This window comes from Hoplias malabaricus, chromosome 5, assembly GCF_029633855.1.
Source record: "Hoplias malabaricus isolate fHopMal1 chromosome 5, fHopMal1.hap1, whole genome shotgun sequence".
Lineage (NCBI taxonomy): Eukaryota > Metazoa > Chordata > Actinopteri > Characiformes > Erythrinidae > Hoplias > Hoplias malabaricus.
In genome coordinates this window covers 58,366,203-58,654,560 of record NC_089804.1, presented here as the reverse complement: position 1 = coordinate 58,654,560, position 288,358 = coordinate 58,366,203, and the positions used below count along the sequence as shown (strand labels likewise).

The following is a 288,358-nucleotide window of genomic DNA, read 5'->3' as shown; positions in this document are numbered from 1 at the left end:
CTGACACACACCAGCTACAGCCGGTTACTCCTACATACAGTTACAGCACCGAAATACTGACACACACCAGCTACAGCTGTTTACTCCTACGTACAGTTACAGCACCAAAATATTGACACACACCAGCTACAGCTGTTTACTCCTACAAAAAGTTACAGCACCAAAATACTGATGCATACCAGCTAGAGCCGTTTACTCCTATATACAGTTACAGCACTGAAATACTGACACACACCAGCTACAGACATTTACTCCTACATACAGTTACAGCACCGAAATACTGACACACACCAGCTACAGCCATTTACTCCTACATACAGAAACAGCACCGAAATACTGGCACACACCAGCTGCAGCTGTTTACTCCTACATACAGTTACAACACTGAAATACTGACACACACCAGCTACAGCTGTTTATGCCTACATAGAGTTACAGCACCGAAATACTGACACACACCAGCTACAGACATTTACTCCTACAAAAAGTTACAGCACCAAAATATTGACGCACACCAGCTACAGCCGTTTGCTCCTACATACAGTTACAGCACAGAAATACTGACACACACCAGCTAGTCATTTAATCCTACATACAGTTACAGCACCGAAATACTGACACACACCAGCTACAGTCTTTTACTCCTACATACAGTTACAGCACTGAAATACTGATACACACCAGCTAGAGCCGTTTACTCCTACATACAGTTACGGCACCGAAATACTAACACATACCAGCTACAGCCATTTACTCCTACATACAGTTACAGCACCGAAATACTGACACACACCAGCTATGACCGTTTCATGTTTCACGGATCAAATCTGTACACACTGCCTTACTGTACACAGTGCACATCTGTGCATCTAATCTCATTATAACAGCATTAAATTAAATATAAAATTAAACGTTAAAATAAATTAAAATTAAATTTAAAAGTCATCCAAAGTAGTGCATTGTGAAATAAAGCATTGTGTATAGTAGTGCGGTGTACAGTAGTGCAGTGTGTATAGTGGTCCAGTGTACAATAATGCAGTTTGTACAGTAGTATAGTAGTACAGTGTACAGTAAGGCAGTGTGTACAGTAGTGCAGTGTGTACAGTGTGCATTGGTGCAGTGAGTACAGTAGTGCAGTGTTGATGGTGCAGTGTTCATGGTGCAGTGAGTACAGTAGTGCATTGTGTGGTGTAGAGTAGTGCAATATGTACAGTATACAGTAGTGCAGTGCACAGTGGTGCAGTGTGTACAGTGTACAGTAGCGTTGTGAGTACAGCAGTGCAGTGAGCACAGTAATGCAGTGTGCAGTATTGCAGTGAGTACAGTAGTGCGGTGTGTACACAGTGCAGTGTGTACAGTAGTATAGGTGTACAGTGTACATTAAGGCAGTGTGTATAGTGGTGCAGGGTATAGTAGTGTTTTGTACAGTTGTGCAGTGAGTATAGTATTGCAATGTGCAGTGGGGCAGTGAGTACAGTAGTGCAGTGTATAGTAGTGCAGTGTGTACAGTGTACGGTAGTGCAGTGGGTAGAGTAGTGCAGTGTAGAGTGGTGCCATGTGTACGGTGTACAGTAGTGTAGTGAGTACAGTAGTGCAGTGTGTACATTGTACAGTAGTGTGGTGAGTACAGTAGTGCAGTGTGTACATTGTACAGTAGTGTGGTGAGTTCAGTAGTGTAGTGTGTACAGTGTACAGTATTGCAGTGTAAAGTAGTGCCTTTGTTGTGGTATGTTTCCTGGCCTCATTTATAGTTTATAATGTTCTGTTCAAGGCTTATTTTTAGCAGAATTCCCTAATTACAGTTTTATCGCTTAGCGCTGCACTGTGCTTCAGCTTTAACCCTTACAGTCCACAGACTCATTTACTCAGGGGATTCCCTCCATCCTCTCCCTCCCTCACTCTCAGGCTTTCTTTCTCTTTCCTTTTCTCTCCTGTATCTTTCTTCATTTCTTTGTCCTGCTTTTCTTTTCTTACCATCTCACTTCTTCCTTGCTCTATTTCTATCCTATCTCCGTCTCTCTCCCTCTCACTCCCACCTTTCTTTTATTGTTTCCCTCTCCTCTCCACCCACACTCTAATGAATGAGTAGCTCATTAAAGTCCAGCTGCCATGGGTCTGTTAAGCTCCACCCCTTTCCCTCAAACTAACCTTTCATATGAATATTGTTCTCTCTGTCTCTCTCTCTCTCTCTCTCTCTCTCTCTCTCTCTCTCTCTCACTGCATGTCACGCTGTGAAACACCATCTGTGCTGAGAATCTGATCTCGAGTCGTCTGGGGAGAAATGAATCGATTCCACCACATCTCAGATCTATTAACAATGACTGAATCATGTATGAGATGACTCAATGCGTATTTGAGTGAATCCCAATCTGGTTCTTGCAAATTTTATGGATCAGAGTCAGATTCAGAGTCACAATCTGTATCAACATCAGAATCATATTCAGAATTAGAAGAAATATGAGAATCAGAGTCAGAAACCACCTCTGAATCAGCATCAGAAAGAGAATCCAAATGAGTTTTAGAAGGAATCATCTTCATTATTAGAATCAGAATTACAGAATATTTCTGGGAAAGTCTAGAAGCTTTATTTTTCCTGCAAACTCCTGCAGAGCCGTCTGAGGGCTGGAAGGTCAGGCTCATTAACAGTGCTGTCCAGCCTTTGTCCGACACGGACTGAGATTTCTCCAGAGTTTCTGAATCTTCCTCAGTGTTATGGACAGTAGATGCTGAGACCTAAAAACAGTGAGATCTCACAAAGTTTGGGCCAAAATTTTGCCCATGCTCCTTCTCTGCTGCAGAGACTGACCCTTTGATATTCTCCTCTTTACAGTGGACTCTTCTGAACTGAGGAAGTGGAACATTCTATAAACTCTTCGCTCTGATTTCACTTTTTTGGAGCGAATTACATTCGTCGGATTCTAAACGTGTTTATATTCACAGAGTACAGTTCAGTTCAGAGACAACACTGGAAATCTGTTCTTTGGGATCATTATAACTGTTGTGTCGTATTAAAAATAACAATTATGACTTTATTAATAAAAACACTGGAGTTTAAATATTAATGCTATATTCACAGTCAATAAAATGAAATCCCCATCTGTAACTGGTCTAAACCCACACTCACACAGACTTTTGGACACAGTATTATCCCCAAGAACAGAACAAACCCATGACAGTCTTCTGCAGCTTTTTCCTGATGGAGCTCAGAACCAACGCAGCGCCCAATAAACTCTTCACTTTTCACACGGCTTCAGTCTTAGGTTCTTTTCTGTTGAATAAAAGGAGAATTGTGATTTTTAACACAACACAACAGTCACCATAAAAATACAAACGCGCGCATTACTGTAATCTAACCAGCGGTGATTGCTCTAAGACTGCAAGAGGAGCTCAGCTTCCCCTAAAATGTAAAAAAATAAGTGATCAAATATATTCTGTTGTGTACATGTTATTGAATAAATATGGACTACAACGCGCTCAACTTTTGTTCAGAATCAGCTTCTTATCACTGGTAAAGACGCGGCTTTCCTCTCAATCATTCGTGCAGCTTCACAGCTTTAAACAGTGTCCAAAGAGTTCAATAGCGAAGCAGCGAAGTGCAGTGAAACGAGACGAGTCATTGGATAAATGCTGGGCTTTGTCCCGCCCATCGGACGCTCAGCGTCTCTGGGGGTCTATGGGGCAGTGGGCAGGCCTCGGCTGGCCCGGACGCTCAGCTTCTGCATGATGATTGGATGATCTGTCTGAGGCTGAATCCCTTTTTGATTGACAGCGAAATGAGCGAATCAGCGATCCTTTGGTGTAAAGATCCGTGGGAGCATTACATTTTCATTCTGTTCTGAGTTGGCCCTCAAACTTGGCCCTCAGGTATCCACCCGTGGTCCGCTGTCTTCTTGCTGTCAGGAGTCCACTCGAGTGGTTTCATTGTTTTTACAGATATTTTGCAATAAACTCTAAAAACTGCACTAATAAAAGCACAAATATATTAAACAACAGTGTTTTGCCGTGGCACAAGGCCGGAAGACAACGAAAAAAAGAAAATGTGAGGAAAGACACTGTTATTGAAGACATCTTTATTGTTCTCTGAGTGCAGACACACATTCGTCCAACTCTTGATGGACCAGTCGCTGCAGGGATGAGAACAGTCCTGTGCTCTGGTACACACCACGCTGTGTCTATGGGAACAATCCATCAAGCTTAAGACCTTGCTAGGTTGTTGCCATGGTTTCCTCTGTGGTTGCTAAGGTCTTGCTAGGCTGTATCCGTGGTATCATGAGTGGTTGCAAATATGTTGCTAGCCTGATTCTGTGGTTTCCTAGGTGGTTGCTAGGCTGTTGCTATGCTATCCTAGGCGGATGCAAAGGTGTTAGGAGATAGTTTGTTTGCTAAGCTTTTGCTAGGATGTTGTTATGGTATTCTAGGTGTTTGCTAATGTGTTGCTAAGCCTGTTGCTATGTTATGCTAGGTGGTTGCTAAGGCTTTGTGTGAAGCATGAGTGCCTTTTTATATTGGGGGTGTGGTGTGTCAGAGAGTTTGTGTGTGTGGTGTGAGGTGTATGACAGTGTGTTTGTGGTGTGAGTGTGTGTATGCGTGTGTGTGTGTGAGAGAGAGAGAGAGAGAGAGAGAGAGAGAGAGAGAGAGAGAGAGTGGAAATTTACATAGAGATTATTAGTGATACAAAATCGCTCCAGTGAAAAAAAAAAAATATCTTAAAATTCACTATATTTCATTTGAGGATTGTATCGGGGTAATCTTTATCAGACAGATGTGGACTCTCCGAGGGTCTCGTCCTTCATGAGACAGTCCACTCTGTCCTTCCGGTTCTGTTCCGCTGTAAACAACAACATCAACACTCTCTCAGAATGAGTTTTTATAATGCTTTATACTCGCTGAATATATGTGTAGAAATTAAATCATGAATGGACTGATAAAATAGTCCAGAATTACAGTGAAACAATCTCCTTTCATTCATTCATTCATTCATTCATCCTCTAAACTTCTTCATCCTGATCAGGGTCACAGTGTGTCCAGAGTTCACCCACAATCACTGGACACAACACAGGATACACACTGCAGCTGTATTTGTACCTGTGTGTGTGTGTGAGAGAGAGAGAGAGAGAGAGAGAGAGGTGTAAAGACCTGAGTGTTTCCCTCCTTTTCTGTGTTTGATGAAGCAGAAGATGAGGAGGATGAACAGCAGCAGAACCACAGCAATGATCAAACCAGTAATCCAGCCCTGATACAACCCTGAGACAGAGAGAGAGAGAGAGAGATTGAAAACACCTTTATTATAGCCAAAAAACAGAGACATTACAAAACATGTAATCATTTATATAAACATTAAAAGGATTATAATAGAGAGATGTCTAAAAAGTCAACATCAAATCATCATTTTCCTCAACTCTGCTCAGAACTTCATTTATTCTATTTATTCCTCAAATGGATTCAAACTCTGTCAAGTTCCCAGTCAGTCTGTAATACGCATGCTCTAATCTGAGTCGCGCAGCCACTAGTCCCTCAAACACAGCCCTCACTTCCAGAGTGAGGAGCACACAGTATTTGAGGACAACAAATGTGAGGATACAAAGGAGTTTAAAAACAATGGCTCCTCAAATAACCAGGTGCCGGCAGGTGTCTCAGTCAACCTGGAAACTACAAAGACTCTCCAGGCCTCCATCACCAATCTATAGAACGGAGTAAGTCCTCTAAGTTCAGCTTCTCTCAAGTCTATGAGGAAAAGATGGAGATCAAAGTTCAGACCACCAACTCGTTGTAAGAGTGCATTTCCAGTGTCCATCCATGCAGGACGCTCTTGGCACATCAGTCTCTGAGCAACCTCCAGACGAAAGGCCATAACCCTGGACCCGATGTACACCAAACCCTGTGCTCCCTCTTGAACTGGCAGATACAGGGCAGCGGATCTGATCCAGTGTTGACCCGTCCAGAAGAATGTCACCAACAGTCTCTGTACCTCCTGCACCAGTCCAGATGGTGGCTGTAGAACACTGAATCTGTGCCAAAGGGTGGAAGCAACCAAGTTATTGGCAACCAGCACCCTCCCCCTATAGGACAACTGGGGAAGCAACCATTTCCACTGAGACAATTTGGTGCACACTCTCTCCACTGCGCCATTCCAGTTTTGTTTCTGGAACTCATCTGTCCCAAGAAACACACCCAGTACCTTCAAGCCCTCTGTAGCCCACCTCAAGCTGCCTGGAAGGGAAGGTAATCCCCCTGCCTTCCTCTGACCAGCCCATAATGCCTCACTTTTGTCCCAATTGACTTTAGCTGAAGAAGCCTTCTCATACAACTTTAAAGCCTCAGACAAAGACCTCATGTCCTGTTTATCATTAATAAAAACTGTAACATCATCAGCGTAGGCAGAAAGTGCAATGCTTGGACACTGATGTATTTGTGCAACATGAAACCCCACTATCCTCTCTCTCAGACGGAAAAGCAACGGTTCAATAGCCAAACTGTACAACTGACCAGACATCGGACACCCCTGCCTGATGCCACGGGAAACCCCAATTGATCTGCTCAGCCCACCTCCCACCTTCACCATACAGGAGGCCCCAGAATACAGCAGCCTCACCCAGCCTGAAAAAACATCCCTAACCCCAAACACTCTAAGAACATTAAAAAGGTACTGGTGATCAACTCGATCAAAAGCCTTCTCTTGATCGAGAGCAATCAACCCAACAGATCTCCCAGAAACCTTACAGAGATCCAGAATGTCCCGCACCAAAAACAAATTATCCATAATAGTTCTGCCTGGGATACAATAAGACTGATCCTTATGCACCACGGCAGAGAGAGAGTGTTTAAGTTGGTTCGCCAGACATTTGGAAAAAATATTATAGTCTGTGGTTAAAAGAGCGACTGGTCTCCAGTTCTTTAAAAGTGACAAATCCCCTTTTTTGGCAGTAACGATAACACAGCACGCAAACACGAATCAGGTAGAACCCCATCCCTACTGCATTCACAAATTACGTCATAAAAATCACCCCTAAGACATTCCCAAAAGTGCTTATAAAAGTCATCTGGAAGTCCATCAATGCCTGGGGATCGTCCAGTGTGGAGCTGCCCAATCGCCACAGTAAGTTCTTGCAAAGTCGGTTCAGAGTCCAGAGCAGTTTTGGCATCAGAGTCCAGCTGAGGCAGTCCCTCCAGAAGCTGGGCAGCGCAGTCAGAGTCACAGTGTTCAGCAGAGTACAGGGCAGAGTAAAAGTCCACCGCATATCTGCGCATTTCCTTATTGTCTGTAGACACTCTTCTGAGAGACGAAGACAGGCCATCCTCTTTTGCTGAGCAACTGAACGTTCCAGGTTAAAGAAGAAAGCCCTTGGGGCATCCACGTCTCTGAGAGAACAGAAACAGGACCTAACCAAGGCTCCCTTCACCCTTTCATCAAGGAAAGAACTCAGCTCTGACTTTTTGCGTTGTAGAGTCCTGACAACACTGGGGTCACAGTCCGCAGTCAGACCACGCTCCAGAGACTGTACATCTTTCTCCAGATCCCGAATCACCTGCTTAATCTTAATACTGGACCTAGCGGCGTATTGCTGACAAAATATCCGTATTTGTGCTTTCCCAACTTCCCACCACTGCCTCAAATAATCAAACCGCTCCTTCTCCTTCCTCCACTGTTCCCAAAAGCATTTAAACTTCAACATCGTGCAGAAGTTTCACATTGAAATGCCAGTATGAAGAGGTGCTAAAAAAGTGTGATAGACTAATTGTGACTGAAACTAAGTGATGGTCAGAGAACCCCGAAGGAGAAATGGTGCTATCAGTGATTCTACTGCTAAAATGCTTGGACACATAAATCCAATCCAGCCGGGCAGCACTGAATCTACCATCTGAGACCTTCATCCAGGTGTACTGTCTCACTGAAGAGTCCTTCACCCTCCACATGTCCAACAACTCAAACTCTTTTAGGAGCCTGGACAGACACACAGCGGACTGTATGTGTGGTTCCTCAGTAGTTCGGTCTACAGTGAAATCCACTGTACAGTTCCAGTCTCCCCCAACAACAAAACACCCATCATTAGCGCACTGCCTCAAAGCATCCCTCAGTGTATTAAAAAACACAATGCGTTCATGTCCCACATTGGGGGCATAGATGTAAGAGCTTTCAATTACAGCTTTTACCACTACGAGGCGACCCTCCACCACCTCCACTGTGTGTAAAATCCTGGCTCCTGACGAGGGAGAGAAAAGAACGGCTACCCCCACACTCAAGTTACTCCCATGACTAAGAACCTGCTGCCCCTCCCACTCCATTGCCCAGTCAACTTCATTCTGCACATCGCTGTGTGTTTCCTGAATAAAAATGACATGCAGTCCCTTCAGTTTTACTCTGTCAAACACTAAAGCACGCTTACGTCTGTCTCTACCTCCGTTAATATTAAAAGAACCCACTCTCAAAACTTCCATGTGTAAATTTAAAGAAGAAAAAATAACTAGAAAATGAAAAACTAGCAGAGACAAAGAAGAAAACGTGTGACACCCGATCACTGGAGGCTAGAAGACTTTCTCTTCGCCACCTTTCCACTTTTCCGAATAAATGTAACATGCTTCTTCAGCCGAAAACGTTTCTTTTCACTTAAGGCATCGAGGCCCACATTTCTCTGCAGCATCGCCACTGACCTCACAAACTTATCTACGTCTGGGAAAAAATCTGTAACATTCACCTGTTTGCCATATGTTTCATCTAAAAAATGATTCACCTCTTCTAAACTGTACAGTGACCGATCGACCTGAGCAGGTCCCTGTGATTCAGCCTCAGCATCTCCACTGGGCTCTACCTGAGAGGAGTCCAGTTCACTAAGAGTGCTCTGAGACCCAACATCACCCTCATCAGAGAGCCCCTCATCCATCTGTGAATCAGTAACCAATGGCTCCTGCCTCTCTACCGCACTGCACTCCTCAGGACACTTCTGCAGTCCAGCAGCGCTGGTACTAGGTACCACAGGCTCGGGCTCGACCACAGCGGGTACCTCCCGCTGCTCGGTCTGAGCCCCAGCCCGTCCCACCTGAGAGTCCGAAGCCCCGCCCTCCTCCGGCGCTGCGTCCCCAGCAGTACTCGCCCCGGGTCTACCGTCAACATTAGCATCAGTGTTAGCGTTGTCCTCCTCCTGTCGTTTGTGTGGACAGGCGAGCCGTTTATGCCCAACGTCTCCACATTCAAAACAGCGCATGCTCCCCGTACTCGCGTACACCGTGTACGTCCTGCCTTCATGTTTCACACGGAGAGAAATATCAAGCGGGTTTACAGGGGGATCTAAAATCATGTAAACATTTCTCCTAAAAGACACTACGTGTTTCAAAGCCGGGTGTTTACAGCCCAAAGGAATATTAGTGAACAAACTGGTGATTTTACCGTAGCGCGCGAGCTCTCGCCCCAACGCGTCGTTGGGAATAAACGGCGGGACATTTGAAACAGTGATCCTTGTTGACGGAGCAAACAGCGGCGAGACCTGCACAAACGAGTCATTAACAACCAGACCACGTTTGATCACCAGACTAACAAGCTTCTCTTCTCTTAGAAAAACCACAACAGCTTTATTCATGCGGGAAGTAGACTGAATATTTTCATGACCCACAACTTCTCCCACAGCGACAAGTACATCCTCCACCATGACATTATCCTCAGTAACACATCTAAAGCCATGGCAGAAGGACAGAGGTGGTGTCTCTCCAAGTCAGTGACACTGACGTGGTGGTGGTGTGTTAGTGTGTGTTGTGCTGGTGTAGAGTGGATCAGACACAGCAGCGCCGTTGTTCTCACTCCACCCAAAATATCGAGGACACATCGGTTGGTGACTCACAAATGACTCTTCTCTAATGAGGTTACTTCTAAAGAACAATGGTGTACTGTTGCCTGGTAACATTGTGCTGTTGTCATGGTGACGTACCTGCAGCAGGTGTGGTGTAAGACTCAGAGGGGGGGCTGTAGTCATTGGTGCTGATGCAGAACTGCAGCAGAGGGTGATTTTTTCCTGCAGAAGCAAAGTAAACGTCCATGAAACATTCCGTCATTTATTTACTCATTTATTTACTTATTGATTTTACGCAGTGAAAAATCACAGAGCATCATCACCAGCGAAAATATCATTAAAAAAAACAGTGACAAAAATATTCAATGGTGATATGTTTTAAACAAACAACAATAGATAAGAACTAAATAATCATTTGGAAATGAGAACTATGATGAAATATAGTGCACTTTTCATCAGTGAATAAAAACTAAACTAACTGTGTTTTTACATCCTCTGTAGTGATGTTCAGTACTGTGCAGAAGTTTTAGGCACCAGAGATAATCAGATTTAAAACATTATTTATCAGAACAGCTAGTGTTTATTTGCTTAAAACAAACAAACAAACAAACAACAAATAATGTAAACATTAGAATAAACCTGTCACGCCCTTGATTTGTGTTTTCCCTGTGTCTGCATGGGTTTCCTCCGGGTGACTGTCTGTGAGGAGTGTGGTGTGTTCTCCCTGTGTCTGCGTGGGTTTCCTCCGGGTGACTGTCTGTGAGGAGTGTGTTGTGTTCTCTCTGTGTCTGCGTGGGTTTCCTCCGGGTGACTGTCTGTGAGGAGTGTGGTGTGTTCTCCCTGTGTCTGCGTGGGTTTCCTCCGGGTGACTGTCTGTGAGGAGTGTGGTGTGTTCTCCCTGTGTCTGCGTGGGTTTCCTCCGGGTGACTGTCTGTGAGGAGTGTGGTGTGTTCTCCCTGTGTCTGCTTGGGTTTCCTCCGGGTGACTGTCTGTGAGGAGTGTGGTGTCTTCTCCCTGTGTCTGCGTGGGTTTCCTTCGGGTTACTGTCTGTGAGGAGTGTGGTGTGTTCTCTCTGTGTCTGCGTGGGTTTCCTCCGGGTGACTGTCTGTGAGGATTGTGGTGTGTTCTCTTTGTGTCTGCGTGGGTTTCCTCCGGGTGACTGTCTGTGAGGAGTGTGGTGTGTTCTCTCTCTGTCTGCATGGGTTTCCTCCGGGTGACTGTCTGTGAGGAGTGTGGTGTCTTCTCCCTGTGTCTGCGTGGGTTTCCTTCGGGTGACTGTCTGTGAGGAGTGTGGTGTGTTCTCTCTGTGTCTGCGTGGGTTTCCTCCGGGTGACTGTCTGTGAGGATTGTGGTTTGTTCTTCCTGTGTCTGCGTGGGTGCTCCGGTTTCCTCCCACGCTCCAAAAACACATGTTTGTAGGTGGATTGGAGTATCCGTAGGTGTGAGTGTGTGAGTGAAAGTGTGAGTTTGTGTCGCCCTGTGAATGACTGGCGCCGCCTCCAGGGTCTGTTCCCGCCTTGTGCCCAGTGATTCTGGGTAGGCTCTGGACCCACCGCCGCACTGAACTGGATAAGGGCTACAGAAAATGAATGAATGATGTAAGGAGACATTCAGTGGGAGAAAGATGCTATTTAAAGTAAACATTATTATTATTCATTCATTCATTACCTGTTACCGCTTGATTTCCGACTGTTTAGTTTTGTAGCACTTTCGCTCTGTGTTTACTTTAACCGGAGCACTCTGTAGTTCTACAGTTACAGACTGTGTTAGAAGTTACTTCTCAAGAACGAGGGTGTACACTCTGATAACGTTGTGCTGTTGTCATGGTGACGTACCTGCAGCAGGTGTGGTGTTAGACTCAGAGGGTGGGCTGGAGTCACTGGTGAACTGCAGCAGAGGGTGCTCAGAGTGATTTATTTCTGCAGAAGCAAAGTTCATTTATTACTAGTTTATTTCCTCGTTTATTGTCTGTCGCTGTGGGTCTGGAGCCTACCCAGAATGAGAGAAGGATATCTGACAGAAGGTATTTTAAAGTGTTCCTTTAAGAAAGTGTTCACACAAAGATTATATCACAAAACCTGACATTATGAAGTCACATAAAACAAAACCAGGTTCTCTGTGTGTAACTGCATCTCTCCACTTACTGAGCACCGCCAGGTAAGCAACGATGGAGAGATTGAAGTGTTTAACAGAACAGCTGTATGCCCCTGCGTCCTCGCTTCTGACATCGGTGATCCTTAACGTGCCGTTGGTTAACTGGGACACTCGTGGGTCAGATAGAACTGTTTCCATATTCTCGCTTTCCCTGAAAACAACAACATCCTCCAGTAAAATCAACAAAAACAATCTGAGGAAAATAACCAGGTCCTGATTTACAAAAAAAATAGAATTCTTAAAGGTAAACCTTTCTCTAAATACTCTGAGATCAAAAGACAATTTGAAACTTTTATTTTGAAAAGAGCTGAAAGTCTTACCAGCTGATCTGAGGCCATGGGGAACCGAACGAGACGCAGTCAAGAGATGCAGAATCTCCTTCAGTTATATTGTACAACAGTTTATCACTGGTTAATATCTGTGGAGAGAGGTCTGAGAGAGAGAGAGAGAGAGAGAGAGAGAGAGAGAGAGAGAGAGAGAGAGAGAGAGAGAACTAAGAAAAACAAAAGAAAAGTGAAGAGCAGCAGAAGTATTTTTAATGACATCAAAGCTGCAGAGTAGGTGGAATGACACTCTCCACAGCTGAGTGTCAGTGACTGGGTGACTGTGGGAATCAGGTGTCTACAGGTGTGACTGTGTGTGAAGGTGTGTGGGTGGAGACTGAGTGATGATGAGGATGGAGGTGAGTGGATGGAGAGTGAGTGATGATGAGGATGGAGGTGAGTGGATGGAGAGTGAGTGATGATGAAGATGGAGGTGAGTGGATGGAGACTGAGTGATGATGAGGATGGAGGTGAGTGGATGAAGACTGAGTGATGATGAGGATGGAGGTGAGTGGATGGAGAGTGAGTGATGATGAGGATGGAGGTGAGTGGATGGAGAGTGAGTGATGATGAAGATGGAGGTGAGTGGATGGAGACTGAGTGATGATGAGGATGGAGGTCAGTGGATGGAGACTGAGTGATGATGAGGATGGAGGTGAGTGGATGAAGACTGAGTGATGATGAGGATGGAGGTGAGTTGATGGAGAGTGAGTGATGATGAGGATGGAGGTGAGTGGATGGAGACTGAGTGATGATGAGGATGGAGGTGTGTGGATGGAGACTGAGTGATGATGAAGATGGAGGTGAGTGGATGGAGACTGAGTGATGATGAGGATGGAGGTGAGTGGATGGAGACTGAGTGATGATGAGGATGGAGGTGAGTGGATGGAGACTGAGTGATGATGAGGATGGAGGTGAGTGGATGGAGACTGAGTGATGATGAGGATGGAGGTGAGTGGATGGAGACTGAGTGATGATGAGGATGGAGGTGAGTGGATGGAGACTGAGTGATGATGAGGATGGAGGTGAGTGGATGGAGACTGAGTGATGATGAGGATGGAGGTGAGTGGATGGAGACTGAGTGATGATGAGGATGGAGGTGAGTGGATGGAGACTGAGTGATGATGAGGATGGAGGTGAGTGGATGGAGACTGACCGATGATGTGGATGTAGATGTTGATGAGGATGGTTCCGTGTTGGTTGGAGGCTTCACACTCATACACTGCAGTGTCATCGTAACGCACATCATTCAGAATCAGCGTTCCCCTGGAGACACGCCTCCTCGGCTCTTCATTTGTCTCTGTAACACACACACACACACACAGGAACTCTGCTGACTCTCCCCGTGATGTCAGGTGTGTGTGGGTGTGAGTGAGTGAGTGAGTGAGTGTGTGTATGTGTGTGTACGTGTGTGTGTGTGCAACTTGTATAGGAACTCCATTGATTTTCCAGGTGATGACAGCTGTGTGTGTGTGTGTGTGTGTGTGTGTGTACCTTGTATAGGAACTCCGTTGATTCTCCAGGTGATGTTAGGTGTAGGGATGCCCTCTGCCTGACAGTCCAGTCTCACTGTTTCTCCAGGAGCATAGCGATGACTTTGAGGCTGTTTACTCCAGTACGGAGCAGCTACACACACACACACACACACACACACACACACACACACACACACACACACACAGAAAAAGTTGGAACATCCACAGAGCTTCATTTAGAAAAGAAATTAACAAGCTCTAGAGAAAACCCACCTGTATTAAAGGCACATTAAGGCACTGATTATATTGCATTATACCACAGTTAGTCCTGACCTTGGCTCAGAGACATTCCAAGAGCGACAATATTCCTGGATGTCTTCCTCAATGTTTTCACCCTCTCAGACGCTGCCTCTCATCTGGCACCAGTTTTTTAAAGGCATGTAGTTTATGGAACCACTAAAGCCCCTTTTCACTCCTCTACTCTTGATCCAAGACACCAACCAAACCCTCAAATAAATCAGGTTCTTATTGTGACAGTTCTGTAACAGTTAACCACTAGCATGCTTGTAATTTTTAAGGTTTTGGCTTCATACACATTTTGGAACCACTCTGAACTCCCCCAAAACATCTGAGTTCACCTCCCCATTTAAGCCCTTAGGAGCATGGTCTGTACTTGCAAAAGCTACTTTTCAACAACGCAAATCAGTCCTTCATCAAACTTCCAAGGCATCGATCGTCATTCCAGATTAAAACCTCTGGTGATCAAGCTTTTGAGTTAGAAGAGAGAAGAGAGAGAGTTTTCCAGCTGGTCACGAGAGAGTGGATGTGTTCTGATAAAGGCGGAGTGGGTTTGGACTTCTATCCCGGAGGTTCAGCGCTGCAGGAATGGAATGAAACAGTGTAAAGTGTGAAACTGCCAGCCAGGAAGTTAAATTAAGTTTCAGCTGTTGCCCCAAGGCAATAAAAATTCTAGGCAGAGATCTGTTTGTGTTATACATGAGCAAATTCAGGAAGCTTTAGTCCAGCGATGCTTGTCACCGCACCTCGGGTCTGCAGCCCAGGACAGACAAGCTTTTAGATTGCCAAAGGATGCAGATCCAGCAATGGAGTAAACCACAGACTTGTTCAGATGGGTCACCCCTCATGGCTGTGTTTCTAACCAAAGCCCTGGGAAAAACAAACAGCTGATGGCTGATGATGTGATGCTACAAGACCAATGGCTACAGAAAGCTCCATGATCTGCGCATCTGGGAAATCCTCTCCTCACATGTTTCCAACCTCTCCAGGGACAAAATAGAAGTAGAGTCATTTCATTTCATTTCAGAGTTTGGCATTGAGTGCATTTCTGGGTTAAATTACAGCTCTTTTTTTTAGAATTGAATTTAGTTACCTTACAGAAATTCCCTAAAAGCCAAAAATAACCAAACGCCTGTGTAAAAAGGTAGGTTTTCAAATCGAGATTTAAAAATTTAGAGTGTGTCTGAGCCCCCAACTGTAACAGGAGGCTATTCCAGAGTTGAGGAGATTTGTGAGAAAAGGCTCTTCCTCCTGCAGGGTTTTTCTTAATGCGAGGAACTAAGAGTAGACGGGCATCCTGTGAACAAGGTGTACATGAAGGGTGATAGGGTATGACAATTTCAGTAAAATACTGCAGGCCTAAACCATTTTGAGCTTAGAGGAGTATTTTAATATCAATGCGAAATTTTATGTGAAGCCAGTGTAGGGACCAAAGAGCTGGGTTTATATGATCAAATTTTTGAGCCCTACTGAACACACTGAACACACTGGCTGCTGCATCTTGAACTACCTGAAGATTTTGCAGTGATTTCCACGAGCTCCCTGCCAGGATCGCATTGCAGTTATTCTAGCTGTGAAGTTTTAAATTCATGGACTAGTTTTTCTGCATCCTTTAAGGACAAGACATGCTGAATTCTGGCAATAATGCGTAAGTGGAAAAGGTTTATTTAACTTTATTTGTCTGTCAAATGTGATCGCCGTATCAAAAGCTACTCCCAAGATTTTAATGAAGGTCCTGGATATTAGTGTTTAATTAAAATGAATATCATTATTCCCAAGTGAATGTTTCTAAGAATCTCTACCTAAAAAACATTTACATTTACATTTATGCATTTGGCAGACGCTTTTATCCAAAGCGACTTACAAAAGAGGATCTAAAATTCGAACTACAGCACAAATTATACAAAATACCTTACATTAAGTGAAATATGCAGGAAGTAATAAGTGCATTAAAGAAAGACATTCAGTGCAAAAGATACTCTCGGAAGAGCTGGGTTTTCAATGATTTCTTGAATGCGGAGAGGGTTCCTGTTGCTCTGATAGTGCTTGGAAGCTCGTTCCACCAGCGTGGTACCAGAGATGAGAATAGCCTCGACTGACCTGTACGGGGGGTTGGTCGTTTTAGTAGGCGCTCCTTTGAGGAACGGAGAGGGCGGGCGCTAACGTATGGTTTTAAGAGTCTATTGAGGTAGATGGGAACAGAATCAGTGAATACTTTGAAGGTCTTCATTAGTGATTTAAATTTGATGCGAGCAGCTAAGGGTAGCCAATGCAGCTCAACTAATAGGGGCGTGACATGTGCTCTTTTTGGTTGGTTGAAGACCAGGCGTGCTGCAGCATTCTGGATCATCTGTAGCGGTCTCACAGCACAGGCCGGAAGACCTGTCAGGAGGGCGCTGCAATAATCTAGACGGGAGATTACTAATATCTGAACAAGGAGCTGTGTTGTATGTTGAGTTAGGTATGGCCTAAGTTTCCTTATGTTGAATAGGGAGAAGCGACACGATCGAGCTACAGCGGTAACATGATCTGCGAAGGTCAGCTGGTCATCAACCATGACACCTAGGTTTCTTACAACCTTGGTGGGAGCCACTGATAGGGACTCTAGCTTGATGCTGATGTGGTGGAGAATAGCTTGCTTGGCTGGGAGGACCAGTAGTTCAGTTTTGGATAAATTCAATTGGAGGTGATGTTCCTTCATTCATGTAGATATGTCAGAGAGACAGTCAGAGATTCGAGTTGCCACGGAAGTGTCTCCTGGAGGAAAGGATAAATAGAGCTGTGTGTCATCTGCATAGCAGTGATAGGAGAAGCCGTGCAAATGTATGATTGGGCCTAGAGAGGTGGTGTACAAGGCAAAGAGGAGGGGTCCCAGCACTGATCCTTGGGGCACACCTGTGGTGAGGTGGTGTCGCGCTGATGTTTGTCCAAGCCATGACACACTGAAGGATCGTCCTGTGAGATAAGACTCAAACCAGGAGAGTGCATTGTTCTTGAAGCCCATGTCAGTGAGTTTGTTTAGTAAGATGTGGTGGTTGACCGTATCAAATGCTGCTGATAGGTCGAGCAGAATGAGAACTGAGGACTGACCTGTTGCTTTGGCATCTTTAAGAGCTTCCATTACTGACAGAAGTTCAGTTTCTGTCGAGTGGCCGCTCTTGAAGCCGGATTGGTATGAGTCAAGAAGGTTATGTTGGGAGAGGAATTTTGTTGCCTGCTTAAAGTCAGCTCTTTCAATGATTTTAGACAGGAAGGGGAGGAGAGAGACTGGTCGGTAGTTCTCTACTATAGAAGGAGCAAGAGAAGGAGTAGAGGTCTTACTTGAGCTTGCTTGAAGGTGTTTGGAAATGTTCCAGAGGTTAGTGAAGAATTGATTACATGAGTGGCTGCGGACACAATGGACGGGGCTATGGTTTGCAGTAGGGTGGTAGGAATGGGCTCCAGTGGACAGGATGTAGGATGGCCACCTCTAAGAAGATTTGATACCTCGTCCTCTGTGAGAGGAGTGAAAGAAGGGAAGGAAGCAGTAGGTTTAGGAGGATTCAAAGGGGGAGCCGAAGGCTGTGTAGAGGGGTCAGAAAACCGGCTGCTGATTGCAGCAACTTTGCTGGTGAAGAAGTCAGCAAATGCGTCAGCAGTGAGGTTGGTTGCAGGGGGTGGAGGTGGAGGGTTCAGCAGAGACTTGAAGGTTGAAAACAGCTTCCGGGTGTCAGTAGCGTTGTTGATAAAAACAAGACCTTAGATTTATCAGAATTTATCATGAGAAAATGTTGCATCATCCAGTCTTTAATACCTGTCACACATAAGCAACATCATTAGGTTTGGCTGATATATACAGTTGTGTACTCAGTGGTAGCATATAGAGGGTGAATAACAGAGGACCAAGCATTGACCCTTGTGTATGATGTGAGGATTTATGATTCAGATAAACAAACTGATAAAGGTAAGACAAACAGAACCTGAACAAAGCGAGGGCAGATCCTTTTATTCCAGATTTTTCAGCCTATCAAGTTACATCACATGATCTATAGTATCAAACGCTGCACTAAGGTCAATCAGCACCAAAACAGAGATAAATAACTGTGCTGGTACAGGACCCAGTAAACACAAAATTGATTGAGATGAGGTAATTAAACTAAGCAAGTCATTTTCTTTGACAAGGTTGAAGTACTCAAAGTGCACCTGAGGGGGGTTCATCTACAAGAGCAGATGTGGCTATGGGCTGATTTTGGATTTTTAGTCAAACTTTATCAGCTTAAAACTTATGAAGAACAATACTTTAGCCACTGCATCGCAACACCTCAGCAGCCACATGGGATAGCACAGCATCTACCGAGCAACATGTTAGCAACCATGTGGAATCATAGCAACAACCTAATGTCACCATAGCAACAACCTAGCAACTGTTATTCAACATTTATTTAGCAAACACTTTTATATGTACAATATATGCCAAATATAACTGCCAAAGAGTCACTTTCAACTGTTTCCATTGGCAGGACTTCCACAAACACTGGCATTTCCTTCAGGAATTGTATACAGTATATAGTTTACCAAGATTTACCCATAATACCAACAGCATCAATTTCACAAATGCAGTGTGTGTGTTTACCCTGCACTGTGACGATGTAGGAGTGTGTGACTTTTCCCAGAGTATTACTGGCGGTGCAGGAATATTCTCCGTCGACATTTTCTGAGATGTTCTTGAAGGTGAGCCAGCGATGGAACCTCTCTCTGACAGCTGAACTCGCAGAGAGGGATCCGTCCTTCTTCTCCCACACCACTGTGGGAGTGGGGCTGAGGAAGAGATCATCAATAAGCTACTGCAGTGATTCCAATGGAAACAACAAAAGTCATGAATTACTCTGTATAGCAAATCTGAGCCAAAGATTTCTTGCTTTGCCACATAGAGTCTGGTACCTCTCGGCATTTCAAGTCGCCAAGAACCACCTATTACTGCAGGAAATTTGACTGACACACAAAGGACCAATCACATGTCTGCTATTTTGGCATGACGTGTCGAGGCAGGCTTTCAGGTTGGACCAATAGCAGACCCAGTACAAAATGAAACACGCATTTGCATATACATGGATGTACAGACAGCAGAATCCTGACAGTGAGGGCAGATTTGTTCACTGAAATTATCAGACTCTCTGTCAACTTGTGGGTGGAGCATCTGTGGCTGAGACTAGTAGTGAGCTGTGAGTAAAGTGTGAGCTGGATGCCCATATATAGAGCTGTTATGGTCATGAATGTGGTGTTTGAAAACTTCTGCAGTCATGTCCTGTGGGAAACCTCACGCTTCCAAACTGGATCCGTTTCTCTTCTGTGTATATTTCTCCCCTGTGCCCCTTGTTCTCCAGTGAGGTATATTTATCAGACGGCCTCATAAGACAGTATTAAGAAATGTTCAGTGTGTTTTTATGCTCAGCCATATGAACATAAGTATGTGCGTTACAGAGAGGGATGTTTAGGATAAGCTGTCAGTGAGGCAGGACACTATTAATTTTACACCCTCCCTTAAGTGCATGCAAATGTAAACTATTCTCTATGTTTGCCTTATTTGGAAAGGAGAGAACAATATAGGCGAAAGGATCCGAGCCAGCGAGAGAGAGATGATCGGAGAGCTCAATTGAACACAACCTCTCACGGGATCCTTAAGAACCCGTAAGACACTGTTTTGGTAAATAAAGATGTATTTACACTTTTAACCGTGTCTGCGGAGATTCTTTTCCATCACCTATCTTCACAACACAGCAAAAGTTAACAACAAAGTTTGGCGACGAGGATGGGATATGAGCTGTGACCTGTTTGCTTCAGATGACCCCTGCATCCGAACTACCGCTTAAAAGCCGGCAAATAGAAGGTGAGATTTTCACAAATTTGAGCGCTGGTTGGGTGTTTGGGCTGTCTGATGCAGAAAGAGTTGCACCGAGATAGACTCATTAGTGTATGCAGTGTTGTGTTGGAAATGGTGTTGGATAAAGATTCTCCGTTCTAAATTTTTAACTATAGTCATTGTAATAGAGAAATGAAGGAAATAAAAGGGAATAATTAATAAGAGTAAAAAGGAAAAATAAAAGGAAAGGAAATGTTGAAGTATAAGTGTAGAATAGCTTAATTAGTAACGATAAGGTGAGCTGATGATGACATGCACGTTTGGGTAAACAGGGCCCTATTTTTGCTTGAAACTGTAAGACATGAATCACAGTCATTGCGTGAAAGTAAGCTTTGAGTTTTTTGGAATTGGATTGTATTGAAATAGTTAGAAGCCCTGGGCCCAGTGGCATTTGGTTAAAATTTATTTAAGGTTAAATGGTATTTAAGGTTTTAAGGATAACGAGAAGGAATAAAAGAGAAATATATGGAAAATAGAGGAAAAGAGACTTAAATAAAGAAAGGAAGCCGCTGATTTGAATAAGCCCTCTTTTTAGAGGCGGGAATAGCCCGGCCGCAAATCCTGAAAAATTCACTAGGCGATTTTTTGGGTCAGTTTGATGAGAAACTGGAGGTGTGATGCAGAGATTTAATTAGGGGTGCCCACTCGAAACACTGTTGACGAACACTGTATTGATGCTGCCTCTTTTTGAATTATTACACCTCATAAGGTAGCATAAATTAAAAATAAGGAATAAAGGAATAAGGAAATAAGGTAAGGGCGGCAATAAAAAGCATGCTGTTAATGTGTGAATGGGTCGACTATGAGAAATTGTGTTGAAAATGATGAGTGTGTGTAAGCGCTGTTTGGAGGATGTTGGAGTATGTGTGTGTGCCTAGTGAGTTAAGAAAAAAAGAGTGTCTTGCTGTGCATGTGTGTGTGTGCCTCACCCCCTCCCTTTTCCCTTTTCAACGTTGTCCCTTATAAGTAACTATGTGTGTGTGTGTGTCAGCTGAAAGAATTTTTTGGGAGAAAAAGGGGGAGTGATCAACCCCCTCCCTTCTGTGGTTGCATATTGAGTGTGTGTGGGGGAAAACTAGTTTCTCCCTTGCGCTGTAAAAAGCCATGAATTTTCTGTGGGTGTTTTTTTTTTTAGAGAAAGGGGGAAATGTGATAAATGAGAGATTTAGAAATTAATAGGGAAAGAAAATTGTAATGGTAAAAATTATGAGCTTCGTTCAAGGACAGTTATTTAAATGAATATGAACCTCAATAAAATGAGGGGTTTGTTTATTTATGACAATGAGCCTGAACGGAAGACGTTTTAAAATAAAAATATATAAAGTAAAAATAAATGAGCTTTCTGGGAGACAGTAAATTAAGAAAAACAGTAGAAAATGAGCTCCAGAGAGACGATTTTATGAGCTTTCTTGGAGACTATACATTAAGAAAATATAGACAATGAGCTCCAGAAAGACGTTTTTAGATGTTGAGAATAGGAGAAAGGAGAGCAAGGTGTAAAGCTGAGTAATTAATAGAGTACATTGGGGAAACTGTAAGGTTTAATTATGGGAACTAAAGGGAAAACTGTTATTGAAGAAAAAGGAGAAAAATTTTGAAATCTCCATATGATGGCTTTTATTGGGAGAAAAAATTGTTCATGGGTCTGGTTCCTCTTATTTTGTTGAATTTTTGAGATCTTATGCTTTGCGGAGGGGTCTCTTTCTGCAAGTGTGTAAGGCCTAGAATTCACTCTTGAAAAAGAGAAAAATGGCAGGACTTTGATTTTTGACGTACTGATAAAAGCCACGTTGATTTGATTTAAATAGAAACTAATAGTTATTGGGCAAATTAGAAAATATTGATGTATAGTGCTGTGCAGGGGTTTGAAGCTCCTGATAATGGGTGTGGTGCTTGTGTTGTGCTTATGATCTAAAATAAAAGGGAATAGAGGATTAATTTAACATAGTGTGTGAGAGTGAATTGGTGGAGCAGTAATTTGTTTGTGTTCTCTTTGAATGCAATAGTTTGATGAAATTGAAATACATTGAATGGGGTAATTGTTTTAGGCCAGTGGAACTGAGGAATGGCCTTATATGGAGAGAGCTGCTACAAGATGGAAATTAGAATTGAATTAATAAAGTGTGTTGGAATGGTGTTATTTCAGTTGCTCAGAAAAAGGGGGTGAATTTTATAGTCTATGGTGTTGAGATCTCTGTGAAGCACTGTTACTTTATAAGAGAAAAATAATAATTTTTAGCTGCCAACTGATAATTGAAAAATACTGCAAATGTGTGAATATTGGATAACTCTAAGTGTTTGGCATTGGTGCTTTCTGGGGTTTAAACATACCACTGCGATGTTTATATGTGAAGAGTACAACATAGTACATTAATCTTATCTTAATATATACATCTTAGGAACCAAGATGCAGGGTTGGAAACTTACTATCATGTGGTCATAGAATAGTATGTGAAATGTTTATGCTAAACTGGTTAAGCCGAACCAGATGTTAAAGGGAGCTGCATTAAGGATGAACTTATTGCCATCAATCACTTTAGACCCTTTTTAGGGGGGTTGAGATTAAGGTCGTTTGGGCTTCAAGCCAATGAAGAGATTTGTTGGAGGTGTTTACAATATTGAATGAAGGGTAAAAATGTTATGAATGAACTAAATGTTGGTAAATAAAATACAAATAAGCATATTGAATGTTTAATTACTAAGAAGTAAGCTGAATGTATTAAATTTCTATTTGTCTTTTTATCCTGTGGGGTGTGTGTGTGTGTGAGTTCTCAAATTTTAAAGGAGACAGTGAGAAGAGGACCGAGAGGAAAAAAGGGGGGTCAAATTTGCCCAGAGCAGAGCAGACTGCACAAAGGCTAGTCGTTTTATCCACAAACTTCTTTCACAAACACCTGCATTGATACATTTAGATTAAATCATTAATAAGTCTCATTATTAAAAAGTAATAATTGGAAATTCATTGATTTGTTTATCTATTTGCATTTAGTTCATTAGAGGTGCTATAGTACATGACATAGACTTCTTCAAAGAAAGCTTGGCAACAGGTTGTTCACTTTTAAGGTAATAATTGGATTATAAAGAATTAACAACGTGGTTTATGAAGAAAAATTATTATTTGAAAAGGGATTTCTGATCTAAGCTTTGCTATAAGTGTATGGGGTTGCAAATATTTAGTGGTAATCATATTTAGAAGTGCTTGTTGAGTCTTATATAAGTTTGTATATTCTTTAATTACAAGGTAGTTACTGAATGTTTAATAAATCTAGGTTTATGGTGCACTTAGTAGTTATATCACTTAATAAAGGGGATTTAGTGGTGTGAATTGTATTGCATATTAAGGTTTGATTTCTCTGAAGTTGGCAAATTCAATTGGGGATTGATTTTTATTAATTGTGGTAATATAGTGGCATATAAACAGAAAAAAAAAAAAAAAAAAAAAGAGGGAGAGAAATAATTAATAAGTGTAAGTTGGGAACATATTTAGTCATTATTATGCCAAAAATGGGCACTAATGTTTCAAAAGGGGTTACTCCTGTTGATATAGTTAAGAAAAATAATCCTCTAATAAAAGGCATTGCAAGAATATCAGAAAAATTTTATAAGCGATGGCCTGACATAGACCAACCATGGCCGGTAGAGGGGACACTTAACCCAGATGTAATTAAAACAATAGAGGTACTTGTATCAACATATAAAGCAGGACAGAAAAAAGGGCGTCAAGGAGAAAAGCGAAAGGAAAAAAGAGAAATAGAGCTTGGCATTCTCCAGTTATTTGAACAAGAGAGTCAGAAACTGATGAAGGCAGCGAAGGACAAGAGGGAGAAGAGTGTAGACGCGATTAACCAACTTACGAAAAAAACCGAAAGACAAATGGCCGAAGTTAATGTGTCTTTTTCACATGTGGACTCAGTTAAGACACCACCACCTTATGAGAAGGAAGTGAAACGTGAAAAAGCCTATCCTCAGCTTCCAGTGATTAGTCAAGGAGGAAATTATCACATTGAAGACGAAGATGAATGCATCATTGAAACAGGACAAGCAGAGACAACGATAAAACTGTATCCGAGTTCCAAAAGCAAGAAGAAAACTCGACGTCTGCAGACTAGAGGTGAACTGACAATGAGAAGGAGGACCATTGGAGATGAGGATCTGAGTGACCAGGAGGAGGCCATGGGTGGATACGACCCAGCCATCAGACGAATGCTGGCTAAAGCAGAAAAAAGAGGAGATGTGAGTAGAAGGAAAGAGGACTCAAGAGATGGAAGTTCTGATGAAACAGAGAATGAAGAAAGTGATGATGGATGGAAGAGTAAGGGATCTTTCTCTGAAAGAGGACTATTTCCTGAAACATCCAGCACAAAAGGAGAAGACAGACGAAAAGCTTTGAGAGAAGTAGAAAAAAGTATAGACCAATGTTTATTGAACTTAGATAATGCTTCTAGCTCACTGGAGACACAACTGAAAGAGTTGCAGACATATGAGGAGGATCTGAAAAATGAAGACACTAAAAAATCTGAAAGACAATACACTTTGCGTCCAAGGAAAGGGAAATCACTTGAAAAGATATGTCCAGTGATAGTCCGAGGACGGAATTTGGAATACAAGCCTTGGCAAAATACAGATATGTCAGATATCATGGAAAAGTTGCCTACTTTGCAAGAAGGAGCACATCCTTGGATTTCAAAATTAGAAGAGCTTCTGGTGGGAACGCAGCCAGCAATAGGTGACATAAAGAGACTTTTAGCAAATCTCCTGGGAGTTCCAGCCATGGAAGAAATTCTACAGAAAGCGGGCCTAGAACGATATGTAAGAACTGCTGTTAATGATCCAGAGCTGTTTGCTGCAATCAGAGGTCGAATGTGGAGAGCATTGAAAGATTCATTTCCAACCAATGTGCATCCTGACAATATCCTGATTGAGCCTTTGGGAGAAGAAGAGAACCCGAGAGCCTATGTGTCAAGAGTCCATCAGGTATGGAGAAATGTCACAGGAAATGATCCAGATTTAAATCAGATGGAACAGTCAATTTTGCGAGCCAAATTACAGAAGGGATTACCCTTACCAGTGAGAAGTAAACTGGCAGAAGTAGTGGGTCTTGGAAGCATGGCAAAGAGTGTCTATACAGATCATATAGCCCATCAAGTGGAGCTATATAGAAAGAAGGAACATGATCAGAAAATACAGGATGAAGAGACTCTCAGAAAGCTGAACCAAATACAACTGGTGGACAACAAGAAAAAAGAAAAGAAACAAGCTGTAGTCATACAAAGTCAGCCTCCTAATCAGCCAGGACCACATCTGGATCAGACTCAACCTCAAGTGAGCCAGTCAGCATCAGTTGCTCCAGTGACTCCCTGGCCACAGCCAGTGTTTGGTCAGGTGCAGACATGGAGAGGAAGAAGTCAAGGAAATCTAGGAAGAGGAAGACCAGGAAGATTCAGTCTGAACTTTCAGCAGCCTCCTGAAGTGTGCTATAATTGTGGACAGTTTGGTCATTTTGCTCGTGAATGCAACCGGCCAGGAGGAAACTTCAGGGGATACTTTAGAGGAGGATTCAGAGGAGGATTCAGAGGACAACCAAGGTCAATCAAGGGACCTGTGAACCCTTATAGGGGCCCGGAACCAGGATTCTAGGGATGCCCGGAGAACTCGTGTGGGAGGTGTCAGCTGGTAGCAATAGGGCCGGAGAGAGATCCAACAATAGAGGTGAAAATAAATAATCGACCATTGATAATGATGGCAGATAGTGGAGCTGCTTTCACCTGTATTCGGCCTGAAGATGCTATACACCTCCCCAGGTCTGGTCAGATGATTCGGACAATCGGGTTTGAGGGAGTAAAACAGCTGATTCCTCTCACAGAACCAATTGAGCTCTGCTATAAACATCTGAAGACTACAATACCCATACTGGTATCAGAACATACACCTATTGCACTTTTGGGAAGAGATGCTTTGTGCAGACTGAACTGTACAATAAAATGCACACCGGACGGCTGCCTGGTAGAAGTGCCGAGTGAAATGATTAATCAACTGATGATGAAAACAGAGACTGATGCTTCTTCAGTATTTTGGATTGGAAATCTTAGCGAAGAATTCTTGGAACCAGCCAAGATGTGGGAGAAGTTTATTGTAGCAAACATGCCTGATGCAAAGACTCCAGAGTATCCATTTCATTGTACACTGAAATACTTTAAGGATGCTGAACAATCAGATGGAGAACAATGGCTGAGTCATCAACCAAAGCAAGTTGAATTACGTTCATGTTGCATAATTTTGGGACCACAAGGAGCTGCTATGAAGATAGACAAAAATGATTACTTGCATAAAGAGTTTGAGATGGGAAAAAGTGTACCACATGTGACTTTGCTGGTGTCTGAAGATTGTGAGCAGAAACAAATAGGTGAAATGATGGCAGAAGCAGAAGAAGTTGTCTTTAAACCGCTTAAAGAGAATCTTTCCATCTGGAGGAGTGAAGATCAGCGATTTATTAAGATTATGATTACTGCTCAAGGACAAGGACAGCCACAAGTCGTCAGGATGACACATGAATCACTTTACAATGAGAAGATGGATTCAAACTCTTTGAAAGAGGAAATGCTGCGATGTGTTCCAAAATGTTTATGGTCACAACATAGCACTGACATTGGATTTGTGAAGTCAGCTCAACCAGTGAAAGTTGAACTCCGACCAGGAACAAAACCTCCGTGGAAGCCTCAGTATCCTTTGAATGAAGAAGCAATCAAAGGGATCGAACCACAAATTGAAGGTCTTGTGAAGGCAGATGTTCTGAAGATAACACAGAATCCGCAGAGTAATACACCTTTGTTGCCTGTGAAGAAGCCAGATAACTCTTATCGTTTAGTACATGATTTGAGAGCAGTAAATGAAGTAGTAGCAGACTTTCCAGCAGAGGTGCCAGATCCACATGTTTTGTTGGCCCAAATTCCTCCGGATGCAAAGTATTTCACAGTATTAGATTTATGTGGTGCATTTTTTAGTGTTCCACTAAGTGTAGAAAGTCAGGGTTTATTTGGGTTTACTTACAAGGGACAATTCTATGAGTATAAGAGATTACCACAGGGATATAAACATAGTCCTCACATTTTCAATAAAGTATTGAAAGATGATTTAGTTGGGGTAGATCAGAAGTTAAAAAGTACTGTCATTCAATACATGGATGATATTCTTCTCTGTGCACCAGATGAGGAAACATGTCATAAGGATTCAATTACTTTGTTACAGGTGCTGGCAGAGAAGGGGCACAAAGTCTCTCAGAAAAAATTGCAGTATTGTCAGGAAAGGGTAGTTTATTTAGGGCAGACCATAACACAGGGACACAGATGTATTTCTGATAAGCAGTTAGAAGCTATTTGCAAAGCTCCCAAACCCAGAACAGTTAGAGAAATGATGACGTTTTTGGGTATTGCAGGGTATTCCTCAGCATGGGTAGAGGACTATGCTAGTTTAACAAGACCTTTGAGAGCTATGATTAAAGAAACAGGGAATGCTCAACTTTATTGTAATCTTTCCTGGACACAGGATGGCCTTTTAGCGTTTGAGACAATAAAACAGAGGTTACAAGAGGCTCCAGCATTAGCTCTGCCAGATTATTCTAAGAATTTTTTGTTATACGTGTCCACTTCTACTGGAGGAAAATATGCATGTGCAGTTCTTTGTCAGCCAACAGGTACGGGAACCAATCCCCAACCAATTGCTTATTATTCAACTGCTTTTTCAGAAGTGGAATTGGGGTTACCAAGTTGCTACAGAGCAATGGTGGGAGTGTATTTAATGTATGAGAAAGCATCATCTGTCACGATGGGTTATCCAGTGACAATTCTTACACATCATAGTCTTAGAAATCTTTTAAATTTTGGTAAATATACTCTAACTATGCCTAGAATTAGAGATTATCATAGGCTCTTAGAACAAGAAGATGTCACCCTAGCAAGGTGTGTAACAGTAAATCCAGCTGAGAACTTGCCAACTCCAGATGATGGTGAACCACATGACTGTGTACGAGACGTAGAGAGGTATTCGAGACTTAGATCTGATTTGCAAGCTATTCCGTTGAGTGAGGCTGAAGTGGAGTATTGGACTGATGGGTCCTGTTATCGTGTAGGAGATAAATTGAGGGCTGGCTATGCAATAGTAAGAGCACAGGGGACAGAATTTGTTGTTGAAAAGGCTGAAGTGATTCCACAGCCTGCATCTGCACAACTTGCTGAACTTGTGGGGTTAACAGAAGCATGTATGTTGGCTGAAGGTAAGCGAGTGAACATATACATAGATTCGGCGTATGCCCATAATGTGTGTCATTTGTTTGGATCAGTGTGGAAAAACAGGGGGTTTAAGAAAACTGATGGGTCACCAATACAGCATCATGCTCAAATAATGAAACTGTTGCATGCTATGATGAAACCTAAAGAAATAGCAATAGCTAAATGTGCAGCTCATAAAATGGATGCATCAAGGGTCTCTCAAGGGAATAGAGCAGCTGATGGAGCTGCCAAAGCCATTACAGGAGCGGACAAACTCGGGGAAGTGTTTTTGGTAACTCATGAAGTGGACTTTGAAGAGAAGGTGACACTTAATGATGTACTTTTAATGCAGGAAGCTGTTCCTGAAATAGATAAACAATTGTGGTTAGATCGAGGTGCCAGCAGGGATTCTACTGGTCTTTGGAGAAACCATGAGGGGCTGATAGTAGCATCCCCGGACTTGTTAGGTCTGATGATTCAAGAGGCACATGGGTTAGCTCATGTGGCTAGGGGAGAAGTTAGGAGGAAGATTACAAAGGAGTATGGTTTTTGGGCACCATATTTGCTTGAACAGATTGATTACGTAATTAGCAGATGTATAATTTGTTTGAAAAATAATGTTCGCAGGGGGTTGATGGTTCCGCCTGGTTACATTCCAACACCAAGGGGTCCTATGCGTGAGTTAGTTGTGGACTTTGTTGACATGATAAAACCAGTTGAAGGTAAGAGGTATATGCTGGTTGTTGTGGACAGGTTTTCACGATGGCCTGAGGCATGTCCAACCAAGCGTAAGGATGCTCAGTCGGTTGCCAAGTTTTTGTGTAGAGAAGTCATAAGCAGGTGGGGACTTCCAGATCGAATATCCTCAGATAATGGGAAAGAGATTGTGGATAAAACAGTGAAACTAATTTTGCAAAAATTGGGAATTAAACAGCGTCTGGGAGCTGTGTACCATCCGCAAAGTCAAGGGATTTGTGAAAAAATGAATGGTGTCTTGAAAAATCGGATTGTTAAAATCTGTCAGCACACGGGGTTAAATTGGATAGCAGCACTTCCATTAGCATTAATGGTTTGTCGCTCAAGTGAGCTGCGTGATTTACACATGACTCCTCATGAGTTGATGACAGGCAGACGAATGCCAACGCCATGTTTGCGTACAAGTGGGAAAGGTCCAAGTTTAGCTCTTTTAGAAGATGACATGAGAGCATATGTTTCATACTTAGCTAATTTACATAAAAGAATATCCACATACGTTTCAGAAAAGCAAAGAAAAGAGGAGGAGCAGGAGAGACTGGATGAGCAAAGGAAGAATACAGTGCAGCCTGGAGACAAGGTGTTTGTAAAGGTATTTAGAAGAAAATGGTATAACGAACGCAGAGAAGGACCTTTTGAAGTTGTTCGCAGTACTGGAACGGCAGTTCAAGTCAAGGGGTCTCCAACGTGGTATCATTTATCTCACTGTGTTAAAGCACCAAGTGAAGAGGAGCCTTTCTCAAAGGGAGGAGAGGTTGCAGGTTCAGGAGAACCAAAAGAACATGAGAGAGAAGAGGTTGAAAATAACATGCAAGAAACAAATCAGAGTAGATCTCCTGAAGAGGAGATTGTCCCTGGTTTGGATGATGCTGATGACTCTGTGTATATTTCTGATGATGCCAGACATGACACAGCAGATTGTAAACGAGACAAAAAGTTTGGAGAAATTGAATTTCAATATGTCCCAGGAACAGCAGGTCCCATTCCAGAAAGCAGTAATTCCATTTCAAAACAGTTCAGAGACTTGGATCAAGAGAAGAGTCCAAGACCAGTTCGGAAAAAGGTTAGACCTAAACGGTATGAGAACTAAAGAGAATGAAACTTTAAAGAATTTTACTTTTTCAGTGTCGAAAGTTAGTGAGGGGGTAAATGGATCACATCTAACTACACTAATGCCTTTGATAATTTCAACAACATCATCACCTTTCAAGACAGTGGTTAAAGCTAAATTAGGTAAAGCAGTTCATCTTCCCTGTAAATGTGGAAGATTTAATACAGGGGGTAATAGTCCTCCTGAGTGGAAAAATAGTCGTGGTGAAAAAGTGGTGTTAACAGGACCTGAAGTTGATCATTTGCCTCATGACCAGAGAAAGTATCTTTTGTTTAATGCCTTTAGGTGGTTCAGGGTTAGAGATGATTGTTCAATTCTTTTACGTAATGTTACATGGGAAGATCAAGGGGAATACACTTGTACTTATTTAGAACCAGAGCTTAAGTTTGTGCCATTTCAAAATGTGTGGAGAGAAGGGTACATAACTCGTACAGTGATAGTGATGATAAAGGACCAGAGTCCTATTGAAGTTTTTACATCTATTAAAAGAGTTCAGGACCAAACCACTATGGCAATGACTTTAAAGGTTACTAAAGAACAAATTAAGCCAATTACTTTAGCTCCAGAAATAAGTAAAGGAAATAATGTAACTAATCGGTTTACTACTTTAGATATGCTATTAAAGGAGATGAATAGTACTACACTGACAATGATGACTTCTGCTTCGGGTACATCTGAATCTAGCACAACTGTTGAAAATGGAAAAATAACAAGATCACATAATGTTGTAAAAGTAACCCAGACTCCAGAACTAATGTCCTTTCCATTGCAGAAGGAAGTAAACATAACACAGGGTCCAGAGTTAAATATGGAGCATGAAGTGAATATCAGTCAAGTGACTTTTGAAGCTAGAAACCCAATGGAAGACATGGATTCAAAGGGTTTAGTAACCACTGAGAAAATCATTTTAGAAGGGCAGAGAGAGTTTTTTGATTCTGACTGGACATCTGAAGAAATGACTGACCATTACCATGCATTACAGAAAAGAGAAGCAAAATGGAAAGCATATGGATTTGATTCTTCAGTGTTACAAATCACAGACCCATGGGCATCTAGAAATTTATGGTTTCAGCAAATAACCCATTCCGTAAGAATGAGTACGATGTTGACTGGTCCATGTGTGGTGAAAGTTCCATCACCAAGCACATGGCCATCAATTTTAGAGACAATACCAGAACCACTGCATGCTATGTGTCAATCTTATGCTTTATCGTGGTTAATATATCAGCAAAACTCTGAAGAAGATATAATAATGGCTTTATCAGTGCATTTGTTTAGACCTAGATTAAATTGTACTTGGTTGATGAAGTTGCCATATGTGAATTTCCTTAATCGGCATGAAAATATACTGACAGCACGGCCTGATGCGATTGAAGTAAAATCTGTGGAGACTAAAGACTGTTTTTGTTCCAATGATACTCACAATGGACAGGGGATGTTTATGGGAATATCTGATTGTGCTCGTTATAAGATGAATTTTAAAGAGCCTAAACCTAAGGACGTTTTGTTTAAAGTGAATTTTCATACACCAGATAGCAAACAGAGTAGAACATTAATGGTGCAGTATGACATTTTGCCTGTAAATGTGACTATAGGAAATTTTAAGGATATTTGGTGGGTTTGTGGAGATAAAGCATACATATTTCTACCATATGGGTGGACAGGCTGTTGTTATATGGCAACATTAAAGCTTCCTTATGAGGTTTATACTCTCCAAAAAGTTGAAGCAACTGATGAAGGGAATTCTGAAGGTAATTCTGTGAGAAGAAAGAAAAGGGAAATGGCTCAGTTTCATAACTTGGAAGCATATCATTGGAGAATCAGTATAGGAGAAAAATGGGGTATAGGATTATTCCCATGGTATGGTGTGACATTTTTAGCAGATCATATAGATAATATTACGTACACTTTACAAGGGTTTGCTAATGAAACAATAAGAGGGTTTCAGTATTTGTCAAATACTCAAAAAAGTCACAGATTAACATTGTTGAAACATGACATGGCTCTGGATTACATTTTAGCTAAGCAAGGGGGTTTATGTGTAGCTTTGAATCTGACAGGGGATGCCTGTTATACTTTGATTCCGGATAATTCTGATAATATGACTAGTGTTATAGAAGCATTGAAGCATATAAGGGAGGCGTTTGGTCCATCAAAAGGAGCTGGATGGTCTGTGAATGCTTGGTTATTGGAGAAATTAGGACCACTAGGAGCAATGTTGGCTCAAGTTTTTGGAGCAGCTCTTTTAGCAGTGTGTATAATGTTTTGTTTTTGTACACTGTTGTTAACTTGTGCAAAAGCTATGATTTTGAAATGGGTTGGAGTTGTAATGCCTGGAAATCAAGTACAGATGCCATTATTAAGTAGAACCGACTCAGACAAACATGAGGAGGAAATGTTGGAAAACAACCTGGTAGAAAGATATCCATTTTGAATATCCACTATTATATATTTTTCATTCACTTATGATATTATCTTTTATTTTGTTAGGTTTATTATTTAGTAATCAATTATAAAGATTGTAGGATGAAGTATACACTGTAGCTTATAAAACGTATTAATCCATTAATGTTACTATTATTAAAGTTTTATTTGATGTTTGTTTGCATATGTCATTTTTGCAAAAGATACTGGCTGTTGTTTCTTTCTTCCAGAAAGAAAAAGGGGGGAAGAACACTGTAAGGGAGGATGGTTGTTCTAGATTCCTGAAATGCTACAGGGATCCAAAAACTCAAAAGAGGACAATAAAACAGAAGGACTTTGAAACAGAATGGTGAAGACTTGCTGAAGCTCAATATGTCATCAACATCACATCAGAAGACAAAATTGCTGAAAAGATAATATTATGTCATATGTTTCTATTGAATTGTTTATTATTAGTAATCTTTGATAGTGATAAACCATTATATGAGTGATATTAAAAATTGTAACAACTGTGTATTATGAAGATTTATAGACTGATGAAATGTAATCTGTGTAAGTGTATTGAAATCTCAGAGTTTTTGTTTGTTTTATCGATGTTAGGGCCAAGGGGTATGTCAGGTAGGGACAGGTCCACTGGAAGGTCCGATGGGTTGACCAGCCTGAATTTGGACATTGGTTTGATTTTATTTTCTGAGATTTTCATATACATTTACTTAAGTCAACTCCCTACACATATAGAATAAATTTAATTGGATTGGAGTACAATTTTTTGTGATCGCCGGGCAGAGGGATCGTAGAGGGAATTTTTCCTGTCTAAAATGTTTGAAGGATTTTCAAGAAAGATTGCTGCCGGGCAGGTTTTTTCGCCCTCACACTCCATGAAATTTTGTTACATCATAATGCAAGTGATGTTAAAATTGTGTGTAGGAAGGTATCACTTATTTGTTATGACATTTACATGTATGGGTTGCTTAAATTTTTACGAGACTTTAACAGTCTCGAAGGGAGGAAATTATGAGGTATATTTATCAGACGGCCTCATAAGACAGTATTAAGAAATGTTCAGTGTGTTTTTATGCTCAGCCATATGAACATAAGTATGTGCGTTACAGAGAGGGATGTTTAGGATAAGCTGTCAGTGAGGCAGGACACTATTAATTTTACACCCTCCCTTAAGTGCATGCAAATGTAAACTATTCTCTATGTTTGCCTTATTTGGAAAGGAGAGAACAATATAGGCGAAAGGATCCGAGCCAGCGAGAGAGAGATGATCGGAGAGCTCAATTGAACACAACCTCTCACGGGATCCTTAAGAACCCGTAAGACACTGTTTTGGTAAATAAAGATGTATTTACACTTTTAACCGTGTCTGCGGAGATTCTTTTCCATCACCTATCTTCACAACACAGCAAAAGTTAACAACACCAGCTCAGTAGGTCCACCCATGCTTTGAGCATCCTTTTTTTAACTACCTTAAATTTAAGGTCATTTACCTTCCCCAGATTCATTTTTGAATTTTCCTTTTCTACATTAAAAGGTGCAGCGTTTATGTTCTAGTGCCTGCACCATTTATACCAGTATCAGACTGCATTATATTTTGGTCTTTCAAGACGTTCACTATGTCAGATTAGTGCCATAAATATATGCCGTGTCTTGATTGGGAGATTGGCAACAATATAAATTTGACACCATTCTTGAGACCGTTCTCTGTTCGCGTCATTGCGTGAGTTTTCAGAGCATTTCCTCAGTATTGATTTTCCACAAGGAACTAGTAATTTGTCAGAAATAACAAAATCATGTCAAAAAGCTAAATATGTGTAGTGTGATTCCGGCATTAGAAGCACAGAGCTCCGATCATTTGACCTCAGTGAGCAATCACAACAAGTGCCGCGCTGTTGTCTCCTTAGAGAATTGAACGCCTATTCTTTACAATGGGAAGCTTTTACTGACATATAATGCTCGCTAGATGGTGCTTCTTGCACAAAGCAAGTAGTTCGCTAAACTTGCTTTTGTCCTTGTGTCACTCATTTTCCGATCTGCGTCAGATTTGTTGCTGGCTCCTATGTCGGAGTTTTAGGGCCACAGTGTTGTGAGAAAAATTCTCGGAATAATTCCGGGAAAAATTCTCGGAATTCTCTGAATAATTCTGAGAATATTCTTGGAAAAAATCACTGCGTATAATGGAGCAGACACACAGTGTAACTGTGGAATGCAGTGGGTTGCTGAAGTCACACTATGTTATAGATTTCAGGAATAAACACTCAGTTCTCTTCCACATCAGGGTCACAGTGTGATTAGTATTTAAACCCTGAATCGGTGCATGAACCCATGGCATGTAGTTTCACAGGATACAATTAATGATCACGAAAATGATGGATCCAGAGCGAGTGGAACTCCGGCGCCCACGAGGCTCCATTGCGTTACGACTCGGACTCGTAAAATAAACTAAAGCCTTATGCATCACAGTCAGGGGCTGCACTGACAGGGGTTATTCGTCATGTCGTGTGTATGCATTTAATACATAATTCTTTCACAACTCACTCATGGCGCACAGACTGTGAGTCTGTCTCTCTACATTATATAATCAATAATAACCCAAACAGTTATCTCTCAGAGTTTTTCCTTGGAATTATTCCGAGAATATTCTCTGAATCTTGTGTGTTATTTGTTTAATGCCGTGGCCCTAAAACTCCATCGTAGGTTCCAGATGCAGAAAGGCAAAGTTGCAATTTTACATAAAATTTTTTTTTTTTCGATTTTTTTTTTAATAAGCACCGAAACTTTAACTCCTAAGATCTATTACCACTAAATATTTTAGGCACTTTTAAGAGTGAAATACCCATCAGTTTTGTTTAGCTGTTAATCACTTTATCAATTTACTTACTGTTTACTATAAGCTCAATTATCTGTTCATTTTAACTACAGCCTTTTCACAAAAATTAACCTGTAGAGTATTTTTAATTATTTCCGTTTGTCTTTTTTAATATTAATATAAAAGATATTTTCTTTATTTTTGATACAGAGAAATAACAGAGAAGAATATTTATTTTAAGTCTCTGTTTAGGGCTATGGAGAGTTACACAGCTCTTTTAGTCCTTTTTTACCTTTTCTTTTGTTTATTGTCACTTTCCAATGAAAAACATGGATCTGCATTTTTGTCTCTTTTTAGTTTACTACATCATTTGAACACCGCCACTGTCCTTCACAATGTGTGAAAATGTCATGATGAATGAACCAATAAAAATGCTCCAAAATTACTTGGAATAAAATAATTTTACATTGACTTCCATCGAAAGTTAAGATGTTTTTTTCCTTCCCCTGTAAAAGTACTCTTTTTTTGAGATACAGGTTTTTCATTATGTCTTGTTTTGAAAACCTCAGCTCTTGCAGAGTGCGTTTATGTTTCAGCAGCCACCAAAAATGTAACACCACTGTCACGCCCTCGTCCTGTCAAGTCTGTTGTCCCCGCCAAGTGCTTTATTTGCACATGGCTTTGTTTGTAATTGTCCTTGTCTCCGCCCCTGTCTCCGCCTTTGTTCCGCCTCCTCGTCTGTCATTTGTTAACCCGTCCTCCTCGTTATCTGTCCAGGTGTGTCTCGTTTGTGTCTTGTATTTAAGTTCCCTTGTGTCTCTCCTGTTTTGTCGAACATTTCTCATTTCTCCGTTGTCCTCATGCTAGTCGTGTCATGTTGTTTATCTCCCGTTTCTAGTCCGATTATGTTTGTTCCCGAGTTTTGTCGTTTTGTGTATTTCCTGTCCCAGTAGTTTAATATCCTCTTCATGTTGTTTTCTTTATTGTTTGTCTCTCTTTTGTTAAAATAAAGCTCTCCGTGTGTTAGCAAGTGGGTCCGCCTCCGTCAGTCCGCCCCGTGATCCGTGACAGAATGTTCAACCAAAAGGACGCAGCTAACTCGGACATTCTCCCAGAGAGGAACATAAAAATGGCAGAGGATATACTGGCTATAAGGGTTGGTGATCAACCTCTCGTTTTGCAGTCTTATCTGGGAGTTCCAGCGGAATATGAAGGAGGTCCCATTTGGAAAGGTTTTATATTCCAATGCACGAACTATTTTGAATATTTAACCAGTCCTCCTGCTTTAGTCCAAGTCATGTTCCTGAAATCTCTCCTTAGAGGAGAGGCGTTACGGTGGGCAGAGACCGTAATTAAGGAGAGATCTCATAATATCGACTTAGAGAAATTTTTTGAACTCTTTACTGAGAGATTCTCCCATTCAGCTCCCGAGAACGGCTCTGCAGGAACCCCTGCTTCCAAGAACGTTTCTGCAGGAACCCCAGCTATTGAGCACGGCTCTGCAGGTACCCCAGCTCCCAAGGATGGCTCTGCAGGAACCCCTGCTTCCAAGGACGTTTCTGCAGGAACCCCAGCTATTGAGCACGGCTCTGCAGGTTCCCCTGCTTCCGAGGATAACCCCCTCAGGTCCGGGGAGATTTTTGGGAGGGGGGTTATGGGTAGGGGGTGTTAGCCTCAAATCACTGGACATGGGAGATGAGGCTAACAGGGGCGCATCTCCGGGGGAACTACGGTCAAAGAAGTCCCTCGAGAGTGCGCCCATCAGTGCCCCTAAACCCGCTAAATCTAGAACTTGTGCTCGGCGAGCAGCACGATTCCCCTGCATCGGTGGAAGTCTCAGCTCCTGTCTCCGGAAAAGCGGTGAAACCAGCCGCTTCTGTTCTCGTGAGAGCGGCGCCTCCAGCCGCACCTGTCTTCGTGAAAGCGGCGCCTACAGCCGCGCCTGTCTTCGTGAAAGCGGCGCCTCCAGCTGTGCCTGTCCCCGTGAAAGCGGCGTCTCCAGCAGCACCTATCTCCGTGAGCGTGGCGCCCGCCTCTCCAGTCTCCGTGAGCGCGGCGCCCGCCTCTCCAGTCTCCGTGTGCGCGGCGCCCGCCTCTCCAGTCTCCGTGAGCGCGGCGCCCGCCTCTCCAGTCTCCGTGAGCGCGGCGCCCGCCTCTCCAGTCTCCGTGAGCGTGGCGCCCGCCTCTCCAGTCTCCGTGAGCGCGGCGCCCGCCTCTCCAGTCTCCGTGAGCGCGGCGCCCGCCTCTCCAGTCTCCGTGAGCGCGGCGCCCGCCTCTCCAGTCTCCGTGAGCGCGGCGCCCGCCTCTCCAGTCTCCGTGAGCGCGGCGCCCGCCTCTCCAGTCTCCGTGAGCGCGGCGCCCGCCTCTCCAGTCTCCGTGTGCGCGGCGCCCGCCTCTCCAGTCTCCGTGTCCGCGGCGCCCGCCTCTCCAGTCTCCGTGAGCGCGGCGCCCGCCTCTCCAGTCTCCGTGTGCACGGCGCCCGCCTCTCCAGTCTCCGTGTGCGCGGCGCCCGCCTCTCCAGTCTCCGTGTCCGCGGCGCCCGCCTCTCCAGTCTCCGTGAGCGTGGCGCCCGCCTCTCCAGTCTCCGTGAGTGCGGCGCCCGCCTCTCCAGTCTCCGTGAGCGCGGCGCCCGCCTCTCCAGTCTCCGTGAGCGTGGCGCCCGCCCCTCTCCAGTCTCCGTGTGCACGGCGCCCGCCTCTCCAGTCTCCGTGTGCACGGCGCCCGCCTCTCCAGTCTCCGTGTGCACGGCGCCCGCCTCTCCAGTCTCCGTGTGCACGGCGCCCGCCTCTCCAGTCTCCGTGTGCGCGGCGCCCGCCTCTCCAGTCTCCGTGAGCGTGGCGCCCGCCTCTCCAGTCTCCGTGAGTGCGGCGCCCGCCTCTCCAGTCTCCGTGAGCGCGGCGCCCGCCTCTCCAGTCTCCGTGAGCGCGGCGCCCGCCTCTCCAGTCTCCGTGAGTGCGGCGCCCGCCTCTCCAGTCTCCGTGAGCGTGGCGCCCGCCTCTCCAGTCTCCGTGAGTGCGGCGCCCGCCTCTCCAGTCTCCGTGAGCGCGGCGCCCGCCTCTCCAGTCTCCGTGAGCGCGGCGCCCGCCTCTCCAGTCTCCGTGAGTGCGGCGCCCGCCTCTCCAGTCTCTGTGAGCGTGGCGCCCGCCCCTCTCCAGTCTCCGTGTGCACGGCGCCCGCCTCTCCAGTCTCCGTGAGCGCGGCGCCCGCCTCTCCAGTCTCCGTGAGCGCGGCGCTTCCAGCCGCTCCAGTCTCCGTGAGCGCGGCGCTTCCAGCTGCTCCTGCCTCCGTGGACGTCGTCGCAGGTTCCCCTGCCTCCGTGGACGTCGTCGCAGGTTCCCCTGCCTCCGTGGACGTCGTCGCAGGTTCCCCTGTCTCCATGGACATCGTCGCAGGGCCTCCTGTCTTCATAATGGCAGCTCCCTCAGCCGCTTCTGCCCCTGTGACTGTGGCTACGGCCGTTTCTGCCCCTGTGACTGTGGCTACGGCCGTTCCGGCACCTGTGACTGTGGCTACGGCCGTTCCGGCACCTGTGACTGTGGCCCCAGCCGCTCCTGATCGTGCCCGTGGGACGCCCCAAGGACTTCGGGGCCGATCCCTAGAACTGTGCCCAGGCTGGTTCCTCGGACTGCCCCACAAACATTTGCCAGTCCTTGGCACCCACCTGTTATTTTGGTTCCCTTGTCTGTCCCTGTCCTGGTTCCTGTCTTCCTTGTTCTCTTGTCTGTCCCCCTGAATGTCTTGGTCCCTGTTCCCCTGCCTAGTCCAGTCCAGTCCCCGTGTCCATCCAGTGTTCAATCACCTGTCTTGCCCCCTGTCCAGTCCCTGTTTGCCCCCTGTCCCCAAACATGTCAAGTCCCCGTATCCATCCCCGCGTTCAATCACCTGTCTCGTCTCAAGTCCCGTCTCCGGTCAAGTTCTCGTTTCAACCCTCTGTCTTGTCTCATGTCCAGTCCCCTGTCCATTCCCAGTTCTCCATTCCATCACCTGTCCCGTCTCCTGTCCAGTCCCTGTTCCCATCCAGTGTCTAATGTCAAAAACCCTGTCCAGTCTCATGTGTCTAGTCTGCTCCAGTCTCTTGTTTCCACTCCTGTCAACTTTCCAGCTCCATTTCCTTTGTCTGTACCCGTCTTATCCTGAGTCCTGTCTCCCATGGTTCCTTGCCTTGTCCTAGTCTATCTTGTTTTCCGTGCCCTCTCCTGTGCCAGCTCCTGTGGGGTTTAGGTGTACTCGCCCCGGAAGTGGCGTGTTCAGGGGGGGGGCATCTGTCATGCCCTCGGCCTGTCAAGTCTGTTGTCCCCGCCAAGTGCTTTATTTGCACATGGCTTTGTTTGTTATTGTCCTTGTCTCCGCCTTTGTTCCGCCTCCTCGTCTGTCATTTGTTAACCCGTCCTCCTCGTTATCTGTCCAGGTGTGTCTCGTTTGTGTCTTGTATTTATGTTCACTTGTGTCTCTCCTGTTTTGTCGAACATTTCTCATTTCTCCGTTGTCCTCATGCTAGTCGTGTCATGTTGTTTATCTCCCGTTTCTAGTCCGATTATGTTTGTTCCCGAGTTTTGTCATTTTGTGTATTTCCTGTCCCAGTAGTTTAATATCCTCGTCATGTTGTTTTCTTTATTGTTTGTCTATCTTTTGTTAAAATAAAGCTCTCCGTGTGTTAGCAAGTGCGTCCGCCTCCATCAGTCCGCCCCGTGATCCGTGACAACCACAATCATCCAGTTTATTGGAGAGGTGCTGAGTGAAAAGACACAACTGAAAAATGGTCTCACTTACAATATCTAAATAGAAATATAAAACCAAAACAGGGATGACTTCTAACTCTGTGTGTGTGTATGTGTGTGTGTGTGTACTCACAGTCCATGTGGAATACACTCCAGTGTGAGGCTCTTTCCTCGGAGAGCGAGGTAATGACTGCGTGTTCCTGGAAGACGATGGAGTTGTGGTGGTCTCTGCCTCAAATCCTGGTCCGCTGTAAACAATATAACAAATAATTTAAAGCTCTTTTGAGAGAGATATTGCTCAATATCTGCAAAAAAGCTTGCAGTTAATCCCTGATGTTCCCCTCTTGCTCATCTCCCATTCTGTCTGGTTTCGTCCTCCATTTTCCAGGTGTCGTGGAGTAGTTACCCTCAGTGAAATTACATTAACTGGTAAATCTTTGCTCTTCATGTCTGCTGTGGACTCTTCAGCTGTTTGACACAGCTCTGTCCCATCCTCATAAACCCTGTAGTTTAGTAGGAAAAGGGATCTGGAAGCAGATCCTTCTTGGCTTTCGCCCCAAAGTAGTTTCATTTTCGTAGAACTAGTCTTCTTCAAAGTAGATTTGATTGAAGGTTATATCTGATATATTTTTTCCAGAAATGCTGCTGAGCTCAGATTAATTTTAATTTAGCTGCTTATTTATGTCTTTTATGAAATATTTCTTTACAGACTTGTTATCTCAATGGGTACTGGCTTTCTCCATTTTTTATTCATATACAGAGTTTACAATGGAGCCCTTTTTGTTTCCATCCCTTTTTCCCATTTTTGTCCCACTTGCCAGTTTTGGTATTCTGGAAATACATTTCGATTTGACAGTTTAACAGGACTATTTTATGCAGTCACTCATGTTGATGATGTCACTGGACGCTAAGGTCCTGAATACAGTTTACAGAAATCTGATGGTAAAAATGACTGACTGCAACGTTAAAGTGTTGTAAAGGTTTCCATGTGCTGTGACCTGTGATACTCACATGGGGTAACCGTCAGAGAGATGGGCTCCTTCGCTATAATGGTTCTCGCCTCAATGTACTGGGCGTTACAGGTGTAATCATCTCTGATGTCTTCAACTAGCGTGTTAGCAAAATACAGATTACCATCCAGACCAGTGGTGACACGCTCACTCTGACTGATAAACCGCAGCCCTGAGGAAAAACAAAATCAAAATTTAAGCTCAAGAAAAAATACATAATGCTCTGGGCCCTTTATTTCAATTCACAAAACAGTTTCTCAGATTTCAAAAAGTTCGTTAGACCTTTAAAAAAGAATGCACTATTTCATTTAATGACCTTAAAATATAATTTAATAAAAACATTTTTTATTAAAACACCATAACCCTGAAATGAATAAGAGGAAAAAAAATGAGATGATAGTTTTTTATTAAAATACATATTTTAATAAGATTTATTCAGCAACATAGACATACAGAGCCAGAGATATTAATTTCCATTTGCAGTAATCTGTATAAAGCTTGATCAGACCAAACTTGGACACAGGCTTTGACACAGTGCGTCACGTATGTAAGCAGCCTAAAGAATACAGAAAGGGAATGTTTTATTTGTGAAATGGCACAAATGAACTTGGATATAAATAATGTACACATAGTGCAGCTATAAAAACATCTTTGCTGGATATGAATACACAGTCCCTGGTAACTACAGCTGTGACATTTAATGGTCTTCCAGAAATTACCTACATAATGACTCACATTTCATCTGAAATAATGATAATAAAGACAGTCTGCTGTCATATAAACTTTTATCACAAACATTTACTTAATTTTAATGTACATTAAAATAACATGAATTTATGAAGGTAGAAGAATGTAAACAGAAAAAGGTCCTTACCACTCATAGAAACCTCAGTGGGGCCAGGGAAAGTCCTGCAAAGACTCTTTCAAACTTATCTGTGTGGAGAAATAGAAACATGTTAACAACTCAAGGTCATATTTATTTACTTCTCTTGTCCAGAACAGACCAATAACGGCTAATATATTAGGTCCAAATACATCTCTGTTGAACAGTTTTGCTCAGGAGCGTAAAGCTCGTTTTAGAGAATAGGCCACTGTCAGTTCAATGTGAAGTGGATGGGCCCAGAACTTTAGCCTGGTGTCTTAGGTCAGACTGACTATTGCTAGCTACAACACAATACAATCCACAACACAATACAAACATCAAAATATATACGTAATATAGATTGCTGTGGAAATATAAAATAACTGATGATTCTGAGGACTAGATGAGGTGTGCAGTTCTCTGGAAGAGAGCACATGAAGGTAAAGGAGTGAAGTTTCAACACATTATACAAAATGCAGCAGACAGTAAGAAGAAAATCTGTGAAGTGTGAGAGCATGGGTGATGTCAGAGGGACCTGATCCATCAGTGGGAGACTGTTCAGGAACACACCCCAAAGACTCTGAAGAGACATTCAATTATATGTAACACGTCCAACTTTTTATAAAGATAGGAAGAAATGTATATACTTACTTTAACCCCTGTAGGTTTGGCGGCACTGCTGAGCACATCCTCTTATATCCACAGTGACCATGGAAGGGGTGGATGAGCGACACAGTGAGTGAATCTGTACACAGAAAAAGGAATAAGATTAAAATCCAGTTTTATAAAACACACTTGTAAAAAAATGGCTGTGTACAGAACTAAAACATATTAATTTTATTGTGGGGCGTCACGGTGGAGCAGCAGGTAGTGTCTCTGTCACAGATCCAGTGTCCTGGAGGTTGTGGGTTCGAGTCCTGCTCCGGGTGACTGTCTGTGAGGAGTGTGTTGTGTTCTCCCTGTGTCTGCGTGGGTTTCCTCCATGTGACTGTCTGTGAGGAGTGTGGTGTGTTCTCCCTGTGTCTGCGTGGATTTCCTCCGGGTGACTGCTTGTGAGGAGTATGGTGTGTTCTCCCTGTGTCTGTGTGGGTTTCCTCCAGGCGACTTTCTGTGAGGAGTGTGGTGTGTTCTCTCTGTGTCTGCGTGGGTTTCCTCAGGGTGACTGTCTGTGAGAAGTGTGGTGTGTTCTCCCTGTGTCTGCGTCCTCCCACGCTCCAAAAACACACGTTGGTAGATGGAGACTCAAAAGTGTCCGTAGGTGTGTGTGTCGCCCTGTGATGGACTGGCGCACCCTCCAGGGTGTATTCCCACCTTGCACCCAGTGATTCTGGGTAGACTCCGGACCCACCGCTGCCCTGAACTGGATAAGGGCTACAGACAATGAATGAATGAATTTTATTGTAAATTTTTTATCTATCCATCCATTTTCCACAGCTTATCCTAGTCTGAGTCATGGGGAAAGCAGTCCTAGTTAAGAAACACAGACCTCCCTCTCCCCAGCCACTGCTTCCAGCTCCTTCGGGGGTATACAGAGGCATTCCCAGGCCAGTCGAGACATGTAGTCTTTCCAGCATGTTCTTGGTCTGCCCCAGGGCCTCCTCCCTGTTGGACATGCCTGGAACACCTCACCAGGAAGGCGTCCAGGAGGCATCCGGACCAGATGCCTGAACCACCTCAACTGGCTCCTCTCAACGTAGAGGAGCAGCAGCTCCACTCTGAGTCTCTCCTGAACGTCCGACCTCCTAACCCTGTCTCTAAGGGAGAGTCCAGACACCCTGCTGAGGAAACTAATTTCAGCCGCTTGTACCCGCAATCTTATTCTTTCAGTCACTACCCAAAGCTCGTTACCATATGTGAGGGTTGGGGCGTAGACTGAACAGTAAATCGAGAACTTTGCTTTTGTGCTCAGTTCTCTCTTCACCACAACAGACCGGTACAGAGCCCACATTACTGCTGACGCTGCACCGATCGGCCTGTCAATCTTCCGCTTCATCTTTCCCTCATTTGTGAACAAGACCCCGAGGTATTTAAACTCCTCCACTTGAGGCAGGATCTCACTTCCAACCTGGAGACAGCACTCCACCCTTTTCTGACTGAGTACCATGGACTCAGACTTGGAGGTGCTGATCCTCATCCCTACCACTTCACACTCGACTGCAAACTGGAGGTCCCGGCGCGACGAAGCCATCAAGACCCCATCATCCGCAAAAAGCAGACATAGAATCCTGAGACCACCAAACTGGACACCTTCCGCCACTTGGCTACGGCAAGAAATTTTGTCTAAAAATTATGAACAGAACCAGTGACAACGGGCAGCCCTGACAGAGTCCAACTCTGACTGGAAACCAGCCATACAAACCAGACTCCTGCACTGTCAGCCAGAACAGCCCCACAACATCCAGAGCCTTGAGGAACCTGGGGCAAACTTCATCCACCCCCGGGGCCCACCTAGGAGTTTTCCTACCACTTCGGCCACTCAACAATGGAGGTCCAGAACATGGCCCATTTGGACTCAATGTCACTGCCCTCCCCCCGAGATGCAGTTGAAGCTCTGCTGGATGTGGGAGTTGAAGATCTTTCTGACAGGTTCCCCTGCCAGACGTTCCCAGCAAACCCTCAGCACATGATTAGGCATGCCAGGTCTGTCCGGCATCCTCCCCCGCCATCCGATCCAACTCACCACCAGGTGGTGATCAGTTGACAGCTCAGCACTTCTCTTCACCCGAATGTCCAGAACATATGGCCACAGGTCCGATGATACGACTATAAAGTCAATCATCAAAATGTGGCCTAGTGTATCCTGATGCCAGGTGTACTTGTGGACACCCATATGCTTGAACATGGTGTTTGTAAGGGACAAACTGTGATGGGCACAGAAATCCAATAACTGAAAACCGCTCAGGTTCAGAAACATTGTGTCCTGAAGGCGGTGCCATGTATCAGGACAAAAATGCACCAATACACACAGCAAGACTGGTGAAAGATTGGTTTGATGAACATGAAAGCGAAGTTGAACATCTCCCATGTCCTGCACAGTCACCAGATCTAAATATTATTGAGCCAATTTGGGGTGTTTTGGAGGAGCGAGTCAGGAAACGTTTTCCTCCACCAGCATCACATAGTGACCTGGCCACTATCCTGCAAGAAGGATGGCTTCAAATCCCTCTGACCACTGTGCAGGACTTGTATATGTCATTCCCAAGACAATTTGACGCTGTATCGGCCGCAAAAGGAGGCCCTACACCACACTAATAAATTACTGTGGTCTAAAACCAGGTGTTTCACTTTCATTGTCCAACCCCTGTATGTGTATATATATATATATATATATATATATATATATATATACACACACTGTATACACACACACACACACACACACACACACACAAACACTTGTGGCATTAGCTGGAGGCACCAGAATGCAACTGCTGCACCATTTAAGGTGGAACAGGAAATTTTGCTCAAGGAGCTGGCTTAAGGTTGGTGAGATTTGGGTGATTCATCAAAATATCCACCTAACATTAGAGTTTTATACAAAGCTCTGTTATAACACTGCACTATTCTAGGTCACTGTTACTTTCGGCTGCTGAAATAAAGTGTGCTATTTTATATTTATCATATGCTCCCAAAGGTTAACTTGTGCTGTGAAACATCAAAAACAATTTATGTTTATATGACATACTAACATGGTTTATTTTACAAAAAACTGATGTAGCAGTGCGTTACCAAAGAAGAAAAGAGTTAAAATTAACACTATTTTGTTTAGCTTGGTTGCTAATGTTAGCTAGCTAGCACTGTTTATTGACCTATTTGCTTACAGAACTCATAAAATATAAAATACCAAATGGCATTATCCAACATTTATGGATAAACCATAAACCATATCCAAACCTGTAACATAGTACATTAACGTTACTAAATTTGATTGAATGTAACCTACCTTTGCTGAACCGAAGCATCCAGGATGATGTTGGTTGGTGAAGGTCGATTGGTGGGTCCTTGCGCTGATTGAGTTTCTGCTGTTTTCCTGTTTTCCAGGCCGGATCCATATAATTACACTAAACTCACGTGTGGAACCTGACTCTGTCCCAAAGTCGTATGGAAGGCATGGAATGAGTGTGACTGTTATGCCTGTTTACACATTAACTTTCTTGTTTTATTGCCTAAATAAACACACTGGAAAATTATGGCACATTTAATGTTTTTCAACCTTTTGCAGAATAAAGAGCAAAACAGAAATTGTGCCATTAATTTTGCAGGAAACTGCAGCCTTTAGAAAAGCAAGTTTGTTTACCATGGGACCAAATGTATGCCTGGGTCTACAGCTCATGCTGCACTACAGCTTTAGTTACACGTGGTCTGTAAATTCAATATGCAGTACAAGCAGGTGTTCTTCATTCCAGTTGGGACAATTTAAATAAATAAACAAACAGAACAGACCATCTTTCTGTAGGGGGAGCTGTATCTAAAAATTCTGGGTCTTAGCTGGATATCTCTAAGACTGAAACAAATGGGAATGGTTAATTCAGTGATATTCAGAAGTTGTTTTCTTTATCAAAAGGTGCCACGGATTTTCTCAAACACCACATTCAATTCTATCAGAGAGAAATCCAGCCACACCAACATCCCCTAATACAGGCATCCGGCCACACCCACAACTACTTATATGGGCACCAAGCCACACACACATCCCCATATATGGGTATCCAGACACACCCATATTTTACACAGGCACCCAACCACACACACACACACACACACACAACTCCTAATACCAGAAATACTCCTCGCTGGAACCAGAAATCCACTAGGTGGAGTCGGAGCACATTCAACTTCATCCCACTTTGTCAGGGGAAAAGGTTAGGTTGTACTAGGAGGAGCCAGTTGTAGTCTAATCCAATGAAAACACAATGTGGGAGGAGCTGGATCATATCCAACTCCTCCCTATGGATTTCTGGTTCTGCAGTACCAGTCTTCTTCCTTAAACTGGCATACATCTATACCCACATCTCATATTATGGACATCCTACCACACCCACAACTCTTTATACAGGCATGCATCCACACCCACAAATCCTTATATGGGATCCAGCCACACACACATTCCCTTATATGGGTGTGACAGAAGTTTGAGATGAATTAAGGTGAGTTAAACTCACTTTTGTCCATCCAGGAAATGGTGGGGGCCACTGAACTTTCTGGGACGTTACAGTGGAGCACCACAGTTTCTCCTTCTTTCACATTCTTCCTCACTCTCCCCTCTTTCGGCAGAAAGGGCATGGCTGTGGAAAACAGACACAAACACAATTATTTACACTTCTAAGGCAGGATAAGGGAATTTACACAAGATATTTTTACATAAGGTTGTAGTCACGGATGAAAATCAGTGTAGTGTGTTTTTCTTTTTATTTAGACGGGTAGCATGGGTCTTTCTTTTTCTATGAGAGTGTGCAGGGAGCAATGAGAATGTCTCAAATATGAGCTCTGCAAGAATGTGGCTTGCGGTCCTAAGCCAAGGAGGTGAGGTGTGCAACAGCAGCATCACAGGCAAAACAAGGCCAGTGGCTTCTGGAGGTTGTGGGCTTAATTTAGCAAAACACAGAGTAGATGTGCCTACTTGATGACCCCTGTGAAGAGCTAGCGATGCAGTGGCTGAGTTGGGTACACATGGGCTGAGGCCTGTGAGTAAGCCTCTGTGTTAGGTCTAGCATGTTGCTGATCTGATCATAAATGGCCACAGCAAACCTAGTGGTTTGGGTTACAATTTAAATAGGCAAGGATTACAGGAATGTGGTGGCTGCAGATAGGAAAAAAGTGTGGTGGCCCTATGTGAAGCTCTAATGGATTGGCATAGGATATTTTACATCGTGTCCTGTGTATGATTACAATTATTCAATAATACATTAGATGTGAGAGAAAGATTCTGACTGTGATGATAATATAGGGTGTTAAATTGGCTAGATTAACACAACAAAACAATGAAGTGAAAGGCAAAAGCCCTATTCGGACAGGATTAGCCCCTTGAACCCGAACCCGCATTTTGCGGGGTAGAAACACACCTTATATAATCAGCTTTGTAAGTCTTGAATGTCTGAATGCTTCTGTGAGCTCCGTATACAGTTAGAAAGCGCAGATCCTACCGTTTCTAAAAATAGCGCTCTCATCGCGGTGCTGTGAAGCCTCTGGGAGTAATCCAGTGTGAAAAACCACCTAAAAATCAAGGCGCTCCTTCAAAATTTTGGTCTTATGTCCTTGTCATGAAAGACTAATGATAGGCGCTAAAATCATAAAAAAACCCGCTGAAAAAGGGACAAGAAAGACGCTGTTTACTTTCAGTTTCGTTTTGACTCACATAACCTCAACCCACGCTGTCTCTGGGCAGAAAAATATGAGTCATCAGCAAAAACATATTTCTATTATTGATTTATAGTTTTTCAAGGTTTTTTTTAGGTTTCACATCAAATAACACTGCATTAGATCAACAAATATAAACTAAAAAGCTTAAATAATTATTTATTGTGTGTTTTCTAAATAAACAAGTATTATTTCATCATTTTTTAAAAAGATTATAATAATAATAATAACTGTAAACATTATCAGCATCTGAGAAAACTGCCAAAGTACCAAAATGTTTTTTATTTGTTGGGATATTGTCCATATTTGCCCTGAACTAAATTCCTGAAAGTCTGGGCCTGCTGTGGCTGTCAGAACTTTATCAGTCATACATCCCAGAGCTTAGAATATCAAGAAAATATGTCCGTCTGATGCTAAAAATTTATTTTGTCACAGTAATATGACATGTAATAAATTAGCATCAAAAATGCTTATGTTTTCAACTAAAATACACCTCACACTAACAATCTGTGTCAAGATATCCACTGTGGGAATATTATTTCAAGGCTGTACATTGAGAAATATGAAAAAAAAAGCAGGCGCTAGGTAAAATTTTTGGTCAAAACATGACAATAGGGTTAGTTTTCAGTGTAATGTGAGTACACTACAGAATGTGAGTAGTGGGGCGGCACGGTGGCTTGGTGGTTAGCACGTTCGCCTCCCAGCGCTGGGATCTTGGGTTCAAGTCCCATCTGGGTGGAGTTTCCATGTTCTCCCCGTGTCTGCGTGGGTTTCCTCCGGGGGCTCCGGTTTCCTCCCACAGTCCAAAAACATGGAGGGTAGGTGAATTGGCTTCTCTAATAACTGTCCTGGTGTGTGAATGAATGTCTGTATGTGTGAGCCCAGATATGGATTGGCGCTCTGTCCTGGGTTAAACCCTAGTGCCCGATGCAGTCCTCCAGGTGGACGGTCGTTTCTGGTTAAGAGTACGCTGTGCGCGTTTGGCTGCCGCTTCTCGCCAGTGTGTGTGAATTGAGTGTTCTGAGCAGTGTAGATTGTAAAGCGTCCTTGGGTGTCTAGAAAGGCGCTATATAAGTGTAACAATAATAATAAAAGTAGTGTTTATGGTGATTATTGTGAAGATGGGAGGGGCTATTCCAATTTATGCATTGCCACCACACAGTGTGGATCAGACACACCAAAGTATTTATACTGTTATAAGAACAGAACTGCCACACAAAATATCCAGACAAAGCGAGAACACACCACGCGGACACAGGGAGAACACACTACATTCCTCACAGACAGTCACCCTGAGGAAACCCACGCAGACACAGAGAGAACACACCACACTCCTCACAGTCAGTCACCCAGAGGAAACCCAAGCAGACACAGAGAGAACACACCACACTCCCCACAGACAGTCACACGGAGGAAACCCACACAGATACAGGGAGAACACACCACACTCCTCACAGACAGTCACCCGGAGGAAACCCACGCAGACACAGGGAGAACACACCACACTCCTCACCGACAGTCACCCTGAGGAAACCCACGCAGACACAGGGAGAACACACCACACTCCTCACCGACAGTCACCCTGAGGAAACCCACGCAGACACAGGGAGAACACACCACACTCCTCACCGACAGTCACCCTAAGGAAACCCACGCAGACACAGAGAAAACACACCACACTGCTCACAGACAGTTACTAGGAGCAGAATAAAATTTAAATGTCCAGAGATAAAGCAAACAAAATGCAAACACAATAAACATAGGAACATAGAGGACAAATAGAATCCATGATGAGAATCTAAACAGTAATACAAAAAAACCTAGAGTGCAAAACAAACAACCGACACTGAAGAAACAGAAACAGGTCTTGTGAGGTTCGGGAACAAGAGCAAACAACACGAGGAAACAAGGAGCCAAACATAAACACAATAGCACAGGATAAAGAAAGGAACACAAAGACACTGAAACAATTCAGAAAACACAAGAATGTGACAAATTACGTAGAATGGTTGTTTTGTTTTGATCTGTTCTTTATCTCCATCCAAACTGGTGCTTTGAGTGTGCTTTGAGTGTTCCCTATTTAATACAACCTAAATCTGTAAACTAATTTCTGTGTGCATGTGGATGTGTGTGAACGTGTGTGTGGGTGTGTGTGCTTAGCGTCTGGTGGCACCAAAATGTAGATATAATAGAATAGAACATAGATACAAAACAAATATAGCTGATCTTTTCCATGAATTTTTCATTCTTTCCTTCTTGTGTTATGCCCCCTACACTGCCCTAGAAGTGAGGTGGAGCAACATCAGTCAGTGAGGTAATCAGAAAGAGTCTGGATGCAGACGGGAGACTCACGCTCTGTGATGAGCTCGATGACGTCTGAGATGGCCGTCCCTAGTTCATTGGAGGCGTAACAGCGATACTTTCCCTGATAAGACTTCAGATCCTCGTCTTCGTTTGCGGTGATGTGGTAGGGGCCGAGGGACTCCTCCCTGAAGATCTCTCCATCCTTCACCCACCGGTAGCTAGAGGAAGGAGGGATGAGGACCGAGGTTAAAGAGAGATGAGAATCACAACAAAAAGCTCTGTTTGAGCAGCAGAATTCATTCTGTGTTACTTCACCTGGCAGTGGTCTTAATCTTTTGGCTGATATTAACATCATCATTAACAGTCATAACATTAAGAACAGGAGCAGTCCAAAAGTGGGAGGAGCTATTTTTCAGTGTTCACTGATATAAAACACACGCTGCTCCTCCTCCATGTTCCGTCTAAAGACGTTTTACACCGTGATTTTATTTTATACGACTGACTCCACCCACAAACTCTGCACTAAACAGTGGGAGGAGCAACATTCTCTAATCCACTGCAGTAACACACTGTTTGAAGCTATTATTATACATCATCACACCGTTCTATTTTACACAATGGTCTCCAACCAATCTACAGGCTCCGTTTACTCCATTGTTCCTTTCCTCCTATCTCAGTTTAACTCTATACAGTGTGGTCAGTAGGGGGCGCAGTGCACTCACCCCGCCACCTCAAACTCCACCTATGAATACAGCCGTTTTCTCACAAGCCTCTGAAGTTCTTCTCACTGGATCACCACAGTAACATCAGCAAGACTTAGGATGTGTTTCATGTAAATCAGTGGATCCCAAAGTGGGGGGTGCGGAGTGTTGTCACATGCTCTTGTTTTCCTGGGATTGTTCCCTTTTTTTACTGTCTGTCCCGGAAAATTAATCATTCTTCTGAGGACGCCTATTGTCTCCGTTTTTGGCGAAAACGCATTTCCATTCACAGATTTAGAAAGAAATTGGTGTCATCCCTTTGACCTGAAAGACGACACTGTTTATTCAGTACAGTGTCCCCCTCACTGCACTCAGGCATTGGGAACCACACAGGGAGAGCACCCCCTGCTGGACCCACTAACGCTACCTCCAGCACCAGCCAAGCTTTCCTAGGAGGAGGAGGAGGATTAATAGCAGGAGTTTAATTTGATAAAAGCCAGGGCAGACTCTCTGTCTGCAGCATCCTGTTTGGCCAGTGATCAGTAAATTCAGACTGCCTCTGCAGTAGCCAGTAGGTGAGCTACAATGTCACATGATGCTGTTAAAACCAATTAAATCCAAGCTATTTCTTCTGATATATGGGTGTGTGTGTGTGTGTGTGATCCAGTAAAAAAAAATTCAAAGTGAAATGTTTAACAAGTTCACCCCAAAAAGGAGGACGTCTGGTCACCGACTTTGAAATGTTTCACCTCTAAAAGAAAAGCCTTAAAATATAAACAGGCTGCAAAAATACTTAAATATCTGCTGTTAAACAGAATTTACATTAAATTATACTCTCACGACAAAACAGTCGCACAATCTCTTTAATAACAGCCCGCTGTGTCCGCTGAGCACCCTGGAAGCTCCCCCATGAGCTCCCAGGCCCCTCCCATACTCTTCACTGTATTTTATGTTAAGCTGTAATCTAACAGAGTGTTTACGTCCATAGCACAGTCTCTTCTCTCCTGGGAATGTAACTTAAATTCAATAATTACTATAATGATGGGGGAGGGGTTACGCACGTGGGGGCGGGGTTTCCCATGGCTTCACATTTCAGCATAACGTCGTCCAGGTAAAAGACAGTGTAGGACTCTGTCTGAAACGTGATCACTGGAGGCTGCTTGACTGCATGAGGTTCAAATACAGACAATATTTAATTTACAGAATGATAAATAATATTAAAAACAGCATATATTTATACACCGCAATCAGCTGTTTGCTCCACACTATAAACCAGCCATTATCCTGACACCTAGAGGTCTGGAGGTAATTAAACATGGTGGTTCCCGTGTGGAGCCCCCACTCTGTGGAGCATACAGTGATTATTTCAGGCATTGCAAAGCAAATAGAGTCTTGTAAAAATGTAGAAATAATAAATAATAGTGTTCATGAATATTGTTTACACTTTTGTTCTTGGTGAAAATGAATGATTGCACCTTTAATACAAAGAAAATCATCATCAGAAAATAAACAGTCCCAGAAAGACAAGGTACAGAGGAAGTCCGAACACTTACGGTCATCAATTACATCTGTTAGTCCAGAGGAACGCAGAGGGAGAGAAAAGACAAGACAAAGAAAAGACAAAGTTAATGATACTTTTCATAAAATATTAATGACCATGTTTCACACTTTAAAGCCGCTATCCACTCTTTTGTAAGTGCTACTTTCCTTCTTGGGCCACAGCTGAAGAGTGGAATTCACAGTTACAGCCCTGTCCTGTAATCAAGAAATAAGTGGTGGGAGCATGGTGGTTTCCTACCCACCTCCGATAGTTACATAGTGCCATTTCTGCAGTGCTGAGACAAGAGTTGCAGTGGTAGAGGTTATATTCTCCCTATTACAGCTCAGTGGATTATCGCAATGATTTTGAAGCTATAATGTTAATGTAAAAATACGACGCAGTCTTGCTTTAGAGCTCCATGTCAGGGTCAGTGTTTCCCCTAGTGTTTTATTTGGCCCCCATCCACACTGTTTGTTATTTTTATTTATTTATTCATTTATTTATTTATTTATTTTAAAAACTCAGATTTTCCTCTCTTCATTTCTGAAAATATCAGGACCGTCCAGTAGGGGGCTATAGTGCCTCTTAAAGAGAGACATCAAAACACCTTGAAGCCTGAGAGAAACACAGGTTTGATCCCAAATCCCTCATCCTCTCTCTGTAGTGCACTACACATGTCCTGAAAAGACTGAATCTAGATGTTAACATTGCAGTATATATTTCTAACACACATCACTTCTATTTATTCATCTGTGTGAATCTGAACTCTAGTGCTGTCTGTGTGTGTACAGTGTAGTTGTACAATCAAATTTTTGATTCTACATTATCGTTTGACTCACATATTAACAACACATATAGGACAGCCTTCTATCATCTTAAAAATATCTCTAGGATTCGCCCTTCTCTCTCTCACACTGCTGCCGAGACCATAGTCCATGCATTTGTTACATCCAGACTTGACTACTGCAATGCTCTGTTGTGTGGCCTCCCTGCTCGGGCTTTGAGCAGGTTGCAGTATGTCCAGAACTCTGCTGCTAGGGTGCTGACCCATACAAGATCTTGGGAGCATATTACTCCAGTCCTAAGACGTCTTCATTGGCTTCCAGTGAAGTGCCGAATACAGTACAAATTGCTTGTGTTGGTGTTTAACTCCTTGCATGACCTTGCCCCTTCTTACCTAAGTAGTCTACTGCAACCATACTCTCCAGTGCGTACTCTTTGGTCCTCAAGCCTCCATTTACTTGAGGTCCCACATTTTAAGCTAAGCACCATTGGAAATAGAGCATTTTGTGTTGCAGGTCCAAAGCTGTGGAATAGTCTTCCTGACAAACTGTGAGCTTGTTCATCTTTAGATGTTTTTAAAACCAGACTCAAAACTCATCTTTTTAAACTAGCATATGGATGATACTATGTATATGTCTCTATTGTCACTTTATGTTTGTATGTGCATTTACTTTTATTGACTTTTTTAACTTTATATTTTTATTTTAATTTTTTTAGAGGAGCTGTGTGTACAGTGTAGTTTGTGACTGATGTAGTTCACTGTAGATGGAATGAGGAGCTGTGTGTGTACAGTGTAGTTTATGACTGATGTAGTTCACTGTAGAGGGAGAGAATAGCTGTGTGTACAGTGTAGTTTATGACTGATGTAGTTTACTGTAGAGGGAGTGAGGAGCTGTGTGTGTACAGTGTAGTTTATGACTGATGTAGTTCACTGTAGAGGGAGAGAGGAGCTGTGTGTGTACAGTGTAGTTTGTGACTGATGTAGTTCACTGTAGAGGGAGTGAGGAGCTGTGTGTGTACAGTGTAGTTTATGACTGATGTAGTTCACTGTAGAGGGAGCGAGGAGCTGTGTGTGTACAGTGTAGTTTATGACTGATGTAGTTCACTGTAGAGGGAGAGAGGAGCTGTGTGTGTACAGTGTAGTTTATGACTGATGTAGTTCACTGTAAAGGGAGAGAGGAGCTGTGTGTGTACAGTGAATTTTATGACTGATGTAGTTCACTGTAGAGGGAGAGAGGAGCTGTGTGTGTACAGTGTAGTTTATGACTGATGTAGTTCACTGTAGAGGGAGAGAGGAGCTGTGTGTGTACAGTGTAGTTTATGACTGATGTAGTTTACTGTAGAGGGAGCGAGGAGCTGTGTGTGCACAGTGTAGTTTGTGACTGATGTAGTTCACTGTAGAGGGAGCGAGGAGCTGTGTGTACAGTGTAGTTTATGACTGATGTAGTTCACTGTAGAGGGAGCGAGGAGCCGTGTGTGTACAGTGTAGTTTATGACTGATGTAGTTCACTGTAGAGGGAGCGAGGAGCTGTGTGTACAGTGTAGTTTATGACTGATGTAGTTCACTGTAGAGGGAGCGAGGAGCCGTGTGTGTACAGTGTAGTTTATGACTGATGTAGTTCACTGTAGAGGGAGTGAGGAGCTGTGTGTGTACAGTGTAGTTTATGACTGATGTAGTTCACTGTAGAGGGAGCGAGGAGCTGTGTGTGTACAGTGTAGTTTATGACTGATGTAGTTCACTGTAGAGGGAGAGAGGAGCTGTGTGTGTACAGTGTAGTTTATGACTGATGTAGTTTACTGTAGAGGGAGCGAGGAGCTGTGTGTGTACAGTGTAGTTTGTGACTGATGTAGTTCACTGTAGAGGGAGCGAGGAGCCGTGTGTGTACAGTGTAGTTTATGACTGATGTAGTTCACTGTAGAAGGAGTGAGGAACTGTGTGTGTACAGTGTAGTTTATGACTGATGTAGTTCACTGTAGAGGGAGTGAGGTGCTGTGTGTGTACAGTGTAGTTTGTGACTGATGTAGTTCACTGTAGAGGGAGAGAGGAGCTGTGTGTACAGTGTAGTTTATGACTGATGTAGTTCACTGTAGAGGGAGTGAGGAGCTGTGTGTGTACAGTGTAGTTTGTGACTGATGTAGTTCACTGTAGAGGGAGAGAGGAGCTGTGTGTGTACAGTGTAGTTTGTGACTGATGTAGTTCACTGTAGAGGGAGTGAGGAGCTGTGTGTGTACAGTGTAGTTTATGACTGATGTAGTTCACTGTAGAGGGAGCGAGGAGCCGTGTGTGTACAGTGTAGTTTATGACTGATGTAGTTCACTGTAGAGGGAGTGAGGAACTGTGTGTGTACAGTGTAGTTTATGACTGATGTAGTTCACTGTAAAGGGAGAGAGGAGCTGTCTGTGTACAGTGTAGTTTGTGACTGATGTAGTTCACTGTAGAGGGAGAGAGGAGCTGTGTGTGTACAGTGTAGTTTATGACTGATGTAGTTTACTGTAGAGGGAGCGAGGAGCTGTGTGTGTACAGTGTAGTTTGTGACTGATGTAGTTCACTGTAGAGGGAGAGAGGAGCTGTGTGTGTACAGTGTAGTTTATGACTGATGTAGTTTACTGTAGAGGGAGCGAGGAGCTGTGTGTGTACAGTGTAGTTTGTGACTGATGTAGTTCACTGTAGAGGGAGCGAGGAGCTGTGTGTACAGTGTAGTTTATGACTAATGTAGTTCACTGTAGAGGGAGCGAGGAGCTGTGTGTGTACAGTGTAGTTTATGACTGATGTAGTTCACTGTAGAGGGAGCGAGGAGCTGTGTGTACAGTGTAGTTTATGACTGATGTAGTTCACTGTAGAGGGAGCGAGGAGCTGTGTGTGTACAGTGTAGTTTATGACTGATGTAGTTCACTGTAGAGGGAGCGAGGAGCTGTGTGTACAGTGTAGTTTATGACTGATGTAGTTCACTGTAGAGGGAGCGAGGAGCTGTGTGTGTACAGTGTAGTTTATGACTGATGTAGTTCACTGTAGAGGGAGTGAGGAACTGTGTGTGTACAGTGTAGTTTATGACTGATGTAGTTCACTGTAGAGGGAGCGAGGAGCTGTGTGTACAGTGTAGTTTGTGACTGATGTAGTTCACTGTAGAGGGAGAGAGGAGCTGTGTGTGTACAGTGTAGTTTATGACTAATGTAGTTCACTGTAGAGGGAGAGAGGAGCTGTGTGTGTACAGTGTAGTTTATGACTGATGTAGTTCACTGTAGAGGGAGCGAGGAGCTGTGTGTGTACAGTGTAGTTTATGACTGATGTAGTTTACTGTAGAGGGAGCGAGGAGCTGTGTGAGTTTCAAACAAACACACTCTGTGACGTCAGTGTTTCAGAAAAGATCAGTATCAGTATTTCTACAGTGAAGGAGTTGTACATCTCCAGTTTCCCTCTCTGCTGCTGCTCTGAGCTGAGTGGACGGGGCCAATCACAGAATGATTGACAGTGGCATTGCCACGGCAACATAAACAATGCAGTCAGTAGTAAGAACCTCTGAAGAGCCTGAGTATATCCTCCCTGTGAATTTAAATATACTATATTTTCTGCCCCTAAGGAAAAGCCTGTCCTTTATTACACAGTGCACATGAAATGTTGCAATAAGAATTACTCTCTGCAGCATCATTTATGTGTGCTGGAAGTGCACAGGACTTCAGGAAGTGCGTATTAATATTGACACTGAGATGAAGTACTCACGGTCATTGGGAATATTAATGGCCACTTGGCTTTGTCCCAGAGAGAGCAGCAGAAAATACGTGGACAGCAGCAGCTGGAGACAAAATGCTCTACAGGGCTGCCCTCTGGCCTCCACTCGCTGAAACTTCACTTTAGGCATTTTTCACTTTTCCATCAAATGCTGTTCTCATGAGAGAGAGAGAGAGAGAGAGAGAGAGAGAGAGAGAGAGAGAAGACAGGATTATTTTAAGAAACAAAATGAACTGGATGTTACTGAACACTGATTTCTGGACTGTGAGCATATATGGGTCCACTGAAGTAAATAGGCACACCACCGACTGTAGACCACTGCTTGTCCACCATCGGACCACTCAGATTACTGTCCTGTACAGGATATATTTAATATTATTAATATCTTTAAACAGATTTTACATTCACAGAGACTTTTATTCTGGAAAACACACTAATACAAATATCACCAACAACTCTGAGAGATATAATAATGAGTATAAGCCTGGTACAAAATTATTAAATACTGAAAATGTTGACACTGTGCTGATTAAAATTATTTACTAATCTTATTTTTAAAGAATAACAAAAAGAACAAAATGAAGGAAAAAATGTAAATTGGACTGTGAATGGAAAAGTGCTAAAATGTGGCGTTTTGTCTAAAATTCTGTTTAATCAGCAGTGGTCCGCCCAGAAAACACTGTGCAGAACATAACATAACACTAGTGAACCTTCAACTTTGCCCTCAGTCACCAGCCATGGTCCGCTGTCTCCATGCTCTCAGGGGTAACCCCCCACCCCTGGAAGAGTGAGGAGCACATGCTTCCTCTGAGAGGTGTGTATCTCCATCTCTTCTTTTCAAACTGCTCCTAACACTCCCTGGTGCTTTTGTCCAGCATGGTACCAACTCTAATAGACTACTACTCTACCTGGTATCTACTCTCTGTTTGGTCCCTGATTGGTTTCCGCTCTCACAGCTCCCCCCGGTCCGGTTTCGTCTCTAATGACAACAGTGGTCTTTGGAAACCACAAAAATGGCGGCGGTAACGTTAAGCGGTGTTTACTCATGGTGTATCGGCGTGTTGTTGTTGTTTGGGACTGAACACAGCTCCGTCATCAGTTCAGACAGATCAGTAGAGTTTGTTCCTTCCTTGTTGCAGCGTCCAGCTCTCGCTGGATTCTTTCGTCGGCCACCGATCCAAGGAGCGTTTGAACCTCTTCAAAAGACCACGGCGTAATTTTACGAGCTGCCGTCGTGAGTCGGATAAAAACAAACGTGATCTCTGCTGCAGCTGGAGAGTTTACAGATGGAGAGTTGGTGCTGGTCGTCTGCATTGCATGGCGTACATGGCCAACTAAATTATTCTTAATCGTACATCACTCCTTATATTTATACATTACAATCTGTCATTTCTTTCACTGATTCTTCATGTTTTGAATCAGCCATTATACCGACACCTAGTGGCCTAAAAGAATCGTATATTAAATTTAATTCCTCTCTTAATGGACCATACACATGTTTGATCACTGAATGCAAAGCAATTTGCATTGTACAAATGGAGAAATAAATAATCCTTTTAATGAATCCTTTTTACGCACCCTTTTTTTTGGTGAAAATCACTAATTGCACCTTTAATAATCATTCATTCATTGTCTATAGTCCTTATCCAGTTCAGGGTGGCGGTGGGTCCGGAGCCTACCCGGAATCACTGGGCATAAGAAGGGAACACACCCTGGAGGGAGCGTAAGTCCTTCACTGAGTGATACACACTCACACATTCACTCACACCTATGGACACTTTTGAGTCTCCAATCCCCTACCAACGTGTGTTTTTGGAGTTTTGGAGTGTGGGAGGAAAGCGGAGCAACCAGAGGACTCACAGACAGTCACCCGGAGGAAACCCATGCAGACACAGGGAGAACACACCACACTCCTCACAGACAGTCACCCGGAGGAAACCCACACAGACACAGGGAGAACACACCACACTCCTCACAGACAGTCACCCGGAGGAAACCCACGCAGACACAGGGAGAACACACCACACTCCTCACAGACAGTCACCCGGAGGAAACCCATGCAGACACAGGGAGAACACACCACACTCCTCACAGACAGTCACCCGGAGGAAACCCACACAGACACAGGGAGAACACACCACACTCCTCACAGACTTTTGGTCTTTTGGAGTTTGAAAGAGACTTCAGTTTCAGAACCCTGACAGAGCATGAGAAACAGAGGAGAAATAAGGAGACAGAGCTGAAGAGATGGACCTAAGGTAATAGAGAGAAGGAGTAGATGTAGCAGATGAAATGGATGGGAGGGTATGAAGGAAAGAAGAGATGCTTATAGGAGGAGAACAGGAGGAATAATCACTGATGTGCTGAGAAAAAAGGGTAAGTATTACCATATCCATACCTCAGCTGCTGTAAGTATTAATTCCCTGTAGTTGAGTAAATGTAAAGCGTTAGTAGACACTCCTGCTACATTCTCTCTCTGAGGCATGGGGAACAGCTGCTTTAATAAAGCTATGTGGGTTTGGCTTCATTTGGAAATGAAATTGGTTTTTGTTAATCTTTAAATCAGTGGTATCTCAGAGTTTATCTTTGTTTACAGAGGAAATGTTTGGGTTGAGCTTAATCTGGTTCAAAATCTACTGAAGTACTGTCACAAGGGGGGCCAGGGATCAAGGGACTGAAGATACAAGTATGTGCTGAGATGCACCATTTATTTTAACAAATGCAAAGAATGGACAAATCAGGAAGCTAAGCACAAAAAGAGAAATGATCAGGAATGTATGATGACCATGGCAGTAAGAAATGCACTGCAGTGCTGGTTGGTGACATACCATGCCAGGTAGGTGAAACTTACCAGGGGGGCTCGATACAACCTTAGTCATCAGGGAGGCCCGTGTGGATTTATGGTTGTTGATACTTAAGGGTAAGGTAAGACAGTAAAGTTAGCTTGGACACCAGCTACATCTGTTTACTATTACATAAACTTACAGCACTGAAATACTGACACACACCAGCTACAGCCGTTTACTCCTACATACAGATACAGCACAGAAATACTGACACACACTAGCTACAGCTGTTTACTCCTACATACGGTTACAGCACCAAAATACTGACTCACACCAGCTACAGTTGTTTACTCCGACATACAGTTACAGCACCGAAATACTGACATACACCAGCTACAGACATTTACTCCTACATACAGATACAGCACAGAAATACTGACACACACTAGCTACAGCTGTTTACTCCTACATACGGTTACAGCACCGAAATACTGACTCACACCAGCTACAGTCGTTTACTCCTACATACAGTTACAGCACCGAAATACTGACACGCACCAGATACAGCCGTTTACTCCTACATACAGTTACAGCACCGAAATACTGACACACACCAGCTACAGCCATTTACTCCTACATACAGTTACAGAAGCAAAATACTGACACGCACCAGCTATGACCATTTACTCTGTTCCTGGCATATACCATGCCAATACTTAATATATGTATATAGACCTTTTTCACTTTATTTCTTATGGGCAATAGTACCTCTGTAAACCCCCACTACTGTAATTTTGTAACACATTATCATAATTTTCTGTAATGTAAATAAATATATAAAGTACTGTGACTTTATATATATATATAAAATAAAATAAAATAAAATAACACTTTACTGTAAAAGAAATGCAGTATCACAGTACTTTATATATTTATATATATATATATATATATATATATATATATATATATATATATATATATATATATATATATATATATATATATTTATATATATATATATATATATATATATATATATAAATATATAAAGTACTGTGATACTGCATTTCTTTTACAGTAAAGTGTTATTTTATTTTATTTTATTTTATCATTCTTATATTTACACACGTTTAGCTCCATTCGATTCCAACAACTCAGGTAAGGGTTAATCTGATGATATGACCCTCATCTACACAATCAGCAGAAAAGCACAGTCTGATAACGTATCAAAGAGTTTTTCTACCTCAGAAAATGTATGTCTCTGAACTTAATCAGCTCCAAACCCCTGATCTCTATAAACTGATTACACTGCAGAAAGATCAGGCTCAGTGCCAAATGTCAGCATAAAAGCCTTACAGAATTATGTCTATTTAAAGTTATTAATGTAATAAGATTTTTACACATAACCTAGTAAAGTATTACTTTGTTTCCTCTTTTTTTACATTATACATTTACTTACAGTATATATACAGTACTGTGCAAAAGTTTATATATTAAAAGTTATATACATTTAAACTAGTGCCTCTCAGTGAGTGTGGGGCTGGTATAAAGTTATAATCACAGTAAATACAAACATATAATAATATAAAACAAGAAATATAAGATAATGTTCTTCAATAAAATAGTGGCTGAGAGTGAGATAGAGGGTGTGTGTGTGTGTGTGTGTGTGTGTGAGAGAGAGAGAGAGAGAGAGAGAGAGAGAGAGAGAGAAAAGAGAAAGAAAGAACAGAGAGATAGAGAGAGAGAGAAAGAAAGAACAGAGAGATAGAGAGAGAAAGAACAGAGAGAGAGACACACACAGAGAGAGAGAGAGAGAGAGAGAGAGAGAATCAGCTATAGAAATAACACAGTTTTAACATTTGTTTCTACACTCACTGTCCATTCGAGTTGCTCTGCGTACTTTGTTATCCTCCTCTCCCCCTGTTCCTCAGCGCTCAGGACCCCCACAGAGCAGATGTGATGTGGTGGTGGATCATTCTCAGATTTATTGTCAGTGATGCAGCTGAAATGTAAAAGGATTGATTGTAGTTCACAAAGACTTCTCCAGAGTTTCTCAAACACTTCACAGAGGTTTCTCAGCCATTGTTCTCTTGAAAGTCTTTACATTACACACAGAAACATTGCTACTAAACTGATGGCCCTGAGCCCAAAGGTACTGTATATAGCTACATCACTCAACACAGTTCCACTGCTCCACGGATGAAATCTGTACACACTGCACATCCATGCATCTAATCTCCTTATAACAGCATTAAATTAAATGTAAAATTCTGGAGCAACTGCACATGAGCCTAAAGTAATCCAAAGTAGTGCAGTGTACAGCAGTGCAGTGTAAAGTAGTGCAGTGTGTACAGTGTACAGTGTACAGTAGTGCAGTGTGTGCAGTAATGAAGTGTGTATAGTAATGCAGTGTACAGTGCTGCAGTGTAAAGTAGTGCAGTGTGTGCAGTGTGCAGTACCGTAGTGTGCAGTAATGCAGTGTGTACAGTACTGTATTGTGCAATAAAGCATTGTGTATAGTAGTGCAGTGTACAGTAGTGCAGTAGTGCTGTGTGTACAGTAGTGCAGTGTTTACTATAGTGCAGTAGAGCAGTGTGTATAGTGGTGCAGTGTACAGTAGTGCAGTGATTATAGAATTGCTGTGTATAGTAGGGCAGTGAGTACTATAGTGCAGTGTACATTGGTGCAGTGAGTACAGTAGTGCGGTGTGTACTATAGTGCAGTGTGTATAGTAGTGCAGTGTACAGTAGTGCAGTTTGTACAGTAGTATTGTAGTACAGTGAACAGTAAGGCAGTGTGTATAGTAGTGCAGGGTATAGTAGTACAGTGTACAGTTGTGCAGTGAGTATAGTATTGCAATGTGCAGTGGAGCAGTGAGTACTGTAGTGCAGTGTAGAGTGGTGCAGTGTGTACAGTGCATGATAGTGCAGGGAGTACAGTAGTGCAGTGATTGCAGTGTTGCAGTGTGTACAATTTACAGTAGTGCAATATGTACAGTGTTCAGTAGTGAAGTGTGTACAGTGTACAGTAGTGTAGTGAGTACAGCAGTGCATTGTATAGTAGTGCAGTGAGTACAGTAGTGCAGCATGTACAGTAGTGCAGTGAGTACAGTAGTGCAGTGTGTACTGTGTACAGCAGTGCAGTGTGTACAGTAGTGCAGTGGGTAGAGTAGTCCAGTGTAGAGTGGTGCCATGTGTACGCTGTACAGTAGTGCAGTGTGTACAGAAGTGCAGTTAGTACAGTAGTGCAGTGTGTGCAGTAGTGCAGTTAGTACAGTGTATAGTAGTGCAGTGAGTTCAGTAGTGCCTTTGTTGTGGTATGTTTCCAGGCCTCATAGTTCATAATGTTCTGTTTAAGGCTTATTTTTAGCAGAATTCCCTAATTACAGTTTTATCGCTTAGCGCTGCACCGTCATGTGATCAAACCTTACCATCATCTTTAACCCTTACAGTCCACAGAATCATTTACTCAGGGGATTCCCTCCATCCCCTCCCTCCCTCTTCTTATCCTCTCTCAGGCTCTCTTTCTCTTTCCTTTTCTCTTCTGTATCTTTCTTTGTTTCTCTGTCCTGCTTTTCTTTTCTTACCATCTCACTTCTTCCTCACTATCTCCTCTATTTCCATCCTATCTCTGTCTCTCTCCCTCTCACTCCCACCTTTCTTTTATTGTTTCTCTCTCCTCTCCACCCACACTCTTATGAATGAGTAGCTCATTAAAGTCCAGCTGCCATGGGTCTGTTAAGCTCCACCCCTTTCCCTCAGACTAACCTTTCATATGAATATTGTTCTCTCTCTCTCTCTCTCTCTCTCTCTCTCTCTCTCTCTCTCTCTCTCTCTCTTTCGCTCTCTCTCTCTCTCGCTCTCTCTCTCACACACACACACACTGCATGTCACTGTGACACAGCATCTGTGCTGAGAATCTGATCTCGAGTCGTCTGGGGAGAAATGAATCGATTCCTCCACATCTCAGATCTATTAACAATGACTGAATCATGTATGAGATGACTCAATATGTATTTGAGTGAATCCCAATCTGGTTCTTTTATGGATCAGAGTCAGATTCAGAGTCACAATCTGTATCAACATCAGAATCATATTCAGAATTAGAAGAAATATGAGAATCAGAGTCAGAAACCACCTCTGAATCAGCATCAGAAAGAGAATCCAAATGAGTATTAGAAGGAATCATCTTCATTATTAGAATCCGAACTGCAGAATGTTTCGGGGAAAGTCTAGAAGCTTTGTTTTTCCTGCAAACTCCTGCAGAGCCGTCTGAGGGCTGGAAGGTCAGGCTCATTAACAGTGCTGTCCAGCCTTTGTCCGACACGGACTGAGATTTCTCCAGAGTTTCTGAATCTTCCTCAGTGTTATGGACAGTAGATGCTGAGACCTAAAAAGAGTAAGATCTCACGAAGTTGCCCATGCTCCTTCTCTGCTGCAGAGACTGACCCTTTGATATTCTCCTCTTTACAGTGGACTCTTCTGAACTGAGGAAGTGGAACATTCTATAAACTCTTCGCTCTGATTTCATTTTTTTGTAGCGAATTACATTCATCAGATTCTAAACATGTTTAACATCTCAGCTCTGTGTCCCGTGCAGTTCAGATTTCCTTAATGAACATAACATTATTTAGCTAATGATCATATAGTGTAACTATTTCATTATTTTTACTTATTCCACTGTAATGAGTAACACATACATATTTCAAAAGAATTTTACCACCACATCATCCTCTTCATATTTTACTGTAATAAAGGAAATTACCCGGACAGTGTGCTGAATTTAAATTCACAAAGACTTTTATTATGGAAAATAAAACTAATATCATCAACAACTGTGTGATACAGTGATGAGAGGTCCTGATATAAAAAGACTAAAAAGATTAAAAATGTTGATATTGTGCTGGATTTAAATGATTCACTAAACTAATTTACAAAGAATAACAAAGAAAATGATGAAGGAAACATCAGTAAAATGGACTGTGAACGGAAAAGTGTTCAAATGTGGCATTTGTCTAAAACATAAAAACATGCTTTAATTAGCTCTGAGTAAGGAGTGTTGAGTAGCTCATATCCCCAAAACCAGGACCACGTACGTTCAACTACAAGAATTTAACTCTGTGCAGGAGCAGAATTCAGTAGAACTGAGTAGTTATACTCTGCTATTAAAGTATTTGTAAAGCTCGGTTGAGTTTAAACATAGCAGGCTCTTCTCACTCTGCTAGACCTGAGATAAAATGATTGCACTGAAAATGTTAATACTGTGCTGGATAAAAATGTTTTACTGATCTAATTTACAAAGAATGATGGTCTGCCCAGAAAATGCTGTGCAACACACAAACTTGGCCCTCAGGTATCCACCCGTGGTCCGCTGTCTTCTTGCTGTCAGGAGTCCACTCGAGTGGTTTCATTGTTTTTACAGATATTTTGCAATAAACTCTAAAAACTGCACTAATAAAAGCACAAATATGTTTTGCCGTGGCACAAGGCCGGAAGACAACAACAACATAAAAAAAAAAAATGTGAGGAAGGACACTGTTATTGAAGACATCTTTATTGTTCTCTGAGTGCAGACACACATTCGTCCAACTCTTGATGGACCAGTCGCTGCAGGGATGAGAACAGTCCTGTGCTCTGGTACACACCACGCTGTGTCTATGGGAACAATCCATCAAGCTTAAGACCTTGCTAGGTTGTTGCCTTGGTTTCCTCTGTGGTTGCTAAGGTCTTGCTAGGCTGTAGCTGTGGTATCATGAGTGGTTGCAAATATGTTGCTAGCTTGTTTTGGTGGTTTCCTAGGTGGTTACTAATGTGTTGCTAGGCTGTTGCTATGCTATCGTAGGTGAATGCTAAGATGTTAGGAGTTTGTTTGCTAAGCTTTTGCTAGGATGTTGTTAAGGTATGCTAGGTGGTTGCTAATGTGTTTCTAGGCCGTTGCTATGGTATGCTTGGCGGTTGCTAAGGCTATGTGTGAAGCATGAGTGCCTTTGTATATTGGGTGTGTGGTGTGTCAGAAATGTGCATAATTTGTGTATATGGTGTGAGGTGTGTGACAGTGTGTGTGTGTGTGTGTGTGTGTGAGAGAGAGAGAGAGAAGACCTACGAGAGAGAGAGAGAGAGAGAGAGAGAGAGAGAGAGAGAGAGAGGACATTTACATGGAGATTATTAGTGATACAAAATCGCTCCAGTGAAAAAAATATATTTAAATTCATTTCATTTCATTTGAGGATTGTATCGGGGTAATCTTTATCAGACGGATGTGGACTCTGCGAGGGTCTCGTCCTTAATGAGAGAGTCCGCTCTGTCCTTCCGCTTCTGTACCGCTGTAAACAACAACATCAACACTCTCTCAGAATGAAGTACTTTCTATAATGAAATATGAAATATTAATTTTTTTGTAACCCTTTTTTTTGTAATCCAGTCCAGAGCCTACCCAGAATCACCGGGCGCAAGGTGGGAACACACCCTGGAGGGGGCGCCAGTCCTTCACACAGCGACACACACTCACACATTCACTCACACACTCAAACCTACGGACACTTTTGAGTCTCAAATCCACCTACCAACGTGTGTTATTGGAGCGTGGGAGGAAACCGGAGCACCCTGAGGAAAACCACGCAGACACAGAGGGAACAGACCACACTCCTCACAGACAGTCAACCGGAGGAAACCCACACAGACACAGAGAGAACACACCACACTCCTCACAGACAGTCACCCGGAGGAAACCCACGCAGACACAGAGAGAACACACCACACTCCTCACAAACAGTCACCCGGAGGAAACCCACACAGACACAGAGAGAACACACCACACTCCTCACAAACAGTCACCCGGAGGAAACCCACGCAGACACAGAGAGAACACACCACACTCCTCAGACATTCACCCGGAGGAAACCCACGCAGACACAGGGAGAACACACCACACTCCTCACAGACAGTCACCCGGAGGAAACCCACGCAGACACAGAGAGAACACACCACACTCCTCACAGACAGTCACCCGGAGGAAACCCACGCAGACACAGAGAGAACACACCACACTCCTCACAGACAGTCACCCGGAGGAAACCCACGCAGACACAGAGAGAACACACCACACTCCTCACAGACAGTCGTCTGGAGAGGGACTCCAATCCGCAACCTCCAGGTTACTGGAGCTGTGTGACTGAGACACTACCTGGTGCTCCACCGTGCCACCCTTCATTCATTCATTTACCTTCTAAACTGTATCTAAACCTCTCTCTCTCTGTGTGTGTGTGTGTGTGTGTGTGTGTGTGTGTGTGTGTGTGTGTGTGAGGTGTGTAAAGACCTGAGTGTTTCCCTCCTTTTCTGCATTTGATGAAGCAGAAGATGAGGAGGATGAACAGACCCGAAGCAATCACCAAACCAATAAACCAGCCTTGAGAAAACCCTAAGAGATAGATAGAGAGAGAGAGAGAGAGAGAGAGAGAGAGATATGGAGAGAATTATAAGAAAGTAAAAACAAAAATCACTACTGAGACTGTGCCATGATCTCACTGAGTCGTTTGTGTTCACGCTGCACAAAAACTGCTGTAGAAGTCAGTGACTGTTCCGTCTTAAATGTTGAGGTAGTGTTGTAGTGCCCTAGTCTCTTTATTAACTCAGCTTTGGTTTTATTCTCCGCTTGATGTCCGACTGTTTAGTTTTGTAGCACTTTCGCTCTGTGTTTACTTTAACCGGAGCACTCTGTAGTTCTACAGTTACAGACTGTGTTAGAAGTTACTTCTCAAGAACGAGGGTGTACACTCTGATAACGTTGTGCTGTTGTCATGGTGACGTACCTGCAGCAGGTGTGGTGTTAGACTCAGAGGGTGGGCTGGAGTCACTGGTGAACTGCAGCAGAGGGTGCTCAGAGTGATTTATTTCTGCAGAAGCAAAGTTCATTTATTACTATTTATTTACTCGTTCATTGTCTGTCGCTGTGGGTCTGGAGCCTACCCAGAATGAGAGAAGGATATCTGACAGAAGGTATTTTAAAGTGTTCCTTTAAGAAAGTGTTCACACAAAGATTATATCACGAAACCTGAGATTATGAAGTCACATAAAACAAAACCAGGTTCTCTGTGTGTAACTGCATCTCTCCACTTACTGAGCACCGCCAGGTAAGCAACGATGGAGAGATTGAAGTGTTTAACAGAACAGCTGTATGCCCCTGCGTCCTCGCTTCTGACATCGGTGATCCTTAACGTGCCGTTGGTTAACTGGGACACTCGTGGGTCAGATAGAACTGTTTCCATATTCTCGCTTTCCCTGAAAACAACAACATCCTCCAGTAAAATCAACAAAAACAATCTGAGGAAAATAACCAGGTCCTGATTTACAAAAAAAATAGAATTCTTAAAGGTAAACCTTTCTCTAAATAATCTGAGATCAAAAGACGATTTGAAACTTTTATTTTGAAAAGAGCTGAAAGTCTTACCAGCTGATCTGAGGCCATGGGGAACCGAACGAGACGCAGTCAAGAGATGCAGAATCTCCTTCAGTTATATTGTACAACAGTTTATCACTGGTTAATATCTGTGGAGAGAGGTCTGAGAGAGAAAGAGAGAGAGAGAGAGAGAGAGAGAGAGAGAGAGAGAACAAAGAAAAACAAAAGAAAAGTGAAGAGAGCAGCAGTATTTTTAATGACATCAAAGCTGCAGAGTAGGTGGAATGACACTCTCCACAGCTGAGTGTGAGTGACTGGGAAACTGGGAATCAGGTGTCTACAGGTGTGACTGTGTGTGGAGGTGAGTGAAATGAGACTGAGTGATGATGAGGATGGACGTGAGTGGATGGAGACTGAATGATGATGATGATGGAGGTGAGTGGGTGGAGACTGAATGATGATGAAGATGGACGTGAGTGGATGGAGACTGAAAGATGATGATGATGGACGTGAGTGGATGGAGACTGAGTGATGATGATGATGATGATGGACGTGAGTGGATGGAGACTGAGTGATGATGATGATGTAGGTGAGTGGATGGAGACTGAGTGATGATGAGGATGGAGGTGAGTGGAAGGAGACTGAATGATGATGATGATGGACGTGAGTGGATGGAGACTGAGTGATGATGATGATGGACGTGAGTGGATGGAGACTGAAAGATGATGATGATGTAGGTGAGTGGATGGAGACTGAGTGATGATGAGGATGGAGGTGAGTGGATGGAGACTGAATAATGATGATGATGGACGTGAGTGGATGGAGACTGAGTGATGATGATGATGGACGTGAGTGGATGGAGACTGAAAGATGATGATGATGGACGTGAGTGGATGGAGACTGAGTGATGATGATGATGGACGTGAGTGGATGGAGACTGAGTGATGATGATGATGTAGGTGAGTGGATGAAGACTGAATGATGATGAAGATGGACGTGAGTGGATGGAGACTGAGTGATGATGAGGATGGAAGTGTGTGAAAGGAGACTGAGTGATGATGAGGATGTAGGTGAGTGGATGGAGACTGAGTGATGATGAGGATGGAGGTGAGTGGAAGGAGACTGAGTGATGATGAGGATGGACGTGAGTAGATGGAGACTGAGTGATGATGAGGATGGACGTGAGTGGATGGAGACTGAGTGATGATGATGATGTAGGTGAGTGGATGAAGACTGAATGATGATGAAGATGGACGTGAGTGGATGGAGACTGAGTGATGATGAGGATGGAAGTGAGTGAAAGGAGACTGAGTGATGATGATGATGTAGGTGAGTGGATGGAGACTGAGTGATGATGAGGATGGAGGTGAGTGGAAGGAGACTGAGTGATGATGAGCATGGACGTGAGTAGATGGAGACTGAGTGATGATGAGGATGGACGTGAGTGGATGGAGACTGAGTGATGATGATGATGTAGGTGAGTGGATGAAGACTGAATGATGATGAAGATGGACGTGAGTGGATGGAGACTGAGTGATGATGAGGATGGAAGTGAGTGAAAGGAGACTGAGTGATGATGAGGATGTAGGTGAGTGGATGGAGACTGAGTGATGATGAGGATGGAGGTGAGTGGATGGAGACTGAGTGATGATGAGGATGGAGGTGAGTGGATGGAGACTGAGTGATGATGAGGATGGACGTGAGTGGATGGAGACTGAGTGATGATGATGATGGACGTGAGTGGATGGAGACTGAGTGATGATGATGATGTAGGTGAGTGGATGAAGACTGAATGATGATGAAGATGGACGTGAGTGGATGGAGACTGAGTGATGATGAGGATGGACGTGAGTGGATGGAGACTGAGTGATGATGAGGATGGAAGTGAGTGAAAGGAGACTGAGTGATGATGAGGATGGACGTGAGTGGATGGAGACTGAGTGATGATGAGGATGGAAGTGAGTGAAAGGAGACTGAGTGATGATGAGGATGTAGGTGAGTGGATGGAGACTGAGTGATGATGATGATGTAGGTGAGTGGATGGAGACTGAGTGATGATGAGGATGGAGGTGAGTGGATGGAGACTGAGTGATGATGAGGATGGACGTGAGTGGATGGAGACTGAGTGATGATGATGATGGAGGTGAGTGGATGGAGACTGAGTGATGATGAGGATGGACGTGAGTGGATGGAGACTGAGTGATGATGATGATGGACGTGAGTGGATGGAGACTGAGTGATGATGATGATGTAGGTGAGTGGATGAAGACTGAATGATGATGAAGATGGACGTGAGTGGATGGAGACTGAGTGATGATGAGGATGGAAGTGAGTGAAAGGAGACTGAGTGATGATGAGGATGGAGGTGAGTGGAAGGAGACTGAGTGATGATGAGGATGGAGGTGAGTGGATGGAGACTGAGTGATGATGACGATGGAGGTGAGTGGATGGAGACTGAAAGATGATGATGATGGACGTGAGTGGATGGAGACTGAGTGATGATGATGATGATGATGGACGTGAGTGGATGGAGACTGAGTGATGATGATGATGTAGGTGAGTGGATGGAGACTGAGTGATGATGAGGATGGAGGTGAGTGGATAGAGACTGAGTGATGATGAGGATGGAGGTGAGTGGATAGAGACTGAGTGATGATGAGGATGGAGGTGAGTGGATGGAGACTGAGTGATGATGAGGAAGGAGGTGTGTTTATGATGACAGAGATAATGAGGATGGAGGTGAGTGGATGGAGGTGAGTGATGATGAGGATGGAGGTGAGTGGATGGAGACTGAGTGATGATGAGGATGGAGGTGAGTGAAATGAGATTGAGTGATGATGAGGATGGAGGTGAGTGGATGGAGACTGAGTGATGATAAAGATGGAGGTGAGTGGATGGAGACTGAGTGATGATGAGGATGGAGGTGAGTGGAAGGAGACTGAGTGATGATGAAGATAGAGGTGAGTGGATGGAGACTGAGTGATGATGAAGATGGAGGTGAGTGGATGGAGACTGAGTGATGATGAAGATGGAGGTGAGTGGATGGAGACTGAGTGATGATGAAGATGGAGGTGAGTGGATGGAGACTGAGAGATGATGAAGATGGAGGTGAGTTGATGGAGACTGAGTGATGATGAGGATGGAGGTGTGTGGGTGGAGACTGAGTGATGATGAGGATGCAGGTGAGTGGATGGAGACTGAGTGATGTTGAGGATGGAGGTGAGTGGATGGAGACTGAGTGATGATGAAGATGGAGGTAAGTGGATGGAGACTGATTAATGATGAGAATGGAGGTGAGTGGATGGAGACTGAGTGATGATGAAGATGGAGGTGAGAGGATGGAAACTGAGTGATGATGAAGAGGGTGTACACTCTGGTAAAATTGTGCTGTTGCCATGGTGACGTATCTGCATCAGAACAAATTATTGAAATAATCAATCAAATTCACAGGTGCTAGAAAGATAAAATTTCTCTACCATTTAAAATTTAAATGAAGTTTCTAAGTGAAAGTATAAGTAAGTTATGGGGAAATGTTTGGCTAAAAATTGTATAGCAAAATAGGGTCAGAGATATTAATTTCTATACATTCCTATAGGAGTATACACACCCTCCAAACAAATGCTTATAACTTGGAAAACCTTTCCCAAATGGCCTAAACGAATATACCGTTAGAACCAGGACACTCGGGGAATCGATTTGATGTAAGCTTTTTTCATTTTGAGTAAGAATTGATCATGTTATGATGAGTTAATCACAGAACAAATGATTGAAAAACTGCTCGCTGAGTCGCTCTGAAAATACATTGAACTCTATGGGAACAAAACCCTCCCTAGTGCTGAACAGAAATTCATAACTCAAAAAAACATATTTTCAAATGTTCTCATATTAACAGGTGCTAGAAAGTGGAAATGTCCCTACCATTTAAAATTTAAATGAAGTCTCTAGGTGAAACTATAAGGAAGTTATGGGGAGATGTTCGGCTGAATATTGAAAAAAGGCTTTCAGGGCAGAGGAGCTAGAGTGACAATGATGTCACGCACTCTGACCATCTCCCATTGAAGTGAATGGAGGGATATTGAAAGAGGGATTAAATGAAACAGATAAGTGAGAGAGGTCCGATATTTGACGTGGTGGGTCTCGGTGTGCCCGGGTCTGACTGTCTGAAATCTCGTGTCCAAAGCTTCAAAATTGACTGAATTAGAGCAGGTTGAAATTTTGGCCTATGCATTCCTATGGGAAAAATTCCCATTTTGGAAGCTCATATTCCAAAATCCGTATGTCGGATCGCTCCAAAAAGCACAAGCATCCCGAGTTGGCAAAGGATCTATGACCGTGTGAAGTTTCATGGCTGTAGCATTAATACTCTAGGAGGAGTAGCATTTTACATTTTGCGAATAGAATAATAATAAGAAGAATAATAATAAGATTTCGAAGAACAGTAATTTGGCTTTGACAAGCCAAATTAAAAATCACTACTGAGACTGTGCCATGATCTCACTGAGTCGTTTGTGTTCACGCTGCACAAAAACTGCTGTAGAAGTCAGTGACTGTTCCGTCTTAAATGTTGAGGTAGTGTTGTAGTGCCCTAGTCCCTTTATTAACTCAGCTTTGTTTTTATTCACCGCTTGATGTCCGACTGTTTAGTTTTGTAGCACTTTTGCTCTGTGTTTACTTTAACCGGAGCACTCTGTAGTTCTACAGTTACAGACTGTGTTAGAAGTTACTTCTCAAGAACGAGGGTGTACACTCTGGAAACGTTGTGCTGTTGTCATGGTGACGTACCTGCAGCAGGTGTGGTGTTAGACTCAGAGGGTGGGCTGGAGTCACTGGTGAACTGCAGCAGAGGGTGCTCAGAGTGATTTATTTCTGCAGAAGCAAAGTTCATTTATTACTATTTATTTACTCATTCATTGTCTGTCGCTGTGGGTCTGGAGCCTACCCAGAATGAGAGAAGGATATCTGACAGAAGGTTTTTTTAAAGTGTTCCTTTAAGAAAGTGTTCACACAAAGATTATATCACGAAACCTGACATTATGAAGTCACATAAAACAAACCAGGTTCTCTGTGTGTAACTGCATCTCTCCACTTACTGAGCACCGCCAGGTAAGCAACGATGGAGAGATTGAAGTGTTTAACAGAACAGCTGTATTCCCCTGCGTCCTCGCTTCTGACATCGGTGATCCTTAACGTGCCGTTGGTTAACTGGGACACTCGTGGGTCAGATAGAACTGTTTCCATATTCTCGCTTTCCCTGAAAACAACAACATCCTCCAGTAAAATCAACAAAAACAATCTGAGGGAAAATAACCAGGTCCTGATTTACAAAAAAAATAGAATTCTTAAAGGTAGACCTTTCTCTAAATAATCTGAGATCAAAAGACAATTTGAAACTTTTATTTTGAAAAGAGCTGAAAGTCTTACCAGCTGATCTGAGGCCGTGGGGAACCGAACGAGACGCAGTCAAGAGATGCAGAATCTCCTTCAGTTATATTGTACAACAGTTTATCACTGGTTAATATCTGTGGAGAGAGGTCTGAGAGAGAGAGAGAGAGAGAGAGAGAGAGAGAACAAAGAAAAACAAAAGAAAATTGAAGAGCAGCAGCAGTATTTTTAATGACATCAAAGCTACAGAGTAGGTGGAATGACACGCTTCACAGCTGAGTGTGAGTGACTGGGAAACTGGGAATCAGGTGTCTACAGGTGTGACTGTGTGTGGAGGTGAGTGGGTGGAGACTGAGTGAGAATGAGAATGGAGGTGAGTGGATGGAGGCTGAGTGATGATGAGGATGAAGGTGAGTGGATGGAGACTGAGTGATGATGAGGATGGAGGTGAGTGGATGGGCACTGAGTGATGATGAGCATGGAGGTGAGTGGATGGAGATTGTGTGATGATGACGATGGAGGTGAGTGGATGGAGACTGAGTGATGATGAGGATGGAGGTGAGTGGATTGAGACTGAGTGATGATGAGGATGGAGGTGAGTGATGGTAAGAATGGAAGTGAGTGGATGGAGACTGAGTGATGATGAGGATAGAGGTGAGTGGATGGAGATTGTGTGATGATGACGATGGAGGAGAGTGGATGGAGACTGAGTGATGATGAGGATGGAGGTGAGTGGATGGAGATTGTGTGATGATGACGATGGAGGAGAGTGGATGGAGACTGAGTGATGATGAGGATGGAGGTGTGTGGGTGGAGACTTAGTGATTATGAGGATGGAGGTGACTGGATGGAGACTGAGTGATGATGAGGATGGAGACTGAGTGATGATGAGGATGGAGGTGAGTGGATGGAGACTGAGTGATGATGAGGATGAAGGCGAGAGGGTGGAGACTGAGTGATGATGAGGATGGAGGTGAGTGGATGGAGACTGAGTGATGATGAGGATGGAGGAGAGTGGATGGAGACTGAGTGATGATTAGGATGGAGGTGTGTGGGTGGAGACTGAGTGATGATGACGATGGAGGTGTGTGGGTGGAGACTGAGTGATCATGAGGATGGAAGTGAATGTGTGAATACTGAGTGATGATGAGGATGGAGGTGAGTGGATGAGACTGAGTGATGATGAGGATGGAGGTGAGTGATGGTAAGGATGGAGGTGAGTGGATGCAGACAGTGATTATGAGGATGGAGGTCTGTGGGTGGAGACTGAGTGATGATGACGATGGAGGAGAGTGGATGGAGACTGTGATTATGAGGATGGAGGAGAGTGGATGCAGACTAAGTGATGATGAGGATGGAGGCGAGTGGATGGAGACTGAGTGATGATGAGGATGGAGGCGAGTGGATGGAGACTGAGTGATGATGAGGATGGAGGCGAGTGGATGGAGACAGAGTGATGATGAGGATGGAGGCGAGTGGATGGAGACAGTGATGATGAGGATGGAGGCGAGTGGATGGTGACAGTGATGATGAGGATGGAGGCGAGTGGATGGTGACAGTGATGATGAGGATGGAGGCGAGTGGATGGTGACAGTGATGATGAGGATGAAGGCGAGTGGATGGAGACTGAGTGATGATGAGGATGGAGGCGAGTGGATGGAGACAGAGTGATGATGAGGATGGAGGCGAGTGGATGGAGACAGTGATGATGAGGATGGAGGCGAGTGGATGGTGACAGTGATGATGAGGATGGAGGCGAGTGGATGGTGACAGTGATGATGAGGATGGAGGCGAGTGGATGGAGACTGAGTGATGATGAGGATGAAGGCGAGTGGATGGAGACTGAGTGATGATGAGGATGAAGGCGAGTGGATGGAGACTGAGTGATGATGAGGATGAAGGCGAGTGGGTGGAGACTGAGTAATGATGAGGATGGAGGAGAGTGGATGGAGACAGAGTGATGATGACAATGCAGGTGAGTGGATGGAGACAGAGTGATGATGACGATGGAGGTGAGTGGATGGAGACTGAGTGATGATGAGGATGGAGGTGAGTGGATGGAGACTGAGTGATGATGAGGATGGAGGTGAGTGGATGGAGACTGAGTGATGATGACAATGGAGGTGAGTGGATGGAGACTGAGTGATGATGAGGATGGAGGTGAGTGGATGGAGACTGAGTGATGATGAGGATGGAGGCGAGTGGATGGAGACTGAGTGATGATGAGGATGGAGGCGAGTGGATGGAGACAGAGTGATGATGAGGATGGAGGTGAGTGGATGGAGACTGAGTGATGATGAGGATGGAGGTGAGTGGATGGAGACTGAGTGATGATGAGGATGGAGGTGAGTGGATGGAGACTGAGTGATGATGAGGATGGAGGTGAGTGGATGGAGACTGAGTGATGATGAGGATGGAGGTGAGTGGATGGAGACTGAGTGATGATGAGGATGGAGGTCAGTGGATGGAGACTGAGTGATGATGAGGATGGAGGTGAGTGGATGGAGACTGAGTGATGATGAGGATGGAGGTGAGTGGATGGAGACTGAGTGATGATGAGGATGGAGGTCAGTGGATGGAGACTGAGTGATGATGAGGATGGAGACTGAGTGATGATGAGGATGGAGGTGAGTGGATGCAGACAGTGATTATGAGGATGGAGGTCTGTGGGTGGAGACTGAGTGATGATGACGATGGAGGAGAGTGGATGCAGACTAAGTGATGATGAGGATGGAGGCGAATGGATGGAGACTGAGTGATGATGAGGATGGAGGCGAGTGGATGGAGACAGAGTGATGATGAGGATGGAGGCGAGTGGATGGAGACAGTGATGATGAGGATGGAGGCAGTGATGATGAGGATGGAGGATAGTGGATGGTGACAGTGATGATGAGGATGAAGGCGAGTGGATGGAGACTGAGTGATGATGAGGATGAAGGCGAGTGGGTGGAGACTGAGTAATGATGAGGATTGAGGAGAGTGGATGGAGACAGAGTGATGATGACGATGCAGGTGAGTGGATGGAGACAGAGTGATGATGAGGATGGAGGTGAGTGGATGGAGACAGTGATGATGAGGATGGAGGTGAGTGGATGGAGACAGTGATGATGAGGATGGAGGTGAGTGGATGGAGACTGAGTGATGATGAGGATGGAGGTGAGTGGATGGAGACTGAGTGATGATGAGGATGGAGGTGAGTGGATGGAGACTGAGTGATGATGAGGATGGAGGTGAGTGGATGGAGACTGAGTGATGATGAGGATGGAGGTGAGTGGATGGAGACTGAGTGATGATGAGGATGGAGGTGAGTGGATGGAGACTGAGTGATGATGAGGAAGGAGGTGTGTTTATGATGACAGAGATAATGAGGATGGAGGTGAGTGGGTGGAGACTGAGTGATGATGAGGATGGAGGTGAGTGGATGGAGACTGAGTGATGATGAGGATGGAGGCGAATGGATGGAGACAGTGATGATGAGGATGGAGGCAGTGATGATGAGGATGGAGGCGAGTGGATGGTGACAGTGATGATGAGGATGAAGGCGAGTGGATGGAGACTGAGTGATGATGAGGATGAAGGCGAGTGGGTGGAGACTGAGTAATGATGAGGATTGAGGAGAGTGGATGGAGACAGAGTGATGATGACGATGCAGGTGAGTGGATGGAGACTGAGTGATGATGAGGATGGAGGTGAGTGGATGGAGACAGTGATGATGAGGATGGAGGTGAGTGGATGGAGACTGAGTGATGATGAGGATGGAGGTGAGTGGATGGAGACTGAGTGATGATGAGGATGGAGGTGAGTGGATGGAGACTGAGTGATGATGAGGATGGAGGTGAGTGGATGGAGACTGAGTGATGATGAGGATGGAGGTGAGTGGATGGAGACAGTGATGATGAGGATGGAGGTGTGTTTATGATGACAGAGATAATGAGGATGGAGGTGAGTGGGTGGAGACTGAGTGATGATGAGGATGGAGGTGAGTGGATGGAGACTGAGTGATGATGAGGATGGAGGTGAGTGGATAGAGACTGAGTGATGATGAGGAAGGAGGTGTGTTTATGATGACAGAGATAATGAGGACGGAGGTGAGTGGGTGGAGACTGAGTGATGATGAGGATGGAGGTGAGTGGATGGAGACTGAGTGATGATGAGGATGGAGGTGTGTTTATGATGACAGAGATAATGAGGATGGAGGTGAGTGGGTGGAGACTGAGTGATGATGAGGATGGAGGTGAGTGGATGGAGACAGAGTGATGATGACAATGCAGGTGAGTGGATGGAGACAGAGTGATGATGACGATGGAGGTGAGTGGATGGAGACTGAGTGATGATGAGGATGGAGGTGAGTGGATGGAGACTGAGTGATGATGAGGATGGAGGTGAGTGGATGGAGACTGAGTGATGATGACAATGGAGGTGAGTGGATGGAGACTGAGTGATGATGAGGATGGAGGTGAGTGGATGGAGACTGAGTGATGATGAGGATGGAGGCGAGTGGATGGAGACTGAGTGATGATGAGGATGGAGGCGAGTGGATGGAGACAGAGTGATGATGAGGATGGAGGTGAGTGGATGGAGACTGAGTGATGATGAGGATGGAGGTGAGTGGATGGAGACTGAGTGATGATGAGGATGGAGGTGAGTGGATGGAGACTGAGTGATGATGAGGATGGAGGTGAGTGGATGGAGACTGAGTGATGATGAGGATGGAGGTGAGTGGATGGAGACTGAGTGATGATGAGGATGGAGGTCAGTGGATGGAGACTGAGTGATGATGAGGATGGAGGTGAGTGGATGGAGACTGAGTGATGATGAGGATGGAGGTGAGTGGATGGAGACTGAGTGATGATGAGGATGGAGGTCAGTGGATGGAGACTGAGTGATGATGAGGATGGAGACTGAGTGATGATGAGGATGGAGGTGAGTGGATGCAGACAGTGATTATGAGGATGGAGGTCTGTGGGTGGAGACTGAGTGATGATGACGATGGAGGAGAGTGGATGCAGACTAAGTGATGATGAGGATGGAGGCGAATGGATGGAGACTGAGTGATGATGAGGATGGAGGCGAGTGGATGGAGACAGAGTGATGATGAGGATGGAGGCGAGTGGATGGAGACAGTGATGATGAGGATGGAGGCAGTGATGATGAGGATGGAGGATAGTGGATGGTGACAGTGATGATGAGGATGAAGGCGAGTGGATGGAGACTGAGTGATGATGAGGATGAAGGCGAGTGGGTGGAGACTGAGTAATGATGAGGATTGAGGAGAGTGGATGGAGACAGAGTGATGATGACGATGCAGGTGAGTGGATGGAGACAGAGTGATGATGAGGATGGAGGTGAGTGGATGGAGACAGTGATGATGAGGATGGAGGTGAGTGGATGGAGACAGTGATGATGAGGATGGAGGTGAGTGGATGGAGACTGAGTGATGATGAGGATGGAGGTGAGTGGATGGAGACTGAGTGATGATGAGGATGGAGGTGAGTGGATGGAGACTGAGTGATGATGAGGATGGAGGTGAGTGGATGGAGACTGAGTGATGATGAGGATGGAGGTGAGTGGATGGAGACTGAGTGATGATGAGGATGGAGGTGAGTGGATGGAGACTGAGTGATGATGAGGAAGGAGGTGTGTTTATGATGACAGAGATAATGAGGATGGAGGTGAGTGGGTGGAGACTGAGTGATGATGAGGATGGAGGTGAGTGGATGGAGACTGAGTGATGATGAGGATGGAGGCGAATGGATGGAGACAGTGATGATGAGGATGGAGGCAGTGATGATGAGGATGGAGGCGAGTGGATGGTGACAGTGATGATGAGGATGAAGGCGAGTGGATGGAGACTGAGTGATGATGAGGATGAAGGCGAGTGGGTGGAGACTGAGTAATGATGAGGATTGAGGAGAGTGGATGGAGACAGAGTGATGATGACGATGCAGGTGAGTGGATGGAGACTGAGTGATGATGAGGATGGAGGTGAGTGGATGGAGACAGTGATGATGAGGATGGAGGTGAGTGGATGGAGACTGAGTGATGATGAGGATGGAGGTGAGTGGATGGAGACTGAGTGATGATGAGGATGGAGGTGAGTGGATGGAGACTGAGTGATGATGAGGATGGAGGTGAGTGGATGGAGACTGAGTGATGATGAGGATGGAGGTGAGTGGATGGAGACAGTGATGATGAGGATGGAGGTGTGTTTATGATGACAGAGATAATGAGGATGGAGGTGAGTGGGTGGAGACTGAGTGATGATGAGGATGGAGGTGAGTGGATGGAGACTGAGTGATGATGAGGATGGAGGTGAGTGGATAGAGACTGAGTGATGATGAGGAAGGAGGTGTGTTTATGATGACAGAGATAATGAGGACGGAGGTGAGTGGGTGGAGACTGAGTGATGATGAGGATGGAGGTGAGTGGATGGAGACTGAGTGATGATGAGGATGGAGGTGTGTTTATGATGACAGAGATAATGAGGATGGAGGTGAGTGGGTGGAGACTGAGTGATGATGAGGATGGAGGTGAGTGGATGGAGACTGAGTGATGATGAGGATGGAGGTGTGTTTATGATGACAGAGATAATGAGGATGGAGGTGAGTGGATGGAGACTGAGTGATGATGAGGATGGAGGTGAGTGGATAGAGACTGAGTGATGATGAGGAAGGAGGTGTGTTTATGATGACAGAGATAATGAGGATGGAGGTGAGTGGGTGGAGACTGAGTGATGATGAGGATGGAGGTGAGTGGATGGAGACTGAGTGATGATGAGGATGGAGGTGAGTGGATGGAGACTGAGTGATGATGAGGATGGAGGTGAGTGGATGGAGACTGAGTGATGATGAGGATGGAGGTGAGTGGATGGAGACTGAGTGATGATGAGGATGGAGGTGAGTGGATGGAGACTGAGTGATGATGAGGATGGAGACTGAGTGATGATGAGGATGGAGGTGAGTGGATGCAGACAGTGATTATGAGGATGGAGGTCTGTGGGTGGAGACTGAGTGATGATGACGATGGAGGAGAGTGGATGCAGACTAAGTGATGATGAGGATGAAGGCGAATGGATGGAGACTGAGTGATGATGAGGATGGAGGCGAGTGGATGGAGACAGAGTGATGATGAGGATGGAGGCGAGTGGATGGAGACAGTGATGATGAGGATGGAGGCAGTGATGATGAGGATGGAGGCGAGTGGATGGTGACAGTGATGATGAGGATGAAGGCGAGTGGATGGAGACTGAGTGATGATGAGGATGAAGGCGAGTGGGTGGAGACTGAGTAATGATGAGGATTGAGGAGAGTGGATGGAGACAGAGTGATGATGACGATGCAGGTGAGTGGATGGAGACAGAGTGATGATGAGAATGGAGGTGAGTGGATGGAGACAGTGATGATGAGGATGGAGGTGAGTGGATGGAGACAGTGATGATGAGGATGGAGGTGAGTGGATGGAGACTGAGTGATGATGAGGATGGAGGTGAGTGGATGGAGACTGAGTGATGATGAGGATGGAGGTGAGTGGATGGAGACTGAGTGATGATGAGGATGGAGGTGAGTGGATGGAGACTGAGTGATGATGAGGATGGAGGTGAGTGGATGGAGACTGAGTGATGATGAGGATGGAGGTGAGTGGATGGAGACTGAGTGATGATGAGGAAGGAGGTGTGTTTATGATGACAGAGATAATGAGGATGGAGTTGAGTGGGTGGAGACTGAGTGATGATGAGGATGAAGGCGAGTGGATGGAGACTGAGTGATGATGAGGATGAAGGCGAGTGGGTGGAGACTGAGTAATGATGAGGATGGAGGAGAGTGGATGGAGACAGAGTGATGATGACAATGCAGGTGAGTGGATGGAGACAGAGTGATGATGACGATGGAGGTGAGTGGATGGAGACTGAGTGATGATGAGGATGGAGGTGAGTGGATGGAGACTGAGTGATGATGAGGATGGAGGTGAGTGGATGGAGACTGAGTGATGATGACAATGGAGGTGAGTGGATGGAGACTGAGTGATGATGAGGATGGAGGTGAGTGGATGGAGACTGAGTGATGATGAGGATGGAGGCGAGTGGATGGAGACTGAGTGATGATGAGGATGGAGGCGAGTGGATGGAGACAGAGTGATGATGAGGATGGAGGTGAGTGGATGGAGACTGAGTGATGATGAGGATGGAGGTGAGTGGATGGAGACTGAGTGATGATGAGGATGGAGGTGAGTGGATGGAGACTGAGTGATGATGAGGATGGAGGTGAGTGGATGGAGACTGAGTGATGATGAGGATGGAGGTGAGTGGATGGAGACTGAGTGATGATGAGGATGGAGGTCAGTGGATGGAGACTGAGTGATGATGAGGATGGAGGTGAGTGGATGGAGACTGAGTGATGATGAGGATGGAGGTGAGTGGATGGAGACTGAGTGATGATGAGGCTGGAGGTCAGTGGATGGAGACTGAGTGATGATGAGGATGGAGACTGAGTGATGATGAGGATGGAGGTGAGTGGATGCAGACAGTGATTATGAGGATGGAGGTCTGTGGGTGGAGACTGAGTGATGATGACGATGGAGGAGAGTGGATGCAGACTAAGTGATGATGAGGATGGAGGCGAATGGATGGAGACTGAGTGATGATGAGGATGGAGGCGAGTGGATGGAGACAGAGTGATGATGAGGATGGAGGCGAGTGGATGGAGACAGTGATGATGAGGATGGAGGCAGTGATGATGAGGATGGAGGATAGTGGATGGTGACAGTGATGATGAGGATGAAGGCGAGTGGATGGAGACTGAGTGATGATGAGGATGAAGGCGAGTGGGTGGAGACTGAGTAATGATGAGGATTGAGGAGAGTGGATGGAGACAGAGTGATGATGACGATGCAGGTGAGTGGATGGAGACAGAGTGATGATGAGGATGGAGGTGAGTGGATGGAGACAGTGATGATGAGGATGGAGGTGAGTGGATGGAGACAGTGATGATGAGGATGGAGGTGAGTGGATGGAGACTGAGTGATGATGAGGATGGAGGTGAGTGGATGGAGACTGAGTGATGATGAGGATGGAGGTGAGTGGATGGAGACTGAGTGATGATGAGGATGGAGGTGAGTGGATGGAGACTGAGTGATGATGAGGATGGAGGTGAGTGGATGGAGACTGAGTGATGATGAGGATGGAGGTGAGTGGATGGAGACTGAGTGATGATGAGGAAGGAGGTGTGTTTATGATGACAGAGATAATGAGGATGGAGGTGAGTGGGTGGAGACTGAGTGATGATGAGGATGGAGGTGAGTGGATGGAGACTGAGTGATGATGAGGATGGAGGCGAATGGATGGAGACAGTGATGATGAGGATGGAGGCAGTGATGATGAGGATGGAGGCGAGTGGATGGTGACAGTGATGATGAGGATGAAGGCGAGTGGATGGAGACTGAGTGATGATGAGGATGAAGGCGAGTGGGTGGAGACTGAGTAATGATGAGGATTGAGGAGAGTGGATGGAGACAGAGTGATGATGACGATGCAGGTGAGTGGATGGAGACTGAGTGATGATGAGGATGGAGGTGAGTGGATGGAGACAGTGATGATGAGGATGGAGGTGAGTGGATGGAGACTGAGTGATGATGAGGATGGAGGTGAGTGGATGGAGACTGAGTGATGATGAGGATGGAGGTGAGTGGATGGAGACTGAGTGATGATGAGGATGGAGGTGAGTGGATGGAGACTGAGTGATGATGAGGATGGAGGTGAGTGGATGGAGACTGAGTGATGATGAGGATGGAGGTGTGTTTATGATGACAGAGATAATGAGGATGGAGGTGAGTGGGTGGAGACTGAGTGATGATGAGGATGGAGGTGAGTGGATGGAGACTGAGTGATGATGAGGATGGAGGTGAGTGGATAGAGACTGAGTGATGATGAGGAAGGAGGTGTGTTTATGATGACAGAGATAATGAGGACGGAGGTGAGTGGGTGGAGACTGAGTGATGATGAGGATGGAGGTGAGTGGATGGAGACTGAGTGATGATGAGGATGGAGGTGTGTTTATGATGACAGAGATAATGAGGATGGAGGTGAGTGGGTGGAGACTGAGTGATGATGAGGATGGAGGTGAGTGGATGGAGACTGAGTGATGATGAGGATGGAGGTGTGTTTATGATGACAGAGATAATGAGGATGGAGGTGAGTGGATGGAGACTGAGTGATGATGAGGATGGAGGTGAGTGGATAGAGACTGAGTGATGATGAGGAAGGAGGTGTGTTTATGATGACAGAGATAATGAGGATGGAGGTGAGTGGGTGGAGACTGAGTGATGATGAGGATGGAGGTGAGTGGATGGAGACTGAGTGATGATGAGGATGGAGGTGAGTGGATGGAGACTGAGTGATGATGAGGATGGAGGTGAGTGGATGGAGACTGAGTGATGATGAGGATGGAGGTGAGTGGATGGAGACTGAGTGATGATGAGGATGGAGGTCAGTGGATGGAGACTGAGTGATGATGAGGATGGAGACTGAGTGATGATGAGGATGGAGGTGAGTGGATGCAGACAGTGATTATGAGGATGGAGGTCTGTGGGTGGAGACTGAGTGATGATGACGATGGAGGAGAGTGGATGCAGACTAAGTGATGATGAGGATGAAGGCGAATGGATGGAGACTGAGTGATGATGAGGATGGAGGCGAGTGGATGGAGACAGAGTGATGATGAGGATGGAGGCGAGTGGATGGAGACAGTGATGATGAGGATGGAGGCAGTGATGATGAGGATGGAGGCGAGTGGATGGTGACAGTGATGATGAGGATGAAGGCGAGTGGATGGAGACTGAGTGATGATGAGGATGAAGGCGAGTGGGTGGAGACTGAGTAATGATGAGGATTGAGGAGAGTGGATGGAGACAGAGTGATGATGACGATGCAGGTGAGTGGATGGAGACAGAGTGATGATGAGAATGGAGGTGAGTGGATGGAGACAGTGATGATGAGGATGGAGGTGAGTGGATGGAGACAGTGATGATGAGGATGGAGGTGAGTGGATGGAGACTGAGTGATGATGAGGATGGAGGTGAGTGGATGGAGACTGAGTGATGATGAGGATGGAGGTGAGTGGATGGAGACTGAGTGATGATGAGGATGGAGGTGAGTGGATGGAGACTGAGTGATGATGAGGATGGAGGTGAGTGGATGGAGACTGAGTGATGATGAGGATGGAGGTGAGTGGATGGAGACTGAGTGATGATGAGGAAGGAGGTGTGTTTATGATGACAGAGATAATGAGGATGGAGTTGAGTGGGTGGAGACTGAGTGATGATGAGGATGAAGGCGAGTGGATGGAGACTGAGTGATGATGAGGATGAAGGCGAGTGGGTGGAGACTGAGTAATGATGAGGATGGAGGAGAGTGGATGGAGACAGAGTGATGATGACAATGCAGGTGAGTGGATGGAGACAGAGTGATGATGACGATGGAGGTGAGTGGATGGAGACTGAGTGATGATGAGGATGGAGGTGAGTGGATGGAGACTGAGTGATGATGAGGATGGAGGTGAGTGGATGGAGACTGAGTGATGATGACAATGGAGGTGAGTGGATGGAGACTGAGTGATGATGAGGATGGAGGTGAGTGGATGGAGACTGAGTGATGATGAGGATGGAGGCGAGTGGATGGAGACTGAGTGATGATGAGGATAGAGGCGAGTGGATGGAGACAGAGTGATGATGAGGATGGAGGTGAGTGGATGGAGACTGAGTGATGATGAGGATGGAGGTGAGTGGATGGAGACTGAGTGATGATGAGGATGGAGGTGAGTGGATGGAGACTGAGTGATGATGAGGATGGAGGTGAGTGGATGGAGACTGAGTGATGATGAGGATGGAGGTGAGTGGATGGAGACTGAGTGATGATGAGGATGGAGGTCAGTGGATGGAGACTGAGTGATGATGAGGATGGAGGTGAGTGGATGGAGACTGAGTGATGATGAGGATGGAGGTGAGTGGATGGAGACTGAGTGATGATGAGGATGGAGGTCAGTGGATGGAGACTGAGTGATGATGAGGATGGAGACTGAGTGATGATGAGGATGGAGGTGAGTGGATGCAGACAGTGATTATGAGGATGGAGGTCTGTGGGTGGAGACTGAGTGATGATGACGATGGAGGAGAGTGGATGCAGACTAAGTGATGATGAGGATGGAGGCGAATGGATGGAGACTGAGTGATGATGAGGATGGAGGCGAGTGGATGGAGACAGAGTGATGATGAGGATGGAGGCGAGTGGATGGAGACAGTGATGATGAGGATGGAGGCAGTGATGATGAGGATGGAGGATAGTGGATGGTGACAGTGATGATGAGGATGAAGGCGAGTGGATGGAGACTGAGTGATGATGAGGATGAAGGCGAGTGGGTGGAGACTGAGTAATGATGAGGATTGAGGAGAGTGGATGGAGACAGAGTGATGATGACGATGCAGGTGAGTGGATGGAGACAGAGTGATGATGAGGATGGAGGTGAGTGGATGGAGACAGTGATGATGAGGATGGAGGTGAGTGGATGGAGACAGTGATGATGAGGGTGGAGGTGAGTGGATGGAGACTGAGTGATGATGAGGATGGAGGTGAGTGGATGGAGACTGAGTGATGATGAGGATGGAGGTGAGTGGATGGAGACTGAGTGATGATGAGGATGGAGGTGAGTGGATGGAGACTGAGTGATGATGAGGATGGAGGTGAGTGGATGGAGACTGAGTGATGATGAGGATGGAGGTGAGTGGATGGAGACTGAGTGATGATGAGGAAGGAGGTGTGTTTATGATGACAGAGATAATGAGGATGGAGGTGAGTGGGTGGAGACTGAGTGATGATGAGGATGGAGGTGAGTGGATGGAGACTGAGTGATGATGAGGATGGAGGCGAATGGATGGAGACAGTGATGATGAGGATGGAGGCAGTGATGATGAGGATGGAGGCGAGTGGATGGTGACAGTGATGATGAGGATGAAGGCGAGTGGATGGAGACTGAGTGATGATGAGGATGAAGGCGAGTGGGTGGAGACTGAGTAATGATGAGGATTGAGGAGAGTGGATGGAGACAGAGTGATGATGACGATGCAGGTGAGTGGATGGAGACTGAGTGATGATGAGGATGGAGGTGAGTGGATGGAGACAGTGATGATGAGGATGGAGGTGAGTGGATGGAGACTGAGTGATGATGAGGATGGAGGTGAGTGGATGGAGACTGAGTGATGATGAGGATGGAGGTGAGTGGATGGAGACTGAGTGATGATGAGGATGGAGGTGAGTGGATGGAGACTGAGTGATGATGAGGATGGAGGTGAGTGGATGGAGACTGAGTGATGATGAGGATGGAGGTGTGTTTATGATGACAGAGATAATGAGGATGGAGGTGAGTGGGTGGAGACTGAGTGATGATGAGGATGGAGGTGAGTGGATGGAGACTGAGTGATGATGAGGATGGAGGTGAGTGGATAGAGACTGAGTGATGATGAGGAAGGAGGTGTGTTTATGATGACAGAGATAATGAGGACGGAGGTGAGTGGGTGGAGACTGAGTGATGATGAGGATGGAGGTGAGTGGATGGAGACTGAGTGATGATGAGGATGGAGGTGTGTTTATGATGACAGAGATAATGAGGATGGAGGTGAGTGGGTGGAGACTGAGTGATGATGAGGATGGAGGTGAGTGGATGGAGACTGAGTGATGATGAGGATGGAGGTGTGTTTATGATGACAGAGATAATGAGGATGGAGGTGAGTGGATGGAGACTGAGTGATGATGAGGATGGAGGTGAGTGGATAGAGACTGAGTGATGATGAGGAAGGAGGTGTGTTTATGATGACAGAGATAATGAGGATGGAGGTGAGTGGGTGGAGACTGAGTGATGATGAGGATGGAGGTGAGTGGATGGAGACTGAGTGATGATGAGGATGGAGGTGAGTGGATGGAGACTGAGTGATGATGAGGATGGAGGTGAGTGGATGGAGACTGAGTGATGATGAGGATGGAGGTGAGTGGATGGAGACTGAGTGATGATGAGGATGGAGGTCAGTGGATGGAGACTGAGTGATGATGAGGATGGAGACTGAGTGATGATGAGGATGGAGGTCTGTGGGTGGAGACTGAGTGATGATGATGATGGAGGAGAGTGGATGCAGACTAAGTGATGATGAGGATGAAGGCGAATGGATGGAGACTGAGTGATGATGAGGATGGAGGCGAGTGGATGGAGACAGAGTGATGATGAGGATGGAGGCGAGTGGATGGAGACAGTGATGATGAGGATGGAGGCAGTGATGATGAGGATGGAGGCGAGTGGATGGTGACAGTGATGATGAGGATGAAGGCGAGTGGATGGAGACTGAGTGATGATGAGGATGAAGGCGAGTGGGTGGAGACTGAGTAATGATGAGGATTGAGGAGAGTGGATGGAGACAGAGTGATGATGACGATGCAGGTGAGTGGATGGAGACAGAGTGATGATGAGAATGGAGGTGAGTGGATGGAGACAGTGATGATGAGGATGGAGGTGAGTGGATGGAGACAGTGATGATGAGGATGGAGGTGAGTGGATGGAGACTGAGTGATGATGAGGATGGAGGTGAGTGGATGGAGACTGAGTGATGATGAGGATGGAGGTGAGTGGATGGAGACTGAGTGATGATGAGGATGGAGGTGAGTGGATGGAGACTGAGTGATGATGAGGATGGAGGTGAGTGGATGGAGACTGAGTGATGATGAGGATGGAGGTGAGTGGATGGAGACTGAGTGATGATGAGGAAGGAGGTGTGTTTATGATGACAGAGATAATGAGGATGGAGTTGAGTGGGTGGAGACTGAGTGATGATGAGGATGGAGGTGAGTGGATGGAGACTGAGTGATGATGAGGATGGAGGCGAGTGGATGGAGACAGAGTGATGATGAGGATGGAGGCGAGTGGATGGAGACAGTGATGATGAGGATGGAGGCAGTGATGATGAGGATGGAGGCGAGTGGATGGTGACAGTGATGATGAGGATGAAGGCGAGTGGATGGAGACTGAGTGATGATGAGGATGAAGGCGAGTGGGTGGAGACTGAGTAATGATGAGGATTGAGGAGAGTGGATGGAGACAGAGTGATGATGACGATGCAGGTGAGTGGATGGAGACAGAGTGATGATGAGGATGGAGGTGAGTGGATGGAGACTGAGTGATGATGAGGATGGAGGTGAGTGGATGGAGACAGTGATGATGAGGATGGAGGTGAGTGGATGGAGACTGAGTGATGATGAGGATGGAGGTGAGTGGATGGAGACTGAGTGATGATGAGGATGGAGGTGAGTGGATGGAGACTGAGTGATGATGAGGATGGAGGTGAGTGGATGGAGACTGAGTGATGATGAGGATGGAGGTGAGTGGATGGAGACTGAGTGATGATGAGGATGGAGGTGTGTTTATGATGACAGAGATAATGAGGATGGAGGTGAGTGGGTGGAGACTGAGTGATGATGAGGATGGAGGTGAGTGGATGGAGACTGAATGATGATGAGGATGGAGGTGAGTGGATAGAGACTGAGTGATGATGAGGAAGGAGGTGTGTTTATGATGACAGAGATAATGAGGATGGAGGTGAGTGGGTGGAGACTGAGTGATGATGAGGATGGAGGTGAGTGGATGGAGACTGAGTGATGATGAGGATGGAGGTGTGTTTATGATGACAGAGATAATGAGGATGGAGGTGAGTGGGTGGAGACTGAGTGATGATGAGGATGGAGGTGAGTGGATGGAGACTGAGTGATGATGAGGATGGAGGTGTGTTTATGATGACAGAGATAATGAGGATGGAGGTGAGTGGATGGAGACTGAGTGATGATGAGGATGGAGGTGAGTGGATAGAGACTGAGTGATGATGAGGAAGGAGGTGTGTTTATGATGACAGAGATAATGAGGATGGAGGTGAGTGGGTGGAGACTGAGTGATGATGAGGATGGAGGTGAGTGGATGGAGACTGAGTGATGATGAGGATGGAGGTGAGTGGATGGAGACTGAGTGATGATGAGGATGGAGGTGAGTGGATGGAGACTGAGTGATTATGAGGATGGAGGTGAGTGGATGGAGACTGAGTGATGATGAGGATGGAGGTGAGTGGATGGAGACTGAGTGATGATGAGGATGGAGGTGAGTGGATGGAGACTGAGGGATTATGAGGATGGAGGTGAGTGGATAGGGTTGAGTGGGTGGAGACTGAGTGATGATGAGGATGGAGGTGAGTGGATAGAGACTGAGTGAAGATGAAGATGGAGGTGAGTGGATGGAGACTGAGTGATGATGAGGAAGGAGGTGTGTTTATGATGACAGAGATAATGAGGATGGAGGTGAGTGGATGGAGACTGAGTGAAGATGAAGATGGAGGTGAGTGGATGGAGACTGAGTGATTATGAAGATGGAGGTGAGTGGATGGAGACTGAGGGATGATGAGGATGGAGGTGTGTTTATGATGACAGAGATAATGAGGATGGAGTTGAGTGGATGGAGGTGAGTGATGATGAGGATGGAGGTGAGTGGGTGGGCACTGAGTGGTGATGAGGATGGAGGTGAGTGGGTGGAGACTGAGTAAGGATGAGGATGGAGGTGAGTGGGTGGGCACTGAGTGGTGATGAGGATGGAGGTGAGTGGGTGGAGACTGAGTGATTATGAAGATGGAGGTGAGTGGATGGAGACTGAGGGATGATGAGGATGGAGGTGTGTTTATGATGACAGATAATGAGGATGGAGTTGAGTGGATGGAGGTGAGTGATGATGAGGATGGAGGTGAGTGGGTGGGCACTGAGTGGTGATGAGGATGGAGGTGAGTGGATGGATACTGAGTGATGATGAGGATGGAGACTGAGTGATACAGAGAAACAGAGAGTGAGAGAGATAGGGACAGAATTTTAAGAAAGTAAAAACAAAAATCACTACTGAGACTGTGCCATGATCTCAGTGAGTCGTTTGTGTTCACGCTGCACAAAAACTGCTGTAGAAGTCAGTGACTGTTCCGTCTTAAATGTTGAGGTAGTGTTGTAGTGCCCTAGTCTCTTTATTAACTCAGCTTTGGTTTTATTCTCCGCTTGATGTCCGACTGTTTAGTTTTGTAGCACTTTCGCTCTGTGTTTACTTTAACCGGAGCACTCTGTAGTTCTACAGTTACAGACTGTGTTAGAAGTTACTTCTCAAGAACGAGGGTGTACACTCTGGTAACGTTGTGCTGTTGTCATGATGACGTACCTGCAGCAGGTGTGGTGTTAGACTCAGAGGGTGGGCTGGAGTCACTGGTGAACTGCAGCAGAGGGTGCTCAGAGTGATTTATTTCTGCAGAAGCAAAGTTCATTTATTACTATTTATTTACTCGTTCATTGTCTGTCGCTGTGGGTCTGGAGCCTACCCAGAATGAGAGAAGGATATCTGACAGAAGGTATTTTAAAGTGTTCCTTTAAGAAAGTGTTCACACAAAGATTATATCACGAAACCTGAGATTATGAAGTCACATAAAACAAAACCAGGTTCTCTGTGTGTAACTGCATCTCTCCACTTACTGAGCACCGCCAGGTAAGCAACGATGGAGAGATTGAAGTGTTTAACAGAACAGCTGTATGCCCCTGCGTCCTCGCTTCTGACATCGGTGATCCTTAACGTGCCGTTGGTTAACTGGGACACTCGTGGGTCAGATAGAACTGTTTCCATATTCTCGCTTTCCCTGAAAACAACAACATCCTCCAGTAAAATCAACAAAAACAATCTGAGGAAAATAACCAGGTCCTGATTTACAAAAAAAATAGAATTCTTAAAGGTAAACCTTTCTCTAAATAATCTGAGATCAAAAGACGATTTGAAACTTTTATTTTGAAAAGAGCTGAAAGTCTTACCAGCTGATCTGAGGCCGCGGGGAACCGAACGAGACGCAGTCAAGAGATGCAGAATCTCCTTCAGTTATATTGTACAACAGTTTATCACTGGTTAATATCTGTGGAGAGAGGTCTGAGAGAGAGAGAGAGAGAGAGAGAGAGAGAGAGAGAACAAAGAAAAACAAAAGAAAAGTGAAGAGAGCAGCAGTATTTTTAATGACATCAAAGCTGCAGAGTAGGTGGAATGACACTCTCCACAGCTGAGTGTGAGTGACTGGGAAACTGGGAATCAGGTGTCTACAGGTGTGACTGTGTGTGGAGGTTTGTGGGTGGAGACTGAGTGATGATGAGGATGGAGGTGAGCGGAAAGAGACTGAGTGATGATGAGGATGGAGGTGAGTGAAAGGAGACTGAGTGATGATGAGAATGGAGGTGAGTGGATGGAGATGAGTGATGATGAGGATGGAGGTGAGTGGATGGAGATGAGTGATGATGAGGATGGAGGTGAGTGGATGGAGATGAGTGATGATGAGAATGGAGGTGAGTGGATGGAGATGAGTGATGATGAGGATGGAGGTGTGTGGGTGGAGACTGAGTCATGATGAAGTTGGAGGTGAGTGGATGGAGACTGAGTGATGATGAAGATGGAGGTGAGTGGATGGAGACTGAGTGATAAAGAGAGAAAGAGAGACAGAGAGAGAGAGAGAGATAGGGAGAGAATTATAAGAAAGTAAAAACAAAAATCACTACTGAGACTGTGCCATGATCTCAGCGAGTCGTCTGTGTTCAAGCTCCACAAAGAACTGCTGTAGAAGTCAGTGACTGTTCCGTCTTTATTGTTGAGGTAGTGTTGTAGTGCCCTAGTCCCTTTATTAACTCAGCTTTGTTTTTATTCACCGCTTGATGTCCGACTGTTTAGGTTTGTAGCACTTTCGCTCTGTGTTTACTTTAACCGGAGCACTCTGTAGTTCTACAGTTACAGACTGTGTTAGAAGTTACTTCTCAAGAACGAGGGTGTACACTCTGGTAACGTTGTGCTGTTGTCATGGTGACATACCTGCATCAGAACAAATTATTGAAATAATCACGGAACAAATTATTGAAAAACTGCTCGCTGAATCACTCTGAAATATATTGAACTCTATGGGAGCCAAAACGCCCTAGTGCAGAACAAAAATTCATAACTCAAAAACCGTAATTTCAAATGTCCTCAAATTCACAGGGGCTAGAAAGATGAAATTTCTCTACCATTTAAAATTTAAATAAAGTTTCTAAGTGAAAGTATAAGTAAGTTATGGGGAAATGTTTGGCTAAAATTTGTATAGCAAAATAGGGTCAGAGATATTAATTTCAATACATTACTACAGGAGTATACACACCCTCCAAACAAATGCTTATAAATTGGAAAACTTTTCCCAAATGGCTTAACCGAGGATACCGTTACAACAAGGACACTCGGGGAATCGATTTGATTTTTTCATTTTGAGTAAGAATTGATCGTGTTATGACGAGTTAATCACAGAACAAATGATTGAAAAACTGCTCGCTGAGTCGCTCTGAAAATACATTGAACTCCATGGGAGGCGAAACCCTCCCTAGTGCTGAACAGAAATTCATAACTCAAAAACCATATTTTCAAATGTTCTCATATTAACAGGTGCTAGAAAGTGGAAATTACCCTACCATTTAAAATTTAAATGAAGTCTCTAGGTGAAAGTATAAGGAAGTTATGGGGAGATGTTCGGCTGAAAATTGAAAAAAGGCTTTCAGGGCAGAGGAGCTAGACTGACGATGACGTCACGCACTCTGACCATCTCCCATTCAAGTGAATGGAGGGATATTGAAAGAGGGATTAAATGGAACGGATGAGTGAGAGAGGTCCGATATTCGATGTGGTGGGTCTCGGTGTGCCCAGGTCTGACCGTCTGAAATCTCATGTCCGTAGCTTCAAAATTGACTGAGTTAGAGCAGGTTGAAATTTTGGCCAATGCATTCCTATGGGAAAATTCCCATTTTGGAAGCTCGTATTCCGAAATCCATAGGTCGGATCGCTCCAATAAGCACAAGCAACCTGAGTTGGCATAGGATCTATGACGGTGTGAAGTTGCACGGCTGTTGCATGAAAACCCTAGAAGGAGTAGCATTTTACATTTTGCGAATAGAATAATAATAAGAAGAAGAATAAGATTTCGAAGAACAGTAATTTGGCTTTGACAAGCCAAATTAAAAATCACTACTGAAATTGTGCCATGATCTCACTGAGTCGTTTGTGTTCACGCTGCACAAAACACTGCTGTAGAAGTCAGTGACTGTTCCGTCTTAAATGTTGAGGTAGTGTTGTAGTGCCCTAGTCCCTTTATTAACTCAGCTTTGTTTTTATTCACCGCTTGATGTCCGACTGTTTAGTTTTGTAGCACTTTCGCTCTGTGTTTACTTTAACCGGAGCACTCTGTAGTTCTACAGTTACAGACTGTGTTAGAAGTTACTTCTCAAGAACGAGGGTGTACACTCTGGAAACGTTGTGCTGTTGTCATGGTGACGTACCTGCAGCAGGTGTGGTGTTAGACTCAGAGGGTGGGCTGGAGTCACTGGTGAACTGCAGCAGAGGGTGCTCAGAGTGATTTATTTCTGCAGAAGCAAAGTAAACCTCCATGAAACATTCATTCATTTATTACTAGTTTATTTACTTGTTCATTGTCTGTCGCTGTGGGTCTGGAGCCTACCCAGAATGAGAGAAGGATATCTGACAGAAGGTTTTTTTCAAGTGTTCCTTTAAGAAAGTGTTCACACAAAGATTATATCACGAAACCTGAGATTATGAAGTCACATAAAACAAAACCAGGTTCTCTGTGTGTAACTGCATCTCTCCACTTACTGAGCACCGCCAGGTAAGCAACGATGGAGAGATTGAAGTGTTTAACAGAACAGCTGTATGCCCCTGCGTCCTCGCTTCTGACATCGGTGATCCTTAACGTGCCGTTGGTTAACTGGGACACTCGTGGGTCAGATAGAACTGTTTCCATATTCTCGCTTTCCCTGAAAACAACAACATCCTCCAGTAAAATCAACAAAAACAATCTGAGGAAAATAACCAGGTCCTGATTTACAAAAAAAAATAGAATTCTTAAAGGTAGACCTTTCTCTAAATACTCTGAGATCAAAAGACGATTTGAAACTTTTATTTTGAAAAGAGCTGAAAGTCTTACCAGCTGATCTGAGGCCGCGGGGAACCGAACGAGACGCAGTCAAGAGATGCAGAATCTCCTTCAGTTATATTGTACAACAGTTTATCACTGGTTAATATCTGTGGAGAGAGGTCTGAGAGAGAGAGAGAGAGAGAGAGAGAGAGAGAACAAAGAAAAACAAAAGAAAATTGAAGAGAGCAGCAGTATTTTTAATTACATCTCAGCTGCAGAGTAGGTGGAGTGACACTCTCCACAGCTGAGTGTCAGTGACTGGGTGACTGTGGGAAACAGGTATCTACGGCTGTGACTGTGTGTGAAGGTGTGTGGGTGGAGACTGAGTGAGAATGAGGATGGAGGTGAGTGGGTGGAGACTGAGTGATGATGAGGATGGAGACTGAGTGATGATGAGGATGGAGGTGAGTGGATGGAAACTGACAGATGATGTGGATGTAGATGTTGATGAGGATGGTTTCGTGTTGGTTGGAGGCTTCACACTGATACACTGCAGTGTCATCGTAACGCACATCATTCAGAATCAGCGTTCCCCTGGAGACACGCCTCCTCGGCTCTTCATTCATCTCTGTAACACACACACACACACACACACACACACACACACAGGAACTCCCTTGATTCTCCCGGTGATGGCAGGTGTGTGCGTGTGTGGGTGTGTGTGTGTGTGTGTGTGCCTTGTATAGGAACTCCATTGATTCTCCAGGTGGTAGCAGGTGTGTGTGTGTGTGTGTGTGTGCGTGTGTGTGTGTGCCTTGTATAGGAACTCCGTTGATTCTCCAGGTGATGACAGCTCTGTGTGTGTGTGTGTGTGGGTGTGTGTGTGTGTGTACCTTGTATAGGAACTCCGTTCATTCTCCAGGTGATGACAGGTGTAGGGATGCCCTCTGCCTGACAGTCCAGTCTCACTGTTTCTCCAGGAGCATAGCGATGACTTTGAGGCTGTTTACTCCAGTACGGAGCAGCTACACACACACACACACACACACACACACACACACACACACACACACACACCCACACACACACAAGTTGGAACATCCACAGAGCTTCATTTAGAAAAGAAATTAACAAGCCCTGGGGAAAACCCACCTGTATTAAAGGCACATTAAGGCTCTGATTATATTGCATTATACCACAGTTAGTCCTGACCCTGCAATGTGATTGGCTGAGAGACATTCCAAGAGTGACAATATTACACAATAATGGCAGCTCTTCAGGTATCACTCCGCAAAACACACGTAACCTAGCAACGATGCCAGCGCTTACAACACAGAGCTGTGCCTGGGCTTTTTCACCCAACGGTGAACAGGTTCATTTTCCGCTTGAGCAACATATTTTGAACAGAATAAAGAGCCGCAGTGGACTCTTCATTCTGATTTGTAAACAAAGGAATTCATAAATAATAATAATAATAATAATAATAATAAAAATAGTAAATTTCTATGTCTATGTGGTTTCTGTGATTGTGTTTAACTCGAGTCGAGGTGTGTTTTTTCTCTGCTGCTCTCTTTGCAAAATGCTATACATCATTATATAATGGCCTTCGCTCAGGCGATGCTGTGGACCAGCCCCCTGCCGGGTGCTCCAGACACACAATGCCACCTCTTTCCTGGATGTCTTCCTCAATGTTTTCACCCTCTCAGACGCTGCCTCTCATCTGGCACCAGTTTTTTAAAGGCAGGTAATGTATGGAACCACTAAAGCCCCTTTTCACTCCTCTACTCGTGATTCAAGACACCAACCAAACCCTCAAATAAATCAGTTTTTTATTGTGACAGTTCTGTAGCAGTTAACCACTAGCATGCTTGTAATTTTTAAGGTTTTGGCTTCATACACATTTTGAAACCACCCTGAACTCCCCAAAAACATCTGAGTTCATATCCCCATTTAAGCCCTTAGGAGCATGGTCTGTACTTGCAAAAGCTGCTTTTCAACAACACAAATCAGTCCTTCATCAAATTCCAAGGCATCGATCGTCATTCCAGATTAAAACCTCTGGTGATCAAGCTTTTGAGTTAGAAGAGAGAAGAGAGAGAGTTTTCCAGCAGGTCACGAGAGAGTGGATGTGTTCTGATAAAGGCAGAGTGGGTTTGGACTTCTATCCCAGAGGTTCAGCGCTGCAGGAATGGAATGAAACAGTGAAAAGTGTGAAACTGCCAGCCAGGAAGTTAAATTAAGTTTGAGCCGTTGCCTCAAGGCAATACAAATTCTAGCCAGAGATCTGTTTGTTTTATACATGAGCAAATTCAGGAAGCTTTAGTCCAGCGATGCTTGTCGCCACACCTTGGTCTTGAACAAAACCTCAGACCTCTGAACTTTGAATGTTGTGTAACAACTGCTTAAGCCCCTCAGTCTGCAGCCCAGGACAGACAAGCTTTTAGATTGCCAAAGGATGCAGATCCAGCAATGGAGTACATCACAGACTCCTTCAGATGGGTCACCGCTCATGGCTGTGTTTCTAACCAAAGCCCTGGGAAGAACAGAAACAACTGATGGCTGCTGCTGTGATGCTACAAGACCAATGGCTCCAGAAAGCTCTATGATCTGCGCATCTGGGAAATCCTCTCCTCACATGATTCCAACCTCTCCAGGGACAAAGTAGAAGTAGAGTCATTTCATAACTCAGAGTTTGGCATTGAGTGCATTTCTGGGTCAAATTACAGCTCTTTTTTTTTTAGAATTGAATGTAGTTACCTTACAGAAATTCCCTCATGTTATTAATCCCCCTTCTTCTCAAGCAATCAATTAATCAATCAGACTTTCTTTATATAACGCATTTCACATCAGAAGTGTCAAGGAAAAGCTCCCTCATCACATGAGGAGGAAACCTTGGAAGGAACCATGATTCATAAAGGGGAACCCATCCTCCTCTGGTGACACCAGAGAGAGAGCAAAATAGTAACAGAACAGAAAACGTGAACTGATAGAGATATTGAGTTAAAGGTAATATGGGAGCAGGAGGTCGTCAGTGATTCTGTGGGAGAGTAAAAGCAGTTCCATTTGGGATAAGACAGTATCCTTGCATGGTCAGGCATGGGCATGGTCAGGTATGGCTGTAGGTAAGACAGGGCCAAGATATTGTACAGGATAAATAGGGCAGAGCCCTAGGACAACATCAGGGAAACCAACAGGAACAGGGCATCTCAAAGAAAGAGAGAGACAGGAGAAATAAAACCAGAAAGAAGGGAGAGAAATGAGGGTGTTAATAGGTTAATGGTAGAGTAGGGGAGGAATTACCCAGCAAGAAACCTCCAGGGGCCAGGCAAACAACATCAAGAAACAGACCTGCAGAAGAGAGTATGTGATACAGAGTAGTGATACTATGTAAAACAGCTATGACACTAGTAGAGAGGGGGAACATGACACTGGGAGATTAACCAAAAGCCTGTGTAAAAAGGTAGGTTTTCAAATCGAGATTTAAAAATTTAGAGTGTGTCTGAGCCCCCAACTGTAACAGGAGGCTATTCCAGAGTTGAGGAGATTTGTGAGAAAAGGCTCTTCCTCCTGCAGGGTTTTTCTTAATGCGAGGAACTAAGAGTAGACGGGCATCCTGTGAACAAGGTGTACATGAAGGGTGATAGGGTATGAAAATTTCAGTAAAATACTGCAGGCCTAAACCATTTTGAGCTTAGAGGAGTATTTTAAAGTCAATGCAAAATTTTATGTGAAGCCAGTGTAGGGATGAAAGAGCTGGGGTTATATGATCAAATTTTTGAGCACTACTGAACACACTGAACACACTGGCTGCTGCATCTTGAACTACCTGAAAATTTTGGAGTGATTTCCACGAGCTCCCTGCCAGGATCGCATTGCAGTTATTCTAGCTGTGAAGTTTTAAATTCATGGACTAGTTTTTCTGCATCTTTTAAGGACAAGACATGCTGAATTCAATGCGTAAGTGGAAAAGGTTTATTTAACTTTATTCGTCTGTCAAATGTGATCGCCGTATCAAAAGCGAGATTTTAATGAAGGTCCTGGGTATTAGTGTTAAATTAAAATAAATATCATCATTCCCAAGTGAATGCTTCTGAGAATCTCTACCTAAAAACAAGACCTCAGATTTACCAGAATTTATTATGAGGAAATGTTGCATCATCCAGTCTTTAATTCCTGACACAGTATGTTATTTTATGTAGACAAGCAACATCATTAGGTTTGGCTGATATATACAGTTGTGTACTCAGTGGTAGCATATAGAGGGTGAATAACAGAGGACCAAGCATTGACTTTTGTGTATGATGTGAGGATTTATGATTCTGATAAACAAACTGATAAAGGTAAGACAAACAGAACCTGAACCAAGCGAGGGAAGATCCTTTTATTCCAGATTTTTCAGCCTATCAAGTTACATCACATGATCTATGGTGCACTAAGGTCAAGCAGCACCAAAACAGAGATAAATAACTGGGTTTGTTACAGGACCCAGTAAACACAAAATTGATTGAGATCAGCTAATTAAACTAAGCAAGTCATTTTCATTGACAAGGTTGAAGTACTCAAAGTGCACCTGAGGGGGGGTTCAACTATAAGAGCAGATGTGACTATGGGCTGATTTTGGATTTTTAGTCAAACTTTATCAGCTTAAAACTTTTGAAGAACAATACCTTAGCCACTGCATCGTAACATCTCAGCAACCACATGGGATAGCACAGCATCTACCGAGCAACATGTTAGCAACCATGTGGGATATCACAGCAACAGTCTAACAGCGCCATAGTAACCAATTATCACCTTAGCAACTGCTTGGAATACCACAGCATCTGCCTAGTGAGCACTCAGCAACACCTCAGCAATCAACTGGGATATCATGGAAACTGCCTACCAACATGTAACCAACCATGAGGAATAATAGCAACAACCTAATGTCACCATAGCAACCACCTAGCAACTATTATTCAACATTTATTTAGCAAACACTTGTATATGTACAATATATGCCAAATATAACTGCCAAAGAGTCACTTTCAACTGTTTCCACTAGCAGGACTTCCACAAACACTGGCATTTCCTTCAGGAAATGTATACAACCCCTGGCAAAAATTATGGAATCACCAGTCTCTGAGGATCTTCCTTCAGTTGTTTAATTTTGTAGAAAAAAAGCAGATCACATACTGATCAAAAAACTAAAGGCGTTTCAAATGGCAACATTCTGGCTTTAAGAAACACTAAAAGAAATCAAGACAAATAACTGTGGTGGACAGTAACAGTTAGATTTTTAGAACAAGCACAGGGAATAAATTATGGAATCACTGAGGAAAAATTATGGAATCATGACAAACAAAATAACACTCCAACACATCACTAGTACTTTGTTGCACCAACTCTGGCTTTTATAACTGCTTGCAGTCTCTAAGGCATTGACTTAATGAGTGACAAACAGTACTTTTCATCAATCTGGCTCCAACTTTCTCTGAGTGCTGTTGCCAGATCAGCTTTGCAGACTGGAGCCTTGTCATGGACCATTTTCTTCTAACTTCCACCACAGATTTTCAATTGGATTGAGATCCGGACTGTTTGCAGGGCATGGCATTGACCTTATGTGTCTTTCTTCAAGGAATGTTTTCACAGATTTCGCTCTATGGCGAGACGCATTATCATCTTGAAAAGTGATTTCATCATCCCCAAACATCCTTTCGATAGATGGGATAAGAAAAGTGTGCAAAATGTCAATGTAAACCTGTGCATTTATTGAAGATGTAATGACAGCCGTCTCCCCAGTGCCTTTACCTGACATGCAGTCCCATATCATCAATGACTGTGGAAATCTACATGTTTTCTTCAGTCGTCTGCATAAATCTCATCTGCATAAATCTCGTCTGCATAAATCTCAAACAAAAGGTCCAGCATCATCACCTTGCCCAATGCAGATTCGAGATTCATCCAGTCATCCACAGTCCACGACTGCCTTTACTTAGCCCATTGTAACCTTGTTTTTTTTTCTGTTTAGGTGTTAGTGATGGCTTTCTTTTAGCTTTTCTGTAAATCCCATTTCTTTTAGGCGGTTTCTTACAGTTCGGTCACAGACATTGACTCCAGTTTGTTTTGTTGTACATTTTCTGTTTTCAATGCGTACTGCTTTAAGTTTTCTGTCTTGACGCTTTGATGTCTTCCTTGGTCTACCAGTACACTTGCCTTTAATCACCTTCTTATGTTGTTTGTACTTGTCCAGGTTTTAGACACAGCCAACTGTGAACAACCAACATCTTGTGCAACACTGCGTGATAATATACCCTCTTTAAGGAGTGTGATAATCCTCTCCTTTGTATCAATTGACATCTCTGGTGTTGGAGCCATGATTCACGTCAGTCCACTTGTTGCAACAGCTCTCCAAGATGTGATCACTCCTTTTTACCTGCATACTAATGAGCAGCTTTAATCTGATGCAGGTGTTAGTGTTTGTAATGAAAATTTGCAGAGTGATTCCATAATTTTTTTCCTCAGAATTGAGTGATTCCATAATTTATTCCCTGTGCTTGTTCTAAAAATCTAACTGTTACTGGCCACCACCATTATTTTTCTAGATTTATTTTAGTGTTTCTTAAAGCCAGAAAGTTGTCATTTGCAATGCCTTTAGTTTTTTGTCAAATCTGTGATCTGCTTTTTTTCTACAAAATTAAACAACTGAAGGAACATCCTCAGAGACTGGTGATTCCATAATTTTTGCCAGGGATTGTATATAGTTTACCAAGATTTAACCATAAAACCAACAGCATCTATCTCACTAACACAGTGTGTGTGTGTGTGTGTGTGTGTGTGTGTTTACCCTGCACTGTGATGGCGTAGGAGTGTGTGACTTTTCCCAGAGTATTGCTGGCAGTGCAGGAATATTCTCCGTCGTCATTTTCTGAGATGCTGTAGAAGGTGAGCCAGCGATTGAACCTCTCACTGACAGCTGAAGTCGCAGAGAGGGATCCGTCCTTCTTCTCCCACACCACTGTGGGAGTGGGGCTGAGGAAGAGATCATCAATAAGCTACTGCAGTGATTCCAATGGAAACAACTAAAGTCATGCATTTCTCTGTATAGCAGGTCTGAGCCAAAGATTTCTTGCATTGCCAGACTCTCTGTGGAGAGCCTTTCGGCATTTCAAGTCGCCAAGAACCACCTACTACTGCAGGAAATTTGACTGACACACAAAGGACCAATCACAAGTCTGTTATTTTGGCATGACGTGTGGAGGCAGGCTTTCAGGTTGGACCAATAGCAGAGCCAGTACAAAATCATACACAGATTTGCATATACATGGATGTACAGACAGCAGAATCCTGACAGTGAGGGCAGATTTGTTCACTGAAAGTATCTCTCTGTCAACTTGTGGGTGGAGCATCTGTGGCTGAGACTAGGCCTGAAGTAGTGAGCTGTGAGTAAAGTGTGAGCTGGATGCCCATATACAGAGCTGTGATGGTCATGAATGTGGTGTTTGAAAACTTCTGCAGTCATGTCCTGTGGGAAACCTCACGCTTCCAAACTGGATCCGTTTCTCTTCTGTGTATATTTCTCCTCTGTGCCGCTTCTTCTCCAGCTCAGTAGGTCCACCCATGCTTTGAGCATCCTTTTTTTAACTTCCTTAAAGCATTTACCTTCCCTAGATTCATTTTTGAATTTTCCTTTTCTACATTAAAAGGTGCAGCGTTTATGTTCTAGTGCCTGCACCATTTATACCAGTATCAGACTGCATGATATTTTGGTCTTTCAAGACGTTTACTATGTCAGATTAGTGCCATAAATGTATGCCGTGTCTTGATTGGGAGATTGGCAACAATATAAATTTGACACCATTCTTGAGACCGTTCTCTGTTCGCGTCATTGCGTGAGTTTTCAGAGCATTTCCTCAGTATTGATTTTCCACAAGAAACTGGTAATTTGTCAGAAATAACAAAATCATGTCAAAAAGCTAAATATGTGTAGTGTGATTCCGGCATTAGAAGCGCCGAGAGCCAATCATTTGACCGCAGTGAGCAATCACAACAAGTGCTGCACTGTTGTCTCCTTAGAGAATTGAACGCCTATTCTTTACAATGGGAAGCTTTTACTGACACATAATGCTCGCTAGATGGTGCTTCTTGCACAAAGCAAGTAGTTCGCTAAGCTTGCTTTTGGCCTTGTGTCACTCATTTTCTGATCTGCGTCAGATTTGTTGCTGGTTCCTACAATGGAGTTTTAGGGCCACAGCGTTGTGAGAAAAAATCTCTGAATAATTCTGAGAATATTCTCGGAATAATTCACTGCGTATAATGGAGCAGACACACAGTGTAACTGTGGAATGCAGTGGGTTGCTGAAGTCACACTATGTTATAGATTTCAGGAATAAACACTCAGTTCTCTTCCACATCAGGGTCACAATGTGATTAGTATTTAAACCCTGAATCGGTGCATGAACCCATGGCATGTAGTTTCACAGGATACAATTAATGATCACGAAAATGATGGATCCAGAGCGAGTGGAACTCCGGCGCCCACGAGGCTCCATTGCGTTACGACTCGGACTCGTAAAATAAACGAAAGCCTTATGCATCACAGTCAGGGGCTGCACTGACAGGGGTTATTCGTCATGTCGTGTGTATGCATTTAATACATAATTCTGTTCACTTCACTGACTGCTTCTTTCACAACTCATTCATGGCACACAGACTGTGAGTCTGTCTCTCTACATTTTATAATCAATAATAAACCAAACAGTGTTTCTCTACATATTCTGATTATATTCTCGAAATTATACAATCTGAATCTTGTGTGTTATTTTTTTAACGCCGTGGCCCTAAAACTCCATCGTAGGTTCTAGATGCAGAAAGGTATTGTTGCTGATTTTTATTTAAAATATATATATATTTTTTAAATAAGCACCTAAACTTTAACTCCTAAGATCTAAGACCACTAAATTATTTAGGCACTTTTAAGAGTGAAATACCTGACAGTTTTGTTTAGCTGTTAATCACTTTATCAATTTACTTACTGTTTACTATAAGCTCAATTATCTGTTCATTTTAACTACAGCCTTTTCACTTAAATTAATCTTTTCAATTAAATTAAATGAGTATTTTTCCTTTTAATTATTTCTGTGTGTCCTTTTTAATATTAATATAAAAGATATTTCCTTTATTTTTGATACAGAGAAATAACAGAGAAGAATATTTATTTTAAGTCTCTGTTTAGGGCTATGGAGAGTTACACAGCTCTTTTAATCCTTTTTCACCTTTTCTTTTGTTTATTGTTACTTTCCAATGAAAAACATGGATCTGCATTTTTGTCTCTTTTTAGTTTACTACATCATTTGAACACCGCAGCTGTCCTTCACAAATGTCATGATGAATGAACCAATAAAAATGCTCCAAAATTACTTGGAATAAAATCATTTTACATTGACTTCCATCGAAAGTTAAGATGTTTTTTTCCTTCCCCTGTAAAAGTACTCTTTTTTTGAGATACAGGTTTTTCATTGGACAACGACATTATGTCTTGTTTTGAAAACCTCAACTCTTGCAAAGTGTGTTTATGTTTCAGCAGCCACCAAAAATGTAACACCACAATCATCCAGTTTATTGGAGAGGTGCTGAGTGAAAAAACACAACTGAAAAATGGTCTCACTTACAATATCTAAATAGAAAAATAAAACCAAAACAGGGTTGACTTCTAACTGTGTGTGTGTGTGTGTGTGTGTGTGTGTGTGTGTGTGTGTGTGTACTCACAGTCCATGTGGAATACACTCCAGTGTGAGGCTCTGTCCTCGGAGAGCGAGGTAATGACTGTGTGTTCCTGGAAGACGATGGAGTTGTGGTGGTCTCTGCCTCAAATCCTGGTCCGCTGTAAACAATAAGACAAATAATTTAAAGCTCTTTTGAGAGAGATATTGCTCAATATCTGCAAAAAGCTTGCAGTTAATCCCTGATGTCTCCCTCTTGCTCATCTCCCATTCTGTCTGGTTTCGTCCTCCATTTTCCAGGTGTCGTGGAGTAGTTACCCTCAGTGAAATTACATTAACTGGTAAATCTTTGCTCTTCATGTCTGCTGTGGACTCTTCAGCTGTTTGACACAGCTCTGTCCCATCCTCATAAACCCTGTAGTTTAGTAGGAAAAGGGATCTGGAAGCAGATCCTTCTTGGCTTTCGCCCCAAAGTAGTTTCATTTTCGTAGAACTAGTCTTCTTCAAAGTAGATTGGTCTCCCATTCAGAAACACCTTTTTCTGCCATGTGTTTGATTGAAGTTTATATCTGATATATTTTTTCCAGAAATGCTGCTGAGCTCAGATTAATTTTAATTTAGCTGCTTATTTATGTCTTTTATGAAATATTTCTTTACAGACTTGTTATCTCAATGGGTACTGGCTTTCTCCATTTTTTATTCATATACAGAGTTTACAATGGAGCCCTTTTTGTTTCCATCCCTTTTTCCCATTTTTGTCCCACTTGCCAGTTTTGGTATTCTGGAAATACATTTCGATTTGACAGTTTAACAGGACTATTTTATGCAGTCACTCATGTTGATGATGTCACTGGAAGCTAAGTAAAAGGTCCTGAATGCAGTTTACAGAAATCTGATGGTAAAAATGACTGACTGCAACGTTAAAGTATTGTAAAGGTTTCCATGTGCTGTGACCTGTGATACTCACATGGGTAAACGGTCAGAGAGATGCGCTCCATCGCTATAATCATTCTCGTCTGAATGTGCTGGGCATGACAGTTGTAATCGTCTCTGCTGTCTTCAACTAGCGTGTTAGCAAAATACAGATTACCATCCAGACCAGCGGTGACACGCTCACTCAGACTGATAAACTGCAGCTCTGAGGAAAAACAAAATCAAAGTTTAAGCTCAAGAAAAAAATACATAATGCTTTGAGCCCTTTATTTCAATTCACAAAACAGTTTTTCAAATTTCAAAATGTTCAGTAGACCTTTAAATGAGAATGCACTATTTCATTTAATGACCTTAAAATATAATTTTTGTTTTTAAATTAAAATACTGTAACCCTGAAATGGATAAGAGGAAAAAAGATGAGATGACATTGTTTTATTAAAATATATATTTTAATAAGATTTATTCAGCAACATAGACATACAGAGCCAGAGATATTAATTTCCATTTGCAGTAATCTGTATAAAGCTTGATCAGACCAAACTTGGACACAGGCTTTGACACAGTGCATCACGTATGTAAGCAGCCTAAAGAATACAGAAAGGGAATGTTTTATTTGTGAAATGGCACAAATGAACTTGGATATAAATAATGTACACATAGTGCAGCTATAAAAACATCTTTGCTGGATATGAATACACAGTCCCTGGTAACTACAGCTGTGACATTTAATGGTCTTCCAGAAATTACCTACATAATGACTCACATTTCATCTGAAATAATGATAATAAAGACAGTCTGCTGTCATATAAACTTTTATCACAAACATTTACTTAATTTTAATGTACATTAAAATAACATGAATTTATGAAGGTAGAAGAATGTAAACAGAAAAAGGTCCTTACCACTCATAGAAACCTCAGTGGGGCCAGGGAAAGTCCTGCAAAGACTCTTTCAAACTTATCTGTGTGGAGAAATAGAAACATGTTAATAACTTAAGGTCATATTTATTTACTTCTCTTGTCCAGAACAGACCAATAACGGCTAATATATTAGGTCCAAATACATCTCTGTTGAACAGTTTTGCTCAGGAGCGTAAAGCTCGTTTTAGAGAATAGGCCACTGTCAGTTCAATGTGAAGTGGATGGGCCCAGAACTTTAGCCTGGTGTCTTAGGTCAGACTGACTATTGCTAGCTACTACACAATACAATCCACAACACGATACAAACATCAAAATATATACGTAATATAGATTGCTTTGGAAATATAAAATAACTGATGATTCTGAGGACTAGATGAGGTGTTCTCTGGAAGAGAGCACATGAAGGTAGAGGAGTGAAGTTTCAACACATTATACAAAATGCAGCAGACAGTAAGAAGAAAATCTGTGAAGTGTGAGAGCATGGGTGATGTCAGAGGGACCTGATCCATCAGCAGGAGACTGTTCAGGGACAACACACCCCAAAGACTCTGAAGAGACATTCAATTATATGTAACACGTCCAACTTTTTATAAAGATAGGAAGAAATGTATATACTTACTTTAACCCCTGTAGGTTTGGCGGCACTGCTGAGCACATCCTTTTATATCCACAGTGACCATGGGAGGGGTGGATGAGTGACACAGTGAGTGAATCTGTACACAGAAAAGGGAATAAGATTAAAATCCAGTTGAATAAAACACACTTGTAAAAAAAAGATTAGTAAATGGCCGTGTACAGAACTAAAACATATTAATTTTATTGTGGGGCATCACGGTGGAGCAGCAGGTAGTGTCTCTGTCACAGATCCAGGGTCCAGGAGGTTGTAGGTTCGAGTCCCGCTCCGGGTGACTGTCTGTGAGGAGTGTGGTGTTTTTTCCTGTGTCTGCGTGGGTTTCCTCTGGGTGACTGTCTGTGAGGAGTGTGGTGTGTTCTCCCTGTGTCTGCGTGGGTTTCCTCTGGGTGACTGTCTGTGAGGAGTGTGGTGTGTTCTCCCTGTGTCTGCGTGGGTTTCCTCCGGGTGATCCAGTTTCCTCCCACGCTCCAAAAACATAGTAGGTGGTAGGTGGATCGGAGACTCAAAAGTGTCCGTAGGTGTGAGTGTGTGAGTGTGTTTCGCCCTGTGATGGACTGGCGCCCCCTCCAGGGTGTGTTCCCACCTGAACTGGATAAGGGCTACAGATAATAAATGAATGAATTTTATTGTAAAATTTTTATCCATCCATCCATCCATCCATCCATTTTCCACTGCTTATCCAATTCCGAGCCGCGGGGAAGCAGTCTGAGTAAAGAAACCCAGACTTCCCTCTCCCCAGCCACTGCTTCCAGCTCCTCCGGGGGTATACTGAGGCGTTCCCAGGCTAGTCGAGACATGTAGTCTCTCCAGCGAGTTCTTGGTCTGCCCCAGGGCCTCCTCCCCGTTGGACATGCCCTCAACACCTCACCAGGAAGGCATCCAGGAGGCATCCGGACCAGACGCCTGAACCACCTCAACTGGCTCCTCTTGACATGGAGGAGCAGCAGCTCCACTCTGAGTCTCTCCCGGACGTCCGAGCTCCTAACCCTGTCTGTTCTTGGTCTGCCCCAGGGCCTCCTCCCCGTTGGACATGCCCTCAACACCTCACCAGGAAGGCATCCAGGAGGCATCCGGACCAGACGCCTGAACCACCTCAACTGGCTCCTCTTGACATGGAGGAGCAGCAGCTCCACTCTGAGTCTCTCCCGGACGTCCGAGCTCCTAACCCTGTCTGTAAGGGAAAGTCCAGTCACCCTGCGGAGAAAACTAATTTCAGCTGCTTGTACCCGCGATCTCATTCGTTCAGTCACTACCCGAAGCTCATGACCATAGCTGAGGGTTGGGACGTAGATTGAATGGTAAATTGAGAGCTTTGCTTTTCTGCTCAGCTCTCTCTTCACCACAACGGACTGATACAAAGCCGGCATTACTGCTGATGCTGCACCGATCCACCTGTCAATCTCCCACTCCATCTTTCCCTCACTCGTGAACAAGAACCCAAGTTATTTAAACTCCTCCACTAGAGGCAGGATCTCACTTCCAACCTGGAGAGAGCACTACACCCTTTTCTGACTGAGTACCATGGACTCAGATGTGGAGGTGCTGATTCTCATCCCTACCGCTTCACACTCGGCTGCAAACTGGTCCAGCAAGAGCTGGAGGTCCCGGCTCGACGAAGCCAACAAGACCACATCATCCACAAAAAGCAGACATGGAATCCTGAGACCACCAGACTGGACACCTTCCGCCGCTTGGCTACTCCGAGAAATTCTGTCCATAAAAATGATGAACAGAATCGGTGACAACGGGCAGCCCTGACGGAGTCCAACTCCAACTGGAAACCAGTCTGACTTACTGCCAGCCATATGAACCAGACTACTGCTCTGTTTATACAGGGACTGGATAGCTCATAGCAAAGATCCCAGTACCCCATACTCCCAGAGCACCCACAGAATACCCCGAGGGACACAGTCGAATGCCTACTCCAGATCCACAAAACACATGTAGAGTGGTTGAGCAAACTCCCACGCACCATCCAGGATCCTAGCAAGGGTAAAGAGCTGGTCCTGTGTTCCACAACCGAGGCGGAATCCGCATTGTTCCTCATGGATCTGAGGTTCAACTATCAGTCGGACTCTCTTCTCCAGTACCCCCACATAGACCTTACCGGGAAGGCTGAGGAGTGTGATAACCCTATAGTTGGAACACACCCTCTGATCCCCCTTCTTAAAAAGGGCAACCACCACCCCAGTCTGCCAGTCCAGAGGCACTGCCTCCGATGTTCACGCAATGTTGCAAATACGTGTCAGCCAGGACATCTCCACAACATCCAGAGCCTTGAGGAACCCAGGGCGAACCTCATCCACCCCCGGGGCCCTACAACCAAGGAGTTTTCCTACCACCTCGGCCACCTCAGCCCCAGTGATAAACGAGCCCTACCCAGGATTCCCAAACTCTACTTCCTCTGTGGAAGATGTGCTTTCCCCTCCTGAGTCCCCTGATGATTTTCCAGAACCGACCGACTTCTCAGAACCGACCGACTTCTCAGAGCCGACCGAAAGTCGTTTTCCATTCCCTCACCGAACTCCTCCCACACCCGAGTTTTTACCTCAGTGACAGCTGAAGCCGCGAGCCAGTTGGCTCTTCAGTACCTGTCAGCTGCCTCCGGAGTCCCTTGAGCCAACCAGGCTCAAGAGGACACTTTCTTCTGCTTGACAGCCCCCCTCACCCGGGGTGTCCAGCACCGAATGCGGGGATTGCCTTCCTGACAGGCACAGATAACCTTGCAGCCACAGCTCCATTCAACCGCCTCAACAATGGAGGTCCGGAACATAGCCCATTCAGACTCAATATCAGCAGTCTACCACGGGATGCAGTCGAAGCTCTGCTGGATGTGGGAGTTGAAGATCTTTCTGACAGGTTCCTCTGCCAAACGTTCCCAGCAAACCCTCAGCACACAATTAGGCCTGCCAGGTCTGTCCGGCATCCTCCCCTGTCATCTGATCCAACTCACCACCAGGTGGTAATCAGTTGACAGCTCAGCACCTCTCTTCACCCGAATGTCCAGAACATATGGCCGCAGGTCCGATGATACGACTATGAAGTCAATCATCGAATTGCGGCCTAGGGTATCCTGATGCCAGGTGTACTTGTGGACACCCTTATGCTCGAACATGGTGTTTCATAATGGATAAACTGTGATGGGCACAGGGGATCCAATAACTGAACACCACTTGGTTTCAGATCAGCCGTTTCTCCCAACCATTCCCCTCCAGGTCTCACTGTCATTACTCACGTGAGCATTGAAGTCCTCCAAGCAGAACAATGGAGTCCCCAGAATGAGTACTCTCCAGCACCCCTCAAGGGTCCCCAGGAAGGACAGGTGCTCTGAACTGCTGTTCAGTGCATAAGCACAAACAACCGTCAGACCCCTTTCCCCAACCCGAAGGCGCAGGGAAATTACCCTCTTGTCCACTGGGGTAAACCCTAACATACAGGCACTAAGCCGGGGGGCTATGAGTAAGCCCACTCCTGCCTTACGCCTCTCACCCTGGGCAACTCCAGAGTGAAAGAGCATCCAGCCCCTCTCTAGGAGATTGGGTCCAGTAAAAGTTTTATTCATTTCATTTTTGTAAATGGACCCACAGCATATTTTGTAACCTATCAACAACAATCATATTGTATTACGCAACATAAAATGCATTAGGTGAATCTGAAGCTGTAAACATTATTTAGCTGAAATAATAGAAACTCACCTCATCTGAACTGAGAAAGAGGGTCCAGGTGTTCTAACAATCTGCTTCCCCGATACAGCAATCTTACAGATATGTTAATATTATTAGTATAGTAAATTATTTAACTTACAGTATAAATTTTAATTCAGCACAGACACAATACTGTATTCAGGACAGACACTATATATATATATATATATATATATACCACTTGTGGCATTAGCTGGAGGCACCAGAATGCAACTGCTGCACCATTTAATGTGGAAAAGTAAATTTCACTCAAGGAGCTGGCTTAAGGTTGGTGAGATTTAGGCGACTTATCAAAATATCCACCTAACATTAGAGTTTTATACAAAGCTCTGTTATAACACTACACTACTGTAGGTCACTGTTACTTTTGGCTGCTGGAATAAATGTTCTATTTTATATTTATCATATGCTCCCAAAGTTTAAAGTGTGCTATGAAACATCAAACACAATTTATGTTTATATGACATACTAACATGGTTTATTTTACAAAATAACTGATGTAGCAGTGCGATAACAAAAAAAAGAGTTAAAATTAACAGTATTTTGTTTAGCTTGGTTGCTAATGTTAGCTAGCTAGCACAGTTTATTGACCTATTTACTTACAGAACTAATAAAATACAAAAATTCCAACTGGCATTATCCAACATTTATGGATAAACCATAAACCATATCCAAACCTGTAACATAGTACATTAACGTTACTAAATTTGATTGAATGTAACCTACCTTTGCTGAACCGAAGTATCCGGGATGATGTTGGTTGGTGAAGGTCGATTGGTGGGTCCTTGCGCTGATTGAGTTTTCCTGTTTTCCAGGCCGGATCCATATAATTACACTAAACTCACATGTGGAACCTGACTCTGTCCCAAAGTCGTATGGAAGGCATTGAATGAGTGTGATTGTTATGCCTATTTACACATTAACTTTCTTGTTTTATTGCTTAAATAAACACACTGGAAAAATGATGGCACATTAAATGTTTTTCAACCTTTTGCAGAATAAAGAGCAAAACAGAAATTGTGCCATTAATTTTGCAGGAAACTGCAGCCTTTAGAAAAGCAAGTCTATTTACCATGGGACCAAATGCATGCCTGGGCTTGCAGCTCATGCTGCACTACAGCTTTAGTTACATTTACATTTACATTTATGCATTTGGCAGACGCTTTTATCCAAAGCGACTTACAAAAGAGGATCTAACATTCGAACTACAGCACAAATTATACAAAATACCTTACATTAAGTGCAATATGCCAGGAAGTAATAAGTGCATTAAAGAAAGACATTCAGTGCAAAAGATACTCTCGGAAGAGCTGGGTTTTCAATGATTTCTTGAATGCAGAGAGGGTTTCTGTTGCTCTGATAGTGCTTGGAAGCTCGTTCCACCAGCGTGGTACCAGAGATGAGAATAGCCTCGACTGACCTGTACGGGGGGTTGGACGTGTTAGTTGGCGCTCCTTTGAGGAACGGAGAGGGCGGGCGCTAACGTATGGTTTTAAGAGTCTATTGAGGTAGATGGGAGCAGAACCAGTGAATACTCTGAAGGCCATCATTAGTGATTTAAATTTGATGCGAGCAGCTAAGGGTAGCCAATGCAGCTCAACTAATAGGGGTGTGACATGTGCTCTTTTAGGCTGGTTGAAGACCAGGCGTGCTGCAGCATTCTGGATCATCTGTAGCGGTCTCACAGCACAGGCCGGAAGACTTGTCAGGAGGGCATTGCAATAGTCTAGACGGGAGATTACTAACGTCTGAACGAGGAGCTGTGTTGTATGTTGAGTTAGGAATGGCCTAATCTTCCATATGTTGAATAGGGAGAAGCGGTACGATCGAGCTACAGCGGTAACGTGATCTGCGAAGGTCAGCTGGTCATCAACCATGACACCCAGGTTTCTTACAACCTTGGTGGGAGCCACTGATAGGGACTCTAGCTTGATGCTGATGTTATGGAGAATAGCTTGCTTGGCTGGGAGGACCAGTAGTTCAGTTTTGGATAAGTTCAATTGGAGGTGATGTTCCTTCATCCATGTAGATATGCCAGAGAGACAGTCAGAGATTCGAGTTGCCACTGAAGTGTCTCCTGGAGGAAAGGATAAATAGAGCTGTATGTCATCTGCATAGCAGTGATAGGAGAAGCCGTGCGAATGTATGATTGGGCCTAGAGAGGTGGTGTACGAGGCAAAGAGGAGGGGTCCCAGCACTGAGCCTTGGGGCACACATGTGGTGAGGTGGTGTCGTGCTGATGTTTGTCCAAGCCATGACACACTGAAGGATCGTCCAGTGAGATAAGACTCAAACCAGGAGAGTCCATTGTTCTTGAAGCCCATGTCAGTGAGTTTGTTTAGTAAGATGTGGTGGTTGACCATATCAAATGCTGCTGATAGGTCGAGCAGAATGAGAACTGTTACAAGTGGTCTGCAAATTCAATATGCAGAACCAGCAGGTGTTCCAGTTGGGACAATTAAAATAAACAAACAAACAGAACAGACCATCGTCCTGTAGGGGGAGCTGTGTCTAAGAATTCTGGGTCTTAGCTGGATTTCTCTAAGACTGAAACAAATGGGAATGGTTAATTCAGTGACATTCAGAAGTTTTCTTTATCAAAGTGTGCCACAGATATTCTCAAATCTCTCTATCAGAGAGAAATCCAGCCACACCCACATCCCCTAATACAGGCATCCAGCCACACCCACAACTACTTATATGGGCACCAAGCAACACCCACATCCCCATGTACAGGTATCCAGACACAAGCACATCTTACACAGGCATCCAGCCACACACACACACACACCCAACTCCTTATATCAAATATACTCCTCACTCCGGAACCAGAAATCCACTAGGTGGAGTTGGATCACATCCAACTCTGCCTACATCCCACTTTGTCAGGGGAAAAGGTTAGGTTGTATTAGGAGGAGCCAGTTGTAATCTAATCCAATGAAAACACAATTTGGGAGGAGCTGGATCATATCCAACTCCTCCCTATGGATTTCTGGTTCTGCAGCACCAGTCTTCTCCCTTATACTGGCATATATCTATACCCACATCTCATTTTATGGACATACTTTCACACTCACAACTCTTTATACAGGCATCCATCCACACCCACAACTCCTTATATGGGATCCAGCCACACACACAGTTCCTTATATGGGTGTGACAGAAGGTTAAGGTGGAGTTAAACTCACTTTTGTCCATCCAGAAAATGCTGGGGGCCACTGAAGTTTCTGGGACGTTACAGTGGAGCACCACAGTTTCTCCTTCTTTCACATTCTTCCTCACTCTCTTCTCTCTCGGCAGAGAGGGCAAGGCTGTGGAAAACAGACACAAACACAATTATTTACACTTCTAAGGCAGCATAAGATAATTTACACAAGGTGTATATTTTTACATAAGGTTGTAGTCACAAGGCCAGTGGCTTCTGGAGGTTGTGGGCTTAAATTAGCAAAACACAGAGTGGGTGTGCCTACTTGACCCCTGTGAAGAGCTAGCAATGCAGTAGATGAATTGGGTACACCTGGGCTGAGGCCTGTGAGTAAGCCTCATGTTAGGTCTAGCATGTTGCTGATCTGATCATAAATGGCCACAGCAATCTTAGTGGTTTGGGTTAGAATGTAAATAGGCAAGGATTACAGGAATGTGGTGGCTGCAGATAGGAAAAGAGTGGGGTGGGCCCTATGTGAAGCTCTAATGGATTGGCATAGGATATTTTATGTCTTATCCTGTGTATGATTACAATTATTCAATAATACATTAGATGTGAGAGAAAGATTCTGACTGTGATGATAATATACTCTATAAATTGACTAGATTAACACAACAAAACAATGAAGTCAAAGACAAAAGCCCTATTCGGACAGGATTAGTTTTCAGCTGGGACCTGAGGTATTGTAAGTACACTACAGAATGTCAGTAGTGTTTATGGTGAATATTGTGAAGATGGGAGGGGCTATCCCAATTTATGCATTGCCATCACACAGTGTGGATCAGACACATCAAAATATTAATAATGTTCTAAGAACAGAACTGCCACCCAAAATATTCAGCCCTCAATGACCTTATCTTCAATAACTGATATCAGGATGGTGGTGGGTCTGGAGCCTACCCAGAATCACTGGGCACAAGGCAGGAACACACCCTGGAGGGGGCACCAGGCCTACACAGGGCGACACACACTCACACATTCCCTCACACACTCACACCTATAGAAACTTTTGAGTCTCCAATCCACCTACCAACGTGTGTTTTTGGAGCATGGGAGGAAACCGGAGCACCCGGAGGAAACCCACGCAGACACAGGGAGAACACACCACACTCTTCACAGTCACCCAGAGGAAACCCACACAGACACAGGGAGAACACACCACACTCCTCACAGACAGTCACCCAGAAGAAACCCACACAGACACAGGGAGAACGCACCACACTCCTCACAGACAATCACCCAGAGGAAACCCACACAGACACAGGGAGAACACACCACACTCCTCACAGACAGTCACCCAGAGGAAACCCATGCAGACACAGGGAGAACACACCACACTCCTCACAGACAGTCACCCGAAGGAAACCCACGCAGACACAGGGAGAACACACCACACTCCTCACAGACAGTTACCAGGAGCAGAATAAAATTTAAATGCTCCAAAGATAAAGCAAACAAAAAGCAAACACAATAAACACAGGAACATGGAGAACAGATAGAATCCATAATAAGAAACTAAACAGCCATACAAAAAAACCTACAGTGCAACACAAAACAACACTCTGAAGAAACAAAAACTTAGGTCTTAATCAAAGAGGACTGGACCAAAGATCAGGGATATAATATAAAATATAAAATATAGCTTATCTTTTCCAAGAATTTTTCATTCTTTCCTTCTCGTGTTATTCCCCCTACACTGCCCTAGACGTGAGGTGGAGCAACATCAGTCAGTTAGGTGATCAGAAAGAGTCTGGATGCAGACGGGAGACTCACGCTCTGTGATGAGCTCGATGACGTCTGACATGGCCGTCCCCAGTTCATTGGAGGCGTAACAGCGATACTTTCCCAGATAAGACTTCAGATCCTCGTCTTCGTTTGCAGTGATGGGGTCAGAGCTGAAGGACTCCTCCCTGAAGATCTCTCCATCCTTCACCCACCGGTAGCTAGAGGAAGGAGGGATGAGGACCAAGGTTAAAGAGAGATGAGAATCACAACAAAAAGCTCTGTTTGAGCAGCAGAATTCATTCTGTGTTACTTCACCTGGCAGTGGTCTTAATCTTTTGGCTGATATTAACATCATCATTAACAGTCATAACATTAAGAACAGGAGCAGTCCAAAAGTGGGAGGAGCTATTTTTCAGTGTTCACTGATATAAAACACACGCTGCTCCTCCTCCATGTTCCGTCTAAAGACGTTTTACACCGTGATTTTATTTTATTTTATACGACTGACTCCGCCCACAAACTCCGCACTAAACAGTGGGAGGAGCAACATTCTCTAATCCACTGCAGTAACACACTGTTCATCACACCATTCTATTTTACACAATAGTCTCCAATCAATCTACAGGCTCCTTTCCATTGTTCCTTTCCTCCCCTCTCAGTTTAACACTAAACAGTGTGGTCTGTAGGGGGCGCAGTGCACTCACCCCTCCATTTCAAACTCCAACTATGAATACAGCCGTTTTCTCACAAGCTTCTGAAGTTCTTCTCACTGGATCACCACAGTAACATCAGCAAGACTTAGGATGTGCTTCATGTAAATCAGTGGATCCCAAAGTGGAGGGTGCCGAGTGTTGCCACGTGTCCTTGTTTTCCTGGGATTGTTCCCTTTTTTTACTGTCTGTCCCGGAAAATTAATCATTCTTCTGAGGACGCCTATTGTCTCGGTTTTTGGCGAAAACGCATTTCCATTCACAGATTTAGACAGAAATTGGTGTCATCCCTTTGACCTGGAAGACGGCACTGTTTATTCAGTACAGTGTCCCCCTCACTGCACTCAGGCATTGGGAACCACACAGAGAGAGCACCTCCTGCTGGACCCACTAACGCTACCTCCAGCACCAGCCAAGCTTTCCTAGGAGGAGGAGGAGGATTAATAGCAGGAGTTTAATTTGATAAAAGCCTCTGAGTCAGGGCAGACTCTCTGTCAGCAGCGTCCTGTTTGGCCAGTGATCAGTAAATTCAGACCCCGTCGTCTGGAGACGTCCCTAGTAAATAACGCAGCTGTCGTCCCCCTGAATACATCATCACAGATGCCACTTGGTTTAATAGTGAGTGTGAAAGCTTTGACTGTGCTGAACTTCAGCAGGTTCCCAGTGGATTCCTCTCTGTGAAGTGAAACGCTGATAAATGTAGATCATCTGAGAGACTGTGAGCTGAATGTAAACACTGGACTAGTGGACTCTGTTATATTTCTAATGCAGTGCTTCACAGTAAAACCTCATCCATCTGTGCAGATTTTACAGGGTCCTTCTGGTTTCCACTCTGTTTCCACACTGCGCTGCTCACTGAAAACACACAGCGAGGGCGGAGCCTCTGCAGTAGCCAGTAGGTGAGCTACAATGTCACATGATGCTGTTAAACCAATTAAATCCAAGTTATTTCTTCTGATGAGCCTGCTGTGTCCGCTGAGCATGCTGGACGCTCCCCCATGAGCTTCCCGGCCCCTCCCATACTCTGCCCCTTCACTGTATTTTATGTTAAGCTGTAATATTCAGAATAAAAGTCTCAAAAATGTAAATAAAAGTTACAAATATCTGGTTATATTCACGCTCACTGTGAACGAGTATTGAACACTAGGTTTGTCTCTAACAGTGTGTTAACGTCTATATCACAGTCTCTTCTCTCCTGGGAATGTACCTTAAATTCAATAATTACTATAATGATGGGGGAGGGGTCACTCACCTGGGGGCGGGGTTTCCCATGGCTTCACATTTCAGCATAACCTCGAACGGGTAAAAGACAGTGTAGGACTCTGTCTGAAACGTGATCACTGGAGGCTGCTTGACTGCATGAGGTTCAAATACAGACAATATGTAATTTACAGAATGATAAATAACATTAAAAACAGCATATATTTATACACCGCAATCAGCTGTTTGCTCCACACTATAAACCAGCCATTATACTGACACCTAGAGGTCTGGAGGTAATTAAACATGGTGGTTCCCATGTGGAGACCCCACTCATACAGTGATTATTTCAGGCATTGCAAAGCAAATGGAGTCTTGTAAAAATGTAGAAATAATAAATAATAGTGTTTATGAACATTGTTTACACTTTTGTTCTTGGTGAAAATGAATGATTGCACCTTTAATACAAAGAAAATCATCATCAGAAAATAAAAAGTCCCAGAAAGACAAGGTACAGAGGAAGTCCGAACACTTACGGTCATCAATTACATCTGTTAGTCCAGAGGAACGCAGAGGGAGAGAAAAGACAAGACAAAGAAAAGACAAAGTTAATGATACTTTTCATAAAATATTAATGACCATGTTTCACACTTTAAAGCCGCTATCCACTCTTTTGTAAGTGCTACTTTCCTTCTTGGGCCACAGCTGAAGAGTGGAGTTCACAGTTACAGCCCTGTCCTGTAATCAAGAAATAAGTGGTGGGAGCATGGTGGTTTCCTACCCTCCTCCGATAGTTACATAGTGCCATTTCTGCAGTGCTGAGACAAGAGTTGCAGTGGCAAAGGTTAGATTCTCCCTATTACGGCTCAGTGGAGTATCGCAATGATTTTGAAGCTATAATGTTAATGTAAAAATACGACCCAGGCTTGTTCTAAAGGTCCATGTCGAGGTCAATGTTTCCCCCAGTCCCCCCTATCCACAGTTTCATTTTTTTTCATTTAAAAACTAAAATTTTCCTCTCTTCATTTCTGAAAATATCCCAGTCCAAACAAATAAAAAAACTACTGCATTATCAGGACAGTCCAGTAGGGGCTATAGTGCCTCTTAAAGAGAGACATTAGAACACCACGAAGCCTGACAGAAACACAGGTTTGATCCCAAATCACTCCATCCTCCCTCTGTAGTGCACTACACACGTCCTAAAACGACTGAATCTAGATGTTAACATTGCAGTATATAATTCTAACACACATCATTTCTATTTATTCATCTGTGTGAATCTGAACTCTAGTGATGTCTATGTGTGTACAGTGTAGATTGTGACTGATGTAGTTCACTGTAGAGGTAGTGAGGAGCTGTGTGTGTACAGTGTAGTTTATGACTGATGTAGTTCACTGTAGAGGGAGCGAGGAGCTGTGTGTGTACAGTGTAGTTTATGACTGATGTAGTTCACTGTAGAGGGAGTGAGGAGCTGTGTGTGTACAGTGTAGATTGTGACTGATGTAGTTCACTGTAGAGGGAGCGAGGAGCTGTGTGTGTACAGTGCAGATAAAGACTTATGTAGTTCACTGTAGAGGAAGGGAGGAGCTGTGTGTGTACAGTGCAGATAAAGACTTATGTAGTTCACTGTAGAGGAAGGGAGGAGCTGTGTGTGTACAGTGTAGATTGTGACTGATGTAGTTTACTGTAGAGGGAGCAAGAAGCTGTGTGTGTACAGTGTAGTTTATGACTGATGTAGTTTACTGTAAAAGGAGTGAGGAGCTGTGTGTGTACACTGTAATTTATGACTGATGTAGTTCACTGTAGAGGAAGCGAGGAGCTGTGTGTGTACACTGTAATTTATGACTGATGTAGTTCACTGTAGAGGAAGGGAGGAGCTGTGTGTGTACAGTGTAGATTGTGACTGATGTAGTTTACTGTAGAGGGAGCAAGAAGCTGTGTGTGTACAGTGTAGTTTATGACTGATGTAGTTCACTGTAAAAGGAGTGAGGAGCTGTGTGTGTACACTGTAATTTATGACTGATGTAGTTCACTGTAGAGGAAGCGAGGAGCTGTGTGTGTACACTGTAATTTATGACTGATGTAGTTCACTGTAGAGGAAGCGAGGAGCTGTGTGTGTACAATGTAGGTTATAACTGATGTAGTCCACTCTAGAGGGAGAGAGGAGCTGTGTGTGTAGTGTAGTTTATGACTGATGTAGTTCACTGTAGAGGGAGAGAGGAGCTTTGTGTGTACAGTGTAGTTTGTGACTGATGTAGTTCACTGTAGAGGGAGCGAGGAGCTGTGTGTGTACAGTGTAGTTTATGACTGATGTAGTTCACTGTAGAGGGAGAGAGGAGCTTTGTGTGTACAGTGTAGTTTGTGACTGATGTAGTTCACTGTAGAATGAGTGAGGAGCTGTGTGTGTACACTGTAATTTATGACTGATGTAGTTCACTGTAGAGGAAGCGAGGAGCTGTGTGTGTACAATGTAGGTTATAACTGATGTAGTCCACTCTAGAGGGAGAGAGGAGCTGTGTGTGTAGTGTAGTTTATGACTGATGTAGTTCACTGTAGAGGGAGAGAGGAGCTTTGTGTGTACAGTGTAGTTTGTGACTGATGTAGTTCACTGTAAAAGGAGTGAGGAGCTGTGTGTGTACACTGTAATTTATGACTGATGTAGTTCACTGTAGAGGAAGCGAGGAGCTGTGTGTGTACACTGTAATTTATGACTGATGTAGTTCACTGTAGAGGAAGCGAGGAGCTGTGTGTGTACACTGTAATTTATGACTGATGTAGTTCACTGTAGAGGAAGCGAGGAGCTGTGTGTGTACACTGTAATTTATGACTGATGTAGTCCACTCTAGAGGGAGAGAGGAGCTGTGTGTGTAGTGTAGTTTATGACTGATGTAGTTCACTGTAGAGGGAGAGAGGAGCTTTGTGTGTACAGTGTAGTTTGTGACTGATGTAGTTCACTGTAGAGGGAGCGAGGAGCTGTGTGTGTACAGTGTAGTTTATGACTGATGTAGTTCACTGTAGAGGGAGAGAGGAGCTTTGTGTGTACAGTGTAGTTTGTGACTGATGTAGTTCACTGTAGAATGAGTGAGGAGCTGTGTGTACAGTGTAGTTTGTGACTGATGTAGTTCACTGTAGAATGAGTGAGGAGCTGTGTGTGTACAGTGTAGTTTATGACTGATGTAGTTCACTTTAGAGAGAGTGAGGAGCTGTGTGTGTACAATGTACTTTATGACTGATGTAGTTCACTGTAGAGGGAGCGAGGAGCTGTGTGTGTACAGTGTAGTTTATGACTGATGTAGTTCACTGTAGAGGGAGCGAGGAGCTGTGTGTGTACAGTGTAGTTTATGACTGATGTAGTTCACTGTAGAGGGAGAGAGGAGCTTTGTGTGTACAGTGTAGTTTGTGACTGATGTAGTTCACTGTAGAATGAGTGAGGAGCTGTGTGTACAGTGTAGTTTGTGACTGATGTAGTTCACTGTAGAATGAGTGAGGAGCTGTGTGTGTACAGTGTAGTTTATGACTGATGTAGTTCACTTTAGAGAGAGTGAGGAGCTGTGTGTGTACAATGTACTTTATGACTGATGTAGTTCACTGTAGAGGGAGCGAGGAGCTGTGTGTGTACAGTGTAGTTTATGACTGATGTAGTTCACTGTAGAGGGAGCGAGGAGCTGTGTGTGTACAGTGTAGTTTATGACTGATGTAGTTCACTGTAGAGGGAGAGAGGAGCTTTGTGTGTACAGTGTAGTTTGTGACTGATGTAGTTCACTGTAGAATGAGTGAGGAGCTGTGTGTACAGTGTAGTTTGTGACTGATGTAGTTCACTGTAGAATGAGTGAGGAGCTGTGTGTGCACAGTGTAGTTTATGACTGATGTAGTTCACTTTAGAGAGAGTGAGGAGCTGTGTGTGTACAATGTACTTTATGACTGATGTAGTTCACTGTAGAGGGAGCGAGGAGCTGTGTGTGTACAGTGTAGTTTATGACTGATGTAGTTCACTGTAGAGGGAGCGAGGAGCTGTGTGTGTACAGTGTAGTTTATGAATGATGTAGTTCACTGTAGAGGGAGTGAGGAGCTGTGTGTGTACAGTGTACTTTGTGACTGATATAGTTCAATGTAGAGTGAGTGAGGAGCTGTGTGTGTACAGTGTAGTTTGTGACTGATGTAGTTCACTGTAGAATGAGTGAGGAGCTGTGTGTACAGTGTAGTTTGTGACTGATGTAGTTCACTGTAGAATGAGTGAGGAGCTGTGTGTGTACAGTGTAGTTTATGACTGATGTAGTTCACTTTAGAGAGAGTGAGGAGCTGTGTGTGTACAATGTACTTTATGACTGATGTAGTTCACTGTAGAGGGAGCGAGGAGCTGTGTGTGTACAGTGTAGTTTATGACTGATGTAGTTCACTGTAGAAAGAGCAAGTAGCTGTCTGTGTACAGTGAAGTTTATGACTGATGTAGTTCACTGTAGAGGGAGCGAGGAGCTGTCTGTGTACAGTGTAGTTTATGACTGATGTAGTTCACTTTAGAAGGAGAGAGGAGCTGTGTGTGTAGTGTAGATTATGACTGATGTAGTTCACTGTAGAATGAGCGAGGAGCTGTGTATAGTGTAGTTTATGACTGATGTAGTTCACTGTAGAGGGAGTGAAGAGCTGTGTGTGTACAGTGTAGTTTATGACTGATGTAGTCCACTGTCGAGGGAGTGAAGAGCTGTGTGTGTACATTATAGTTTATGACTGATGTAGTTCACTGTAGAAACAGCGAGGAGCTGTGTGTACACAGTTTAATTTGTGACTGATGTAGTTTACTGTAGAATGAGCGAGGAGCTGTGTACAGTGTAGTTTATGACTGATGTAGTTTACTGTAGAGTGAGCGAGGAGCTGTGTGTGTACAGTGTAGTTCATGACTGATGTAGTCCACTGTAGAGGGAGCGAGGAGCTGTGCGTGTACAGTGTAGTTCATGACTGATGTAGTCCACTGCAGAGGGAGAGAGGAGATGTGTGTGTAGTGTAGTTTATGAATGATGTAGTTCACTGTAGAGGGAGCGAGGAGCTGTGTATGTACAGTGTAGTTTATGACTGATGTAGTTCACTGTAGAGTGAGCGAGGAGCTGTGTGTGTACAGTGTAGTTTGTGACTGATGTAGTTCACTGTAGAGGGAGCGAGGAGCTGTGTATGTACAGTGTAGTTTATGACTGATGTAGTTCACTGTAGAGTGAGCGAGGAGCTGTGTGTGTACAGTGTAGTTTGTGACTGATGTAGTTCACTGTAGAGGGAGTGAAGAGCTGTGTGTGTAGTGTAGTTTATGACTAATGTAGTTCACTGTAGAATGAGCGAAGAGCTGTGTGTGTACAGTGTAGTTTGTGACTGATGTAGTTCACTGTAGAGGGAGTGAGGAGCTGTGTGTGTACAGTGTAGTTTGTGACTGATGTAGTTCACTGTAGAGGGAGTGAGGAGCTGTGTATGTACAGTGTAGTTTATGACTGATGTAGTCCACTTTAGAAGGAGAGAGGAGCTGTGTGTGTAGTGTAGTTTATGACTAATGTAGTTCACTGTAGAATGAGCGAGGAGCTGTGTACAGTGTAGTTTATGACTGATGTAGTTCACTGTAGAGGGAGTGAAGAGCTGTGTGTGTACAGTGTAGTTTATGACTGATGTACTTCACTGTAGAGGGAGTCAGGAGCAGTGTGTGTACAGTGTTGTTAATGACTGATGTAGTTCACTGTAGAGGGAGCGAGGAGCTGTGTGTGTACAGTGTAGTTTTTGACTGATGTAGTTCACTGTAGAGGGAGCGAGGATCTGTGTGTGTACAGTGTAGTTTATGACTGATGTAGTTCACTGTAGAGGGAGCAAGGAGCTGTGTGTGTACAGTGTAGATTATGACTGATGTAGTTCACTGTAGAGGGAGAGAGGAGCTGTGTGTGTAGTGTAGTTTATGACTTATGTAGTTCACTGTAGAGGGGGCAAGGAGCTGTGTGTGTACAGTGTAGTTTGTGACTGATGTAGTTCACTGTAGAGGGAGAGAGGAGCTGTGTGTGTACAGTGTAATTTTTGACTGATGTAGTTCACTGTAAAAGGAGCGAAGAGCTGTGTGTGTACACTGTAATTTATGACTGATGTAGTTCACTGTAGAGGGAGCAAGGAGCTGTGTGTGTACAATGTAGTTTATGACTGATGTAGTCCACTCTAAAGGGGGGGGAGGAGCTGTGTGTGTAGTGTAGTTTATGACTGATGTAGTTCACTGTAGAGGGAGAGAGAAGCTGTGTGTGTACAGTGTAGTTTATGACTGATGTAGTTCACTGTAGAGGGAGTGAGGAGCTGTGTGTGTACAGTGTATTTTATGACTGATGTAGTTGACTGTAGAAGGAGCGAGGAGCTGTGTACAGTGTAGTTTATGACTTATGTAGTTCACTGTAGAGTTAGCGAGGAGGTGTTTGTGTACAGTGTAGTTTATCACTGATGTAGTTCACTGTAGAGGGAGAGAGGAGCTGTGTGTTTACAGTGTAGTTTATGACTGATGTAGTTCACTGTAGAATGAGCGAGGAGCTGTGCGTACAGTGTAGTTTGTGACTGATGTAGTTCACTGTAGAAGGAGCTGTGTGTGTTCAGTGTAGTTTGTGACTGATGTAGTTCACTGTAGAAGGAGCTGTGTGTGTGTACAGTGTAGTTTGTGACTGATGTAGTTCACTGTAGAAGGAGCTGTGTGTGTACAGTGTAGTTCATGACTGATGTAGTCCACTGTAGAGGGAGAGAGGAGCTGTGTGTTTACAGTGTAGTTTATGACTGATGTAGTTCACTGTAGAATGAGCGAGGAGCTGTGCGTACAGTGTAGTTTGTAACTGATGTAGTTCACTGTAGAAGGAGCTGTGTGTGTACAGTGTAGTTTGTGACTGATGTAGTTCACTGTAGAAGGAGCTGTGTGTGTGTACAGTGTAGTTTATGACTGATGTAGTTCACTGTAGAGGGAGCGAAGAGCTGTGTACAGTGTAGTTCATGACTGATGTAGTTCACTCTAGAGGGAGCGAAGAGCTGTGTGTACAGTGTAGTTCATGACTGATGTAGTTCACTGTAGAGGGAGCGAAGAGCTGTGTGTACAGTGTAGTTCATGACTGATGTAGTTCACTGTAGAGGGAGCGAGGAGCTGTGTGTGTACAGTGTAGTTTGTGACTGATGTAGTTCACTGTAGAGGGAGAGAGGAGCTGTGTGTACAGTGTAGTTCATGACTGATGTAGTTCACTGTAGAGGGAGCGAAGAGCTGTGTGTACAGTGTAGTTCATGACTGATGTAGTTCACTGTAGAGGGAGCGAGGAGCTGTGTGTGTACAGTGTAGTTTGTGACTGATGTAGTTCACTGTAGAGGGAGAGAGGAGCTGTGTGTACAGTGTAGTTCATGACTGATGTAGTTTACTGTAGAGGGAGTGAAGAGTTGTGTGTGTACAGTGTAGTTTATGACTGATGTAGTTTACTGTAGAGGGAGCGAGGTGCTGTGTGAGTTTCAAACAGAGACAGACACACTCTGTGACGTCAGTGTTTCAGAAAATATCAGTATAAGTATTTCTACAGTGAAGGAGTTTAATAGAGTTGTACAGCTTCAGTGTCCCTCTCTGCTGCTGGTCTGAGCTGAGTGGGCGGGGCCTATCACAGAATGATTGACATAACATAAACAATGCAGTCACTAGTAAGAACCTCTGCGAAGAGCCTAGCCTGGGTTTGGTCGCCCCCTGCAGGCCGCTGCTGAGTATATCCTCCCTGTGAATTTAAATATTCTATATTTTCTGCCCCTGAGGAAAAGCCTGTCCTTTATTACACAGTGCACATTAAATGTTGCAATAAGAATTACTCTCTGCAGCATCATATATTTGTGATGGAAGTGCACAGGACTTCAGGAAGTGCGTATTAATATTGACACTAAGATGAAGTACTCACAGTCTTTGGGAATATTAATGGCTCCTTGGCTTTGTCCCAGAGAGAGCAGCAGAAGATACGTGGACAGCAGCAGCTGGAGACAGAATTCTCTACAGGGCTGCCCCCTGGCGGTCGCTCGCTGACACTTCACTTTAGGCATTTTTCACTCTTCCATCAAACGCTCTTCTCATCCACGCTCACACACACCTCAAACACACACACTCATACAGACACACACAGGCACACACTCACTACTGCGCTCAGGGACGAGTGTGTGTGTGTAAATATGTGTGTTACGTGTGTGTGCGGGTGTTCTAGAGTGTGCTTGGAGGAAGGTCGTATACTCAGGACCACGCCCGTTCTCTGAGAGAGAGAGAGAGAGAGAGAGAGAGAGAGAGTGAGAGAGAGAGAGAGAGAGAGAGAGAGAGAGAGAGAGAGAAAAGACAGGATTATTTTAAGAAACAAAATTAACTGGATGTTACTGAACACTGATTTCTGGACTGTCCCAGACAGTGAGCATATATGGGTCCACTGGAGTAAAAAGGCACACCACTGACTGTAAAGCACTGCTTGCCCACCATCGGACCTCACAGATTACTGTCCTATAACGGATATAACTCATTATCAATCTCCTCAAACAGATTTTAACAGAGACTTTTATTCTGGAAAAGATTGAGGTGTGTAGCTCCATCACTTCTTTTCAAAATGCTGCTAAAACTCCCTGGTGCTTTTGTCCAGCATGGTACCTACTCTAATAGACTACTACTCTATCTGGTATCTACTCTCTGTTTGGTCCCTGATTGGTTTCCGCTCTCACAGCTCCCCCCGGTCCGATTTCGTCTCTAAGGGGAACAGTGGGCTTTGGAAACCACAACAACGGCGGCAGTAACATTAAGCAGTGTTTACTTATGGTGTATTGGCATGTTCTTGTTGTTGTTGTTGTTGTTGTTTGGGACTGAACACAGCTCCGTCATCAGTTCAGACAGATCAGTAGAGTTTGTTCCTTCCTTGTTGCAGCGTCCAGCTCTCGCTGGATTCTTTCGTCGGCCACCGATTCAAGGAGCGCTTGACCACGGCGTAATTTTACGAGCTGCCATCGTGAGTCGGATAAAAACAAACGTGATCTCTGCTGCAGCTGGAGATTTTACAGATGGAGAGTTGGTGCTGGTCGTCTGCGTTGCGTGGCGTAGAGTGACGACTCTCTCTGGACGATCAGCGCTCTGCAAGGTTTACTTTACTTTACTTTATTACATTTAGCAGACGCTTTTATCCAAAGCGACTTACAATGATAGTATAAAAATATAAGAATTAAAACATTAAAACAATGCAACATTAAAAGAGTTTGTCTATACGCATCAGATAGTTATACTGGCTAATGCAGGTGTTCTCTGAAGAGCTCAGTTTTTAGGAGTTTCTTAAAAGCGGTGAGGGACTCCGCTGCTCTGGTGGAGGTAGGCAGCTTGTTCCACGATCTGGGAACTATGGAAGAGAACAGTCAGGATTGCTTAGTGTGGATGTTGGGTAAAGCAAGGTGACATTCAGTGGAAGAGTGCAGTGGCTGAGGAGGGACATAGGCCTTTAGGAGCAAATGCAGGTAGTAGGGCGCCTGCTCTGTCATCACCTTGTAAGCGATCGGGTGTTTACACGCCACGGTTTAGTCCCTACTCGGCTCACTCTGAACCCCGAGAATAGAGTAGGGACAATTGAGCTGCTGAAACACAGCTAAGCTCTCTGTGGGGTGGGGAATGCTGTGGAGTCAAACACTGTCAAGCACATCTTTCATGGGGCCCATGATTTCTAGTGGCTCCCCTGATGATCTCCAGCAAATACATCACCTGTGGGGTGTCCAACTAAATTATTCTTAATCGTACGTCACTCCTTATATTTATACATTACAATCTGTCATTTCTTCCACTGATTCTTCATGTTTTGAATCAGCCATTATACTGACACCTAGTGGCCTAAAAGAATTTTATACTAAACTTAATTCCTCTTTTAATGGACCATACACCGGTTTGTTCACTGACTGCAAAGCAATTTGCATTGTACAAATAGAGAAATAAATAATCCTTTTTATGAATCCTTTTTACGCACCCTTTTTTTTGGTGAAAATCACTAATTGCACCTTTAATTATCATGCATTTATTGTCTGTAGTCCTTATCCAGTTCAGGGTGGTGGTGGGCCCGGAGCCTACCCGGAATCACTGGGGGCAAGGTGGGAACACACCCTGACACTCACATATTCACTCACACACTCACACCTACGGACACATTTGAGTCTCCAATCCACCTACCAACGTGTTTTTGGAGCATGTGGGGAAACTGGAGCACCCGGAGGAAACCCATGCAGACACGGGGAGAACACACCACACACTCCTCACAGACAGTCACCCGGAGGAAACCCACGAAGACACAGGGAGAACACACCACACTCCTCACAGACAGTCACCCGGAGGAAACCCACGAAGACACAGGGAGAACACACCACACTCCTCACAGACAGTCACCCGGAGGAAACCCACGCAGACACAGAGAGAACACACCACACTCCTCACAGACAGTCACCCTGAGGAAACCCACGCAGACACAGGGAGAACACACCACACTGCTCACAGACAGTCACCCAGAGGAAACCCACGCAGACACAGAGAGAACACACCACACTCCTCACAGACAGTCACCCGGAGGAAACCCACGAAGACACAGGGAGAACACACCACACTCCTCACAGACAGTCACCCGGAGGAAACCCACGAAGACACAGGGAGAACACACCACACACTCCTCACAGACAGTCACCCGGAGGAAACCCACGAAGACACAGGGAGAACACACCACACTCCTCACAGACAGTCACCCGGAGGAAACCCACGCAGACACAGAGAGAACACACCACACTCCTCACAGACAGTCACCCTGAGGAAACCCACGCAGACACAGGGAGAACACACCACACTGCTCACAGACAGTCACCCAGAGGAAACCCACGCAGACACAGAGAGAACACACCACACTCCTCACAGACAGTCACCCTGAGGAAACCCACGCAGACACAGGGAGAACACACCACACTGCTCACAGACAGTCACCCAGAGGAAACCCACGCAGACACAGAGAGAACACACCACACTCCTCACAGACAGTCACCCGGAGGAAACCCACGCAGACACAGGGAGAACACACCACATTCCTCACAGACAGTCACCCAGAGGAAACCCACGAAGACACAGGGAGAACACACCACACTCCTCACAGACAGTCACCCGGAGGAAACCCACGAAGACACAGGGAGAACACACCACACTCCTCACAGACAGTCACCCGGAGGAAACCCACGCAGACACAGAGAGAACACACCACACTCCTCACAGACAGTCACCCTGAGGAAACCCACGCAGACACAGGGAGAACACACCACACTGCTCACAGACAGTCACCCAGAGGAAACCCACGCAGACACAGAGAGAACACACCACACTCCTCACAGACAGTCACCCGGAGGAAACCCACGCAGACACAGGGAGAACACACCACATTCCTCACAGACAGTCACCCAGAGGAAACCCACACAGACACAGGGAGAACACACCACACTCCTCAGACTTTTTCCCTCCGACTGGAGACCAGTCGGACATACTGCCAGCCATACGAACCAGACTCCTGCTCTGTTTATACAGGAACTGGATGGCTCGTAGCAAAGAGCCCAGTACCCCATACTCCCAGAGCACCCCCCACAGAATATCCCGAGGGACATGGTCGAATGCCTTCTCCAGATCCACAAAACACATGTAGACTGGTTGAGCAAACTCCCACGCACTCTCCAGGATCCTAGCGAGGGTAAAGAGCTGGTTCTGTGTTCTATGACCGGGGCGGAATCCGCATTGTTCCTCCTGGATCCAAGGTTCAACTATCAGTCTCTCTTCTCCAGTACCCCCGCATAGACCTTACTGGGGAGGCTGAGGAGTGTGATCCCCCTGTAGTTGGAACACACCCTCCGGTCTCCTTTCTTAAAAAGGGGAACCACCACCCCAGTCTGCCAGTCCAGAGGCACTGCCCCCGATGTTCACATGATGTTGCAAAGACGTGTCAGCCAGGACAGCCCCCACAACATCCAGAGCCTTGAGGAACCCAGGGTGATACACACGATACACAATGAGAAAACTGTACCTAACTTTACACGTTATCATTGTAATGGTTTTCAAAGCCAGCGAGTCCTGTTAGAGGTGGGTTTTGTGACGACATCGGCTCCATTTCGCGGGGGAGCTGTGCTAGTGGAAAAGCTTTAGGAAAGCTGGCTGAAATGTTGAGGATGAACTGAAGTACTCACCGTATTTGGGAACGTTAATGAATCCTTTGCTGTGTCCCAGCAACAGAAAATATGTGGACAGCTGGAGAGGGGATGTTAAATTTATCAGAAATTAAAAGACAATCCACTCATATTTGTTTAAATTTAAATAAGAACATAATATAATGTGAAAATAACTTATTCATATGTGCAGCTTACACCCCACTAGAGTCTGTTCCATCAAATCAATTTCTTTTGAGAATCTTCAAGGACCAGTGCCCCTTCCATTCCTTAGGTCTGTATCTACAGCAGGATCCAAGGGGACTCTTTAGGGAGGTGTACATACTGTTCTCTGAGCTAGTGTAGTCGATTATGTGATCACTGACATGGACTCCTCCACTATTAGCCTCCTGATGTACCATTGCAAATGTGAGTGGCCAAAGCGTTACACAAACTCTGTAGCTGCGGTGAATACAGGCTGATCACAAATCAGTTCGGCGTCCACAAGTCAACAGTCATGACATGTGTACACAGTAAATTCTCCAGTGTTAAATCAACACTATTAGTGTTAACTTAAGTGGGATTAGACACGGCGTATAGAATCGCAGGGAGCTGGCAGAGCGAGCCGCTGATTGTTGTGGTTTGAAGCGGTTTTTAAAGGATTCTTCAGCGGAGCCGTAGATCGATACACTGACCCTCACAAACTCTGTAAGTACGAAAATAATTTCTTTCAAAAACATTCGACCTTGAATACAATTAGTTCGATGTATTTAATTAATACTTTGGTTATTAAATGTGAGTTATAATCATGGTTAAGCCTTAGTTGCTCTTTCAATAACATGCTAGATTAGTGTTAGCGAGCCAATAAAGTTTTTAAAGGTTTTTTAACTGATTGAAATATGTTCAGATGTGGACTAAATTCTGCAAAATTCACCAGTTTGGAATTAGAAAATTCAGCAATTTAAAATGTAAATGGATTGTCTGGTTTGGTTTACAGTGGTGCAGCCAAAATAATTTGATTTCTATTGGCTGTAAATTCAGACATAATTTTTTATTTGTTAATAAGAAAATTAAAAAATTGCTGTTGGATATCAGTGATAACAAGTGTTTAGATGTGGACTAAACTTACAATAAAATATATAATATTTTGTATTTATGTTTTACTAGTCTAAATTAAGCACATAGTCACATTAATAATTTGCAGTCTCCTCTTGATAGTGGAATTAAAGGATTGTTGATAGAAAGAGGTTTTGGCTGGGTTAATCTTAGAAGTTTACAATTCTTTTTTTTTTTTTTTGCATTTCCTAAGGCTCTGAGATTAATAAAACCACGCTTGTTCCTTAAAAAAACTAATGTCTCTTATTTCTTTATACTTCACACCAGCTGTACAGGGAACACAATTACGTTGTGACAATGTTGTGACAACGTTGAAATGAAATTCCTTCCAGAAAGTTGTCAAACAAAGTTGTCACAACCTTCTGAGGAATTTCATTTCAACGTTGTCACAACGTAGTGACAACCAAAAAGACAACGTTGTGGGCACCAAAAAAATACGTTGTCACAACGTAACCGTGTTTGTTGGGTAACCACCGATCTGGAACAATCACTTTGAGAATTTATATGAAGAATTACCCACGGTTTTTGAAAAACAATGCTCAAAGACACAATGTAAGATTATCTAATATCACGGGATGAATTAAACAGCAAAATTAAAAACTTAAATCCAGAAAAGCCTGTGGCCCTGTTATCATTAGGACAGAGAGGATGGAGTGCAGCAGTCTGCTCATGTCTGTAATCTATATCTGACCATATTAACACCCTACACCCCAACCCACCTACATCTACACAAGCAAAATAATCCCAAAGCATTTGCATGTTTTATGGATTTGACTGAACATATTAATTTCACAGGTGGTCTATATTATAAAATTCTTCAAAATGTCGGTGGGGGGGGGGGTAAAGTCTATGACGTCATTGAATCAGTGAATGTTAGTAATTAATGTGGAGTAAATATGGACTATGAAATATCTGATGTCATCACTGTGGGGTGTGGTATAAGGAAGGGCTGCAGCTTGTCTCCTACTCTCTTTAATATCTATATTGAGTTAATGGCGTAATTGAAGCAACACCCGGCCTGACACTAAATGAAATTACTCCTCTACGCAGATGATCTGGTGCTGCTTCATCAACATTTGGATCTGTTAGAGAAGTATTTTCAGATGTGGACACTGGCAATAAAAACAAATAAATAGTTGTAATATTCTTAAAGAAAGCCAGTTATTTATCTCATACTCATTAAAGGGCTGAGGTGTAGGAAATTAAATATGCATAGACATATAATTAACATATAAAACTGTATCATGTCAATGGTCATCTCTACATGTCTACACTGGTAAAAAACAAACAAACAAATAAATAAAATACAAGGGAAAAAACAAAAAACAAACACTCATTCCCAAACCAAATTGAACTGCTTTCTGACCCTAAAACATGAATACACACTGCCCACAAATCCCCTATATATAGAGATACAAAGCGGAAACAGAACCTCACCAAATACAGGCTCAGAGACCACCGCCTGGACATTAAGATACACAGCTTTAAAAAAAAATACAGTTTAAAAGAGACTTCAGTTTCAGAACCCTGACAGAGCATGAGAAACAGAGGTGAAACGAGGAGACAGAGCTAAAGAGATGGACTGAAGGAAATAGAGATGAAGTGGATTAGATGGAGAGAAGGAGATGGACCTAAGGAAATAGAGAGAAGGAGGGGATGGTATCAAGGAAGGAAGAGATGCATATAGGAGGAGAGCAGGAGGAATAATCACTGATGTGCTGAGAAATAAAACAGTAAATATTACCATATCCACACCTCAGCTGCTGTAAGTATTAACTCCCTGTAGTTGAGTAAATGTAAAGCGTTAGTAGACACTCCTGCTACATTCTCTCTCTGAGGCATGGGGAACAGCTGCTTTAATAAAGCTTTGTGGATTTGGCTTCATTTGGAAATGAAATTGGTTTTTGTTAATCTTTAAATCAGTGGTATCTCAGAGAGTTGATATTTGTTTACAGAGGAAATGTGTGGGTTGAGCTTAATCTGGTTCAAAATCTACTGAAGTACTGTCACAAGGGTGGCCAGGGATCAAGGGACTGAAGAGACAAGTATGTGCTGAGATGTACCATTTATTTTAACAAATGCAAAGAATGGACAAATCAGGAAACTAAGCACAAAAAGAGAAATGATCAGGAATGCATGATGACCATGGCAGTAAGAAATGCACTGCAGTGGTGGTTGGTGACATACCATGTACACCGAAATACTGACGCACACCAGCTACAGCCGTTTACTCCTACATACGGTTACAGCACCGAAATACTGACACACACCAGCTACAGCCGTTTACTCTGTTACTGGCATATACCATTTCCAATACTTATTATATGTATACAAACAATTTTCACTTTATTTCTTATGGTCAATAGTACCTCTGTAAACCCCCACTACTGTAGTTTTGTAAAACATTTTTTTACAGTAAAGGGTTATTTTATTTTATCATCCTTATATTTACACACGTTTAGCTCCATTCGATTCTGTCACACTCACGTCCCGTCTGGTCCATTTTCTCAGCACATGGCTTTGTTTTGTTGTCGTTCACGCCCCGCCTTTGTTCCACCTTCTTGTTCGTTACCCTCGTTATCCGTTTCAGGTGTTTCTTGTTTGTTGTGTTATTTAAGTCCCCTTCCCTCACTTCCTGTGGTCGTTCATTGTTCTTTGTAATGTTCCTTGTTTCGTGTGCGTAGTTCTTTGGATTGTTCTTAGTGTTCCTTGTTTCGTTGGCTCTGTTCTTTGTAGTGTTCTTCGTGTTCTTTGTATTGCGCTCAATATGGTTTGTTTCGTTTCATTCCCTTGCTCGTTTCGTGCTCGTTTCATGCTCGCTTCATGCCCCAGTCGTGTTGTGTTTGTTTTGTTAAGTTCTTGTAAATAAAGTCTGTGTTATTAGCGTTTGCATCCGCCCTCCTTAGCCGTCAGTCCGCACCCCTCATCCCTTACCAGCCCTTACAGAATGAACGACCCACACAAGGACGCAGCTGACACAGACTTTCCTTTTGCGAGGTGTGCGATTCGCCGGACTCCATTCCGCACAGGCCCCAAAGATCCTGAGGAGGAGGTTTTAAGAGCGGCCTCGGCATGGAGTCGCCGGCTCCAGCTTATGCCCGGCGCGGTTCCTTATCCTCTACCAGAGGAGTCGACTCGTGAATCGAGTAACTGCGCCAGTGCGAGTCGAAGGAGTCGGCGAAGGAAGCGTGCTGGAGTCTCCCCCTCGCTGGTGGATTACCCCCTCAGTTCCGGGGAAATTTTTTTGGGGGGGGGGGTTAAGGGTAGGGGCTGTTAGCCTTCAACCTCAGGACAACGGAGGTGAGGCTAACAGGGGCGCACCTCTAGTGGATCTCAAGAGTGCGCCCGTCAAACCCCCTAAACCCTCTAAAGCTCCAGCACAAGCCCCTGCCTCCGTGGACGTCGTCGCTGCAGGTCCCCCTGCCTCCGTGGACGTCGTCGCTGCAGGTCCCCCTGCCTCCGTGGACGTCGTCGCTGCAGGGCCCCCTGCCTCCGTGGATGGCGTCGCTGCAGGGCCTCCTGCCTCCGTGGACGGCGTCGCTGCAGGGCCTCCTGTCTCCGTGGACGGCGTCGCTGCAGGGCCTCCTGTTTCCGTGGACGGCGTCGCAAGGGCCCCAGCTCCCAAGCACCTCTCTGCACTCCCTCCTGACCTCCAAAAGATGCTTGAAATCTTGGCAAGTCTGGAGGTCTCCGCGAAAGCGGCGCAGCCAGCCGCTCCTCTCCTCGTGAAGGCGGCGCAGCCAGCCGCCCCTCTCCTCGTGAAAGCGGCGCAGCCAGCCGCTCCTCTCCTCGTGAAAGCGGCTTCCTCGGCCGCTCCAGCCCCAGAGAAGGCGGCTTCCCCGGCCGTTTCTGCCCCCGTGACTGTGGCTACGGCCGTTTCTGCCCCCGTGACTGTGGCTACGGCCGTTTCTGCCCCCATGACACTGGCTACGGCCGTTTCAGCTCCCGTGACTGTGGCTACGGCCGCTCCTGGTTGTACCTGTAGGACAGCCCCAAGGACTTCGGGGCCGATCCCCAGAACTGTGCCCAGGCTGGTTCCTCAGACGTTTCCACAGACATTTGCCAGCCCTGGGCACCCCCATGTTATTTTGGTTCCGCTGTCTGTCCCTGTCCTAGTTCCTGTCACTCTCCTTGTCCCTGTACCCGTGTCTGCTTTTGGTTCGATTCCTGTCCCTGTCACGGTGTTCGTCTCTGTCCCCGTAAACATTCTGGTCCCTGTTCCCCTGCCTAGTCCTGTCCAGTCCCCTGTTAGCCATGTCCAGTCCCCAGTTATGTCCCCTGTTTGGTCACCAGTCTTTGCTCCTGTTCGTTCCCAGCACCCAACCCCAGTCCAGTTACCTGTCGTGTCTCAAGGCCCATCTCCTGTCCAGCCTAAGTTTCAGTCCCCTGTCCTGCATCAGTCCCCGTTTCAACCTTCTGTCCTGTCTCATGTTCAGTCCCCTGTTAGTCATGTCCAGTCCCCGTATCCGTCCAGTGTTCAATCCTCTGTCCGGTCTCCAGTCCAGTCCCGTCACCCAGTCTTGTCACCGGTCCTGCCTCATGTCCAGCACCCTGTTCAGTCACGTGTGTCTGCTCCTGCCTTGTCTCCTGTCTTCTCACGATTCCCGTCTCCTTTTTCTAGTCCTGTCCCGTGTACGTTTAGAGTCTAGTCTCGTGTCAACAGCTCCATTTCCCGTGTCTGTTCCCGTCATGTCCTGAGTCCTGTCTCCTACAGTTCCCTGTTTTCCTAGTCTGTCTTGTTTTCCATGCTACCTCCTGCGCCAGCTTCTGGGGGGTCTAGGTTACGCGCCACGGGAGTTGTGCGTTCAGGAGGGGGCATCTGTCACACTCACGTCCCGTCTGGTCCATTTTCTCAGCACATGGCTTTGTTTTGTTGTCGTTCACGCCCCGCCTTTGTTCCACCTTCTTGTTCGTTACCTTCGTTATCCGTTTCAGGTGTTTCTTGTTTGTTGTGTTATTTAAGTCCCCTTCCCTCACTTCCTGTGGTCGTTCATTGTTCTTTGTAATGTTCCTTGTTTCGTGTGCGTAGTTCTTTGGATTGTTCTTAGTGTTCCTTGTTTCGTTGGCTCTGTTCTTTGTAGTGTTCTTCGTGTTCTTTGTATTGCGCTCAGTATGGTTTGTTTCGTTTCATTCCCTTGCTCGTTTCATGCTCGCTTCATGCCCCAGTCATGTTGTGTTTGTTTTGTTAAGTTCTTGTAAATACAGTCTGTGTTATTAGCGTTTGCGTCCGCCCTCCGTCAGTCCGCACCCCTCATCCCTTACCAGCCCTTACAGATTCCAACAACTCAGGAAAGGGTTAATCTGATGATATGACCCTCATCTACCAATCAGCAGAAAAGCAAAGTCTGATAACGTATCAAAGAGTTTTTCTACCTCAGAAAATGTATGTCTCTGAACTTAATCAGCTCCAAACCCCTGATCTCTATAAACTGATTACACTGCAGAAAGATCAGGCTCAGTGCCAAATGTCAGCATAAAAGCCTTACAGAATTATGTCTATTTAAAGTTATTAATGTAATAAGATTTTTACACATATCCTAGTAAAGTATTACCTTGTTTTATCTTTTTTACATTATACATTTACTTAGAATATATATACAGTACTGTAAAAAATGTATATATTAAAAGTTATATACTGTCAAGATCGCGGGGCGGACTGACGGAAGCGGACGCACTTGCTAAAACACAGTGATTTTAATTAAACAAAAGATATAACAAAACAAAAGACAGGCAACTGCGGAAACAACAAGACTAGGAACTTAAACAAAACGACATGACCTGGAATGGAAACGACACAACTTGGACTTGGAACATAGCAAAACAAATGACCGATGAAAGGAAGTGACACAAGGGAACTTAAATACATAAACAGACGAGACACACCTGAAACAGATAACGAGGGTTAAGGATAAGGAGGCGGAACAAAGGCGGGACATGGGAGGAGACAAGGACAATAACAGACAGAGCCATGTGCAGAGAGAGCACATGGCGGGGAAAACAGGCATGACAGGATGAGGGCGTGACAGATACATTTAAATTAATGCCTCTCAGTGAGTGTGGGGCTGGTATAAAGTTATATATAATCACCGTAAATACAAACATATAATAATATAAAACAAATAATAAATATAAGATCTTTTTTTTCTATAAAGTAGTGGGTGAGAGTGAGTTTGAAGAACAATGTTTTGTTCAGATTCTCCTTGATTTGCATGAATTTGTTAAATCAACAATGATTCCAGGTAGGCTCTGGATCCACCGCGACCCTGAACTGGACAAGCGTTTGCAGACAATGAATGAATTGTTAAATCCAGAGCACATATTATTTAAAATCATTATTTATGACTGCTACTTTTTTATGAAATAAAGCTGAATAGAGATATGAAATTCCCTGTGCTCACACCATCTGCAATGAGATACACGACAAAGTACATTTACAGACCACTGCTTTCTGTTTATTTGTGTTCTCCACACCATCCCAGGCTTTTCTCGTTAGGGGTTAGTGATGCTGCTTAGTTGTTGGACCTAATTAAAAGGCTCTGAAGTTCTGTGATGCTGGGAGAGGGCTGGAGAAATTCTTCTTCATCTTCTACTTATTAATATTTTCTGCTTCCTATTATTATAATTATTATTATTTTGATTAATAATCCTAATGGTATGTGTGTGGTGACACTGTCAGAATAAACTTCATGTCAAGGCTCAGCTTTGAAAATCATCTTTGCACTTGCCACTTATATGTATTTATATTATTTTATTATGTATTTATCCAGCTCTGTTCCCCCTCTTCACTGCATTGTGTTTATTTTACAACTAATCAGTCAACTCCTTATTCTCGTTTTAAACAGAAGAGCAGGAATGTGTTCAGATATAAGTCTGAATATTTAAATATGGCGCCTTGGTAAACATCTTCCTCAGGGTTTTGTGTTTTATTATTCAGGATGTAAAGATGAACTGAAAGCAGCTGAGTAAACCCTGAACGCAAATATTGATCAGGATCTCTTATATCCTCAAGGTGGAGGCCTGAGTTTGTCTGTGTACGGATTACATTGATGGATACTGACACCTAGTGGTCATTATATATCAGTACAACCAGCACTTTCAAAATAGGGGAAAACTGAATAAACACGTTATACTCAGGACTTATCTGTTGTTGGACAAATTACAATGTGTTAAAATAATCAGAGATAATAGTCATTTAATCTGAAGGTTATAAATATTATTATAAAAGTGTTTATTAAACTCCAGACAGATATTTTAAAGATGTGTTGGAATGTTTCTGAACACTGTAGCAGTACAAGAATATAAACCGCTTCAGAAGATAAATGTAAACACACAATAGTCTCATGTGCAGCTGCTCCAGAGCGTCCCAAAAGTCAATTCCATTGTTTTCTATGGCGTTCACACAAATATAAAAAGTAGATTCTCTCAAAAGGGTGTCTACAAACTTTGGGACAATAGCTGCTTTAACATTTCCACACCAAAGAAGTGAATAAATAATACGTTTAAAGTGTACAGTATGACCGCGCAAAAGGAGGCAGGCTCTGCCAATAAAAAAGATGCTGACACTGACAGATACAACACAGCGCCGCTGAGGCATCATGGGAGTTGTAGTTCTTAAAAGTGAGCGCCTCCGCCCGCCGTCGTTTTGGTCGCTATTTAAGGAACTACAAACGCGCACACAGAGAGTTAGAGGAGCTCGGGGAGGAGTGAAGCGGTTGGCACTTCGTCAGTCCCAAACTGGAGTTTAAACCGCGCTTTATTCAGGTTTTTAACAGGATTAAATAAACCAGAGTTAAAGCATGCAGTCTGAATCCGGGATTGTGGCTGATTTTGACGTCGGCGACGACTTTCAAGAGGAGCCGAAGACGTACTACGAGCTGAAGAGTCAGCCTCTGAAAAGCAGGTCAGTGATTAGTGGCTCTGGGTTTAACAGTTGTACTCGATCATCGACTCAGTATCGTGATATTCACTGTTCGATGCTCATCCACTCAGCTCCCACGATACGTGTGTATTTTGTGTTGACCTGTACGTCAGATTCTACAACACTTATAAAACATGAACAATATTAGTAGAGAGGGGTGTTTCTGATAAAGTAGCCAGTGAGTGTCAGTAGAGGGGGGTGTTTCTGATAAAGTGGCCAGTGAGTGTCAGTAGAGAGGGGTGTTTCTGATAAAGTAGCCAGTGAGTGTCAGTAGAAGGTAGGTGTTTCTGATAAAGTGGCCAGTGAGTGTCAGTAGAGAGGGGTGTTTCTGATAAAGTGGCCAGTGAGTGTCAGTAGAGGGGGGTGTTTCTGATAAAGTGGCCAGTGATTGTCAGTAGAAGGTAGGTGTTTCTGATAAAGTGGCCAGTGAGTGTCAGTAGAGGGGGGGTGTTTCTGATAAAGTGGCCAGTGAGTGTCAGTGCTGGGGGGTGTTTCTGATAAAGTGTCCAGTGAGTGTCAGTAGAGGGGGGGTGTTTCTGATAAAGTGGCCAGTGAGTGTCAGTAGAGGGGGGTGTTTCTGATAAAGTGGCCAGTGAGTGTCAGTAGAGGGGGGTGTTTCTGATAAAGTGGCCAGTGAGTGTCAGTAGAGGGGGGGTGTTTCTGATAAAGTGGCCAGTGAGTGTCAGTAGAGGGGGGGTGTTTCTGATAAAGTGGCCAGTGAGTGTCAGTAGAGGGGGGTGTTTCTGATAAAGTGGCCAGTGAGTGTCAGTAGAGGGGGGTGTTTCTGATAAAGTGGCCAGAGAGTGTCAGTAGAAGAGGGGTGTTTCTGATAAAGTGGCCAGTGAGTGTCAGTAGAGGGGGGTGTTTCTGATAAAGTGGCCAGTGAGTGTCAGTAGAGGGGGGTGTTTCTGATAAAGTGGCCAGTGAGTGTCAGTAGAGGGGGGTGTTTCTGATAAAGTGGCCAGTGAGTGTCAGTAGAGGGGGGGTGTTTCTGATAAAGTGGCCAGTGAGTGTCAGTAGAGGGGGGTGTTTCTGATAAAGTGGCCAGTGAGTGTCAGTAGAGGGGGGTGTTTCTGATAAAGTGGCCAGTGAGTGTCAGTAGAGGGGGGTGTTTCTGATAAAGTGGCCAGTGAGTGTCAGTAGAGGGGGGTGTTTCTGATAAAGTGGCCAGTGAGTGTCAGTAGAAGGTAGGTGTTTCTGATAAAGTGGCCAGTGAGTGTCAGTGGAGAAATGGGTGTTTCTGATAAAGTGGCCAGTGAGTGTCAGTAGAAGGTAGGTGTTTCTGATAAAGTGGCCAGTGAGTGTCAGTAGAGAGGGGTGTTTCTGATAAAGTGGCCAGTGAGTGTCAGTAGAGGGGGGTGTTTCTGATAAAGTGGCCAGTGAGTGTCAGTAAAGAGGGGTGTTTCTGATAAAGTGGCCAGAGAGTGTCAGTAGAAGAGGGGTGTTTCTGATAAAGTGGCCAGTGAGTCTCAGTAGAGGGGGGTGTTTCTGAAAAAGTGGCCAGTGAGTGTCAGTAGAGAGGGGTGTTTCTGATAAAGTGGCCAGTGAGTGTCAGTAGAAGGTAGGTGTTTCTGATAAAGTGGCCAGTGAGTGTCAGTAGAGGGGGGTGTTTCTGATAAAGTGGCCAGTGAGTGTCAGTAGAGGGGGGTGTTTCTGATAAAGTGGCCAGTGAGTCTCAGTAGAGGGGGGTGTTTCTGATAAAGTGGCCAGAGAGTGTCAGTAGAGGGGGGTGTTTCTGATAAAGTGGCCAGAGAGTGTCAGTAGAAGAGGGGTGTTTCTGATAAAGTGGCCAGTGAGTGTCAGTAGAGAGGGGTGTTTCTGATAAAGTGGCCAGTGAGTGTCAGTAGAAGGTAGGTGTTTCTGATAAAGTGGCCAGTGAGTGTCAGTAGAGAGGGGTGTTTCTGATAAAGTGGCCAGTGAGTGTCAGTAGAAGGTAGGTGTTTCTGATAAAGTGGCCAGTGAGTGTCAGTAGAGAGGGGTGTTTCTGATAAAGTGGCCAGTGAGTGTCAGTAGAGGGGGGTGTTTCTGATAAAGTGGCCAGTGAGTGTCAGTAAAGAGGGGTGTTTCTGATAAAGTGGCCAGAGAGTGTCAGTAGAAGAGGGGTGTTTCTGATAAAGTGGCCAGTGAGTCTCAGTAGAGGGGGGTGTTTCTGATAAAGTGGCCAGTGAGTGTCAGTAGAGGGGGGTGTTTCTGATAAAGTGGCCAGTGAGTGTCAGTAGAGAGGGGTGTTTCTGATAAAGTGGCCAGTGAGTGTCAGTAGAGGGGGGTGTTTCTGATAAAGTGGCCAGTGAGTGTCAGTAGAAGAGGGGTGTTTCTGATAAAGTGGCCAGAGAGTGTCAGTAGAAGAGGGGTGTTTCTGATAAAGTGGCCAGTGAGTCTCAGTAGAGGGGGGTGTTTCTGAAAAAGTGGCCAGTGAGTGTCAGTAGAGAGGGGTGTTTCTGATAAAGTGGCCAGTGAGTGTCAGTAGAAGGTAGGTGTTTCTGATAAAGTGGCCAGTGAGTGTCAGTAGAGAGGGGTGTTTCTGATAAAGTGGCCAGTGAGTGTCAGTAGAAGGGGGGTGTTTCTGATAAAGTGGCCAGTGAGTGTCAGTAAAGAGGGGTGTTTCTGATAAAGTGGCCAGTGAGTGTCAGTAGAAGGGGGGTGTTTCTGATAAAGTGGCCAGTGAGTGTCAGTAGAGGGGGGTGTTTCTGATAAAGTGGCCAGTGAGTGTCAGTAGAGGGGGGTGTTTCTGATAAAGTGGCCAGTGAGTGTCAGTAGAGGGGGGTGTTTCTGATAAAGTGGCCAGTGAGTGTCAGTAGAGGGGGGTGTTTCTGATAAAGTGGCCAGTGAGTCTCAGTAGAGGGGGGTGTTTCTGATAAAGTGGCCAGTGAGTGTCAGTAGAGGGGGGTGTTTCTGATAAAGTGGCCAGAGAGTGTCAGTAGAAGAGGGGTGTTTCTGATAAAGTGGCCAGTGAGTCTCAGTAGAGGGGAGTGTTTCTGATAAAGTGGCCAGTGAGAGTCAGTAGGTGAGGGGTGTGTGTGTGAGCTGTGTGCTGGCAGGGTGACTGTGGTTATTTGGGTGAAGGACAGAGGCAGGTGTAAATAAAGTTCAGTATCTCACCAAACACTGTTTTGTAAACACTGCAAAACAACCCATCCCTCTTTTCTGGATATTACTGACCAGCCATAACATTAAAGTCCAGAGGAGTAAAGTCCTCAGACCCAGAGGGGTAAAGCCCTCAGACCCAGAGGGGTAAAGCCCTCAGACCCAGAGGAGTAAAGCCCTCAGACCCAGAGGGGTAAAGCCCTCAGACCCAGAGGAGTAAAGCCCTCAGACCCAGAGGGGTAAAGCTCTCAGACCCAGAGGAGTAAAGCCCTCAGACCGAGAGGGGTAAAGCCCTCAGACCCAGAGGGGTAAAGCCCTCAGACCCAGAGGGGTAAAGCCCTCAGACCCAGAGGGGTAAAGCCCTCAGACCCAGAGGAGTAAAGCCCTCAGACCCAGAGGAGTAAAGCCCTCAGACCCAGAGGGGTAAAGCTCTCAGACCCAGAGGAGTAAAGCCCTCAGACCCAGAGGGGTAAAGCTCTCAGACCCAGAGGGGTAAAGCCCTCAGACCCAGAGGGGTAAAGCCCTCAGACCCAGAGGGGTAAAGCCCTCAGACCCAGAGGGGTAAAGCCCTCAGACCCAGAGGAGTAAAGCCCTCAGACCCAGAGGAGTAAAGCCCTCAGACCCAGAGGGGTAAAGCTCTCAGACCCAGAGGAGTAAAGCCCTCAGACCCAGAGGGGTAAAGCTCTCAGACCCAGAGGGGTAAAGCCCTCAGACCCAGAGGGGTAAAGCTCTCAGACCCAGAGGGGTAAAGCCCTCAGACCCAGAGGGGTAAAGCTCTCAGACCCAGAGGGGTAAAGCCCTCAGACCCAGAGGGGTAAAGCCCTCAGACCCAGAGGAGTAAAGCCCTCAGACCCAGAGGGGTAAAGCCCTCAGACCCAGAGGAGTAAAGCCCTCAGACCCAGAGGAGTAAAGCCCTCAGACCCAGAGGGGTAAAGCTCTCAGACCCAGAGGAGTAAAGCCCTCAGACCCAGAGGGGTAAAGCTCTCAGACCCAGAGGAGTAAAGCCCTCAGACCCAGAGGGGTAAAGCTCTCAGACCCAGAGGGGTAAAGCCCTCAGACCCAGAGGGGTAAAGCCCTCAGACCCAGAGGGGTAAAGCCCTCAGACCCAGAGGAGTAAAGCCCTCAGACCCAGAGGGGTAAAGCCCTCAGACCCAGAGGGGTAAAGCCCTCAGACCCAGAGGAGTAAAGCCCTCAGATCCAGAGGGGTAAAGCTCTCAGACCCAGAGGAGTAAAGCCCTCAGACCCAGAGGGGTAAAGCCCTCAGACCCAGAGGGGTAAAGCCCTCAGACCCAGAGGAGTAAAGCCCTCAGATCCAGAGGGGTAAAGCTCTCAGACCCAGAGGAGTAAAGCCCTCAGACCGAGAGGGGTAAAGCCCTCAGACCCAGAGGGGTAAAGCCCTCAGACCCAGAGGGGTAAAGCCCTCAGACCCAGAGGAGTAAAGCCCTCAGACCCAGAGGAGTAAAGCCCTCAGACCCAGAGGAGTAAAGCCCTCAGACCCAGAGGGGTAAAGCTCTCAGACCCAGAGGGGTAAAGCCCTCAGACCCAGAGGGGTAAAGCTCTCAGACCCAGAGGGGTAAAGCCCTCAGACCCAGAGGGGTAAAGCCCTCAGACCCAGAGGGGTAAAGCCCTCAGACCCAGAGGAGTAAAGCCCTCAGACCCAGAGGGGTAAAGCCCTCAGACCCAGAGGGGTAAAGCCCTCAGACCCAGAGGAGTAAAGCCCTCAGACCCAGAGGGGTAAAGCCCTCAGACCCAGAGGGGTAAAGCCCTCAGACCCAGAGGGGTAAAGCCCTCAGACCCAGAGGAGTAAAGCCCTCAGATCCAGAGGGGTAAAGCTCTCAGACCCAGAGGAAGAAGATAAGAGCATATAAACATTAAAAAGAAGTAAAAACATTCAGTTCTCAGAAGATGCAGAATGAGGAGGTTGATTGTGATTGAGGTGATGTGGATGTGATCTTACCTCTGAATTCTGTGAAGTGCTTGACAGAGTCTGTTGTAAACCAGAGCCAGCAGGTGAAATGGAACGAGAAGGAAGCGTGGTTTAATAGAAAAAAAACCTCCCAGGGACTACTCAAAGGTCATAAAAGGAGCAGCCCCAGTGTAATTCTCATGTGCTACAATTAAACACAACCCACAGAAGAGCCAGAGAAATCCAGTTCATCTGTTTATCACAGTGAGACGACACCATTTCCCAAAACCTGAGGAAGTGAAAAACAGAACTGGGGATCTTCTCTGTCTGGACTTGTCTCAGTATCTAACCCTCAGTCTGTTCTACTTACTCAGTCTATATTCACTTCAGGAAAACGCTGACGGGATTTAACGCAGACACACTCTCCTCTTCTCCACAGTGGAACACAGTTCTGTTTCTTAATGAAACGTCTGTGACCTGCTTTGGTCCAAACCCCACGAGCCCCACAGCAGTGTTCTCCCCCTGTGTAAACAGCCCCTGTTCAGAATGCCCGCTTTCAGCACCTGTTCCTTTAAATGATAATGAGCCGCTCGCTGTTCACCCCGACCCCGAGCGCACAGCAGTGAGGAGCGAGGAGCAGAAGCTCTGGTTTTTAGCCGTTTTCACTCTGTTCTCTTTCTTCTCCGTTTTTACTCAGTGCTCTTATTTCTCCGCGCTCGTTGTGCTCTAGTGTTGCACGGTACACAATACTAGAAAAGTATCTCAATAATTAAAAATGGTATAATACCCTACTTATGGGTTTTAAAATAAGAGCAGTATTTCCAATTAGTGCCACAGAGGGCAGTGTTCGCCCACAGCGCTTTGCCCCCTCTACCTCCCCTAATAATTTTGCCACTAGTTTTAGCAACATTTCAGAGCTTCTAGCAAGTTATTTAAAAAAACAAAAAAAACCAGACTAACACCAGCAACTTTCTGTACAAACATTAGCTACTTTTTATAGAAGAGAATCGCACGAATTTCTTAGAACACTGGGACTGACCATGAGCGGGAGACACAGTGCTCTCCATGGCTTCTCTGCTCCCGGAGACGGAGCAGCACAGTCGGTCCACACAGCAGCTCACACAGATCAGAATGAGCTGCGAATGTGCAAAAACAAAAGACACATTTGTTTCCCTTCATGTTGAATTTATTCCTTTTTCTGAACTCCTGAAGTGAGATCACATAATTGATTGAGGCATTCAGCTTTATTCAAACATTAAACACATCTAATGAAAGTTTGACACTGGACCAAATGCGCGACTGAACCCAGAAATGGCAAAACCTTGCTGGTGGCTCAACAAACAGATACCAGCGAATTTACAGACGGCCTTCAGTTTGTAGAGAATGTAGATTACTTTTACTGATGTTTAAGTCTGTTGCCATGGTATTGGTCAAGTATCGGTTCGAGATATTTAGGCAGATATTGTATTGAAACTTATCATTTTGGCATCGTGACATAAACACAAGGAGATGAAGTGCCTTTAAATAATGTTAAGAAATATGTTTCTTCATTTGTACTAAGGTAACTGAACATCATTGACACAAACTGCTCAAACATGTCCTGCAGCAGGCTCTAACATCCACCACGTCTCTGTGTAATCACCTCTGACCTACTTTAGCATGTTTCTACTAGGCCTATAAAGAGCAGAGTATCTCAGGGGCAAATGCAGCTCCAAACAGAAGAAGGGATTGAGGATGATCTGCTGGAAAGTTTCTGGATAAAAGGCCCACTGTCTGGACCCAAGAATGGAAAACAGACCATAATAATTACTACAGATGGACAATTATTTATTAAAATAGACAAAATGTTAGAAAAGTTACTAAGACACTGCTGCATTGCTAAGGTATTCCAGATGGTTGATAAGATGTTGCTATGGTGTCCCAGGTAGTTGCTAAGATGTTTCTGTAGTGTTTTTTCATTTCTTCACTGGTTTCTTTGTATAGGTTCCTTTTTAAGTGTTGTCTCCATAATGGATTTGTGCAGGACATGTTTAAAGAGGACTTTCAGCACTCAGACGAGCTGCAGTTTGCTTACAAGTGAATATTAAATATTGACATAACACCCTCCTACTGTGAATGAGTTTCACCAGGGAAACAGAGCAGCTGTAAAGGTCTGAAGAACAACAGAGCAGTCTGGAGCTTTAGCCTATGAGCTAATACATCAGTTAGCAAACTATTAAAAATTACGCTTGATATTACGCAGAGGCCCTGTACTGTGCTGCACACAAAATAATATTGTTAAAGTGTTTGTATCTGTAAAGTCGAGCACAGTGGAGTAATCAAAGGGTTAACTAGCCAATTAGCATGAGCTAATAACATAAAATTGATATAAATATGACTCTCCAGTCTCAGCACTTTAACATGATATCTGTTTATTTACAGCTAGTGAGGAAGATAGCGTTGCTTTTTGTAGTAGGTTCAGTTTCCAGAGCCGAGCCTGCACTGAGCGGTGGAGATGTTTATGTTTTAAGAATGGATCCTAGGGTGACCATACGTCCTCTTTTCACCAGACACGTCCTCATTTTGGGACCTAAAGAATGCGTCTAACCTGCAATATGTCCAGGATTTTGCTGTCTGCAGTTTGCCCCCGTTCCAATTCTGGCCCTAAACCCTGGAGACGTCCTTGAAGTGTCCACTTTGATGATGTTGAATGACATGACTCAGCCGAGCTGGCCTCAGCATTACAGCGCTTTACTGGAGCCTCGAACAGAAATGTGTTGAAAGTTGTTGAGGACATTTATCATAATCACTTCTTCACAATGGGCTCTACACTTTATAAAACTGAAAGGCATCTCCTCTGTCCCTGTAGTGCACAAAAACACAGACACATCTCACTCTCACTGTGTTTCTGAGTCATTTACATCTGTGCAGCTTTTTTTTAAACTTTAACTTTACAAGAAAACAGGTGAAATCTCCAGGAGACTAAAGCCAGAACAGCAGAGCGCATGGAACAGGTGAAGTATTTAAACATAAATACCTGCTTCTCAGTGATGCCATGTAACAGAGCCTGGGACGAGCCGTGGGTAAAACTAAATATTAATTTAAGGAAGTGATTTGCAGTTCGTGCTCATCTTCTACTTACATTGAGGGGAGGATCTGCAGTTTGTGCAGGTTTTCTCTGATTAGTGAGGAGTAATTTATTCACTGGGGTTAAGCCAGCTGCGGTTTGTTAAAACACCTTAAAATAGCCGTGTGTAAACTGTGCGTGACCTGGTACTAATGACTGCAGTCACTGCACATGAAGTACAATGACCTTAAGTAGTCCAAAAAAACAAGAGATATTACATTTTATTAAAGATAGAAGTTCAGTGTGTAACATACTGTGTACATAAGGATTATGAAGTGAGTGTAAGAAGTGTTCAAATAAATGGCCTCCTCCATAACCATCATCATCATCATCATCATCTTTTTGGCTCAGCACTAGAAGAGCACAGCGCTGTCTTTTAAAGACAGGAAACCCCCCAAAAATAATTATTATTTGCACTGTATCAAATTCCACAGCTCTCCGTTCATATCATTTCCCTTAAATGTCCTCTTTATAACTTAGAAGCTTACATAATTCCCGTGAAGGTTGGTTAGGCTCCTGTCTGTGCGTCAGACTCCCATTGGGCAGGGATTTCGAGTGTTTATAAAAATAAAGAAAGAAAGAACAATACGGCATTTTACTCAGGTTTGTGTTTGTAGTGGATGAGTGAACTTTAATTCCACTCAGATATCTACAGAAATGTGTGTATTCCATGTTTTACTTCACTGATCTTAACCAAGAAATCCTACTTTCTCTGTTTGTTTTTTAAAGTAACAGTGAAAGCCAGACTTTCTGAACAATTAAAGTAAGAAAAGCAAGTGAACTTTTAATGGGCAGTGTTTATATATTCCTGCACAGACAGTCTAACAGTCTAAATATTTCCGCTCAGCGTCTGGAGCTCAGCTTCAGCTCTAAACTTTCCCCACAGTCATTTACACCTTGTAGTGTGTACAGCTCTGTGAGAGTCTGATCTAAATACGGCTCAGCTCTCGGCTGCCAGAAACACTCTGTGTCCCTCTGTGAGCTCCAGCAAAGACCGGGACACCAGCGCGGCCCGTTCCAGCTCATTATTACAGCAGGACTCTCTTAACTGCAGAACCTGAATTAGTCCTACATTTGCTAAACTTTTATTTCTTTACAAACCACATTTCCAAGGAGTTTGGGTGTTGTACAAAATGTAAATAAAAACAAAATGCAATGATGTGCACATAATTTAAAATATATATTTATTTAAAACCAGCTCAAAGACATCATTTCTGATGTGGATGCTGGTAACTGTTTGATCACATTTACATGTGCCCAGTTTGGATTTGACACCAGCAACATGTTCCAAATCGAGTAAAGATGTGTAATGCTACAAATATATAACTGAGGTCAACTGGCGACAGGTCAGGGGCACGACTGTGTTTAAAAAGAGCATCTCAGAGAGAGTCTTTCAGAAGTAAAGATGTGGAGAGGTTCACTCTGTTAAAGACTGCACAGTGAAATCATTCAAGAATATCGTTTCTCGACTTAAATTAGAAAGAACTAAATTTCATCTTCTACAGCCCATAATATCCTTAAAAGATTCAGAGGATCTGGAGAAACCTCTATAGGAAAGAGGCAAAGTTTAAAACCAGTGTCTGACTGCGGTCTTCTAGCCCTCAGACCGCACTGAATTAAACACAGACAGGTTTCTGTAGGAACTCACTGCACGGTTCAGAACCACTCCCCAAACCCACCGTCTGTGAACACAGTCCATCACCACCTCCACAAACACAAGCTAAACCTCACAGACGCAGAGAAGAACCCAGATATAAACAGGATCCAGAAACGCCGCCTTCTCTGGGCCCCAGCTCATTTCAGACGCACTGAGGGGGAGTGGAGAAGTGTCCTGTGTCTGACACAATCACAGTCTGAAACTCTGTGTGGAGTTAATCACGGACACTGCTCCTCCGCTAAAGAGGAGATGGACATGGGCTTGTTAGCCAGCGTCCGTGATGGTGAGGGGGGGGTGTTAGTACCCCAGGCGTAGTGCACAGGGCGTTGGGGACTGTCACATCTGTGAAGGCACCGTTAATGCTGAAGGATATCTCCAGGGTTTGGAGTGACACGCTGCCGTCCAGACAACATCTTTTTCAGGGAAGGCCTTGTTTATTTCAGTGAGACGAGGTCAGTCCGCGTTCCGCGTGGATTACTACACCACGGCTCCTTAGTAAAAGAGTCCGGGAGCTAAACTCGTCCAGACCCATCCCTCACTGAGAACACCTGGGGCTTTATGAAACACAATCACTGTAATGGAGCCCCGAGTCGTGGAGCAGCTGAATCCCTGTAACGAGTGTGAATCAGAAAACCATTTACTTTCAGAACGACAGCGACTGATCTCCTCAGTTCCCCAACGCTCACTGGGTGCTGTTAAAGGCTATGGTGACGTCCAGATTGTTGTTGTGTAGATGTTTTACATGCGATGCATTTATCTGAATACATTTTGTGTAATATTTGATGTAACACTGTTTTGCTGCCATTTTTGACCAGTGTCTCCTTGTGTTTTAATCCTGGTTTAATCTTGGTTTAAGACCTTGATAAGTGTTTACTCATTGTTTCCGAGTAAGGCAGGAAGCAGTGCATGCTGGGTAATGGCTGAGTAATCAATAAGGCGAGGATCTGGAGTCATGAACTTTGCGTTAGAAGATTGTGGTGATTTTCGTAACCGAGGCGGGGTATTTTTAGGTGTCCATCAGCTCGTCCACTGAGTCACATGTCACTCTTCCTCTTTTCCTTAAGAGCTTTTAGAGCTGAACTTATTTCTGTGGCTTATTCCTTTATTTTTGCTAATTTTGTGTTTATGATCATGTTTTTGTTTACTTCCAGATCTTTACATTAGTTTTCACAAACAAATATCGTCTGCATATGAACAAATTTCTGAAATATATCTGAAACTGTGTGTGTGTGTGTGTGTGTGTGTGTGTGTGTGTGTGTGTAAGAGAGAGAGAGAGACAAACAAAGACTTTACCAGGTATAGATCACATTGTGGGGACCAAATCCCGTTTACAGTCTCAGAAGCTGCTTCCCACAATCAATATTTTAAAAATCTCAGTTCTGATGCAATAACTTTATGTTCAGGGATAACTTCGGGAGTGTGTGTGTGTGTGTGTGTGTGTGTGTGCAAATACACATACTATTCTGGGAAAACTAGATGTAGTGGAACATTGCTGTGAGGATTTTCTGACATCACCAACACAACTCCATCGCTCCAGAGAACAGAGTTCCACTGTTCCACACACCAGAGGAACCCCATCGCTCCAGAGAACACAGTTCCACTGTTCCACACACCAGAGGAACCCCATCACTCCAGAGAACACAGTTCCACTGTTCCACACACCAGAGGAACCCCATCACTCCAGAGAACACAGTTCCACTGTTCCACACACCAGAGGAACCCCATCGCTCCAGAGAACACAGTTCCACTGTTCCACACACCAGAGGAACTCCATCACTCCAGAGAACACAGTTCCACTGTTCCACACACCAGAGGAACACCATCACTCCAGAGAACACAGTTCCACTGTTCCACACACCAGAGGAACTCCATCACTCCAGAGAACACAGTTCCACTGTTCCACACACCAGAGGAACCCCATCACTCCAGAGAACACAGTTCCACTGTTCCACACAACAGAGGAACCCCATCACTCCAGAGAACACAGTTCCACTGTTCCACACACCAGAGGAACCCCATCACTCCAGAGAACACAGTTCCACTGTTCCACACACCAGAGGAACCCCATCACTCCAGAGAACACAGTTCCACTGTTCCACACACCAGAGGAACCCCATCACTCCAGAGAACACAGTTCCACTGTTCCGTTGGGCACGGTGGACCTGGGGCTCATGTGCAGCTGCTGTCTGTAAATTGGTGTTAAATTGGTCACTGATTATTTTATTGACCTCATTCCTGCAGCGTTAAGTTTTCCTCTGTCTTTGGAGAATAAGAATAAAATAATGTTTCAGTGACGTGTTCTCACCGAGGCGTCTGTATTTAGCTCCGTTATCTCACTCCGTTATCTCGCTCTCTCGCTTCTCTCTCTCTCTCTCTCTCTCCTCCTGTAAGCGCTCTTTAAAAAGACCTGCTGTAATTCAGGGGAAAAAAAAACAGAGAAAAGGGAGAAAGAGTGACGTGTTTTCGCAGCAGCTGCTTCATTCACAGAGCTGCTAGTCTCCAGCGCCGATCAGAACAGAGACGAGGAGGAGGAGGAGGAGGGGGAGGAGACCAGGGAGAGGAGGCTGAGTCACAGCAGCATCACTTCATTCCTTTTAAAACACTTTAAACTCTTTTAAAACTCCTCTGATGTGAAGCTCACTGCAGCAAATGACTAACGTGACGAGGTAAGAGGCATTTTATTAAACTGTTTTAATACAGTCCCAGGGTAATCTCTGTTAAAATACAGGAAGGAGTAGCTCTACTGTAATTTTAATGTAACATTAATGCACAGACGCAGCATTGTTGTGGAAATGTACAACATTTATATAGATTTTTGTGGAAATACAACACAAATACAAACAATATCTCATGCAATAGTCATGTACCTTTCAGTCGTAAATATTCGTCAAATTTTTGATATTTGGTACTTTGTATTATTCACGTTTATAGTAATTACTAAGATTTATTTTGTAACCTCTTTTAATTACTGAGTAATTTACTCCCCTTTGATGCTACAGTGCCCCACTGTGGGAATAATAAACGATTATATTAAACTTCTAATGGACAAATGTACTATATTAATATTTAAATGTGTACAGATATATAATAATGTACAATATGACTGTTCATATGTCTGACTTTAACCTACAATATTAATTATGTTAATCCACATAAACACTATATTCATTAAAAAGGTACAGCATTAATGTATAATATTACTGCAAATTACATATTATAATATTTGTAAAATTGTAAATATTGCTATATCTTCACTTTATTATCAGTGTAAACATAGATTAGAAATGCTGAGTGTGCAGTCGTGGTCTAATGGAGAGGGCTGAGGGCTGGAAGGTCGTTGGTTTGATTCCCGCGAGCAGCAGGGGGCGGTGGGAGTGAAGGAACAGCACTGTCCTCCTCCTCAGTCCTGAGGGGCCTTTGAGCAAGGCACTGAACTCACAACTGCTCCCTGGCTCCGGGGATGACTCCCCCTGCTCTGGGTGTGTGTTCACAGCCCCTGTGCACTAGTCTGTGTGTGTGTGGGTGTGTTTGTGTGGGTGTGTTCACTGCGAAGGACACATTTCGTTTTCCATTGCACAGTGACAAACAGTTACACATTTCATTTTCATTCTATTTGAGGGTTAGTGCGCTGACAGTGACCTGGTGCCATTTCAACACAGAAATGAGCTGAAAATAGAAGGCGTTTACGGTGATGTGCTAAGAGTGACATCATTTCTGATTGGGTAATTATTGAATGTAATCTTATCATAAAATACGTCACAGATTTCAGAGGATGGGAACACACACGCCGTCAGAGTAAAGTCACGCCCTGTGCTTTTGTGTTTCCTGTTCATTGCTGAGTGATGATTTACTGGAGTTAAATAAACTGAAAGTGATACATATTTCATCCCAGTTTACAGTAATATATTCATTCATTCATTCATTCACTCACTCATCATCGTTAACCGCTCATCTAGTTAAAGTATTACATGCACATGTTTATTACAGTGCTACTTTAGCAGTGTTAATGCTATTTCAGGGTTCAGTCTCTTATCCGCTTTTATTTAGGACCTTGGTTTTAAGTTTAATTCCGTGATGGAAACGTAGAGACAATTCCATTTTAATTTTAAAATTAAAAATACAAATTCATTCATTCATTCATATAACCCTTATCCAGTTCAGGGCGGCAGTGGGTCCGGAGCCTACCCAGAATTACTGGGCACAAGACAGGAACACACCCTGGAGGGGGCACCATTCCTTCACAGGGCGACACACACTCACACATTCACTCACACACTCACACCTACGGACACTTTTGAGTCAATCCACCTACCAACGTGTGTTTTTGGAGCGTGGGAGGAAACCGGAGCACCCGGAGGAAACCCACAGAGACACAGGGAGAACACACCACACTCCACACAGACAGTCACCCCGAGGAAACCCACGCAGACACAGGGAGAACACACCACACTCCTCACAGACAGTCACCCCGAGGAAACCCACGCAGACACAGGGAGAACACACCACACTCCTCACAGACAGTCACCCGGAGGAAACCCACGCAGACACAGGGAGAACACACCACACTCCTCACAGACAGTCACCCGGAGGAAACCCACACAGACACAGGGAGAACACACCACACTCCTCACAGACAGTCACCCCGAGGAAACCCACGCAGACACAGGGAGAACACACCACACTCCTCACAGACAGTCACCCGGAGGAAACCCACGTAGTTTTGACCTGAGACAGGACTAACTCTAGGTCCTAAAGATCTGAGAGCTCCGCTCGGCTCATATCTCTGTAGCAGATCTGATAAATACACTGCTCCTACCCCTTTTACACATTTATAGAGCAGTAAAAACACCTTAAAGTCTGTTCTGTACGATATTATTAATAGCATATTAGTTTTCTCTTAATTCTCTTATTTCTATTGATCACCTTCACAGCTGTGTTCTATTATCAACATAATCCATGTGTGTTGTGAATATGTAAATTATTCTGAATGCTTTAAGCGTGCTGCTGTTGAGGTTGTTGGCTGTGACTCTGCGGGAGTGTGTTCCTCTGTGGGGTGTGTGTTTCTGGACTGTGATGGAGACCCTGTGGTGATTCAGTGCTCTGATCTGATTCTCTCTGAGGGTGAAGTGGGTGATGAGTGTTTTGTTGTGGATGGGATTGATGTCTGAATTGGGCTCTCGCTGTGGATCAGGGGAAACGCCCCAGAATTCACAGCAGTGTGAGTTTAACGGACTGAACTCTAGCATTTTGGACCATTTCTGCTCATTTCCAGTGTCTTTTGTTTTTCTCAGAGTCGGAGCGATCCACAGAGAGCTGCGCTCCAGAGCTCGAGCCAAGGGCAAACGAATAAAACCTAATTACAGAAGCAGGAGACGAGACTGTAAACACAACAAGGTCCTTCACTGTTAGAGACAGGGCTGCTCCGATTTATCAGCACACCAATAAAATCAACCGATACTGAAGAAACCATTTTGCAGACAATCTGTTACCGACAATAACTCCATCATCCTGCAAAACAGGATCAAACAGACTGATAATAAAGAGAGAATGAGATTTTCAGACGTTGTTTCAAGCAGTTACCCCTTTGGGTTTAGCAAGATGTAGGGATTATTTATATATTTCTTAAATTTTATTTACACAGTAGCTGTCTCTCCGTAAATAAAATGTGTGTGTGTGTGTGTGTGTGTGTGTGTGTGTGTGTGTGTGTGTGTGTGTGTGTGTTGGTTCGGCTAAAGAAATAATGCACATAGTGTCCCCTCTTCACCTTAAATAGAGTCATAATTAAGTCTTGACTGATTTATCATTTCACTGATAAAACTGGCCAATGTTAAGGAGAGAGTTTGGCTCCAAATCTAATACAAGCCATATTTACCTTTTTAAATAAATACAATTAAAGAGCTACACACTCTTCACTACAATTTTGTACAATTAAGGACTTGACTGAAATACTGTTTGACTGATAAAACTGAACCATATTAAAGTATCAATTTGCCAGGTTGTGTCTGTAGTGCTTTGTGTTTTCTCCTCATGTGCTCTGATCTTTGTGAATGTTTTTCTTTACTCCGCCGTAGCCTTACATTTATTAGTCACAAGTGTGTTTACCTAGTCTCAGTGTCCACGTGCCTCCCATTGTGTGCCATTAGAAGTACTTCCGGTTTCTGTTTTGGTTTAATAAACATCCAGCCTTCCCTCGGCTCCACGCGTTACATAAGAATATTCAAGTGTTTCTTCCACATGTATTTTTGTGATAACACTGGACCATACACAGGTTAACGCAGTGCTCTCTGTGCTTCATAAACTCACTTCACACATGCAGAGTAATCCATATGTACGATAGGAGCTGTGTGTGTGAACGCAAACGCCCACAACATTTGTCCATGACTTTACAGGGACTTTATCTTACTAGGGCCCTAGTAACGACTCAGAGTCAGTGCATTTTTAACAGAGCCACTAATGTCCCAGAGTATCTCCTGCACATGCTGCACAGGCCCTGCCCCATGCCTAAATCGTGCAGTGCATTTCCTGCTGTTAGAGCACATCTGACACCGAAAACCTCCAGCTGTGTGCTACGTGTGTGGAAGGACCGCTCCGGGACACTTCTGGACCTGATACTCTGGACAATAGTTCGAGGAATATTAGCAGTGTCCATTATGTTTGGGTTTACATTTCAGTGTAAGGCTCCAGTTTGAGGAGCTGCTGCTGGTTGTGTGTGTGTGTGTGTGTATGTGTGTGTGTGTTCAGTAGTTCTGAGTTTACTCTGGATAGTGTTGGGTTTATTTAATCTGCTGTTTCTCTCAGGAGGACTGAGTGATTCAGGGCTGTGGAGGAGAAGTGAGAAGAGCAAAGGACTGTTACATTCTACAGTAATTAACAAGAGAGAGAGAGTGCACACACACACACACACACGCACACACACAATGAAGGAAGTGCTGTGAGTTTGAGAGAAGGTGACTGTGAAGGTTAACCTAAGCTGAAGGACACAGCGGCCTCTAGTGTTCAGGTCCTCATTTACTGTAACAATAACACACTTCACTGATTCATATTTATCAATATCACAGACAGGTTTATTACACCACTCCATCAGAACACTGTGACACCTCTTTAGTGTTATTAGAATGTAATAATGTTTATTAGAGTTTATACAATTAACAATTAGAGCTTATTTTTATTAGTGTTTATATTAGATTTAATATACGTTTATTCATTCATTCATTCATTGTCTGTAACCCTTATCAAGTTCAGGGTCACGGCGGGTCCAGAGCCTACCTGGAATCATTGGGCGCAAGAATATAAGTTTATATTAGCCTTTATTATTATTATTATTATTATTATTATTATTATTATTATTATTATTTAGATAATTTTATTCTATATGAATATATGTGGAGTATATCAGATTTATTGTGTGCATGTTTTAGTTGTATATGTATTATATCTCATGGAGAGACCCTGCAGCCCTTTAGCACTCCAGTGTGCCGCTTTCTGCTGCATGACCCCTACTTGACCCGGCTCCTCAGCATTTCTCCTCCTCCACCAGGTGAATCAGGTCCTGGTTCTGGAAGCGGGTTCTTGTTTAGTGGCTGTTCTCTCGTGGTTCAGAGCGAGTCGAGTAGGGACTAAACTGTGGCGTGTAAACCTTGCAGAGCGCTGATCGTCCAGAGAGAGTCGTCACTCTACGCCACGCAACGCAGACGACCAGCACCAACTCTCCATCCGTAAAATCTCCAGCTGCAGCAGAGATCACGTTTGTTTTTATCCGACTCACGACGGCAGCTCGTAAAATGACGCCGTGGTCTTTTGAAGAGGTTCAAACGCTCCTTGGATCGGTGGCCGACGAAAGAATCCAGCGAGAGCTGGACGCTGCAACAAGGAAGGAACAAACTCTACTGATCTGTCTGAACTGATGACGGAGCTGTGTTCAGTCCCAAACAACAACAACACGCCGATACACCATGAGTAAACACCGCTTAACGTTACCGCCGCCGTTGTTGTGGTTTCCAAAGCCCACTGTTCCCGGCGGTTACAGACAATGAATGAATGAAAGAATGTTTGAGTTAATTAAGTTACACAACATCTAACACACACATCTAACTCTCTCTCTCTCTCTCTCTCTCTCTCTCTGCAGTAGTCCCTCTGATCAGCATGGTGTCTCTCGCCCAGCTGTGGGTTCGAGGACGCTGTTGAGGCAGCAGCTGATGAGAGAGCAGCTGGAGGAGGAGGAGAGAAGGGAGGAGCTACAGCGCCGTCGCCACCAGACACCGCCCACTTCACACCAGAGCCCCGCCCACAGCGCTGCCATCAATGTTAACACCAACAACATCAGCCCCCACTCGGCCATGCCCACCGCCGCTCATGTGCCCATGGAGGTCCTCAGGGTAGGAGCCTATGTTTACTACAGATTAGAGAGAGAGAGAGAGAGAGAGACAGAGAGAGAGGGAGAGAGACAGAGACAGAGGGGGAATAGAGAGAAAGTGGTGAGAGTGGTGTGGTGTTAAACGAGCACGGGGTGGTTATTGCTCCTGAGTTTAATCCTGTTTTGCTGGAGTTCGGAGCTCGGAGTTACAGACCGTTTCTGATATTCTGTCCAGCTGGACACACACTGACCATTCCCTCCAAAACTGGCCAAAACATTACAAACACCTGGCACAGAGCGGTAAGAACCATCTTTGATCGGTTTTCATTTGATTATTTTATTGATTATTGACAGCAGTAGGAACATTAGGAGTTTGGGAGATGCCTTTGTTGAGTTTTATATTTATATTGTCTTTAGATGTTTAGTTCAGTAAAGTCAAAATGAAGTTATAAATATGTAAGAATAAAGTTCAGTAACGTTAAAATCAGGTCAAATAAACTTAAATAAAGTTGTCTTAACTTAAAATAAAGTTCAAATATATGTGCACATAAAGATAAAATAAATTTAAAATAAAGTTAGGGCTGTGTGGACGTCTGTGGTCAAATCCCATCTGTTCCAGTCAGATTTGAGTCTTTTTCATATGTGCTCCTAGATCGGATACGTATCTAATTCTCAGCTCAGCAAAACAACAGTGGATGAGAAGCTTGAACAGTGTCCCAAATAGCGCCTTATCCTCCCTACATTGTGCACTTCACAGCTTTTATATAAAATCTGACATACAGTGCTCTACACACAGCACATTCATCTGTGTTAATTTACAGTGTAGATTTAACACTGGTGAAGTGTTCAGAAACCACTATGATTTACACTGTGCACTACATAGGGTACGAGGGGCATTTGAGATTTAGCCAATGTCTTGGTGCACTTCATTTCACAAATACAACATTTATATTGTTGCTTACGGTGTCACCCTCAAATGTATCAGGATATGCATTCCCATTACAGACAGTACCAGGCTGGATCTGTGTTAGCTCAGTCAGAACAGTGGACCCTCTGACATCGCCATAGTAACTATGAAGAAATGAAAAGCTGATCTGACTTGAACTGAAAGAATGTGTGCTAAAAGTGTTTCACCAGGGATGTGTTATTAGTGTAACAGTGGTGAGAAAGCTAGGTGAGGTAGTGTATGTAAAGAAGAGTGGGCTCACAACTGACCCCTGAGGGACACCAGTTGTGAGATTATTGCAAAAAGTATATGGAAGCTGTATCGTGTTAAATTAAAAGTTCTAAACAGAAATAATTAGATAATGATTTAGATTTAGCCTTCATTATTTAACTAAAATTTGTATTAGTTTTACTTGCATTTTTGTCATTTATTTGTTGTTAACGTTAGTCAATTAAATGTAAAAAAGTATTTAGCAGAATTTTGGTCACATTTTAATTTTTTTATTTAGATTTATTATTTCTTATAAATTAATGAATTCACTTTTTCAGTTAAAATGATTCAGACTTTATGTGTTTGACATTATACTAATGGTACTGCAGAAGAATGTATAAGGTTATAATAAAATCTCTCTCTCTCTCTCTCTCTCCCTCCCTCTCTCTCAGGTAAAGACTCACCTGGAGAACCCCACTAAGTATCACATAGAGCAGTCTCAGAGGCAGCAGGTAAGGGCGTACCTGAGCACCTCAGAGCGAGGGGTCATGCCTCCAGGCCCAAGCAACAGCGCCCCCAACAGCCCCATGGCGTTACTGACCCTCTCCTCCAACACTGAGAAAGAGGTACACATCAATCACTAATTAATCACAGATGTGCTGATTTTCAGTAACAGCGCCCCCTCCAGTTGGATGTGGCTTATTGTTTATCGCTGTATAACGTCATTCTTCATTTTACACCTGTTTTTTCCTTCTTGATGTTTTTGTGCTGCCTTTGAAGCTGTGTTTGTTATTAATTATCACTGTTTAATTCACAAAGGAACCCCTCAGATGTAAAATTAGAGGGTGTTTAAAGGTGGAAATTAATGAATGAATGATTAATTAGTGCTAACAACAGGGAAACAAGGCTGGCTGCAGCTAAATTAGCTGCTAAGCTAATGTTAGCACAAATAAGCTAAAAACAGTTTGTTAGTGTGTGTTGTGCTGGTGTAGAGTGGATCAGACCCAGCAGTGCTGCTGGAGTTTTTAAACCCTGTGTCCACTCTCTGTCCACTCTGTGAGACACTCCTCCCTCGTTGGTCCACCTTGTAGATGTAGAGTCAGAGACAGTAGCTCATCTGTCGCTGCACAGTGTGTGTCGCTCGTCCTCTAGTCCTTCATCAGTGACACAGGACGCTGTGGATATTTATGGGTGTTGTACTAGTCTCAATCCAGCAGTGACTCTGAGGGGTTCTTCTCCTCAGTGAGGAATAGAAGAGTTTTTATTTATCACACATTCTGCAGCGAGAGTAAATTAACGTCAGTAACGTGTTTTAAACGCAGAGATGATTTTCTTCACCCGCTTTGATCTTCAGCGTGAGGTCGGTTGGAGTTATTGCTCAGGCACGCGTTACAGGAGGAGGAACTGGAGCTTTTATCAGTAAGAGCTTAACACACACTCCAACAGAGAGAGAGAGTGAGAGAGAGAGAGATTGAATCAAAGAGAGACAGAAGAGAGAGAAAGACACAGGAGTAAAAGAGGTAAGAGAGAGAGAATGGGAGCAGAGGAGTAGAAGAGAGAGGAGGGAGAAAGAACGGAGGAAGAGATTGAAAGTGATTGAGAATAAAATGTGAGATGGAGAGATGAGAAAAGGGGAGAGATAGATAGAGCAGACGAGTAGAAAGAGAGGGAGAGAGAGAAAGTAAGGGGAGAACACACACTGTGTGTAAAGGGGCCAGACCGGTGTGTGTACTTGCCTCGTGTCCAGTGATTCTCCTTTAACTCACCACGATGTGGGACAGGGTGAAGTACTTACAGAAGATGAATGAAGGAATGAATGAATGTGGTTTAAAAGTGTAGATTTTCACTTACTATACACTTAGAAAATAATCCCTTATAATCCCAGTTCCTCTGGCGCTTGGCAAACGGCGCTGAGAGCTAAGGGGTTCGTTCTGGAGGGTGGGTTTAATGAGGTAGGGTTAGCGTTTATGACACTGTCCATATCACTGCAGTTTTCTCGTCACTTTCTGATCAACACAAGATGGAAACAGAAGCCACATCTGGACTCATAAGTTTGGACCAGCACAGATATGGATATCTGCAGCTGAACAGAGGCCTAGGAGTGGACCCAGGACTGAGTCCTCAGGATCAAACCGGCAACCGTCTGCCCTTAAGGCCATGGCTGAAGTGTGTTATATTAAATACTGTGCCTTTATTTATTTTTCCCAGATGGATGAGGTCATTGATGACATCATTAGTTTGGAGTCCACTTACAGTGAGGACATGCTGGGACTGTCTCTGGATCCAGGACTTCAGCTGACCGGCACGGTATCCCTCTTCTCTCTTCTCTTCTGGTGCATGCTGTGTTCCCAGTCTGAACTGGTTATGAATGCGGATCGGGACGGAACTGGGTCGTGATTCATGTTAATGAACACACGCCGCTCCACCTTAAAAGATACAGTCACTTCTTATTCACACACGCCGCTCCACCTTAAAAGATACAGTCACTTCTTATTCACACACGCCGCTCCACCTTAAAAGATACAGTCACTTCTTATTCACACACGCCGCTCCACCTTAAAAGATACAGGTGCTTCTAATTTACACACACCGCTCCACCTTAAAAGATGCAGAGAATCTGAATGTAAACAACCAGAGAGTACTGTGTTTTCCCACAATCGTAGATGCTCTCTTTAATGGCCAGTGAAAACCTGTCACTCTGTCACACCAAAAAGAAGAAAAAGAGCTACAGAATCAGGTGTGATATTATGTTATACTGTTTCACCCAGGAAACATCATGACAGGAAACTAATATCACCTCTTGGTGTGTCACTTGATGTAACTGTTATGTCAAATTAACATCAGAGTTGACCAAAGCCACCTTTATGAGAGTTGACACATTCTGGACAAAGCGTTTCTAAATGTTGGTGTGTGTTAGTGTCAGTTGTCACGAGGAGCTCGTGTAGGTGCTGTGCCTTTAAAACAGTGGCCTACAGTAAACCATTATTAGTTCTGATATTGTGTGATGGGCCACTGCTCTCCTTGTGCTCCCACAGATCCAGCCGCTGGGACCCTGAGGAACTCTGAACAGGGTGGTCTTACCGTTGCAGCTCACAGAACCCAAACACACAATCATTAGATGGTTCACGATGCGGAGTGTGTCCAGTTCAATTGGTCTTTGGGTTCTGCGGGGAGTAAGGCATCCCCTCACTGAAGGGCAAGGCCTCCCTGTTCCTCCACATTGGAGTTTCCTGTCACCAGGTGTTCCCCACCTTTCAATCTCAGAGTTTTAGAGTTCCTAAGTGTTTCAGGGCTGGGTTTGTGGTAGCAGACGCACAGCAGTGGTCCTCTCGTGATTCAAGTGACAAAAATAGATAATTTAAGGGTAATTACATCTGATTTTAATATCTGCTTTATCCTTTTAGATGCCAGTGTCTACAAACCTGTTAGAAATGTATAACAGTCAGAGTATGGCGCCCCCTGGCCTCTCCATGAGCAGCAGCTCCTGTCCAGCTAACCTGTCCGACATTAAAAGGGAATACTCCGGTAGGTCGTACTGATATCTTTTGTAACGCTTGCTGTAAAGACATAGCAGTGGAAGCCTGTCCACAGCAGTGTACTTTACATAATTACTGTACTTTAATCTGGAGGATAACTTTCACAGGTTTCCCTAGTTTCAAAGTTTAGTAAAGAGCAAGCAGACCCCTGACAGGGGGTTTAATAACAAATAAAATACATATAATAACAGTTATATTTACTTCCTGTAATTCAAAGCAGACATGTTCTCTCCCTCGTCTCCACAGAGGAAAACAGTTCTGTTTCTTAATGAAACGTCTGTGACCTGCTTTGGTCCAAACCCCACGAGCCCCACAGCAGTGTTCTCCCCCTGTGTAAACAGCCCCTGTTCAGAACGCCCGCTTTCAGCACCTGTTCCTTTAAATGATAATGAGCCGCTCGCTGTTCACCCCGACCCCGAGCGCACAGCAGTGAGGAGCGAGGAGCAGAAGCTCTGGTTTTTAGCCGTTTTCACTCTGTTCTCTTTCTTCTCCGTTTTTACTCAGTGCTCTTATTTCTCCGCGCTCGTTGTGTCTGTTTTGCTGAGTTTAACCTCGTCTTTGCGCTCTCACATAAACACGGGTCCAGCGCTGTGATTGGACAGAGTGAAGTAAGACCTCGCAGTTTGTTGTTTGTGCACTGCTTGTCTGGTTTTGACCAAAGCAGGTCACAAACGTTTCAATAAGCCCCAGAACTGTGTGGAGAAGAGGGAGAACATGCTCACTTTAAAAATGAGGTGCGTATCTGACTGCTTATATTTATAGTCACACCGTCTCCAGCCATGCTGCACATGATGGAGAAACCAGGATCTTGTGGAAACTATCAGAGGCCTGAGGGGTTTCCCGTAGGTCAGTGATACACTTTAATAATCCTTTTATTATTTTAAACATGATCTCTCTCAGTTAAAGCAATTCTTGTATAATATCTTACCTCTACAATAGACAAGGGCTTTACAGTAGATGTATGGGAACATTGCTGTGAGGATCTGATGGAGCCTCTCAGAGTCAGGGGCTAGGGGATTACTTCTGGATCACACTCACCACTCCAACTCACCACCGAGGAACTGGATGGGGCTCCATCTCTCTGAGAACTCAGCTTCATTGCTAGTCCTCACATGCCATTGAACATAGTGACCACGGGATCATGTGCAGCTGCTATAAAGCTCCTTTCATTTGTTTCTGTAGACGGTGTACACAACATGTCTACACTCAGTGGAGCGTTAAGCAGCTGAGTTCAATATTGTGTATAAACTTTTGGACAGGCCTTGGTTTAACTCGTCTGTGCTTGTTCTCAGAGGCGGAGGTCCGAGCTCTGGTGAAGGAAAGGCAGAAGAAGGACAACCACAACCTGAGTGAGTTTATTCTATGTTAGTCTTCATAGCTTCAGAGGAACCCAGGCTCTGCTCCATCACAGCAAGCAGTCGCTAGGTTAGGGTTAGTCTTGTTCATTGATTGCTGTAGCATTTCAAGTGGTTGCTATGGGGTTGCTATGGTATTTCAAGTGAATTCTGTATTATTTTAAATGAAAGCATTAGTGTTGTTCAGGTGTTTCTTGATAGTTGCTTTGGTAACCCAGGTAGTTGGTAGGGTGGTTGCTATGGTATCCCAGGTAGTTGCTGAGGTGTATCTTGGCTATGGCTAAGGCATCTATGCTCTTGCTTAGGTGTGCCCAGGTGGGTGTTATAATATTCTGCATGGTTGCTATGGTGTCTTTGGTGGTTGCTATGTGGGTAGCTCCAATGTTTCTAGTACTTGCTAAGTGGGTGTACCTACTGTATTCCAGAAGTTGTTAAGGTGTTGATAGGGTTTTGCTGTTGCATTACATATGATTTGTAAGTTGTTGAGAGGCAGTTGCTAAGATGTTACCAGGGCATTGTTAAAGAATATGACGCTGTTGCTAAGTTGTTGCTTGTCTGTTCTCAAAGCATCTGTGGTATTGCTTCGATGTACCTTTGTGGTTGTTATGGTAGTCCATTGTTCACTATGGAAATTCGGGTGATTGCCAAAGTGTCTCAGGTGGTTGCTAAGGTGTTCTGAGTTGTTGCTAAGGTATCCCATGTGGTTGCTAATGTGTGCCAGGTGGTTGGTGTGGAATTTCAAGTGGTTGCTAGTGTCCAAGTGTCCCAGGTGGTTGATAAAGTGGAGAGAAGAAAATAAAAAGATCCGTGTGGATGGGGCCTAATTCGAGCACAGGCTCTCTGACATTTCTGGGCCCCTAGGTGTCAGTTTAACAGCAGTTTCCAGGTGGTTGCTAAGGTGTCCCAGGTGGTTGCTAAGGTGTCCCAGGTGGTTTCTGTGGCTTTTCAGGTGGTTGCCAGGTGGAGGTGCTAGGGTGTATATGAAATCTGATCTAATCTGTGCTTTCTCTGCTCTGTTTCAGTCGAAAGGAGACGGAGGTTCAACATCAACGACCGCATTAAAGAACTGGGGATGCTCATCCCCAAATCAAACGACCCGTAAGTTTGTGTGTGTGTGTGTGTGTGTGTGTGTGTTTGTGTGTGTGAGACATGATCAATTAATCAATTCTTTCAAGTCCCAGTCAATCATTTCCACCAATCCTTCTTCACAGTATGAAGCAGCACTTATACTGACACCTAGGGGTCCGGTAATGTGCTCGAACTAGGCCCCAACCACACAGATCTGTTTATTTCCTTCTCTCCTTTTTAGGACACAGTTCCTCTTAAAGAGAGACATCAAAACACCTCGAAGCTGGAGAGAAACCCAAAGGTTCAATCCCAAATCACTCTATGCTCCTTCTGTAGTGCACTAAACACGTCCTGAAATGACTGAATCTAGATGTTAACAGTGCAGTATATATTTCTAACACACATCATTTCTATTTATTCATCTGTGTGATTCTGAACTCTAGTGCCGTCTGTGTGTGTACAGTGTAGTTTATGATTGATGTAGTTCACAGTAGAGGGAGTGAGGAGCTGTGTGTGAACAGTGTAGTTTATGACTGATGTAGTTCACTGTAGAGGGAGTGAGGAGCTGTGTGTGTACAGTGTAGTTTATGACTGATGTAGTTCACTGTAGAGGGAGAGAGGAGCTGTGTGTGTACAGTGTAGTTTATGACTGATGTAGTTCACTGTAGAGGGAGTGAGGAGCTGTGTGTGTACAGTGTAGTTTGTGAATGATGTAGTTCACTGTAGAGGGAGTGAGGAGCTGTGTGTGAACAGTGTAGTTTATGACTGATGTAGTTCACTGTAGAGGGAGAGAGGAGCTGTGTGTGTACAGTGTAGTTTATGACTGATGTAGTTCACAGTAGAGGGAGTGAGGAGCTGTGTGTGTACAGTGTAGTTTATGACTGATGTAGTTCACTGTAGAGGGAGTGGGGAGCTGTGTGTGTACAGTGTAGTTTGTGACTGATGTAGTTCACTGTAGAGGGAGAGAGGAGCTGTGTGTGTACAGTGTAGTTTATGACTGATGTAGTTCACTGTAGAGGGAGTGAGGAGCTGTGTGTGTACAGTGTAGTTTGTGAATGATGTAGTTCACAGTAGAGGGAGAGAGGAGCTGTGTGTGTACAGTGTAGTTTATGACTGATGTAGTTCACTGTAGAGGGAGTGAGGAGCTGTGTGTGTACAGTGTAGTTTGTGACTGATGTAGTTCACAGTAGAGGGAGTGAGGAGCTGTGTGTGTACAGTGTAGTTTGTGACTGATGTAGTTCACTGTAGAGGGAGAGAGGAGCTGTGTGTGTACAGTGTAGTTTATGACCGATGTAGTTCACTGTAGAGGGAATGAGGAGCTGTGTGTGTACAGTGTAGTTTGTGACTGATGTAGTTCACTGTAGAGGGAGCGAGGAGCTGTGTGTGAACAGTGTAGTTTATGACTGATGTAGTTCACTGTAGAGGGAGAGAGGAGCTGTGTGTGTACAGTGTAGTTTATGACTGATGTAGTTCACTGTAGAGGGAGAGAGGAGCTGTGTGTGTACAGTGTAGTTTGACTGATGTAGTTCACTGTAGAGGGAGAGAGGAGCTGTGTGTGTACAGTGTAGTTTATGACTGATGTAGTTCACTGTAGAGGGAGAGAGGAGCTGTGTGTGTACAGTGTAGTTTATGATTGATGTAGTTCACAGTAGAGGGAGTGAGGAGCTGTGTGTGTACAGTGTAGTTTGTGACTGATGTAGTTCACTGTAGAGGGAGCGAGGAGCTGTGTGTGTACAGTGTAGTTTATGACTGATGTAGTTCACTGTAGAGGGAGCGAGGAGCTGTGTGTGTACAGTGTAGTTTATGACTGATGTAGTTCACTGTAGAGGGAGAGAGGAGCTGTGTGTGTACAGTGTAGTTTATGACTGATGTAGTTCACTGTAGAGGGAGAGAGGAGCTGTGTGTGTACAGTGTAGTTTGTGACTGATGTAGTTCACTGTAGAGGGAGCGAGGAGCTGTGTGTGTACAGTGTAGTTTATGACTGATGTAGTTCACTGTAGAGGGAGCGAGGAGCTGTGTGTGTACAGTGTAGTTTGTGACTGATGTAGTTCACTGTAGAGGGAGCGAGGAGCTGTGTGTGTACAGTGTAGTTTATGACTGATGTAGTTCACTGTAGAGGGAGCGAGGAGATATGTGTGTACAGTGTAGTTTATGACTGATGTAGTTCACTGTAGAGGGAGTGAGGAGCTGTGTGTGTACAGTGTAGTTTATGACTGATGTAGTTCACTGTAGAGGGAAGGGAGAAAAAACACAGAAATAAAGTAAACAGATCTGTTTGGATGGGGCCTTATTCAAGAAAGAAGCTCCTATTTTTGGCGGGTGGAGTTGTGAAAGAATGAACTATTGGTTCATTGGAACCATTGACTGACTCCACCCATAATGTCCAGCAGCCCATCAAACTCAAGCTCCAGATTTAGGAACCACCCACAAATGACTCCTCCCATAACTTCCAATGGAGCCAATCAAATGCCAGATTTAGGAACCAAAACTGAGAGGAACACCTGAGACTAAATATCCTCTACATGAGTTTCTGTCTACAGCTTTAGAGTTACTGAACGTGTGTGTGTGTGTGTGTGTGTGTGTGTGTGTGTGTCAGGGATATGCGCTGGAATAAAGGCACTATTCTCAAGGCCTCAGTGGATTACATCAGGAAGCTGCAGAGAGATCAACAACATGTCAAAGACCTTGAGAACAGGCAGAGGAAGCTGGAGCACGCCAACCGCCACCTGCTGCTCCGCATACAGGTATTAATCAATAATAAACATTAATAATCAATAATATAACAAGGCGCAGCAGGTAGTGTCTCTGTCACAGCTCCAGGGTCCTGAAGGTTGTGGGTTCGAGTCCCGCTCCGGGTGACTGTCTGTGAGGAGTGTGGTGTGTTCTCCCTGTGTCTGTGTGGGTTTCCTCCGGGTGACTGTCTGTGAGGAGTGTGGTGTGTTCTCCCTGTGTCTGTGTGGGTTTCCTCCGGGTGACTGTCTGTGAGGAGTGTTGTGTTCTCCCTGTGTCTGTGTGGGTTTCCTCCGGGTGACTGTCTGTGAGGAGTGTGGTGTGTTCTCTCTGTGTCTGAGTGGGTTTCCTTAAGGTGACTGTCTGTGAGGAGTGTGGTGTGTTCTCCCTGTGTCTGCGTGGGTTTCCTCCGGGTGACTGTCTGTGAGGAGTGTGGTGTGTTCTCCCTGTGTCTGTGTGGGTTTCCTCCGGGTGACTGTCTGTGAGGAGTGTTGTGTTCTCCCTGTGTCTGTGTGGGTTTCCTCCGGGTGACTGTCTGTGAGGAGTGTGGTGTGTTCTCTCTGTGTCTGAGTGGGTTTCCTTAAGGTGACTGTCTGTGAGGAGTGTGGTGTGTTCTCTCTGTGTCTGAGTGGGTTTCCTTAAGGTGACTGTCTGTGAGGAGTGTGGTGTGTTCTCCCTGTGTCTGCGTGGGTTTCCTCCGGGTGACTGTCAGGAGTGTGGTGTGTTCTCTCTGTGTCTGCGTGGGTTTCCTCCGGGTGACTGTCTATTAGGAGTGTGGTGTGTTCTCTCTGTGTCTGAGTGGGTTTCCTCCGGGTGACTGTCTATTAGGAGTGTGGTGTGTTCTCCCTGTGTCTGCGTGGGTTTCCTCCGGGTGACTGTCTATTAGGAGTGTGGTGTGTTCTCCCTGTGTCTGCGTGGGTTTCCTCCGGGTGACTGTCAGGAGTGTGGTGTGTTCTCTCTGTGTCTGCGTGGGTTTCCTCCGGGTGACTGTCTATTAGGAGTGTGGTGTGTTCTCTCTGTGTCTGCGTGGGTTTCCTCCGGGTGACTGTCTATTAGGAGTGTGGTGTGTTCTCTCTGTGTCTGAGTGGGTTTCCTTAAGGTGACTGTCTGTGAGGAGTGTGGTGTGTTCTCCCTGTGTCTGCGTGGGTTTCCTCCGGGTGACTGTCTGTTAGGAGTGTGGTGTGTTCTCTCTGTGTCTGCGTGAGTTTCCTCCAGGTGACTGTCTGTGAGGAGTGTGGTGTGTTCTCTCTTTGTCTACGTGGGTTTCCTCCGGGTGACTGTCTGTGAGGAGTGTGGTGTGTTCTCTCTGTGTCTGCGTGGGTTTCCCAAAAACACATGTTGGTAGGTGGTTTGGAAACTCAAAAGTGTCCGTAGGTGTGAGTGAATGTGTAAGTGTGTTTCGCCCTCGGAAGGACTGGCGCCCCCTCCAGGGTGTGTTTCTGCCTTGTGCTCAGTGATTCCTGATAGGACCCACCGCCGCCCTGAATAAGGGTTTCCGACAATGAATGAATGAATAATATAACAACAATCACCTGCTGCTCTGCGTCTGGGTGTAAATCATTAATAATCGTAATAAATAACAGCCATGATTGTCATCAGTATATATGTATTAATCATATCTTTAATAATGATTAACAATCAATAATAACAATCAATAGTAATAATAAATATGAAGAGTCATAATAAACAGTAATAATAATTCATTAAACAGTAATTATTCTCTCTCTCTCTCTCTCTCTCTCTCTCTCTCTCTCTCTCTCTCTCTCAGGAGTTGGAGATGCAGGCTCGTGCTCATGGTCTCTCCGTGGTGTCGTCTCCCCTGTGTTCTCCAGACGTTTCTGGACGTCATATCAAGCAGGAGCGTGTTCTCGGGGACTGTACGCAGGATGTTTACCACAGCCCCCAGATAAACCCCCCACAGCCTGGGCAGGACGTGATCTCTGACACCAGGTCCTTCACCGCCACCACCGCCATCACCAAGCTGGACGACATCCTGATGGACGCGGAGACGCTGTCACCGGTAGCAACCGCGCTGTCCGATCCCAGCAGCTGCAAGAGCAACGTTAGCATGGAGGACGGCTGTTAGCGTCCAAACCAAAAAGGACAAACACGGGGTGATGCCGTTTGAGTCGAGTAAAAGGCCTTGTTTTCACTGCTTTGATTTTATTCTTATTTTTATTAATATTTATAAATGGAGTCATGTCCAAATTGGACGTCTAGCCAAAAAAACGAGACACTTTTCCAAACCCCAACTACTTGCTGACATTAAAGGTGCAATCAGTCATTTCCTTCACCTTCTGAAACAGCTGTTACCAGTATGAAACATGGCTGCCCCCATGTTATGGACAAACTTTGTGGAGCATAAAATGCTTTATTCAGGGACAACAGAGCGGTTTGATTCTTCATCTCACGTGAGTTACACTTTGACACAATCTCACATTTATTAAGATGTATTGTTAATTTTATAATGGTAAAAGTGACTGATCGCACATTTAATTGAAATGAAAGTAATTTGTCAAGTCAATATTTTTCAAAATATTTTAATCCTTTTTTCTTATTGAACAGAATCTGGATTTTGGAGCTGTGTAGAACATTAACATTAATAATAATAATAATATTAATGATAATAATAATGCATATTAATGCAGCTTTATTTATTATGTACAGTTTATTTTGAGCATTTTTATCACAAATCTCTGAATCTCTGATTGTTGAAACTGTTTCAAAATTTGAACAAATGTGTTCATGAAATATTATAAAATAATGTTTGACATATGTTTTTTAGCTCTTTTAGCCAGACGTCCAAATACTTTATTATATCTTATGAATACTTTCAGGATTTTTTTTGTGGAAAAAGCATCTGAGATATTGTTTATTTACCTTCATCCAGGGGTTCTTTACCTGTTTTAGAGTGCAACCCCCCACTGACTCCTCCCATAACATCCAGTGGAGCCAATCACACAAGCTCCCAAATTATAACCAACCCACTGACTCCTCCCATAACATCCAGCAGTGTGTAAACTATAACCGATACAGATTGATCCACACAAACGCTTCTGTGTTAATGAGTACAGAGTGTGTGCAGTCAGGAACCAGCAGCGCCTCCTACAGTTTAGTTCTGCTATGAGTTCTGTCTCCCCCTGCTGGAGAAACGTGTGGAGACTGTGGGTTTAGTGAGGGATGATGATTGGTCGGTGGGTCTGCGGTAATCGTGTGCTGGGAGGACTGTACGGTTTGCAGTGGGATATACTTTTGCCACTCCCAGGTTAAGAGCCCCAGCCCTAGATTTTATTTTGTTCTGTACATGATTTCTGTTGAAAATGATTTCCCAGCTTGGAGTTCATCCGTAGCAGAAACATGGATTATTTCCTGAATTGTTTTAATGATTTGTGGTTAAAGTGTGTTTTATTTGCTTTGAACCCTTTGCTCCTTGTGTGGGGTGGTTTTTGGTAACACAGTAAATCCTGAGTTTATAATGCCTTATAAAGATATATTTGTTATAAAACATGTATAACCACCTTATAGCACCTGTTAAAAATATGGGTATATTTATGCATGCATAACACAGTTTCAAGAACTGTGCGCACTTCATGTCTTTATAATGTCAGGTGTCATACGGCATAATAACGACGTCTGTAAACATGCTGTAAAAGCAGTAACCCCCCACCCCTCCCCCACCACATCAGAGAGACGGGAGGATTTATAAGGTGTGTGTGTGTGTGTGTGTGTGTGTGTAGCAGGAGGAGTTTTGTGCATGGTACATCCCCCTCGTCTCCACAGTGGAACACAGTTCTGTTTCTTAATGAAACGTCTGTGTCCTGCTTTGGTCCAAACCCCACGAGCCCCACAGCAGTGTTCTCCCCCTGTGTAAACAGCCCCTGTTCAGAACGCCCGCTTTCAGCACCTGTTCCTTTAAATGATAATGAGCCGCTCGCTGTTCACCCCGACCCCGAGCGCACAGCAGTGAGGAGCGAGGAGCAGAAGCTCTGGTTTTTAGCCGTTTTCACTCTGTTCTCTTTCTTCTCCGTTTTTACTCAGTGCTCTTATTTCTCCGCGCTTGTTGTGTCTGTTTTGCTGAGTTTAACCTCGTCTTTGCGCTCTCACATAAACACGGGTCCAGCGCTGTGATTGGACAGACTCAGACGAGGGGGCGGGGCCATTCTAAAGTCTCTGCACTTAACGTCAGAAGCGGAGCAGCATCAGAACGACTCGTTTTAGTCCATGTTTTCGGACTTAGAACACACAGTATACTGACAGGGGTCTTGTTTCACAGTGTGTGGGTTGGTGGACTCCAGATTCACACTTTAACATGAGCATGCTCTGAACAAAGGGTTTTCATAATCGATTGTGCCAGCTGACTTTTATTTTGCGAGGTATGGGGGTGATATGAACAGGTGTAAACAGGTGTTATAATGCATCACATTTACAGAACCCTGAATTCATGAAGTGCTGTGTTACAGCTTTGTGTTGTGTGTTATACATGTTTTTACAACTGCTTATGAAGTGATATACTCTGCATTACAGTGTATCATATAGATACAGGTTATAGATCCATTATAATGCATTATAGACTCAAAATAACGTGTTGCCCAATATTTTTATGGCTTTGTTGAGAACACTGGATGTCCGAGGTTATATTACTGAGAAACAGAAGAGCACTGTTTTCTTGTGCTGTGAGGGTTATAACATGTTTATAATGTGCTGTTACAGCGTGACTGATTGTTGTAACGACTGTATGATGTATAAGCTGTATTGTTATTGTATATTTATGCTCTTTTCTTCATGTACATCTGTAGCAGGTGTGCTATAACGCCTTTGAATAACACGTGTGCCGCTCCGTTATCGCCACACGCAGGTTTTAGGAACGCTGCAGCGTTTGGCACTATGCAAAACAACCGCCAATTTCAGACTAAGCTAATCAAGCAGTGATAGATTCATTCACTCAAACGTGTCCAAATCCTTGTATCTCCGCTCTGTTGTTTATTTCAACACCATTCTACAACAGCAGCCGTGTGAGAGCCTCGTAAAATGGCCCCAAAGCTTCAAAGACCTTGGGGTTTTCAAGGTTTTACGCCTGAACTGAAAAGGTGTTAATCAGGAGAGTGTTCCTCTCTTCACTGCAGTCTCTACTCTCCTGGGATGGACTTACAGGTCGGAACATTGCTGTGAGGATCTGATGGCATTCAGCCGGTGAGGATCAGGAGCTGGTGTTGGGGATTAGTTCTGGATACTCAACACTCCAACTCACACCAGAGGAACCCCATCACTCCAGAGAACACAGTTCCACTGTTCCACACACCAGAGGAACCCCATCACTCCAGAGAACACAGTTCCACTGTTCCACACACCAGAGGAACCCCATCGCTCCAGAGAACACAGTTCCACTGTTCCACACACCAGAGGAACCCCATCACTCCAGAGAACACGGTTCCACTGTTCCACACACCAGAGGAACTCCATCACTCCAGAGAACACTGTTCCACACACCAGAGGAACCCCATCACTCCAGAGAACACGGTTCCACTGTTCCACACACCAGGAGAACCCCATCACTCCAGAGAACACAGTTCCACTGTTCCACACACCAGAGGAACTCCATCACTCCAGAGAACACTGTTCCACACACCAGAGGAACCCCATCACTCCAGAGAACACGGTTCCACTGTTCCACACACCAGGAGAACCCCATCACTCCAGAGAACACAGTTCCACTGTTCCACACACCAGAGGAACCCCATCACTCCAGAGAACACGGTTCCACTGTTCCACACACCAGGGGAACCCCATCACTCCAGAGAACACGGTTCCACTGTTCCACACACCAGAGGAACTCCATCACTCCAGAGAACACAGTTCCACTGTTCCACACACCAGAGGAACCCCATCACTCCAGAGAACACGGTTCCACTGTTCCACACACCAGAGGAACCCCATCACTCCAGAGAACACGGTTCCACTGTTCCATACACCAGGAGAACCCCATCACTCCAGAGAACACAGTTCCACTGTTCCACACACCAGAGGAACCCCATCACTCCAGAGAACACAGTTCCACTGTTCCACACACCAGAGGAACCCCATCACTCCAGAGAACACGGTACCACTGTTCCACACACCAGAGGAACTCCATCACTCCAGAGAACACGGTACCACTGTTCCACACACCAGAGGAACTCCATCACTCCAGAGAACACTGTTCCACACACCAGAGGAACCCCATCACTCCAGAGAACACGGTTCCACTGTTCCACACACCAGAGGAACTCCATCACTCCAGAGAACACGGTTCCACTGTTCCACACACCAGAGGAACTCCATCACTCCAGAGAACACGGTTCCACTGTTCCACACACCAGAGGAACCCCATCACTCCAGAGAACACGTTACAACTGTTCCACACACCAGAGGAACTCCATCACTCCAGAGAACACGGTACCACTGTTCCACACACCAGAGGAACTCCATCACTCCAGAGAACACTGTTCCACACACCAGAGGAACCCCATCACTCCAGAGAACACGGTTCCACTGTTCCACACACCAGGAGAACCCCATCACTCCAGAGAACACAGTTCCACTGTTCCACACACCAGAGGAACCCCATCACTCCAGAGAACACAGTTCCACTGTTCCACACACCAGAGGAACCCCATCACTCCAGAGAACACGGTACCACTGTTCCACACACCAGAGGAACTCCATCACTCCAGAGAACACTGTTCCACACACCAGAGGAACCCCATCACTCCAGAGAACACGGTTCCACTGTTCCACACACCAGAGGAACTCCATCACTCCAGAGAACACGGTTCCACTGTTCCACACACCAGAGGAACTCCATCACTCCAGAGAACACAGTTCCACTGTTCCACACACCAGAGGAACTCCATCACTCCAGAGAACACAGTTCCACTGTTCCACACACCAGAGGAACTCCGTCGCTCCAGAGAACACAGTTCCACTGTTCCACACACCAGAGGAACTCCATCACTCCAGAGAACACAGTTCCACTGTTCCACACACCAGAGGAACTCCATCGCACCAGAGAACACAGTTCCACTGTTCCACACACCAGAGGAACTCCATCACTCCAGAGAACACAGTTCCACTGTTCCATACACCAGAGGAACCCCATCGCTCCAGAGAACACAGTTCCACTGTTCCACACACCAGAGGAACCCCATCAATCCAGAGAACACAGTTCCACTGTTCCACACACCAGAGGAACCCCATCACTCCAGAGAACACAGTTCCACTGTTCCACATCAGTATTGCAGTGCTTTATGTCCTACTCTGTATGGTCCATGCTGGGCATGGTGAACATAGGCTCATGTGCAGCTGCTCCAGAACATCCTATTTCATTATACAATTACATTTCCAGATCCTCTCTTACATAACTGTAGCTAAATGCAATCAAATCCTCACAGCAGTGTTCCTCTACATCTACCCTGTGAAAATGAGAACTAAAACCCAGCTCTAGTCGAAAGAGTAGAGGCTGCTCTGGCGCTAAAGAGAGGAACCCTGGACGAAGGGTGAACGCTGAATCCTCACTGTTCCTGAGCAGAGAGCAATCAAATCAGAGCTACACACACAGCAATGCGGGGGAGAGGGAGGGCGATCCGTGCCTTACACTGTAAACATTAACACTCCTCTCTCTCCTCCACCATTTGTCTTTGGACGTTTGTTTCTCTTCGGAAAGCTTTCGGACACCTGGCCTTTTTTTTTTTAGAATGATTCTGAACAATAGGTGGGTGTTTACTGTTCTTCAAATGTTTGTTTACCTCTGAGTTTTTGCCAAATTTGTTATTATTCATCACCAGTGCCCCCTATCTGTGGAGGACAGTAGCTCATCTGTTGCTGTACAGTTTGCGTTTGTCATCTTTGTGGTCATCAGTGGACATGGGTGGATGCTGGCTTCAGTCAGCACTGCTGTGTCTGATCCACTTGTACCAACAAGATTGGCCAAAGATCCACACGCTGTAAACAACACGTTCCCAACAAGTGATTCATCATTAAATAACAACTAAATGCTTTTTGATTAATAACAAATCTCACCTGTAGAAGCAGCACAGGGCTCTAACACCGCCCCCTGCTGATGGAAGATATTCTTTCAGACAGCGACAACACATTTATTCCCAGTGTTTGGCGACTAGGTGCAGTGTCAGGGTGAAAGTGTGTGTGTGTGTTTTCTACAGACCTCATCTGCTGTAGGGTCATCCAAACCCAGACTATACTCAGGTTTCTTCACACAGAGTCTGGCTAGTGTTCCACTAGCTTCACAACTTCCTCCACTTAACGTGGCCAAGAACCACCTACTACTGCAGGATATAAACCTGAGTGACACACAGTGCTGATTTCACATGACGTGTAGAAAGAGACTGTCTTTGATTCACGTTGGACCAATACCAGAGCCAGGACAAAACGATACATGAAAGTGCATATAGGCGGATGTACAGAGAACCAATCAGAACGCAGCTGGCAGGATCCTGACACTGAAGCCGGGTCAGTGCACTGAAAGTATCAGACGCTCCGTCTACTTTTGGGCAGAGCATCTCTGGCTGAGACTAGCGTTCTACTACTGATGCTGCATTGTTTGTATTGCCATGGTGATGTCACTGTCATCAGTTCAGAGCTGCAGCAGAGGGAGGCTGGACCTGATAAACTCTATCAAACGGTTTCAGTGCAGAAACACAGTGAAAACTAAAAACATTGTTAAAAGGCTCGGTGTCCAGAAACTTTCAGTGTTTTCGTGGAGAGGCGTCCAATTATTTTTGCAGAAGGAGAATTAACTACTGAATGTAAATTTATACAGTGTTACCTGCCAGAATGTGTCGCAACAACTGAAAATTATATATAACTTATGCAAATAATATGCTAAATAGCCTCTTGTGGTTGGTTTAGTTGTGAGTTTTATATTTAAGCAATAATTTTGGGACAACGGCAATCAGAGGGAAGCAATAACAACTTACAGATCAGTGACATCACAGATCAGTGTCATTACAGATCAGTGTCATTACAGACCAGTGACATCACAGATCAGTGTCATCACAGATCAGTGACGTTACAGACCAGTAGCATTACAGATCAGTGTCATTACAGATCAGTGATGTCACAGATCAGTGACATCACAGATCAGTGTCGTTACACATCAGTGTCATTACAGATCAGTGACATCACAGATCAGTAAAATGGAAATTCAACCAGATTTCTCTAAGAAAGTGGTCACTGAACATGCAGCAGTTACACATTTCCAAGTCCCAAGAGACACTGTAGGATCAAATCGACAGGTTTTTGTTGATTTTCTGTATAAAAAAAATAAAGTTAATTCTACAGAAAACTGCCTCCTACAGTTAATACACCTTCAATTCATATTATAATTTTAGTAATGTAAATTGACTTGCGCTTTTGGTGTCTAAATATTCCTTTGAGATCTGAGTAGTTATGACTTCCACATCGTCATGGTTTCGATGTGTTGCAGGTCGACATAAGAAATGAAACTCTGAATTCCGGGGAGTTTGGCAGAAGCCACAGATGACAAAGAGATTCAGAAACTCATGAACATTTAGAAATTATTTTTTAATAACATTTAAAATTTATTAAAAGCAAAAGGCAGCAGATGACACACAACAACTAGAAACAAATAGTTTAGTAACTAATAACCGTACATATTCAGTTATGTATATTATCACTTGTACAGTAAGTATTTTACTGTTTAACAACATAAACACAGCTACACAAAATTAAATTAAACTAATTTTGTAAGAAAACATCTGCAGTCCTAGCTACTGTCCTAGCTACTGGACTGCGGGGGGCGTCCTGCCCCTAACACACTGATGTGGAGTGAATAACTATACTATAAACCTGTAGATGATTAATTATTAAACAAGGCAAGGGAAATCAGAGGAAATAGAGGGTAATTTCCCTGCGCCTTCGGGATGGGGAAAGGGCTCTGACTGTTGTTTGTGCTTATGCACCGAACAGCAGTTCAGAGTACCATGTCTTCTAGGGGACTGTAGAGGGGGTGCTGGAGAACACTCATTCTGGGGACTCCATTGTTCTGCTGGGGGACTTCAACGCTCACGTGGGTAATGACAGTGAGACCTGGAGAGGCATGATTGGGAGGAACGGCCCCGCTGATCTGAACCCAAGTGGTTTTCAGTTATTGGATTTCTGTTCCCGTCACAGTTTGTCCATTACGAACACCATGTTCGAGCATAAGGGTGTTCACAAGTACACCTGGCATCAGGATACCCTAGGCCGCATTTCGATGATCGACTTTATAGTCGTATCATCGGACCTGTGGCCATATGTTCTGGACACTCGGGTGAAGAGAGGTGCTGAGCTGTCAACTGATCACCACCTTGTGGTGAGTTGGATCAGATGGCGGGGGAGGATGCCGGACAGACCTGGCAGGCCTAAACGTGTGCTGGGGGTTTGCTGGGAACTTTTGGCAGAGGAACCAGTCAGAAAGATCTTCAACTCCGACATCTGGCAGAGCTTCGACTGCATCCCGGGGGGAGGCTGGTGACATTGAGTCCGAGTGGGCCATGTTCCGGACCTCCAGAACATGGACACCCCGGGTGAGGGAGGCTGTCAAGCTGAAGAAAGAGTCCTATCAAGCCTGGTTGGCTCGGGGGACTCTGGAGGCAACTGACAGGTACCGAGGAGCCAAGCGGCTCGCGGCTTCTGCTGTCGCTGAGGCAAAATCTCGGGTGTGGGAGGAGTTCGGTGTGAACATGGAAAATGATTTTCGGTCGGCTCCGAGATCATCAGGTGACTCAGGAGGGGAAAGCGGCTTTCCACCTCCACTGTATACGGTGGGGGTGGGGAGTTGTTGAACTCGACTGGGGATTAGGCGGTGGAAGGAATACTTTGAGGATCTTCTCAATCCCACCAGCACGTCTTCCGCAGAGTTTGGGGACCCTGGGGGGGCTCGTCTATCACTGGGGCTAAGGTGGCCAAGGTGGTAGGAAAACTCCTTGGCGGTAGGGCCCCAGGGGTGGAAGAAGTTTGCCCTTGGTTACTCAAGGCTCTGGATGTTGTGGGGCTGTCCTGGCTGACATGTCTTTGCAATATCGCGTGGACATCGGGGGCAGTGCCTCTGGACCCGCAGACTGGGGTGGTGGTACCCCTTTTTAAAAAGGGGGATCAGAGGGTGTGTTCCAACTACAGGGGGATCACACTCCTCAGCCTCCCCAGTAAGGTCTATGCGGGGGTACTGGAGAAGAGCTCTTTACCCTCGCTAGGATCCTGGAGGCTGCGTGGGAGTTTGCTCAACCAGTCTACATGTGTTTTGTGGATCTGGAGAAGGGATTCGACTGTGTCCCTCGGGATATTCTGTGGGGGGTGCTTTGGCAGTATGGGATACTGGGCTCTTTGCTATAAGCCATCCAGTTCCTGTATACACAGAGCAGGAGTCTGGTTCGTATGGCTGGCAGTAAGTCCAACTTGTTTCAAGTCGGAGTTGGACTCCGTCAGGGCTGCCCGTTGTCACCAGTTCTGTTCATAATTTTTATGGACAGAATTTCTCTGCGTAGCCAAGTGGCGGAAGGTGTACGGTTTGGTGGTCTCAGGATTCCATGTCTACTTTTTGCGGATGATGTGGTCTTGTTGGCTTCGTCGAGCCGGGACCTCTTGCTGGACCAGTTTGCAGCTGAGTGTGAAGCGGTAGGGATGATCTACGTCCCAAACCCACCTATGGTCACGAGCTTTGGGTAGTGACCGAAAGAATGATATCGCAGGTACAAGCGGCTGAAATGGGTTTTCTCCGCAGGATGTCTGGACTCTTCCTTAGAGACAGGGTTAGGAGCTCGGACATCCGGGAGAGACTCGGAGTGGAGCCGCTGCTCCTCCACGTCGAGAGGAGCCAGTTGAAGTGGTTCGGGCATCTGGTTCGGATGCCTCCTGGACGCCTTCCTGGTGAGGTGTTCCGGGCATGTCCAACGGGGAGGAGGCCCCGGGGCAGACCAAGAACACGCTGGAGAGACTACATGTCTCGACTGGCCTGGGAACGCCTCGGTATACCCCCGGAGGAGCTGGAGTCGGTGGCTTGGGAGAGGGAGGTCTGGGTTTCTTTGCTCCTACTGCTTCCCCCGCGACCTGGACCTGGATAAGCAGTGGATAATGGATGGATGGATGGATGGATGACAGTGATATGGGCTCTTTAACCCTGTGATTGAGTTAGATTTCACTCTGGATGGCTCCGGGTGACTGTCTGTGAGGAGTGTGGTGTGTTCTCCCTGTGTCTGTGTGGGTTTCCTCCGGGTGACTGTCTGTGAGGAGTGTGGTGTGTTCTCTCTGTGTCTGCGTGGGTTTCCTCCGGGTGACTGTCTGTGAAGAGTGTGTTGTGTTCTCCCTGTGTCTGCGTGGGTTTCCTCCGGGTGACTGTCTGTGAGGAGTGTGGTGTGTTCTCCCTGTGTCTGCGTGGGTTTCCTCCGGGTGACTGTCTGTGAGGAGTGTGGTGTGTTCTCCCTGTGTCTCTGTGGGTTTCCTCCGGGTGACTGTCTGTGAGGAGTGTGGTGTGTTCTCCCTGTGTCTCTGTGGGTTTCCTCCGGGTGACTGTCTGTGAGGAGTGTGGTGTGTTCTCTCTGTGTCTGCGTGGGTTTCCTCCGGGTGACTGTCTGTTTGGAGTGTGGTGTGTTCTCCCAGTGTCTGCGTGGGTTTCCTCCGGGTGCTCTGGTTTCCTCCCTCGCTCCAAAAACACACGTTGGTAGAGAGACAGGACCCTGGAGCTGTGACAGAGACACTACGTGCTGCTCTACTGCACTGAATGAAGTATTATTTCCTATTAGTCTATTTTTATATTTTGTATATCTGTTTCTGGTTATTTACTGTTGTTACTGCACTTATTATTTATGCGTATTTTGATGTTACCCTGCTGCAGGGTGTTGACCTCTGCCTCACCACAAGCATTTCAATGCCTGAATGTCCAGACATGCAAATGACAAATAAACACGGAAACAACTGTTTCTGTTGTTTGGGGATCAACTGTTTATTTGAGTTATGAAAGAATTTCTCCCAGTTCTGTGAGTTTTTTACTGATTAATGTATAGGTGCCATCAGTTAAATGTCGTCAGAAGAATTGTAATCAAGTCAGAATCATTTTAAATCTGTAGAATTTGAACACTTGCTGCAGTTCCGGAGTTCTGCCACAAGATAGAGACAACACTAGATGCAAAAACATCACTGGTAACTTCAACAAGATTTGTGTATGTTTGAAAGATCTGACAGAGCGGGAGATACCGAACTGAGGACTTTGTCCATCATCTTCACGAGTCTGTGTAGCTGTATATTGAATACGGCCCGAAATAAATGTTAATATAATAATAATAATAAAAACACACTATTATAAATTATTACACTAAATTTATAGTCTACAATAATATAACTTTCAATAATAACATGACTTTCTGAAGCTGCTGCGATTTCAGAGCTATGTTTACATGCTAAAATGATTGAATTCCCAATTGGCCAATCAGCGACCTGCTTGATTAACGTAGTAGCCAATCAATACGCAGGAGGCGGGTTTGTTCGGAATAGAGGTGTGAATAACAAACGCTACCATTTCCCGCCCGTTTTAGTGCTGCTGTTCAGTGTGAGTCCAGGAGATGGCGTTAGTTCGTTGTCTGTGTTACTCCAAGTGCAGGAGAAGAAGAGCTCGCAGCGGCGCTCGGGAGAAGAGAGAAAAATAAAAATAAACTAAAAAATATAGAGGTTTAACAAGAAACAGGGGCTTATGCAGGTAAATACCGTTTCAATACTGATGTATTTCTGTTTTAATCCAAATATAAACAAAGAGAAATGGTCTATAAACAGATTAAACACATTATACACACCCACAATAAACAGCACAAAAACACACACAGTAAATAAATACATAATCAGCAAACTATTACTGAAAACATAATTCAGAAATCCACCACACACACCACACACAGACAGAGCTGGAGAATGGGATTAGTCTTTAAAATGTTTAACTTTATGTTTTTAATTATTGCTTATATCCAGATAGAAATCTGTAATGACACAAATACAATGTTATTTTTCGCTAAATTTAACAGATTCGATTAAAAAAAAAAATAAAATGGATTACAGACTGGGTTTTACAAAATCACTTATTCCAACTTTAATTCACTCAAATATAATACAGAGTACACACCAACATAGTATTTAACACACAATCACTTCATACACAATACACAACAATGTAATAAACAGGATACAGTGTATTATTCAGTGCACAACAACAGAACACTCAGTACACAGTAATGTAATAAACAATATGCAAATCACACAAAATCTCACACATCAATCAAATCAAACTGATTTGTGCAGCGCTTTTTACAGTAAGTTCCAGTGAAGGCAAAGTTTTAATATGAAATGTAAATATAAAACCCCCAGGAGAGCGAGGCCAGGGACAATATACCAACAAGTTATTGACAGAAAGGATTGACACAACACACGGCACTAATTCAGTATCAAAATATATCACAATATAAAAGCTAACAATGACATGACTGTTTCTCATTTTGAATATTTCAGTTTTCACATTATTTACAGCGTCTATCACTGACTGACGGCCATTAGAGGGCGCTGTCATCAGTTCAGAACTCAGTTTAAAATTTGGTTTAAAAATATTAGCATTGACAAAGCCCAGAGTTTCTGTTTGAGGGCGATGTCGTGTTGGTTTTAGTTCTGGTTAATGTTCGTATCGATATCGGATTTATATCGTATCGACCAAAATGAAGAAATATATTGTGATAAGTTTTGCTCGTATCGTCCGGCTCTAACAAAACAATACACACCGCGCAATTTCTGTTGTCACTGATGTTTCTGAATATTGTGTTTTTTTGTGTAAAACATTAACAGAAACATCACTGAAAACTTAGTTCACAAAATAAATAAAACACATAGTACCCAGTGTTAAATTATACACAAAAATGTAATACACGAGTACAATAACAACACAGAAGACACGTACAAGACATGTTACACAGAAAAATAAATATATAAAATCACGATCAGGAAACTAGTGTGGTAACTACTTCTGGCAGCGTCCGACTGAAGAGAAGAGACCAGTTTGGAGGCAGTGGATTTCTTTACGGAGCGCTCAGGTTCCAGGAGGAGGTCTAGAAGATCTCAAACGTCTCAAACATCTCAAAGGTCTGAGACTGGGTCCAGGACTGTGTCTGAACTGAGAACTGAGAGACACCCCTAAATACCCTTTTTTACAACCTCAAATGGACACTGCCATAAAACTCCTAGAGCTGACTGTATCGGTCTGACACTAAATTTACGAAGTGTGTGAGCCTTCAAACTGCGTTAGATGTTCAGGAGAGTGGTTTAATCCAACTACAGAAGCGAATAATTTACAACAAAAGTGATGAAACTCTCATCCGCAATCATCACTCAACCCTTATGCCATTGGACCCAGTCCCTGCTGCTTTTCTTCAAAATATCACTCTCTTGTCCCTCTCACGTTTCATTTCACATTATTTCACTGTTTTTTTTTTTTGTTTTCCAGAAAAGAAGGACGTTGTTTTACAGACCGTCTGCTGCTAGTGAAGCTTCCTCTTTCACACAGAGTTTAATTTCATCTTCACAGACAACACTCTGCAGAATTAACGACACAGGAAATTAAACCATGGATTCGACAGAAAGTAGCGACATTCAGCAGACGTCTTCAGACTCTTTCCTCGCGAACACTTCTCTCGCGCAGAGACAGAAAACTGCAGGCAAACGCAGTCTGTACCACTGCACTGAGTGCGGACGCACTTTTACCCAGCGAGCTCATCTCCAGCGGCACCAGAGGAGTCATACCGGAGAGAAACCGTACCCGTGCCCCGAGTGTGGAAGGAGGTTTAGCGTACAGAGCAGTCTCCGGAGACACCGGCAGATTCACAGAGATAACCGAGATAAACCGTACCGCTGCTCCGAGTGTGGGAAGAGTTTTATTCAGCAGTCGAATCTGCACGTCCATCAGCGAATTCACACCGGAGAGAAACCGTACCAGTGTTCGGAGTGCGGAAAGAGTTTCAGCGATGGATGCAATCTGAAAACACATGAACGTATTCACACCGGAGAGAAGCCATACCGCTGCTCAGAGTGCGGGAAGAGTTTTAACCAGCATAGTCATCTACAGCAGCACATGCGAATTCACACCGGAGAGAAACCGTACCACTGCACGGAGTGTGGGATGAGGTTTAATAACGTAGGTAACTTCAGAACACACCAGCGTATTCACTCTGGAGAGAGGCCTTATTGCTGCTCAGAGTGTGGGAGGAGCTTTACTCTCCGCATACATCTCCGAGTACATGAGCGAATTCATACCGGAGAGAAACCGTATCAGTGTTCGGAGTGTGGACAGAGCTTCACCGTACAGAACACTCTTCAACTACACCTCCGGACTCACACTGGAGAGAAACCTTATTACTGTTCAGACTGTGGGAAGAGCTTCAGTGTCTCCAGCACCCTCCATCGACACCGACGAATTCACACCAGAGAAAAACCCTACTCCTGCGCCGAATGTGGGAGGAGTTTTGCACGACAGAGTCATCTCCAACGACACCAGGGAATTCACACCGGAGAGAGTCCGTATTTGTGCTCGGAGTGTGGGTGCAGCTTCGGTCATTCTCACTCTCTCAAGACTCACACCTGCATAAAGACGGAGGCAGAAGCTTATGACATCTGCAGTGAGACAGAATATCCCTCCGCAGTGTGAGGGTTTCTTCCTTTCTGCATAGTGACGAGCGTGAGTTGTGTTAACTCGCCGTGCGTAGTCGGCTCTACGGAAACAGCTGATGCGTGGTGAGGGGACTGGCGCAGACTGTGTGCGTCGCATGGTTCAGGTGGATGCTGCAGGTTGTTGTTAGTGGAGGTCAGGACCAAGACCAGGCTTCAACTAGAGAAAATGAACTTTAAGGTTACTTTGTTCTTGCCGTAGTGGGGTAGATATTGCAGTAGTTTGTGATGTCATTTGTGCTGTAATTTTAGTAATATTCCGGCCTGTAGATCGCTTCTTGATAAAACTGACCAAGGCTTAAGGCTTCAGCTTCGAATCTTTGGCAGAAGTAACACATAAGATGCCTCTTAGGGGAGAGATATACATGCTGTTAACTACATGTCCGCGTACCCATCATGGCTGCCTCGCGTTTCCTGTACCCGTTTGGTGCGTAGGTTGTGCACGTCTTCAGAAAATAAACGTTGTGCCTATGCAAACGGTAGGGGGCAGTGCAGGCAATAAACAGCATCACAATGCTGGAAAGTTTAGAGAAGGCTACGTCAGAGCCAAGTCTGCAATTACCCACGTCTTTCTCTGTTCTGCCCTCTAGTGGAAACCTCCAGTTACAAGTGTAACACAGAGGCGAGTATGTGAACATATGACTGACTATGTGAACGCAAGTATATCTGTACCTTTAGTCCGTACCCTACACCGTACCCTAATGCACACCTCCCCAGTAACTACACATCACAACGACTGCAGTTCGTCCACATTTGGAACACCATGTATCAAAAATGGTGTGGAATGGAGTGTATAACGATGTGGAAGGACTTTAGGGAAAAATACAGGCACCTCCAAATAGACTCTTAACAAGGATCGGGACCCAGGTGTTTTTGTTTGTTTTCTGGCACCAAATGTAAACTACACTCAGTTTATAAACAGCTCCCTATTCCCTACATAGTGCACTTCACAACAGTGTAGGGGACTCAAGCAGAAGCATAAATCAGCCTTTAGTGTGAAGACGTAAACTCCACAAACACTGTGCAACATTACATCGTGACATCGTGAAAACTCGACTCCTCAGCAACACTGCGACCTCCTGTGTGCTGAAGTCAGACTTCATGATCAAGATCTCTCTTGTAGTTGTGGTCACACTGTGAGGTTTTGGAGCAAGTATCAGACACCGTTTGAAGATTATCACCCGTCTTTGGTCACAGAGAAAAAAATTAAGAACGTGACGCAATAAAAAACAGAAACTTCACCTCTTAGGAGGGTTTTTTTTGACAATATTATATAATTAAAAGAATAAAGAAATATTTAATTAAAGGGAAAATTAATTAAATATTTAATTATTAAAATTTGAAACAAAAGCTTAAATAATTTTGTAATTTAAATGTGCATTTTAAATGTTTTATTAATTATATAATTGAAAACTTTGAATTAATGATTTATCTATTTATATATTTATTTAATTCTCCTTGCGCTATGAAAAAATTAATTCTGTCAAAACATCATCCATCATCTGTTAGTGGGCGGGACTAACTCCGATCCAGTCAGATTGATTGGTTAGGGTTAGGGTAAGTTAGTTAGCGCTAGCTAGGTAGCGGTTGGCTAACACTAGCGGCGTGTCTAAAACTGCGCCCTATTCACTATAAAGTGCACTATTTTTGGGTTCCGCCATTTTGTATGAGTGTCCAAAAACCTAGTGCAGAATTTTCAGTGCACTCAAACAATCCCATAATGCACTGCAAAAGTTAGTGTACATGTACCCTAGCTGACACTAGAAACCCAGATACTGTGTTATTTGGTAAAAACCTCCTAAATTCAGTTCCCTATAATAGTGCACTGTATAGTGAGGGATATGGAGAATAGGGAGCCATTTTGGACACAGCGTAGGATCTTTTCTACCTAGCTAGCGCTAACTAACTTACCTTGTACAGGCTGTCTGTCAGGCGCTGGGGCGCACCCTGCCCAAATGTTGGTTTTATTTCACAAAGTAATAATTAAATGAAACAATTAATTAATTGTCCTTTCAATAAATCATTTATTTATTAATTTAGTTATAAAATATTGTCATAAAAAACCCTCCATACACCTCACAACCAAAGAATTCTTAAATGATCTGTGGTTCCTGCGACTGAGTTCACCCAACAACGATCACAATCATTCTCCCTCTCTCTGGGCTTCTGTTACAACACACTGTTATTTAGTGAGCCCTATATTCATTTTGGCTCATCTACATACGGCTCCCGACGGCTCCTGTGGCTTAAAGGCAGAGCCAGAAACTTTAATTTCATTATGTAATTCTATACAATTCTAAGAAAGGCATAATTCAGACTCTATTTTAAACACAGGTTTATTTTTTATTTAAAATGAAATAAATCATAATTTGAAACAGATACAGCCCTTTGATACAGCTCTTCTACTGCATTAACAGTTATATCATGTATTTTTTTCATAGTAATAATAATTAGTGCACACTTTCATTCATTTTTTTAACAAAACCCCAATGATGGCAGTACATTTCTGGAGGAGTTTTATTTAATTTTATTAATTAAACAAAATAAAAATTCTCTTTTCTCCAGGTGCTCCTCACAGTTGTAACACAACACGTAACGGTAATCTTTAAAATGAACAGCTCTCTGATACAAACAGAGCACAACCGCACTCTCCTATAAACAGTATTATTCAGAAATAACAGCTAATGTGTTGTGCCTCAGCTTCAGACGCTGTGTGTTTACCTCAGACCAGTTTCTGGAGATCCAGATCCTCCGTCCTACACCAGACTCAACCTCTGCTCGTCAGGTCCGTTCCGCAGACGTCTGCAAGATGTGCACATTGTTATCCCCAGAAAGGACTAACCCAAAGATAGAATCCTTCTGCAATTCCCAAGAAACGTTCACCAAGATTGAAGCCACAGGTTCCTCAGTCTTTAACCCCCAGGAGAGAAGCTTGCCCTGACTATCACAATATTTAAAGAAACGGATTATTTTAACTTTAGTAAATTTTTATTGTCTCTGCTCCAATAACTTTTTGGAGTTCTCCTTCTTTATTTACTTAATGTTGTTAAATGTTGCTTTTCTTATTAAACTTTGTTAAAAGTTCTACCTGTGTATCTCGTCACTAAGGCTACGTTCACACTGTAAACCGTATTCTGATTTTCGGTGAATGTGTGTGGGATTGATTGGGTCCCCCCAGAGTGTGTAGAGGGAATATATTTTGAGTGATAGAAATTATCACTAGGCAGATAAAAAAGGCAACATCAATGATTCTGGGGAACTGCTGCACTCTCTGGTTTGGTTAGGTTCAGAAGTTATGTCTATTACGTTGGAATAGTGTGAGTAAGAAGCGACTTTATCTTTTAAGGTGGAGCGGTGTGTGTGAGTAAGAAGCGACTTTATCTTTTAAGGTGGAGCGGTGTGTGTGAGTAAGAAGTGACTGTAACTTTTAATGTGGAGCGGTGTGTGTGAGTAAGAAGCGACTGTATCTTTTAAGGTGGAGCGGTGTGTGTGAGTAAGAAGCGACTGTATCTTTTAATGTGGAGCGGTGTGTGTGAGTAAGAAGTGACTGTATCTTTTAAGGTGGAGCGGTGTGTGAGTAAGAAGCGACTGTATCTTTTAAGGTGGAGCGGTGTGTGTGAGTAAGAAACGACTATCTTTTAAGGTGGAGCGGTGCGTGTGAGTAAGAAGCGACTATCTTTTAAGGTAGAGCGGTGTGTGTGAGTAAGAAGCGACTGTATCTTTTAAGTTGGAGCGGTGTGTGTGAGTAAGAAGCGACTGTATCTTTTAAGGTGGAGCGGTGTGTGAGTAAGAAGCGACTGTATCTTTTAATGTGGAGCGGTGTGTGTGAGTAAGAAACGACTGTATCTTTTAAGGTGGAGCGGTGCGTGTGAGTAAGAAGCGACTGTATCTTTTAAGGTGGAGCGGTGTGTGTGAGTAAGAAGCGACTGTATCTTTTAATGTGGAGCAATGTGTGTGAGTAAGAAGCAACTGTATCTTTTAAGGTGGAGCGGTGTGTGTGAGTAAGAAGCAACTGTATCTTTTAAGGTGGAGCGGTGTGTGTAAGTAAGAAGTGACTGTATCTTTTAAGGTGGAGCGGTGTGTGTGAGTAAGAAGCGACTGTATCTTTTAATGTGGAGCGGTGTGTGTGAGTAAGAAGCAACTGTATCTTTTAAGGTGGAGCGGTGTGTGTGAGTAAGAAGCGACTGTATCTTTTAAGGTGGAGCGGTGTGTGTGAGTAAGAAGCGACTGTATCTTTTAATGTGGAGCGGTGTGTGTGAGTAAGAAGCGACTGTATCTTTTAAGGTGGAGCGGTGCGTGTGAGTAAGAAGCGACTATCTTTTAAAGTGGAGCGGTGTGTGTGAGTAAGAAGCAACTGTATCTTTTAAGGTGGAGCGGTGTGTGTGAGTAAGAAGCGACTGTATCTTTTAAGGTGGAGCGGTGCGTGTGAGTAAGAAGCGACTATCTTTTAAGGTGGAGCGGTGCGTGTGAGTAAGAAGCGACTATCTTTTAAGGTGGAGCGGTGTGTGTGAGTAAGAAGCGACTGTATCTTTTAAGTTGGAGCGGTGTGTGTGAGTAAGAAGCGACTGTATCTTTTAAGGTGGAGCGGTGTGTGAGTAAGAAGCGACTGTATCTTTTAATGTGGAGCGGTGTGTGTGAGTAAGAAACGACTGTATCTTTTAAGGTGGAGCGGTGCGTGTGAGTAAGAAGCGACTGTATCTTTTAAGGTGGAGCGGTGTGTGTGAGTAAGAAGCGACTGTATCTTTTAATGTGGAGCAATGTGTGTGAGTAAGAAGCAACTGTATCTTTTAAGGTGGAGCGGTGTGTGTGAGTAAGAAGCAACTGTATCTTTTAAGGTGGAGCGGTGTGTGTAAGTAAGAAGTGACTGTATCTTTTAAGGTGGAGCGGTGTGTGTGAGTAAGAAGCGACTGTATCTTTTAATGTGGAGCGGTGTGTGTGAGTAAGAAGCAACTGTATCTTTTAAGGTGGAGCGGTGTGTGTGAGTAAGAAGCGACTGTATCTTTTAAGGTGGAGCGGTGTGTGTGAGTAAGAAGCGACTGTATCTTTTAATGTGGAGCGGTGTGTGTGAGTAAGAAGCGACTGTATCTTTTAAGGTGGAGCGGTGCGTGTGAGTAAGAAGCGACTATCTTTTAAGGTGGAGCGGTGTGTGTGAGTAAGAAGCAACTGTATCTTTTAAGGTGGAGCGGTGTGTGTGAGTAAGAAGCGACTGTATCTTTTAAGGTGGAGCGGTGCGTGTGAGTAAGAAGCGACTGTATCTTTTAAGGTGGAGTGGTGTGTGTGAGTAAGAAGCGACTATATCTTTTAAGGTGGAGCGGTGCGTGTGAGTAAGAAGCGACTGTATCTATTAAGGTGGAGTGGTGTGTGTGAGTAAGAAGCGACTGTATCTTTTAATGTGGAGTGGTGTGTGTGAGTAAGAAGCGACTGTATCTTTTAAGGTGGAGTGGTGTGTGTGAGTAAGAAGCGACTGTATCTTGTTGGTGTCTGAAGTGTAAATTGTCTGTAAGTGTTTATTCACTGCTTGAATTCCCACAGAAACTCATGTAACTCGAGCTGTTTAGTTTTGTAGCACTTTCCCTTTGTGTTTACTTTCATGCAGTTAGCGCTCTCCTGAATTTAGAGTCAGTTCCACCTTAAGTAATGTAACTGCAACAGCAGAAATAAGTCAGTGTTACCCCCCTATGGAGCAGGAATAGAGCAACATCCTCATCTCGGTTGGTGCTTTTCAGCGTTTGGAGTCTCTCCGTTGTCTAAAAACCTCCAGATGGTGTTTCTCTGCCGTGAGCAGAGAGAGAGAAAGCCTAGCACCGGACCCAGACACTTTGTTTTTTTACCCATTTACAGACACTGGGGCTTCGTAAACACATTAGAGCGGTTAAAAATGATATTGTGTTTAAAAAACGTTCAATCGTGAATGACGTTTTTAAGAAGAAAATTGGTTTCTGAAGAATAAAGTTTTCCTTTTTTTACACATGCTGCACTTCATTGGACAGGTTTTATTTCTGACAAATAAATAAAATATCAATTCTAGATTCAACTGAGATTAAAATCGTAATATAGAACTACAGAGAAAGGCATGAAGTATCATAACCAACAGAAATCACTAAACTCATATAAACACAGACCATAAATAACTCAAATAATTTCATATCGCCTCTAAACTTTAATGAAACCTAATGCTTTGTTTTTGAGATTGTTTTCTTTAATATTTTTTAAAACAGTTCACTGCTTATAGAGATTACTAAACTGTTCTTTATTATAGTCCACAGTTTTTCCTCAAAGAGGCTGAAGGGTCCGTTCAGGATCAGGCACAAAACAGAACAGAACAAAAACAAAATAGAACAGAACAAAAAAAGACTGGAAATGATTAAGCAGGAAATCAGAGGAAGATCAAGATAAATGTCTGTTGTTGTGGACAATGGAAGCTGTGTGGTTGTATTATTTTATTTCCCATATTTTTGTTTAGTTCCTCATCAGTTGTTTGTGTTCATTATGCTTTCTGTGTCTTGGGTTTTATTCACAGGCCAGTTTTCCGTCGAAGCTGGAGAGCGCGATGGCGAAAGCCTGGACGGCACAGAGTGGATATTTATAATCCAGAGTAAACGTGTCCTCAGATACGCGACCAAACTGCATCAGGATGTAACTGTCTGTAAACAAAAACAATGCAAAAATAAAAAACAACACATCACGTAATTTTAATCCTAAACCTGAACTCTAACCCTAGACCTGTCCTTAACGCTGTCCCCTTAATCAGCTCTTAGTCCTAAAGCCCAAAGTCAAATCCTAAACCAACCCTTAAACCCCGAAATCTAATTCTAAACCTGCCCTTAAACCTAAACCCTGAAGTATAACACTAAACCTGCCCTTAAACCTAAACCCTGAATTGTAACGCTAAACCTGCCCTTAAACCTAAACCCTGAATTGTAACGCTAAACCTGCTCTTAAACCTAAACCCTGAAGTATAACGCTAAACCTGCTCTTAAACCTAAACCCTGAAGTATAACACTAAACCTGCCCTTAAACCTAAACCTGCTCTTAAACCTAAACCCTGAAGTATAACGCTAAACCTGCTCTTAAACCTAAACACTGAAGTATAACACTAAACCTGCTCTTAAACCTAAACCCTGAAGGATAACGCTAAACCTGCTCGTAAACCTAAACCCTGAAGTATAACGCTAAACCTGCTCTTAAACCTAAACCCTGAAGTATAACGCTAAACCTGCTCTTAAACCTAAACCCTGAAGTATAACGCTAAACCTGCCCTTAAACCTAAACCCTGAAGTATAACGCTAAACCTCCCCTTAAACCTAAACCCTGAAGTATAACGCTAAACCTGCTCTTAAACCTAAACCCTGAAGTATAACGCTAAACCTGCTCTTAAACCTAAACCCTGAAGTATAACGCTAAACCTGCTCTTAAACCTAAACCCTGAAGTATATCGCTAAACCTGCTCTTAAACCTAAACCCTGAAGTATAACGCTAAACCTGCCCTTAAACTTAAACCCTGAAGTATAACACTAAACCTGCCCTTAAACCTAAACCCTGAAGTATAACGCTAAACCTGCTCGTAAACCTAAACCCTGAAGTATAACACTAAACCTGCCCTTAAACCTAAACCCTGAAGTATAACGCTAAACCTGCTCGTAAACCTAAACCCTGAAGTATAACACTAAACCTGCCCTTAAACCTAAACCCTGAAGTATAACGCTAAACCTGCTCGTAAACCTAAACCCTGAAGTATAACACTAAACCTGCCCTTAAACCTAAACCCTGAAGTATAACACTAAACCTGCCCTTAAACCTAAACCCTGAAGTATAACACTAAACCTGCCCTTAAACCTAAACCCTGAAGTATAACACTAAACCTGCCCTTAAACCTAAACCTGCTCTTAAACCTAAACCCTGAAGTATAACAGTAAACCTGCTCTTAAACCTAAACCCTGAAGTATAACACTAAACCTGCTCTTAAACCTAAACCCTGAAGTATAACCCTAAACCTGCTCTTAAACCTAAACCCTGAAGTATAACACTAAACCACTAAATACACACTAAAAGTCCTGATGTTTTGATTGGCTGTTAGTTGATGGCCTGTGGTGATATTTACTGTCTTTGCTGTGAACGATCTGGAAGTTTTTGATGGAGGCCTGAGTGACTCGTCCGGAGAAGTTGAGGACGTAGGAGGCGGTGTCCTCGTTCCACACCGGAGTTTTGTTGTGGAGCTCGATCAGATTGTCCATCTGTCTGTTCTGAAAGCGCATCAGTAACCCGTCGTACTCCTGCAGAGAGAAACAGTGAGGCGTGTGCTGATTCTTTGGAGATGTGCTGAGGGATGGATCACTGTTCTTCTTAAAAGTCTGGTAACAGCTGTAAACCTTAATGCAGTGGAATTACTCTAAATTATTAAAACATGCTGTAAAATAAACACAAAAATACTTTATTTACTTAAAACATAACACTTTAATCCCACATCTTTGACCTACAGACGCAGCCATCATTTCAGACGTGCAGTGGCTGTTTGGCAGATGATATCAGACGTTACCTTAAAGAAAATGATGCCACATTGTGTTACTCTTTCACTGGAAAATAATCTGCTGTGGTGTGTGTTAAACCACAAGTGTCTGTTAGTGCCAGCTGTGCTTCTAAACAGAGTAGAACCGTCTTATTTCACTTATTTTACAAAGTTTCTTTTCCTCCAGCAGCAGGTGCTGAAATCTGCTCTCTGTCAGACACGTATCATCAGCACGTGTCGGTGAACTGCACAGCGCCGAAAACCCTTCATTCCACCCACACTCACAGATTGAGGCTCACGCAGCCCAAAAGAGCGCCCCCACCCCCACGGTAATAACATATATCGTGATATTTTGAGACAGTATGAAAAATGTAGATACCTCCCATCCCTACTCGTGTTTTTTATGAAAAAACAACACAATATAATTCATCCTCTAGTTTTTCATTAACACCCAGATGTGAGAGTTTTAGCACAGCGTAGGGGTGTAAACATTTCTTATACGTCCCCCTGAAAAACCAATCCGAATGTTCAGAAAGTTCACCGCTAGCTGTTTCTGCCTCATTAACGGATCCGGTCACTGCTGGTCCTTCCTCTGACCACTCTGGGTCGGTACTAGCTACTGCACACCGGGAACTCCCCACCAAAGTTCTGGAGACTGACCAAAACATTATAACCATCGCTGTGTGACCCTCAGATCCTTACACTGACTGTTTATCCTCCTTCAACATCAATGTTCAAGAACTGACCTTTCACTCACTGCCTGATATACCACCTCCCCTCAACGGGGGGGCGCTGTAACAAGATCATGAGTGCTATACACTTCACCAGGCAGTGGTTGGTCTTAATCTTCTGGATGATCAGTGTATATTGTAATAAATAGAGAGTGTGTAACTCACGTTCTGAGCGCGAATCGGCACACGCTCGCTATCTTCGTCCATTCCTGGGATTATGACGGTCATTTTTCTCGGCCCCTTAAAGCCCAACACATTCGTCTCCTGCAAATGCACACAGTCTTTAACATCTAAGGTTTTTATTCTATTCTAAATATAAACCCAATGGGTGTTTACTCACGTAGATTATAGCAGCCAGTTCCTGCCGAGCGTTGGAGAGGTCTCTGAGCGCTCGGTCAGGATTCAGACCGTTATCAAACACCGTAAACTTAGTGCCCATCATATTCGACCTGAGGGGGAACGACAAAACAGAGAGATATTACATTTAGAACAAAGCACACAGACTGTGTCTGTTATTTCTTTCAAACAAAGACACAGTGCTCTGTTCCCAAACGTCCAATGGGCAGTGTACACTACATTTACAAACTTTTATATTATTTGATTTAATCACTTTTATCATTATCATATTTTATCATCATATATCAACTATGTCATAATTAGATTTAGACTATTATTATATTCCTTAGTTATAATATTGTATAATAATAGTTACCATTTTATGGGTTAATTCGGCTGTATATTAAAATTACATTTACAATATTCTACTGTCACGCCTTCGTCCTGTCATGTCTGTTGTCCCCGGCCATATGCTTTTAGCACATGGCTATGTTTTGTTTATGTCCTTGTCTCCGCCCTCGTCCCGCCTTTGTTCCGCCTCCTTGTCCGTGTCATGTGTTAACCTGTCCTCGTTATCTGTCCAGGTGTTTCTCATTTGTGTCTGTATTTAAGCCCTCTTGTGTCACATCCTGTTTGTCGTACATTTCACATTTATCCTATGTCTAGTCGGTCGTGTTTTCTAGTCTGTCCATCTGTCTCCACGGTTTCTCCGTGTTTGTTTCCCTAGTCGTTGTTTCGTGTCGTAGTTTCTTTTCCTCCCTCGTGCCTTCGTTTACTCTTTAGTCTGTCAGTCCCGTTTGCCCTGTTTAGCTCCCCTTGTTTAGTTTAGCCTGCTTGGCTCCCTGTTTGTTTTCGTTTTGTTAAAGTCTCTTTGTTTTGTTGTTTTCCTTTATTAAATATACCGTGTTTTAGCGAGTGCGTCCGCCTCCCTCAATCCACCCCTCGCTCCTGACATCTACAGTTTGTACTATTTATATAATATTTATATTAAGTTTATAATATTCTACAGTTTTAAAAACCTTGTTCTGTTTAGGTTTTTTTTTTACTTAAGTGTACACTGTAATTCATTTCTGGACTGACCTCAGTTTCCCGATGAAGTTGTCTCCTCCTCGAGACAAGTCTGTGGCGTCTATGGAGATTAAATAGTTGGAGGTTGCGCTTTTCTTCCGCTTGCGTCCAGCCAAGAGGAAAACCTGAAGAGGAGAAAAAGAAATCCCTAAAAAATCACTTCCACGTCCATTGCCTTTGCCCTCAGTCCGAGCGTGCTCCCCGACCTCTGACCTTCTTGTCGTTGTCCAGGTGGAGGAAGTACGTCGGGTAAAATCCTCTGTCCATCCCTCGTTTGTCTCGGGTCACTTTACACTTCACAGTTAACCCCTCCGGTGCCGGACGCAGAACGAAGTCCTCCAGGTCCTCGATCTCCAGCTCAGGGGACGGAGCTCGCTGTTCCTGGAAACAGAACCAGGTTTAATTGTGTTTACACTGAGTTTATGAAGAATCCGGTTTATTCAGAGTGTCTGTGTGGGTTTGTTGTTAGAACCACTGTCCACTCCCTGTCCCTCCTCCTCCACTGACCATAGTTTTTCCGAAGTTTTCCTGTATTGGATTTTAGTGGACAGAGAACCTTTAAATGTGTGACATCACATCTGCCGTAGAACCAATCCGAGTTAGTGATTTGTTTATGCCCCTCCCCTCAATGTAGCCCCTCCTTCAGGGCAGTCTAAGGCTATGCTCATATTACCAGGCTGCGGACAAGTCATGTCCGATTTGTCACATCAGATTAGAGTCACTTATATGTGGTTTAGATCGGATCCGTATCCAACTCGTGGACACGTCTCCTCGATGACAGACCTCCTCTATCCAGACACCGTTAACATCACTGCTTCCCGAAACCCCCTGCAGCCCCCCGCCAACCTACCCTCCAGCCCCTCGCCGGCATTCGCTTTAGTGTCGTACGTTTAAATGAAATACAACACTGGGCTAAATGCTTATTCCCTGCATTTCTCTAAGAACAATATTAATGTTAATATTTAAAACCCAGTGGACAGTGGCTTTAAGACTCAGTCGTGGTTGGAACATACTTTTTTGCTTTTCTTTCCTTTGCCTTTCTTCTTCTTGGTGGAACTTTCTTCTTCACTTTCTTCAGCTTTAGAGGAACCTGGGCACGAATTCACCATGAGTCTTTAATGTAGAAATAATGTTTATAACAATTTACATTTATCACAGTAATGACATCCCTCTGTTGTTTTAAGCTGATCTTCGTTATCTGAGCTTTTATTTACAGTTTTGTATATTTTCCCTTTAAAAGTCATCACTTACTTTTTTTCTTGTTGTTTTTCTCTTTCTCTTTTTCTTTCTCTTTCTTCTTCTCTTTCTCCTTCTCCTTCTCTTTCTCTTTCTCTCCGGTCTGAAACATTGAGGCTGGGTTGGAGGCATTTGCTTTTTTCTTGTTTTTATTCGGTTTAACTTCGGACTCGCTCTCCTCACTGTCAGACTCCACCACTAACACACACACACACACACACACACACACACAGATTATTAAATATATCACACATATAAAGCTGTTTTCTAGTGCTGTTGATCAATTAAAAAACTGAACTAATGAACTGTGTAATTTCTTTTAAAGACTTCAGCCTTTAATAAAGGATATTTACATGTAAAATAAACTAAGTGTACGAAACTGTGTGTGTGTGTGTGTGAGAGAGAGAGAGAGGTAAGTGGATGAATGGTATTTTGTGCTTTCACATCCAGCTCCTCAAGGTAATATCTACTAGAGTTAAGAGTTTTCTGGAGTCTATGGAATGTGCTTAAAGCCCTCAGACCCAGAGGGGTAAAGCCCTCAGACCCAGAGGGGTAAAGCCCTCAGACCCAGAGGGGTAAAGCCCTCAGACCCAGAGGGGTAAAGCCCTCAGACCCAGAGGGGTAATGTCTTAAACACACAACATTAACTAAAGTGTGCTCAGAGGGAGGTGACGGTGATGAGTTGTTCTCACGTTTCTTCTTGGTGATGAAGCTGGGCTTATCTCTGTTTATCTGAAACATCGACGCTGCATCCTTTTTAGGTTTGTTTGTTTTTCCTTTTATTTCAGGTTCACTTTTATTTTCTGCAAAAGAACACAAATCATCACTTTCAAAAAATCTGCTTTACTTTAAACTGAAGAATTAAATCCTCAGAGAAAAGTATGGGGTTTTTTTTGTTGAGCAAATAAAAGATATTGTTTAGTGTAAAATGATCAAAACCGCATTAAATTAATGAGTCTTAATAATAACAATAATAATATTAATATAGTATTAATAGATAATGTTTGTTTGGGATGTAAATAAACCCCGGGACCTTTGTCTTTAGCTCTTGTTTTCTTTTCCTTGTTGGTCGCAGGAGAATTCTCTTTAGTGATTTTTTTCTTTGTCTTCTTTTGTGGCGTCTCTTCGTCATCTTCATCATCTTCTTCATCAGAATCTGAATTCAGAGAAAAGGAATGTACTACATATACATAAACATATACGACCAATCAGAGGCAGCCGCTGCGCCGTGGACATGGCAACTCTCAGAATTAAAGCCAGAAAGTGTTGATATTCCCGAGTGCAAAAAGAAGGATTCCTCAGTTTTATTCCGATAACCTAAAGGCATAGTTCACAATTGGAATAAAAAATAAACACTTTTTATAAAGTTTAGAAGACGTTTCCTGACCATTTGCCGGCTCTGCTGGGCTTTCCCTCTCTCTGTTTATTTTTGCTGTTTCTGATCACTTAAGGTGGAAATGTCTCCAAACTCAGGAGACGGCTAACTGCATTAGCGACAGTGCTACAAACTAAACAGCTCGAGTTACACATGAGTTTCTGTGGGAATTCAAACAGTGAATAAACACTTACAGACAATTTACACTTCAGACACCAACAAGATACAGTCGCTTCTTACTCACACACACCGCTCCACCTTAAAAAATACAGTCGCTTCTTACTCACACACACCGCTCCACATTAAAAGATACAGTCGCTTCTTACTCACACACACCGCTCCACCTTAAAAGATACAGTCGCTTCTTACTCACACACACCGCTCCACCTTAAAAGATACAGTCGCTTCTTACTCACACACACCGCTCCACCTTAAAAGATACAGTCGCTTCTTACACACACGCACCGCTCCACATTAAAAGATACAGTCGCTTCTTACTCACACGCACCGCTCCACCTTAAAAGATACAGTCGCTTCTTACTCACACACACCACTCCACCTTAAAAGATACAGTCGCTTTTTACTCACACACACCGCTCCACCTTAAAAGATACAGTCACTTCTTACTCACACACACCTCTCCACATTAAAAGATACAGTCGCTTCTTACTCACACACACCACTCCACATTAAAAGATACAGTCGCTTCTTACTCACACGCACCGCTCCACCTTAAAAGATACAGTCGCTTCTTACTCACACACACCACTCCACCTTAAAAGATACAGTCGCTTTTTACTCACACACACCGCTCCACCTTAAAAGATACAGTCACTTCTTACTCACACACACCACTCCACCTTAAAAGATACAGTCGCTTCTTACTCACACACACCTCTCCACATTAAAAGATAGAGTCGCTTCTTACTCACACGCACCGCTCCACATTAAAAGATAGAGTCGCTTCTTACTCACACGCACCGCTCCACCTTAAAAGATACAGTCGCTTCTTACTCACACACACCACTCCACCTTAAAAGATACAGTCGCTTTTTACTCACACACACCGCTCCACCTTAAAAGATACAGTCACTTCTTACTCACACACACCACTCCACCTTAAAAGATACAGTCGCTTCTTACTCACACACACCTCTCCACATTAAAAGATAGAGTCGCTTCTTACTCACACACACCTCTCCACATTAAAAGATAGAGTCGCTTCTTACTCACACGCACCGCTCCACCTTAAAAGATACAGTCGCTTCTTACTCACACACACCACTCCACCTTAAAAGATACAGTCGCTTTTTACTCACACACACCGCTCCACATTAAAAGATACAGTCGCTTCTTACTCACACACACCTCTCCACATTAAAAGATACAGTCGCTTTTTACTCACACACACCGCTCCACCTTAAAAGATACAGTCGCTTCTTACTCACACACACTGCTCCACCTTAAAAGACACAGTCGCTTCTTACTCACACACACTGCTCCACCTTAAAAGATACAGTCGCTTCTTACTCACACACACCGCTCCACCTTAAAAGATACAGTCGCTTCTTACTCACACACACCTCTCCACCTTAAAAGATACAGTCGCTTCTTACTCACACACACCGCTCCACCTTAAAAGACACAGTCGCTTTTTACTCACACACACCGCTCCACCTTAAAAGATACAGTCGCTTCTTACTCACACACACCTCTCCACCTTAAAAGATACAGTCGCTTCTTACTCACACGCACCGCTCCACCTTAAAAGATACAGTCGCTTCTTACTCACACACACCGCTCCACCTTAAAAGATACAGTCGCTTCTTACTCACACACACCGCTCCACCTTAAAAGATACAGTCGCTTCTTACTCACACACACCACTCCACCTTAAAAGATACAGTCGCTTCTTACTCACACACACCGCTTCACATTAAAAGATAGTCGCTTCTTACTCACACACACCGCTCCACCTTAAAAGATACAGTCACTTCTTACTCACACGCACCGCTCCACCTTAAAAGATACAGTCGCTTCTTACTCACACACACCACTCCACCTTAAAAGATACAGTCGCTTCTTACTCACACACACCGCTTCACATTAAAAGATAGTCGCTTCTTACTCACACACACCGCTCCACCTTAAAAGATACAGTCGCTTCTTACTCACACGCACCGCTCCACATTAAAAGATACAGTCGCTTCTTACTCACACACACCGCTCCACATTAAAAGATACAGTCGCTTTTTACTCACACACACTGCTCCACCTTAAAAGATACAGTCGCTTCTTACTCACACACACCGCTCCACCTTAAAAGATACAGTCGCTTCTTACTCACACACACCTCTCCACCTTAAAAGATACAGTCGCTTCTTACTCACACGCACCGCTCCACCTTAAAAGATACAGTCGCTTCTTACTCACACACACCGCTCCACCTTAAAAGATACAGTCGCTTCTTACTCACACACACCGCTCCACCTTAAAAGATACAGTCGCTTCTTACTCACACACACCACTCCACCTTAAAAGATACAGTCGCTTCTTACTCACACACACCGCTTCACATTAAAAGATAGTCGCTTCTTACTCACACGCACCGCTCCACATTAAAAGATACAGTCGCTTCTTACTCACACACACCCTTCACCTTAACGTGGCGACGTGGAGCTTCTGAATGCAAACAAACAAGACAGAACTGAGCTTCCCCACAGTCGCAGACATCTCCTTAAAGTTATCTAGCTAACTCATAAATCTCACTTTTTGGAACACTCTCCAGAGAATTGATTTATCGGAAGGAAATATCCCCTCTTTGATATTTGTCAGAAAAACACGTTTTAATGACTTTTTCTTTGGGAGAAGAGCGAAATGGATAGGAATTGTTCTGCTGTTGCATCATGGGATGGCCTTTGTGGCTGAGGAAGGGGACGATGCTGCCTTAATGTTCAGCCAGATTAAGGTATCTCAGTAGGCAGCATAACGAAGTGTTTAAGTACTGGGACGGTCCACTTGTGAGGGGCGCGCTTACTGTGATGTAAAATGCTGTAATTAAACTGTTCATTTGGTTTTGTGACAGACTCCTCTAACAGTGTCTTCTTTCGGCGCGGCACGGTGGCGCTACAGGTAGGAAAAGGACCGAAGACCCCTTGAGTTTTGATTTAGCGGCACCCCGCTAACATATGACAGCGCACATGATGACATCAGCAGGAGCCAGTGGGCGTGGACAGCTTCTATTAACCAATCATATGCCCCCCAGTCAGCTCAATCAGCAAGGAGTACGAAATGGGATTCACGTGAATTAAAACAAAGTTGATCAAACTGAATCATTTGAATCTGACTCTGATTCATTGAAACAACCAGTTGGAAAGAATCGATTCAGGAAAATGAGTCCAACACCAGCTTTTTAAGCGTCCAGTAAAATTCTGAGATAAAAATAAAATCATGTCGTGTCCACGTTAATTCCTGTCCCGTTCCTGTGTTGGAGTTACGTAACGTTACGGGAGTCAAATGCATCCCATTTCTGTTTCATGTTTGAACTTTAAAGCAACACTAGGTCATATTTCTACCTTAAAATTACAGCTTTAAAATCACTGTGATGCTCCACTGAGCTGTAACCGGGAGAATAGTGCCTCTGTCACTGCTGGTGCAGGCTCAGAACTGCAGAAACTGCACTATGTAATTTTTGAAGGAGGGTAAGAAACCCACTCCCTTCCCCTTAATTTCAGGACAGTGCTGTAAAAGTGACACTCTGCAGCTGTAGGGGAGCCCAGGACTGTCCCTTTGCAGCAGAAAATACATTCTTACTTTTCTTCTTCTTTGGTGCACTCTTTGTCTTCTTTTTCATCTCCTTCTCTTCTGTCTCTTCCTTTTCCTTCTCAGGTTTCTTCTTCTTCACTGTCTTTCCATCTGTCAGATGAACATATAAACACAGCTGTGTCAGGGACCAGTCGATGTCTAATGGTTTTATATGTTCTACACACACACACACACACAAACACACACACACACACAGTGTACGGTGTAAAGCACTGACTTGTGGCTGGAGTGCTGCTGCTCTCTTCTGGTGGATCCTCACTCTTCTTGGTTTTAGTTTTTTTGGTGGTTGTCTCCGCCCCGTTGGCTTTGGTCGGGTCTTTCTCTGGTTTCTTCTTCTTTGGTTTCTGTGAAAACAGTGAAGAGCACAGTGAAGACCCTGTGGGTTCGGGTTCAGAGTCAGGAACGGTTCAGCGAGGACTTTTATTTTAGAAAGTATCTGTTACAAATCAGACGTAACGCAAACTGGAAAAAGATTCAGGAGTTTTCACATGTTCACATTCCTCAGACCGAACAGGTTTAATCCTGATGTGTTGTTTTAAAGGAACATTAGGTAAGATTTGGGCTTTTTGCTCCTGGGGCGACCCCTAGTGTGATTAATATATACAGCACTGTACTGAAATCCATGAGGAGGGGGGAGGTGGGGTGGTTCCCAGAGTACCTACAGCTCAGTGTAGCATCACAGTAAGTTTGAAGCTGGAATTTAAAGGTAAAATTATTATGTAGTGTTGCTTTAATAGGGACCGAGTGACTTAAACGTGTACATTCTTTCTCTCTCTCTCTCTGTTTCTCTCTCTCTCTCTATCTCTCTGTTTCTCTCTCTCACTCTGTTTGTTTCTCTCTCTCTCTCTGTTTCTCTCTCTCTGTTTCTCTTTCTCTCTCTCTCTCTCTCTCTGTTTCTCTCTCTCTCGCTCTGTTTTTCTCTCTCTCGCTCTATTTGTTTCTCTCTCTCTCTCTCTCTCTCTCTCTCTCTCTCTCTCTCTCTCTCTCTCTCCCACTCTCTCTCTGTCTGTCTGTCTCTCTCTCTCTGTCTCAGGTCTAATCTATGTTTACCATGTTAAAGGTAATTGAAAGACTGTCTCTGCTCTGACAGTTTCACTAAAGGAGTTCACCAGAGGTCAGTACTTGGTCCACTTACGTTTTCATTTATCACTGAGATCAGTTCACTATCATTTCATTCCTCATCTTTATCAGTTCACTATTTTTCACTGTGCATCGTTTAATAAAAAAGAAATGAAAAGAATAACAGTTTATTTGTTTAAAGCAGACCACACCCTCACTGCAGCAGTTTTGGGAGTTGTGTAGTTTGTGTTGTGGTGTAGTTTTTGGAGTTGTGTAACATGTGTATCTGTAGTTTTTAGAGTTGTGTATCTGTAGTTTTTAGAGTTGTGTATCTGTAGTTTGTGGAGTTGTGTATCTGTAGTTTGTGGAGTTGTGTATCTGTAGTTTTTAGAGTTGTGTATCTGTAGTTTTTAGAGTTGATCTGAAGAAGGCTGCTGCAGGTTAAAGGTTAATTCTCTGGTTTTCGCCGGATGTCGGAGCTTGAGAGGGAACTGAGGTTTAATCTCATTACAAACAAATCTCCAGGCTATTCCTGTAAAACAGAGAGAGAGAGAGAGTGGAGGAGAGAGTGGGAGAGGGAGAGCGAGAGAGACAGAGAAAGAGAGCGAGAGAGAGAGACACAGAGAGAGAGAGAGAAAGTGTGGAGGAGAGAGAGTGGGAGAGAGAGAGAGAGAGAGAGAGAGAGAGAGAGAGTGAGTGTGGAGGAGAGAGCGAGAGAGAGAGAGGTGGGCCGAGAAACCTACACTAAAGCCTACCTTGAGAGATCAGACACACACAGATGAAAGTGTCTGAATAAGGAAAATATCTGTAAAGGTATGAACCCAAACGTAACATTAGGTCAGTTCCATGTTATGTGTGTAGTCATTAACCAGGTCAAAGGTCAACACAGAACACACCTTTAATCCTGACACTGACCTCATTAACGAACCTCACTTTGATTCTGTTTACACTTTCCTTCCTTTTACATTAATATTAAAATACCTCAGATTCCACTGAGTGACCTTTCACTGAACTCCTTCACCCTTCAGTCCTCATCCTGTCATCGCTCCGGAGGATGGAGGGCTGATTATGAGAATTCATCCAGCCTCAGCTCAAACATAAACCTTTAGACTGTACACAGTGCCCCCGGCCCCTCAGCGCGGGTCTGTTACGTCACGCAACACGGGAACTTTAAACACTCACACACACGATAAATATATTAGAATCTCACTGTCACCGTCCAAGGAAGAAAACACGGATCTCCAAACTGTAGCGTTACAGGAGGAGGATAAAACCTTCTTCACAATCAGTGGAAGTCAATGTAAAAAGAAGTTACTGAGTAATTTTGGAGCGTTTTTATTGGTCGAGCCCCTGACCCCAGCGACGAGGAAGAGAGGAAACGTCCAGAGCCTGAGCTGGATTTGTTCAGGACAGTTCCCTTCAGCAGGAATGATTTAAAAATACATAGGAATACATTACTCTTATAATACATTATAGACACACACACACACACACACACACACACACACACACACACAGAGAGAGAGAATACAATACCAGTAAACAAAACTGTACCTTTTCTGTGGACATGGCCCTGGAGTGTTATTCTGATCAATGGACAGTGTCCACTGAACAACAGTAGTATATGTGTGTGTGTGTGTGTGTGTGTGTGTGTGAGGAATCAGCTGAAGGTGATAATTGGATTCAGACCATCTGCTCTCTCTCTCTCTCTCTCTCTCTCTCTCTCTCTCACACACACACACACACACACACACACACACACACACACACACACACACTCATAATATACAAAGTGCTTTAAAGGTTAAAATGTATTGAGTGTATTATGTTTGTGGTTATATCGCCATCTGCTGGACATGAGCTTTAAGTTATAGTGCTTTTCCACTGCATAGTACCGTCTCTGCTGGATTCTACTGGACTCTGCTGGACTTTACTGCTCTCTACGCTTTGATTGGTCCCTGGTTGAAATGTATCTGGTGTCGTCTCTAACCCCGTCTCTAAGGGGAACAGTGGGATTTGGAAACCACAACAACGGCGGCGGTAACGTTAAGCGGTGTTTACTCATGGTGTATCGGCGTGTTGTTGTTGTTTGGGACTGAACACAGCTCCGTCATCAGTTCAGACAGATCAGTAGAGTTTGTTCCTTCCTTGTTGCAGCGTCCAGCTCTCGCTGGATTCTTTTGTCGGCCACCGATCCAAGGAGCGCTTGAACCTCTTCAAAAGACCACGGCGTCATTTTACGAGCTGCCGTCGTGAGTCGGATAAAAACAAACGTGATCTCTGCTGCAGCTGGAGATTTTACAGATGGAGAGTTGGTGCTGGTCGTCTGCGTTGCGTGGCGTAGAGTGACGACTCTCTCTGGACAATCAGCGCTCTGCAAGTTTTACACCCCACGGTTTAGTCCCTACTCGACTCGCTCTGAACCACGAGAGAACAGCCACTAAACAAGAACCCGCTTCCAGAACCAGGACCTGAGAAGAAGTGGAATGGAGTAGGGACCATGCAGTGGAAAAGTAGCATTAATGACATCATCATTAGAGTGTAGAGAAAAGTCTACCTTTTTGTTTTAATTCTTCAACTTTAAAATAAAATACAACAAAGCGGTGAACACATTTAGACTCAAATATATTTTATTCATTACATTTCAATGCATTCTATGACAAATAAATTATGAGCAATTTTAAACACCTGATTTCACCAAGAGACAGTGATTAAAGTCTCAATTAAACTTTGTTTAAAAGAAAGGTAAATTAAATCATGATCCACAAATGTTTTAATTCTTGTTTAAAGATGTGTTTATGTGAAAAGTACAGAACAAAGAAAATGAGAAAGATGATTATTTTTAAACTGAATGTATAAATGAACTGATCATAATCTAAATCTAATCTCTGTCTAAATCAGGTCTGAATCACACACCTTAGGTCTAAGCCCTTAGCTCTGTTATAATTATATATATTTGATATATGCACAGCACCACCTACAGGCAATCACGCTCTACACACATTAACCAAAACACTACAAAGTCACCACAAAACAAAGGCAAATGTAATTAAACACAAAATAAATGAGAATGTAGTTTCAGACTGAATGAAAAGCCGACACAAGTCTGAATCAAAAGCCAAAAAGCAGTTATGCTAATGCTAACGCTAATGCTATTATGCTTCAGTTTACAACTCTCCACTTTAAAACATTCTGAGGAATTATTATCCCTCTTTTAAATAAATATTCAAAGCATTAAAACCAACATTGATGTGAGATCGGAACTAATCTGATTAAGAAGGGAGTGTGAGAACAGCTACGGATTATGGGATATTCTGTGTATTGGGGAATTTGGGAATTAGGACATTGTGGATTAAGAAATGTAAAGCCTTAGGGCATTCTGTGGATTAGGGAATTTGGGGATTAAGACCTTTGGTGTATTAGGGAATTTTGTGGATTAGGGAATTTGGGGATTAGGGAATTTGGGGATTAAGACCTTTGGTGTATTAGGGAATTTTGTGGATTAGGGAATTTGGGGATTAGGGAATTTTGTGGATTAGGGAATTTGTGGATTAGGGAATTTTGTGTATTAGGGAATTTGGGGATTAGGGAATTTGTGGATTAGGGAATTTTATGGATTAGGGAATTTGGGGATTAGGGAATTTGTGGATTAGGGAATTTTGTGGATTAGGGAATTTGGGGATTAGGGAGTTTGTGGATTAGGGAATTTTGTGGATTAGGGAATTTGTGGATTAGGGAATTTGGGGATTAGGGAATTTGTGGATTAGGGAATTTTGTGGATTAGGGAATTTGTGGATTAGGGAATTTGTGGATTAGGGAATTTTGTGGATTAGGGAATTTGGGGATTAGGGAGTTTGTGGATTAGGGAATTTGTGGATTAGGGAATTTGGGGATTAGGGAATTTGTGGATTAGGGAATTTTGTGGATTAGGGATTTTGGGGATTAAGGCTGTTGTGAATGTGTGGGATTTGGGCTGTTCTGGATTACAGAGGCTGGGGACATGTGTAGTTTAAATGTGTTCAGCCTGGAATTAAAACAGTGTGGGATTACTTTGGTAGCAGATTGGGAGGATTAGTGAAACCTGAGATTACGGCAGTGGGGACACGCTGAGGCTGTGGTGGGATTCTGGACTCTGAGACTCTGGAGTTGAAGATGGTGAAACTTCCAAAGATTCGTCTTTGAACACAGGAGACGCAGAACTGTCCGGAGACTCTGCAAACTCAGAGCGATCGGAACGAGCCTGGATTATCTCCTCTGGAGTCTTTAGGAACCTGAGAGAGAGAGAGAGAGAGAGAGAGAGAGAGAGAGAGAGAGAGAGAGAGAGAGACTTTAAACACCTAAATTAACCCACAAAAAACAACCCTGAAATGACAAAAAGAGGGGGCGCCGAGCATGCTGGGAGCTCCCACAATACATATTCTCTATTTGCCTACTCAAAACCCCACAGCAGTGTTCTCCCCCTGTGTAAACAGCCCCTGTTCAGAACGCCCGCTTTCAGCACCTGTTCCTTTAAATGATAATGAGCCACTCGCTGTTCACCCCGACCCCGAGCGCACAGCAGTGAGGAGCGAGCAGCTCTGGTTTTCATCGTACTCCGTGTAAACAGGCCTTAATGTGAACAGGTGCTGAACACGGAGTTATTCACAGGTCCCAGTTTGTGTTCCCGAGGAAGTGAGTGTATTAACGTGTCACTGACCTGAAGAGCAGCCTCTGTCCCGACTCTTTTTTGATGATGTTGAGTTTGTAGTAATGACGCAGTGCCCGTGACATTTTCTCGTACGTCATATTTGCTCTGTTCTGAGGAGCACAGAAATCACTACAATTACTCCACTGAACCCAACTGAAATGATGTCATTTAAAGGCAGACTGGCTGAGACTGCATGACTGTTATTAACCCTTCACCGACCTTGTGGTTCCCCCACAGTCTCGCGAGTCCATTCGGATCCACAACTCGGAACACCAGAGAGTCCTGATCCTCCCAGCGGATAAATGACTCATATCTCGGATCCAGCAGCAGGTGATAAACATAATCCCATAGCAGTCTGCAATCTGGAGTAAACAAGCTCAGGATTATGACGGTAATCGTTTAGTGTTGTATTGAAAAGGCCAGAGCCTCGTAGCAAATGAAGAGTAATCAAACTGAAACTGAGAGGACGAATCAAATCAAAGACCAGTCCTCACCAATCAGCTGCTTGTGTTTGCGGTTGAGAAATAAGCTCTGGTGTTGTGATAATAATAATAATAATAAAGTAGATATAATTAATGTAATGAATGAAGTCTAGAGGATTTCCACAGGCTGAAGGCGTTTACACACAGAACGTGTTTTATTCAAAGGAGCAGTGGATGCTCCTTCAGCGCCCTCAAGGGGACATTATCAGACGTGTCGAGGCATATTCAATGTGTAACAGCCTTAAATCTGACAGCATTTAGAGGTTGAGACTGTGAGGTGTTCTTGTTGTTGAACCTGCGATCTTCCCGTCAGCCTTGGGGTTCTGAGTGGCGCTGGACTCTTGGGATCTTCTGGACTCTTCCAGTCTCCTGGACTCTTCAGATCTGGACAGGTTCAGAGGCTCGTCTTTGCTGCCGAGGACGGCAGGAGGCGTCTCTGCACAGACAGACACGGCTTCTGTAAAATGAACTACAAATAAAGATAGAGGTAGAATTGTAAACTCTAGATTAACTCTCTGTAGCAAATTTAATCGCGACTGGAGGAAATATGTGAAGACTTCAATGACTTTATGACTTTAAAACTGTGAAGTCAAACCTTTACGAAGGACATTGTATGTTTTAAACCCCTCAGTGTCTGGACTGAGGACAGTCCACCGACCAAAAACATCCAGCCGACAGCGTCCTGTGTCACTGATGAAGGACTAGAGGACGAGCGACACACACTGTGCAGCGACAGATGACCTACTGTCTCTGACTCTACATCTACAAGGTGGACCAACGAGGGAGGAGTGTCTCACAGAGTGGACAGAGAGTGGACACAGGGTTTAAAAACTCCAGCAGCACTGCTGTGTCTGATCCACTCTACACCAGCACAACACACACTAACACACCACCACCACGTCAGTGTCACTGCAGCGCTGCTGTGTCTGATCCACTCTAATCTAAAAATGTATTACACATAATTTTGTTGTTTTATTGTAACACACTCATATCTTAGTATAGTTAATAATTCCATAAAATGATTATTTTATATGTATATATATGTGTGTGTTTGTGTGTGTGTGTGTGTCTGTGTTGCCCTGTGAAGGACTGGCGCCCCCTCCAGGGTATATTACTGCCTTACAGATAATGAATGAATGAATGGATTATTATATATATATATATGTGTGTGTGTGTGTGTGTGTATGTGTGTGTATGTGTGTGTGTATGTGTGTCTTTGGGAGTGACATCACCAAGTCTGACCTGGGTGCGAGTGGACGGTGACGGTGGGATGTTCTCTGGGTTCTCTGGGTTCTGTCCGGAGTTCTGTTGCTGAAATCCGAGCATTTGGATTCACTGGACAGATGGGAACCGTTCTGTTAGCTAGAACACAGGAACCTGAAACAACGGCATACAACAACAACACTGCTCAGTCCAGGGATTCCTAATACTTCATTCCTCCATCCTCCACCCCTCCGTCCTCCTCCCCATCCCTCTATATTCCTCTCCACTCCTCTATCCTCCTCTCCCTGCTCCTTCATATCCACCACTCTGTTTCTCCTCTTTATTCTTCTTTTCTCTCCCCAGCTCAATCAGAACTGACCTCATTTTCTGGAGTGTAGCCACTGATCAGATCAGTCCTAAATGAATGATGGGGTGGTCGGGTCACTATGTGATTATGTGACTGGGTGATTGTGTGATTGAGTGACTGGGTGATTGAGTGAGTGGGTGATTGAATGAGAGGGTGATTGAGTGGTTGGGTGACTGGATGATGATACACACCTGTGCCACTGATGGATGAAGGTGTGTGTTGATTGGAGTTTGGGGGAATGTTGCGTCTCTGCTGCTTCACATGCTGAAGGAGTTCATACAGAACGTCACCTATAAACACAGTCATGACATCATCAAACATCAAACATGACCTCACCAAACATCAGATATGACATCACCAAACATCAGATATGACATCACCAATCATCAAATATGACATCACCAAACATCAAACATGACATCACCAAACATCAGACATGACATCACCAAACGACAGATATGACATCACCAATCATCAAACATGATATCACCAAACGTGAGATATGACATCACCAAACATCAAACATGACATCACCAATCAGAAAACATGACATCACAAATCATCAAACATGATATCACCAAACATAAAACATGACATCACCAAACATAAGATATGACATCACCAATAATCATACATGACATCACCAATCATCAAACATGACATCACCAAACAGCCAATATGACATCACCAAACATAAAACATGACATCGCCAAATATCAAACATGACATCACCAATCATCATACATGACATCATCAAACATGACATCACCAAACATCAGATATGACATCACCAATCATCAGGTATGACATCACCAATCATCAAACATTTATGTGTGATGTTTGTAAATTGTGATGTTTATTAATGATAATATGAAGGCTGGGTCTGGGATGTGTGTGTGTGTTTGTGTGTGTGTGTGTGTGTGTGTGTGTGTGTTGTTAGACCTGAGCTGGGACAGCGGAGTCTGAAGTCCTCCTTTGTTAATAAACATAGAGCTTTTCCATTCATTTCAAATTTCTCGTGATCTGCTCGACGCAAAGAAAACTCCCTCTGAGCCCAACGCAGCCACAGGTTAACATCATCTTTATCCCAGAGGGAGGGGTTAATACCTACACACATAAACACACACACACATACACAAATATCAGAGAGAGTAGAAAACCCTATACAAACTCTATATACAATAATAACTATTATTCACAAAAAAGAAATGAATGTAAATGAATGTGTTGAAGTACATACGTAATCTTCCTGGGAGTTTACAGAGTTCATCAGGAGCATCAGAAAACACAGAGGACAGAGAGTCCTCACACACAGGGGTCTGTACCTCAGTGGAGTCCTATGTACACACACACACACACAGACACACACACACACACACACACACACACACACACATACACACACACACAATAATTAACAAACCAAGTCAATGCCAAGTCCCAAAGCACTGCTCAGACTCATTTTAATGGACTGTTTTAACCACGCCTCTTAATGGTGTAGACCATGCCCATGTTATCCATTATCCAGCTCCTCCCTGGCTCCACCCACTTATAACTATTCACACATGCAGCTTATTCTATGGACACATTAAACCACATATAGCACTGTGCAAAAGTTTTAGGCACCTGCTTTTCAAAAACTACATATCTGAGCAGCAGGGTGCTGGAAGTTGTGGGTTCGGGTGACTGCCTGTGAGGAGTGTGGTGTGTTCTCCCTGTGTCTGCGTGGGTTTCCTCCGGGTGACTGTCTGTGAGGAGTGTGGTGTGTTCTCCCTGTGTCTGCGTGGGTTTCCTCTGGGTGACTGTCTGTGAGGAGTGTGGTGTGTTCTCTCTGTGTCTGCGTGGGTTTCCTTCGGGTTACTGTCTGTGAGGAGTCTGGTGTGTTCTCCCTGTGTCTGTGTGGGTTTCCTCCGGGTGACTGTCTGTGAGGAGTGTGGTGTGTTCTCTCTGTGTCTGCGTGGGTTTCCTCCGGGTTACTGTCTGTGAGGAGTCTGGTGTGTTCTCTCTGTGTCTGTGTGGGTTTCCTCCGGGTGACTGTCTGTGAGGAGTGTGGTGTGTTCTCTGTGTCTGTGTGGGTTTCCTCCGGGTGACTGTCTGTGAGGAGTGTGATGTGTTCTCCCTGTGTCTATGTGGGTTTCCTCCGGGTGACTGTCTGTGAGGAGTGTGGTGTGTTCTCTCTGTGTCTGCGTGGGTTTCCTCCGGGTGACTGTCTGTGAGGAGTGTGGTGTGTTCTCTCTGTGTCTGTGTGGGTTTCCTCCGGGTGACTGTCTGTGAGGAGTGTGGTGTGTTCTCTCTGTTTCTGCGTGGGTTTCCTCCGGGTGACTGTCTGTGAGGAGTGTGGTGTGTTCTCTCTGTGTCTACATGGGTTTCCTCCGGGTGACTGTCTGTGAGGAGTGTGGTGTGTTCTCTCTGTGTCTGCGCGGGTTTCCTCCAGGTGCTCTGGTTTCCTCCCACGCTCCAAAAACACACGTTGGTAGGTGGATTGGAGACTCAAAAGTGTCCGTAGGTGTGAGTGTGTGGGTGAATGTGTGAGTGTGTGTCGCCCAGTGAAGGACTGGCGCCCCCTCCAAGGCGTGTGCCCACCTTGCGCCCAGTGATTCCAGGTAGGCTCTGAACTGGATACGGGTTACAGACAATGAATAAATGCAGCAGCTCCTGGATGTTTGATGGGACTGATTCAGCACAGACCTTCACTAAAGACCTCCATGATTTACACAGACCCTAAGGCTGCTTCTACCTGCAGTTTTAAATTAAAACTTTTTATAATCGGTTTCAAAAGAGGAGGCTGGTCCCCTGTGAGTCTAGGTTCCTTCCGAGGATTTTTCCTCCAGCCTCGAGGGAGTTATTCCTGTCACTGTGGCCTTTGCCTGCTCACCTGGGGATATTCAATTAAATTTAGTCTTAATTCTCACTCTCTGTCAAGCTGCTTTTATCACCATCAGTTTTAAAAAGCACTGTACACATGAATCTGACTTGACTTGGACATGAATGAATGTCCCAACCCTTTTGGAAATGGAGCTGTATGTGAATGTATATATTTACAGTGAATACGGGTGAGTGGAGGAGGGTTCTTCTCTCCTAGAGCTGAATGTGTGCTATGCCTAGGGCTGGACAATAATTCAATATCGATATATATCACAATATAATATATTATATATTAAATTATATATATATAATATAATAACACATTTTCAATATTTCAGTACACATTATTTACAGCACCTGTCACTGACTGACGGCCATTAGAGGGCGCTGTCGTTAGTTCACTGTCCTCTATTTTAAAGTTAGTTTAAGAACATTAATGTTGACAAAGCCTAGAGGTTGTTGTTTGAGGGTGATGTCATGTTCTCAGCAGCTTTTCTGTGGCTTTTATGTTGTTCACAGCGGTATCAGGATTATATCGACTGAAATTTAGAAAAATATCGTGATATAAATGTTGTCTGTATCGTCCAGCTGTGCCCAAATTCATAACCTCACACTGAAGCCCTTACTCACTGCTACGTCAAAAACGGCTGTTGCTTTGTGTTTGAAATGCCCTTTCCAGCCCCAGGCCTGTTTGTTTGTGTGTAGGAAAACCCTTCTTCAACTCCCCTTGGTTCTGTAGCTGTCCTCTGCTCTTGTGGAGTAGTATCCAGAGGAGGAATGCGACTCAGACGTGGAAAGCCCGGGGAAGCACAGAAGCACAGTTCCGGGTTCAGACAGCAGAGAAAATCTGGAGGAGCAGGTGGGGGACAGCACTGTGGTGCAGTAACTAGGGCCCTGTGGGAGGAACAGGACCCGGAGCCTGGGCCACACCTGACTTTCTCTCAGCGCGTTTCTCTCTGCTGTAGTTTTCCATGTGTAGCATAATAATAATAATTGTGAGGTCTGATATATAAAAAAAAACCTCTGTCCTCCACTTCCCTGGCCCCACGCCTTCGTGCCCCACCCCCTAGCTCCAAATTCTCAGGTTTCAAAACAGACCCTGAATGATTGACAGTAAACAGAGAATAATTCCACACAGACACAGAAGGGTTAAATAACTATAGAATTAATCTGTTGAGGAACATGTTATCGTTGATTTTCATGTGTTTGAGAGTGTTTTCCTGCTGTAACGACTGCGCTTATTCAAACTGAAAGACTCCTGCAGTAAAAGTGAAAGTAAAACAGAATGAAGTTGCGGTGCGTTTGCTTTTAGTTTTGTCACTGATGTTAAAAACTGAGTGTGAAACTCAGTACATTTGTTGATTTAAGTTCTGGTTCTGAGGTCTAGTTCTGGACAGTGACTGGGTTCTGACCCGAGACCAGACCCTGAGGCGGGGGAGAGTTCCTGCAGCTGTGAGTGTTTACAGCAGAGAGAGTCAGACTTTGATCAGATCTGTAAAGGTAGATTATTTGAAGTTTATTTAAATGTTTATTAAAGAGAGGACTGACCTGCAGCAGCGCTGGACACGGAGCGTTGGTCATGTTCTCTCCAGCTGTTTTACTTTTACATTTCCTCATCAGAGAGAGAGCAAGAGAGAGAGAGAGAGAGAGAGAGAGAGAGAGAGAGAGAGAGAGAGAGAGAGAGAGAGAGAGAGAGAGAGAGAGAGAGAGATCCTTCCGGGAAGCGAAAGTGAAAGAATCTCCTGAAAGGAACAGAAGATTATATTCAGTTTAAAATTAAAGGCACAGTTTCTCAGTTTCAAACAAAGACTAAAGTCTGTCGACTCTTTAAAAAATCACCTGTTTATTTACAAACTACAAAAAATACATAATCTGAGCTGAGTTTATTTACAGATGGTTTTTACTCAGTTACTGCTCCAGGAGTCAGAACTGAACTCACTTATTTTCTGTGTTCATTTCACCACAACACCTCAGATACACGATTTTTGGGATTGGTTTATATCTTAATTTACTGTTCCGTAATTAGGGCGTCACTAATCACCTCCAGGGGACTGTGAGAAGTGTGGTGTGTTCTCCCTGTGTCTGCGTGGGTTTCCTCCGGGTGACTGTCTGTGAGGAGTGTGGTGTGTTCTCCCTGTGTCTGCGTGGGTTTCCTCCGGGTGACTGTATGTGAGGAGTGTGGTGTGTTCTCCCTGTGTCTGCGGGGGTTTCCTCTGGGTGCAAAAACACACGTTGGTAGGTGGATTGGTGAGTCAAAAGTGTTCGTAGGTGTGAGTGTGTGAGTGAGTGAATGTGTGTGTGTGTGTGTTGCCCTGTGAAGGACTGGCGCCCCCTCCAGGGTGTATTCCCGCCTTGTGCCCAATGATTCCAGGTAGGCTCTGGACCCACCGCGACCCTGAACTGGATAAGCACTTACAGATAATGAATGAATGAATGAATGAATATTCCGTAATTAAACATGGACAGGTGATGGACACCTTGTGGACACAGGTTATAAACACAGACAGATTACAGGCACTTTAGGGTTACAGTTTACACACATTATACACAGAGTATGGAGACATTAAAGTGAAGCTATCGAAACATGGACAAGTTACAGTAAGGTTCTCTTAAGGTCATGGAAATGGTATGCACAAAATTTCATGTTATGTAGAGTGTACTTGTTTTACAGGTTATGGACAGGTTTTGAGAAGGACACATTAAGGACAGCTTGTAGAAACACTATTGACATTATATACACGAACCTATTGTGAACAGGTTATGGACGTATTATGAACACATTATGGATAGGTTACAGAAACACTTGTAAAAAGCTCAGTCAGTCACCTGAAATGTATGTTTGGACTGTGGGAAGACACCCACGCAGACACAGGGAGAACCACACCACACCAAACCACTCACAGACAGTTTCTCAAGGAAATGGTTCAACCCTGGATCCCCAGACCCTGCCATAGACAATAACACCATCTGCAGCTCCACTGTGCCCCCTGGAGTTCATCATGTGTTAGAAATATGAACCTATTGGAAACCTATAATACTTACGAACATGTTTTAAAGGAACACTGCGTATTTTTTTAATCTTAGAATTACAGCTTCAAAATCATTGTGATGCTCAACTGCTTCAGTCGTTAATACTCTAGGCTCAGCACTGCAGAAACTGCACTATATACTTTTTGGAGAAGGGTAGGACACCAGCCCCTGTCCCATCCCCACACCACAGATTTCAGTAGAGTGCTATAAACATTGTTTATACAAGAGAGAGAAGCAAAAACTATTTTTACATAGTGTTCCTTTAAATCGAATGTGTTATAAACTGAATGTTGGATGATTTCAGATAATTGCTTTATTTATTTCCAAATTTGTAATCATGATTATGTAATTTTTTATATGTTGTAAATAAATTCGTATTTAAACTCCATTTACCCGCTTTTCTCTTTTGTCTGAGCCAAATTATTTATTGAACACGAATGAGTTAAACATTCCCTATCGGTTCCCTCAGGAAAAGCGGCGCACCAACAATAAACTACAACTCCCAGGATGCATAGCGCAATCGCGTTTCGGCGGGACAATCTGAGGAGCAGAACAGTGACGAGTGAGTTAATGCTGAAATAACATAAATATAACTTTTAAACAACCTTCGTAAGAGTTTAAACCCTAGGTAAATATCCGTGATCTCAGTCTGAAACACAGAGAGCTCCAGGGGAACGGTTTTTTTTTGTTTGAACTTTCCGTTCCACCTTAAACAGTGCAGAAAGACTGGGGCAGCCGCAGGATTTAAGGTGGACTATAAAGTTATCTGAGGGAGTCGGTCCAGCTGTTAATGTGTATATTAACGGACTGCTGGATGATCGTTTTATTGAACGTCACACGTTTAGTTTTGTGAGTGAATTCGTGTTTTGTTAACTGTTGTGATTGTGTTTTGAGGCGTTGTTTGTTTGTTTATTGACCGGTTGATTGTGTTCAGTTTAAAAATGCAGAGAAACAGTCGCTTAAAGAGAGAACTTCAGCTCCTGACCACGGAACCTCCGCTAGGAATTAACCTCTGCTCCACAGAGAACCTGCAGAACCTACAGGCCCGTTAGTACACACACACACACACACACACACACACCTCTGCTCCACAGAGAACCTGCAGAACCTACAGGCCCGTTAGTACACACACACACACACACACACACACCTCTGCTCCACAGAGAACCTGCAGAACCTACAGGCCCGTGAGTACACACACACACACACACACACACACCTCTGCTCCACAGAGAACCTGCAGAACCTACAGGCCCGTGAGTACACACACAAACACACACACACACACACCTCTGCTCCACAGAGAACCTGCAGAACCTACAGGCCCGTTAGTACACACACACACACACACACACACACACCTCTGCTCCACAGAGAACCTGCAGAACCTACAGGCCCGTTAGTACACACACACACACACACACACACACCTCTGCTCCACAGAGAACCTGCAGAACCTACAGGCCCGTGAGTACACACACAAACACACACACACACACACACACACACCTCTGCTCCACAGAGAACCTGCAGAACCTACAGGCCCGTGAGTACACACACACACACACACACACTCACTCACTCTATAAACACACCTCTGCTCCACAGAGAACCTTCAGAACCTAGTCCTGTTAGTACACACACACTCTCTCTCTCTCTCTCTCTCTCTCTCTCTCTCTCTATAAACACACCTCTGCTCCACAGAGAACCTTCAGAACCTAGTCCTGTTAGTACACACACACTCTCTCTCTCTCTCTCTCTCTCTCTCTCTCTCTCTCTCTCTCTCTCTCTCTCTCTCTCTCTCTCTCTATAAACACACCTCTGCTCAACAGAGAACCTGCAGAACCTAGTCCTGTTAGTACACACACACACACAGAGAGAGTACACATACAATCTACAAGCCCATTAGTATATAAACACAAACAGGTATCTGAATATATTTGGGGGTGTGTGTATTTTCTGTGCTGTGTTCTGTAGTGTTAGTGTCCTTTACTGTACTGATGTAAATGTTGTGTTACTGGACTGATGTGCAGTTTCCCTGTATATATATGTGTGTGTGTGTGTGTGTGTGTGTGTGTTAGAGATTGTCGGAGGGAGTAACACACCGTATGAAGGTGGAGTGTTTGAGCTGGAGATAAACATTCCCGAACGGTGAGAGTCACCAACCAGACCTTAAATCAATATTATTTAGAGTTATTTTAATATAATTGTCTGGTACAGTGTGGTGGGCCTTGTGAACAGTATTGATGTATTTATTATTATTATTATTATTATTATTATTGTAGATATCCGTTTGAACCGCCTCAGATCCGGTTCCTGACGCCAGTTTATCACCCGAACATCGACTCGGCTGGACGCATCTGCCTCGACGCTCTCAAGATGCCTCCAAAGGTCAGTCTTCACTCATCACACCGTAAACTAGGGTCAACCCACAGTTCTAGACTAACGTTAAAAAAAGCTGGAATACTGCTTCCGAAAAGTACATAAGTAAATTTATCACCATCATCTTTTCCACTTGATCCATTTCACAATATTGGTGACATCAGGGTGAGCACAGAAGTCCAGATCTCTCTCTTCTACAGCATCATCCATCTAACTCCTCATGAGAGATTCCCAAGCATTCCCAGACTCTCCAGGGAACCCAGGGTCTCCTCCAGGGCATCCTCCCGTTGGCCGTGTCTGGAATATCCAGAGGTGTGGAGTCAAAAACGGTTCAAACAGATTTTAAGTTTGTAAAACAATAGTCAAAACTCTACTGACATTTTCAGGTCCACAAATGTAGTGGAATGTGCAAACCCTGCACCTCTTGCTGCTTCACGTACCACAGAGTACTCTCCTCCAAAAATTACACAGTGGAGTTTCTGCAGTGCTGATCCAATAGCAAAGACAGAGGCTCTGTTCTCTCTGTTACACATCAGTGGAGACTAATTTTAAGATAAAAATTACACACTGTTCCTTTAAGAGAAACCAGCCGGGGCGGCTCAGACGCGATAAGGACCGCCTGCCGTTGGAGGAGTGTCGGACCAGGCCGACTGTGAAGAGTCCTGGAGGTAGACTGAGGACACGCTGCAGGGACCTTATCTCACGCTTGATCTGGGATCACCTGGGGATGCACCAGGAGGAGGTAGCTGAAGCTGTGGGGGCAGAAATGTTTGGGCTTCTTTGCTTGCGCCGTTGGCACCGTGACTCTGAAATGGACTTTGTAGAAAAGATGAGATGAGAGATAAAAACAGTCTGCAGCGCGAGAGAGAGAGATAAGAGAGGAGGAGGAAGGGATGTTGGGAGACAAACAAGGAAACAGTTACAGACGAGTGCTGCTAACCCACAATACCATTGGCTTTCTGAGGGTCACGTGCTCTTGTAAATGTCCATATTTATTCTGTTACACAGAGGTTGTCGTATAATCTTTATGACTGAGCACTGAACAGTGATCCCCCCCCCGACCCCTGACCTCGTCTGAGTCTGTCCAATCACAGCACTGGACCCATGTTCCTGTGGGAACGTAAAGACGAGGTCAGACGCTGCAGACAAACGGACACAACGAGCGCAGAGAAACAGCACTGAGTACAAACTGAGAAGTGTGTGAGAGTGTAATCTACCGTAGTGTGATTACAGATGATAGAATATTGATCAGGGAACATGGAGATCATTTCTGAACCCCTCCATGGTAGTGTGTGTGTGTGTGTGTGTGTGTGTGTGTGTGAACTGCTGATTATTGATGATTGATTATCGATCAGGGAGCGTGGAGACCATCTTTGAACCTCTCCACTGTTCTGAGCTCCATTCAGCTGCTGATGGCTGAACCCAACCCTGACGACCCTCTGATGGCAGACATCGTAAGTCCCTCTCTCTGTCGCTCCTATTTTTCTCAGTGTACTCGCTCTCTCTCTCTTTATTATTGTCTTTTTTTTTTAATCCATCTCCCAAACTGTTCTTTGTTCTGTCCGTTCTTTCAGTCGTCAGAGTTTAAATACAACCGAGCGGTTTATTTGGAGAAGGCGAAGAACTGGACGAAGAAATACGCCACGCAGAAAAACAAGGTCTGGTTTCATCCGAGAACAAACTGGTCTGTCTTACTGTGTTAATGTTTCTGGGCTCGACTGGAAACATCCTAAATTCAGAAGGGTTTACTTTTCCAATACGTGGCGGTTGGAAATAAATATATATTTAGATTCGCTTTGAGAGAAACATGAGTAAAATGAGACACAAACACACTACTTACAGCGTGAAAATGTACGTTTATTTTAGTGATGTGGTGGATGGGATTGTGCTCATCGCTGTGGGAGGTGCTTTGGTGTTCACACTACAGCTGAGGAAATCAATACACATTTATTAAGGTCCGTTTAAAGGAGAATTTTCTCAAGCCAAGGTCGGGAACACAATGTATAATTTGCGTTATGATCAGTGCCACATTCTCTACATTACAATGGTCTTATAGATGTAGCGTAATTGTATGTAGTTAACAATTACATTTCAACAAGATTCATAAATAATTATATATAACAAACACTCGAAATATACCTTGTGTCCTTTTCTTATTTCGAGTAAAATTTACCAATAAAACCATGATGTTGGGGGGAGGGGGGGAAGCATATTCACTAAAGACATTTGTAGTTGCAGTTGACTTTACTGCTTTTCCATAAGCAGAAATATGTTTGACTTATTGCTGAAGGGCGGGACTTTAACCGTAAACAGATCCACGTTCAGTTTCTATTAAAGTGTCTGGAGTTACCTCACACAACACTGTCGTCCCAAAAGAGCTTTTACCACATGCCTTGGGCTCTTCTTACTGGCCCCAGGACAGCGGCGTCTGGAGCCCTGCCCTGTGTGTGTCGCCCCTCACGTATCCTCGGTCTTCTTACCGTTTCCTCAACTAGACACTACTTGAAAGATTGTTCAGTGCTGCCCCCAAACTGTGGATTTCTCTTCCTTTGTAACTGCTCTTCCCTGTCGTCTTTCAAATCTTCCTTTTTTCTTCTTTGAGACGATGTAAAGTGCCTTAGGGTTTGTGAAAGGTCCTATATAAATTGAACTTTATTATTATTATTGTTACTCAGTGGAGTCACAGCTAGTGCTCATCATAATGCACAGATCTGATTGGCTGAGGAGCCTCACGTGTGATATGCAGAAACACATGTGATTGGTCTGTGAGTTTCCTGGAGCGCTAAACCTGCACTGTAACGAGTAGAAGAGTCACACCGCTTCAAACACACACTCAAAATTCAAATTAAAAATAAACAGCTCTTGATAGTTTATCAGGTCCAGATCGGACAGCGTCTGGGTGCAGACTCGGACCACGGCCACCTACACAGGTGTGAACTCGGTCCGGAGTCTCACTGCTGTGTTTGAGTCAGTGATTCTCAGTCCTGGTCCTGGTGGTACATCCTTCATGTTGCTCCATTTTCTCCTCACTCCATCTCACCTGTGTAGTCATACGTGAGCTCATTCGCTTCATTCATGGGAGCAGAGGAGTCTCTAAAATGTGCAGACGGCACAGAATAAAACAGTATTTACACTCTGCAAAAACAAAAAAAAGACCAAATGTTCAGTGGAATACGAGAAATGCTTGATTCCCTCAAATATGTCTTTATTTTTATTAAATCAGTCTTTATTTTACAAAAAGACAACAACACCATGGAGATGTAATTTAAGGTGTCCTTATTTAACTCCTGTGGAAAAGAGTTGGTCCTACGTCACACACAGTGTCTTAGAATATTGATTAATTTCTCATCAACTTTGGGAAAAATGTGCAATGTGCTTTTACCATCATTGAACATTACAACTACATTTGACCTAGGCATTTAACCCATTTGTAGCAGTGAAAACACACACCCCCTGATTCTGAAGAAATCAAAGGAAAATCTCAGATACAGAGTTACTTTGTGTTTAATTATTTCTATCTAAAACCCCAGTGTTCTGCTAATTGGGGTGTGGTCCTTAGTTTTTGCTCATGACTGTATCTCATTCCTTTTTTTCCCCAGGAGTTTGAATGTGTTATGTTTGAGCAGTGTTTCCTCAGCAGGGGGCGCTCTTTGTCTTTGCAGAGTCTGATTTTCTCCTTCCTCTTGCTGTTGCAGGTTTCCTCAGACACAGTAGAGAAGATTCCTGAGGAAAGCAGTAAAAGCTCACGAAAAAGAGAAGCACTTTCTGCTCAGGAGAATCTAGAGCCTCCGAAGAAAACATGCCTCTAGATCGTTACTGAAATATTCCTGAAAGTCACTGTACATATTTTATAAATATACTTTATAAGTGTTCTGTAGATGGTAATCTTTTGTGTGTTATTTGTTTAAATCAATAAAATATTATTTCATTCATTCATTGTCTGTAAATCTTATCCAGTTCAGGGTGGGTGTGGGTCCGGAGGCAGGAACACACCCTGCAGGGGGCGCCAGTCCTTCACAGGATAACACACACTCAACAAAATATCAGTACGTTTCAAAAATCTAAATATAATTCATTCAGCTTTTTTTTTTTCTTAAAAAATCTCAGAAGTAGGATGTGTATGAAACTAGTACCTTTTATTAAATCATTTATTTCTCACATGTTTACAGAAATATGAAAAATATACATCCAAAATATGTCAGGTTTCCAAACTAAAGGCTCCAAATTTCAATATAAAATTAATATATTTCATATACATTTATATTAAAAAAAGAAAAACAGGAACAAACTTAAAAAAAGGAAAAAATTAGCATGCTAGTTTCAGAGGTAGTTATATTTTATATGTAATTATAACTTGCTACTTTACAATGAGACCCTCATCAAAGCCCTCCACAGATTTATAACATTTACACAAAAAATGACTAAAATATTAATCATTTTTAATCAGAAAAATGGGAATCTTCCTAAAAGCTTTTGCCCCTTTACTCATTTCTGTATTTAATTTAAAAAAAGGTCCCTGCTGAGTGATTGTCTAAAACCTCCCCCTCTGTGACGTCAAGGCGAGTCTACACCTGTGTGTTCTGTAATTGCACTGTGATTTAACGTCCAGAAAGTAACTCTGGAAGTGATCCGAGATTGGAGCGAGTTACAGTTGATATTCCTTTAAGAGCAAGTTTTATTTACAACGGAAATGAGGAGATGCGAGAGGAAACATCCTTTATCTGTCTCTCAGAACCCTGTTTTCAGACGACGATACACTGTTGACCTTACGAAGATTGAGTGAGTGATAAATAAATGATCATGTGACCCGGTTTATTAGGTCTGATTTCATTCACGTTCTTATAGTTCCCTGTGATGAGTTGCTGCTGCACATTTCTCTTTTCACTGAGAAGAATTGCGATCGGATTTGTTCGGTTCTTTGTCCTGTGAGAACTTTGACTTTTTCAGAAACGGCAGGTTCCTGAGCTGAAGATCTCAAAGCAGAGCTGACGAACGGCTCGAGGAGTGACAGACTTTGGTGAAAAGTGAGTTTTCTCTTGTCTCATCCTCGTCCTTAGCGTCTGACCTCGACTCGTCCCAGTTCTCCACTCTGTTTTCCTTCGTCTGCAGTTGACACTGAATCAGAGGCACAGGGGAACGTCCCCCAGACTCGGGGAACACTGCGTTCAGTTCAGATGAGAAGGACACTAGGGTCTGAGAGGAGTATGAACTCTTCTCTGTGTCGACTGAAGTAAAGGAGTCGAGAGTCGGTTCCGAGTCGAGGCGAGTCCGATACAGCAAGAGTCTGACGTCCTCGCGGAAGTGAGGGTTGAACAAGAAGTAGAGTACAGGGTTAACGCAGGCCGGAAGTGGAAGCAAGACTAAGAGGACAGACTTGACGACCTCCTGACTGAGGGGGAAGAGTCCCATGAGCGAGGAGAAGGAGAGGAAGGCCAGGGGGCAGTAGAGGACGCAGTTGGTGAAGATGAGTGCTGTGATGTGTCTGATCAAAGCCGAGTCCCAGACGCTGTGGAAGTCTTCCCTCGCCAGGCGGCAGTGCAGCTGCAGGAAGCAGCCGGTGATGAGCAGGAAGCAGACGGAGTTCATCAGGATCAGCGCCACGCTGAAGCTTAGGTTCGAGGGTGGATCCTTTGGGAGAGGGGACAGGAAACACAGAGGAGTGCCGCCGTACTCGCCGAACCCGATCGCTGGCATAGCTGCAGCTCCCAGAGAGAGCACCACACACAGGATCACTGCTGCCTTGATGCCGCCCAGGGATGCCAACTTTCCGTGAAAACAGAACCGGAACACGGAAAAGCTGCACTGCACCGCCGCCACCGTCAGCAGCAGCACAGACGCTTCGGATGACAAGACCGTTAGGAACGCCGTTCCCCTGCACCCAGCCCCTGATTCCCACTGAGCTCCAAACAGGGAGAACTCCCCGAATGTCAGAGCATCCACCACCGTCAAAACGCCGGAGCACAATCCCGTCAGCAGGTTAGTGACGCCAATCCCTCCGATGATGAACTTGAGTGGAGAGAGGTAACTTGGTGAGGAAAACACCGTCAGGACCAGAACGCTGTTCCCCAGCAAGGAGACGAGAGAGATCAGCCACATTCCCAACCGCAGAACCCAGCTTCCAAACAGGTCACTACAGGGCTTAAAGGGACCTGCCAGAGATCAGATACCAGATACGTTAGCATGGATAAAGCACTCCTCTCAAAACGGAAGCTTCAGTTTGAGGTGTAATGGTTAATACACTCCTAGTGAGACTAGCGGTGTAACAAATCAATGATAAATCCGTGATCAGACCATCCTCCATGGTTCAGGACGCATGTTAACCACGGATCACTCACCAAAGTTTAATCATAATCGCGTGAATACAGTTACTGTAATAATTCCCTAATCACAGTGAAAATATATACAGATGAGTAGCTGTGTTTCACAAGAACGGAGCGTGTGGATTAAACCAATACGGTTTGTAAACACTGCGGCGAGCGCCAGCACACTCTCGGGAACACCCTCAGATCAGGAGCGCCATCACTCAGGAGTCAGTGGAGAGCTCTGTTTGTGTGAGATGTGGGAGTTTCATTTGGACAAGGGCTGAGGGGGAAAAGGAGAAGTCTTCAGTAAATCAACATTAGAGCACTGTACTGTTTCGTAGAAGGAACGTCATTTATGGGGAAACAGTTTTAGGGGCCACGTTTTTAAAAATGGAATGGTGTTTGAGGGGAAAAACTGCTTGTTTGAATGTGGCCGAAGTTAAATTTAATAAAACGTTTTTATTAATTGTTTGAATTATGACATACTCCTTTGTAACTCGAGTTGTATTTTTTTGTAGCACTTTCGGTAATGCATTCTGTCTCCCGAAAGCCTAGCATACCGCACCGAGACACTTTGTTTTTTTTTTGTTTTTTTACAGACCGCAAACCAATTAGAGAGCAGCAAATGAAGAGGAAGCATCAGAATTTTATGACATTTTTTTGTTACAATCATGAACTACTCATTAATGTGTTATTTTGTGTTTTTGCTTGATGTCATTTTCCACTGCTGAAATCATGTTTCCTAGAACACAAATGAGAAGAACGGTTAAAGTACCTGGATGTTGATTTATGCTCCGCCCAAAAGAACGAGGAGGCTTCAGTTCATGAGAACGATTATTAACAATTTTAAACATTTTTTTTGGTCATCGTCAGGAACATGTTGTAGGAAATCCCAAAAACTCGAACACGCTCAACCTTTCCTCTGGGAGTCGTGGGTCGTCCCAGACAAACTTCGCTGTTCACTACAGGACCTCTGCTCGTCCCTGACGCTCGGATTCGGTTCAGACGCCGGGAATTTGTTGAATATGAAAAAATCCGGCCATATTTGTTTAGTCTGATCCCGGCATTTGTCTGTTCTAAGAGCCCTGGACTCCACACTGGGCCAACTGAGGCCCCCCCCGCCATTGTTCGGGTTTGTTTGGGGCTGTGTAAGGGTTGTATCCCTGACACAAACCCTGTGATCCCATCTGAACTGTGATCTGTTACACCAGTAAGAAGGAGGAAACACATGTAAATATTTGTATATGTTGTTATTGTAGGTATATGAATATTATTACTCCGTACCTGGGATGGGAGTGCACTGGACGCTGGTTTGGAGTCTGGCCTCTTCGAGATTCAACTGGAATTCCTCCAGATCAGGATCATCTGCAAAATAAAAAACACCCCTGGACTTAAAAGACAGTACTCCATCTACCTCCACACCGTGTGAGCGTGAAAAGATGTAGAGATTGTGTGTGTGATGTGAGTAAGCATCTGACTTTATCACAGAATGTTTTTGAAGTCTCTCCACGGTCGGTGCTCCGGGGGAGCGTCAGGGAACCTCTCCAGCCTCCGGCAGGCGAAGGGTTAACTCTAATCACACTGTGTTTTTCTTTCTTTCAAAGCCTTAAACGCTGCTTTTAGATCTTAACTCGTCAATCTCACCGTAGAGAGTAATTACGGAGCTCTTTCAAGTCAGAAACCCGATCAGATCTCTTTCACAGGAATGAGGAGAACACTGCCTGTATTTCATCTGCGAAGTTCCTGTGGTTACTGTACGGTCCCGACATGTTTGTGCTGTTCTAATTAAAGACAAACAGTCAGGTAGAGGAGTCAGAAATAGACAAAGACTCACCGACCTGTTCCCACAGCTACAGCCAGCCTCCTTCAGCGCGCTGCACTTTTAAGAGCTGCGGCTTAATTACAGCCCTCAGTAAAGATAGATCATAGAGGTTACGATGTTCTAAATAAACGGAGACTTCATCAGGACACCCCTCACTCACCTCATTATCCTCACTGGACAACTCTGATTATGAATGGCTGAATTAATGAGTGTTTATATGAACACACCACCTCGTTTCTAAACTCGTATTTTGTAGATGTCCTCTGTGGATTTACAATAACAGACTGTGGTCCATTTATTGCTCTGCATACTTTGTTACCCCCCTCTCCCCCTGTTCCTCAGCGCTCAGGACCCCCACAGAGCAGGTGTGATGTGGTGGTGGATCATTCTCAGCGCTGCAGTGACACTGACGTGGTGGTGGTGTGTTAGTGTGTGTTGTGCTGGTGTAGAGTGGATCAGACACAGCAGTGCTGCTGGAGTTTTTAAACCCCTCAGTGTCTGGACCGAGAACAGTCCACCGACCAAAAACATCCAGCCGACAGCGTCCTGTGTCACTGATGAAGGACTAGAGGACGAGCGACACACACTGTGCAGCGACAGATGAGCTACTGTCTCTGATGTATATGGGTCACATATGAGATAGCAGCATCGCTATTGCAACGTAAACTTGTAGCTGTGTTGAGATGAGTCACAAACTTAGCGCTAAATGTGACTGGTTCTGTGACAGACCTGATATTGTTTAATGCCACATTTAGCCCCACATTTGAAATCTCACAAAAGGTAAAATACTGCGTTGTTCTCTGTACCTCTTCAGAGCTCATTCAGCACAAATGGTTAAAAGAAGACTGTCAGTGTCACTGAAGTGCTGAGATTGATCCTCAGAAATAACAATAACAAAGTATGCAGAGCAACAGATGGACTCCAGTCTGTAACTCTACAGAGTGTTCCTGTGAGGTCGGTGGAGCTGAGAGAGTGGACACTGGGTGTAGAAACAGGTGGTTTTTATGTTTTGGCTGATCAATGTGTATATGCACAGCATGATCCAATAAAATGACACTTTTTTTAATAACAATATATAATTGACAGGTAATGCCTTTGTTTGCCAGCTCACACTGATCTTAAAATTGAGTTAAATGACTAGCATCTCAATCTGATTCAGCACTGGTTAATGTTAGCATCTGCCACGTTAGCAGCATTGGTTGTGTCTAGACCTCTCCAGTGTATAAGTGTTATCATGTGTGCATTGTTATCTGTCTTGATTTTATCTAGACATCTTCAATGTATAGGTGTTATGTTAGCATGTGCAGTATTAGCAGTGTTGATTGTATTTAGATGTCTCCAGTGTAGGTTTGAGGTAAATGATGTTAGCAGTGATGATTGTTTTTGGGTGTCTCAAGCATAGGTGTTTGAGGTAAATGATGTTAGCATGTGCGGTGTTAGCAGTGTTGAGAGTATCAGGAATTCTCCAGGGTGGGTGTTTGAGGTAAATTATGTTAGCATGTGCGGTGTTAGCAGTGGTGAGGGTATCTGGAAGTCTCCAGGGTGGGTGTTTGAGGTAAATGATGTTAGCAGGGATTAGTGTTTCTGGATGTCTGAAGGTTGTGTTCTCACAGTCACTGGAGATGGGGAATTGCGTTCTCTTCTGCAGGTCATCGTCCACACCATCCGTCTGTTCCTCAGAGTGCTCAGATGCTCTGTGGCTGCAGGCTCCAAACACACAGCACTGATAAGCATGCGGCATCTCAATGACCCTGTAGAAAAACAGCAGCAAAGTTCTGCACCCCTCACATGATCAGAGGTTTATATGGACTTTTCAAGGGAGGTATTATGAAAAAATTAGCACATTAATGTGTGAATCTGGAGCCCACCAACATACACGCTGTGAAACAAGACCCCAGTCAGTTTTCTGTGCACTGCCTAAGTCAGAAAACATGGGATAAAAAAAGTCGTTTTCTGCTTCTGACGTCAAGTGCAGAGACTTAAGTATTGCCCCGCCCCCTCGTCTGAGTCTGTCCAATCACAGCGCTGGACCCGTGTTTATGTGAGAGCGCAAAGACGAGGTTAAACTCAGCAAAACAGACACAACGAGCGCGGAGAAATAAGAGCACTGAGTAAAAACGGAGAAGAAAGAGAACAGAGTGAAAACGGCTAAAAACCAGAGCTTCTGCTCCTCGCTCCTCACTGCTGTGCCCTCGGGGTCGGGGTGAACAGCGAGCGGCTCATTATCATTTAAAGGAACAGGTGCTGAAAGCGGGCGTTCTGAACAGGGGCTGTTTACACAGGGGGAGAACACTGCTGTGGGGCTCGTGGGGTTTGGACCAAAGCGGGTCACAGACGTTTCACTAAGAAACAGAACTGTGTTCCACTGTGGAGACGAGGGGGATAAAATGACCCAGTCCCTCCTTCTTTACTGTTGCTAACAACGTGGTGCTCATCTCTGGTTTTGACCCGAGGAGAACAGAAAACCACACCTTCTTTGTTGTACTTCTGTAATCACAGCACCTGTGTAAAGACACGCAGCGGTTGGAGAGTAACACGGGCGTGAACCCCGCGGCGCTGCGGGGGAAGAGGCAGCTCTCCGCTGAATGTTTTAGTTTCTGGAGCTTCTCCATGGCCCTGGGCTCTGGGTGAAGGAGATATTTATAACGTTTATTTATGTCTTTTATTTCTATCTTTATTTTTAGACGACAGGCTCGAACAGATTTATAACCCTTCAGAGAAACGTCCAACGTATTAAAGCTCAGAAAGTTAATGAATGAAAATATGATTCCCTCAGGCCTCAGAACTCACAGTAGTTCGTCTTCTTAAACTGTCTCATTAATTACAATAATATATTCATCTGGAGGAGGAGCATAATCTACACAGGGGTTAGTCTAATCAGTCTAAGGACCAGTGGATAATGAGTGCATGATTGATGACTCAGTGAGTTTGTAATCAGTGAATAATTAATGAGTGAATGATGAATAGTTAAAGTGTGCTTGAGTTATAAATGAGTGAGTAATTAATCAGATTGATAAATGAGTAGGTGATGAACAGTGAATCAGTGGAGACCTGATGTTTGGGAAGTCCTCGTGCCTGAAGGAGGTAAAGATGGCGGAGTTTCCTGTGAGTTTCAGGTGAGTGACGCTCGTCAAACCAGCGATAGGTAAAACACTCAGCTGGTTATCACTGAGATCACTGACGAGAGAGAGACAGTCATTAACACAGAGATCGCTAACGAGAGACAGTCATTAACACAGAGATCACTAACGAGAGAGAGACAGTCATTAACAGAGATCACTAACGAGAGAGAGACAGTCATTAACACAGAGATCGCTAACGAGAGACAGTCATTAACACACATAACTAACGAGAGAGACAGTCATTAGTACAGAGATCACTAACGAGAGAGAGACAGTAATTAACACAGACATCGCTAACGAAATGTGAACTGTACAAAATGTACGATTCAATCCTGTAGTGTGGGTGGACCCCGACTCTTGTGTGAAACGGTAACGTCATGCCTCAAAGGCTGTAACCCAATGAGAGCCGAGCTGCGGTCATTTGACCGCCATCCACCGTGTTTTGTTATACCTAATGTGTGAATTTTTAAACCTGTAGTGTGGACCAGGCATAATGAGAGAATGAGAGAGAGAGAGACTGTGAGCAATAATGAGAAAGTCTAACCCCTGAATTCATGCCCAGTTTAATCAGAGTGAATCCAGATCCCCCTGAAGTTGTGCATCATGCTGTAGTGGATGTATTTCCCATTTAAGGACTTCAGGGTCTGACCTGGATTTGTTTATGACACTAATGGGATTCTTTTCACATTCATTTCCACAAGAAAGGAATCCAACATCCACATATGTGCCCTATTCCCTATATAGTGCACTAATCTGGGGATCTGCCATTTTGTAGTAGTGCCCAGAAATATTTTCAGTGCACTCACAATCCTACAGCGCAATGCACTACACAAACACTAGTGGACAGTGGATACCCATAATGCAAGGCATTGTTTGGTAAAAACTTGCATGAGTTCCCTATAATAGTGCACTATATAGTGAGTAGTATAAAGAATAGTGAAACAGCACAGGTTAGACCCAGAATGAGTATGACACCCGCTTCAGAATGATGACAACACTACAGTGGGATATGGGTGAGTGAGTGAGAGAGTGAGTGAGAGAGTGACCACGTGAATAAGTGAACTCTCACAGTTTGCTGAGGGACTGCAGGGGTCTGAAGGCGTCTGGGTGAATCGTCTGGATCCTGTTGCAGCTCAGATCCCTGAATTATACAAGATCAGTTTATTATTGATATTAAACTCAGACCGGTGTATGTTCATATTTAGTGAATACATATATATTTACTTTGTGCTTTTATTGTTTAAACTGTGAATGTTCTAGATGTTAATAGATGGTTAGATTTGTGTTCTTCTCGTTGTGTAACTCACAGAGAGCGGAGGGTGTGGATCTGGAATGTTTTCAGATCAATGTGTTTGATCAAATTGTGCTGGAGTCCACTGAGTACACACACACACACACACACACACACACACACAACAAACAACAAATACAGATATTACCACCTCACCGCATATGAATTCCATATTAAAGTAAACCACCTCTGAAACAGGGACATCACTAGAGGTTTTATGAGTGGGGGGTGGGGCAGGGCTTGCAGTAACGCCCACGCTGGGGCTACAGACCCCCTAAAGCAGGTCTGACGATGTCAGCGCCCCAAACTCTGATATCAGGACAGAGATACAGTGCTACAAATTGTTCAGATAAGTTAATGCTACTCAGCTTCTTGAGCGTAAAGGAGAGACATTGGAGAGACTCCAAACGTTGAAAAGCTCGAACCAAAGAAGATATTGCTCTGTTCCTGCTCCATAGGGGGGTAATGTTGACTTATATTTGCTGTTTTCGATCACTTAACGTGGAAATGTCTTCAAGTTACAGAGCTGGTTAACTGCGTTACTAACTGAAACGTCAAACAGTGAGTAAAAACCTACAAACAAATTACACTTCAGCTGCATACAAACAAACTTAAAAGACACAGCTTCTGAAAGTAAACAAACCAGAGAGTTTCCCCACAGTCATAGATATCCACTTTAAAGGGAAAGTCTTTTAAGGTGTAACCGCATGTTTGAGGAGAAAAACGAGTGTTGTTTGATGGTGTCTGTAAGTGTTTATTCACTGTTTGAATTCCCACAGAAACTCATGTGTAACTCGAGCTGTTTAGTTTTGTAGCACTTTCCCTCTGTGTTTACTTTCATGCAGTTAGCGCTCTCCTGAATTTAGAGTCAGTTCCACCTTAAGTAATGTAACTGTAACAGCAGAAATAAGTCAGTGTTACCCCCCTATGGAGCAGGAATAGAGCAACATACTCATCTCGGTTGGTGCTTTTCAGCGTTTGGAGTCTCTCCGTTGTCTAAAAACCTCCAGATGGCGTTTCTCTGCCGTGAGCAGAGAGAGAGAAAGCCTAGCACCGGACCCAGACACTTTGTTTTTTTTACCCATTTACAGACATTTACAGATATTTACAAACATATTATATTGTGACTCATTGCCTAGCAACAGTGCATAATGTTAACAGACTACTTTGTTGCAGAAGAGTTTTTGTAAATAAATGCATTGGTGTATTTTGTTACATTTTGTTGGACGGCCTTTTTTAAAAGTAATAAACCATCGGAGATCATAAGTTACAGCAAATTCATTACAGTGAAGAACGTTTTATCACAACTTCCCTGAAAAATCGCAGTAACACACAGCCTCCCGTGACTTTTTAATTTATTTTATACTTTAAACCCAGAAGATTTAGTTAGAATTGAATCTACATTAAACACCAACAGAGAGAAAAGAAGAAGACGACACTCACATCTCCTGCAGCGAGGTGCAGTGGTTAAAACTGGGCAACTCCTCAATGGCATTGTGAGACAGTTCACTGGAAAACACACAATCGCACACACACTTCTTTCCATGACTTCAGAGTCTATTACAGTGACATTAATTTAACATATTACCAGCCTTACGCTAACACTAACGATAACCCTGACCCCTAACCCCAGCCTTAACATGTTTTCACTTCATAATGATGTAAAATATAAGTTTATAGCCTTGTGTTTTGTCACCATAAGGAACACAAGTCCCTGAGTGAATGTAAACATACTGGTTCCGTTGAGGTTTATAAGAACCTTGGTGCTTTTCAGGGAACCAGCCGCGTTTACGTGAGTTTTACTGGAAACCTATGATACGTCTCAGAACACGTCACCAGCAGGGGGCGCTGCACAGCGGCAGTAAACAGAAGAGAGAAGGCGGCGGAGCGTGTGGACGACCTGTGAGCATTTGTGCTGCTTTTACAGACGTTTGTTTTTCTCCAAAAACAAACATGGATCATCTTTTGGCGCTGAGACGTAGGAGACTACACAGTGCACTCCTCCTGGGTGTCGCCATCGCTCCTTGCTCCTGTAACTAGCCACGCCCACAGACGCCCTCACGGTACGTGCTGAAAAACCTACTATTCTTTGGTTCCCGATGTGAACAAAGGTTTTGGCTTCTGGAGAATGTATTTGTCAGTGGAAATGCCCACGAAGGGTTAACAATTAGTTTCGCGGACTGGAACGAAGCCGGTTCTACGTTGGTGGAAAAGCACCAAGGTTCTAATAAGCTCAAACAGAACCAATTCAAGAACCAGAGTCCTTTTGGTGGTTACTTTAACAGTGGTTTCGATATTTATCAGATGCTCTCCAGGTGAAAGGCTGGGGTCAGACTCAGTGCAGTGAATGGTGTGGAGGAGCTGATAGACACTAGAACTGTACCCACCCCCACACAGAGAGGAGGTGTGTGTGTGTGTGTGTGTGTGTGTGTGTGTGTGTGTGTGTGTGTGTGTGTGTGTGTGTGCATGAGTGCATGCTGATTAGTGTGTATGTCCCTGTGCTGTTGTAATTAATCACTTATAAACAGTTCCATGTGTTTGAGCGGATTTATCTGGAATTGAACTTTTCCACTTTCTCTTTAGGGAACTCCTCAGAGACGGAGACAATCACACATTCAACTTTATCTCAGCTCTGTGTGTGTGTGTGTGTGTGTGTGTGTGTGTGTGTGTGTGTGTGTGTGTGTGTGTGTATAGACTTACAGCACTCTGAGGTTGGGGAGTTGCTGACAGAGGTTGGGTGGTAAAGTGGATAAGCCGGCTCTGGTCAGTGTACTGCAGGAAACACATAAACAACAACAAAACAATTACAATTAACACAAATATTATTGTTATTTAATTGTTATATTATTGTTTTATTATTTTTATATTACTGTTATTATTGTATTGTTATTATATTGTTATATTGTTATTATATTATTGTTATTATATTATTGCTATTATATTGTTATATTGTTATTATATTGTTATATTTTGTTCTTATATTGTTATTATATGAAAAAACGGTGTGTGTTTATCTCGATTAATGATTGTGTTTCTGTAAGGGTTCTCGTAAACACTGTAATAAACAATTAACACAGAGTCACCGAGTACAAACTCTGACACTAATTACAGCTCATTAACAAACACTAATTAACAAACGCTCGCTCTAATTAACCAATAAACTCTAATAAACGAGCTGACGGTAAATCAGTCTAAAATTAGAGCCTGTCCCAGTTTACATTTACAGGAAGAAAACCACACACATGCAGCCAGTTACCGTAGCGTACGTGTGTGTGTGTGTGTGTGTGTGTGTGTGTTTACGTTTTAATGAGAATAAATAATGAACTTCATCACAGTTTTTTATTCACGGTCAATGATGGGAAACACACACACTTTTAATGTCCACTCTTCTGAATATTCATCATAAAACTATAGATTTAACTCACTGTGATGTTTGTTCTGAAAGGTTCTGATATAATAACTATATAATAATAATAATCTAATATAATAATCCTGTTATAGATTTTGATAAAAGTTACACTGACTCTGATTCTGTTCATCAACTAAACGCTAACGGACTTCATTTCTCCTCAGATTCTCACACAGTACCTTTGAAAGTATTAAAGGTGGTATATGTGTCACAGAGGGGTCCGTGCTCCTCTGGTGTTGTGTTTACTCACAGAACCTGGAGGCTGGTGGTCCCCTTCAGATCAGGAAACTCTCGGATTTCACTCGCACCGTTCAGAGATCTAACACCGACAGAGTTCAACATTCATGTGTTCGTTACTGACTTTAACACGGCTGTGGTTTTAACTCATCAGTGAATTTAACTGCAATTAAGTTGTAACTGAAGTGATTCACTCACAGCGTGTGTAACTTCGGTAAAAACTGGAACGCAGACCTCCCAACAAACTGGATCGGATTCTCATAGAAGTGACTAGAGGGAGAGAGAGAGCAGAGAGACCGTGTGAAAAATAAAAAAGGAGAAAGAGAAGATAATTAGATTTTGCATCCAGAGAAAGAAAGAGTAGAGAGAGAGAGAGAGAGACTGAGGGAAAGGAAGAGAGAGAGAGAGAGAGAGAGAGAGAGAGACTGAGGGAAAGGAAGAGAGAGAGAGAGAGAGAGAGAGGGACTGAGGGAAAGGAAGAGAGAGAGAGAGAGAGAGAGAGAGAGAGAGAGAGAGAGAGGGACTGAGGGAAAGGAAGAGAGAGAGAGGGACTGAGGGATAGGAAGAGAGAGAGAGAGAGAGAGACTGAGGGAAAGGAAGAGAGAGAGGGACTGAGGGAAAGGAAGAGAGAGAGAGGGACTGAGGGAAAGGAAGAGAGAGAGAGACTGAGGGAAAGGAAGAGAGAGAGAGAGAGAGAGAGAGAGACTGAGGGAAAGGAAGAGAGAGAGGGGCCGAGGGAAAGGAAGAGAGAGAGGGACTGAGGGAAAGGAAGAGAGAAAGGGACCGAAGGAAAGGAAGAGGGAGAGAGGGACTGAGGGAAAGGAAGAGAGAGAGGGACCGAGGGAAAGGAAGAGAGAGAGAGAGACTGAGGGAAAGGAAGAGAGAGAGGGACCGAGGGAAAGGAAGAGAGAGAGAGAGACTGAGGGAAAGGAAGAGAGAGAGGGACTGAGGGAAAGGAAGAGAGAGAGAGAGACTGAGGGAAAGGAAGAGAGAGAGGGACCGAGGGAAAGGAAGAGAGAGAGAGAGAGACTGAGGGAAAGGAAGAGAGAGAGAGAGACTGAGGGAAAGGAAGAGAGAGAGGGACCGAGGGAAAGGAAGAGAGAGAGAGAGACTGAGGGAAAGGAAGAGAGAGAGAGACTGAGGGAAAGGAAGAGAGAGAGAGAGACTGAGGGAAAGGAAGAGAGAGAGGGACCGAGGGAAAGGAAGAGAGAGAGAGAGACTGAGGGAAAGGAAGAGAGAGAGGGACCGAGGGAAAGGAAGAGAGAGAGAGAGAGGGACCGAGGGAAAGGAAGAGAGAGAGGGAGGGACTGAGGGAAAGGAAGAGAGAGAGAGAGAGAGAGAGAGAGAGAGACTGAGGGAAAGGAAGAGAGAGAGGGACCGAGGGAAAGGAAGAGAGAGAGAGAGACTGAGGGAAAGGAAGAGAGAGAGGGACAGAGGGAAAGGAAGAGGGAGAGAGGGACTGAGGGAAAGGAAGAGAGAGAGGGACCGAGGGAAAGGAAGAGAGAGAGAGAGACTGAGGGAAAGGAAGAGAGAGAGGGACCGAGGGAAAGGAAGAGAGAGAGAGACTGAGGGAAAGGAAGAGAGAGAGGGACCGAGGGAAAGGAAGAGAGAGAGAGAGAGAGAGGGACCGAGGGAAAGGAAGAGAGAGAGGGAGGGACTGAGGGAAAGGAAGAGAGAGAGAGAGAGAGAGAGAGAGAGAGAGAGACTGAGGGAAAGGAAGAGAGAGAGGGACCGAGGGAAAGGAAGAGAGAGAGAGAGACTGAGGGAAAGGAAGAGAGAGAGAGACTGAGGGAAAGGAAGAGAGAGAGAGAGACTGAGGGAAAGGAAGAGAGAGAGGGACCGAGGGAAAGGAAGAGAGAGAGAGACTGAGGGAAAGGAAGAGAGAGAGGGACCGAGGGAAAGGAAGAGAGAGAGAGAGAGGGACCGAGGGAAAGGAAGAGAGAGAGGGAGGGACTGAGGGAAAGGAAGAGAGAGAGAGAGAGACTGAGGGAAAGGAAGAGAGAGAGGGACTGAGGGAAAGGGAGAGAGAAGCCTGTAAGGGGAGAGAGATAGAGAGATAGTGTACACAGAGGGAACAGAGTAGACAGAGATGAGAGAGAAAGGCAGTAAGAAAGAAAGACAGACACAGAGAAGTGCACAGAGAGAAAAGAGAGAGATTTGCGTTTGTTTTTCCAGATGTTGCTCTGTGTTTACACTTCAGTCCTGAGATAATGAACAGTTTAGAATGTGTGAGTTTGTTAAAGCCTAATTTCTACAAAATACCATCAATCAATAATCAATATCCCGTCAAACACAGCTTCGAACTTCAATTATTTACTCCACCTTAAATGACTGGGCTGTGGACCTCAAAACCCTCCATAATCCTCTGAGTGACGTAAACACAGTGAGGGAATGTTCAAAACAGTGGAGGTGAATGGAGCCAGACGTCCTCCTCTAAAAGCCCCTCACAGAAAGTGAGGACAGTAGACGGTGGGGGACAGTGGACAGTGGAGGTGAATGGAAGCAGATGTTCCCTAAAAGCTGTGTGTGTGTGTGTGTGTGTGTGTACTATACTCACATAGTCTGTAACAGTGGGTTTCCTGTGAACGCTCTCTCAGGAATCGCTCTGATTTGATTGTTGTGGAACCCACTGTAAAAAGAAGCACACACTGAACACCAGGGGGCGCACTACAGACAAATCACAAAGTGTTTTCATTCACACAGCAGTGTAAAACAAATCTGATTCTGTCAGTAATCCACTGTTTGAATCTGATGAGGATAAGCGCAGGGTCTACATGAGTCCCACAGTATCAGGTCTCTATTTAAACACAATCAAAGCACCACCGACCAATCAAATCACCACAGCACGTCATGTGACTGAAACCCAGCACAAGATATTTATTTAGGACTTTACACAACTGTTGTGTAATGACTTTGTTGTTGTTGTTATAATTATTATTAGTGGCATTAGTAGAATTATTGGGTGATTGTGTCAAAATGAATCTCTGTTTCTGTGTGTGTGTGTGTGTGTATGTGTGTGTGTGTGTGTGTGTGTATGTGTTTATGCATGCGCGTGCTTGTTTGTGTGTGTGTGCATGTTTGCATGAATGTTTTTTTTTTCTGTGTGTGTGTGTGTGTGTGCGTGTGTGTGTGTGTGTACTTGGATCTGTGTGTGAATGTGGGCTTGTATTTTTATTGGTATTTTATCCATTAATTTAACTAGGCCAGTTATTAAGAACATATTTTTACATTTATGTGTGTGTGTGTGTGTGTTAGCTCTTGTCTGAGTTTATGTTGGTCAATGCAGACCCACACTCTGAGGTTTTATTGAACATGTGCTTGTGTGTGTGTGTGTGTGTGTTATCGAACACGTGTGTGTGTGTGTTATCGAACACGTGTGTGTGTGTGTGTTATCGAACACGTGTGTGTGTATGTGTGTGTGTGTGTGTGTTAGTTTCCGGACGGAGGATGTAAACACTCTGGTGCACAGACACCTGTCGAGGGGCAGAAGTTGCTGGACGTTGGAGACGGAAAAACACTGAGACACTCATCGACTGAACATCTGCCGGACGCTGGAGACATCTGATCTGATCTGATCTGACCGCTGGGTTACTGAGGGTTAATGGGGGAGCAGATGCATGCTGGGTAATGTTACTGAGAGTTAACAGGCTCAGGGAGCAGATGCATACTGGGTAATGTTACTGAACGTTACTCACAGCTCCTGGAGCTTCGCCAGAGTTCGGATCGCCACGGGAAACTCCTCCAGAATATTAAAGTTCAGTTCACTGTGCAGAGAGAGAGAGAGAGAGAGACAGAGAGAGAGAGAGAGAGAGAGAGACGATCATTGCTGCTCTGAAAAAAGCCTCTTCATCAAAAACACTTCAAAAGATTATCTGCAGAAGGAAAGCAGGGGAGGAAAGGGAGGAAGGAGAGAAAGAAGGAGGAGGAAGAAGAGGTAAAAGGAAGATGGAGAGAATAAGAAAGAGAACAAGGTTTGAAGGAAGAGATGGTAGAGGAACAAGAGAAAGGAGGGAAACCAATAGGAGGATAATAAAGAGAAAGAAAACGAGAAGACAAGGGAAGGAGGAAGAGGGGAAGAGGAAGGAGAAGTAAGCAGGAGGGAAAAGGAGGAAGGAGTAGGAGAAGAAAGAAGAGGAAGGAGAGGATTGACTGTAAGGAGGAGACTAGGTTTCTGATTGGTCTGCGGGTTTTCTGATGTTTGTTGTTGTTGTTGTTGTTGTTGTTTGTTTGTTGTTTCTGGAGGCCACTGTCAAGCCGGAGCTTCATCAGCTCAGTGTCCAGTGTCAGTCCACTGCGATGTGGACGCTGTAATCACGTCGTTCTCTCAGAGTCCGTAACATCTGTGAACAGCTGGACACTGACCGGGCTTTACAGCAGTTCTCCAGGGGGATTTAAGGCGGTTCTCTGGGGGTTTAAGGCGGAGACAGCTGTGCTAAAGTCCGCATGACGTCACCTCTCTGAACACGAGGCTCTTCTGGCTGAGATTCATTAAAGTTTGAGAAAAAACAGAGACAGAACCAGGGCAGAGCGGCGACTGGGTCCCGACTCTCTGCGGCAGCTGTCTCCAGAACCACTTCATTTGGACCAAACGGCTCTTTCTGATGTGCGTCCAGCGGCGGGTTTCAGCGACAGAAACCAAACCTAAACCTAAGATCAATTCAGAAATATCCCTTAAACACACTGTTAAACGAAACCAGTTTGGACCTGATTCTGATTTTAAAGTGAACACAGTGGAACACAGGTCCTGGTTCTGGAGGCGGGTTCTTGTTTAGTGGCTGTTCTCTCGTGGTTCAGAGCGAGTCGAGTAGGGACTAAACCGTGGCGTGTAAACCTTGCAGAGCGCTGATCGTCCAGAGAGAGTCGTCACTCTACGCCACGCAACGCAGACGACCAGCACCAACTCTCCATCCGTAAAATCTCCAGCTGCAGCAGAGATCACGTTTGTTTTTATCCGACTCACGACGGCAGCTCGTAAAATGACGCCGTGGTCTTTTGAAGAGGTTCAAACGCTCCTTGGATCGGTGGCCGACGAAAGAATCCAGCGAGAGCTGGACGCTGCAACAAGGAAGGAACAAACTCTACTGATCTGTCTGAACTGATGACGGAGCTGTGTTCAGTCCCAAACAACAACAACACGCCGATACACCATGAGTAAACACCGCTTAACGTTACCACCGCCGTTGTTGTGGTTTCCAAAGACCACTGTTCCCCTTAGAGACGGGGTTAGAGACGACACTGATAGGCCCATAGTTACAGGAGTGGAAAGTGAATGAGCTTCCACAGAACAAATGGAGAGTAGAGTGCAGTGGAAAGGCACCAGTTCAGATCGGAGATGTATCCTTTAAGATCATCACATGCCGGTGATTGGAGGATAACTGCAACAGTGAACACAGGGGCCCTGCTACATCTCTACTATTTCTCACTGTGAGATTGTTGTGAGCACATTATTTGACGAAAGTGTCTGAGATGAACAGACTCTGACACTTCCTCTGAGGAAAATCACCTGCAACAAGTGGAAAAACATCCAGAAACAGGTGATTACGTTAAAGATCTCCTTGCAGCGACCTCAGGGTGAGGAATATTAGAGATATAAACTGATTTAAGACGTTGTGAGTGGAGGAGATGTGGATAATAATATAGGAGTTTACAGCGTGAGCTGAAAGCCTGAAGAAAGCTGTAATTAAAGCTTCACAGAGCTTTAAACCTTTATGAGTTTAACCCTGTTTTTAAAGAGAAAAGCTGTTGGAAACGCTCCAGGGTCTCAGAGGGATTCTGGAGCATGGCCACACACACACACACACACTCTCAAACAATGTGTGTGTGTTGCTATACATCTAAGAACTACAGAGATTGCTGTAAAATGTGAGAAAAATGTCTTATGAGGTGCTTTATGGAGGTCTGCTCTCATCCCCCCCACCCTCTCTTTCTCTCTGTGTGTGTGTGTGTGTGTGTGTGTGTGTGTGTGTGTGTGTGTGTGTGTATGGTATATCCAAAGGAAAGACTGAATGAAGTTAAAACAGATTGTATGTGAAATTTAAAGTGACATTCTCCACTTTTGTGAAAAGAACTGAGTTAAACAGCCAATCAAAACCCAGATCTCACATCATGTGACGATGTCACTGCGGTCATTACGGCACTAACAACAAACATGTAATAATCAGAATAAAGTGGTTATAACTGCAGGTTCTCTCCAGATGAGAAATGAAAAAGCTAATAAAACCCCCGGGGGTCACTTAAGGTCACGCTCACTGTTTACATTAAAGACGAAGAGAGGGGAGTGTGTTCTGCTTTGATCTGAGTGACAGGTGTGTGTTTATCATCAGATAGTATCTGTAATCTACTTCTGTAATAAACGTCAGATTATTACAGAAGCAGCTCTGTTTACACACACACACACACACACACACTCACACACTCACACACACACACCCACTCCCGACTCGACTATTAAGTCTCTCATCATTTATTAAAGCTGCTGTTGGCGCCGTTCTGGAGCTTCAGAATTACAAAGAAAAAAAGATCATAAAAACAGGTAACACTTTCCCCTTTAATCTTTAATCTTTGATCTTTTACTCACAGGGTCTCGAGACTGCGAAGCCCCTCGAAGCTGTTCTGCCCCAGAGTTCGGATCTGATTGTTGTGTAAATGCCTGAACACAAGAACATTTCATTTATTCACACTTTCCACACACTTCATATAACTGTGAAACTGAAGCCCCTCCCCCCCCCCCTCCCCCTCGGACCACCAACACACTTCACACACACCTCAAAAAGTCCCCGCGGACCACCGTAAACACCCCATACACCTCTCAGGATAATCTCCTCTCGCCGTTAACACCACCCCCTTCAACAACATCTCCCACTCAGGACCAAACCCAAAGATGTGTGTGTGTGTGTGTGTGTGTACGTACAGGACCACTAGGTTGGACAGGTTCCTGAAGGCATGGTCCGGGATGTGTGTGATGCGGTTGAGGGCGAGGGTCATGGCCTGAAGAGCCGAGAGCTCACTGAGCGCGCTCACTGGAACCTCGCTCAGCGAGTTATCGTCCAGCCACAGGTGGCGCAGTGACCGCATCCCGGAGAACGTCTGCGCCGGGACCACCGAGATCAGATTAGCGTCCAGACGACTGAGCGCAGAACACACACGTTAACACACTCATTAATATTAACACACACACAAACCCATGTATAAAGGCACATTAACAATCGCATATATAAACATACTCACACATGAACAGACGTCATACACACAAACACACATTAACATGGACACACACACACACACACACATATATACGTTGGAGGAAATGTGCTGAAGTGTATAAATTAGGGGCGTAAACGGGACTCAAACCAGTTCCATGTTGGAGGAAAAAGGCTATTGTGCTCTCAGGCGCCCCCTGCTGTTTTGTAACGGTTGGTGTCATTGCTAGGTTGTGTGTGTGCATGTGGTGGAGTAAAACCTGAAGAGCTTTGGTCACAGTGTCATTACTGTGTATGGCTCTTTTCCACTGCAGGAGCAGGGAAGCAAAGCCTGGAGCTCGCTGCGCTGACACCATGCAGCGGAAAAAAGCCTTAACTGCTGTTAGATGTGTAAAACTGTTAGATTTGCATATGTAAATGTGTGTATGTTAATGATCCTCACAGAGAAAGAAGGTTGGGCAGATCCCAGGGGTCAGAAATGTCCAGACGCTCGAGCTGATTATTCTGCAGCATTCTGAAACAGACACAAATGAAGAGAATAAAACGTTAGAGAGGGTGTGTGTGTGTGTGTGTGTGTGTTGGGTGGAGTATGTGCTCAATGATGCCTTTAAATCTTAAGACAGAATGGGGTTTAATTAGAGAGTACATTAGTAATAAACACAGCCTAAAATACATTAGCATTAATGATTAACACACTGTAAACAGATTTAATTCATTCTGTAATCACTTCATTCTGTTCAGGGTTAGGGCAGTGGGTCCAGAGCCAACCTGTAAACACGGCGCGAGGCAATAACGCACTCTGAACATATAGGATAATGTCACATACTCACCCAGTCACTCTCATACACAAACACACACACACACACACACACACATACAGGGGTAAATCCCACCCCCACCCCCCCTCCCTTGTCCCAACCACTTACCCCTCCCTCTCTGTGTCAGTTCTTGTTGGAGAGAGGGGCGACATGGCTCTTCAAACTGAGAGTCTCACTCCAAATGGAGAGTATTAACGCCTTGTGAATCAGTGGCGAGACGGTATGCAGTGCCCAAAGACACCACAGGTGTCAGCGTTTCCTCCTTTAACCTCTATGACCCCAGTGTATTCTCTGAGTTTAATGTAGCTTCAGTGGATTATGGCCTTTACTTCATAACGAGCAGAAAACAGATGTAAATTTACAGTTCCACATTAAATAGTGAAGCAAGTACATACTGGTGTCTGAAGGTACTGGAAATGATGTTCATCATCAGTTTCCCTCATTGGTACGAAGTGAATAACATTCTCCGTCCAAATGTGGCACAGTATTTAACGGCCTCACAGACCACCGCTGTCTACGACGCTGTCTTTTACTGCCATCTACTGGACGTGTTCCTCAACAAACGGGACAACGGAGCTGACAGTATCTGGGTATGTGGCCTGAAGCGCACACATACATTTCCAAAGAAGAGCCTTACGTTAGCAAAGATACCTCTACACTGCCTTTATACAGAGGCACCTTAGACAGACACTCAATACAGACTCGCCTCGCTCGCTCCCTCCCTCCCTCCCTCAGAATACTGCCTCTGTAGACAGCACTGCAGTCAACTGAAGGGTTATAAAAACAGTAGAGGAGTAAACAGTGTTGATCAGGTGTAAGAGGAGAGAGAGAGAGAGAGAGATGAACCCTGTGGGTGGTCTGATGATGTCATCACTGTAGACTTCAGTGAATAAAAGTGAGAAGAAATGAGAAAACAATGAGCTCAAAAAGCAAGAGAGGGCAAGATGAGAGAATATGAGAGGCCTTCTAAGGCCAGATACACTCAAACACTTGTACACTACACTCAAACACTTGTACACTACACTCAAACACTTGTACGCTACACTCAAACACTTGTACACTACACTCAAACACTTGTACACTACACTCAAACACTTGTACGCTATGCTCAAACACTTGTACACTACACTCAAACACATGCATACTACCTTCAAACACTTGTACACTACACTCAAACACGTGTGCGCTACACTCAAACACTTGTACGCTACACTCAAACACATGTATACTACCTTCAAACACTTGTACGCTACACTTAAACACTTGTACGCTACACTCAAACACTTGTACGCTACACTCAAACACATGGATACTACCTTCAAACACTTGTACGCTACACTCAAACACTTGTACACTACACTCAAACACATGCATACTACCTTCAAACACTTGTACGCTACACTCAAACACTTGTACGCTACACTCAAACACATGCATACTACCTTCAAACACTTGTACGCTACACTCAAACACTTGTACACTACACTCAAACACTTGTACACTACACTCAAACACATGTATACTACCTTCAAACACTTGTACGCTACACTTAAACACTTGTACCCTACACTCAAACACTTGTACGCTACGCTCAAACACTTGTACACTACACTCAAACACATGCATACTACCTGCAAACACTTGTACGCTACACTCAAACACTTGTACACTACACTCAAACACATGTATACTACCTTCAAACACTTGTACGCTACACTCAAACACTTGTACACTACACTCAAACACAAGCATACTACCTTCAAACACTTGTACGCTACACTCAAACACATGTATTCTACCTTTAAACACTTGTACACTACACTCAAACACTTGTACACTACACTCAAACACTTGTACGCTACACTCAAACACTTGTACGCTACACTCAAACACATGTACACTACACTCAAACACATGCATACTACCTGCAAACACTTGTACGCTACACTCAAACACTTGTACACTACACTCAAACACATGTATACTACCTTCAAACACTTGTACGCTACACTCAAACACTTGTACACTACACTCAAACACAAGCATACTACCTTCAAACACTTGTACGCTACACTCAAACACATGTATACTACCTTTAAACACTTGTACACTACACTCAAACACTTGTACGCTACACTCAAACACTTGTACGCTACACTCAAACACATGTATACTACCTTCAAACACTTGTACACTACACTCAAACACATGTATACTACCTTCAAACACTTGTACGCTACACTCAAACACATGTATACTACCTTCAAACACTTGTACACTACACTCAAACACATGTATACTACCTTCAAACACTTGTACGATACACTCAAACACTTGTACACTACACTCAAACACTTGTACACCACACTCAAACACATGCATACTACCTGCAAACACTTGTACACTACACTCAAACACTTGTACGCTACACTCAAACACTTTTACACTTTTCAGAAGAACTGAATTATAAAGTTTATTAAACTCCTGAGCTTTGAGTTTTTTTAAAGAAGTGAACAAATATTTGCCATTTGCATGAAGCACTGATCTAAACTGAATCAGAGACTGAATCCATGAATACAGGAGTCCCCAGTAAACTCACAGCAGTGCTGCAGCCGCAGCGCTCACTCGGTCGCAGTTGAGACGTGTGAACACTGCAGTGAGTTTACTGGTGTCTCCTGTTTTCATGGATTCAGTCTCTGATTCAGTTTAGCTGCTAGATTTCTGTTTATTCTGGGAACAGTTTCAGTAAACCTTCATTTTTAAAACTGAAAAATAAAGAACTTGTATTTGATGATTGTTTTGGAAATTATATGTAAGACAGGTGTTCTCTGTATTTACAGGCATGTGAGTGTGTGTGTGTGTGTATTTACAGGACTTTGAGGTTTCGCAGGCCATTGAGGGCGGAGCCACTGATCGTCCGGAGCCGGTTTCCAGAAAGACGCCTGAAAACAAAATCAATCATCAATCATCGTCAATAATACAACAACACATTAATCAAAGCCATCAATGCAACACTTACAGTGACAGAAGAACACACACTGCTCAGTTTAATACACACTTTCACTCTGTAATAACAGTATTTACCTACTGACAAATAAAAAGTTACATATAAAAACACTTTTTTTATAAAACTCCTCTCCATGTGCTGCTCTGGAGTCGGTTTTGCTCTGGAAACCGCTCTAATGTGTTTACGAAGCCCCAGTGTCTGTAAATGGGTAAAAAAACAAAGTGTCTGGGTCCGGTGCTAGGCTTTCTCTCTCTCTGCTCACGGCAGAGAAACGCCATCTGGAGGTTTTTAGACAACGGAGAGACTCCAAACGCTGAAAAGCACCAACCGAGATGAGGATGTTGCTCTATTCCTGCTCCATAGGGGGGTAACACTGACTTATTTTTGCTGTTACAGTTACATTACTTAAGGTGGAAGAACGATGCACTTATTAAATAATGTATTACGGTTTGGTTTGTTGATGTTAGCTGCAGACTCCAGTGCCTGAGGGAGGGCTGGTTAGCATTAGCCACCCATGCTACACAGCTGTGATCACTTTAATGCTTCATTTGTTACAAACTCCCCGTAACTTTAATCAGAGTGGGCTTTTGTTTGGTTTCATTTGCATTTGTTTGTGGAGCGATAATTAGAGCTGGAGCAGAGGAGACGACTGAGAAAGACAAACAGATGAACAGAACAGTCTCTGAAATCTTTCCTCTCTGTTTTTATTATTACAACAGCTTCCTTCTTCTTCTTCTTTTCTGGGAAGGCTTTAGACTGGATACTGGAAAATAGCTGTGAGGATCTGATGGCATTCAGTCTCATAATCATCAGTGAGGTCAGGTGATGATGTTGAGTGAGTAGCCCTTAGGAGTCTAGGCTTATTTTGGCCATTTGAGTTTGCTTTTCTATGCCGCATTAAACAATGTGTACCATGCTAACAGCTCGTATTGTTTTTCCAGTCGCCTGCCTCCTTTGCTCTCACTCTCCCTCGCTCTCTCTCTCTCTTTCAGCATGTTCACCCCTCCCCCTCCTCTGAGTGTATTCAGCTTGTGGTAGTAAAGTGTCAGTAGTTTCCAAAATGCTTCTCTGTGTCTTTATAAGATGAAAAATGACAAAGATATTAAAATAAATACCGTGCTTGACACATCTGACTTTCCACACTTTCACTCATGTGGGAGCATGATGTTTTAATCACATTTAAATTATCATCTCTTAGTTTCTACTTTGTCTATCTTCATAAAAAAAACAAAAACACACATATCACACAGAGCTGTACTTTCCAACAATGCCCAGTGTAGCCTCAGCCACAGATGCTCCGCCCACAATTTGACAGAAAGTCTGAGATTTTCAGTGCACAAAAAACTTGCCTTACTGTTCTAGCCAGGGTTCTGCTGATTGGCTCATTGTACATCCGTGTACGGTTTTGTCCTGGCTCTGGTATTGGTCCGAAGTGAGTCATAAAGACTGCTTCCTAGCAGACTTGGTCTTTTTTTGCGTGTTAGTCAGATTTCTTTTCCTGCAGATGTAGGTGGTTCTGCAATGTGAGACTATGCTCAGAATGCTTTAATTTTGATTCGTCGCCTTGAACCAGTCATAAGCTTTGATCACACCGCCGTGTTTACTGACTCCTGAGGGTTAACCACTCAACTCAGAATCATCACAGAAGTAAAGGGTGGAGCTCCATCGCTCAAGAAAACACAGTTCCACTGCTCGGTAGCCCGGTGCTGGGAGGCTTTACACTCCTACAGAGCAGGCTAATCATAGAGCCTTCCTTTTCATTCCCATCAACTGAGGATCTGATTCTGTGGAGGTGAACAGTTTCACACAGACGTTGTTGTAAAAGACCAGAAGGTTGCGAGACGGTCACTTCGCGGTCAGAGAGATTCCTGCTGTGAAGTACACTATTCCAGTCACGTACAGGAAGGACCACCGTTTTATGACATTCCCCCTGGATCACAGCATCAAAACAATCTGGACTCATCCAAAAGGACAGCTATTCTCTTCACAGCCTTTCAGTGGAGAGTAAAGTCCAGACACTAGGCACTGTGCTGTGTTTACAAACACCATGTCCACCACAGGACCCTGGTCATCTGAGGAGCTCATGATGTTTAGGAGGCAGGATGTGACCTTCAGGAGGTGTGGGATTTAATCATCATCATCGTCACTGCCACTAAAATCATCACCATCTTCATCATCATCACAGTGTACAGTTCCTTTAACTGAAGCTGTGTATTCCTGGTGTAATTGGTAAAGGATGGTAATGAAGTGAAAGTGGAACCGAAGCTGAAGAGTGGGAACAGGTTCACTGTCAGATTCTAATCTGGATTAATCAGTCTCCGCTCTGCTGCTCTTTTTTGTTGTTGTTTTTGTTGTTGTTTTGTTGAATGATGTGTCCCTTTGATCTTGTGCCTCCACGGGATGCACAGATCAGATCAAACTTGTGTGTGTTTGATGTTGAGAATGTGTGAAAGTGTGTATGAGGGTGTGTGTGAGAGAGAGTGAAATCAGACAGTGGGATAAAATCAGGGTGAAGTGAAGATTGTGGAGATTTCAGACATTCTGCTCTGATTCACCTACAGAAGAACGTCCCAACTTTCGTAGGCAGGAATGTGTGTGTGTGTGTGTGTGTGTGTGTGTGTGTGCAACTAGAAAGGTAGTTTTCTCTTTTGGTTTTTTTCTCACATGTAAATAACCACAGTGCATTACCCATTATCACTTTTAGTACCCCAGCTACAGCCGTTTACTCCTACATACAGTTACAGCACCAAAATCCTGACACACACCAGCTACAGCCGTTTACTCCTACATACAGTTACAGTACCGAAATACTGACACACACCAGCTACAGCCGTTTACTCCTACATACAGTTACAGCACCAAAATCAAATCAAATCAAATCAAATTTATTTATATAGTGCTTTTCACAACTGATGTTGTCACAAAGCAGCTTCACAGAATTCCAGTAAGACAAGATTTGACATGAAATGTAAAGACAAATGTAAAACCCTCAAGTGAGCAAGCCAGGGGCGACAGTGGCAAGGAAAAACTCCCCCAGCTGAGGAAGAAACCTTGGGAGGAACCAAGGCTCACAAGGGGTGACCCATCCTCCTCTGGTCAATCTACTGGTGATGATAGTTAGTGGTCCATGAGAACTTCAGTGTAGGGACAGCTTCAAGGCACTTGGTGGTTGCTGGAGCGTGGGCAGCTGGTCTGAAGCGTGGAGGAGGATCTCGACAGTCATCCATCAGTGTACAGACAGACAGGTGGGCAGTCGTTTACTCGGAAAGATGTAAAGGGATGGAATTAGTTTTGAACTGTTTTGTGTTTGTAAAGTAGAAAATATGAAAATTTCCAGAGTGTGGCTAATGACTCCGGCAGATCTGACTATGACAGCATTAACTAAAAGGAGAGAACCAGAAGGACACACAGACACGGGAGCATCCTGAAACACTGGCATCCCTCCGCTCCACCGTCAACAAACCTGAGTGATCTCGAGAAGCGGCGGGACGACAGCACCAGCGTCAAAATCCTGACACACACCAGCTACAGCCGTTTACTCCTACATACAGTTACAGCACCAAAATCCTGACACACACCAGCTACAGCCGTTTACTCCTACATACAGTTACAGCACCAAAATACTGACACACACCAGCTACAGCCATTTACTCCTACATACAGTTACAGCACCAAAATCCTGACACACACCAGCTACAGCCGTTTACTCCTACATACAGTTACAGCACCGAAATACTGACACACACCAGCTACAGCCATTTACTCCTACATACAGTTACAGTACCGAAATACTGACACACACCAGCTACAGCCGTTTACTCCTACATACAGTTACAGCACCAAAATACTGACGCACAGCAGCTACAGCCGTTTACTCCTACATACAGTTACAGCACCGAAATACTGACACACACCAGCTACAGCCGTTTACTCCTACATACAGTTACAGCACCAAAATACTGACACACACAAGCTACAGCCATTTACTCCTACATACAGTTACAGCACCGAAATACTGACACACACCAGCTACAGCCATTTACTCCTACATACAGTTACAGTACCGAAATACTGACACACACCAGCTACAGCCGTTTACTCCTACATACAGTTACAGCACCAAAATACTGACACACACAAGCTACAGCCATTTACTCCTACATACAGTTACAGCACCGAAATACTGACACACACCAGCTACAGCCATTTACTCCTACATACAGTTACAGTACCGAAATACTGACACACACCAGCTACAGCCGTTTACTCCTACATACAGTTACAGCACCAAAATACTGACGCACACCAGCTACAGCCGTTTACTCCTACATACACTTACAGCACCGAAATACTGACACACACCAGCTACAGCCGTTTACTCCTACATACAGTTACAGCACCGAAATACTGACGCACACCAGCTACAGCCGTTTACTCCTACATACAGTTACAGCACCGAAATACTGACATGCACCAGCTACAGCCGTTTATTCCTACATACAGTTACAGCACCGAAATACTGACACACACCAGCTACAGCCGTTTACTCCTACATACAGTTACAGCACCGAAATACTGACACGCACCAGCCACAGCTGTTTACTCCTACATACAGTTACAGCACCGAAATACTGACACGCACCAGCTACAGCTGTTTACTCCTACATACAGTTACAGCACCGAAATACTGACACACACCAGCTACAGCCGTTTACTCCTACATACAGTTACAGCACCGAAATACTGACACGCACCAGCTACAGCCGTTTACTCCTACATACAGTTACAGCACTGAAATATTGACACACACCAGCTACAGCCGTTTACTCCTACATACAGTTACAGCACTGAAATACTGACACACAGCAGCTACAGCCGTTTACTCCTACATACAGTTACAGCACCGAAATACTGACACACACAAGCTACAGCTGTTTACTCCTACATACAGTTACAGCACCGAAATACTGACACGCACCAGCTACAGCTGTTTACTCCTACATACAGTTACAGCACCGAAATACTGACACACACCAGCTACAGCTGTTTACTCCTACATACAGTTACAGCACCGAAATACTGACACACACCAGCTACAGCCGTTTACTCCTACATACAGTTACAGCACCGAAATACTGACACACACCAGCTACAGCCGTTTTCTCCTACATACAGTTACAGCACCGAAATACTGACACGCACCAGCTACAGCTGTTTACTCCTACATACAGTTACAGCACTGAAATACTGACACACACCAGCTACAGCCGTTTACTACTACATACAGTTACAGCACTGAAATACTGACACACACCAGCTACAGCCGTTTACTCCTACATACAGTTACAGCACCGAAATACTGACACGCACCAGCTACAGCCGTTTACTCCTACATACAGTTACAGCACCGAAATACTGACACGCACCAGCTACAGCCGTTTACTCCTACATACAGTTACAGCACCGAAATACTGACTCACACCAGCTACAGCCATTTACTCCTACATACAGTTACAGCACCGAAATACTGACACACACCAGCTACAGCCGTTTACTCCTACATACAGTTACAGCACCGAAATACTGACACGCACCAGCTACAGCCGTTTACTCCTACATACAGTTACAGCACCGAAATACTGACTCACACCAGCTACAGCCGTTTACTCCTACATACAGTTACAGCACTGAAATACTGACACGCACCAGCTACAGCAGTTTACTCCTACATATAGTTACAGCGCCGAAATACTGACACACACCAGCTACAGGCGTTTACTCGCACATAGAGACTCTACCGCTTTTCTCTCTTCTGGCTCACCCTGTCTCTTTCTCTCTAATCACTTATTTAATCGTTCATTTTCCTTCACTCCCTCTCTCCTCTCTCTTCTCACTTTCTCCCCATCTCTCTTTCCTCTCTCTCTCTGTTTGTCTCTAAACTGTCTCTGCTTTTTCACTCCACACTGTGTCTCTGTCTCTCTGCGGCTCAGGCTATAAACACAGGGTTAATGTGCAAATACACAAATTACATGAACAAACACACACTCCGCAGATGTGGCGTCTGAGGCTGTGATTAGTGTGTGTGTGTGTGTGTGTGTGTGAGAGAGTGTTTCTTGCTCAGTTAAACTCCACTGTCATTTATTGTCATCTCTCCAGATCAGCTGAACTGGACTCACACCAGAGAACACAGTTCCACAGCTCAACATCCCCATGTTGGGGCGCTATTACACCCCTCTAGCCCATGTTTAGCAGTGGGTATGGTGACCTTAGCTTCATGTGCAGCTGCTCTAAGACAGTGTTATTCTACAAAAGTTAAACACTATATCCTCAAAGGGTGTAGCTTAAACAGCTGAGTTCACTCAGTACAGAGGGGTGTCTCCCAATTTAGGCCATGCATTAAAGGCCATTAGTGAGCGCTGGTATTTCTAATGTAAAAGACAAACTGTTGGACGTACAGGGGCTAACTTACAGATGTGTAAATATATCAGAAATAATGGTAAAAAGAGACTCCTGCCCAAAAACTGCTCTAGTTCACTTCCCTATTACAGCCTTCACTGGCATGGTACGTTAGCTAACTAGCTAACAAATAATAAATATATATGTACATATTTAATCTAATTGAATACTGGTGAACAAAGGGTGCTGCACACTGAGTCATGGTGAATACACAGTGGATACTGGTGTGGTTTCATGGGTCTGAAGCTTATTTAGCATACATGACTTAACAGTTAGCAAGGTAGCATTCTCGCTATTATCAATAGTCACACACTTTACAGTGTACAGTGTATGTTGTGTCTGATGTGTACAGATGTTCTGTCTGATGTGTACAGATGTCTTGTCTGATGTGTACAGATGTTCTGTCTGATGTGTACAGATGTCTTGTCTGATGTGTACAGATATTCTGTCTGATGTGTACAGATGTTCTGTCTGATGTGTACAGATATTCTGTCTGATGTGTACAGCTGTCTTGTCTGATGTGTACAGATGTTCTGTCTGATGTGTACAGATATTCTGTCTGATGTGTACAGATGTCTTGTCTGATGTGTACAGATTTTCTGCCTGATGTGTACAGATGTCCTGTCCGATGTGTACAGATGTTGTGTCCGATGTGTACAGATGTTCTGTCCGATGTGTACAGATGTCTTGTCCGATGTGGAGAGATGTTGTGTCTGATGTGTACAGATGTTGTGTCTGATGTGTACAGATGTCTTGTCCGATGTGTACAGATGTTCTGTCCCATTTGTTCAGATGTTGTGCCTGATGTGTATAGATGTCTTGTCCGATGTGTACATATGTACTGTCCCATGTGTTCAGATGTTCTGCCTGATGTGTATAGATGTTCTGTCTGATGTATACAGATGTTGTGCCTGATGTGTATAGATGTCTTGTCCGATGTGTACATATGTACTGTCCCATGTGTTCAGATGTTGTGCCTGATGTGTACAGATGTTCTGTCTGATGTGTACAGATGTTCTGTCTGATGTAATGGCTGTGATAAATGTAAATCTCAGCTCTTCTCTGGTACTTACAGCTCAGAGAGCAAAGTCAGGTTCTTGAAGGCATTGGGTTGGATCTCACTGATGTTGTTCATGCTCAGATCTCTGTAAGAACACACACAAGAGAAATATTTAGAACCACAGATAACCCTCTACCCTTATCAGAACCATCACAGAACCACAGACAACGTTCTACATACTCCATACTTCAATTATAACCACAGAGAATCACTCTCCCTCCCAACCCCACATTTCTCTCTTCTGCTTTCTCTCTTCCAACTTTCTCTCTCTCTTTCTTTCTGTCTCTCTGTGTATTTCTCTCACTCCCCCCTTTTTCCCATCCTCTCTCTCTCTCTCTCTCTCTCTGATATTGATGGTGTAATTAGGTGCAATCTGATGTAATCAGTTCTGCTGCAGCCCTGGCTCTGGTTCTGATCCGTAATGACACAATCAGAACGTGCTGTAGTTTTTATTATTTCTCTCGGAGTCCTCTTCCTGTTTCATTAATCACAGTGCGGTCTGAGTCTGGAGAACTGATCCGGTATCTGGGTTCTATCAGCATCCAATCACGGCCCTGTTCTGACCAGTCCAGAACCTGCAGGTTGACCCGGATCTGAGAGAATCAGGCTGAAAGAACTTCCTCTTAACTGGGTCAGAGCCGTGCCGCTACAACATCTGAACCCTAAAACTAACACTAGTCCTAGCCCTGAGCCCTAATCCTAACCCTATACGAGGCTGAAGTTAGATTTTGAAAAACAGGTCTCACTCCTGGTTTTCTTTGTTTAAAACACACACACCACAGACTTTACACCTTAAATCCACTCACATACTTCTGTATTTTACAGAGTCACTGAGACTAAAGCGGAATAAACCAACTGTTAAAGGGGGAGTGGCAAAAAAGGTGAATAAGGCGATCCTCGGAGAGAATACAAAGTGATTCCAAACATTTGAACAGCGTTATAACTGCATTAATGCTTTTAAAAGTTTTTGAAGTGTTGCATTTAGATGGTGCGCGCGTGTGTGTGTGTGTGTGTGTGAGAGAGAGAGAGAGAGAGGGGGAGATACCAAACAGCTTCATTACTTCATGGTGTTCTTCCCAGGGGGTCCACAATGAACGGATCAGAGCCCAGACCACCAGCTTAACAGGACACACACACACACACACACACATGCTTTCTCTCTCCATCACAGATCCTCAGTACCAGAAAACTATGGAGACTCCAAACCTCACCACAGCACTTTATGCTTTTTGTTTCCATTAAATTTATCACCTGTTTTTTTAAATAAGTTGTTTTCATCACAAAAGACTCATAAATAATCAGAAACGCACTGTTCCCGCAGGTTAAAGTCCATTTATGGACCGTTCTCTATTGTTTCTTGGTAAACACTTCTCAAGCTGTCTCCTCTAAACTTGTGTTTAATTATTTCTCACTTGTGGCTCAACAGCTGCAACCTGAGGAGCGGCTCCTAATCATCTCCAGCTGAGAAAGGAGAACTGGACTCAGTCTCGAGCCACGAACGAAGCAGATTTATGAATTCTGTGGTTCACATTCATCACAACCTTCAGAAAAAAAAAAACAGAATCAAAACCACAAAGACACAAAGTTCACATAAAAACCTTAAACTACATTTTTCCAGAGAGAGAGAGAGAGAATGCTGTGAATCCATATTTATCGTTTTAGTTCCATCTGTGCTGTTTTAATTTGGTGAAATTACAGCTTTATTTTCTCAGACAAACAAGAAACATCTTCATCAGAAAAAGTCTCCACAGCAGCACCAACACCCCACACACACTCACTGCTCTCCAACACTCATCACTGTCCTCCAACACTCATCACTGTCCTCCAACACTCATCACCACCCTCCAACACTCATCACCACACTCCAACACTCATCACCTCTCCCCAACACAAATCACCACCCTCCAACACTCATCACCGCCCCCAACACTCATCACCACACTCCAACACTCATCACCACACTCCAACACTCATCACCGCTCTCCAAAACTCATCACCTCTCTCCAACACTCATCACTGTCCTCCAACACTCATCACCACCCTCCAACACTCATCACCTCTCCCCAACACTCATCACCGCCCCCCAACACTCATCACCACACTCCAACACTCATCACCTCTCCCCAACACTCATCACCTCTCTCCAACACTCATCACTGTCCTCCAACACTCATCACCACCCTCCAACACACATCACCACACTCCAACACTCATCACCTCTCCCCAACATTCATCACCACCCTCCAACACTCATCACCGCCCTCCAACGCTCATCACCACACTCCAACACTCATCATCTCTCCCCAACACTCATCACCGCTCTCCAACACTCATCACCTCTCTCCAACACTCATCACTGTCCTCCAACACTCATCACCACCCTCCAACGCTCATCACCACACTCCAACACTCATCACCTCTCCCCAACATTTATCACCACCCTCCAACACTCATCACCTCTCTCCAACACTCATCACCTCTCCCCAACACTCATCACCACCCTCCAACACTCATCACCGCCCCCCAACACTCATCACCACACTCCAACACTCATCACTGCTCTCCAACATTCATCACGGCTCTCCAACACTCATCACAACTCTCCAACACTCAACACCGCTCCCCAACACTCATTATAGCTCCCCAACACTCATCACCGCCCTCCAACACTCATCACCGATCTCCAACACTCATCACCGATCTCCAACACTCATCACCGCTCTCCAATGCTCATCACCGATCTCCGACACTCATCACCGATCTCCAACACTCATCACCGCCCTCCTCCACTCATCACCGCCCTCCAACACTCATCACCACTGTCCAACACCCATCACCGCTCTCCAACACTCATCACCATCCTCAAACACTCATTACCGATCTCCAACACTCATCACCGCCCTACAACACTCATCACCACTCTCCAACACTCATCACCGATCTCCGACACTCATCACCGATCTCCGACGCTCATCACCGATCTCCAACACTCATTACCGATCTCCAACACTCATCACCGCCCTCCAACACTCATCACCATCCTCAAACACTCATTACCGATCTCCAACATTCATCACCGATCTCCAACGCTCACCAAAGCTCACTGGTCTCACTGCATGGCTAGGCTCAGCTCTTCCACTAACATAGTAAGCTGTTAATGCATACGCATGCCTACAGCGTAGAGTGTGTGTTTCTGTGATGTGACGTATAGGTGGTACTTGGGGGTGCTGGTTTGATAATAAGTTGTACATGTTCTAAAAAAATTGCTTTAGAGTTTATGGTGATTTTAACCGTTAATGTTTTTTTTATATTTTCTCTTTCTGAAGATTTGAAAAGCTGCAGCATTTTCCGTTTCTTTTGTTTTCTGAAGTTTTAGCGCATTTTTCCTGCAGTCTTTCAGATCTGAGTATATTTTCCTGGGGTTGTCCTCTGCTGGGCTCCTGGTTGAGTCACTGCTATCACATTACTGTGAAGCCCTGAGAGGAAACACAACGAGAGAAAAGAGCGGAAACTTTAGCTTTGTGAAGAACTGAAAGAGTTTGAAGGAAAAAAAGCTGCATTCACACTTTGCCCTGAAGAATGTTTCAGAAGAATAAAGGAGAGGAAGTGGCTGGAGAGAGATGAATAGATCATCATCCTGTTTGGGGGAAGTTGATACAGTCGCCATGGAGAGAAACTTCAGGCTCTTTTTGGGTGAAATAAAGTGTGGAGGAAGCAAAGGATCATCATTAACCTCCATTCACTGCCTTTCGGTTTCATTTACCTCCATTCATTGCTGTTCAGTTCCATTAATCTCCATTCACTTCCATTCAGTTCCATTCAGTTCCATTTACCTCCATTCACTTCCATTGACCCTTGATTCACTTCCATTCACTGCTGTTCAGTTCCATTAATCTCCATTCACTTCCATTTACTTCCATTTACTTCCATTCACTGCTGTTCAGTTCCATTGACCCCCATTCACTTTCATTCAGTTCCACTGACCTCCATTCACTGCAATCTGTCTCCATTTACCTCAATCGTTCTGTCATTTAAAAGGTTCATTCCAACCGAGTCATTGAAAATCACTTTAAAAATATACATTATTATTATTATTATTATTATTATTATTGTTATTACTTATTTTTTTATTATAAACCTCCATTCCCTGTCACTCTGTCCCTGTATCAGAATTTAAAACTTTTCACTTATTTAGTAGCTCTCAAACACTTCAAACACACACACACACACACACACACACTCGTACTCAGTGAGATAAGAACTTTGTGAGGATTTTATTTTGTTGAGAAGTGACTCAGTCCATTGATGAAAGAAAGTTCATTCATCTTCAGCTCTGGAACAATCTGAACTCTGTTGGCACACGTCCTGTTTCTCTCTCTCTCTCTCTCTCTCTCTCTCTCTCTCTCTCTCTCTCTCTCTCTCTCTCAGAGACCTTGCTCCGGTCAGGAACGCCGTTCTTTAATGTCCTTGTTCTCAGTGGAGACCACCCTGGAGATGATGGGAGGATGTGACTCAAACAAAGGAGAGATAAAGATAAAGACGAGTATCTCACAGAGACACTTTCAAGAGAGGTGAATACATACGGGCTCTCACAATAGACTCTAACACACACACACACACACACACACACACACACACACACACACACACAGGTGGTGACCTTCACGGTCACTCGTTCCAAATATCTGTCATTAATCAGGAGTGTGGTCCTCTTTACCTCAGGTCTCTACTCTCCTGGGTGGACTTTACACTCCATGCTGGAACATTGCTGTGAGGGTTTGATGGTGCTCAGCCTTCACATAACAATCATTGAGGGTCAGGTGCTCATGTTGAGGATTAGTTCTGGATCACACACACTACACCAGCTCTTCCCAAATGGATCTCCTCTGAGAACACAGTTCCACAGCTCCACAGTTCCACAGCTCCACAGTTCCACAGTTCCACAGCTCCACGTCCCAGTGCTGAGGGGCTTTACACTCGTCTGGGGGACTCTTGGCCTTGACTTCAGCACTTCATTCTTATTTGATTTCAGATGCAAATGGATATTTCAGCATTAAAAACAGAGGCCCATTTAAGGTGGAATGTAAATATTCCACCTTAAATGTGGTAACAGATAGCTGTCGAATAAGAAGCAAAAGTATTTCTTTGATGTTAAATAATTACTGTTCTGAGAGAGTGAGAGAGAGACAGAGAAAGAGGATCCTCTGGAGACTGAATGGAGGGATAAACTGTGACAAAAAGGAAAGAGAGAAACAGGTGGAAAGAAAAGAGGGAGATTGTTTGCCTTTTCCTGCGGCTCTGAAAAGAACAGATTAACCTTACACTCCTCTCTCACAATAAACAGGAAGAAGAAGAGAAGAGGAGAGGCGTTTCCCTGCTTCTGTTTAAAAACAGCTCTCTCCTAATGACTCTCTCTCTCTTTCTCTCTCTCTCTCTCTCACACACACACACACACACACACCCTCTCTCCTCACTGTGAGAGCGGGACAGATCACTGATCACATTCTATTCTTTCTTTCTCTTTGTTTTTCCTTTCTTTATTCATGTGTTTACAGGCTGGTGTTAAACTGAATGCCATGGCGACCAGCCTTTACATTTTACAATTAATAATAACAATATCAATAATAATAATAATAATAATTACTATATTTCAGTTTCTAAAGTTCTTAAATGTACTCTTCTCTTTCTCTTCTCTTTATCCATTCTCTCTTTTTCTCTGACCTCTCTCTCTCTCTCTCTCTCTCTCTCTCTCTCTCTATGATGAAGATATACAGAGGGGTTTATCCCTCCATTTTCCACACATTCCTCCACATCTCTCCTCCGTCTCTGTTTTCTTTAAGTGTGTTTTCTCTTGTTCTTTACTTCCCTCTCACTGCGTTCTGTATAAACTCCCTTTCTCTCCTCCTCCAAACTCTAATCCCTCTCTCTTTCTCTCCTTCTCCAGACCCTAATCCCTCTCTCTTTCCCTTTCTGCAGACGGTGGTGCCTGCTGTCTTTGATGGTCTGAGGGATTTAAGGTGGAATTAAGTGTCATTAACGTTGACCCGTTTATCACCTGCTCAGTGGCAAACACATCCAGGGATGGGGGGAGGAGTGGAGGAATGAAGGGATGAGGGGAGGGATGGAGAGATGAGTGGAGGGATGGAGAGATGAGTGGAGGGATGGAGGAATGAGGGGAGGGATGGAAGGATGAGGGGAGGGATGGAGGGATGAGGGGAGGGATGGAAGGATGAGTGGAGGAATGGAGGAATGAGGGGAGGGATGGAAGGATGAGTGGAGGGATGGAGGGGTGAGGGGAGGGATGGAGGGATGAGTGGAGGAATGAGGAGAGGGATGGAGGGATGAGTGGAGGAATGGAGGGATGAGTGGAGGGATGGAGGAATGAGGGGAGGGATGGAAGGATGAGGGGAGGGATGGAAGGATGAGTGGAGGAATGGAGGGATGAGGGGAGGGATAGAAGGATGAGTGGAGGGATGAGGAGAGGGATGAGTGGGGGGATGGAGGGATGAGTGGAGGAATGAGGAGAGGGATGGGGATGAATGGAGGGATGAGGGGAGGGATGGAGGGAGGAGTGGAGGAATGGATGAATATATGTAATAATTAGTCAAAAATTAATAAATGAATGGATTAATGTGTGAATGGATGGGTGATAGATGAGTGAAACGGTGAATATGTAAATGAATGAGCAAGTGAAGATGAATGGGTGGATAAAAGGCTGATAAAGGAAACACTATGCTGCTCTAACCCTGTCATTTGAGTGAAAGCATGAATTTAAAGGGATGCTCTGGAGCAGCTACACATGAGCATAAAGTCTCCACCCCCAGTGCCAAGAGTCCGCCAGAGGGGGATGGAGCCTCCCTGCATTTGGCTGTGAAGCCAGGGAACTGTGTTCTCCATCCAATCCCTGTTGGTTGATGCAGCGGGGTTTCATACCCCTCTGGCAACCCTTGGCATTGGGGGTGGAAACCTTATGCTCATGTGTAGCTGCTCCAGAGCAGTAGCCGAGCTCAGGAGAGTCCGTGTCAGGTCTAAGGCTTTTCTCCTGGGGCCGAGGCGATGAGGCGAAGCTCACAGGAGGAACACTGGAACGCTGTGATGTATTTATTGATGCGGCTCTGAGCTCCGGAGCCAGAAGCGCTGCAAGTACAGACTGGACACTTCAAAGAGAAATAAGACCACGCCCACTTCCTGTCAGCTCGTATCTCTCCTGAGATCTCGCAGCAGAGCGGCCGGCTATTCTCCTGTAACGAGAAGGGGAAGTATTCACCACCTCCTTTGTGGCCCTCCCCCTCCCCCATCTCTGGGTTATTGTTGTTACTGAGAGCCCCCCTGGGCCAGTGCACCTTTAAAGGTGGGGCAGGTTAAACCGCAGTCTACACAGGTGTAGAGTCCTGAGTCCCGACACTCACCACTTTTACACCAAAAGATCTCTGGTTCTTGAATCACTCTGTTCAGGATCTGCCCAGTGACGCTGGGTTCCTTCACGGCTGCGTCGGAATCAACTCCAGAGCCGGAGATAAAGGGATAGAGTCAGGACAGAGTCATGGTTAATCCACTGTTTACAGTGCAGTCAGATTAGAGTGAGACATGATGCACATGTGGAAATGATGCAGTGTTACTGAGTGTTTCAGAGCCGTCTTCTGAGCTCCAGAACAGAGAGAGAGTGACGCCGCCCCGAGTCACGCTGTACACAGCCCAGAAACACTCACACATAGCATTTTCCTGTTATAATTTCCTTTAAATTATCCTCCAATCTTTACCCAGAACCCCACAGATGACGATAGAGCACTCTGTAAATAACCCGTCCAGCTCCACTCCGCCATAACGCTTCATTTCAGGATCTGAGCTCTTTCTGGAGCTTCTTTATCCCGACTCGCTCTCGGACGGCGTCACGGTTCCTGCTGAAGAACCCGCTGTGAACAAACTTTTCTGGTCCACGATGCCAATTTACATTGGTGGAAACGGAACTGTTCCAAGTTCTGTTCATCAATGGGACGTCCTCAGAACATCCAGCGTCTCTCAGTCCAGGAGCTAAACGTGGACCATTCTCTCTTTGGTCTTTTTGGAATAAAAAGCTGGAGCACATCATATGATGGATATTGATGTTGGAGTGGGCTCCCTGGTTCTATTAACAGTTTTTGAGTAATTTCATACACATCTGACAAAGAAGTCCCAGGATTTGTACAGTGTGTAGTAAATATAGCTCACCATCCATAGACCTGTTACAACTGATATATCGTCCCAGAAATAACTACATTATTATTGTCATTTTAAGACCATCTCATGTAACTGATGTAAAAATAATAAAGCAGTATAATAATGCGTTTACACTCCGTTAAAGAAACATGAGGCAGCAGGTGTACCTACCACTGTTTTAAAACAAATCCACAAAACTGCTCCAGAACAAAGCACACAGAGAAAATAGAGAACAGAGCAGAGCGAGCAGCTAAAACACTGGAGATACTTATTCGAATGTAAATATACACACAGTAAACACAGCGGACAACACTGAGGTGAGCAACAAGGACATATCCAGATATCGTACGATAAATCAATAATGTAATTATCGCGAAAAGCCTAAATATTCATAAATGTGTATGTGATGTTCATGTCTAACCAGCCTTAACACTAGCCACAACCACAGACCCAGGGAGAACACACCTCTAGATGTAGTTGTGGGATTGTATTGTGTGGTCAGTGACTGTCCTCTAAAGGAAGTCTAAAGATACTTTTCCACAGCATTTTATCTACTCCATTCTACTCGTCTGTTCCACTCCTCCACCAGGTGAATCAGGTCCTGGTTCTGGTTCTGGAAGCGGGTTCTTGTTTAGTGGCTGTTCTCTCGTGGTTCAGAGCGAGTCGAGTAGGGACTAAACCGTGGCGTGTAAACCTTGCAGAGCGCTGATCGTCCAGAGAGAGTCGTCACTCTACGCCACGCAACGCAGACGACCAGCACCAACTGTCCATCTGTAAAATCTCCAGCTGCAGCAGAGATCACGTTTGTTTTTATCCGACTCACGACGGCAGCTCGTAAAATGACGCCGTGGTCTTTTGAAGAGGTTCAAACGCTCCTTGGATCGGTGGCCGACGAAAGAATCCAGCGAGAGCTGGACGCTGCAACAAGGAAGGAACAAACTCTACTAATCTGTCTGAACTGATGACGGAGCTGTGTTCAGTCCCAAACAACAACAACACGCCGATACACCATGAGTAAACACCGCTTAACGTTACCACCACCGTTGTTGTGGTTTCCAAAGACCACTGTTCCTGTGAGAGACGGGGTTAGAGATGACACCACATACATTATGAGGTGGGGGAGGGGGGTGTGGATGGGTCGGTGGAAGTGGAAAACCCACCGGGGACAAAACAGGGCAGAGTCCAGTAGAAACCAGTAGAGTCCAGTAGAGACCAGTAGAGTCCAGTACAGACCAGTAGAGTCCAGTAGAAACCAATAGAGACCAGTAGAGTCCAGTACAGACCAGTAGAGTCCACGCAGCTAAAAACACCATTGTGTGTGATGGTGGTGGTCTTGCATTGCATGGGCACTCACTTTACCTCGGATTCTTGTGACTCCTCCCCCAGGCTTTTGGTGTTAATTATGTGCTGCTGAGGGCTATACTGAGTTTGTAACGTCTGTTTGTGATTTGCCTGCCCCATAAAGAGAATTTGTCCAATAAGTTCTATGTTGTCCTTGCCTTCCTCAATGCAGACCACCCCCCAGTGCTTGGGTAAACGCTGCTCTGAGGGGAGGTCTGTCTCTGTTTCGGACAGTTGTTGCACGTTGTGTGACGTTGCCTTGGTCCGAACCCAAAGTCACTGCACATGGAAATCATTTATGATTACTGTAATTACTGAAGCCCAAACACACACTGCACTCTCTCAATATGGAACAGCATTTGAGAAAGCTGCCCACGCGCTTGACACGACCCACCCCACACCCCCCAGCACAGACACACTTCATGCTCAGGTCCAGAAGCCCTCCATTAACACTGATGAAGTGTGGGTGGTCAGATACAATGAAAAACAGCTCCGTGCAGTACCTTTGGGACGAGCTGGAATGGTGTTTGTGATCCAAAGCTAATCATCCACCACCAGCACCTGACCTCACTAATGTTTACATGGCTGAATGCCATCAAATCCTCACAGCTATGTTCCAACATCTAGTGTAAATCCACTGCAGAAGAGTAGAGAACGTTACACACACTCCTAAATAATGCCATTCAGTTCAGTCAACCACTTTCAAACAATCACTCACTGCCAATCACATTCAGCCAGTCACATTCAGGTAATCACCTGCCAATCACTCACAGCCAATCACCTGCCAATCACTCACTGCCAATCACATTCAGCCAGTCACTCAGAGCTAATCACATTCAGCCAGTCGCCTGCCAATCACTCACAGCTAATCACCTGCCAATCACTCACAGCAATCAAATTCAGCCAATCACTCTCTACTATCTACTCCTGGCCCCGCCCTCCTGTGTGTACCCCTCTAGCATGGTGTGTGTGAAGTGTGTGTTCTGTTGTGTTTAGAGACAGATTCAGTGCGTAATCAATTACCAATAAAACGAGAAAAAACCTAGACAATCGGCCGACATCAACTTAAAGAATGAAAAGAACAAATCATGGGTTTTATTCAGAGAGAGAGAGAGACAGAGAGAGAGAGAGTAGTGAATGAGAACAAGAGAATGAAACAAAGGAAGACGGAGACACAGACAGAGAGAAAACAAGAGTGACAGGTAGAGCAAGAGAATGAGAGAGACAGAGGTAGAGAGCAAACAGAAAGAGAGTGGGGGGAGAAAGAGGGGGGGGGGGGTTGGCTGCTGTTTGTGGTCTAGTGGTGTGTGGGTGGTCCACACTCATTTGCAGAAGCATAATTGGACTTGTTGTGGTTTCCTCTACCGACCAGACCATCACCACAGAGAGAGACAGAGAGAGAGAGAGAGAGAGAGAGAGAGAGAGAGAGAGAGAGAGACAGAGAGAGAGAGAGAGAGACAGAGAGAGAGAGAGAGAGAGAGAGAGAGAGAGAGAGAGAGAGAGAGAGAGAGACACTCACACATAGAGGGAGAGTCACAGAGAGAGTGTGAGAGAGAGACACCCACACACACACAGAAACACACAGAGAGGGAGAGACAGAGAGAGAAAGAGAGAGAGAGAGACAGAGACAGACAGAGAGAGACACACAGAAAGAGAGAGAGATAGAGAGAGACAGAGAGTGAGAGAGAGAGAGAGGCACAGAGACACACACACACAGAGAAAGACAGAGACAGACTGAGAGAAAAAGAGAGAGCGAGAGAGAGACACACAGAGACACACACACAGAAAGAGAGAGAGAGAGAGAGAGAGAGAGAGACAGAGAGTGAGAGAGAGAGAGAGAGAGCGAAAGAGAGAGAGAGAGAGAGAGAGAGAGAGAGAGAGAGAGACAGACAGAGAGAAAGAGAGAGCGAGAGAGAGAGAGAGAGAGAGAGAGAGAGAGAGAGAGAGAGAGACAGACAGAGAGAAAGAGAGAGCGAGAGAGAGAGAGAGAGAGAGAGAGAGAGAGAGAGAGAGAGAGAGAGAGAGAGAGAGAAATCCTCTTGCACTGGACTGTGGAGCAGTGGAACTGTGTTCTCTTGATAGAGTTCCTCTGGGATGAGCTGGAGTGGCATTCATAATCCAAAACTAACCCCAGTGCTCTCACGGTTGAATGCAATCAAAACCTCACAGAAAGTGGCTGCAAAATGATCTAGTGTCAAATCATGGCAGAATATTAAAGACTGTTTCTACAGTAAAGAAGAACACACTCCTGATTAATGCCCTTCAGCTCACACCACAGGAAAATTCAGCTGTAAAAAACATTTCTCCATATTGTCACTGCTTTTCCACCTTAAAGTCTAGTCAGTGTTTCATTTATATCTGTGTAGTGTGTTCTTAATGTAAATATATACTTCCTCCTTATATCTCTATAGGTTCTCTTTTTTATCTTTGTAGTTCCACCTTTACACCTATGTAGTGTCTACTTTATAACTGTGTAGTTCCACCTTAAAATCTATTCATTTCCTTCTTACTATTTCTATCTCATCAATGTCATCTTTAATGTAGTTCCACCTTATATTTCGTCAATATTTCTGTATTGTCTCCTGGAAGACACTGATGTCAAATGGGGGGGGCACTGTTGTGAATGTCAATTATCATTAATATCTCTGTAGTGTCTCAATATCTCTGTATTTCCACCTTAAAACATATTTAATGAATCCTTAATAACCCTGTAGTGTTTGTGTAATATCTCTCCAGTTCCACCTTAAGAGATGTGTATCTTAATTAATTCTGTAGTGTCTCCTGGACGACATCGAGATCAGATGGAGAAAGAGTGGAGACTGTAGCTTGTGTCGCCTGCTGCTCAGATGTTTCCCCTGTGTCTCCTGATGAGTTTGAGTGGAGGTCTCAGTGACGTCTCACCCTGGGCTCAGTGCTGAGATAATAACACTACTGTTTATCTGCAGTCGAAGAGCTGCACCATATCTCCCCAGCGCTCAGAGACCTCTCAGGTTTGATGCTGGACAGAAATGTCTAACGTCCACTTTTTATCTGATGCTGTTTCTCAGAAGGAGCGGTAGGAGAATCTCCATTAAGTCTCCTGAGACGTCAGTGAGACCTTTGAGTGATGACATGCTCCTGTGTGTGTGTGTGCAGAGAGGGCTAAGTCTGATCTCTTTAACAGTGGAACGCTGTTCTCTGATCTTTCCTCAAAGGCACCGTAAATGTCCGCACTCCAGACTCAGATCCTCCGATCCTCCGAGGGCGTGTTCCGCGGATGTTTTTGATGTCGGCGGAGAGTTCAGCATGTGAGGACACGCAGGACGTTTCCTCATTAAAGCGTCCCTCCGAGGCTTGGAGGACGAACGCGGGTCTTCAAATCTTCCCTGGAATCTGATCAAGGAAAATTTCCTCTGCTCCACTTGCTTTCCACTTTCCACAAATAGATTTACTCATTCAGTACTCTTACTCTCTCAGTATTCTTACTGTACTCTCTGAGTATGCATTCAGTACTCAAATGGTACTCTCTAAGTACTCATACGGTACTCTCTCAGTACTCATTCATTACTCTTATGCTACTCTCTCAGTACTCATACGGTACGCTCTCAGTACTCATATGGTACTCTTCCAGTACTCATTCGGGTACTCTATGGTACTCCATCGGTACTCATCCAGTACTCTTACAGTAATCTTCCAGTACTCTTTCAGTAATCTCTCAGTACCTCTTACGATACTCTCTCAGTACTCATCCCGTTCTCCTATTATACTCTGTCAGTACTCTTGCGGTACTCTCTCGGTACTCATTCAGCACTCTTACAGTACTCGCTCAGTGCTCATTCAGTACTCTTACAGTGCTCTCTCAGTATTCTTACAGTACTCTCTCTGTGCTCATTCAGTACTCCTATGGTACTCTCTCAGTACTCATTCAGTACTCTCACTGTACTCTCTCGGTACTCATTCAGTACTCCTACGGTACTCTCTCAGTACTCATTCAGTACTCTTGCGGTACTCTCTCGGTACTCATTCAGTGCTCTTGCAGCACTCTGTCAGCACTCTTACGGTACTCTCTCAGTACTCATTCAGCACTCTTACGGTACTCTCTCAGTACTCGTTCAGTACTCTCTCAGTACTTATTCGGTACTCTATTTCACATTCAGCCTCAAACTCAATCTCAGATTTGGACCCAGTCTTAGACTCAGACTCAGATGTGCTGGGAAAAGAGTTGAATTTTACAGAATTTCTTAGAAAACACTTCCAGCGAGCCCAGCCCTTCATCAATAGACTCAGTCTGTGAGTAAACCACAGTGACCGCTTTGTCACTGTGTGTGTTTAGAGTATTGGAGCACATGTAGCATTCGCACTGGTCAAACAAACTGTGTCAAACGTGCCCAGGCCCACGCAGAACATGATCTGACCCGACTATCAGATGTATGCAGCAGGTCTGAGCTGAACGCACCTGTAGCCAGGGGGCGCTGTGTATATCGGACTCAGCTGAGCAGGGAAACAGAACTGGTGAAAGTTCCAATGATATTTAGAGAAACAGAACAGAAACCTGCACTAGTCCAGAACACAGGACCTTCTGTTTACTTTCTCACCCCCTGGCTCCATCAGGTCTGACCAATCAGAAGCGAGAACACTATCACGTGGTTTGAGGTGGCACTTTTTAGTGCACTTGGATTTTTCCCTGTGTGCAAAACAACCAAACCAAGATTAGACACTTCTGAACTGATCCATACCAGAACAAGCCAACTACGGGTGTGAAAACCCAGTCAGACCCAGTTTCAGACTCAGACGCAGACTCATGATTAAACTCGGACCCAGGTTAGCTCTCAGACTCAGACTGAGTCACCCAAAAAAAGAGGCTCCAGTTCTGTTTTGTTTCCATTCTGTTCTCACACTGTTTTATTTCCAAAGCTTTGGTTCAAAATCTGATTAATGTTGGGTTCTGATTCAGTTCTGCTGATTCTATTTCGTTCTGCTTCTGTTCAGTGTTCGGTTCTGGTTCAGGTTCTGTTTAAGTGCTATATCTGGTTCTGTTTCTATTCTGGTGCTGTTTAAAGTTGCGGTTCTGTTTCTGTTCTGGTTGTGTTTAAGGACGAGTTAGAGATGCCTCGCTCTGCGGTAGGTCCGGTTTATTTATCCTGAACAGAGTCCGAATATTTTTGGGTCGACTTCACAGGCACTAATTGCTCTCGTTTGACTGTTGGGTAACAGGGAAAAGGAAATGAACAATTACTCCCCTGTTTGTTTGAGTGTGTGTGTGTGTGTGTGTGTGTGTGTGTGTGTGCATGTATTTTCCACTACGAGGGATCCTCAAACCTCAGTTCCAAAATGAGTTGGGACACTGTGAAACGCATCTTAAACATAAATCAGTGGTTTATTAATATGGTTTATATATAAATGATATTAAATATATATCAACAATAATTCCATCTAATTGTAATGCTTATGTCATAGCGTTGGGACAGGAGACAATAAAGACACTAACAGACCCAATCCCTCACAGTACCTTTTTGTGTTGTTCTGTGAAGTAGGAGGGGCCAAGGCCATCCGTTTTCAAGCTGTGTCACAACCGCACACTCAGTACTGATTCTAAATAGTGTGTAGTATATAATACATTAATCATTTCTAATGATTGGAACATTTTTCTGGCTCTGTTCCAAATAGTGCTCTACTCCCTTCATAGTGCCCTTGATGTGTTTGTGAAACTGAAACACAGATTTAAAAAAATAACTTTGTTGCATCATTAAAAGGCACATATTATGAATCCCTTGTTCGGTGCATGTTCACATTAAACTAGGGATCCAGAACCCACCAACCCACACACTGTGAAACAGGACCCTGGTCTGCGTGCGTCTGCCCAAATGAGAAAACACGGGATAAAACGAGCTGTTCTGAAACAACGAGCGCGGAGAAATAAGAGCACTGAATAAAAGTGGAGAAGAAAGAGAACAGAGTGAAAACGGCTAAAAACCAGAGCTTCTGCTCCTCGCTCCTCACTGCTGTGCGCTCGGGGTCGGGGTGAACAGCGAGCGGCTCATTATCATTTAAAGGAACAGGTGCTGAAAGCGGGCGTTCTGAACAGGGGCTGTTTACACAGGGGGAGAACACTGCTGTGGGGCTCGTGGGGTTTGGACCAGTTGTGTAACTGCACTGGACCTTCATATTCACTGCATTTTATTCCCTGATTTTCAAACACAGAGGTTTCTCCAGAGTGCCTGAATCTGCTGATATCATGTGAAATAGAGGGTCAAACACCTGCTGGACTCTTCTCTGGAGCAGGTTCTGGGAAAGAGTTGATCCTCGACCTTCCATCCCTCACTCAGAGAGGATCAAAACTTTCCAAGGCGCTGCTTTTACTCAAAACAGATACAAAGGAAGTCTTCTGTCTGTTTTCTGTGGCCCTTTCCTCTGGGTTTGAGCACGCTTTCTGAACGCTTGCAGATGCAGATGAATCTGAGCAGCACCTCTGGAAACCTGGGAGGCAGTGAAACCCATAGCTCCAGCCTCACTCTCAGGTGCACTCTGTGAGAGCCTGTGCTGGATTGCCTCCTCGACTCACGCGTGTTTGTTGTTGTCTGAAATGTTAGACTGAGCTGCGCCCTCTAGTGGTTGTATTGCATAAAATTCACCCAAATATAAAGGACGCACAAAGCGTGTGGGCACTGAGGTTTGCACCCTTTTTCATGTATGAACGTGACGGGAATATAGAGAGTCCTGGGGGAACTGCTGTCCTCACAGCTGAATGTTCACATTCAGAAGCTCTGCATCTTTTAAGGTGGCACACTGTGTTTGAGCACGAAGGGATTGTAGCTTGTGTTTATTCACTGTTTGAATTCCCACAGAAACTCATGTGTAACTCGAGCTGTTTAGTTTTGTAGCACTTTCCCTCTGCGTTTACTTTCATGTAGTTAGGGCTCTCCTGAATTTAGAGTCAGTTCCACCTTAAGTAATGTAACTGTAACAGCAGAAATAAGTCAGTGTGACCCCCCTATGGAGCAGGAATAGAGCAACATCCTCATCTCTCTTTATACTTTTTAACATTCAGAGTCTCTCCAGTGTTCAAAAGCCTCCAGATGGTGTTTCTCATTGAGCAACGCACAGAGAGAACCAATGAGCCATTTCTGGCCTAGACCCTTAGTTTTTTCCCTATTTACAGAGCCAGGGCTGCGTAAAATCACTGGACATTTTCTCAACGTGCAGATAGACTGGAGAGCAGTAAACGCTGAGGAAGCATCCACTGAATTTTATAAAAATGTTGTTTTTTTTAATAAAACCATGAACATTACATTATAATTTTAAATAACACTTTTTAATTGGCTAAAGTGCCAAAGCTTATAAAAGCTAGAGAAATGTCTTTTCCTGTTTTCTGTCTTTGGATGGAAAAGGAATGAGGTCTGAATGCTGGTGAGTGATAAATTCTCCAAAGTACGAAACCCATGATGGGAATTGCTTGGGAGATGTAAGAAAATTAGCCCATGTCTCTTTAGAATTGGAATGACAACCTACAATCTACGACAAACATCAAATATTGAGTTGTGTTCGGTAACTCCTGTCACACACGTACACACTGAAACCAGTTTGTTCACACACTGGGAACTGGGTTTGTAAACGAGAGTGTGTTTATATTATTCCTTTAAGAATATGGCAGTGTTTGGGACAGTATTCCTGGTCGCTGTGTTAGAGACGGTGGTGAACGTGGAAGACAGTGACGAACACAGTTATGAGTGTGCGCTGAATCACCGCGATTAAAGATTTAAAACTGAAACACTACTAAATCCCTGGCTTCAGAACTCGTCCAAAATCAATACCTCCATCATCGACGCGGTTTAACGGCAGAACTGTGGAGATTAAACAGAGAGAACAGCAGAGCACTGAGGATTTAACACTGAACACTCAGAGCAGAAGACTTTAGATGAACTCATACACTCAATCTCAACGTCTCTGACCTTTGGGAACTGTTGGGTTTGGTGTTTGTGTTATCCTTCATTTCACACCTTTTACTGTGTTCTCAGGAAAAATCCTACTGACCTTCTTCACTGTATGTTCACATCGATGTGTGCCCACCAACCCACACACTGTGAAACAAGACCCCAGTCAGTTCTCTGTGCGCTGCCTGAGTCAGAAACACAGGATAAAACGAGTCGTTCTGATTCTACTCCACTTCTGACGTCAAGTGCAGAGACTTTAGAATGGCCCCGCCCCCTCGTCTGAGTCTGTCCAATCACAGCGCTGGACCCATGTTTATGTGAGAGCGCAAAGATGAGGTTAAATGCAGCAAAACAGACACAATGAGCGCGGAGAAATAAGAGCACTGAGTAAAAACTGAGAAGAAAGAGAACAGAGTGAAAACGGCTAAAAACCAGAGCTTCCTCGCTCCTCACTGCTGTGCGCTCGGGGTCGGGGTGAACAGCGAGCGGCTCATTATCATTTAAAGGAACAGGTGCTGAAAGCGGGCGTTCTGAACAGGGGCTGTTTACACAGGGGGAGAACACTGCTGTGGGGCTCGTGGGGTTTGGACCAAAGCAGGTCACAGAACTGTGTTCCACTGTGGAGAACTGTGTACGAGCAACACACCGTTACAGCACAGAGAGAATCAGAGAACACAAGCGAAATCATACAGAAATAGTGTATGCACACCAATCAAATCAAACTAATATGTATTTATATAGAGCTTTTTACAATTGATGTCACAAGGCAGCTTCACAGAACTGGTATCAGAACAGATAATGTGGATAAGAAAGCCCCATGGGAGCAGCCGTAGACGACAGTGGCAGAAAAGCTCCCTCGAGGCCGGAGCAACCGAGACTCACAAGCGGGACCCATCCTCCTCTGATCACCGCTGATAGACATTTACATACTCTTAATCCGACCATAAAAACAATGAATGTGATAGTTTCTAAATGATAAAGTCATAGATGAAGCTTTATGGAAATCTGTGAATGCGTGAGAACGACTGATTGAGTTATTACTGAAAGTGGAGAACGTTTCAGGACGCTTCAGAGAGGCAACTGGACACGAACAGGTGCCCTTAGGCTCTAAAACACATTCCACAGAGAGAGAGAGAGAGAGAGAGAGAGAGAGAGAGAGAGAGAAATGGGAGAGGGAAGAGAAAGAGTAGTGAGAGAGGGGGTGGGGGACAGAGACAGACAGAAAGAGAGAGAGAGGGAGAAAGGGGAGAGGAAAAAGAAAGAGTAGTAAGAGCAGATTGGGGGAGAGAGAGAGAGGGGGGGGAGAATGAAGAGAAAGATAGTAAGAGTGAGACAGGGAGGGAGAGAAAAGTAGTGGGACACGGGTTAGAAACACAGAGAGAAATAGAGGGGGAGTTTGAGAGAGAAAGAAAGAGAGGGAGAGAGATGGAGAGGAAGAGAGAGGGGAACGGAAAAAATAAAGGGGCGGTGGGAGCAGGACAGGACAGGAGAGAGAGAGAGAGAGAGAGAGAGAGAGAGAGAGAGAGAGAGAGAGAGAGAGAGGGGTGATAAATCACTAAAGAAACTCGTAATCAAAATCAACTCCAAAAGCACAGCCAAACTTCTGTCTTCGGTCTTCCGCTTGGTTCCAGGAGCCCCAGAGGACACCGAACTCTGTGGATGCTCAAATACTTCAGGTAAAATGTTGTAGTGTTTGTGCACATCCACCTGTGCACATTACACCATCTGTTTACACTTTACACCACCTCTACATCACTGATCATCCATCACACAGTGGAGACACTGTGAGCAACAGGTGTACTCTTAATCTGTTTGAGTAGAACAGTCTGTACGCTCACTATTGTTCACAACAGCTCACTACAGCCCTCTACAATTCACTACTGTTTTGTACCATTCACTATTGTTCACTACAACTCACTACAGCACTCTACGACTATTACTACTTGCTACAACACATTACTGCTCACTACCATTTACAGCTGCTCACTCCAATCTATTGTTGCTCATTACTACTACCCAGTACCACTGACTACAGTTCACTACCACTCACTATTGCCCACTACAACACACTACAGCCCTCTACAACTCACTACCTTTCATAATTGCACACTGCCACTTACTACTGCCCACTACAACTACTACTTCATTAACAACTGCTCACTCCAAATCCATTATTGCTCACTACCACTCACTACTCCTCAATAATGATCACTAATATTCACTTATACTCACCAGTTATTAATCACTACTAACTAGCACTCATTAACATTTACTTTACTCATTCCCATACTCTGTCATGCTTACAAATATACACTACCACCCACTAGTGCTCAGTAATGTTCACCATGTATTACTTACTACTGCTCACTGCCACTCACTACTGCTAACCTCAAAAGCTAGCTGTTATTTACTTCCACCCTCTTCTACTACTTATCAGTACTGTTTAGTACTATTAAATACTAATCACTTCCCCCACTACTGTTAAGTACACACTACTGCTACCTACCACTCAAATGCTAATACTAACTAAGATTTACTACCATTCATTACAGCTAGCTACTCCTACTACTCACTACTACTACTCACTACCACTCTGATCTACATCTGATTACTGCTGACTTCTACTAATTACTGCAAACCACTCCTCACTACTGATAAATATAAACTTTCATTATTGTGTGTTTGGGTGTATTTACTGTGGGGGATAATCACTGTCTTTACTGTCCAGTCCAAGTGTCCGGCCCTCCCTCTCCCCCTCCCTCTCCCTCTCCCCCTCCCCCTCTGCACCTCCCTCCCCCCGTCAGTGGGGCTCAGTATCACGTCACGTGCTGAGAGTGTTTTTCTGGGAGTTTTACGAGGAACACGAGTCTCCTGCATCAGCTTCTACAACATTCTGCACTTAGCAGCTAGCGCTTAGCATTCTGACCTCACATAGGTCCAGCTGACACCAGGAAACTTAATACCACACACACATACACACACACACACACACACACACACACAGTCATATACTCACCCACAGAAAAACATGCACATACACACATACTACTAACAAAGATACAGATATACTACTTTTTATATAAAATATATATATATTTCTTAATGTCTCCTTAATATCTCTGTAGTGTCTCCTGGACAACACTGAGGTCAAATGGAGAGACAGCAGAGACTATAGCTTGGGTCTCCAACCACTCAGATATTTCTCTCAAGAGAATGAGTCCAGAAATGTCTTGTGTCTCCTCTTGAGTGTAGTTCTCAGTTGTGTCTCATGCTGGGCTCAGTGCTGAGATAATGACACTCCTGTTTATCTCCAGCTGAAAAACTACAACATTTTTCTCACCAGAGCTCAGAACCTGCTCAGGTTTGACACTGGACACAAGCATCTCACGGCTCCTTTTTATCTAAAGATGTCTCCCTGATGGAACCTAGGAGAAACTCACTTGATACTTCTGAGACCTCAGTGAGCACCTGTCGTCTCATCCATACTCTAAACACAGACTGAGAACCAGCACTGCCTTCAGGTTCTGCTGAGAACAGCCTCTCTCAGAACCAGAGGAAGAAACCCAGAGAGAACCAAAACTCAAAATGAGAACTTCCCTCAGAACAAAAGAAACACCCACTGAGAAGAACCAAAAAAGGAGAACCTCCCATAGAATGAGAGGAACCAAGGCTCAGAAGGAGAACACACACTCGGTCAGCGGTGGGTACTCACAGGTATGATGTGAAGGGGCTGATGTTGAGGGGAACCGTGGAGAGTCCAAGTTCAGAACAGTCCACCATCGCCAGGAAGCCATCCTCCACACAGGAACACTTCGCAGAACACAGGTCCCCGGAACACACACCACCAGAACACACTCTCATACACACACACACCAGCAGGAGCAGCACCAACATGACAGCAATCTCACACACACACGCAAACACACTGGCACCTACGCACACTCACCACACACCCACCGCAACACAGTGACCACAAAATAAACACATACACACACACAACCACACCAACCATAAACACACACTGATTACAACACGCTAAACACTCACACACACAAAACACTACAAGCCACTGTCCACTACACACACTGTTCCCAACAATACACCTACAGACACTGACCACAACACACACACACACTCACTACACACCACCCATACAAAACATACACACAAGAAAAGAGTGTGTCCAAGTGTCTCAGAGTGTGTCCCAAGTCTCTGTGTAAAATCAGTCCTCTCTGAATCTCTCTTCATTCACTGTGTGTCACTAAAGAAACCCAGAGGAGAAGAACTGACTCTCTCTCTCTCTCTCTCTCTCTCTCTCTCTCTCTTTCTCTCTCACTCTCTCCCATCTCCATCTCACTTAGTAGCTCAGAAGATATTCACCTATTGTAGTGGAAGTGTACTTGTCTGTCCTGATTGGCTGGAGTTCTGAGGGTGGGTGGAGCTTAGACACACCCCCTTCCCCCCCTCTCTCTCCTGCAGATGGGCCAGAGGAAAGAGGAGATCAGACTTCTTTACAACTGTCTACAACTCACTACTGCACATAAAATCTCCGTACTGCAATGAAAACAGCTCACTACTTCTCACTAGAGCACAAATCACCTCACTACAATTCACCACTGCATGCCTTCAGCACCTCACAACACACTAAAGCTCCTCAGTACAACTTACCACTGCACATTAGAGCAGCTCTGCACTCACTAATGAAAATTACAGCACCTCAGTACTCACTACTAGGGTTGGGCGGTACAACAGTAATAAAAAATGTTATGCAATATGTGGATGGTGTCTCAAAATTTCAAAATTATGACGTGTGTGTCAAATTTCTGTTCTGTGTCTTTAAGAACAAGGCCAGAGTTCATTCATGTGCATTTAAAAGAGCCACAGGGAGGGGGCGCTGTGCTCACTTACTGATAGGTGATGTCACACTCTGAAAACAGGTGGGGGATAAAACACAAGCCCAGTCGCCTACCGAAGTGTGAGTTTAGAGCCCGAGTTTGGGTTAAAAGAGAGAGGAATGAAGCTGAAAACAGAGAAAATAGTCAGAAGAGCCTTCACTCAATTTTGTGCTGACAGCTATGAGGCTTTGTCTCTAAATGTGTGGGATTTGAGCCTCATTTCGCTGGAAAATCTGCAGTTGTGTACTAAACCACAAATGTCTGTTAGCGCCAGCTGTGCTTCTAAACAAAGTAGAACTGTCTTATTTCACTTATTTTACAACTTTTCTGTTCCTCCAGCACTAGTTGCTGAAATCTGCTGTCTCTCAGAAACATCAGTGTGCACTCCCAGGCTGTGCTGAACTGAACTGCACAGCGCCGAAAACCCTTCACTCCACCCACACTCACAGTTTGAGGCTCACACAGCCCAACAGTGAACCCCTCACCCCCACACTAATACTGTATGGCATGACAATGTTTTGAAATGGTATGAAATATTAGGATATCACCCATCCCTACTCACTACTATACACTACTGCACACTAAAGTACTTCACTACTCAATACTGCACAGTGCACTACAACTCATTGCTGCATACTACAGCAGCTTATTACTCACTACAACTTCTCACTGTACATTACAGATTCTCACTACTCACTACAACTCACTATTGAAGCTTACACAGCGTACTACTGTACCTCACTACTCACTAAAACACATCGCTGCACACTACAGGACATCACTACTCACCACAACTCACTACTGCACCCTACAGCACCTTAATACTCACTGTATCTCACTACTGCATATTACACAGCACACTACAACACCAACCTGCTTACTACAACTCACTACTGCACACTACAGCACCTTACTATTCACTACAACTCACTACTATCTCTATTCACTACTACTCACTATAAATATCTCATTACTAGAACCACTGTACACCATAGCACCTTACTATTTTCTTACACCTTACTATTGCAACTTACTCCTGCACAATACCAGTAGAGTACACCTCATAAATCACAATTTCACACTGCAGTTCACTACTACTCACTGCTCCTCACTGAGGATCTAATACAGATCATTAACTGCAGTCTGATTCCAAACTGAATCCCTTTCATTCATTAACATTCCACTGTGGAACATGTATCTGTAGAGTCTTTGTTATTAACCACACACACACACACACACACACACACACACACTCACTCACTCACTCACTCTCATACTTACACCCATTCATTCTTACACCCACTCACACAATTCATGCCCACACTCACACATTTATATACATCCTCTGTCTCTCTCACACACATATCACCAAATCATTAAAATGACCTTGCATCTACGCTCATTGTCCATTCTCTCAGCTCCACTGACCACACAGTAGTTCTACAGTTACAGATTGCTCCATCTGTTGCTCTGCATACTTTCTTAGCCCCATTTCCCCCTGTTCCTCAGCGCTCAGAACACCCACAGAGCAGGTGTGATGTGGTGGTGGATCATTCTCAGAGCTGCAGTGACACTGACGTGGTGGTGGTGTGTTAGTGTGTGTTGTGCTGGTATGTAGAGTGGATCAGACACAGCAGTGCTGCTGGTGTTTTTAAACCCCTCAGTGTCTGGACCGAGAACAGTCCACCGACCAAAAACATCCAGCCGACAGCGTCCTGTGTCACTGATGAAGGACCAGAGGACGAGCGACACACACTGTGCAGCGACAGATGAGCTACTGTCTCTGACTCTACATCTACAAGGTGGACCAACGAGGGAGGAGTGTCTCACAGAGTGGACAGAGAGTGGACACAGGGTTTAAAAACTCCAGCAGCACTGCTGTGTCTGATCCACTCTACACCAGCACAACACACACTACAGTGCCCAGCAAGAAAATATATTATGGCTGAACTCAAACATCCCAAGTTCTAGAAAGTGAGAAGATGCTTGCTATAGCGGTTACTAAACAATACATCGTTTATGGCAAACAGGATGAGGAAATGTCTGAATGTCCTGCAGTCCCAGTGGCTCCTGTGCTGGGTGAAACAGCTTCACCAGCGCTGGACACCAGTCCTCCCTCCTCTGATGGGATAATGTGCAGCTCCAGAAAGTGAGCCAACAAATGAAGCAATCAGCAGCCGGTGAACTGTCTCCTTGTGCACAGCATTCCACAGTTCCTGCCCTGCTCCTGCAGAACCACACGCAGCCAGCTTCTGAGTATTAGCCGTACTTCATCCACAGCAAGAACCCATCTCTGTTTGTGAGGAAGCTGCGGTAGCAAAAAATGTGCAACAAATATCAGCTGCGTGTTAACGCTCCACCATCCTGGATAAAGCTTACCAGTTCACCTATTTGTCTGTGTGGGGCGGCACAGTGGAGCAGCAGGTGGTGTCTCTGTCATACAACACCAGGGTCCTGGAGGTTGTGGGTTCGACTCCCGCTCTGGGTGACTGTCTGTGAGGAGTGTGGTGTGTTCTCCCTGTGTCTGTGTGGGTTTCCTCCGGGTGACTGTCTGTGAGGAGTGTGGTGTGTTCTCTCTGTGTCTGTGTGGGTTTCCTCCGGGTGACTGTCTGTGAGGAGTGTGGTGTGTTCTCTCTGTGTCTGTGTGGGTTTCCTCTGGGTGACTGTCTGTGAGGAGTGTGGTGTGTGCTCCCTGTGTCTGTGTGGGTTTCCTCCGGGTGACTGTCTGTGAGGAGTGTGGTGTGTTCTCTCTGTGTCTGCGTGGGTTTCCTCCGGGTGACTGTCTGTGAGGAGTGTGGTGTGTGCTCCCTGTGTCTGCGTGGGTTTCCTCCGGGTGACTGTCTGTGAGGAGTGTGGTGTGTGCTCCCTGTGTCTGCGTGGGTTTCCTCCGGGTGACTGTCTGTGAGGAGTGTGGTGTGTTCTCTCTGTGTCTGCGTGGGTTTCCTCCCATGCTCCAAAAACACGTTGGTAGGTGGATTGGAGACTCAAAAGTGTCCGTAGGTGTGAGTGTGTGAGTGAGTGTGTGTCGCTCTGTGAAAGACTGGCGCCCCCTCCAGGATGTGTTCCTGCCTTGCACCCAATGATTCTGGGTAGGCTCCAGGCCCTCCACGACCCTGAACTGGATAAGGGTTACAGACAATGAATGAATGAAAATTTGGGATGTTTTTAGATATGTACCTGTTAACAACTGAGTACAAATCTGTGCTTTCTGTTCTGTCCCACTGCTGTTTGACTTGCTGTTCCGACTTGAACTGGCTTTGAACACACGAACACACACTCAACACAATAATACACACACACTCTAACACACACCTGTGCAGCGTTTTGTTCACAGAGCTGCTGTAAATCTGGGATTTCTTAAACAAACCCGAGTTCATTGCTGTATTCTGAGGAACAGAGGGACGGTGTTCTATTGGCGTTGCATGTTTGTTTCTCATTGGATCCATTTGAAAGGGAAAGGCGAGATGGAGGGAGAGAGAGAGGGAGGGGGAGTGGGAGAGAGAGAGGGAGGAAATCCTCGGTGCTGAAAAGCAGGGATTTGTGAACAATGCGGCGGCACTGAAGGAGAGCAGTTTAAAGTTGGACTGATGTCACAAACACAGCTCTGCAAACAGCCCCACCCTGGGGCACCTGCAGGGGAGGGGCAGTCTGAGGGCATCTGTGTAGGGTGGAGTCGGGGAGGGGGAGGCGAGGGGGGAGGGGGCAGTGTTGGGTGTGTACCTGCAGAAGTGAGTTGAAGTGAGTCTGCTGTTGTCTATAATTAGAAGAGAAGACTGTTTATATTCGCTCCAGTTCATTCTTTCACTCTTTCCCTCGTTGACTCTGCTGCAATCAAACGATGCGTCTCCGACATTCAGCTCCACGCCTTTCACACTGCAGTGAACACAACACACTCGGAGGAGGACATTAATTCTATATTAATCAGTCAGATAATAGACTCATATTGGGTGTTGCTGTGTGTAGTGTGATGGTGTGTGTGTGTGTGTGTGTGTTGTTGCTGTGTAGTGTGATGTGGGTGTATGTGTGTGATGGCGTGTGTGTATTGTATGTGTGTAGTGTGATGGTGTGTGTGTGTGTGTGTAGTGTTACTGTGTGTAGTGTGATGGTGTGTGTGTGTGTGTGTTGTTGCTGTGTAGTGTGATGTGGGTGTATGTGTGTGATGGCGTGTGTGTATTGTATGTGTGTAGTGTGATGGTGTGTGTGTGTGTGTGTAGTGTTACTGTGTGTAGTGTGATGGTGTGTGTGTGTGTGTGTTGTTGCTGTGTAGTGTGATGTGGGTGTATGTGTGTGATGGCGTGTGTGTATTGTATGTGTGTAGTGTGATGGTGTGTGTGTGTGTGTGTAGTGTTGCTGTGTGTAGTGCGATGGTGTGTGTGTGGTGTTACTGTGTAGTGTGATGATGTCTGTTTGTGTGTGTGTTGGGGGGGTTTACTGTGTGTAGTGTGATGGTGTGTGTGTGTTGTTGCTGTGTGTAGTGTGATGGTGTGTGTGTGGTGTTGCTGTGTGTAGTGTGATTGTGTGTGTATGTGTGTGTGTGTTTGTATGTGTGTTGTTGCTGTGTGTAGTGTGATGGTGTGTGTGTGGTGTTGCTGTGTGTAGTGTGATGGTGTGTGTGTGTGTGTGTGTGTAGTGTTGCTTTGTGTAGTGTGATGGTGTGTGTGTGTAGTTGTGTGTTTGTTATAAGTCCAGTATTCTGAAGCTGCTCAGGCCTCAGTCAGCTTGCTCTGTCTCAGTGGCACAGCGCCCCCCAGCGGCGGGAAAAGGAACAGCAGCGCAGTGAGTGCAGGGACCGCCTGAAAACAGAATCAAATTCTGGGCTTTATTTATTAATTCATCTGCTGTACATTCTTCATCCTGTTCAGGAGTGCGGTGGGTCCAGAGCTGTCGCTGGCATTGGGGTCTACACAGGGACAGCGCCCCCTGTTGGGCCCTGCAACTCCACCTCCAGCAGACACTCTCCAGCAGACACTCACACTTTCCTAGCAGATGCCCACGGTTCCTCCCAGCCACTTCTCTCCAGAACTGCACTCACTCCCTCCCTCCAATGAGGGCGAGTACTCTGAGCTGCTGTTGGGGGTGGTGTACTTCAGTCTAATGATGTACTGAGGCCACTATTTTGACGGGGTGATTTATATTGACTTAAATTTGTACATAATCCCCACGTTAATAAAAAATGAGTCACTGTCACTGCAGCGCTGAGAATGATCCACCACCACATCACACCTGCTCTGTGGGGGTCCTGAGCGCTGAGGAACAGGGGGAGAGGGCTTCCTACCCAAAAGCTACATAGTGCAGTTTCTGCAGTGCTGAGCCCAAAGTAACAATGACAGAGGCTCTATTCTCTCTATCACAGCTCAGTGGAACATCACAATTTAAATTGAAGGTGCATATATTGCATAGTGTACCTTTAAACTGAGAGAGTAATGTGGCCTTTAGAGGACCACGGCCTGTAGGGGGCGCCACTGTTGAACTAACTATAGACACCTCCACTCCTCACTTACAGTGCAGAGGCAGCTGGGAGAAGGGGCTAATATTTCTGCTGGGCTCCAGGACCATGTCCCTTTCTGAGGAAGAGCAAGGACTCAAATCTAATAATAAAACCACCACAGAATACAGTTTGGTTAAAGTTAAAAACACCTGGAGCAGGAGGACGGGACCCCAGCTCTCGGACGGACGGCGTTCAGACGCCAGAATGTGAGTCAACCCTGTTATTGTCCTTTAAATATAAACCAGAAAAAGACAGGTTCTTACTGATAATAACTGTAGCCCTTTTAGAAATCTGAGAATTAAATATGAATCCACAGAATTAAACACAACTCTTTTAACAAAAATATTATTAAATGTTATTACTTTAAATATAACAATAATTAGTCTGAACTTCATACTGTACAGAGGTGTGAATGACAGGGTGAGTATGTGAGTGACAGGGTGAGTGTGTGAAATGGTCCACAGGTGTGAGTGTGTGAGTGACAGTGTGAGTGTGTGAGTGACAGTGTGAGTGACAGGGTGAGTGTGAGTGACATTGTGAATGTGTGAAATGGTCCACAGGTGTGAGTTTGTGAGTGACAGTGTGAGTGACTGGGTGAGTGTGTGAGTGACAGGGTGAGTGTGTGAAATGGTCCCCACGTGTGAGTGTGTGAATGACAGGGTGATTGTGTGAGTGACAGGGTGAATGTGTGATGCTCTGTCCCTGCTTTGCGTCTAGTGATTCTAGGTTGGCTCTGGACCCACACTCTCCGAAGTACAGTAACGGGTACATCACTGTCACTAAAGCTACAAACAGTGTAGTGTATCTTTAAAGGTACAGCAGTGGTGTTAGAGTCCAGTTGTGTTCCCTAAAGGTTCATTACATTCTCTTCTCCAGAAGGAGAGGGGGGTCTCTGTAATCTTTCATTATACAACTGTGGAGAATAAAATACACAATAAAAGTCCTGGAGATGAAACGGAGCGAATGACATCAACACAACTTTAACATCCACAGTTAATACAGAGTACGGTACAGTTCTGTTCCCTAGTTAAAGGCATGGTATATGTTCCCTTGAGGGTTCCACCACAGACAGTGCACCGCGAGTCTTAACTAAATGAATTCATTACAAAGAGATGTGAAATGATGTGTGAATGAATGGTGAACACAGCACAGTGTTTTATTTATTAAAGACGTTAATAAAATCCATATCTCAGACCAGATAATAATCATACAGTAATAATATTAGAGTTGTTGTAAGCTGTGGTTTTATTTTGTTATTGACTGTGTGTGTGTGTGTGTGTGTGTGTGTGTGTGTATGACTACAGTGTAGTGCTTTTCTATTTAAAGATGTGACCTTACAGTAAGTGATCACGTGTGTACATGTGCGTGTGATGTGTGTGTGTGTGTGTGTGTGTGTGTGTACATACAGTACATGTTTGAGGTCTAGTTACAGTGTGTATGTACGTGAGCTGTGTGTGTGTGTGTGTGTGTGTTATTAGGACTATTTGGAACACACTAATTGGTGAATTATTAGGGAAACTGCAACCTAAAGTGACATCACCAACGTCATCAATAACAACAATCAAACTTCCCTCTTTCTAACGATGCCTTCAAATATTCTTGTTATTTTTATATCATTAAAGATGCAATGAGTCATTCTTGCCACCAAAGAATGATAGTGTACAATGATAGTGTCAGTGTAGTGGCGGGTTCAGAAGGTGATGATGATGAAGAGTAATCCCTGGAGGAAATGACTGATTGCACCTTTAATGGATGAATGTTTTGCTTCTGACCCTTCAGCTCTGAGTCCTCGTCCGGCTCCGGAGTCTCCTGGACGGTGGTCAGCCCCGTGGTCTTCACCTACCGGATTGTGGAGACCGAGAACCTGCTGGACGTGAACAACGACACGTTACTGTTCGGACACATCGCTGACCCCGAGGAGGTCCGGACCCTTAAACAAAGGCCGGAGTCTTTGAGGAGGTTCGTGGTCATCGATGAAACCGTCCAGAAACTTTACGGATCCCAGGTGATCGAATACTTTGAGTCATGGGGAGTGACGTATCAGATCCTCTCTTTACCCACAACCGAGGAGAACAAGAGCCTGAACCTGGTCACTGAAGTCCTGCAGGAAGTCCACAGGTAAAGCCATGGGTTTCTGGACTCCTACTCGTCCTGCACTTTACACTGGAATGAAATTATGAGGTCAGGTACTGATCCGTGGTCAGTTCTGCCACTCCAGTTGTTCACAAAGGTACTGGATGAGCTCCGTAGTACACTGTTGGACGTGTCCATGTCTCCCCACAGCTAACATGGGTTTGAGTCTGTAGAGTGGCTGTAGAGTCTCAGGTCACTTTTACAGCACCATAGAAGGCAAAGGAAAAAAGAGTCTTCAGATTTTATTGTTCATTTAGGTCTGTTTTTGTTTAGGTTGTATTTACTTGAGTATATTCGCCCTGCAAAGGACTGGCGCCCCCTCCAGGGTGTGTTCCCACCTAGCGCCCAGTCATTCTGGGTAGGGTTTTTGAACGTCAGGACATTTTAAAAATAACGTGATAATAGTGATAACCGTGATCATGATAGTGAATGTCTATGATGTCATCCCTTGTGAAAAAAGAAAGTGTAGTTAAAGCGTACCTTTTTGGAACCGCTAATTTGTACTAAATCATTACTAATTTAAATTAGATTAAATTACACTTCATATATAGAGTGTATTAGTTGTGTTATGTCTGCCACTCTGTAAGTACACTTTAAATATATTTATAATCTTAATGTTGTATGAAGGTCGCACGGTGGCGCAGCAGGTAGGTGTCGCAGTCACACAGCTCCAGGGACCTGGAGGTTGTGGGTTCGATTCCCACTCCGGGTGACTGTCTGTGAGGAGTGTGGTGTGTTCTCTCTGTGTCTGTGTGGGTTTCCTCCGGGTGACTGTCTGTGAGGAGTGTGGTGTGTTCTCCCTGTGTCTGCGTGGGTTTCCTCCGGGTGACTGTCTGTGAGGAGTGTGGTGTGTTCTCCCTGTGTCTGCGTGGGTTTCCTCCGGGTGACTGTCTGTGAGGAGTGTGGTGTGTTCTCCCTGTGTCTGCGTGGGTTTCCTCCAAGTGACTGTCTGTGAGGAGTGTGGTGTGTTCTCCCTGTGTCTGCGTGGGTTTCCTCCAGGTGACTGTCTGTGAGGAGTGTAGTGTGTTCTCCCTGTGTCTGCGTGGGTTTCCTCCAGGTGACTGTCTGTGAGGAGTGTGGTGTGTTCTCCCTGTGTCTGCGTGGGTTTCCTCCAAGTGACTGTCTTTGAGGAGTGTGGTGTGTTCTCCCTGTGTCTGCGTGGGTTTCCTCCGGGTGACTGTCTGTGAGGAGTGTGGTGTGTTCTCCCTGTGTTGGCGTGGGTTTCCTCCAGGTGACTGTCTGTGAGGAATGTGGTGTGTTCTCTCTGTGTCTGCGTGGGTTTCCTCCGGGTGACTGTCTGTGAGGAGTGTGGTGTGTTCTCCCTGTGTCTGCGTGGGTTTCCTCCGGGTGACTGTCTGTGAGGAGTGTGGTGTGTTCTCCCTGTGTCTGCGTGGGTTTCCTCCGGTTGCTCCGGTTTCCTCCCACAGTCCAAAAACACACGTTGGTAGGTGGATTGGCGACTCAAAAGTGTTCGTAGATGTGTGTGTGTCTGTGTTGCCCTGTGAAGGACTGGCGCCCTCTCCACTGCCTTGCGCCCAGTGATTCCAGGTATGCTCTGAACTGGATAAGGGTTACAGATAATGAATGAATAATTTTGTAATGTTACATATTGGTATATGTTTTGCTGCTGCTGCATAATGTTTGATTATTTTGACTTGCTCTGATTGTTTATTTATATTTTATTAAGAATTTAAGCTCATTTTAGAGTTCAAGTGGCTGGAAGAGTGAAAAAAATAAACACATGACTAGTTCACTCCGTGTATGTTAAGTGTAAATTAATATAATTAAAATTACACATTAACAGTGATTTAGCACAAATTAGTGGATTCAAAATAACACCCCTTAGGTGTAGTCTCTTTCTTGACGAAGGATGTGAAGTGTGTATTCATGTTGTTAACGGTGTCCCGCAGGTTCGGTGTTGACCGTCGCTCAGAGCCGATGATAGCGATCGGCGGAGGTGTGTGTTTGGACGTCGTTGGATTAGCTGCTGCTCTGTATCGAAGGAGAACGCCGTTCATCCGTGTCCCCACCACCACACTGTCCTACATTGACGCCAGCGTTGGTGCCAAGAGCGGTGTCAACTTCTGCGGTGGGAAAAACAAACTGGGCTCGTACACGCCCCCTAGTGCCGTGTTTCTGGACAGGAGCTTCTTTAAAACGTTGCCTCGGAGACACATTGCTAACGGGATGGCTGAAATGCTAAAGGTACGAACTGGAACGCTAACATGGATAGTTCATTAAAGGTGCAATAAGCAGATTTTACCACTGAAACATAGCAACTTTATACTGACCCCTAGTGGCCTGGATGTGTCAGAGATTCTGTATAAGACCTGTTATACAACAACAGGGACTCTTCATGTGAGCTGCAGATTATAGAAAACCATGTCAACATTCAGAGATTAACAATAACATTATCCACACAGGTTTGACTGTAGTCCATCTGTTGCTCTGCATACTTTGTTACCCCCCTTTCCCCCTGTTCCTCAGCGATCAGGACCCCCACAGAGCAGGTGTGCAGCGCTGAGAATGATCCACCAACACATCACACCTGCTCTGTGGAGGTCCTGAGCGCTGAGGAACAAGTGGGGAAGGGGGGGTTAAAAAAGTATGCAGAGCAACGGGTGGACTACAGTTTGTAACTGTAGAACTACAAAATGCTCCCACATTCCCCTACAGTGATACAGGAGAATATAATAAAGGGGGGAGGGGAAGGAAGGAGGGATGGTTTCCTACCCTTCTCCAAATAGGTTACATAGTGTAATTTCTACAGTGCTGAGACCTTGTAGCAAAGACAGAGACTCTATTCTCAGTAGAGCATCACAATGATTATGAAGCTGAAAATTTAAGGTAAAAATATGACCTATGGTTGCTCTAAAGACAGGAGTGCATTGTTTTACTGTTATTTTAATCATTGTAATCTGGTATCATCTTTCCCAGATGGCTTTGATGAAGCATAAAGGTCTATATGAGCTCCTGGAGACTGAGGGGCGTGGCCTCCTGGACTCCGCCTTCCAGTCGCCCAATGTTGCAGATGGGCATGGCATCCCAGACTCAGCCTGCATGGCCACAAGGGTTGCCATAGTAACAATGCTGGAGGAACTGGTGCCGAACCTGTGGGAGGACGACCTCGATCGCCTCGTGGACTTCGGTCACGTCATCAGCCCCGAGCTGGAGATGGTCAGCAACAACCGGTTATAAACATGGACCATGTGTCTCTGCTGAGTTACAGAGGGAATAATAATAGAACACATGCTGTAGAGCTGGGGCCTACAAAGAGCTCTAGATAGGTGCACTTTAAAAGGGACACATTTCAAACCCCTTTTTCACTGCATGTGCACATTAAAGGGTAAATCTGGAGTCCATCAACCCACACACTGTGAAACAAGACCCACCCCTAGTCAGTTTCCTGTGTGCTGCCTCAGTTCGAAACTAAAGTAACATGCCGTTTTTTTAAATGCAGTCATAAAAAGTTGCAAGGTGTTACAGCTGTGTCTCTGTCACAGCTCCAGGGTCCTGCAGGTTGTGGGTTCGAGTCCTCCTCCAGGTGACTGTCTGTGAGGAGTGTGGTGTGTTCTCCCTGTGTCTGCGTGGATTTCCTCCGGGTGACTGTCTGTGAGGAGTGTGGTGTGTTCTCCCTGTGTCTGTGTGGGTTTCCTCCGGGTGACTGTCTGTGAGGAGTGTGGTGTGTTCTCCCTGTGTCTGCGTGGGTTTCCTCCGGGTGACTGTCTGTGAGGAGTGTGGTGTGTTCTCCCTGTGTCTGCGTGGGTTTCCTCCGGGTGACTGTCTGTGAGGAGTGTGGTGTGTTCTCCCTGTGTCTGCGTGGGTTTCCTCCGGGTGACTGTCTGTGAGGAGTGTGGTGTGTTCTCCCTTTGTCTGCGTGGGTTTCCTCCGGGTGACTGTCTGTGAGGAGTGTGGTGTGTTCTCCCTGTGTCTGCGTGGGTTTCCTCCGGGTGACTGTCTGTGAGGAGTGTGGTGTGTTCTCCCTGTGTCTGCGTGGGTTTCCTCCAGGTGACTGTCTGTGAGGAGTGTGGTGTGTTCTCCCTGTGTCTGCGTGGGTTTCCTCCAGGTGACTGTCTGTGAGGAGTGTGGTGTGTTCTCCCTTTGTCTGCGTGGGTTTCCTCTGGGTGACTGTCTGTGAGGAGTGTGGTGTGTTCTCCCTGTGTCTGCGTGGGTTTCCTCCAGGTGACTGTCTGTGAGGAGTGTGGTGTGTTCTCCCTGTGTCTGCGTGGGTTTCCTCCGGGTGACTGTCTGTGAGGAGTGTGGTGTGTTCTCCCTGTGTCTGTGTGGGTTTCCTCCGGGTGACTGTCTGTGAGGAGTGTGGTGTGTTCTCCCTTTGTCTGCGTGGGTTTCCTCCGGGTGACTGTCTGTGAGGAGTGTGGTGTGTTCTCCCTGTGTCTGCGTGGGTTTCCTCCGGGTGACTGTCTGTGAGGAGTGTGGTGTGTTCTCCCTGTGTCTGCATGGGTTTCCTCCGGGTGACTGTCTGTGAGGAGTGTGGTGTGTTCTCCCTGTGTCTGCGTGGGTTTCCTCAGGGTGACTGTCTGTGAGGAGTGTGGTGTGTTCTCCCTTTGTCTGCGTGGGTTTCCTCCGGGTGACTGTCTGTGAGGAGTGTGGTGTGTTCTCTCTGTGTCTGCGTGGGTTTCCTCCAGGTGACTGTCTGTGAGGAGTGTGGTGTGTTCTCCCCGTGTCTGTGTGGGTTTCCTCCGGGTGCTCCGGTTTCCTTCCACGCTCCAAAAACACACGTTGGTAGGTGGATTGGAGACTCAAAAGTGTCCGTAGGTGTGAGTGTGTGAGTGAATGTGTGTGTGTCACCCTGTGAAGGACTCATGACAGAGGACAGTTTGATTCTTCATCTCCTCTGAGCTATAATGTAGAGAAAACAATGTAAACATAAACAATCCCTAGGGAAACAGTGCACTTTTAATGGTTGTGTGTTCATGTCTGTTTATGTGTGTGTGTGTGTGTGTTGTAGACGGTGCTTCCAGAGCTGCTCCATGGAGAAGCGGTGAACATCGACATGTCCTTCATGTTGTACGTGTCTCAAGAGAGAGGACATTTAACAGACGGCGAAGTGCAGCGTGTTCTTTCCTGTATGAGGAGTCTGGACCTTCCTGTGTGGAGTGGGCAGTGCTCTCTGGATCTGATTCAGAAATCTCTCCAAGAGAGATTCAGACACTCAGGTGGGGCACTCAGGATGCCCCTCCCCACAGGACTCGGCACCGCAGGTGAGTCAACAACGCACCGACAAACCTCCTGTGCCAGTTTATATTCTACTGAAAGTTTTTTTTTTTCTGAAAGAGGGTCTTCCTATTCACCAAGATACAAGGGTTTGTCTTTGATGGTGACCCCATTCTAAGAGAGTCCTGTATCTGCTCCTTACACATTTAAAGTTAATAAAGAATCATTAATCATATGAATCATCATTTAGCACCAGATTTTCAAATGATTCATAGTCTAACAGAAAGATTCATAGTCCGATAAAATTCATTCATTGTCTGTAGCCCTTATCGAGTTCAGGGTGGCGGTGGGTCCAGGGCCTACCCAGAATCACTGGGTGCAAGGCAGGAACACACCCTGGAGGGAGTGCCAGTCCTTCACAGGGCAACACACACTCACACATTCACTCACACACTCACACCTACGGACACTTTTGAGTCGCCAATCCACCTACCAACATGTGTTTTTGGAGCATGGGAGGAAACTGGAGCACCCGGAGGAAACCCACACAGACACAGGGAGAACACACCACACTCCTCACAGACAGCCACCCGGAGGAAACCCACACAGACACAGGGAGAACACACCACACTCCTCACAGACAGTCACCTGGAGGAAACCCACGCAGACACAGAGAGAACACACTACACTCCTCACAGACAGTCACCCGGAGGAAACCCACGCAGACACAGAGAGAACACACCACACTCCTCACAGACAGTCACCTGGAGGTAACCCACGCAGACACAGAGAGAACACACCACACTCCTCACAGACAGTCACCTGGAGGAAACCCACGCAGACACAGGGAGAACACACCACACTCCTTACAGACAGTCACCTGGAGGTAACCCATGCAGACACAGAGAGAACACGCCACACTCCTTACAGACAGTTACCTGGAGGAAACCCACGCAGACACAGAGAGAACACGCCACACTCCTTACAGACAGTCACCTGAAGGTAACCCACGCAGACACAGGGAGAACACACCACACTCCTCACAGACAGTCACCCGGAGGAAACCCATGCAGACACAGAGAGAACACACCACACTCCTCACAGACAGTCACCCGGCACGGGATTCAAACCCACAACCTCCAGGACCCTGGTGTTGAATGACAAAAACACTACCTGCTGCGCCACCGTGCCACCTCTAAATAGATTCAGATTCTGATTAAATTAAGCAAATTCTAATAAAATGATCCAAGTGATTCAGAGTCTGATAAATGATTTAGAGATTTTAAGTGGGTTTTAATTCTGTTGAGTCAGAGTGGTTTAGAGTCTGATTAAATGAATCTGAATAAGTGATTCAGAGTCATATAAAGTCATCCTCTGCTGGTTCTGCCAGCAATCAGCTGTGTCTGATCTAGTGATTCTGTCTCTGCTACAGGGATTCCCATTCCAAGTGATTCTGAATCAAATTAACTGATTCTATTTATTATTAAGTGAACAGAGATCAACAAATACAAGATCTGACAAAAACACTGACTGGAAAGGATTATAATGAATCCTGATTGGATCAGAATGATGACTATTTTAATCACTGTAATCCTCCCTGTGTTTTTCAGAGATCTTCAACGATGTGGACAGCGCCACCTTGAAGAAAGCATTTGAGAAATGGTGTGAAGATCTCGGTTCTGGACGTTCAGATTACTGTCCAAACACTTAGTAAACCCTCAGCACAGCGATCCTCTCAGTTTAGGTTAAAATATTTTGTGTTTTATTTTTATAATGTTTTTGGCTGCTGAACTCATAATCCTGAAAATCAGGAAGTGCTGCAGCACCCTAAGCAC

The 288,358-nt window shown here is 44.4% G+C and overlaps 9 protein-coding genes and 1 long non-coding RNA gene across 12 annotated transcripts; 4 read left to right on the top strand and 6 right to left on the bottom strand.

The window, feature by feature from the left end:
• Nucleotides 1-8,513: 8,513 nt before the first annotated feature.
• Nucleotides 8,514-48,054, bottom strand: LOC136697349 (uncharacterized). The gene is made up of 12 exons (XM_066672385.1): nucleotides 48,025-48,054; nucleotides 47,044-47,166; nucleotides 41,021-41,191; nucleotides 40,143-40,257; nucleotides 18,641-18,825; nucleotides 13,751-13,882; nucleotides 13,413-13,556; nucleotides 12,254-12,365; nucleotides 11,924-12,084; nucleotides 11,615-11,698; nucleotides 9,918-10,001; nucleotides 8,514-9,541 (listed from the first exon to the last, which is right to left on the bottom strand). Exons 2-12 carry the CDS (start codon nucleotides 47,162-47,164, stop codon nucleotides 8,514-8,516), a joined length of 2,337 nt encoding a protein of 778 aa, XP_066528482.1. The 5' UTR covers nucleotides 47,165-47,166; nucleotides 48,025-48,054.
• On the bottom strand, nucleotides 41,479-45,915 carry LOC136696209 (uncharacterized). The gene is made up of 4 exons (XR_010802589.1): nucleotides 45,825-45,915; nucleotides 42,533-42,626; nucleotides 41,894-41,952; nucleotides 41,479-41,575 (listed from the first exon to the last, which is right to left on the bottom strand). It is a non-coding gene; the product is annotated as an uncharacterized lncRNA (long non-coding RNA).
• A 16,890-nt stretch (nucleotides 48,055-64,944) lies between the features above and the next one.
• On the bottom strand, nucleotides 64,945-143,937 carry LOC136696580 (neural cell adhesion molecule L1-like). The gene is made up of 25 exons (XM_066671098.1): nucleotides 143,861-143,937; nucleotides 125,522-125,863; nucleotides 118,145-118,159; nucleotides 117,661-117,763; nucleotides 115,747-115,916; nucleotides 113,957-114,079; nucleotides 105,545-105,715; nucleotides 104,624-104,738; nucleotides 101,703-101,887; nucleotides 95,770-95,901; nucleotides 95,361-95,504; nucleotides 94,946-95,057; nucleotides 94,615-94,775; nucleotides 94,284-94,367; nucleotides 91,761-91,872; nucleotides 91,431-91,591; nucleotides 91,123-91,206; nucleotides 73,898-74,009; nucleotides 73,567-73,727; nucleotides 73,259-73,342; nucleotides 68,528-68,639; nucleotides 68,198-68,358; nucleotides 67,890-67,973; nucleotides 67,397-67,498; nucleotides 64,945-66,404 (listed from the first exon to the last, which is right to left on the bottom strand). The coding sequence occupies exons 2-25, from the start codon at nucleotides 125,658-125,660 to the stop codon at nucleotides 66,331-66,333; spliced, it is 2,901 nt and encodes a 966-aa protein (XP_066527195.1). The 5' UTR covers nucleotides 125,661-125,863; nucleotides 143,861-143,937; the 3' UTR covers nucleotides 64,945-66,330.
• On the top strand, nucleotides 138,698-168,856 carry LOC136697348 (microphthalmia-associated transcription factor-like). Its single transcript, XM_066672384.1, has 10 exons — nucleotides 138,698-138,801; nucleotides 156,698-156,947; nucleotides 158,534-158,707; nucleotides 160,290-160,388; nucleotides 161,486-161,606; nucleotides 162,380-162,463; nucleotides 162,910-162,966; nucleotides 163,995-164,070; nucleotides 166,637-166,784; nucleotides 168,539-168,856. Exons 1-10 carry the CDS (start codon nucleotides 138,698-138,700, stop codon nucleotides 168,854-168,856), a joined length of 1,431 nt encoding a protein of 476 aa, XP_066528481.1.
• An 11,525-nt stretch (nucleotides 168,857-180,381) lies between these two features.
• Nucleotides 180,382-184,853, top strand: LOC136695992 (zinc finger protein 135-like). The gene is made up of 2 exons (XM_066670039.1): nucleotides 180,382-180,511; nucleotides 182,294-184,853. The coding sequence occupies exon 2, from the start codon at nucleotides 182,414-182,416 to the stop codon at nucleotides 183,488-183,490; it is 1,077 nt and encodes a 358-aa protein (XP_066526136.1). The 5' UTR covers nucleotides 180,382-180,511; nucleotides 182,294-182,413; the 3' UTR covers nucleotides 183,491-184,853.
• A 4,737-nt stretch (nucleotides 184,854-189,590) lies between these two features.
• tulp1a (TUB like protein 1a) lies at nucleotides 189,591-203,259 on the bottom strand. Its single transcript, XM_066672643.1, has 13 exons — nucleotides 203,201-203,259; nucleotides 200,805-200,931; nucleotides 200,576-200,677; nucleotides 196,421-196,543; nucleotides 196,080-196,190; nucleotides 195,403-195,585; nucleotides 195,165-195,241; nucleotides 194,365-194,532; nucleotides 194,164-194,276; nucleotides 193,088-193,196; nucleotides 192,913-193,011; nucleotides 191,612-191,783; nucleotides 189,591-190,154 (listed from the first exon to the last, which is right to left on the bottom strand). Exons 1-13 carry the CDS (start codon nucleotides 203,213-203,215, stop codon nucleotides 190,021-190,023), a joined length of 1,533 nt encoding a protein of 510 aa, XP_066528740.1. The 5' UTR covers nucleotides 203,216-203,259; the 3' UTR covers nucleotides 189,591-190,020.
• Nucleotides 203,260-204,325: 1,066 nt separating this feature from the next.
• Nucleotides 204,326-212,875, bottom strand: etv7 (ETS variant transcription factor 7). 2 transcript variants are annotated; one of them, XM_066672467.1, is made up of 9 exons: nucleotides 212,799-212,875; nucleotides 209,626-209,722; nucleotides 209,328-209,492; nucleotides 208,577-208,675; nucleotides 208,058-208,192; nucleotides 207,111-207,284; nucleotides 206,553-206,695; nucleotides 206,343-206,443; nucleotides 204,326-205,917 (listed from the first exon to the last, which is right to left on the bottom strand). In XM_066672467.1, the coding sequence occupies exons 1-9, from the start codon at nucleotides 212,865-212,867 to the stop codon at nucleotides 205,734-205,736; spliced, it is 1,167 nt and encodes a 388-aa protein (XP_066528564.1). In that variant the 5' UTR covers nucleotides 212,868-212,875; the 3' UTR covers nucleotides 204,326-205,733. The 2 variants fall into 2 exon arrangements, with proteins under 2 accessions (XP_066528564.1, XP_066528565.1); XM_066672468.1 differs by having other exon boundaries at nucleotides 207,111-207,251.
• A 1,874-nt stretch (nucleotides 212,876-214,749) lies between these two features.
• Nucleotides 214,750-220,562, top strand: ube2t (ubiquitin-conjugating enzyme E2T (putative)). Of its 2 annotated transcripts, none has more exons than XM_066672470.1 (7): nucleotides 214,750-214,842; nucleotides 215,215-215,327; nucleotides 216,362-216,431; nucleotides 216,566-216,671; nucleotides 218,018-218,116; nucleotides 218,237-218,320; nucleotides 220,358-220,561. In XM_066672470.1, exons 2-7 carry the CDS (start codon nucleotides 215,222-215,224, stop codon nucleotides 220,469-220,471), a joined length of 579 nt encoding a protein of 192 aa, XP_066528567.1. In that variant the 5' UTR covers nucleotides 214,750-214,842; nucleotides 215,215-215,221; the 3' UTR covers nucleotides 220,472-220,561. The 2 variants fall into 2 exon arrangements, with proteins under 2 accessions (XP_066528567.1, XP_066528566.1); XM_066672469.1 differs by lacking the exon at nucleotides 214,750-214,842 and adding an exon at nucleotides 214,871-215,129 and having other exon boundaries at nucleotides 220,358-220,562.
• A 294-nt stretch (nucleotides 220,563-220,856) lies between these two features.
• On the bottom strand, nucleotides 220,857-272,850 carry LOC136696655 (leucine-rich repeat-containing G-protein coupled receptor 6). The gene is made up of 18 exons (XM_066671247.1): nucleotides 272,545-272,850; nucleotides 251,399-251,470; nucleotides 243,733-243,804; nucleotides 240,487-240,558; nucleotides 239,756-239,971; nucleotides 239,423-239,494; nucleotides 236,541-236,609; nucleotides 235,403-235,474; nucleotides 233,044-233,115; nucleotides 232,859-232,927; nucleotides 231,900-231,971; nucleotides 230,643-230,708; nucleotides 229,216-229,284; nucleotides 228,978-229,049; nucleotides 227,838-227,963; nucleotides 226,398-226,537; nucleotides 224,249-224,329; nucleotides 220,857-222,811 (listed from the first exon to the last, which is right to left on the bottom strand). The coding sequence occupies exons 1-18, from the start codon at nucleotides 272,724-272,726 to the stop codon at nucleotides 221,637-221,639; spliced, it is 2,769 nt and encodes a 922-aa protein (XP_066527344.1). The 5' UTR covers nucleotides 272,727-272,850; the 3' UTR covers nucleotides 220,857-221,636.
• A 6,431-nt stretch (nucleotides 272,851-279,281) lies between these two features.
• On the top strand, nucleotides 279,282-288,234 carry LOC136697347 (2-epi-5-epi-valiolone synthase). Its single transcript, XM_066672383.1, has 6 exons — nucleotides 279,282-279,421; nucleotides 280,995-281,333; nucleotides 283,259-283,553; nucleotides 284,286-284,525; nucleotides 286,318-286,570; nucleotides 288,134-288,234. The coding sequence occupies exons 1-6, from the start codon at nucleotides 279,282-279,284 to the stop codon at nucleotides 288,232-288,234; spliced, it is 1,368 nt and encodes a 455-aa protein (XP_066528480.1).
• The last annotated feature ends 124 nt before the right edge of the window (nucleotides 288,235-288,358 follow it).

Bases quoted from the DNA above. Each gene is read 5' to 3' on its own strand.
- ube2t (XM_066672469.1), top strand. From the start codon at position 215,071: ATGTGTATATTAACGGACTGCTGGATGATCGTTTTATTGAACGTCACA. The intron at 216,432-216,565 runs GTGAGAGTCACC...TTATTATTGTAG, and splicing joins GAGATAAACATTCCCGAACG to ATATCCGTTTGAACCGCCTC. The intron at 218,321-220,357 runs GTCTGGTTTCAT...TTGCTGTTGCAG, and splicing joins ACGCCACGCAGAAAAACAAG to GTTTCCTCAGACACAGTAGA.
- LOC136697349 (XM_066672385.1), bottom strand. From the start codon at position 47,164: ATGCCCTTTCTGCCGAAAGAGGGGAGAGTGAGGAAGAATGTGAAAGAA. The intron at 18,826-40,142 runs GTGAGTACACAC...TCTCTTCCTCAG, and splicing joins GAGTGTATTCCACATGGACT to CCCCACTCCCACAGTGGTGT. The intron at 13,557-13,750 runs GTACACACACAC...TGTGTGTTACAG, and splicing joins CAACGGAGTTCCTATACAAG to AGACAAATGAAGAGCCGAGG.
- LOC136697347 (XM_066672383.1), top strand. From the start codon at position 279,282: ATGTCCCTTTCTGAGGAAGAGCAAGGACTCAAATCTAATAATAAAACC. The intron at 281,334-283,258 runs GTAAAGCCATGG...GGTGTCCCGCAG, and splicing joins GTCCTGCAGGAAGTCCACAG to GTTCGGTGTTGACCGTCGCT. The intron at 284,526-286,317 runs GTCAGCAACAAC...TGTGTGTTGTAG, and splicing joins TCAGCCCCGAGCTGGAGATG to ACGGTGCTTCCAGAGCTGCT.
- LOC136695992 (XM_066670039.1), top strand. From the start codon at position 182,414: ATGGATTCGACAGAAAGTAGCGACATTCAGCAGACGTCTTCAGACTCT.
- LOC136696580 (XM_066671098.1), bottom strand. From the start codon at position 125,660: ATGCCTAAAGTGAAGTGTCAGCGAGCGACCGCCAGGGGGCAGCCCTGT. The intron at 68,359-68,527 runs GTAAGACTTTCA...TGTTGTTTTCAG, and splicing joins CCATGGCCTCAGATCAGCTG to GGAAAGCGAGAATATGGAAA. The intron at 66,405-67,396 runs GTCTTTACACAC...TGTTGTTTACAG, and splicing joins AAAAGGAGGGAAACACTCAG to CGGTACAGAAGCGGAAGGAC.
- LOC136697348 (XM_066672384.1), top strand. From the start codon at position 138,698: ATGCAGTCTGAATCCGGGATTGTGGCTGATTTTGACGTCGGCGACGAC. The intron at 162,464-162,909 runs GTCAGTGATACA...GCTTGTTCTCAG, and splicing joins GCCTGAGGGGTTTCCCGTAG to AGGCGGAGGTCCGAGCTCTG. The intron at 164,071-166,636 runs GTAAGTTTGTGT...TGTGTGTGTCAG, and splicing joins ATCCCCAAATCAAACGACCC to GGATATGCGCTGGAATAAAG.
- etv7 (XM_066672467.1), bottom strand. From the start codon at position 212,867: ATGAGGAAATGTAAAAGTAAAACAGCTGGAGAGAACATGACCAACGCT. The intron at 209,723-212,798 runs GTCAGTCCTCTC...GTGTGTACATAG, and splicing joins CGTGTCCAGCGCTGCTGCAG to GACTCCACTGAGGTACAGAC. The intron at 207,285-208,057 runs GTCAGACTTGGT...CTTTATTTGTAG, and splicing joins CACCGTCCACTCGCACCCAG to TTCATTTTACAGAAGCCGTG.
- LOC136696655 (XM_066671247.1), bottom strand. From the start codon at position 272,726: ATGTTGGTGCTGCTCCTGCTGGTGTGTGTGTGTATGAGAGTGTGTTCT. The intron at 243,805-251,398 runs GTAAGTACCAGA...TTTTGTTTTCAG, and splicing joins CTGACTTTGCTCTCTGAGCT to GCGTCTTTCTGGAAACCGGC. The intron at 230,709-231,899 runs GTAAGTCTATAC...TGTGTTTTCCAG, and splicing joins CTCCCCAACCTCAGAGTGCT to TGAACTGTCTCACAATGCCA.
- tulp1a (XM_066672643.1), bottom strand. The intron at 194,533-195,164 runs GTATGTTCCAAC...TTCTGTTTCCAG, and splicing joins AAGGAAAGAAAAGCAAAAAA to GAACAGCGAGCTCCGTCCCC. The intron at 193,197-194,163 runs GTCAGTCCAGAA...GTTCCCCCTCAG, and splicing joins AACTTCATCGGGAAACTGAG to GTCGAATATGATGGGCACTA.